Genomic DNA, 288,358 nt, shown 5'->3' with positions numbered 1-288,358 from the left:
CGGAAATATTGCCGGGTTATATGAGCTCGGAAATATTGCCGGGTTATATGAGCTCGGAAATATTGCCGGGTTATATGAGCCTTGCCGCTCATTTCTATGAAACAGCCAATTTTTTCCACGATTTCAGAATTGGTCCCATAATAAAAGTAATAATTTCATAAGGATAGTTGATGTATGTTGTTTTGTTTCTTTTTAATATTTTGTAAGTATTATACATAGTTGTAGTCGTAGTCACATTGACCAAACACTCAAATCTGTCAACCGGTTGAATCGTACTTTGGCACAACTTGTGTTTATTGGTTGCCGCGATACAGGCATGCCTAGTGCGGTTACCAATGTTAATCAACTTGTAATGTAGGAAATATTTTTTCACCACACCAACTGGTAAAGGCTTACTTTGCTATTCGAAAACAGATAGCAAAATTGCATTTTATTCACAAGAGTGCAAAGTAATTTCATACAAATTTTAACTTGCTGTCTTAAGCTGGCTGGTAGAAATTACCTACAAATGATGATTTTGAATCATAAATATTGAATAGATTGATGGATTTGATTTAGTTTGATGTTTTATAGTCAGTATTTTGTTCGTGTTGGAGTGGTGAAAAATTTTGTGTTTCACTCGGTGTCAAAGTTTGTTTAACCTTCGTGCCTTGAAACCCTCGCAACGCTCAAGATTCCACTTTTTGAACCACTCGCTACGCTCGCGGTTCAATATTGGAATCTTTCGCTTGCTCAGGTATCAATATTGGCACGTGCGGTTAAACAACTACTTTGCCCCCTTGTAAAACAAATAACTATTTCATTTTCATTTTCAAAAGTCACTATGCAAAGTTGGAACGGTCCTTGTTACTTCAATCTGTATACTTACAATATATTTTCTATATTACATCAAATTCTGAAAAAGGATTAAATAATCATAAAATTGCCTAAGTTAAGTTCTTACAATGATCAATAAAGAACGTATTAAATAAGCTTATACGGTTTTAGTTAACAAAAAATGGAAACATAATCAGTTACTGGAGGGTAATGTAACACATTGGGCAACTGATGAACACATTAAAGCTGAAGAAATTTGCTAAAGAAAATTACAGCAGACTTGTCTATGTAATCAACAATTGTAAATGTAATCATTTTAATCTTGTACAATTTCGTTTTCTTTCAACCCCTTCCGAAAGTTACGAGAATCGGTATCACGTGAGGCAGCCCTTGTAGCATACCATGGGCCCATGGCTACGTAATGTCTGTTCTCCGATATGGACTTACCATATGGGGTAACTCCCCTGATATTCAAAAAGCTTTTGTTAAACAAAAAAAATGTATCAGAGCCATGTTTTCACATAAGCCACTTGACTCTTGTAAACCCATATTTGAACATCATAAACTTTTGTCTTTGCCTTCGTTATATATATACGAAACTCGAGTAAAAGTGCCACTCTTCCAGTCCAGATTTCGTTGATCGTTGGACCAGTCGGCCATCGTAAAAAAACCGGATTACCCACGCGCTGGTTCAGCCCAATCATGAAGGGCATACGCGCTGGGCTCCAGGGATCTTTATTATTTATATTATTATTTATCTTTAGCCCGCGTGGAGAGCACTGCGACGTACAGCGAGTTATGGTAGTCACGACCCTCAGTCATGAGGTTTCGACGAAGAAGAAGAGGAAGACGTTTCATGTATTAATAACAATGTATTTAAAAATTAAATTTATGTTACTATTTTGACATTTACTACTAACATAACTATAATCGAATTGCTCTTATATTTAAATTTAGTTTAGATATAACGATGCATGGTAAATTTGATGTACCTCATATTAAAATGTATCATATATATTAATTAAGTTAGTGAATAAGTAATATATCCTATACTAGCTTTTACCCGCGGCTTCGCCCGCGTAATAAAAGTATTCTTATTCAAACGTTTACAAAAAATAAGATTTTCATTTGGATCCGTAGGTTTCTACTCGTATGTAGGTACATTTGTCCGCAATTATTTCGATTAAGGTGCAGCGGGGCATTATACTTCTACATGTATCCACTGAACACGCTTACCATATATATTCCCCGTCCCCGTCCCCATCCCCGTCCCTCCCCTATCCCTATCCCTATCCCTATCCCTATCCCTATCCCTATCCCTATCCCTATCCCTATCCCTATCCCTATCCCTATCCCTATCCCTATCCCTATCCCTATCCCTATCCCTATCCCTATCCCTATCCCTATCCCTATCCCTATCCCTATCCCTATCCCTATCCCTATCCCTATCCCTATCCCTATCCCTATCCCTATCCCTATCCCTATCCCTATCCCTATCCCTATCCCTATCCCTATCCCTATCCCTATCCCTATCCCTATCCCTATCCCTATCCCTATCCCTATCCCTATCCCTATCCCTATCCCTATCCCTATCCCTATCCCTATCCCTATCCCTATCCCTATCCCTATCCCTATCCCTATCCCTATCCCTATCCCTATCCCTATCCCTATCCCTATCCCTATCCCTATCCCTATCCCTATCCCTATCCCTATCCCTATCCCTATCCCTATCCCTATACCTATACCTATACCTATACCTATACCTATACCTATACCTATACCTATACCTATACCTATACCTATACCTATACCTATACCTATACCTATACCTATACCTATACCTATACCTATACCTATACCTATACCTATACCTATACCTATACCTATACCTATACCTATACCTATACCTATACCTATACCTATCCCTATCCCTATCCCTACCCTTATCCCTGTTCCGGCCCGTCCCGTCTCGTCCCGTCCCGCCCCGCCCCGCCCCGTTCCTGTCCCTGTCAAATTATCATGTTAGGCGGTGAATTTTGAAAAATCCTTTCTTAGTGCTCTTCTAAGGAACTTACATGTAATTTGAAATCTCTTGAACCAGAAGTAAACATAAAAAAGAAATCCATATGGCTATTTTCGATATTTAAACCCCATTGCACCACAACAGGGGAAAAGGTATTTCACTTCCGCCACGTCAGATTTTAAAAACGTTGTATTTATCGTGATCAGCGACCCGATAAACCATAAAAACGATACCCATATTGGTTTTTTGACATTATCACCCCTTTTCACCCTTTTCAAAAACTTGAAACACGTATTTAGTCATATGTCTTTAGCAGTATTTAGTTATATGTCTTTAGCATTTTGAAGTTTCGCATAACAGTGAAACTAACATTGTTTCCCCATACAAACTTTGAACCCCCATTTGACCCCCTTAGGAGGCGAATTTTGAAAAATCCTTTCTTAGTGCTCCTTTACACTATATAAGGAACCAACGTGCCAAATTTGACATCTCTAGGACCAGCGGTTTCAGCTGTGCGTTGATATGTCCGTCAGTCTATATATTTTTTTGATATTTAAACCCCATTGCACCACAACAGGGGAGAAGGTATTTCACTTCCGCCTCGTTAGATTTAAAAAACGTTGTATTTATCGTGATCAGCGACCCGATAAACCATAAAAACGATACCCATATTGATTTTTTTACTTTATCACCCCCTTTTCACCCTTTTAGGAGTTAAATTTTCAAAAAACCTGAAACACGTATTCAATCATATGTCTTAAGGAATCTTCCTGTGAAGTTTCGAATAAAATAGTCAAACTAATCTTGTTTCCCCATACAAACTTTGAACCCCCATTTGACCCCCTTAGGAGGTGAATTTTGGAAAATCCTTTCTTAGTGCTCCTCTACACTATATAAGGAACCTACGTGCCAAATTTGAAATCTCTAGGACCAGCGGTTTCGGCTGTGCGTTGATATGTCAGTCAGTCAGTCAGTCAGTCAGTCAGCTTCTTCTTTTATATATTTAGATTGTATGCCCTAGCAGGGTATCATATACCTACTAAGACCTATGTAGGACCTTTGTACTGATGAACATGATAACAATGGATTAAATGAATATGAATATGAATATGTGCTCTGCCTACCCCTTTGTGGGATACAGGCATAATTGTATATATGTATGTTCTTGCATCAGTATTATGAGCGGATAATATGAAAAATTCTGATGAGTTTGAGCGGGATGTAAAAATTACATTTTGATTATATAAACTAGGTGCAAAAAGGAGAAGATCAATTTTAGGAAGTATTTGGTATTTACTAATAAGGAATAAAAACATTTTTATAACTAAAAGATTTTTTTAAAGTATACCGATACATACAAAAACGAAAAAAAAATCGTGTCAATTTCCTTAGACACCATACCAAATATGACCTTAAAAAGGAATACAGTACTTTATACGGCACACTTATTGTCGTTCATTTATTACGTAAGACGGGTTAATACACGTTAACGTAATACATAATAGACAGTTGTCACACTTCGGCAGTTCCACATAAAAGGTTAAAAGCACCGTTTAAGGAGCCGTCACGTTTCGCAGACGTGACCAATAAATCGATTTTTGCAAATTTAGTTAGATATATTGACAGTGTGAAGTTTCAGCAAATAATATTTCGTTCTAAAGTCGATTATAAGGTATTAAGACTTTTATTAATCGACAAGTTCATCTGATAAAAAGTTTCAATTTATTTATTTAATTTTTCTACTCCCGAACTGTTATTCTTCATTTACAGGGTCGTTCATAGATCTTTAAAACCCTACATAAAAATCTATTCCCCGAAGCCAGCATCCGCCGGCTTTCCGCGCATGCTCGCAGTAACGAAAAAATTGAAAACGCATTGTTTGGCTCTGTTACCATGGCAACCCATTGTTATAACGATACTGCGCGCGTGCGCGGAATGGCTTTGGGCAGCTGCGCTGACAGTGCAAACCTTTGCGTCAAAATACAGGAAACAGTGTGAATTTCACGAAAGTTATTCTAGAATACAATTAAAAACTAAGTGCATGGCGCCTTTATTATCAATTTTCGGCTTCACCTCAACTAAAAAAAAACAGTTTTTTTTAACTAGAATATCATAAAATATTTATACCTACCACTGTCATAATCATAACATTTCCCATCGCTACTTCCTCAGGAACTAACAGTTTAACCACATAGTCATAAACATAATAAAAACCGTATACCACTTAGACTGTTTTCGAACTGGTACTCTTAAAACAATACCAGTTATGTCAGTTACCAAGGAAATACGCACGAGGCTGGTAAAACTAAATAATGAGCAATTAACAGAGATAATGCTGCAGAATGTTATAAGTATGCCTTTTTGGTTATGTAATAAAAATTGTCTCATCGGTAATAACATATTCTACGGAACGAGTGTTTAATGACCTACTACGTTTTTAACGTGAATATAGGTCATACTGAACATTTACCGTGAGACTGAGTCCGTAATGATAAATAAATGTCTTTTCTTACATTTTGGGCAGCATTTTTCACTATTGTCACAGAATATATAATAGTACAAGTACCTACAGAAGGCTCACTCCTTTTATGTTCACAAAACGCCGCCATTCTAAATTTTTCCCTACAGTAACAAACGGACCGCACGCGAGTAGCCGACATTGAATTTTATTGCGTCGCGCGAAGGTCGTTCGTCACCACTGAATGGGCCGTGAATTCGCGGCCGCCGGGACGTACGGCACGTACTTGTAGCACGGTGATTATGACAAGTGAGTGTGCTGTACGTTTCTGGCAATAACATTTTTGTTAGAAAGTTTATAAAGTCAAAAAAAATATTATTAATTAAATTAAGGGCATGGTTAAGTTAAATCAGCAGTTCTCAAAAAGTTTGTACATAGCCACGTCAGCAAATTTTAATTGATCCTATTTTGTTACCAACATTTAGTAATATAAGTCGACTTTCGTAAGATATATACAGGATAATTGTCATAGTTAAATGTCAACAGTAATTTCAGATGAAGACGTTTCTATTAGTTGAAACACAAGAGCAAGAGAAAGGCACGTGACACATGATGCTTATCAAAGAAATACCTTCTATACACCCTGTTTTTATTGAATTCCGTTAACTTTAAGGGAATATTCTTTGGAACAAATACAATTAATTTCTCTAAGAAACTAGCGTCTTTAAAAAAAATAAAAATAATTACTAAACACGTGTATGACAGCCTTTACCACTTCCTAATGTTATTTATTTTGACATGTGCCGTCAATTACTTGACACTTTGAACTTGAATGTTATCCTTAAGGGTCTCTCACACTGATTAATTCATTTATTATGTATGAAAACGATGAAACATTTTTTTTGCGAATTTAACTAAAAGTGATATGGGTGGTTCAGATAATGAACCTAACAACGTGTTGAATTTAACGGAAAACAAAAAAACACGGTGTATATATCCGTGCGAAAAATTCCGCTTTTTAACTTACCTCAAAAGGTAAGCTATCCCATACAACCATTTCAGTCGCAAAATCTTCAAATCAGTAACTAACTGTCAAATGTGACATAACGCGTGGTAACGGCGTGCAAACAATGCGACCGTATTGATACAATAACAAAATGTAGTCGTCGTGTGCACTCGTTACGGTAACAAAATGTGTACGAATTTGTGGCTGTCAATGTCACTGTCAGAATGACTTTTAACGACACTTTATTAGTCGACGTTTGCACACATAACGGTAACAACATGTGGACGAATTTGTGGCTGTCATTGTCACTGTCAGAACGGTTTCTGACAGTGACATTGACAGAATTTGTACACACATGTGTAGGTCTGATTACCGAACTGCTCCTAAACCACTGTATCCGCAAATGACAATCTGAAATACGAAGGTTTCTCAAACTGTCTTGTGAAGTTGTGGACTGGTTGCTTTGAATCATTTAAATATGAGCGAATTAAATAATAATAAACGACGACGACCATTTAAGCACTCTTCGACATTTTATAGAAATGTGGGAAATGTGGGGGAATTTCACCACCCCCTTTCTTCCCGTGGGTGTCGTAGAAGGCGACTGTGGGATATGGGTTAAAGTGTGGCGTAGGCGAGAGGCTGGCAACCTGTCACTGCAATGTCACACTTTCGTTTTCTATCGACCCCTTATTTGCCAAGAGTGGCACTGAAACTTGAGTAGTTTCATGTGCTCTGCCTACCCCTTCATGGGATACAGGCGTGATTGTATGTTGTTGTTGTTGTTGTTGTTGTGGGAAAGTTAAGAAAAGTGCAGAATGATAATACAAATAGATAAGCACTTTATAGTTACTTAATGTATTAAATATATAATTTTTAATTCTTATTGATAAAAATGAAGTGTAGTGTTGCTTTACACAATAAAAGTAGGAATCAAATGAAATAGAGTATTTACTGTGATATTAATAGAATTTCTGTTGCGCAATGATAGTTTTTTTCAGTACAGATGCTGCTTTTTTTAACGCAGTAGTGCGAGCAAATCAAGCAATGATTCATTTCTTGTCTGGTCGAAACTCTTAGCTTAGATTTAGGTACTGAAAATCGTCGTACGATACACGTGCGAAAAGGACATTCACAACTCGTGTCGATTTAAAACACTCCCTTCGTTCGTGTATTAATTTATTACTACTCGTATCGATTTTCCTCTTTTCCGCACTCGTATCTACAAGTATTTTGTTTGGGTTACAAAAAAAACACATTATTTACTCTACTACGTTTTATTTATGTCTCTTTAACATTACAAATTTGTAGACACTTATCTATACAAAAATCTTGACAAAAGAAGTACAGATCGCTGAAATGAATGTTGATAGTAATATTAATGAAGACTACTTCAACGAGTGTCAATTGTGATATGCCGCACAATACTAGTTGCTCTATAGAAGACCATAATAATATGATCCCCGATCCTTTACAACCCAGCAGCTCGGTACGCACGTTACAATTTTTTTTTAATCTTCTTTAGTGAGGGCAACTGAGTACGACGGCATATTTAATTGTTTATAAAGTTTGAGGATACCTGAAAAAAATGAATACAAGAAGCCATTCTGCTTTCGGTCACGCGTGTACGCTGCGACCATTCTGCGACCGTTTGTTGACCGTTTGGTGACCGTTTGGCGACTGTTTTTTACATGGAATATTACCGTCTTAATCCATATTTTAACAACTTTATTGGTTTTCTAGGCATTATTTTTATTATTTCAGTATAGTATATGCACCAGAGCATTAAAACTTCACCAATCAATATACATAACACGCAAACACCGAGTAGTCAATAATATTATTACTGGTTAAACTGAGGTAAATTGATGGCGCGTTGATAAATTTAGACTTATTTTATGAAATCACTCGAGCAATTTAATTGGCCATGGTAATTAGCCCACATTATATTACAAATGCAAACAATATTTATCTTTAACAAATTCTTACGCCATTACATTTTAATGTCAAATGATTTTATTTCTTTTTTACTTTGACGTCTCTGACAGTCGCCATTTGAAAAGAATGAAATGAACGAATGATTTTGGGAAAGTAGTCGCCAAACGGTAACAATGTGTGCACGCGTAGTGCACACTTCTGTGACCATTTGTGCCTGTTACCAATCGTCCCCATTTGGGTCGCCGCGACTAAACGTCGACCGTACTGCGACTAAGCATTGAGACCCGAAGACCGGTGTGTACACAAAATAGGAGGATTTGCGTAGGAACGGCGACCGATTATGGTTATATGGGATTGCTGGTATGTTTTGAGTAGTCTAAATTCTAATGGCCATAAGTATTGGCAGGGTGCAAAGCGGGTGGAGGGGGTAGCTAAAACGATCACAGCGCTCACTACGGCCAAAATTGACATCTTAGTCGCTGACTTGCGCTGTCAAATCCATATTGCAGTAAACATTTTCATGTCGTTTTTGAGATAAATTTAATACGGGCCCAGTAAAATTTGTTATGGCGAATTGTAATAACTCCAAGAAAAGTAGCGACTAAATTCTAGCTATTTCCAAGACCGTGGTGGAAACGAAACCACCGTTTAAGTGGATAGTTGCCGTAAGAAGAAAAGTGTCGTCCAATCTCTGAAGTTTTACTTAAAGTGCGTAATCATTTGATACAAGTATTGAATTGAATTTACGGTGAATTTATAGTGCAAATTTTATTGGAGGTAGAAAAGCCGACGTGGAAGCCAATCCCAGTTATGTTCGGAAATAATTTTATTTGTTTCCTCATCTGTGCTCCTGTTTACAAATCGAAACGGATTGACGAAAATGCGTAAATATCGAGGTTTCAATGGGAAGAAGGAGCACGAGAACAATAGAAGCAGAAGCAGTCCATCCACTGAAGGCTTATCACATTTTAAATAAAATTCCTGAGAACTTATTTCATCGCATTCATGATTGTATTTGATGTGATATCTGGTAAACCTCCAATATTTTCAAGTAAATGAAACAAGTTTATGTAATGATACTACACCGTGTCCAATAAGTCCGAATACTCACATTTTACCTCAGTTCTAAAGATATAGGGATCACAGGCCATCAAATTCTTATTTAAACTAAAGAGTATATTCCTCTTAATAAAATACAAGCACAAAGTACATGAAATTTCCGAAGTGTCTAAGAAAAACAAAGAGGTAAAGTGCCAACAAAATACTTGCTCGGCACGCAGGTGACGAGTTATTTTTTATAAGGAGAATCTGTATGCGATAAAACAGACGCCACGTGTCCAAAATAAACTATTATGGGTACCGAGGATAGATAACGTTCCGGGCAACTAGAAAAATGTGCCTAGGTTCCAGAGCTCACCATCGGCCCAGGTGTGGGATGCAGTATGTAAGCGAGGTAAACTACCTTCAGTACTTACAGATAAAAGCGTTAAAATCAACGTTTTTTTCTTTAAAACCAAGGTTTTGGAGGAAAAAAATGCCTTAAAGTTAAAAAGGATGCTTGGGAATGAGTATCATGTGTCCCAACAAGACGCACCTCCAGCACATTCGGCAAATGGTATTCTAGCGTAGTTTCAGACTAATTTGGCAGTTTTTTATCCGAAACATGAGTGGCCACCCAGGCCTCCAGGTTTAGGCGTATTAGACTATTTTGTATGGTCATACATGCTTTGAAGACTAAATTTTTATAAAATCATAAACCTAGATCATTTCAAAAAGGTTATCGAGAGTATTTGGGATGAAATGTGAAGAAAACGGTGCGTGCCGCGTGTGATCCGTTTGAGAAGCGTTTGAGGCTGGTAAACAAGTTAATGCTGGAGTTATTCCAAAACATTTGTTGTGAATGTAGTAAATAAGAGTGCCATTCATAAAATATAATAATAATGTAGTAACTAGTTTTTCATTTTGTTTTAATGGCTATTTGTGCTGTATTCAAACTTATTGGACACGGTGTAAGTGTAGATATCACTTTCTTGACTACCGCATACGTTACATGAGTTTATGTTAACGGTTCAAATATTTAGGTCACATTACTATTACAGCTTTTCTGTGAATTAGATCGATTATATGATGTAATATTATTTCTTACTTGAATATAATTAAACATGACTTATTAAAATAATGAGCTCGATTCAGATACTAAATAAGATACAGATTGGATCAGTCAATTAGATACTGGCAAATCCGATCCATATTCGTTTCTAGAGCTAATTCTGTTGTACATATCTTAAAATTCGAATAGAGTCAAATTATACAAAACTTGTCCATTTTAATAACATGTTGTTTGTTACGCCGATATATGTACAATAAGTTCAAGTATTTTTTATACTACGTCGGTGGCAAACAAGCATAACACAACACTATGAGTAGGGTCTAGTGCTATTTAGCTGCGGTCTTCTGTAAGGCGGAGGTACTACCCCATTTGGGTTCTGCTCTAGATTCGAGCGAGATGATATCCGCTGTGCTGTGCCCTACCACACAAAGCGGAATATCATTCGCTATGCCCGACCACCTACTAAATTTTCTTATAACAAAAATCTAAGATTAATAAATGTCAAAGTTACTCATTTCGCTATAAACTAGTACGCTCCATCTTGCCAAAACAGTGAATGAATTCATTTATCTCAATATAATCTCACAATGACATAATCGGCCAGTCACACGAAATGCGATTAAATGAATCATCGGCTTACCGTGGCCAGAGGAACTACCGCGAACTTCGAATGACGAAATTCCTTGTGCCTTTCTATCGCTCTTAATAAGAGCCTCTCACATGAGAACGATATAGACGAAGGCACAGAGCTACTGCGAAACCGCGCAAGTTTCAGTGCCACTCTTAGCAATTAAGACGATACGGTAGGGGCCAATTCTTCATACAAACGCTCTCGACTATTTCCTCCCTGGTTTTTGAAGATAGAGCAATGATTTTTTCAACACAGATTGTTATTATTTTTATCTGTGTCGGATCGTTTCAATTTTTTTGATATTCTGCTTTTTAAAGATTCTAGAGCTAATCAAAAATTTCCAAAAACGGCCTTTTCCATTGTGGCGCAAAAAAAGGTGTGATACTCAAGATTGGTAACAATTAACCAAAAAACCTAAACGGTCCGACATAGATTATTTCATTGTTATTCAGATTCTCAAATGTCGTTCCGATTGATTAAGTTTTGAAGGAGGAAAGAGTCGAGAGCGGAACTTCGATTTTAAAGACTTTTTTGAAATATCTTTTGACTGAGTTGTTCTTAATGGACAATTTTTTTTCGATAAATCTAGTTAATTACACTTGTATTTTTAACTAAAATCCCAAGTTGAAAGGGGGGCTCCTTTCCATTTTAGGAGTTTCGCTACCGTATCCTCTTAAGGGGTTGAAAGAAATCAAAATTGTGATATTGCAGTGTAAGGTACATATATAGTAGAAATTAAATCAAAACGAACTAAGGATTTCATGCTAAGGTAGTGCATTTTACGACAAAAATTTGACTGTTAGAAAGTAGCACCCTCATTTAATTTGGAGTGTTCCGATATTTATGAGAACTGTGGCCGCTTCGATACAGGGTTCGAGGATATATATCAAGGGATATATATCAAGATATATATCCGATATATATCGGATATATATCGGATATATATCCAGCTAGGTTTAATGATAGGTATATATCAATAATTTTTTTATGAATATTTCAATACAAGAATGGTTTTAAAAATGTAACATTGTTAAAAATATACTTTTTTTTGTGTTTGCTACTATTTTTCTAGTGACGTCACATTGCATTTTTGCAACAAATCAGTAGCTCGCAACAGTATTGCAACTAGCAACCCACGCTTTCCTCGGTCGCCTTTCGAGCACGCGATGTGTAATAATAGTGGAGTAAAAGTAAGGTACCCTGGACATAATTCAATAACTCGTCCTTTTTGATATTTTATTGGGTATTATTATTAAGCATCAAATAGTAATTATGTACATAGATAAAAAAAAATACGATCGTATTCATATCTTATAAAAATCATGAGATAAAGTACATTATCCCACTTTTCGCTAACAGCAAAATAGTTAACCGAAAACTTTGTTAGATTAACTTTGTGGTGCACTCAGATGCGATCAGTTATTAGCGATATTACACAGAAAATAAATCTGATTGTGTACTTTTTTTTACCGTTTTCATTTAATGTGAATATCTAGGTAGGTAAAAATGGTGACCATGATATATATATCAATTTGCATTGTATTGAGTATATATAGACATTTAGCACCGATCTTAAACATATATTTTTAACGCTTAAATAAACATGAATTTCTCAGTAGGTATAAATTGTAACTGAGATTTTTTTGCTTAAGACCAGGTTTTTGTGTACTATAATCATGATTTTATCAAAATTAATACTGTGAAGGTCGCGCTTAAGAAACTGTAAATGTCAGTAATTTAAAAGGGTGCAAAGTTGTCGTAGAGCGGCTGGCGCGGGGCGGGGGGAGCGCGCGGGGCGCGGGCCTGGGAGAGCGCGCCGCGCACCGGCCGCCTCACCGCGGCGGATCGGTTAATAGGTTAGGGACGTAAGTATATATTATAATTGATTTGTTTATAATTTGGATGTTTAGATTATTGCAATACGATAAGAAATCTGAATTCAAAGGTTTATTATTTTTTGCGTTTTAGTTTCTCCGTGTTTTGTAACGCGCTTATTTTTGAAGGCGGTTTTATATTAAAAAAAAAATTATTTATTTATTGATTTTAGTGGTTCCTATTGATATTATATACGTACAGTAGTGAAATAATTATCCTTTAACTCCTAACCATTGAGGAGTTGACCTTCCATCATCAGCTCAGCGACATTAAAATTTTTACCATCAATCGTAAATATTGGTGTACCTATTAAAAATACACTAAAAACATTACATGTGCCTATAACATTTGAAGAGTTCCCTCGATTTCTCCAAGATCCCATCATCAGACCCCGACTTGGTGCCAATAGGACCATCTCGGGGTTATACCCGTTCGATTAAAAAAAAAAATTGAAAATCGGTCCACGATTCTCGGAGATATCGAGTAACATACATACAAAAAAACCGGCCAAGAGCGTGTCGGTCCACGCTCAGTGTAGGGTTCCGTAGTTTTCCGTATTTTTCTCAAAACAATTTTCCTAGAAAGTCTTTATAAAGTTCTACTTTTTTGATCTTTTTTCATATTTTTTTTAAACATAAGGTTCAAAATATATAGGGGGGGGGGACGCACTTTTTTTCCTTTAGGAGCGATTATTTCCGAAAATATTAATATGATCAAAAACCGGCCAAGAGCGTGTCGGGCCACGCTCAGTGTAGGGTTCCGTAGTTTTCAGTATTTTTCTCAAAAACTACTGAACCTATCAAGTTCAAAACAATTTTCCTAGAAAGTCTTTATAAAGTTCTACTTTTGTGATTTTTTTCATATTTTTTAAACATATGGTTCAAAAGTTAGAGGGGGGACGCACTTTTTTTTTCTTTAGGAGCAATTATTTCCGAAACTATTAATATTATCAAAAAACGATCTTAGTAAACCCTTATTCATTTTTAAATACCTATCCAACAATATATCACATGTTGGGGTTAGAATGAAAAAAAATATCAGCCCCCACTTTACATGTAGGGGGGGTACCCTAATAAAACATTTTTTTCCATTTTTTATTTTTGCACTTTGTTGGCGTGATTGATATACATATTGGTACCAAATTTCAGCTTTCTAGTGCTAACGGTTACTGAGATTATCCGCGGACGGACGGACGGACGGACGGACGGACGGACGGACGGACGGACGGACGGACGGACGGACGGACGGACAGACAGACATGGCGAAACTATAAGGGTTCCTAGTTGACTACGGAACCCTAAAAACGATCTTAGTAAAAGTAAACCCTTATTCATTTTTAAATACCTATCCAACAATATATCATACGTTGGGGTTGGAATGAAAAAAAAAATCAGCCCCCACTTTACATGTAGGGGGGGTACCCTAATAAAACATTTTTTTCAATTTTTTATTTTTGCACTTTGTTGGCGTGATTGATACATTGGTACCAAATTTCAGCTTTCTAGTGCTTACGGTTACTGAGATTATCCGCGGACGGACGGACAGACAGACAGACAGGGGGAAACTATAAGGATTCCTAGTTGACTACGGAACCCTAAAAAACATTCAGTCGAATTGAGAACCTCCTAACTTTTTTTGAAGTCGGTTAAAAAAACAACCTTTATTGCCGGCCGGCAAACGGCTAACCGATTGAAACAGAAACATAAATGAAAAGAGAGGGCGAACGGCGACACCTGCGTGTCGGCGATTTCAAAGGTAAGCGCACGTGCACCCGATCTCGCTACCTACGCCCAGGTGCGGGCGCGGCTTTCGACCTTCGCGCCGTGCAATAGAATTTAACGTCGGCTGCTCGTGTGCGGTCTGTTTGTTTTATAGAGTGGCGGCATTTTCAACATCAAAGGGTGAGCCTATTTTGTGCAAAATTCTGTTATATCAATAACTTCTCACGTCACTAGATTATCGACTTTGAATGTCGAGTATATTTATAGTATCATCACTTTATTTCAGTGTACGAATTTCATATGTGTTAAAAATCATTGTTCTAGCTTCATAAACCAGGGAGGAAATAATGGAGAGCGTTTATATGTCTTGTTTTGCCTTAATTCAATATCATCACATATTTTTGTTGCTGATAAAATAATACATCCTATATATCAAGGCCTTGTAGCTCGGCGAAAGAATCGTGATCGCGGAGTGCGCCGGCACTGATTATAATTATTTTGTCCAGTTATTATAATAACCTATACAAAAAGTACCGATAGAATAGGTATTCTAATCTATATCTGCATAGAACTATTTAAAACAAACCACAAAAGTTCATAGTTGATCGTTATTGGTACAGTCAGCAACTCAGCTGTGAATACAGATAAAGTGCCAAATATATGTATACACACACCTTAATGTACCAAGTACCAACACTTGTACAGGAAATAAAATACTCTATACATATTTTTGGCACTTTGTCTTGCCAGCTGTGTTGTTGACTGTACACGATCTAAAAAGGAGCCGAACGGTTATTATAATTACGCGGCGACTTGCGTAGTCGGCGGCCGCGCGATACATAGTGCTGTCTCTGTTCAGGCCCCGTAGCCGAATGCCATTTCTCCGACGCGAAACGAAAACGAAACGCAGTCTGGCTCTGTCGCGCCAATACGCAAGAGCGATAGAGATAGATATCTACTAGCGTTTCGTTTCGTGAGCGTTTGTGCCATTCGGCTACGCACCCTGTTCTCATTACCACGAATTTGAAGAACAATATTGCTGTCTCTCTCAATCTTTAGGCGTCATTCATATATTACGTCATACTAAATGTGACAATCCATGTTAAAGGATTAAAAAAGCGTGACATTGGGGGGTCCAAATAGTAGTCCATAAACCACGTCTTTGACCAACGTGAGTGATATCTCTGTCACTCTTTACGTCTTTACTAACAGAAATTTAAATAACAATAGTGCTATCTCTGTCACTCTTTACTAACAGAAATTTAAATAACAAAAATGCTATCTCTGTCACTCTTTACTACCAGGAACTTAAATTGTTATAGTGCTATCTCTATTCTCTGTCACTCTTTACTATCAGGAACTTAAATTGTTATAGTGCTATCTCTGTCACTCTTTACTACCAGGACCTTAAATTATTATAGTGCTATCTCTGTCACTCTTTACTGTGTGCGGAAGTGCACATACCACGAGTTTGACTAACATGAGTGCTATCTCTATCACTCTTTACTACCAGGAACTTTAATTATGATAGTGCTATCTCTGTCACTCTTTACTACCAGGAACATAAATTTTATTATTACAGTGCTATCTCTGTCACTCTTTACTACCAGGAACTTAAATGATTATAGTGCTGATTATCTCTGTCACTCTTTACTGTGTGCGGGAAGTGCACATACCACGAGTTTGACTAACATGAGTGCTATCTCTGTCACTCTTTACTACCAGGAACTTAAATGATTATAGTGCTATCTCTGTCACTCTTTACTTCTAGAAACTTAAATATTTTTTTCGGTTTCGGTTTTGGTCTTGGTTTCGGTGTCGGTTTTGGTGTAGGTTTCGGTGTCTGTTTCGATTTCGGTTTTCGTTTCCATTCCCGTTTCGGTTTCCGTTTTCGTTTTCAGTTTTGTTTTTGTTTAAACTAACAGAACTAAAACTAAAACCAAAACCAAACCAGAAACGGGAAACCGAACACGGGAAACCGGATATCGGATACCGTATATCGGATACTGGTTACCGGTTACTGTCTACCGTTTACCGGATACCGGTTACCGTCTACCGGTTACCGGTCACCGTTTACCGGATACCAGTTAACGGTCATTGGTTACCGGTTACCGGTTACCGAATACCGGAGACCTGTCACCGGTTACCGGTTACCGGATACCGGTTACCGGATACCGGTTACCGGTTACCGGATACCGGATACAGGATACAGGATACCGGATACCGGTTACCGGTTACCGGGTACCAGATACCAGAAACCAGGTTTTGATTTCTGGTTTCTCATGTTACAACGTGTATAGATTAGTCGATACCCAGTCGGACACTTCCGATTAGGCGATTTCGGCTCGCATTGTTACGCAGCATTCGAGTGTTGAGTTTCTCACACATGAGGCCCCCTAATAAAATTTGTACCACTCATATTATTGATTTGACTCTCGCAACACAAACACCTCATGCCCACACAAATACACACAAAATAAAATCATTCACAAACTTCAAATCATTCAAAAACTCAACAGTCACACGCGCTCCTCGCGGTCCTCTAAGAACTCCCTCGCGAGAGTCGACATCGACACTTCAAAATGAAGCGACATCGCATCGGCTCATCGGTCATCGTCCACAAATCCGAAAAGATCCACCGATAAATTTGTACCGGAAAGACCTCACCGCGACAATGTCACATTACCCAAATTACTTCAAAAATCCTCTGAAAGTGAAACAGTTCATTAGGTTTACCGTAAGAGTGAGTGAGACAGACACGCACTGTGCTTCAAATTTGCCTCGCCAAAATACGTTACACACGACTCGAAAGAATACAGTCTTAAGCGCCGCAAGCTTTCATACATATTACGTTGTTGTGATCCAAGCATCTCGTCAAGCTCGATAGGTACTATTATTGAGCTAACGACTTGACCAGTTTAACGTGACCTATCGGACTAATTGATTTGTATGACTTTTGTCACTTGTAATAAGGGAGCTCTCTTATACTGGACGGTGAAATATTTGTTATCGAAGCGTTTTGAAAACGCGGCGCCCTTGATATCGCCGAGCGAAACACGTGTTGACGACTCGCCGCCGCCCGTTCCCGCTACTACTATACTAGCTATACCTACTCTGTGCACGACCTTATTCTGCAGGTAATAACGTTCATATTAAAGCGCAAGTAAGAAAAATATCAATTAAGTAATGAATCTTACATATTTGTTGTTTAATTGATTTCGTATAGTACTAAGAATATATTAACGGCAAAATTTACCATCTTTCAATTTAGTTAGGTATTTTTCCTTTCCTAAAATTATCAATATTTAAGATTTTGAACAAGCGCCAAAAGTATTGGTATAAGTTTTAATAATTTATCAACACACGTAATATTATATTCATAATAAATTGCAGGATTACGGTTAACAATATTTTCTAGTGAAATACGCCTGAAAATGTGTAACTTACTAAACCTTCTTTATAAATGATAGTTCTGTATGAATTATTTATAAAAATTAGATGTTTTTATATGAAATGCAGGTGTCACAACATAATACAAGCACTTTTTCCGGATTACATTTAATACTTTAGTTATAAAATCAAAAAATATTCAAAGTTCGTTTTTATTTTTTTTTAAATTGAATCAGAACCCTAATTTGATTAATAATTTGTATTTTAACTATCACTAATGATACTTTATACGACAGAAAAAGAAAATTACGGTTATCGAATTATGTCCAGGTCAAGCTATTTTTCCTGGTCTATAATTTGGCCATTTGTTCCGATTGTTACTGCGATATTAATATTGCAGATACACTATATTCTTATAAATTACCAAAAAAAAGTTATCAATTCGACGGGTATTAGGAATGCCTAATATCTGAGTAGATATTATGTCTTCAAATTTAATAGTCGTTAAAATTGAACCAGCGGTAACGCACAAAAAAGTATATGTATTTATGTAAGGGATATGTGTATTATTTAAGTATATTAAAACATTATATCTATTTTTGTATATACTACTATGAAGTCACCTCCAAGCTGTTTAACTGATATAATTATTTTCGTCATCAACAATCGGTTTTAAAAAAAAGTCGCGTAGGTTTTGCACTAAATCTCTTACAGTGTCAAAATATCGTCACTACTTTAAAAAAAAACTCGTATCTTCGTCTGTCAATGAAAAGAAAATTGTATAAGTATGTATGGAATGCCTTACTGCGTTTTAACTTCAGCGTGAGATACGAGATTTTTTAAAAGTAGTAACGATATAGCAATACCATTTAGATACTATTATCTCTATAACTTCTGTAATAAGCCACATTTCCATATTATTTATGCTAATAGGTATCATACCAAATAAATATCAAATTACGTAACAAAAACTGCTTCTTAATGTTCAATTCAGTCATATAAATCATTGTTCTATCTCCCAACGCACAATAGCCTAGGAAATGTCATAAAGATCATTTTATGCAAGTTCTCAGAAACATTGTGACATAACGAAAATCTTCAATAACTACTCAAGCTCAGTCTAGTTACAAATAAGATGCAATTTTATTTGATAGTGAGTGTTCGTGACTAAAAAAGTAGGGTAGAGACTCGGTTCAAGAGTGTGCGTAGCCAAATGCCCAAACGCTCACAAAACGCTCACGATAATATCTCTTTCGTAGCTGCCTATCTCTATGGTACCTAGTCTGTTAATTTAATATTTTTTTTTATTGATGAATACTTTTGCTGATTAAATTGTATCTCGTTTTTTAATGCATGTTAATTATAAGATGTAATGTTTTGAAAAGAAGTGGCCCGCCGAGTTTCTTGCCGGTCCCATAGTGGATACCCCCCTCCAACTGAGGGGGGACTGAAATCTTCTCGAGGCTGAGGCGTTGGGTTAGAGCCGGCGTAGCTTTATTTGACGTTCATGAGCGCATTGTAATATGCCTACTTGGAAAAATAAATATTTCATTTCATTTCATATCGCTCTTGCGTATTGGCACGACAGATCGACAGAGCCAGCATTTCTGCGGCGTTTGGCGTCGCAGAAATGCCTTTCGGCTACGGGCCTGGTAATAACTGTTGCCTAATAATATTTTGGTCAGCTTATGCCCAGTTAGATAATGTTTTATTTGTACAAGGTGGGCTTTGAGAAAATGGGTTAAATGTGGGAAAAAGACGTCGGTCTATTGTTAAGAAAGTCTCAGTGACCGAACGTTGCAGTGTGTCACGGACAAGTTTTAGATGGGAAAATGTATGTTTGCTTGATTTTTCAGCTGCAGCCTGCAGTCTGCGTCGGGATACCATTGCGCGAGCTGAATTAAAATGCTCCTCGTCACGGAGCGAAACATGTCGAGCGTTTATCGACTTTTTACACGTGAGTGACCCGATTTATATGTTCAATTAATATGTCAGTGTCTCACGGTAGTCTTGTTATTAAAATTGCTGAACATTGTATTCGAGACATGCATTATTTTTTATAATCATGATCACGTCAAATAATAAATCGATTTAAACCTCCGTTTTCTTTTTCTTCAATATTATTGGAATACTAATAGGCTACTTGCTTCCTAGTCAAAACAACTTCTTTTTAAGAACTGTCAAAACGAATTTGAACGACTTGCTAATATGGAATTTATGGTATAAAATATTTTATTCTATGGCAGTGCATTACGACAGTAAACTTGATACTAAATATATATTGTGGTAGGTAAGTACTTATAAATCCGCAAGAATTTAAGATTTCTCATTAATCTTAATATATCAGTCTCAAAGAAATAAATAAACACAAGTTACAGTCATCGCAATCAAAAACATATGTCGATAAATAAATCACATTATCGATTATTTTAAACAAATTTATACTCATTGCAATAAGATCTAAAGTCCTAAAGAGATGCGAAAAGACATATCGGTAAAATGTCCGTTATGAGAAAAAAACAGTGTGTATGTTTATTTCGCGTATGTCATTGCACTTGCTGTTCAATTGAATCCTTGTAACGGATTTCTATGCTAGACGCCTCGAGACAATCAATCGACTGTCAAGTGAACTAACGTTACAAACCGTGAATGTTTAGGATGTTGCCCCTTCAACACAGCTTTGCCCACCAACAGTTCAACAAAAGTGAAGAAAAATTAATTACAAATACATGTCATGTCTACAGGTAATAATAAAAGTATTTTCCCCTCACTAGCTCGGAAACACGTGTTTTGTCCTTTAATACCAGCGGGTAAAAACGCAATTTGCCCTTGAATAAAGTCAAATTAACTGCTTTAAAATTGATAAAAGTAGGTGAATCAAGTAATAAAGATGATTTACCACCTGTCGAACTACTGGAAGCAGTGATAAACGAATTTTTTGCGTTGTAGGTAGTTTCCTCGCTATAGTGAGGGGAAATGTTTTGTGTTACACTCGGGTGCAAATATATTTTCCCCTCACTAGCTCGGAAACACATGTTTTGTCCTTTAATACCAGCGGGTAAAAACGCATTTTATCCACTAGTGGGTAAAGTAATTTGACCTTGAATAAAGTCAAATTAACTGCTTTAAAATTCATAAAAGTAGGTGAATCTAGTAATAAAGATGATTTAACACCTGTGGAACTACTGGAAGCAGTGATAAACGCATTTTTTGCGTTGTAGTTTCCTCGCTATAGTGAGGGGAAAAGTTTTGTGTTACACTCGGGTGCAAATGTATTTTACTTCTCGTGTGTTAAAAAACTCGCAAGTTCAGGATTCTATTCTTGAACCACTCGCTTCGCTCGTGGTTCAACTATAGAATCCTTTCACTTGCTCGTTTTTCAATTCCACACTCGGCGTTAAAATACAACTTTGCCCCCTTGTATAACAAATAACTATTGTAACTATTTTTAAGTTCACTGTGACAATAGGCAGCTTTATTTAAAACTAGCTTTTGCCCGCGGCTTCACTCGCGTTAAATTCGAAAATTGAGGAATGATCCATACAATCTTCCACCTCCTATATTAGGGAAGTGGGGGTTAGAAAGAGACATAAAGTAGCATATGTCACTCTCCATCCATTCAACTATCTCCACATAAAAAATCACGTCAATTTGTAGCTCCGTTTCGCCGTGAAAGACGGACAAACAAACAGACACACACACTTTCCCATTTATAATATTAAGTATGGATAACGTTATGTCAATTTTATTGGGTTCTTTATGTCAGTGAAAGCAAAAATAAAACAATAAGTAGTGAATGCAATCATGAATTATTGTCGATGCTAAAAAAATGTCATTCACGTAACTTGACAATAGTGTCAAAATGGATTTTAAATAAATGGTCAATCCTACAATCTTGACAATCGAGATTGATCATCTTAGTTCCCCATTATGTTACGTGTGCAAAATAAGTAAGTAAATATTGTCATCTACATATACGTAAGTACAAATTTATTATACAACACCCACGTTGAATTATAGGTTAGGTGTTGAGAAATTTTTCAGTCAATATACTGAATATCGTGACATTCTTATAACGGCACTGTGGGAGGACGTTATACCAACTGTTGGACATGAGATATGAAGAATTTCTGCTTTTCAATGATAACTTCTTATGACGTTGACAAAAAATTTTAATGGATTGGACTTAAGGCTCTATCTATTTAGCCAATTTTTTCTGAATTAGAGTATATCCTAATTCAGTGTGCCGCTTGGCAAAGGCCTTGATAGTTCTCTCCCCCCCCCCCCACTTTTTTTTATTTGGATTTTTACATGCTATTCTACTCAGAATCGCGAGCTCTTTCAATCCTGATAGGAGAAAAAAAGTGACCCAAGGTTTTTCCTGTTCCGTTACCATTTTTTGATACATTTTGTATGACGGAATGGAAGGTTTGAAAATGTATGAAAATCTTGGGACATTTTTTTTCTCCTATCAGGATCGAAAGACCTCCCGATTCTGAGTATAAATCGCGTAAAAAATACCTATGTTAAGTACCCAAAAAGTTGGGTGGACATTTGGACAACTTTAAATAAAATGGCCCCGCTATGACTATCTCTCAATGAAATAACTCGTAATGGTAAGGTGTGTTAAAGCCAATGTTCAGCCTTTATAGGACCAAATTGAACGTACAATCGTGAAACCATTTAGTTTTATGATTAATTAAAATTCCGGAATACGAAATGGAGACACGATTGGTTTCAGTTCGATCGATTAGGAGTGGAATGAAATTATTTGTTATACACCTACTGTGATTATATTTATAGGCATAAACTCTTTTTGAAAGCAATAGCTAAATTTACAAACCACTCATTGCTTAATTTAGATTTATATACAGTTTACAGGAACATGAATTTATACACGGTGAAATAAAAGAACCGTTTAAACTTTGCACATTGATTTTTGAGGCCATAATGAACAACTTTTATTGCTGTATCAATGCTGAATTCGCAAAAAACATTGGACTGTTCCATAGAAATGAGCGGCATCAAGACAGTCCAAATCCATGAAACTGCCGGCGTATTATGATTCCAATTTTATCACTTATCCACGTGGATAAAGCATCCGGCACGCTTTGGCAAGTATGTCCGTGTGAGAGTGACAGTTGTCTTATCCACGTGGATAAGTGATAAAATTGTAAGCATGATACGCCGGCTGGCAAATTTTTTTCGCGATTTCTGCATTGGTCCCATAATAATAGTTGTTCATTGTGACCTCAAAAGTCACTATGCAAAGTTTGAATGGTCCTTTTTATTTCACCGTGTAGGTTACTAACTTTGATACACTCAGCTCTGTGCCGGGGCTATAACCAAGGATACAATCGATGGTGCTCCTTGGCGAACGATACGCAATTCTCTGTCGCACTAATTTGGAAAAGTAATAGGTACGATTCGCTACGGAACATGAACGAGTGTAGGGTAAACTCGCCTCATTCGGTGACACGCCTAATTTGTTGATACAAGCTTTGAAGCACTATTCCGAAAGACGATTTTTGGTTGTTTCTCCGAATTAGGCGTGTCACCGAATGAGGCGAGTATACCCTACTCTTGGCTACAAGCTCTGAGCAAGAAAAACTCTGAGTTTCCAGATACATAAAAGGTATGACATTTGTAGCAGTGTTTCTTCCACAATTTTTGTCTAAAATCTTAAAAATACGAACTTACACCTGTGTTAGTATATTTCCTGCAGCCTCTATGTTGATTTCTGACTGCAACTTACCTGCAACATAAAGCAAATCAATCAGTAAATGTAACACATTCATCAACTCGACAAACGATCATTAAAATGTCTATTCAATATGCCAGTAACCTATAAAACTAATAGGTAGTCTGAATATCTCAACAATGTTCTATATAGTTTTACATTCTTGACACTAAGGGTCTCCCCAAACATATCGACGCAAAATCGCCTTTCGCCGACTAAAAACCGCTCGTTAGTATGAACATGGCTACGGCTGCGTTCAGCGTCTTCAGGGTGAATCCACGTAAACGTAACGTGAGTCACAACTACATTGAGTGTTTATTTGAACTACAGCTGCAAATGAAAGGATCTATGCATACATCGGAAAAGTAACACTTATTTAGAGATAGATTATCACTTGAACTTGCATCGTGAATAAATGGAACATGCCATAAAATCGTGACTCATGTTACTCTTGCCGCGGAATTGACCCTTTATACTGATTGGAGATTTTTGGTCTGCTGGAGCCAATTCCGGGTCTTTAGGTTTGGGGAAACCCTAAAAGAACCCCTTATTGTAATAGGCTCTCTTCCTTTTAGTCAGATCAGCTTCTTTTAAAACCTGTCAAAACGAATTCGAACGGTTTGCTATGGAGTTAATATGAAATCGTGTTGAGTGACGTCACGGTCAACTCATTTACTTTATATATTTCTACCCGACTTACTAATTAAAAATTGAATTTGAAAAATATAACTACTTACATGTTTTACTAATCATTTTCTAATGATATATTTTGCGCATAGTATACATTTATTTGAAGTAAATACCTACTCGTACGGGCAAGTTCCCTATTAATACTTAAATAATGGCTTTATTAAATAAACATGGCATGAAAAAAATGTAAAACATGATATTTACACCAAAAACTATTTATAATTGTGCTGTCATTCATAACTTTATTATTTAATAATGTTGTTCTTGACAAATATTGATTTTAGCATTTATGAATATTTAAATTTTGCACATACTTATGAATAAATTAATTTATTGTAATTTATAATAAGCTACTTGGATCAGGAAGGAACAGTCACATCGATAATACAATGTGATTAATAAAATTGCCATCTCAAAGTCGTCTGAGCAAACGAAGATAAGTAAAACACTTCAACTCGACTTGGTATAATAAATTATGTAGATGAAAATTCCGTGTACAGTCAAGTGTAAAAATATAGGTGTACACATCTTACTCAAGAATATGTCCCATAGCATCTTAGTCCGGTGTAATAAGAGCGTAGTACCATATTTATGAGACGATTTTTTAGATATGTACATATTTTCGCACCTAACTGTACAGTTTCGCACCTACAGTTAGGTGCGAAAATATGTACATATCTAAAAAATCGTCTCATAAATATGGTACTACGCTCTTATTACACACTGTAGGTACAGTTAGGTGCGAAAATATGTACATATCTAAAAAATCGTCTCATAAATATGGTACTACGCTCTTATTACACTCCTATTTAATACAATTTCGATATTTTCAACATTTTTAACCACTTATCATGCAGTGATCTAAGTAGCCTTGATCTAATTTAAATGAAATTAGCTACCTAAACATTTCATAGTTGAGGGCCTTATATCGTTTAGTAATTAATGAAATTGTAGCAATTATAGCAGGCTCAAGCAAGGGGAAATGGGCTCAGAGGAATACAATTTACAAAACATAAATTAATAAACATCAATTACAAAATGATTTATATCAAGTAGGCAAGTATTTCTGATCTGATTGACTTGGAAATCAAAATCTGAGGGTGCGCGATAGAATGAAGGTTCTAAGCTCGGGACAAACTACTACTCATAGTTATTTGCGTATTTATAAACAAGTTTTATACGTTTACAAAAATCGTGTGCTTAATAGGTACGTTATTGTATGAGTAAGTCACTCTTGTTATTTACGAAATCCACAGGCCAATGCTCTTCCAAAACAGTTATAATGCGACGTAAATAGATAAGTAAGTATGTAATGTACTTAACATTTGAATAGGATACTTGTACCGCTAACAGTTTTCTTTGTAGGAAAAAGGTACAGCATTATTAGGGTTCCGTAGCTCAAAACAAAAAATTAACCCAAAATCACTATGTCTGTATGTTAAGGCACGTCCCACCGCGAGCTAGTAAGCTATGAGCTATCGGCTATAAAAACGAACAAAAGATAATACTCATAAATAAAAGAGACAAGGCGATGTTTATAGTTAGTTAGTTACTCGCCCAGCGGTGAGCTATCAAAATCACCGTGTCTTTTATTTGCACGGGAGTGCTTATCTTTTGTTCGATTTTATAGCCGATAGCTCATGGCTTACTAGCTCGCGGTGGGACCAGTGCCTAACGGCTCAGCCACGACAATGGTCTAAGCGCGGCAGCGGTGAGCGGCGGCCATACATTGGAGCGAGACACCGCGATGGGGCTGAAAAGCATGTATGCCTGCCGCTCACCGCTGTCGCGCTTAGACCAATGTCGTGGCTGGGCCGTTAGACCCTTTATCTCGAGAACGCCTCCTTTACCAATTAAGTTTAAGGCCTTAGTGCACTTGAAACTCATGCAAGTGTCCTGAGACTCCCAAGTCAACGCTCACACACTTCGAGCCTCTTTAGACGATACGAGAACTCGCATACGAGATTTATTACATTGCTTGCTTGTTTTGTTTGATGGCTGTGTGAAATTGTATGTAACCTCAACAGCCCGCAATGTAACTAGAATCGCATGCGAGTTTACACGCCGTCTAAATCAAGCCTTAGGCACTGGTCCCATCGCGAGCTAGTAAGCTATGAGCTATCGGCTATAAAAACGAACAAAAGATAAGCCCTCCCGTGCAAATAAAAGAGACACGGCGATATTGATAGCTCACCGCTGGGCGAGTAACTTTAAACATCACCGTGTCTCTTTTATTTACGCGGAAGTGATTATCTTCTGTTCGTTTTTATAGCCGATAGCTCATAGTTTACTAGCCCGCGGTGGGACCAGTACCTTAGAGAACTTCAGCGGTCAGGCCGTCGGGTCACGAAGAAGCTCCCTATTGCAAAACTTGAAAAGGTCACATTATGTAACCTCCATTTTATGTAAGCAGGTGATTTTGGCATTTAAACTCATGTTTATTTGCAGTGTAATTCATTTGCAACATAGCGAAATAAACGCTGTAATACATTATAAATTAACTGAAATTGTTTCCTGATTTCTGTTGGCTTCCCGTTTGTTTACCTATACTTTGTTTTAGACTTTAGTGTCAATTGAAAATTTTTCATTTTAATAGAGTAAAGATGTGACTGTGGACATAAGATGCATAAATGACGTCTGTTTATTCAGTCAGTATTGCGTAGCGTAGGTCTACGGTTTGACTTGGATAATTTTCTTTTTATATCCGGAGTTTCTTCTTACAAATCGCACTTGTCATCGATTTTCGTGAAATTTTGTAATTTTCTATGGTTAATTTTTGACATATCGATTTAGATTTTGGACTTTTTCAAAATACGGAAATTGTCACAAAGAATTTGAGCGTACATGGCACTTAAGACATTGTGACTTCAATGTCAAAGTAACTCAACGAACCGAACTGTGTATTTTTTACCATTACATTTTCTAAGCGCAAATTTGACAGCTCACAGAGCCTTAGAACCATTTTGTTCGAGTCGTTATGGAGTATGTTTAGTTTGTTATCCTAAAAGATGTCGCTGTCCCAGACGCAAACTGGGTAACGGTAGGTTTTTGTAGAACCATAAATTAAATATAAGAACAGTATACGTGCAAAACCTAGATGGCGCCACTAATAAAAATGCCTAATTGCCATCGATTATACTTGTAGATGGCGTTAAGTGTCTCGACATAGATTTTTGGCTCGAAGGTGACACTTAACGTCAATTTACAAGTAATCGATGGCAACAAGGCATTTTTAGTAGCGCTATCTACTTTTTGCACGTCTTTAGGCGGTCGCATTTTAATGTATGGGATGGTGTAATCTTTTTACATTTAATCTATGGTAGCACCTATGTAAGATGTCATACTCGTAATAAAAGATAATGTTTGATATCGTAGCAACGTGTCTTATTTCGCATTGTATGACCTTTTACGATCACAATCGAAGACAAAGAGCCAGAGAATGTATGATCCGTGACATATTCCAAGATTTATGCGTTTTCGCAACTGTAAATGTTAAGTCCGCTTTTACAGGTTGACATAAAGATGACCATTCACTGATGAGTAATTGAACTTTAAAGGGATAATCTTGGTCATTTTATGGTACTTTAAGTAGGTCATATTGGCTCATACTAAAGATTAATTTATTGTAAAAGATGTGTTAACTGTTAAGTACAAGACGCGATCTCTTGTCCATAAAATGTGTGTCTGCTGACCGAGTAAGAAAGGTCTTAATGAGATATTCTAGAAATTTTGTTAAGTTTAATATAATTATAAATAAATTAGCTATTTGATTTGTTTGTTTGAGTATTAAATTTAATTTGTATTCATAAACTCTATTTTTTTTTTTTTTACAAGCATTAACATAAGAATCCGACACAATTACGTACCAATATAAAATCCAATTAGCACTAAACTTGTACTTAAAATACAGCCTCGATTCGTATGAAAACGTATCAACTTTTACACATTAATTAACTATTATAACTAGACCTCAAAATCCTTAATAAATCTACATATGTATATTTCAACCTTACATTGGTTATCCCTGCCAACACTGATATAGTTGACCCATTTTAAACCTTAAAAAGTATACATAAAGTACTAATCAGCTTGTAAATGATTGAATTGTGAATGACAGAGATGAAAGGATAGCCTTCACCTCTCACCTCTTCGATTGCGCATTCTAAATTCAAATTCAATCGCTTAAAGAACTTTGGCGAAGTCAACACTTATTGTAACCAGTATAAGAGCTCCGTCTATAGTATGGATAGAGAGGTCAGGTTAGACTGGTTAATAAATAATTTAATATTGTATGAGTTGGAGAGTGGATGGGAATAGTGGTGAAGTGAATCTTCACATGCGCTGGATTGGTCGTAATGTTCGTTATATCAGGGGTCAGCAAGTGGTAGTCGATTTTTACATTTAGAGATTATGATTTTCTTTAAAAAGATTACTCGTAGGTATATTGAAAAAAACTTGTATGTACTCGTAAAAATGAAGGAAATTATAACGAGGCCTCGTAAAGTTTTGTGTTGCATTGCTGATGATAATAATTCAGGCCTTTTCTGTCAAGTAGGGAAAATCTTAAAATAGAGAAGACTGGTCACATGTTCATGAAGTCCACTCAAATATCCAGTGTTAGTCATATTATAATAATTTATTATTAACTAGCTTTTGCCCGCGGCTTCGCTCGCGTTAGAAAGAGACAAAAAGTAGCCTATGTCACTCTCCATCCCTTCAACTATCACCACTTAAAAAATCACGACAATCGTCGCTCCGTTTTGCCGTGAAGGACGGACAAACAAACAGACACACACACTTTCCCATTTATAATATTAGTATGGATTAGCAAACATAAATAAGTATTATTAAAAGGACAATATTTGACCAGAGATGATATAAGTATATTCTCTTGCATAGTTACACGTATTATAATTTTAATATCGCTGTAATTATGTACTTTGACATTTAACTGCAAGATGTATTGAATTATTCAGAATGGACATAATATAAACATAATCTTATATATTCGCAATTACTATTACAATAGTCACTAAAGCTTAATATCATTAGACAAAAAATACACGTTAAAGTCTTATTCGGATTTAATATTTTGATCTAGAATACATATAGATCTGATATGAGAATTATTTAACCAAAAACATACTTGATTCTCTGATTTGTTCTGTCAAAAGTAATGTTTCTTCAACCAAAAATATGACAGATCATATCCATATCCAATCTAAATCGAATAGTTAAAATTGGAATACGCTGATTAGTCCAGTAAGACTAATCTGTGGGCCTAGTGAAAAAGGGTATAACTCAAATTGACTCGGTGAAAAAGAGCACAAGTCCCACCTCGGACTTGTGACCCTTTTCACCGAGTCAATTTGAGTTATACCCTTTTTCACTAGGCGGGCCATTTTTTTCAAAGTTGTCTACCCCACTTTTTTTGTAACACGGGTATTTTTTACGCGATTCATACTCAAGAATCGAGAGCTCTTTCGATCGTGATAGGAGAAAAAAAATGTCCCAAGATTTCCATATATTTTTTCGAACCTTCCATTCCGTTACCGCCATACAATATGTATGAAAAAATGGTAACGTAATGGGAAAAAAACCTTCTGACACTTTTTTTCTCCTATTAGGATTGAAAGAGCTCACGATTCTGAGTGGAAAACACACAAAAATTTCCAAATCCACAAAAAAAGTGGGGTGGACAACTTTGAAAAAAATGGCCCAGGCCCACAGCTATGAAGCAACGTTTATATTTTTTATAAACTTTACTATCCTATAATATATACCTTATTCTCTTGCAATAAAGATTATAAATGGTTAATATTAATATGTGACCGGTTTTAAACTAAACACAGCTGTGATAATATTGGTTTAGCTCTAATTTGCACAAATCTTTTAAGTTCAAGCTGTTTTTTTTACTTTTGAGTATTTCATGATATCATATAAACGGGACGGCTGGATGCACACTAAATGAAATAGCTTTTCTGGCCTGGATAGGAGTACGCTTTTTTCTACTACGAATATACATAAATATGTACTATAGTTATCTCTCACTCTAAATTAGAGATGGATCAAGCTAAATTGGTAGCAATAGCAATCTTAATAGTAACTTTAAACGTCAAATTTCCATACAAATTTGACTTTAAGTGGAAAATTCACTACTCCCACAGGACTCAAATCTGCGACTATTTGGAATGCTGGTCCAGCTACTCCAGATATATTCCAGATTACGTTTCTATCAATATCGCTGCCAACTTAAGCTGGTCCAAATCTAGTTAATGTTTATGCTCTAATAAAACCATAATGAGCAATATGTATAACATTGCCAACTTGTTACACACGAACCCTCCGAAATGCGTACTTTACCTACCGCTTTCACTTTTGCTCACATTACGTAAACGTAAGTAGACCGCTCGAGTTACTGCGCTTAGATAACCTAACTGGCAGCTGGGATTACAATAAATCGATCTACATAATGATCTTATTTATTCTTTATTGAAATTGGGGGGCTCAATAAGGGCCGAGTTCAGGATAAGTGCGTTTTCACAATATCCGATAAATAGATAAATACATACTTATATGTATACATAGAAAATATCTATGACTCAGGAACATATCTGTATTGTTTGAACCCAGGATGACACGGGTCAATGAGCCAGACCGGTCGTCAATTAAGCCGCTATTTTGGTGCATTCTTCTTACATCCGTACGGATCGGGTAATATGAAACCGCTTGACGGCGAGTTATCACAATTTAATTAGGTATGATGCTTACCAAAATTGCAGGCATGGTTTTCAGCAAATGGTCTCTATACTCAATTTATATAGTAAAAACAAATATAATGTTATTTTCCGCAGTCGAACCACAGAATATATAATAGTACAAGTACAGAAGGTCCATCATGCAAATGCCGCTAATTTTCTTACGATGCCCGTGTGCGCAGAGTAAGTTTTAGGGTTACTGATCCAGACAACACTCTGAATTGTTATACTATTATACAAGTCTTGGGATCGATTTCTAGGTGGTGCGCTGTATTTATATATGCGTTGAGGAAGCTCACAAGCCTTATTGAACTTTTCCGTGGGAAGCTTAATCGGTAGTAGTTAGTAGATCTGTTAAGATGTCTTTTTTTTATTTTAACAACAAAAATGTCTATTAACTAATGAATTATTAGTTCCACACGATATCCTTTAAAATAACTCGCCGTCTCTTACAGCGGTTTCATATTATCCGATCCGATATCGGATGTAAGAAGAATGTCAGAGGCAAAAATCAAAGATAGCGGCTTAAATTGACGACCGGTCTGGCTCAGTCGGTAGTTACCCTGCCTGCTAAGCCGCGATCCTGGGTTCGAATCCCGGTAAGGGCATTTATTTGTGTGATGAGCACAGATATTTGTTCCTGAGTCATGGATGTTTTCTATGTATATAAGTATGTATTTATCTATTTAAGTATGTATATCGTCGCTTAGCACCCATAGTACAAGCGTTGCTTAGTTTGGGGCTAAGTTGATCTGTGTAAGGTGTCCCCAATATTTATTTATTTATTTATTTTATATAGATAGATACAGCACACCTCAGCAAGAGATACAGAAAAAAGATACAGCGGAGACAAAGCAAATGATTATAAATAGAGGCAGACAACAGGCGGTCTTATCGCTAAAGAGCGATCTCTACCAGACAACCTTTGGGTAGCGGAAATAAGAAAAACATAATCAGAAAGAGTAGGAGTATATACATTATATATCAAAATAAATAGTACGTAGGTATTTAAGATCTTGACTGACAAAATGTAAACTTAAAAAAAAAGGATTGAGGCTTGCACGTCATCTTGTCAATGTCAACATATTTTTAGTAAAATTGCGTACTTGTGGTCTCAATGACAAACTAATATCACACCTGGATTAAAATAACCTTGCCACAGACAAAAAACTGTTTGCCAATTTATCGATTTACCGTTAAATTGTGGAAACATCCATCATGTAGGGTGATCGAACTCAACATTAAATAAAAATAGATTTTTCTGTACTTTGTGCGGAAAGCATTAACTTAACTGGGTGATTACATTTTGAAAAAAACCCCGACATAGTACACCGATTTACAAGAAACATGGCTAAGAACACTCCCGACTAACTCCCGGAATGAGTCAGCTGTCAAACAAAAAAACTAAACCTAAATCGGTTCATCCGCTTGGGAGCTACGACAGACAGACAGACATGCAAAAAAAAACAATGAAAAAAAAACTAACATTTTTTTTTCATAAATCCATAGTACCTAGGTAATAAATCGTTATGACAGTTTGAAAAAAGGAGCTGATTTTTTGATTGGCAGTCAAGTATACTATTAATTGCCGGACTCCAAACTTTGTCATAAAATAACAATAATCATCCAAACTAATATTATAAATGGGAAAGTGTGTCGTGTCTGTTTGTTTGTCCGTCTTTCACGGCATAACGGAGCGATATTTACTGTAATTACTGTGTTTTTTGTTATTAATTGTACAATAAAGAGTTTACTACTACTACTACTATATTTTATACAAATTGTCACTACCAGTGAGTTTCTGTAATTGGCTTCCTGTGTCTACTGTGTTTTATATACTTATGTCATAGCTGTTGGATCTCCAAATAAATAAATATATAAAATATAAAAATATAAAAATATATATATTGTCGTGATTTTTTAAGTGGAGATAGTTGAAGCGATGGAGAGTGACATAGGCTACTTTTTGTCTAATAAGCTAGTATAATATAAAACAATGTTAAGAAAGCCCCCAAAACAAGTTAATTTACCTAATTTGATCCATTGAAATCGTGTAATGTATCGGATTTAATATCTACTGGCAACCCTCTGGTTGTCACAGTGCTAGCGCATTACCAAGAACTGTCATTGTATTGCCTGGAGTAAAAGCAATCATAAAATTAACTAAATTGTGTTTTATTTAAAGACTTAATATTGGCGACGAGATGGCTTTAGTTGGAAACATTGAGCATTATAATTCCCAAAAAGATTTCGCGGATTATAATGAAAGGATGGAGCAGTTTTTTATAGTAAATTCCATTGAAGAGAAAATGAAAGTTCCGATGCTTATAACCCTAATAGGACCAGAAACGTACAACGTCTTGAAAAACCTTGTTTCACCAGATAAACCGGCTGAGAAGAGTTATAAGGAGCTGGTAGAAGCCCTAACTAATCATTATGTGGCGAGTAAGTCTGCTGTAGCGGGCAGATACGAGTTTTATATGTGCAAACAAAAGGAGGGACAGAGTGTGAATGATTTTGTGGTGGAAATTAAAGGGAAAGCGGCTTTATGCAAGTTTGGTACATTTTTGAAGGAGGCACTGCGGGACAGGTTGGTGTGTGGACTCATGAGGGAGCATCTTGTCAAAAAGCTGTTAACGGTGGGTGACAGTTTGTCTTTCGAGGAGGCTGTAAAAATTGCTTTGGCTTATGAAAGTGCAGAAAAGGAGACTAAAAATATCCAACCTGTCGGGTCTGTCTGTCAGTCGGAAATAATGAAGCTATCCACAGGCCAGAGAAAACAAATGAAACAACACTCAAAAGAAGATAATGCTCAGCATACCAGAGAATGTAGCCGTTGTGGAGGCAGTCATACTGCGGACAGATGCTTTAAGAAGTCTTGGACCTGTTACAATTGCCAAAGACAAGGGCACATTGCCACAAAGTGTCACTTTCGGCCGGCAGGGGAAAGGAAGCTACTGCAACAGCTTGTGGAGCAGGACAAAGAAGATCAGGGCCAGGATGAACAGGATGGTGAAGAAGTAATTCTAGGAAGTATTCAAAATATCAACAGGGACGAGGAAGAAGCAGCATGGTTACCCTTGTGACTAGGAAATCGAATTTCTCTGAAGATGCAAGTGGACACGGGAGCATGTAAATCAGTGATACATAGTAAGGACTTTAAGAAGTATTTTAGTGAAAGTGATTTAAGGAAATGTAGTACTAAATTAAAATCTGTGTCAGGGGAGCCATTGAAAATTTTAGGAGCTGTTAAATTATGGGTAAAGAATATAAAAAAAGAATTATATTTAATAGTGATTGAATGTGACAAATATTTTGAGCCATTAGTTGGTAGAAACTGGTTAAGAATTATTTTTCCTAAATGGCAGAGGTATTTTCAGATTAAACTGCTGGAATCTGAAGGTATAGATAAGAAAAAATTAATTCAAGACATTAAAAAGAAATATGCAAAGGTTTTTGAGAAGGATAGGTCCTCCCATATTTTGAAATTAAAAGCAAGTCTAAAACTGAAGCATGGAGCAGAACCTATCTTTCACAAAGCTTATACTATACCCTATTCAAAGAAAATGGAAGTGGAAAAAGAATTACTAAGTTTAGAAAAGGCCGGAATCATAGAAAAAGTGAGGCATAGTAAATGGGCTAGTCCAATTGTGGTGGCGCAACGAGCTGATAAAAAAATACGTGTTTGTGTGGACTATAAAGTAACACTAAATCAAGTACTGGATAGTGAACATTATCCTCTCCCATTACCTGAGGACATTTTTACTGAATTGTCAGGGGGTAGTGTTTTCTGTGTTTTGGATTTATCGGGTGCATATCAACAGTTATTATTAGAAGAGACGTCTCGTGAGTATATGACAATTAACACCCATTTAGGCTTATTCCGACCAACCCGGTTGCAATTTGGGGTTTCAAGTGGACCGTCAGTATTCCAGTGTGTTATGGACCAAATTTTAGAAGGATTAGGAAATGTCAAGTGTTTTATTGATGATATAGTAATAAAGGGCAAGAGTATTTGGGATTGTTACCAGAATTTAGAAAAAGTCTTGAAACGTTTACTTTGCTACAATGTAAGAATAAATTTAGAAAAGTGTCAGTTTTTCTCAACGGAAATTAAATTTCTTGGCCATATTATTAGCAAAGATGGGGTGAAACCATTACCGGAGAAAGTGGAAGCTATTTTAAAAGCACCGGAACCCAAAACAGTTACTCAGGTGCAAGCTTATCTTGGTCTACTAAACTATTATGGGAAATTTTTACCTAGATTATCAGAATGCTTGACACCCATTTATAATTTACTGAAACAGGATACTCCTTTTAACTGGACAGAGAGTTGCAAAAGAGCTTTTGAAAATAGTAAGAAATTATTATTAGAAAATCAGTTAATAGTACATTATGATGGTAGTAAAGAGTTATTTTTGACATCAGATGCTAGTAAATATGGAGTAGGAGCGGTACTTAGTCATAAAATTGATGGTGAGCCAATTAGTTTTGCATCTGGTACCTTGAATAGTGCACAACAAAATTATTCACAAGTAGAGAAAGAGGCATTGGCCATCATTTTTGCTGTTAAAAAATTTCACAAGTTTTTGTATGGCCGTAAGTTTGTTTTGGTAACTGATCATCAACCTTTGAAATTCATTTTTGATCCTCTAAAGAGAATACCAGTAACTGCTAATGCCAGGCTTCAGAGATGGGCTCTTTTACTGTCTGGTTATAGTTATGAGATTAGGTATCGAAAAGGCACATTACTGGCGAATGCTGATGCCTTATCTCGCTTGCCTTTGCCTGAAGTAACAGTGGAGTCTGAAGAAATAAGCTACTTAAACTTTTCTGAAGATTCACCATTGAATTATAAAGAGATTGCATTGTGTACTAAGACTGATCCAGTACTCAGTAAAGTTTGTGAATTTGTGACTACAGGATGGCCTAAAAGTGTAACTGAGGATTCGCTAAAGCCCTATTTTGTAAAGAGAGCTGAGTTATGTGTAGAACAAAAATGTTTACTATGGGGTAGTAGAGTAGTAATTCCATTAAAATTAAGGTCTAAAGTACTTAGCAATTTTCATGAATCACACCAAGGGGTGGTACAATCTAAAATGTTTATGAGAGAATTTTGCTGGTGGCCAAACATGGGTCAGGATATTGAAAGTTTAATTTTGGGTTGCGACATCTGCCAATCTTCTAGAAGTTTTACTAATACATGTTCACTGTATTCCTGGAAGACCGCAGAGAGTAATTTTGAAAGAGTTCACATTGATTTTTTTATGTAAACTCTACTAACTACCTATTAATTGTGGATTCTAGATCTAAATGGTTAGATGTACATATTATGCAGAGCACTACAGCCCCACAAGTTATTGAAAAATTATGTAAGACTTTTGCCTTTATAGGGATACCAGCCCAGTTAGTTAGTGATAATGGCCCACCTTTTAACTCTAGTGAATTTGTAACTTTTTTGAAAGCTAATGGATGTGAAGCACTCAAGACTCCTCCGTACCATCCTCAATCCAATGGATTAGCGGAACGGACCGTATTTACTGTTAAAAAGTTCTTATCTAGATTAGAAAATCTTCACCCTAAATTATCTAGAGAAATAAGTTTACAGAATTTCCTTTTTACTTACCGGAACTCACCTAATGCAACGGGAATGTCACCAAATGAACTTCTGTTCAAACAAAAACCTAGAACCAGATTTGATTTAATGAAGCCATATAATGTAATTTCGAGAAAAAATCAGAAAGCAAATAGACAGACAGTATTAATAAATTTTAAGGAGAGGGATAGAGTTTGGTGCAAGGAGTTGAGCAAAGGAAAGGGCTGGGTCAAAGGAACTATTGTGAAAAAATTGAGTGTGGTTAGGTATGTAGTTAATGTGGAGGGTATTCATAAGTATTACCATGCATCCTCTCTAAGGCCTTGTTTTAGCTCTGACTTAGAACACCAAGCGGACATATCTGTAGAACAAGAAACTAGGCCTGAAACGTTGTGTGAGGAGCCACCAGTTCAGCCTTTTAGCGAAGTGGGTTTTGAAAATAATGGGGCACCTTTAGAAGTAGATCGAAATGTTTCCATGGGTGAAAACGTTAGCAGTGGAATGCCAGAGCATCCAGCTGCTGGAGAAGGGGAAAGGGAAAAGGACGTTAGTATCGAAACACCGGCCAGCCCAACATTAAGGAGGTCTGTTAGACCGCGAAGAGCGCCGGATAGGTTAAATTTGTAACTATTAGATTTTAAGTTAAACTTTTGAAAAGGGGGACGAATGTAATGTATCGGATTTAATATCTACTGGCAACCCTCTGGTTGTCACAGTGCTAGCGCATTACCAAGAACTGTCATTGTATTGCCTGGAGTAAAAGCAATCATAAAATTAACTAAATTGTGTTTTATTTAAAGACTTAATACATTTGTGATTTTTTTCAACAAAGTACCCATGGTACGGCAAAAGTCACTATACTCAATTTAAAGTAGACAAAATTTGTAATTAAATGAGACTAATTTGGTCTTGGTACGCCAAATAGTTTCGAAGATTCGGCTTCTCAAAGGTTCGCAATATGAAGTAGGGTTAGTTAGTGAAATAAGCGTAGTTAACGATAAATGAACTAGACTGGACCTTCGAATCCACGGCACTCCTTTAGGAGAAAGCTTACCGAGGTAGTATGTCTCTGTCAACTGATCAGGAAGGTCAAAATCATCATCTGATGGTGGATCATCAACGAGTGGTTTACCAACATTGCTACACACCAGACCTGGTACATTACCGCAAAATTGTCCACTGCAGTAGGTGCAAACAGCTGAGCTGTTGACACTTACTTTCTCGCAACCACAACTGCTGGTACAACCTTCTTTGTAAGTCCAGAGAATTGTTTATTTTAAGCAGAACCTGAGGAGTTGGTGGTTCCAGCTTCGGTTGAGAAATGAAGCCTTGTGGACTACGTAAGAATTCATCTTCAGTATGGATTAAAAAAGATTATACACCTCCGAACAGCTCCAACTACTTTTCCCTTTTGTCGAAATTGTGCAAAACTTTGAATGGCTGTATCTTTAAATATATGGCTTACCAAGACAAAATTATATTCATAATAACGATAATTTAGTAGACATCAAATTGTTCATAGCCACTTTTGCCGTTCAAAAAGTTTTTGGTGGTAAAATTTAACAAAAGTCAGAAAAAGTCATAAAATTTTACGGATTTTCATGAATTTAATTATGACCCCATGGGCTTTCGAGGTGGAAAACTTGGATTTGACATTACTATTTCATCTCTAATATATAATACAAATTAGAACTACCTCATTTGATGCAAGGCGACACCCCTTAATTGATACGATTTCAATGGATCAATTATAATATTTGCAACAAAAACCTGTTAAAGAAACATAATACGTTGCATAAATTAATAATATCAATAAATTTTGATGTAAAATCGAACAAACATACCTACTTAGTTTTACCTACTAGTACTGTTTTATTAGACTGTTGCAAAATGGGCCTTAATACAAATAGATAGAAATTGCTATGTATGATTTTGTGTAGGTAATAATTGGTTCTGCCTAGTCATTATCTCCATCAAGAAGAATTATTTATGTCAAAGTAAAATCAAAGAATTTTATATTAACATTGTATACTACGGTCTTATGTAAAATTATTTTATTTTGAACATTTTAAGCCGGAACTTGCTAATCTGTCATTTTCCATTTTTTATAGATAATAGTGATAATAGTATCTTATCTACCACAAAAATCAAATCATATTTTAAAGATCAAATAACAGAAAACTACATTTCCAAACGATATGTCTAGGATTTTATAAAATACCTATTGAAAAAAAGTTACAAATCTGAGAGTGAAAATCTGGGAAATTTCTTTATTTTTTTACAATTATATGAAATTAAATTTGAGACGCTACTTAAATTATAAGACGGTATTTGTATTTAATAAGCTGGTAACACTAAACGTTAAATGAAGGACATGTTTTTCGCAAAACAGTACAATAGATTTAAAATATTAATATAAATAACACAAAATAAGGAAGTAAGTTTTTAACAATGAAGATGACATCAACGTCACTCATTATTATTATTAAATACTTAAGCGGCATTATTCAAATAATGTTTTATAGATCTAACAGCGATTTACTGGCCGCACCGCCCGCAGCGACAGCAGCGTAGGTCTACGGTTTAACTCGATTTGCGTTTGTATGTCCGGTCCGGATGATCTCCTCTACAGGGGGGTTACCATGACGTACTAAAGACGTTCAGTTTAGTTGAGAGAAAGGGACACAGCTATAGCAGTTACATAGCTCCGTCCCTCTCTCTCAACCTAAACTGGACGGCTTTAGCACGTGAAATTTAGTAACCAGATTGTATGATTAACTAAGTTTTTTTTTGTCAAGCCAGTTTTTGGAAATTTTCCGAAATGCGGAAATTGTCATGCGCGGATCCAGGGAGGGGGGGGGGTGTCATGGGGGTCATGACCCCCCCTGGAGCCTAGGTTGGCCATACAAATAGACCACGTGACCCCCCCCTGGACACGAAGCTGGATCCGCGCTTGGAAATTGTCATAAAGGAATTAACCGCCAATAGCGTTATATGTCGCTTATGATTAACGTGACTTGACCGTGAAAATTACTTGAAGAACGAAGTCAGAGCTACTAGTTACTGATGTGTACTAGTGTCCAAATCTAGAATGCAATTTCTTCAACCAAAAAGTAACTCAAGGCACGTTATCGTATCGCTATATATTTAAAGCGTAGCTCAAATTCGAACGAAGCTGTCAGTCTATCGCCGTAGATCCTGAATAAACAATGATATTTAATGGAACAAATATTTCATAATTTTTTGACATATCTTTTTTTGAAACTGATATCATCACGCGGTAGAGCACATCAGAGTCGATGTCATTGGCTACGCAGCCAAATACACAATCGCTTACGATAATATCGTTACAGTAGCTATCTCTATCACTCTTCCGTATTAGCGCGACAGAGCCAAACTGCGCTTCGATCGGAGTCTAGCGTCAATGCATTGCAAAAGACAAGTCATAATTTTATGCGTGAACCAAATAGAAATAATTAATTTAATTAACCTAAATGTTATTTTTAGAATATTACCAGCGTTGCACAATTTAACTGCGCATATTTTAAAATTAAAACCTTCATCTCCAATTCTTTCAACTATAAGTTATTACTATGCTATTAATTTTGCTAATTACCAATATCATTGCCGTCTCTCGTGGACCAGTATAATTTGAACTCAACATAAACAGTCGCGTATAAAAGATGTATGACTGACCAGTTAGTGAAAATATTATAACTTTTAACACTGACATCAGAAACAGATCAAATTAATAAAATCGAATCGGACAGTAAAACCCACCATATAAAGTTTCACTATTTTTTATTCGAACCTTATTCTATAAGTAATTTGGTACGATTTTTTTATACTACGTATACTACGTGGCAAACAAGCATACGGCCCACCTGATGTAAAGCGGTCACCGTAACCAATGGACGCATGCAACTCAAACAGTGTCATATGCGCGTTGCCACCCCATTAGAAACTTGTACATTCCCTTTTGAATTTTGTTTGTTTTAAAAATAAAGGAGATTTGACATTCATTGTATGGAGAAAGTGATCAGCACCAAACGGTTATTTACTAGAACCAAAATGTACACTCGTTTACGTTATCAAGTAACGTGTTCTAAAACGCCAAAAAATCATAGTAAGGGATGCTGATAGTCTTACGTAATAATAAAATTGTACTATTGTATATTCTGTGGTGGTGTACTTACGATCAGGAGATCGCGGGTTCGAACCCCGGCTCGTACCAATGAGTTTTTCGAAACTTATGTGCGAAATGTTATTTGATATTTGCCAGTCGGTGAAGGAAAACATCGTGAGGAAACCAAACTAATTCCAATAAGGACTATTACCCTTCGGGTTGGAAGGTCAGATGGCAGTCGCTTTCGTAAAAACTAGTGCCTACGCCAAATTTTGGGATTAGTTGTCAAAAGTGGACCCCAGGCTCCCATGATCCGTGGCAAATGCCGGGAAAACGCTATTCTGTGGTAATGGTAAGTTAATTTTTGTTTCCAAAAACATGACGTTTTCACTCAAAGTTAATTTATGTATGCGAAAAATAAAAGAGGCAGATTAGAAAAAAATATTCAAAAACACGACTGAGGTAAAGGACTCTTTAGAGTTTAGAGACACCTCGGACACTGGCGATCAAAAATATTGAAAGAGGCGCATTCCTAGCACACAGTCTTAGCTCGTGTAGGTGAACGCGTACTATGCTTGTATGAGTGAAATATGACAGATCGACTGTTCGTGTTTTTGACAGGCGGTAACTGTGAAAAACCGAGAGGGAGTGGGCGGCACTTTCAGCGGGGAGCGGGAGTGGCCATACTGTACGATAGTACTCTTTATTATACTGTGGTTTAGACGTCAATAGCCACATATATCGACCTATTTACACTGGTTTGTTAACTACGCACATGCAACTAATAGCAGTAGCTGGACCCTTAAATCTACAAGATTAACAGCCGTGATTGAGGCTATCGTGTATGCTAATGTGAACCAATATCGACGAGTTACCGCATACTTGTACTAGTTAGTAGTTGGCCGCTGGCTTTTCTTTGATATCTACATGCGTATTTGTCAAACAGGACATGGTACCTGTGACTAAAGTAATATAGAGTAGTAATATAATATTCAACAGTATAAATAAGTTTGATAAGATAATCGGGGTATTTATGGTTATAAATATATACTTTTTTATGAAACAATGGCATCTACAACGAGTCGAAGAGTAGGTATGTTAAATTTCTTTACGCTATAAATTTTTGGCATTAAAATATTTACAATTAATAGAATTAGAGCATTACATTATCCTATCCGATGTCAGATGTAGGAAGGGTGTCAAAGGCAGACAAAGATGGCGCTTTTAATATACCGGACCGGATAATGTGAAAATGCTCGTAATGTCATACTTAATGTTATTAAAATATTGTAACACACATGAGGAAGACCTTTAACCTACGTTCACGTGATTCTTAATTTACGTTAAACTCGTTGTACTTCTAATGTCTATATAACATCAGTCAAACTAGTTTTTACCGACCTTTTTATAAATTCATTTGCCAACACACTTGCTCGACTAAAACGTCATGTTTTCATACAAGATCACTCGGCACATACGTACCTTTTGATAATGAAATAATGACAAGTCATTATTATAGTCGTCTCAAGTGCTAAAGTCACCGTAATGACTTTGGCGAAACCGCAATGCCACAGAAAACAGTAGTAAAAACAGTAGCTAGTCTCCATAGACAGGTCGCCTTATAGAGTCTATGCTAAGAGAGACGAGAAATATAAGGAAGACAAACTACTGTATTTTTAAATTATTCTCTTTTCGCACTGAGGAGTAGCTGGCAAAATTTAAATATTTCTGTAGAAGAAAGTGACTATCCTAATGTCAGGAAGTGTAGACGGTATGGATTATTTTTGTCATTCTGGGAGGGGAAGGGCGATATCAAATGTGTAACGTTACTACATGTTACGAAAAAAAATCTTACCTGGCAAATACTTAACTGGCAAAATAAATGGCCTAATTTGCCGAATCTAAATAATGTATTATTAGAAATAAATTGTTTTAATGTCAGGAAACGTAGTTAATGTAAATTATTTTTGACACTCTAGGAGGAGAAAGGGAAAAAAAACCATTTAACTGTTTAAATCTGGAGAAGCTCTATAGGTAATAATGAATTATTTACTTTATTCGTCAAATATATTGCGGATTTTTTCACATTGACACAGAACGGATTTACGAGTACGTATTCATTTATATTTTTTAAGAAAGTCGACGAAAAGGCGGGTGGCATGACAAATAAAAATGAGGTTGAACCTATCATAAATAAAAGCGAGCGGGATGGATGATATGAATGATTATGAATGAAAAGGGCGCGTTAAACTACTAACAACAACTTTTCTGTGACAATGCCCTTTGCTTTCGTAACGATCTGGATCTCGCAAGAAGCTTTATTACCTTTGTGGGCGAAAACTGTTGCAAAGTTCATGACTTTTACTGCAATTTATGATACGCTTCATTTTGAAATCGGTTCAGCTGACTCGTGCGTAGCCTCGGTAGCTTAGTTGAAATGTTCTGATCAACAATAATTTAACCGTGATTGTCTATATAAATGAGGTTGGTCTGGTTTTCATTATGTATACAGTAGCGATTAGATAATTATAAAAGTGGGAACGTGGACATTAATATCTGAACACATTCTAACGCCTTAAAAGGAAAAACATTAATTTACATATACCTACTAACTAAAATTCTGTCAATGTCACTGTCAAAACCGTTCTGACAGTGACAATGAAAAAATTCGTCCACATGTTGTTACCGTTATGTGTGCAAACGTCGACTAATAAAGAACACATAGAACCCGGATAAAACGATCTAACGCCTAAAAGGAAAAAATCAACTAATTGTACTGTACTAATTACGCGATACACCGCCACCCGTACCTACTAACTAACACAATAATTATCATAATAAAACTTAATAGTGATGTTAAAAATAAGAAGAAAAGCATTATCGCTTCAAGAAAAAGTAACCATATTAAAAGTTTACGATATATATAGCTTATGTATATCTAAAATAGGCCCTTGAGACATTTTACCACCATTGGTGACCGAAGAGCTGGCGACTTCCTCGCATAACGTATCAGGATTACGATACAGCGAGGAAATGTCGCCAGAATCGTTGAAAATGAGATTGTTCAGATATTTGTGAAGCCTTTGGCCGCTCTCATATCTAATGGATATTGCACATAATTTGTATTAAACTACATTTTAAACTTATAAGTATATTTTCAAACATCTGATTAACATGACAGTGACAACTTTACATGAGCGATTTAACATGACATAATATATGTCAGATCAGTAATTTTGATTATCGTGTAACCTAATTGTGTTATATTATCTGTTATTTATTTGACAGCAAAGTGATATAAAGTGGCATTTATTTTAAATTTGCTAATTTGTAGTTATAAATTTTACTGGCCGCCTACACCAATTATATAAACTAGTAATTAATTATAAACATAGTAATTTACTAGACAATTAGGTAATTCAATTGCAAGTGTGCTGTCCGTGTATTTATTACGTGTTATTTGTTGATCTACACATAAAAATAATTATAAAAATCTAATTTATATAACCGACTTCATAAAATATTCTGATGAAAATATAAAAATCACAATTTTACGTAAACAATCCATTCAATATAAAATTATTAGTTCCTGATCCTAATCCATGAGGAATCTCCATCTTTTTGAACCAAACCAAAACCAAATTGAACCAAACAAGTACATAAAAAAAACTGTTAAAAACATGTTTTTAATTTGACTCTTCTTTTTAAACTGATGAAGTCGGTTAATAAAAATTTCATATTTTTAAATTAAAGAAAAATGAAAAATTCGCACCTCCGGCACTTTTCGGGGCCATAATTAATTTAAAAATATGTAATATCGCTCGCAGACGTTTCTGCATGATAAAAAACAAATTTAATAAAAAAATATCAGAAAATCGATAATTCCAGCACAGTACGTACGTGACTCTGACTCATCAGTAAGTCAAACATTGCCCCACATAAATATTGGTTTGATAATTAAACGTCGCGTCAGCACGTGCTAATAGTTTATCATTATTAGACTTCCTTGATAGATCTAGTTTAGATGTAACTTAATTATGACTTAAAATGTGAGTCACTGTCTTATTTCTTCTTGCTTCATCATTTTGAAAAGTATAAGGAAAGAGGATCGAGTAGGTAATAGGTATAATAGAGAATTACTGTCGAAGTAAAATGTGTAGTCACAGTGCATAGACTCCCATCCTTCGACAAACGAGATTGAAATTCTTGAAGCTCAGTTTTGATCATTTGGCCCATATTCTTAACTTGACATGCACCATCTAGCCGAGAATCACATCTCACTGTACGTGTACGTTTCTCTTGATAGTTCCGAGGTATATTTTTTTAGACTTTATCTATCTTGACGGTATTGTATGTCTTTGCATATACTAAAGGAAAAGTGACCAAATCCACCATCCCGATATTTCCGATCACACCATAGAATATAAAGACATTTAAATTGCTATAATAGTATCTTCTTATTATCGTGTCGAGGTTCTTTTCTTGTTTATACAGTAGATGCCCAATAGGCAGCAGCATTAACAGCCCTGGGGCTCGTTTCTCGAAAGGTACAAGCCTTGTATTAAAAGTGCGCGAACTGTCAAATCGTACGGGTTGTCATGGAAACACACTTGTAATACAAGGCTTTAGGCTTGTGCCGTTTCGTTCGTTGATCGGAGCGCTCCGATCTCGTTCAATCGCTCCCACGAACTAGTTCGCTCTTTTAGGTCTTTTGCTCATTTAGTTCAGACAGATCAGTGACCACTGCGGTCGGAAAGATCAGAACGAATGGGACCAAATAGTGTCAAAATGATATGAATAGTCAACAGATAGTAACATTCCGGGCCGAAAGGTTGTAAGTAACCGAAGTTTAATATGAAAACTTAACTTTTTTTGGTGCTCTGCTAAGTAGCTCTCGCTCTCGGTCGGCGCAGTCACACATTCGTTCTCGATCCAAACCGCTCGCGCTCGCCGATCCTATACTGAACTAAATGAGCAAAGACCGATTCTCAGAGCACGGTAAGATTCAGTTCATTTCGGTCATTGATGGGATTTTATTCCTAACAGTTCATAATTCGTGAACGACACAAGCCTACAAGGCCTTTACCTGTACCTTTCGAGAAACGGGCCACTGGCTGTAGCGTCTCTCAGATCGTATAAAATAGTATAAAACATAATGAAACGAAATATGTGTTAGATATTAACTTTGAGGGCATTGATCGGCGAATTAAAGTCCTTTAACTCCTTAACTGACAGAAAAACATGATAAATTACCTTTTAATGATATATGATTATTGGAAAAATCCCAATTAAAATCTCATAACTACTCATAAAATTCGTATAAACTTTTAACATTTTTGTAGTATACAACATTGTTTTTTTTTTGTTGTTATTGTTAATTTTAAACTGCGAGCACCGCAACCTTTTTGCTGAAAAAAATGGAAAGTCGAAGGCTTGTTGTGTATAATATAAATGTAAAATTGGCTGATTAAACTAGCTGTTAAATTAATATTTGGCCAAGAACCAATCATCCTTGCGCGAAGGGTTCCGTTTAAAAGAAAAATTATACCCACTAAATAATAAATATGTATATTTCATGATAGATGTATTTTTAGCATTTTTAACTAATAAATATATTTTACATTCGCACGCCAGGAAAGTCACCTTGCGTCTAAGATGGTTCATGTGCATTAGTATACTTCCCTGGATCACATGTATCCATGATCCAGGATTTGAAAAAATATGAGTGAGCATTTTGTATGATACTCATAATTTTCGTAGAAGACACTTTTCTTAAACGTTCACATGTTCCTTTTGGTGTATTTCTACTCAGAATTACTAGCATAATTTAAAAAATAAACGCCCTGATTTTTTTCTTACTTTTAGTTCCATTTATTTTTTAAGGTTTTTTTTAATGGTAAGTAACGGTTTTGAAAATATGGGGCACTTAATTTTTCTAAAAAAGCTCATTCTAAACGTGTGAACGTAAAAAAAATACCAAATTAATCATCAAACCCAAAAAAAAATAACCCACGTACGGAACCCCAAAAATGTGTAAATCCAGGTTAGAGCGTTGGCAAAAACAGTTGCGCGCGCGCACCAGAGCGTTGGAAGTGCGCAACCGCGTTGGGAAACGGTGGAAGCCGAGCGTTTACCGAGTCTTGCTGCGACGGACATACGAATATGTTCAAGATTATCGAAAAAAATATATATATATACATATATGAACTTTAGTTAAACTAAAAACTACTAGAATCACATAGCTCAATTCAAACTTGAACATTTGAAATTAGCTATCAACGTTGACATCCCATTCATATCTAGAGTCATAAACTTCGAATTGGGCCGATAGCAATTTTTTTTGTAAATTAGGAGTTGTTTCTACCCCAATAGGAAAATAGAGAAATTTCAATAGGTACGTTTCGTTTTTTCCTTTCCGTCACCGATTTTTTTTTTTTTTTTTATGGGATAGGAGGCAAACGAGCAGACAGGTCGCCTGATGGTAAGCGATCACCGCCGCCCATGGACACCCGAAACACCAGAGGTGTTGGAGGTGCGTTGCCGGCCTTTAAGATGGGTGTACGCTCTTTTCTTGAAGATTTGAAGATTCATATTATGTAAAATGGTAACGGACTGGAAAGAAACAGTAGTAATAAAAAAAAATTCGTCTAAATTTCGAAAAAAAATTGTTCAAAGATCACATGTCAGAATTTGATCCCGCGACCTTCGAATGAAAGTCAAACGTCAGATCAAATAGATCTCACAACCTTGTTAGCTTAGAGAGACAGATTCTTTTAGCAGATTTACCAGAGCTGTCCAAGACTGGAGTAAATGGAGAAATATGATTCGAACCCTACACCCCAGAAGAGGGTAAAAAGATAAAAAAAATAGATCGTGTCTACATATTTTTCCCCTCACTAGCTCGGAAACACGTGTTTTGTCCTTTAATACCAGCGGGTGTAAAAACGCATTTTATCCACTAGTGGGTAAAGTAATTTGACCTTGAATAAAGTCAAATTAACTGCTTTAAAATTGATAAAAGTAGGTGAATCTAGTAATAAAGATGATTTACCACCTGCGGAACTACTGGAAGCAGTGATAAACGCATTTTTTGCGTTGTAGTTTCCTCGCTATAGTGAGGGGAAAAGTTTTGTGTTACACTCGGGTGCAAATGTATTTTACTTGTCATGTGTTAAAAAACTCGCAAGTTCAGGATTCTATTCTCGAACCACTCGCTTCTCTCGTGGTTCAACTATAGAATCCTTTCAATTCCGCACTCGGCGTTAAAATATAACTTTGCCCCCTTGTATAACAAATAACTATTTCCAGTTGTATTTGTAGCTTTGCTGACTGTACATTGAGACTATGACACATCCTTTCATATTACATAAAGTTGCGGTTTCAGTAAAGGCAAGCCGGATGCTATTACAGCATCTCACTTTCGATTTCGTATCAATATATTGAGAATATTATTACTGAAAGCAGATGTGCCTTAAGCTTAATGAAATTTATTCAAATATAAAAAAATATATAAATATAAATATTATAGGACATTCTCACACAGATTGACTGAGGCCCACGGTAAGCTCAAGAAGGCTTGTGTTGTACTCAGACAATGATATATATATATAATATATAAATACTTATATACATAGAAAACATCCATGACTCAGGAACAAATATCTGTGCTCATCACACAAATAAATGCCCTTACCGGGATTCGAACCCGGGACCGCGGCGTAGCAGGCAGGGTCACTACCGACTACGCCAGACCGGTAAAATTAAGTAATTGTTTTTTTTTTTATCCTTACCTTAGCTACAGCATTTGTTTATATTCTTTTATATTCAAATCACAACTAAAGCAAAACTAAAAGTAAAAAAGAAAAAATCGCTCTTGAAAGACGTGCCTAAATATTCCTAAAAAATGAGATGTTTTGAATTCCTTAGACGTGTAACATCTTAAATGCTTGTGCACCTATCTGTATTATATAATACACCATCTACTATTTTGCATGGAGCACATTTCAATATGTATATAGTATGACAAACCTGTTCTAGTTCTAGTAAGAATTCTTTAATTTTTTGTAATATGTTGTTACTACTTTACCAATTAAGACAAAAAGTCTAACTACCATTTAATTTTCAATCATGACACTTTAAGTGAATTAATTGTTTTTTTTATTTATTTTATAATTGTACGCAAGTTAATAAATTCAATTCTAATTAAAAAAAAATTATAATAAACCTATTCTAAGTTTTTTTATAATGTCACAATTCACTTTATGTCATGAGGTCATCAGTCGCTTTAAAACAATAAAATTCTAGCCCGGATCCTATTTCTTCGTCATATTTGTGAAGAAACGAGAAAACAACCTTTAAATAAGTTCAGAGGTTGAAATCGTCACTGGTCAGGTTTTGGGTGGATGAGGCGGCTATCACACTGGCGCCATAATTACGTGACGTATCCAATTAGTAGTTCGTTCGTAGTTATATGAGAGCATGTCTCCGCCAACAAACTGTTTTTACAGTTTGGTGGGCACTTTAATAAATGTAGCCAGGTTATTTTTTCTGAATAAATGATTTTTTTTTTTTATTCCAGTATGTGGTGTCTTATGTCTTATTACTAATTATATAAAAATCTGATTACACCTGGACGAAAATTATATGATAATTGTTTATTACTTTAGAAATTCCGCTGAGACTTTTTTTCTAATCAGGCTTTTTATCGGCGGGTAACATTGGCCAACAATTTTTTTTTTATTTTTTTTACGATTATGTTTTGAATTTTTAGTTACAGATGTACGGATATTGACATTTTAATATTCCATGTGCACGAAATAATGTAAATATTTTTATTGTAATATTTTATTTAATTATTTGTATTGTGGTGTGTGTGACATTACAAAGATAAATGAATGATGTCTCGATAAAAATATTGAAATATTTCTTTACGTGTTTTATAAAATTATATTTATTTCTAAATGTTTTTTTTTTCTGTTGTTGTCACTATGCCTCCAAAGCATATTTCAATAAAATATAAGCTAAAATCACATGATGCATAATTAATTAACCTAATTAATAATGTATCAGCTTACGAATTACTAGTAATCAGTGATTATTGAACTATATTCGTGTAAAATTTTAATATTCATATGCTTAACCAGTTGTTCCTTTATTTTTATCGCTATTTCGATCTGTTTTATTGCCCAACTTAAATATGAACACCTGCCGATATTTTTCTTCATTACTATTTGAATATTTTGAATCCTTTTAAGTAAAAAACAGGTACAGTTCATTTAATATTATGTAAGGATGGGTAAAGTTATAGTTAATATTAAACCATGTTAAAAATATAACATTGTTTTTTAGTTTCATTTAAATAAATAAAATAAATAAATAAATATTGGGGGACACCTTACACAGATAAACTTAGCCCCAAACTAAGCAAAGCTTGTACTATGGGTGCTAAGCGACGATATAAATACTTAAATAGATAAATACATACTTATATACATAGAAAACACCCATGACTCAGGAACAAATATCTGTGCTCATCACACAAATAAATGCCCTTACCGGGATTCGAACCCAGGACCGCGGCTCAGCAGGCAGGGTCACTACCGACTGAGCCAGACCGGTCGTCTCACTACCGAACCGACTGAGCCAGACCGGTCGATTTATAACGTAATATTCGGTATTGATAAAATAAAGTTTGTTTAGTTATTATTAGGTACTATTAATGAAAGTATAATATTTAGTTAAATAATATAAAAAAAAAAACTTAAACATGCTAAAAATACACCTCACGAAATTGCCACTTTATCCAAAGCCTGAAGAAAAATATATCAATATTGTCAAGAGGGCGCTATTATTCTGATATAGGTATGCTGTGATGGTTATGTTTAGTATGGAAAAATAGTTTTATTGAGATTTCGCAACATGGTGCGTAGTTATACATTTCTGGCCAGGCTTTAAGCAAAAGACCTAGAACAAGTTTTTTTTTTAATTCATGTCATGTGACACTACGCCGTCGGAAATCCAACGATTCTAAATTCAAACCCATTTTAAAATCATAGACCACCACTTACGTAATCCGTATCACAAACGAGATGCTTGCGAAAACATCTGACTGTCGCACATTTGTGCCATCTGAACACAAAGAGGCGTAAGTGATCGCTTGTTTGGATTCGTTTATTTTTTAAATCATTTTATTTATTGGAGAAAATAATTATGAGTGTTAGAAAGAATTTCATATTTTGTTTGTAAACTGTTCAAGTTTCAGCTCAACTCTTAGCAGTAAAATAAAAAAAAGGATGGAAAGAAAAAAAATATGTTTCTGTGACAGGTTGCTAGCCCGCTCATTCATACTACGATCGAACCCATAATGTAGTCAAATTTTATGACACCTAGGTGGTGAAGCTTTTAGATCATCATGATACTAATTTTAAAAGAACTGCAAAAAAATATCCGAAATAATTATTTTTACCCGCGATAAAGCTTGTTGCAAAAGCATATACGAATCGCCGCTTTTGTATTAATTCTATAAATACATAATACTTGCCTCTAATTAGTCTATTTGTTTAAATAGTTATTTCTTATTTAAACCTTCATCGTTTTCTTCAAACAATGCTTAAGCACGCAATACACATTCACTAGAAATTAAGTACCATTACACTAACTATTATGTGACCATACTTAAATCTTAATACATCGGCAAAAAGTCCAACATTGTTCAACAAAAAGTTGAGTTTAGTACAGTTGCCATCAGACATATCGGAGCAGTTGAGACGCTCAGAAACATCTGAACACGCAGTCTAAAGCCTTGAAAATAGCGGCGTGTAGATATTTGTGAGCATCTTGGCCGCTTTGATATAATTGATGGATGTACACGCCCTGACATTTCCTGCTCATTTGCTTACTGGAGCAGAGACTGACTTATTAATGATAATGAGTATACGTAATTACTGAATTCCTTTATCAACTTAGTAGTTTTTCATGCATGATTAGTTGGTTGAAAAAGTACTACTTGTAACTGAACATCTTTATAAATTAAATGTACTATTACATTAAAAAAAACATCTAATAGTTCTCCCTTAAAGCTTATATTTTCCAGAAAAAAAAATCCAAAAAAATAATTACCTAAACTGGTAGAAATTTTTTTCTAAATAAAATCCTAGTTATTTAATATCAAGGATTAGCTGTAAAATTATTTAAGAAGTAAGGGCCACTTGCACCAACGAAAATGGAGGGTTAACCCTCCATTTTATATGGAATTTGACAGTTGACAGCCTACTTAACCCTGAGTTAAGTGGTTGGTGCATGTACTCCTAAGTATCTTTAGTACTTTTTTGGCTATGTCATAGAACCTTATATGCCCATAAGGCCTTCTACTACTGAATAATCCACTTCTCACATGTATGACATCACGTAAAATAAAACCTCAAGTCTGCTGACGTTTTTCTATTAAATGCTAATACTCTAATGAATCTTATTAGAATAATATTTATACCGTTGAAAAAAATGTCGCTCTTTGGTCGTAAAAAGTTGTTTGAGCCGGTCCGACGATCACCTTGGCTTCAACTGTCGAATGTCTTGCAATTTTACTTATTTAATAGGTATGTTTTGTGAAATTTGATGATATTTTAACGGTCTTATGCTGCCCGATTCGAAATTTAATATGCGTGAAAAATTAGCTCCAGATACGATATGTACAAATACTGTTAAAGTTCGAATCGGGCGGTAATGACACTACTCACTAGTGACCATATCTATGATGCAAGAGTTCACAGGTTTGATTTCTGGTAAGGTTCATTTGTAATTTTGTATTTTTGGATTACCTTCCATTTATTTATAACGTTTTAAGTTAGTACATTACATGAGTATTTTTATTGAGTTTTGAGTAAGTGTTGTTAATTATTTATCTATTTTATGTTTATATTGATATCTAGGTAACAAAAAACAAGTCTTATTGGACTTACAGTATAATTATCTAGGTATTATATGATTATTTAAATATTTTATCATATGCTCAATAAATAAATATCCATTAAAGATGACATTTGTGATATTTTTCCTAGAAAATTTACCAGTAATAATATACCAGTTTCGCTCATAGTATAAACATACTGTTGTTGCAGCAAATGTCATATCCCAGATAACAAGTCAAGCATACAAATTTCAAACCTAACGTCTGACCAGCCGTCATGGTCTATATTACTCGCCAAAATATTGAGATTAAGTATACATTTTTTGTGAAATTCGCTATATTCGCGTTTGTTTAGTGTTTTTGTCTCTTATATATCTAAACTTTTTTTTTATAGAGCAGAAACTTCTGTGAAAATATTTTTTATTAAATAATATTTAAAAAACACACCATTGGCAAGACTCAACTATGATCCATGTCTTGCCAGAGGTGTGATTTTTTCAATATTTCCTTTAATTTAAAATATTCTAATCCAGATATATATTCATCTACCTAGCGCGTAGTGACCCTGCCTGCTAAGCCGCGGTCCCGGGTTCGAATCCCGGTAAGGGCATGTATTTGTGTGATGAGCACAGATATTTGTTCCTGAGTCATGGATGTTTTCTATGTATTAGGGTGGTCCAAAAAAAAAATTTTTTTATTGTTTGAGCTCCACATGGTTATTTCTACACGAAAACTTATTAAAATCATGTCAACCAATTTTGAGAACAATCAGACTTTATTTAGAAAATAAAGCAATAATGCCATACTTGTATGAAATGGACTTGACTAAAGAAAAATCTTACATGGAGGTATTTTAATGGTTTAATTATATTTTTCCCTATTTCATTAGAGCTAAATAAAACATGAACCGGGCAGTTTGCAATGTTTTAATTATTTCGGTTTTTATTTTATTATAGGAGATATCCAATTTTAAATGTATCTTGATAAATAATGAGCAAATATTTGTATTTGAACAAAGGGAACCATATTATTTTTCTTCCATACAAATGTGGACCACCCTACTATGTATATTCGTATTATTATGTATATCGTTGTCTGAGTACCCACAACACAAGTCTTCTTGGGCTTACCGTGGGACTCAATCAATTTGTGTAAGAATGTCCTATAATATTTATTTATTATTTATTTATTATCTAAATATAGGTATCTAATGATTTGTATTACAGATACATGTTCAGCAAAGGCGAAGTGAATAATTAAATAATAATATAAACACAGGACATTTAAAAACGAAAAAATCTCTAACCGTATAAATAGGTACATAATATAATTTCATAAGTACACAATTTTTACGTGAATCACACTGCCACTTTACAAAACATACATTCGTACTAGGAGCGGCACAGACACATTTATGTTTGTTTTTATGTATATTTCCTAACGTTAAAAGCATCCATATTTTAACACGTTACAGTACGTGTTACGAAATACGTGTTCACTAAAACGCTGAAACCAAGAGTTTCACTCCGTAACGATATATAACCAGGATGCCCAGCAGCAATGTACTGTAAACGTGGTTGCGATGACAATCAGACAACGTTACGCTTCGTAAGCGTATTATATAAAAAAATATTTCAATTTTAAGTAAAAGTTATCTAATTCCATTTTTTATGTCCTATACTCACCACCGTCTATCGCACTTCTGTAGCGCGACAGAGACAGACTGCGTTCCAATCGCCACATAACTTCAACGAATGTCACTTCGCCTAGTATCCAGTGTTACCACAAAAATCCTCAACTCCTAAATTTTACAAATTTTTCAACAAAAAACTACTTAAACACACTGTGTCAAAGTTGGAATTGTAATGTTTGAGAACACGGTGTATTGTCAAATGTATAAAAAGTGTTTGCCATTGTTTTTGACACCATTCAACTGTCGACGTGAAGGTTTCGTTAAAACGGACAGGTTATTCATATTTGTTCTTGGTATGTAATTTAAAGTTTGAGCTTATTTTTGTTCTTTAAATAATCTCATTGGAGTATAATAAGAGTGGATAATAAATTATTATTATGAATTTGAAAAACAAATGAACTAAACTACCTTTAACTTTTGTCTTTAGTACCCTTTTGCTTTTTTATAATAAGTGACTTTGAACCGAAAAACAGAGTAAAAAATGGCCAGTAACTTTGTTTTAAAATAAGTTCCATCAAATAACATGCATATCGAATTGCCCTATTAATATACAGGGTGTAAACCTAATACGGGCGAACCTCTGAACGGTGGTGAGTATAGGACATAAAAAATGGAATTAGATAACTTTTACTTAAAATTGAAATATTTTTTTATCCATACAAATTAATTCGGCCCGCAACGTAATGCAAACACACTCGCGTTAAACGCTCGTTGACAGTTGTCATTGATTGTCACTGCAACCACGTTTACAGTACATTGCTGCTGGGAAATTTTTCAAAAATTAATTATGGACTGAAAATTAAGAGTAACTCAAAAACGCCTCTTAATTAATGATAACAATATTGAATTATATGCCTGGTTTCATTTATCGCCCTTATTACGTTTACGCACTGTATATCATTATTTTTATTAAAATATCTGGGCTATTTATTTCATATGTATTAAGATGTAGTACGTTGTTACTAGGTATGTATTTGTCCATTGTTTTTTATAGCTGCAGTAAATTATTTTGTATTTGTATTATTTTTTTAGCCACCTAACTAACGAGTTTGCATTGCATATATAATTTATGGAAGTTTAACATTGTGGGTGAGTTTTATTATTTTAATGGACTAACTATATTACTAATTTAACTACATATTTGGCGTTCAACTTCTTGATATTTATTCAATTTTGCAACATGTTCCGTACAGATGTTGCAAAATTATGTATCAAGAAGTTCTAAAAATATAAAAGTGACATCGCGCTTTTCGAATGGAAGGTTTGTATTAATTTAAGAACTAAGAGCCTGCTAATTAAAAGTTGCAAAACATTTTTTGCAGTAAAAAAAGGTTCTTTTTTTGCAAAACGGAATTTTTGTTATGGTATAGCAAACTTTACAAAACATTCTAAATTAAGTTTTTTCTATTTCCATTTAATCTGTATTAACAGCCAGCTGTTTACCTAACACCGATTTCCTATACATAAATTGCACCAACCAAACTAGCTTCAACTTGGCACACGCAAAATTTCACATACTTCCTACGCTAAAAATAGTACTCACGTTTTCAAAAAAGGATTCAACAGGGCGGTCCCGGGGCACAGTACAAGTAAAGGATCACGCACATACAAGCCATACACACAAATCCATCACACGTTCGCGGCACAATTTTTCCGTTGAAACTAATGCCGCGTCCGTCGCGAACGAGCGCTGGCCGGCGACTGACTGAGAGAAGGGACGGAGGTTTTGAAAATGGAAGTGGTGATTCCAGGATATTGAGATTTGAAAAATCACGTGAACTGGCCAGTAAGAATGAGCAGTATGATGCTGCTGTCATTGTTTTTATTTTTAATTAACGTTAGTCTTATGTATTAGCTAATTGGAGTCATGTTGAGAAGGAGCGGAGGTTTTGAAAATGGAAGTGGAGATTCCAGGATATTGAGATTTGAAAAATCACGTGAACTGACCAGCAAGAATGAGCAGTATGATGCTGCTATCATTGTTTTTTTTTAATTAACTTAAGTCTTGTGGTTTAGCCAATTAGATTCATGTTGAGAAGGATCGGAGGTTTTAAAAACGGAAGTGGTGATTCCAGGATATTGAGATATGAAAAATAACGTGAACTGGCCAGTAAGAATAAACAGTATAATGTTGCTGTTATTGTTTTTTTTTAAGTATATGTATACTATTCTTTATTGGTATCTAGGTATATAATATTGTCGTAAAGAAAAATAGTAAGCGGCGGAAAAAGGGTCGGAGGTTTTGAAAATGGAAGTGCTGATTCCAGGATATAAATATTCATATTTTTTTTATATATTGAATAAATCAATAAAATATAAAAGTGGAAGCTGAGGAAAACGATGTCTTATTTCATTTTGTATTATTTTCATTTAAGTTTTCTTAATAGTATTTAAGTGGCAAAAAAATGGATGGCAGACTTGAAAATAGAAAGTAATATTCAGAATAAATATTAAAAATAAAAGAAGATACGGATACGAATTAGTACTTACATATCGTTGTACATATTATTGACAGGTTACCTAAATGTGCAATAAATATATTTTCCATACATATACTTTTTCTGCAATAAGTAAAACATTAATTTCTTGAAACGAATCAATTTTCAGTTTTTCGAAGAAAAGACATCAACGGGATTTTAGACTCGGCCCATTCAGCTCAATCTAGTGCGGCAAAAAAATCATATATCAATACAAAATCATGTATTCTGTCCGGCTGTCTGTCTGTCTATCTGTTTGTGGCATCGTAACTTTTGAGCGGATGACCCAATTTAGATTTTTTTTTGTCTAAAGGCTGAATTAGTCGGGATTGTTCTTAAATATGCTTGCTGAAAATAGGTCCGTCGGAGGTTTTTTCAAAAATTAAATTTTGTATTTCTAGTAATCGTTTGCGTAGTGTTCACTTTTTCCATACAATGAATGTAAGTAATCGAGTAATGTATTCTAAAATATCAAAAACATATGATCGAAACAAGATATGACACCATACCCCAGCTATATTCATAAATAATATAAAAAGTACAAGAGTTATATGCATAAATAAAAATAATAAACAATACAAAAAATCCATAATTACAAAGCAATCCCGATCGAAACCTACAACTCGTTAAGACTAAACCTGTCAAATGTAATCAAGAGCTCATTAGTAAACAAATTGAGTAATTTAGTACCGGTCTCTTTTAACATGTTTACCAACCTTACGAGTTACTGAACCCTGAACAAACAAATCATCACCTCCTTGCGTTATCCCGGCATTTTTGCCATGGCTCATGGGAGCCTGGGGTCCGCTTTGACAACTAGTCCCAAGATTTGGCGTCGGCACTAGTTACTAAGAAAGCGACTTCCATCTGACCTTCCAACCCGAAGGGTAACTAGGCCTTATTGGAATTAGTCCGGTTTCCTCACGATGTTTTCCTTCACCGAAAAGCGACTGGCAAATATCAAATGATATTTCGCACATAAGTTCAGAAAGACAAGCCGGGTTCGAACCCGCGAGTTCCGGATCGAAAGTCGCACGCTCTTACCGCTAGGTACTGAATTACTGATATGCCGACGTAAAGTTTCCAAAATTCTGAATTTTTCACATAAGAAAGCTTCGGAAACTTTCCATACGTTGTATGGACAATTGTATGGATGGAAACTTTCCATTTCATAAATTTAAATTCCCTTTATTTTTCGTGAAAGTTTCGTGAATTTTTCAAGAAATTTAAGATTTTTTGGAAAGTTTCCGCATCACTAATCTGTGGTAAACAACGTAAATACTATTTTTGAAAAAGGACTGCTAGTCGTTTTAAAATATATAGGGCTAGCACATGATCGCCGCGGTATTTTGTTACCGCGAGATAGATGACACGTCTTCTTCTAACTGTATTAATGACATAAGGACGGGTAGTCTATCTCGCGGCGACATACTCTCGCGACAATCATGTGCTAGGTCTACTAGTGGTAATGTAATGATCACTCGTTTTCGATTCTGTTAGTAAAATTTAAACCGTTATTCGTAGAAATCGAATGATCGACATTCAAAAATCGGCTTCCAGTGGATTTCACCACAGTGACATTGACACTTGACACTGACAATTCTGTGCCTATTTCTGGGTTGATAAGTAATTATATAAGTAACATTGCTACTCGGCATCAATATTTCGTCACTACTTTGAAAAAATCTCGTATCTCACGCTGCTTCTCAAAGTTAAAACGCAGTAAGTCTATGTGCATTCCATACATACTTACTACAATTTTCTTTTCATTGACAGACGAAGATAAAAGTTTTTTTAAAAGTAGTGACGATTTCCTTGTTGAACAGGTAATGAACGGCGATGTGTCTCTGTCGGGCGACTATTGTCACTGTGTTGGACTGAAAAATAATCTTGATATCAAAATAATTGTGTACAAGGGTAAACAATGACTTTTTTTACCAACAATTTATTTTCATGATGAGGTTCTAGTGTGACAATTTGTAATGGTTTTGTGATTTTGATTTTATTACGTATTTCAAAATCCGAATAGGAATCTGAAAAATCTGTAGGATACATTTAAACTATAACATATATTGGTTTTTCAAATCCAAGTCGTTATTTTTTATTAATTACTTTTTTTGTTTCAATTCCATTCTTTGTTCCAAATAAATCTTATCAATCGAAGGTGATAACAGATCACGCAACGAAGTATAATATAGTAATGCATAACTGATTATGATGTAGTTCAGGCGTCCACGTGTTTTCAGAAAAGTAGCCAAGCCAAGCTATTGGATACATATTGCAATAAATTATTTTTTTATGCAATAGGAAGCAAACACGCAGACATGTTGCTTGATGGTAAGCGATTACTGCAGCCCATGGACACCCGATACACCAGAAGGAAGATGCGCGTTGCCGGCCTTTAACGGGTGTAATACGCTCCTTTCTTTAAGCTCGCATTGTTTTTCTTTTGTCCCAATTCTTTGTTCCAAGAATGCGCTAAATCTTATCAATCGAAGGTGATAACAGATCACGCAACGAAGTATAATATAGTAATGCATCTGAGCTGATTATGTTGGTTCGTGCGTCCAGCGTAACCTCGCGTAAGAGACACGTAACTGAGTCTGGCTGTCTGATTCTGTATCTGTGATTGCTATCATCGTCATCACCATATCAGCCCTTTATCGCCTACTGATAGGCCGTTTTTCTAGGACGCCACTTCTCCCGGTCCTGACTATACATAATATCTTATCTTAAAAATTGGAAATGGCCCACTGACATTAAGTTTTTACTGGTTCAAATGAGTAAAGCTACACAAAATCGAAGTAGTAGTTTAGTATGTTTTTAATTTTCCAAACTTCGATATCTTATAAATATAATTTTGATGCCACACGTTTGTATTTAATTGAGATTTACAGTGGCTATTTAACGACATAAAAAAATAAAGTATTGAAAAATAATGACGAAACATAAAATATTGCGTGGAGTCCCTCCGCGCGGAAGAAGTGAAACTTCGTAACGTGTTGTTTTTCAAAATTCGAGTTAGCAACTCTGGCCGAATGGCATTTCTCCAACGCGAATCGAAAACGAAACGCCGCGAAAGGTAGTCTGGCTCTGTCGCGCATTCGGCTACGCACCTGAGCGTTAAACGTTTAAGGCTGTCAGTTGGAAGTCAGATTGAAGTTTCACTTCAATAAATTGATAAAACGGTTTGGGTCGCATGATGACACGCGTGCATGTTCTCACACCTAAACTTTAAATAATTCAATGAATGGAACGATCTACGAAATATAATATTAGTTATATCGAATAAATTGAAATAGATATCATACACGAAAGAAAAACGACAAGGCCCACTGGTGGCCGAGCCGGGAATCGAACCCGAGTCTTCAGCTTACACGGCTAACGTCATTACGCCGCTAACCCGCCCGCCGCGCCGCCGCCCGCCGTGGTACCCGACGAAATTTCCTTAGTGTATGTTATCTCTGATAAGCCTAGGCGCCTTTTCACCAACTCTAAGGGCGAGCAACTGGTGCTTGCACCTTCAACCTAAGCCTATACAGGATTATGGTATAGCGGGAGAGGTGGTGCTGCCATCTATACAACTAGGGAACAAATATTTTTTGTTCTTTTTTTTTTCAAGTAGTCACACTACTGTATGTAAATTATAAATGTATAATTAATAAATTTAACTAATTAAATTTAATTATTTTTTATTTAATTGATTTATAATTCATATACAGTAATGTGACTACTTGAAAAAAAGAACAAATAAAAAAATAATAATTAAATGTTTTGATTTGTTCCCTAGTTGTATCTCCTAGATTTCTCCTGCGTTACGTGGATAACCTTTTTGCATGCTTCAGCAAGTAATTTCCAAAGAGCTACGTTGAAATATGCTCAGATAAGTCGATAGTTAATTTAAGTAGAATCGTTAATGTTAAACTTTTAACGATCATAGTTTAATTAACTACCGACATAGGCATTATCGATAAAAGAATTTACGACATAAACGTCTAATAAGCTGACAACAACTATTTAATTCAATTGCCGTATATTATTTATGTTTCCCCGTGTGGTGAGGGGTTAAGAATTTCACCACCTCCTTTCTCCCATGAGTGTCGTAGGCGACGACTGTGGGATATCCTACTGGTTCAATTGTGGTGTGGGCACGATGTGGGTGATGGCCTAGCAAGCTTACTGCGATATCACAATTTCGTTTTTTTAACCCCTTAATTATTGAGAGGGGTACTGAAACTTGACCAGGCTTTTGCAAATGTTTCATGACTTTTTCTACGATTTCATTTTGATTTCGTCAAGTTTCACATCGCTATAACTTTCAATACACCGCTCATCTAATCCATAGCAATGAAGTCATAGCGATACCGATAGCGATCTCGCTTACCGAACCCCGCCCGGTTACTGGGTCACCGAGAGCCAATTACAAGTTTTAATTGTTCCAAACGTAATCACGCGATCCAAGATCTATACAAGACCTTAATATTACGTACTACAAACTACATACATAACCGGGGCCCTAGCCAACGTCCCAATCGCTTACTAAGCGTACAAATGGCGGCACGTAACTTTAGCGCTGAGTGAAATATGGAGGGGATAGCTGCACATGGGGACGCATACCTACCCTTCGGCCCTTTTAAATCCCTGAAAGGACGGTTTTTAACTTCTGCGCAATAAAGGCATGCGCGAGGGGTTCAGGGTCATGGGGGTCATGAAAGTCATAGAGTATACTGAATAGTATACACAAGTGTCCTGAGTCGGCCCTGCATAGGGTGGACGCTGGCTGAACGCACGCTCGCCCGCCAAACCCTCCGCTCTAAGCTCGTTTCGTAGCTCTTCCTATTGCGCTAGATCTCTCTCTTGGCGATCAACAATCTTTAAGAATATCAAAGTATTCGATTTGATTCGAAGATGCCAAGCGCCAGCAACGCAAAGACAGACCGAAGCCGAAACGTATATACATACAATACCTCTGGCCAACTGTATTGTAGCACTTGCCAAAGAGTCTTTAAGACGAAGTTCAGCCTGGCCAGCCATATTAGAGCCCATGAAAGGCGTAATCCATAGTTGCTGAGGTCACCGTCAATTGGTGAGGAGGACTATATTGCGATAGAGGCAGAACTCGTTTAGATCGCCACGTAGCGTCAGTGATTGTCACTTTGGCTAGGACTGTTAGGTATCACTGAGAATAAGTATTGTTTTGTTTGGCTGAAATAAGGTTATTTTTTGGCATGTTTATTAAAATTATCTTACTGTTTTTTGCCAAGTTTGCATGTAGGCAAAGACTAATGTAACTCAGTACCTATTATTATCTTCCTCCTTACGTTATCCCGGCATTTGCCACGGCTCATGGGAGCCTGGGGTCCGCTTTGACAACTAATCTCAAGATTTGGCGTAGGCACTAGTTTTACGAAAGCGACTGCCATCTGGCCTTCCATTCCGAAGGGTAACTAAGCCTTAAGTATTAGAATTAGTCTGGTTACCTCACGATGTTTTCCGTCACCGAAAAGCGACTGGACTGGCAAATATCAAATATATGTTAGTCAGTCAGCCAGTCGGTTTCTTCTTATGGTGCCGCTCTGACCGTCTGTCTGTTTGTCCGTCACATTACTAAATATCTCGAGAACTACTCATGCTCATGATTTGAAATTTGGAATAGTTGTGAACATCGTTAACATACAAATGGAAAGTATTTTTTTTAATTTATTGATATTAATTGTAGAAAATGGCCAAAATGAAAGGGGGGCAAACTGTAAATGTAAAGTTACTAGGTAAAGTGGGTATTGTTAGAAAGAGCTCAACACTTACATATCAAAATATTTTTTTATATTTTTTTGTAGTGGAAAAAAAGAATTATGAAGAAAAATGTAAAAAAAACAAGAGATGGCGCTATACAGAATAATGCTCATTAGTCTAGTCAAGTCTTTAGAGCATTATGAAAAACATGACATATTTTAACAACTGAAAGTTTGTACGGATACGGAACCCTCGGTGGGCTGTATAGGTATGTATTTAGATATACGCTGTTCTAGACAGCGCGGCTAGACCTTTGGTTGATTCTCGGCTAGATGGACCTAATATTATTTTTTTACAATTTTAACACATATCGGAAAACGGCCGTGCGTCTAAGAGTCCGATGGTAGAATGGGGGCGATGGAAAAAGGTCGCGTAGCTCTTGAGCACACTCCCCGAAGTGCAACCGGTAAAACACCGACAGACTGGCGACTTTCAGCCGACTTTTAAAAATCGGCTCCCGAAACCGAAAAAAAAAACTTCGGCAAAAGCATTGTCTCAAGACTTTCCAGATTCGTGGCAATTATAATAATACTTGAAGTGAAGACAATTAACGCCTATAAGGAAGAATTAACCGTAGGTCCTACTTCCGTCGCTTCCTGCCACTTTACGGGTTAAAGTACAAATGAATTTAATTAGGCAATTTAACGGTGATCAAGGTTTATATTTTAGCAGTAAAGTTCGAAGTTAAAACTGCGCAGAGTTTGACGTTATGTATTCATAAGGTATCATACTCTGTCCTGTCACTGCAATAGTTTTGTATCACCGTGTTTTATACTTAAGTATACATACTTTTTAGTATTTTAATAACACAATAAGTACGAAGTCTTGGTAATAATTAAATAATAACCACAAAAATAAAATTTTGAAAAAAACCCCGACATAGTGGACCGATTTTCATGAAACATGGCTAAGAGCACTCCCGACTAACTCAACTTTCAAACAAAAAAAAAACTAAATCTAAATCGGTCCATCCGTTCGGGAGCTACGATGCCACAGACAGACACACACACAGACAAACAGACAAACAGACAGATAGACAGACAAACAGATAGACAGACACGTTAAACTTATAACACCCCTTCGTTTTTGCGTCGGGGGTTAAAAATATGTACTGACAGTATTTTCTGAAAATCTTCTTAGTAACGGATATCAACTTCCTAAGTTACCATACGTACGTATAATTAAGCAACATATATGTAAAATTGTATACAGCGTGTGTATTCCATACGGGCGAATATCTTAATAAAGATTAGTATCGGACCAAAGGAGCCTAGCTACATGTTTTTTTTAATAGATGAGATATATTTTTCATACATAATAATTCAGCACGCAATATATTACGACCATATCAATTAGCGTACCTACCTAAACGTCATTACGACATGACGTTTATGTCATGTCAAATTAAGTTGGACGGCGTACATTGCTGCTTGGTCAGATAAAAAAAAATAATTACTCTTAATGACACTTTTCAACAAAATGATTATCCTATACGATTTTATGATCAGATACTATATGTAACTGGATACATTATTCGCGTATATGGAATCCACACGCTGTATATACCTACTCTACAGCGTTGATTTTACTGCTTACCACATACGTTGAAACATAATGACATGTCATAAAGTAAACGTTTATGGCGGAAGTCCTTAGGCAAACATGTCAAATGATGTCCGACAGAGATGCACGGACGTCAATATATTGAAAATGTAAGTAGGTAGTGTGTAAATATGTATATAATTACTATACAGTTGTTTTCTTAGACAAAAAAAAACCGGCCAAGAGCGTGTCGGGCCACGCTCAGTGTTTTTCCGTATTTTTCTCAAAAACTGTTCAACCTATTTAGTTCAAAATAATTTTCCTAGAAAGTCTTTATAAAGTTCTACTTTTGTGATTTTTTTTATATTTTTTAAAGTTATGGTTCAAAAGTATTATTTCCGATTATTTCCGAAAATATTAACAATATCAAAAAATCATTTTCGGAAACCCCTATTCATTTTAAATACCTATCCAACAATATATTACACGTTAGGATTGAAAGGAAAAAAAACACTGCCCACTTTACGTGTAAAGGGGGTACCCTAATAAAACACTTTTTGTATTACCACTTTGTCGGCGTGATTGATATACATATTGGTACCAAATTTCAGCTTTTTAGTGCTAACGGTCACTGAGATTATCCGCGGACGGACGGATGGACAGACATGGCGAAACTATAAGGGTTCCTAGTTGACTATGGAACCCCAAACAAGGACATTTGTAATTTTTTTATTTATCTATAGCTCTGAATGTTGGATGATTGTCATTATTGTTATTATATACCGAGAGCCAGAAACAGGTTTCCATCACCAATCGCCTCCTGGCCTCAAACTTGTAGTGTAACTAAGTGGCAATTTGTAAAATCCTCGTGGACGTCAGCTGCCGCTTTATTGGTAGGTTGAGTAATAAATAAATAAATAAATAAATATTATAGGACATTCTTACACAGATTGACTGAGGCCCACGGTAAGCTCAAGAAGGCTTGTGTTGTGGGTACTCAGACAACGATATATATAATATATAAATACTTATATACATAGAAAACATCCATGACTCAGGAACAAATATCTGTGCTCATCACACAAATAAATGCCCTTACCGGGATTCGAACCCGGGACCGCGGCGCAGCAGGCAGGGTCACTACTGACTGCGCCAGACCGGTCGTCAAAAGTAATGGCAGCCACCAATCACTATCGCCTCCTGTTTGATACCTTGTCTCATACGAACTATTTCATTAGTAAGTAAATTCATGTGACAATGTGGTTTGTGGAAAGGTAGGTACGATACATGGATTAAAAGTTTAAGCACGTACCTAATAGTTATTGATTCAGCCCGTATATCTTTCTACTTACTGTACCTGTGGCTGAATTTGAACTTAAGTAGGTAGTTTTACCGATTTAGGGAACAAATCAAATTATTTTATTAAATATTTTTTGATTTGCTTTTTTTTTTTAAGTAGTAACACTACTATATATAAATTATAAACTGAAATAGATACCATACACTACAGAAAAAGCGATCAAGCCCACTGGTGGCGAAGCCGGGAATCGAACCCGGGTCTCCAGCTAACGCGGCTGACGTGATAAACCGCTACACCACCTCGACCGCCGAGGTACCCGTCGAAATTTCTCTAGTGTATGTTATCTCTGAAGGCTAGGCGCCTTTGACCAACTAAGGGCAAGCAATTTGATAGAGGGCGAGTAATAGATAGTTTTATTCGAACAAAGGTGTCACTTTTTACACTGACATAACGAATGTATATTGATATTAGTCGTATCTTAAATTTTGAATTGGACTGTTATGTTAGTGATTTTCCTACTTTTCACATGACAAAGTTTATGAATCTATAAACGTCATGATTTTAGTTAGTAGTTGGCAGCGATTTTAACAAATTGTGACAGCGTCACGGGTGGAAATATTTTTTGAAACGTAAAATTTTGATGAAATATAACTTTTTTTAACACTTGCACAGGACGGACGTAAAGTCCTTGCTTGGACTCTCTCTCTCTAAAGATGAACAGCAAAAACTATAACGAGAAAGAAGTTTTTGAAATAAGAATATGTATACCTACTCGCATATTTTGCTATTTTACTTGAGAATTCTGCCCATATGTTCAACCTTGCCTATTAATAGAGATGCTATGATATTATTGTCATAATAATTTATGACTCGAGAATTGATTTCACGCATTATTTTATAAAGTAGTCAACTATTCATTATTTACATCAAGATAAACGTTTTAGCACATATGTATTATAATTGTTGAATCATAACTAGGAACCACAATAATAACTATTATTAATCATTATTATTTCTCTTCCGGCGTATCTTCGCCATTGACATGTTATTATAAAATTTTATGTAAATTGTAGGAAGGTTGTGTTTGTCATAACTAGCGATCCGCCCTTACTTCGCACGGGAAGTAAAGCTACAAAATGAAAATCCTTAATATACTCGTATTCATCCATACTAATATCATAACCGAAAGTGTGTGTATTTGTTTATTTGTCCGTGTTTCACGGCAAAACGGAGCGATGAATTGACGTGATTTTTTAAGTGGAGATAGTTGAAGGGAAGGAGAGTGACATAGGCTACTTTTTGTCTCTTTCTAACGCGAGTAAAGCCGCGGGCAAAAGCTAGTTCATTCATTTTTTTTAGATAGCCCGTTTATGTGTCCCACTGCTGAGCAAAGGCCTCTCCCCGTGACTTCCACAGCTCCCGTTGGTGTGCTATTTCTGGCCAAGTAGTCATGAAGGTGTCAAAGTCGTCCCGCCATCTCCGTCTGGGCCTTCCACGTCCGCGCTTAATATGAGGCATCCACTTGGTGGCTATGCTGGCCCACCTATCCGGGTGCATGCGACAAACGTGGCCTGCCCAGTCCCACTTTAGTCTGGCGGTCTTCTCCCCCACATCAGCTATTCATGTTTTGGAGCGCAGTGTAGTGTTTCGGATGCGATCCATCCTAGTAACACCTAAAATACTGCGCTCCATTGCTCGTTGGCAAACCTTCAATTTGGACTTCTGACCCTCGGTGAATGACCACGTTTGGGCACCGTAGGTGAGGACAGGCAGAATACACGTAGTTCATTCATACGTGAAAAAAAACCTCATGAAAATCCGATGAGCGGTTTTAGAGTTTATCGCGATCAGACAGACAGACGCGGCAGGGGACTTTGTTTTATAAGACCTAAGGATGTGAGGATAATAGGTACAGTACAATGTTTATTCTAGTTTAATGTTTATAATGATGGTGTTTTCCGTATTCTTGTGAGTATATTTATTTGCAACAACACACGAGAGAGGACAAGGACGAGTGAGGAGGTCGCGATGCACAAACATGCACTTAGTCATAATATAAATACTAGCTGTTCCTGCATTTTTTATGTAAATTTAAATACTTGTACCTACTCTCTAGGGCTCGAGAGATATAGGCACAGCCTAGTTTGATTTGATTTGATGTATGTTTTGCCCCAAATGCCCCAATAAGGGTCCCCTCACATCTAGCGTCTCGCGAGCGTAGCGTCGGGCCAACTGTATGGAAAAAGACGCCGCGTCGACGTCGCGCCGACGCGGCGTCAGGCTTTGCCATACACACAGAACTAGTTGGCCCGACGCTACGCTCGCGATATGCCAGATGTGGGGAGACCCTTATTGGGGCATTAGGGGCAAAACATACATCAAATCAAACTAGGCTGTGCCTATATCTCTCGAGCCCTAGAGAGTAGGTACAAGTATTTAAATTTACATAAAAAAATGCATCTTTCTAATTTCGTTTTCATTATCACCGCCGTACGTGATACTTAGGTTCATGAAAATAATACATTCACCGAACGTCAGCTAATGCTTGGCTTTCCTTATCCTTGCATATTAGCGCAACATTGGTAGATAAGCAGATGTTTTTCATTCAGGAGTATGTATTCAGGAGTATGTATCAGCTTCAAAAGTGCATGGCGAATTTATCAATGAATTCATTCATAATTTATCCATATACATTTCCCTAAAACTTGACCCATTTTCATTGTCCTCCAGTGTAAATGCCATTTGCACGTAACCCAATTCTCTCTCCTTGCGATTTGTAACAGTAATTCAGGGTGGGTAGCCGGTGACCCCACACATCGTAACTGCTCCTACGTTATTAACTAAAATTAATTATAAAGAATGGCGCAAAAAGCGCTAGAGACCGCGATTCGGGAGCTACAACAAACAGTGACCACAATGACGAACAAATTAAGTGCACTCGAACAAAAAATAACAGAGCAAAATGAAATTATAAACAACCAAAGTGAAGTACTAAAGCAACTAAAATCCAGCTCGGAGGGTACCTCAGCAACATCCCGTAAGTCGATTGCCAGCCATACTTCCCCAGCCTCATCAGCGCTCACATCGCTGCAGCAACGCCCAATGCGTCAAGCGCGCCTAAAAGCTACCGCGGCCGCTGCATCAAGCGCCGGTAAAAAATTAAGCGCTGCCAGCACTGGCGGATCACGAACACCCGATACAGCGATAACACCCGAGGTAAGCCGACAAGAGACGAATGCGAGTACTGAGACTACTGAGGACCCGCAATTGCTAACTTCTACAACATCGACTCCGAATCCAGACAACCTACTCGTACACGGAAAAATAAATACGAATAGCGATATGCCCACAAATCCAGATGACCCTGAAGACGAATATCATACCGTATCTTATAAAAAAGGTCGCATGCAGGCCAGACCAATACGAATTGCCGTCACAGGTACCGGCCCAGTGGACGGCGACATACAGGCGACAGAGCGTGTAAAAAAAATACACGCTTGCTTTTTCAAAACCGACACAACGCCCGATATGATTGAGTCATACATCACAAAAAAAACCGGGCACTCTAGTTGCACAGCTGTAAAACTTCACCTAAAGCATAATCACTATGCGTCATTTGCGATAACTGTGCCTGGCAGTCTATTTAACGAAATTATGTCCCCTGATATGTGGCCTGCCGGGACGGAGGTCAGCGAGTGGTTTCGAGCAAGCGGCGGGCGCGCTGGGCGCGCTCCCCCCCGCCGCCGCCGCCGCGACTCCCGCTCCGCAGCTGATAAGAAGACGTAAACAAACCGCTGTACGGACAAATATTAATAATACAGTGCCACTAGTCATTTGTCAGCAAAATATCCAATCACTCAATACCAAAACGAGGAAACTTGAAGTACTGTTAGAAAAAGAATTTAAATGCGATATTTTAGCTATAACCGAGCATTGGCTGACAAGTGACCAATTGGAAAGTATTCATATTAATAACTTTAGACTGGTCTCCAAGTTCTGTCGCAATTCGCGAGAACACGGTGGCGCGTGTATTTATGTAAAAAACTCACTCAAAGTTAAAGAGTTAGATTTGTTAACCGCCTTATCAGTTGAAAGATACTGTGAGATTGCTGCTGTAGAAATAATAGACTTTAATTTGATTGTGATATGTGTATATCGAACAAACCTAGTTAGAGCGTCAGACTTTTTAGATGTACTAGAGCGATTGCTCGACAAGATTAATGAATTAAAATATGAATGCGTCATAGTAGGTGATACCAATATAGACTGTTTGACCTTAACCACAGAACATAAAAACCTAAATGATTTACTGTCCTCATACGATTTCAAAAATATTGTAGATTTTCCAACACGTGAAACTAGGACAACATCTACGTCCTTGGATCACGCGTATATAAATGTAAGCGATAACTCCATTATAACCGCGATTCCAGTAGTAACAAATATTAGCGACCACTACGGTGTCCGTATCGCGATTGAGCGCAAGTGCATGTCTCCGTCCCCCGCGCGCACGCGCCGCGCCCGAACCTACACCGCCGCCTCTAGACTCGCCTTCGCCCAAGCCGTAGCCAGCGTAGATTGGAACGAATTGTATAACAACAAAACCACCATTGATGACTTCGCATTCGCAATAATCAACATTATAGTGAATAAAATAGAAATCTGCTTTCCATTTAAAACTAAACCAGTATTTTCTAAAAGCACAACATGGATTACGGATGAAATTTACAATATGAAACGTTTGCTGTTTGACTTAATTCAACTTAAGGACAAGTTTCCCGGCGAAACAGATATCGTGCAAAAAATTACCGACCTTAACAGTAAGTATGACAAACTCACGCGTAACATTAAATCAGACTACTACGCGAACAAAATAAATAATAACGAAAATAAAATTAAAGCCATGTGGAATATAGTCAACATAGAGACAAATAAAATCAAAACCTCTGCGGTTGACTACACTGATATCATCAAAAAATCAGATGGCACGCAATACTCAAGCAAATTAAATCTATTGAATGCCATGAACGAGCAATTCGTATCCGCCGCAACGCAGTGCGGCGCCCCGCCTGCTCAGCCTGCGCACGCCCTCGGCCATCTATTGCGCGCGTGCGCCGCTGCCGATCGCTCACTAAGCTTCAAACACTTCTCACCAGCAGAAGTATACAAAATTATAATAAAGCATATTGCTAATAAACCCACCCAAGATCTGTACGGAATTTCGGTCGAACTCTTGCGACACTCGGCTACTTCTCTTGCACAACCCCTGTCTATGCTGTTCAATGAATGCCTGAGAATTGGTAAGTATCCGAGATCCTTTAAGGAAGTAAAAGTTAGCCCACTGTACAAAGGGAAGGGGAAGCAAGACGATCCAAGTTCATATCGTCCCATATGCATCATTCCAGCGGTGGCAAAGGTTTTCGAGAATGGACTGACTAGCCGTCTAGCCCAGTTCCTTCTGGATAACAATTGCCTATCAGAGCGCCAGTACGCATACAGACCGGGACGATCAACCACAATGATGGCTCGCGAGGTGGTGCGTCGCGTGCTTGAAGCGCGGGAGGGCAAACTTGAGGTCGCAGTACTCTTCTGCGACCTCTCGAAAGCCTTCGACGTGGTTGACCATGGACTACTTACTTCGAAGCTCCATCACTATGGCATTCGAGGACCTGCGCTTTCCCTCATGTTAGACTTCATGGATAAAAGGATGCAGTACGTGTCGGGGCTAAGGGGCACATTAAATTCACAGGGGCTGTCGGCCGCCATCGGCGTCCCACAAGGATCGTCCCTGTCAAATGTGGCGTTCTCCGTCCTAATGAACGACCTGCCTACAGCAATTAGTGGGGCTGAGGTCTATATGTACGCGGACGACGTTGCGGCTATTGTAACCGGTCCGACCATCGATCAACTAGAACACAATCTGAATGTAGTGGCCGGACAGATGTTGAACTGGTTTGAAAAAAACGGCCTCATTTTAAACCTAACCAAAACGCATTTCATCCAATTTGATTTGTCTGGCCGCAAGCGCCGTCCGCTTCATGTACGACTCTCTGGCGGTACCATAGAGCAGGTTAAAAGCACCTCCTTTCTGGGTTTCCATATAGATCAGGGCCTAACATGGGAGAGCCATACTGAATCCTTGTGTGGCAAATTGGGAAGAGCTTGTTTCGCCCTAAGCAGACTGACGCCAGTCCTCCCTCTTCAGGCAGTCCGCAGCTGTTACTTCGCCAGCATACAGTCCATCATTCAGTACGGGCTTGAGTTGTGGGGACGTGCGGCCGATTGGCAACGTGTATTTCGCCTCCAAAAACGAGCTGTAAGAGCAATCTCTCGAGTTCCATGGCGCGAGTCTGCAAAGCCTCTTTTCACAAAGCTGGGGATGATTACGTTGCCGGGTCTCTTGATACTGCAAACTGCCGTATACACGCGAGAGAATCTAGATAAATACCCCAAGAGGGGAGATAAAAGCGACCGCATCACGCGATACGGACACAAACTAGCGGCGGTGCCCCGTAGCCTAGCAAAGACGGCTAAAACTATACACGTTATGGGTCCCGCTGTGTATAACAACTTACCATCGGTAATAACAGATGCACCTACTATGACAATTTTCAAAAACAAACTCAAAACTTGGCTTGTTGAGCAGTCGTTCTACAGCCTTGATGAATTCCTGACTAGTAAATATTAATTATATATGTATAAGCCAATTGTAATAACAATTACTTGTATAGTAGATACGTAAGATGACATGTAATTATATATTATCAATAAATTATGAGTATGAGTATGAGTATGAGGAGCTCTTCTGTGATGGAACGCCATATGAAGATATCCATTATTATTACCAGACTCTATTTTCAACTTGTCTATGCTAATAGCCTAAACAACGTATGATTCTTGCTAAAGATACAAATGGTCAAGCAGATTTGGACTAAGAATGAAAGGGGATTAGTTTTAAAATCGCTTGACAAGAGTATTCAAATGTGTAATTTCTGTGATAGTATGCATTATAGCAGTTAGCAGGAGACATCGGCGTAAGTTCTTTGATGTCGTTTAGTACAAGAAAAACTAGAATGATAAAAACATAATTATAACACTACAATAATACACATTGAAATACATATTGCATATAAGATTATATTAAGTAATATTGTACCCACATACCACCAATGTTATTATCTAGTCATTTATGTATATTTTACAACTTTCCTGTACAGTGTGCAGTGGTACCTTCGAAGCCTTATTACCTGCTGAGTTTGTTTTCTGTTGATGGCGAATTATATAAGATAATGTATTGTAAGATACCTATTACAAGCAACACAGGCGGACCGTATACCTGTTTGCCACCGACGTGGTATTAAAAAAAAAATTAGTACCTTTTTTCTCATAACATTAATAAATAAATATATGATAACCCTCGATATGCATCAATCCGAATTACTCTCAGCCTACAATGCTTTCGAGTCGTCAAATAAACTTGTAAAATTAAGTGTCCATTTTGTTTTGTCCTTTAACCTGACGTGTCCGCATTTTAAACAGTTGGCTTGTGCATCTCGAGTAGATAAGTTAATCGGTATAAATCCCTTAAAGGGATAAGTTCGCCTATTAACCTACTAAATCTACAGTCCGCGCACGAGTTCCGTGCACGCGGAAGGAATGTTAGGAATGTTGGGTGACATGACCGAGAGCTGTGAATTTGTCGATATAGTTGTCGATGATATGCAACGTATTTTCGTAGGACAGATTAGGTACTATGAACTAAGTTATTTTAATCAAATTAAAATTAATAATCCACTTTTAATTCTATATGTAAGTACAATTGATATAATGAAGTAAATAAAACTAGTGTAATTATAATATAGTTATATATTTAATCATAATAACCGGACAGTAACCGGATTAGTATGTGTTTAAAAAAATATTTTTTATTTAATTGTATACTGCAAGCAGATGGCATCGCTTTCTCACGCCGATAAAGACCCGACAAAAGGTATTAGACAAAACAAAAAGAGAGGTAATAAACACGTAACGATAATAATATGACGCTAACATCAATAACACAAACATGCAGAATTGCAGATGGTGCGTAACAATAAACTTTACGACTAGAGAATTAGGTACTTAAGTAAAAAATATGTGGTTTTTACCTCAAAAATAAACTAAGTTTGGAAGAGTGTGTAGCGACAAGATTCGATAAATTTGCATTCAATTCGTCCCCAACACTGTTTTCGGGCGAGCGTGGGGTGTGATGCGACGCACGGGCGCGGGGTACACCCTCCCTTTACCTCAGCCCCCGAATGCACGGAACTCGTGCGCGGACAGTACCTATACTGCGCCAATTTGTATTTTATGGAATAAATAGTAAAATAGTTATTTGTTATACAAGGGTTCAAAGTTGTATTTTAACGCCGAGTGTGGAATTGAAAAACGAACAAGTGAAAGGACTCTATAGTTGAATCACGAGCGAGGCGAGTGGTTCGAGAATAGAATCCTGAACTTGCGAGTTTTTTAAGACACGAGAAGTAAAATACATTAATTTACACCCGAGTGTAACACAAAACTTTTCCCCTCACTATAGCGAGGAAAAAAACCTTATATGATGACCTATCGATGATTCTAAATGGCTCTCAGCCTACAATGCTTTCGAGTCGTCAAAGGAACGTGTAAAGTTAAGTGTCCATTGTGTTCTGTCCTTAACCTGACGTGTGAGGGCATTTTAAACAGTCGGCCTGTGCTTTGTATGTCTTCCTTCAAGAGTACTTTGATTTGATGATGGCTTGTATTGTACCTGCTCTGAACTACACATAAGTAGCAAAAGAATTGATTTTTACCCCAACAGACAGATCACTCTTATTTTTGTCTTAGTATTAATGACATAATGTTAATCTATCTCCATATAATCAAGGTCCTAGTCTCTGGCAGGTACAGTCAGCAGCAGAAGTTCCGTAACGGGCAAGGTGTTCACAATGATCCTAACACGCTCTTATTGTCTTAAAAATAAGATCGTGTCAAGTTCATTTTGAACACCTTGCCCGCCACGGAACTTCTGCTGCTGACTGTACCCTGGCTACTTTAAAAAGAAACTTGTAAATACCTACATATTTTTGGTAAAAAAATTTTGGCTTATGACATTTTGTTTACAAATAAGAGCCCAAATTGTTATGTGGTGCACAGTAAAGATTTTACAAGATACTAGCTTTTGCCCGCGGCTTCGCTCGTATTAAATTCCAAAATTGCAGAATGCTTCATACAAACTTCCGTTCCGTTAGAAAGAGACAAAAAGTAGCCTATGTCACTCTCTATCCTTTCAACTATCTCCACTTAAAAAATCACGTACCTAAATTCGTCGCTCCGTTTTGCCGTGAAAGACGGACAAACAAACAGACACACACGCTTTCCCATTTATAAAATTAGTATGGATTATAAAAACAAAACCGGCAGCAGCGGGGCGGGGCCAAAACTACTGGTGGTCAGGGTCGCAGAGACAGGAACCGCCGGATTATCTCGGCTGTCCCAAATAAAAACCTTACTTATTGTTTTGGGACAGCCGATCTGCGCTATGACTATTGTTCCAACCATAGGTGGTTGGATCAGACCGTTCGCAGAGTAATTATCATAATTATAATAAATAAATATTGGGGACACCTTACACAGATCAACTTAGCCCCAAACTGAGCAAAGCTTGTACTATGGCTGCTAAGCGACGATATACATACTTAGACAGATAAATACATACTTATAGAAAACAACCGGTCGTCTAAATAGGTACCATAGTTTCTGTCACATAGTAGAACAATCATTTCCAATTTGAACGTTAACACTTGAACCCTTCACTAAAGTCAGGATCTCAGGATTCTATGTTAGGATCCCTCGCTATATACAGGATTCTGTGTACGCCCTCGTAGGTAATATGACATTTGCTCCCTTGTAACACAATCTACTATCTTCTAAGTACCTCACGTCACACCCAATAACCAACAGTAGACCCACATAATAGTTTGCGCAAGCGCAATTAAAGCATAACTGGTCGCGGTTACCGTCCGCTGCAGCGTACGGTCCATTTACGGCAATTCTACCGTGTGTGATTCGGTGTAATCGGTGCCAGTAATCGTGTAAGGGCCCGTTTTTAACTCAACCTTTATTGAGAGGAGAGGGGCACAGCACAAACCAGTAATAACTCTTCTAGCAAACATACGCCGCGCGGGGTGCACACAATCGCGTCGTGTACGTACGCAATACATGCAAGCGGATTTGGATAAACGTGGATAATAAATATTCATTACTAGCTTTTTCCCGCGGCATCGCTCGCGTTAGAAAGAGACAAAAAGTAGCCTATGTCACTCTCCATCCCTTCAACTATCTCCAATTAAAAATCTTAAATATCACATCAATTCGTCGCTCCGTTTTGCCGTGAAAGACTGACAAACAAACAGACACACACACTTTCCCATTTATAATATTAGTAAGTATGATTATATTTTTTTGTATTTTCTGACTGATATAATGCGGTATTGTTATACTAATACTTATAGTTAATAGTATTCAATACCAACATCTTACTTTGGACGATGTCGAGTAACATACATAGTAATTTTGTTCCACCACGTCCTTTAGCGTCGCCGCTGCCGGAGAGTAACTACTGAGTCGTCCTTATACTGTGAGAGGGGTTACCATGGAGTACTAAAAGGGGTATAGCTGTGTCCCTTTCTCTCGACCTAAACTTAATGGCTTTAATAATTCATGGTAATCCCACAGCTTTGAGAGAGAGAGAGAGAGAGAGAGAGAAGTGACATCAAGAGTGGGTATCAGATCCTGTGGACAAGTGGCCATTTGGACAATCGCTCACGCCCCGTGGGGCCGTCGCAAGAGCCGCGAAAGATACGAAACTGGTCTGGTTGACTCAAATATGGAAGAGCGAAGATGGGGAGATGTGGTTAGCGATTTACACACGAAACATGTCGCCAATAGCGATATTATAAACGTGAGAAGAACCATGTTTTTCAATATTTTAAGATGGGGAGGGTAGCGTATCGTTTGACACAAAGCGATTGATCGACCACCTAAGTATGTATCTATCTACTAGCCCAGGGTTCTCAAGGGTCTGTAACGTAAATGTGCATCCTGGCCCCGTAGCCGAATGGCATTTCTCCGACGCCAAACGAAAACGAAACGTAGTCCGGCTCTGTCGCGCCAATACGCAAGAGCGACAGGGATAGATATCTACTAGCGTTTCGTTTCGTGAGCGTTTCGTGAGCGTTAGTGCCATTCGGCTACGCACCCTGGAATGTTGCCAGGTATGTCCATGAGCGACAATGACCACCTAACGTCAGGCGGCTTTATTTAGGCGATTTTAGATTATTATAGGTACTTATTATAAATCGGCTAACCTATTGCCACAGACTACCTCAATAGATTTTTTTTCTGATGTTCGTTCGTTTGCGGGCGACAACATAAAAAAGCTCATCTAAAAACAAACACGTGATGTAAATCATGAAATCCTTCTTCAGCTCGGAGCAGTTTTAGCAACATGTTGACAAAACAATATCCTATTCATTCCAATACATTGTTCCGCAGATAACATCGCGGTATGCGTTGTACAACTATACTCTGTCAAACAAGTCTGTCAGTAAATAAGAACAAAGAAAACTATAGGTATCCTTTTCTCTAGCACCTTAAAGAAAAGGATGCATATAGTTTTCTTTGTTCTTATTTACTGACAGACTTGTTTGACAAAGTTTAGTACAATGGTATTCGCAACTAAGTCCGGCAACAGACAGTCTGAAAAATTCATAATCTGAATTTGGATTTGTATGCAACCTGTCAGTTCAAACTGACACTGACAGATCTGTCAGTGTCAGTTTGCATACAAATTCAAATTCAGATTATGAATTTTTCAGACTTTCTGTTGCCGGCCTAAGTCATGTCCTGACGTATTGTCTTTGGAACCAGTATAAGTTAGAACAACAACAACTACAACAAGGTACACTATATTATAGCTAGTAAACAAAACTAAAATATGCAAAAACTTAGGCAGCTATTCAGTTCGTAACCCAGGCTAACTATCTCTTAAAAAAAATAACTAATATAAATTGGTTGAAGTTAGATAACCTCAATGTAGACGTGATTTTCTAAAACAATAGATGTGTTGCATCAATTCACATGGCGGCAAACATGCCTAGATCCCGAGAACAAGCTGTTGTTATGGAAACACGGTATTGTCTCTAGAACTTGATGGTTTGGCGGCTAAAAGTGTGTATGGAATTCTACTAAATCTTAGCCTGGCTTTGTAAAACTAAAATTGCAGCCTAATTTTTATTGCAGGTTCCGCAAAAAACAGTTGCGGATTATAATGTTTTAAATTAAATTAATAAAAATGTGACTTGTAAATTTCTAATATTAATTGTAGGTAGTAGTAAGCATGAAATCTGTATTGTATCTTTTTTGAGAGTCTGACATTTCTGACTGTAGTGACTGTGATATTCTAGGCTATATTTATTTCATTTATAATAATTGTTGCGTTTGTTTTATTACATTCTGTTGATTTTCTTGTGTGACATTTTATAATTGTATTTGCATGCATTTAGTTAAGTTTTATTGCAAATAAATAATGATTGATTGATTGATGATTGATAAGCCAGGCGATAACCTTCACTTTTTGGATGCCAGCCAAGCCAGGTGAAGATGGTATCCTAGATGAAGAGACGAGGCTTAACAGTACGTATAGTTTTTTTTTTATGCTAGGCAAACAAGCAGATTGGTCTCCTGATGGTAAGCGATCACTGCTGCCGCGACAGAGCTATCTTAGACTGCATGTTGGCGTCTACGTCTGGAGTCGACGATTGGCAGTTTTGGAGGTCCTTCGCCAGCTTTTAAGATAGGGCTCTATGCTTGAAGGTCGACAGACACACACCATACAGAGACATACAGTGTGCAAAAATACTACGCTCTTATTACACCGGACTAAGATGCTATGGGACATATTTTTGAGTAAGATGTGTACACCCATAATTTTACAATTGATTGTATACCTACATAGTTACCAACTTAGGTTAAGGGCAACGGAAATTACACCTTTATTTATAATTGATTAAATCTCAGTGACTCAGTGAGTTAGCACTAGAAAGCTGAAATTTGGTACTAATAAGTATGTATATCAATTACGCCGACAAAGTGGTAAAATAAAAAGTTGTAAAAATGTTTTGTTAGTGTACCTATTCAGGACCTATAATAAAACGGCCCAGAAAAGATACCCAAAGAAGTACGTGCACTTTCGTACTTATAGGTAAATAGGTATGTAATTACCAACCGCAAATCTCTCTGAATAAGCTCTCACTAGAGAAACTTGATTCATCTCATTAAGCATGTGATACGTACAGCCATATAATTACTGGGAGGAATTTTTAATTATACTATACGATGTGGAGGTACTTGCTATTGGTTACGATAGGTACTCATACCTATCCAAGTGTAACGAGAATGCTTAAGGCGAGGTGTTAACATTTTGTTAGGGAAATGAACGACTTTACGAATTAAATGCTACAAATTGGTCTGCCCCAATTTTGCCAGGTCTTGAAACCTTAGTACCTAAATCGTTTCATGTACCTCTTCTTATGATTCTTTATGAAAACATTAAGAGCACTAGAATCTAGTGCACAGTAGGCAGTTTCTCCTTTGAATTGGAAGGTCAAATGGCAGTCGCCTTCGTAAAAATTGCTGACTCTTTCCACCGTAACTTTAGGTACAAGAGAAAATTCATATATACATACATATCACGCCTGTGTCCCATAAAGTGGTAGACAGAGCACATGAAACTACTCACGTTTCAGTGCCACTCTTGGCAATCACGGGTTGAGACAAAACGAAATTGTGACATTGCAGTGACAGGTTGGCAGCCTGTCGCCTACGCCACAATTAAACCCATATCTCACAGTCGACTTCTACGACACCCACGAGGGGTAGAAAGGTAGTGGGGAAATTCTTAACCCGTCACCACACGGGCAAAACATCCGGCTTCATCCCTTAGATAGTTACCAGTCCTTAATAGTGTGTTTTCACATTATCCGATCCGATATCGGATCGGATAATATGAACACGCACTTAGGCGATTCTCATTCGCATGATAAGCTTAAGATACGAAAGCAAATAAATGTAATAATATGTCCTTACTTAACATAAGGTAACTAAAGAATCTGTGCAGTTAGGAATTTGTATAATTGGGAAACTGTAGAGATAAGAAACCGTGGAATAAAGAATATGTAGAATTAGGAACCGGTGTAATTGGTTATCTGTTAAATTAGGAATCTGTGGAATTGGGAATCTGTATAATTGGTTCTCTCTTAAATTGGGAACCTGTGTAATTGGTTATCTGTTGAATTGGGAATCTGTATAATTGCTTATCTGTTAAATTGGGACTCTGTAGATTAGAGAATCACACCGAAACTTTAGTTTTAATTACTTTACTTATTAATTACTTCTAGAAACTTTGATTTTTTTGCATTTTACCCCCCAAAAGTGGCCCCTATAATTAAATTTTCTTAATTTAAATTACATGTCCGTCTTTGGGTCACAGGTTTACATATGCGTGCCAAATTTCAAGTTAATCGGTTCAGTAGTTTCGGAGAAAATTGGCTGTGACGACGGACAGACAGACGCACGAGTGATCCTATAAGGGTTCCGTTTTTCCTTTTTGAGGTACGGAACCCTAAAAAACGTACTTCTCCATCTTAAAGGCACAACGTTCTCTTGATAGCCTTCAGGTTATTATTCTGCTTGTTTGCTTTTTTGTTACAAAAAACTCAAAATTGGCACACAGTTTCCTTTCATCCCGTGCTATATACCCGACCACAACCTCCTCCATCTCTAATTTTGCACTTTCGACGTAGATAATTATAATTTCAACTTGCGTAACTGCCTCTTCTGCAGTCGCAGTCACGACCAAAACTCAAGACAAAATTACATTTACCGTCGGCAAACCACTAAAAATCAAGTCGCTAAAAGAGATACGGAAGACAAAAGTGTTTGAGACCATTCCGTGAGCGGCAAAATTATCTTTGTCGTTACACAAAACAAGAAGTGCAGTAAAAATTATATCAAAACGTCAAAGTGGTTGCATAACCTCGTGCCCGATACTATAATGGCCGATGTCGCGAAAAAAAACGAAAGTGAAAGAATCAGAGCGGGCAATAGGTACAATGGCAAAGTCCGCACGACTGTCTGGGCACAGAGAACGTGGTTGCAGAGGATTGACTTGGCTTAGGTACGCGTACCTATATTCTCCCATCCAAATATCTCTAAATAACCAGTATAGGTAGATACATTTGTAGCCAAAGAGATATGTAACTCCGTATAGACGGATAAAGTCTAAGAAAAAAACGTACACCTAGATGGCGTTACACCTTTGGGGTACGCTCGGCTAGATGGCGCTAATATTAATATTTTACATTTTAACTCATATCAAGCTGACAATATGGGCCAAATTGTCAAAACTGAGGTTCAACAGTTTTAAGCTTGTGTCGAGAGATGGCAGTCTATGCACTGTGATTACACATCTTACTTTGACAGTAACACTCTATAATACTCGATCCTCTTTGTTTGTAGCTTATGACCTATATTTCATTATATAAATAAAAAAAAAAAAAAAATAAATAAATATTATAGGACATTCTTACACAGATTGACTGAGGCTCACGGTAAGCTCAAGAAGGCTTGTGTTGTGGGTACTCAGCAACGATATATATAATATATAAATACTTATATACATAGAAAACATCCATGACTCAGGAACAAATATCTGTGCTCATCACACAAATAAATGCCCTTACCGGGATTCGAACCCGGGACCGCGGCGTAGCAGGCAGGGTCACTACCGACTGCGCCAGACTGGTCGCCAATAAATAATCGCCAAATAAATAAACATTATAGGATACTAGCTTTTGCTCGCGGCTTCGCTCGCGTGATAAAAAGTAGCCTATGTCACTTTCCATCCCTTCAACTACCTCCACTTAAAAAAGCACGTCAATTCGTCGCTCTGTTTTGCGGTGAAAGACGGACAAACAAACAGACACACACACTTTCCCATTTATAATATTAGTATGTATTTATTTTACACAGGATACCTTTCTTGATATCATATTTTCAATATTGATTTAATTTGATTCCTTCATAAATTATTATGAATATCATGATGATCAATTGATTCAAGCCCAAGCTAGAGACCAGCTAGCAAGAAGACCGCAGCCAAATGGCACTAGACCCTACATAGTGTTGTGTTCCTGCCGGTAAGTAAGGCTGCCAGAGCTCAACGATGACGTGGGTGGGTGTGCTGACTACGGGAGGACTAATGAAACTAATTGTGTCGCGTCTATGGTCCTTTGAGTCGTCGGCACTTCGAACCCTCCTTAGAAATAGGTACGAGCAAAAAACGTCGAGCCAAACAGAGATAATGTAAAAATGGTGCAACTATTTGAAGTTTAACTTCTGCTATATTAACTTTCTGTGGCCGGTGTGGCTTCAGCCACTAGCTTTGTGTGCCCCTAATGGATTTTATATTACTGATGCATTTCCGATATTAAATTGTAATAAGTAGATGGAAGATGGGAATATTTTCAACAAAGCTTTTTATAAAGTGCACGACACGACCCGAAGTTGACGCTTATGGTGATACGTAGGCACTACTAAGTACTTACCTAACTTTATTTATAACCTTAAAGGTAATCGGGGGGGTCACGAGGGCATGACCCTCTAGAGCTTGGACTGTGCCCTATAGAATTTTACCACGTAATTCTATTCTAGTTGTGTAGGTACTTTAATTTGGCAGTTAATTCAATTTTTTTTGTATTTTTATTTGGCAGTGATTAAAGTAAAAAATAGGTAGACCCTCTTTTGTATATTGTTTAATCAGCTAATTTTTTTTTTTTATAACTTATGTCTTATTTTTTATTTACTTGCGTACAATTATAAAATAAATAAAAAAAAACAATCAGCTAAATAGGTATACCTAATACATATTGCCAGATTGAGGGTTAACATGTTATAAAGTTAAAATAAATACAATCATAGGTCATGAAACATCCCTTTATACACCTACTAGCTTTTGCCCGCGGCTTCGTTCGCGTTAGAAAGAGACAAAAAGTAGCCTATGTCACTCTCCATCCCTTCAACTATCTCCACTTAAAAAAGCACGTCAATTCGTCGCTCTGTTTTGTGGTGAAAGACGGACTAACAAACAGACACACACACTTTCCCATTTATAATATTAGTACAGATGCAATTATATTTCAGTAAGAATACCTACTTCTTCTCTAAGTACCCGAAGACATTATTTTGACGACCGGTCTGGCTCAGTCAGCACAGATATTTGTTCTGTTCCTGAGTCATGGATGTTTTTTATGTATATAAGTATGTATTTATCTATTTAAGTATGTATATCGCCGCTTAGCACCCATAGTACAAGCTTTGCTTAGTTTGGGGCTAAGTTGATCTGTGTAAGGTGTCCCCAATATTTATTTATTTATTATTATAGGTATACTTATTGCGTGTTCTGTTATGAGTGTTATGACTTAATTTAGAGTAGATTTTTTAGGCTATCAGTGTGTTTTCTTTGTTCAGTAACTGGTGCAAGGCTTTTCAGAAAAAAATAATGTTTATACCTACATATTTGGGTATACGTAAAACGTTAATAAATACTATTATCAAATAATCAATATCACAACGTTCGCATTTGGTTATTGGTAAGCGCCATGTAACCAAACAAAGCTAGGACTTTCACCGACCGATCGGACAAAACTAACTTCCTGGTCCTAGGCCGAGTCACGTTTTGTTCGCAAGTGTAGCAAAATGTCTGTTGGCCAATTGAATTCCTATAGATAAAGTAAAGTTCTGTCCAACTAGCCTCCTACGTAGAAACACGGGTTGGTTTAAGGAAAGGAGATTTTGAAATGTCTACGCGCTTTTTGTTTACAATATTTACGGTACCCGTGTGATGACCGGTTAAGAATTTCACCACCCCGTTTCTTCCCGTGGGTGTCGTAGAAGTCGACTGTGGGATATGGGTTAAATCGTGGCGTAGGCGAGAGGCTGGCAACCTATCACTGCAATGTCACAATTTCGATTTCTTTTAACCCCTTTTTGCCAAGAGTGGTACTGAAACTAAATAGTAGTTCATGTGCTCTGCCTACCCCTTTTAGGGGATACAGGCGTGATTTATGTATGTATGTTTATGTGTATATTTACGATAAACATTAAATAAACAAATTAAATAAATTAACAAACATTAAATAAATTATAAAATTTATAATAGTAGTGAGACTACTTAAAAAATACAAATTAAAATATTTTCTATGAGAAAATAGTGTAATTTGATCTAAGATTTTAATATTTACGATTTCCAAAATGGTTATTTATGAGACTGGCTGCATAATGAGAGGCATTAAAGGTCGAGTATTGTTTTATGAAACGAGCCGAAAGGCGAGAACTTATGATATTGATGTAGATAAAAAAAATTTACTGCCTTGCGGCCTGTCTTGAAGGAATAAGTGCATCGATTCTAAAAAAGATTGTTGTCTTTCACTTGATAAAAAAACATCACGAACCTACTGTCGTTTCGTGATCCTTATTACAAAGTTTAAAAAAACGCCTATATAATTTGTCATAGCAAGAAATAGATCTATGCAATATTGCTAACAATAAAATGTCAGTTAACTATTTCTTGATTTTGAACCCCTAACACGTTCCTTTTCTTTACAACTGTGTTATGGAATAGAAAAGACAGGTATTTGAGTTTAAGTTAGGCACCCTCCTAATTTAATTGAACTATATTTTAACTGAAGGAATTATAAGTGGCAAAAAGATTCCTAACATATAGGGCATTGTTATTGTTATAGATGGGTTCCCTCGCGTTAGAAAGAGACAAAAAGTAGCCTATGTCACTCTCCATCCCTTCAACTATCTCCACTTAAAAAATCACGTCAATTCGTCGCTCAGTTTTGCGTGAAAGACGGACAAACAAACAGACACACACTTTCCCATTTATAATATTAGTATGGATTTAATATTTTGAATGCCTTGCTTAATGCCTATTGAGAAGTTGTCATAAACCTTGTGAGAAAAAGGAAAGGTTTATTGGACAGTAGCTGTGTGCTTCAATTACCTCTGCCAATCAAAGCTTTGGATCCTTTCATATGCACTTGTCAAAAATTTGTCATTCATATTCATGTTCATAATAAATACATGTTAAAGTTGAACCAATATGGATCTGCTACTAATCATACGAGAGGGTAATGAGACTACAAGTTGGATACAACTTCTAAATGAGCAATTCCCGTTAAGTTTGTACATTTGGATCATGTCTCCTATTTTGCAAGCGCGGATCCAGCTTCGTGCCCAGGGGGGGTATGGTAAAGGCCCAGGCCCCAAAGGCGTCATCCATATATTACGTCACAGTGTAAGGAGGGGGGGGAAGGGGTCATACTAAAAGTGACAATCCCTGTTAAAGGTATACAAAAAAGCGTGACATAGGGGGGGGAGGGGTCCAAAAACCTGAAATTTGGTGTGACGTAATATGTGGATGATCCCAAAGGGGGGGGGGGGGGTCACGTGGTCTATTTGTATGGCCAACCTAGGTTTCAGGGGGGGTCATGACCCCCATGACATGAATGGCTTATGTAGTTTGTATTACTTTGTATGAAACCTTCCTTTTTTGTTACCAGATTTCTATACATTTTCGGTAACAAAAAAGGAAAGTTTCGTAAAAGCAACCTAGGACATTTTGGGAAACCTAGTGGATCTTGCTCAGCATCATGGACTCTATCAGCTTACCAATTTTTATCCAAATCGTGATCCAAATATACAAACTTAACAGGAATTGCTAAAATATACACAAGTATTTAAAATACTGTTTAATGTCATGACTAAGTTTTATTACAGACAATAACAACTAAAATTTACAAACTATAAATTAATTATACTATTAACCAAGTTGATTTTTCTAACAACTTAGGCGTCATCCAAACAGTGTAAGGGGGGGGTCATACTAATGTGATCCCTGTTAATGTTAGGGGGGGGGGGTCTTTTGGTGTGACGTAATATGTGGATGATCCTACTTTGTATCTTTACCATACCTGACAATACAAACACAAGTCTTGCTCAAGTCCAACATACATTTTGGACAACATTTATACAATTGAGAGAACAAATTTTAGGCTGAATACTCAACACAGAGCTTCTAATCAAAACTTGTAGGTCATCTATGCATAGATGCCACCTGCTCATTAATCTCGGCTAAGACTTGTGCCGACTTGTGAATGTTCTCAAACTGGTACCCCATGTGCACTCCGATCAGGTTCATCTTCTTGAGGTTCTCTTCGGCGCCCTCCATAAGGTTCTCAGTCGCTACGAACTCACGGGCAGCTTTTGTCAAGAGCTGAAATTTAAATGTAGGTACACGTAGTAAGTTTTCGTGTAAATAAGTACCACCATCAATAAAATGCCCCATAAAGGTGAGGAAAGGTTTGAACTAGCCACCAACCTCGTTAGATCTCGATCCTCGCTGAATTTGGCGTGTTAGCGAAGAAATATTATTCATGTTTACTTGCACTCGCTCTGCTAGCCGTTGTTTAGATTCAGCGAATAAGGAGCGGGCGCTGCTAGATGAAGCTGAAGTCATCTTCAAGAATCTTAACGTCTGGTATACTGAAGTCTTATAATTTTTATCATAAATCGACTAAAAACGAAAGAAATCAAGAAATATAAAATTTGCACCAGCAGAAACAAATAAACCACGAAACGTCAAACGGTTTCGTTCAAATACAATCAGTTATTTTTCTATACATTTATTTTTATTTCCATTGTCTTTTTATGAGAATACATAAATTATGTAAACATTAATAAGTTACTCTGTGACGTGTTTTTTTATAAATATAATTATATAGTATAACAATTATTATTTATTTCAAAGGTTTTGTAAAAATACATATCTGGCTACTTTTTTAACGTACCATAACTGACGTTTGAGATACGTTCAAAAATTCGGTAATTTTCAAATTACACTATTAATGAGAATAATAAGAAACGAGAACAATTTATAATTTAGCTATTAATGGTGTCTGTCAAATGAACGATTGTTTCTTCAATAAAATCTAATTTATACATAAGATAATACCGATAACTTATCAGAACGGTATCAGCTGATTAAATTCTTACCCATTTTTCGACACAGGTAACACCGCCTGTCTTTTCGCTCGTCACGAAAGGAGTTCGTGTTATAGAAAATTTCTGTAATCTAATTCAATTATTGTGTTTAAACCCGAAATGTTTCATTCTAATTATCAACATTCTTTTGTTCCTACCCCGGACGGTAATAAAAATCCTTTTAACGCACCGTTGGCATAAAACATGTCCTTTATTTACAAGTCCTCAGTGTAGCAATAAACTTCATATTTACGTATTTGTGTTAAAGTTGTTATAATCATAATGGATAAGGGGGTGACGTGTGAACATCTGAATAAGCTCGCGGAGTATCTCGGGAAGGATTTGTGGCAGTCGAAAGAGGTAAGGAGAAGTTATTTGGTCGTATCTAACATAACCTATAAGGGGTTGTCACTGAGTTTACTTAATGGGTAATTATGGCATAGCTCCGTTTATCATTGTGTAACGTTACGGTAGTCGCGTGTGTGCACTCGACTCGGATTCGCTAACAGGCATCTATGTGTTTACTGCTTGCAACTCATGACTGCCTAGTACCTGCCCTGGATTCTTTGTTTACATCACCTCAGACATTAGCAACAAAGTATTTGTTTCCTCTTCAATGCTTTCAGAAGTATTTTTTCTAATAAGAAAACACTATAGACATAGTCTTTGTTTGTTTACTTTTGTAAACAAACTTAGTGTTGAATAATTAAGCGCAGAAAGTACTTCCTTGGTAGTAAGCATAATCAGTATATGCTTCATGTACAGAACTCTGTATTTCCTTCGCAAATATGCCTAAGTTTACATAAATTTAAACTTGCATATAAATTTGATGTATGGGGAAAGCTTACAAATACCAAATTCTTCATGATGCCAGATATTGATTCTTGTTTATTTATTTAAACTTTATTGCACAATACAAAAAAGTATAAATGGCTGACTTAATGCCAGATGGCATTCTCTACCAGTCAACCATGGGCTAAACCGAAAGATTAAGTAGGTGCAGGGTCCTAGTATAGTTAGCGTGTAATGGAAAAGAATTTAAGATACAAACAATATCCATATATGCTACATATAAATAATGTTGTTGTTGTTGTCTTAAGTGTTGATTAGCCAAAACATCTTATTAATAAAACAATTGAAGCAAGTTGTAATTACAACAATGTTCTTAAACAGTAACACTATTGACACTTAGTCCTTATGACTATTTCTGCATTTCGAAAATCTTACAAAAACTATATTGACAAAAAAATTAGTAGAAGGTACATCCATTCCCAATAAGTGCATATATTATTGCAAAGTATTATGAATATATGAATGTTATGTATGGTTACACTTTTAATGAATCTTGCATCATCATTTATCAATTTATTCAAGTGTTAAAAATAAAGTAATAGATAGGAATGCATGCATTATTATTTAATGATTTAATATTTCAGCTAAATTGAGACCTGTCGTTACAGAGCTTAAGTTAAAACTTAATTAAAAACTCAATCTGTGTCCTTAACTCCTGTGGTCCTGGGTTCGAATCCCTGTGAGGGCATTTATTTGTGTTATAAGCACAGCAGCAGCAGCTGGTCCAATTCCCACAGCATTGCCTAAAATTGATTACTACAGTAAAGTACATACCTAATGTTAAGAGGATACGGTAGCGAAAATGCTAAAATGGAAAGGAGCCCCCCTTTCAACTTGGGAATTTTAGTTAAATATACAAGTGTTATTAACTAGATTTATCGAAAAAAAATTGTCCATTAAGAACAACTCAGTAAAAAGATATTTCAAAAAAATCTTTAAAATCGAGGTTCCGCTCTCTACTCTTTCCTCCTTCAAAACTTACTCAATCGGAATGAAATTTGAGAATCTGAATAACAATGAAATAGTCTATGTCTCCGTTTAGCTTTTTTGGTTAATTGTTACCAATCTTGAGTATCACACCTTTTTTCATCCGCCATTGAAAAAGGCACGTTTTTGGAAATTTTTGATTGGCTCTAGAATCTTTAAAAAGCAGAATATCAAAAAATCAAAACGGTCTGACACAGATAAAAATAATAACAATCTGTGTTGAAAAAATCATTGCTCTACGTTCAAAAAAAGGGAGGAAATAGTCGATGTTTATGGAGAATTGACTCCCCAGCAGTAAGCTATTAAAATCGGTGGTTTCTTTTTGCTCAGTGTTGCTTAGCAGAAATTTTTACCATCCACCACTGAAGCACAGAGTTTCCTGAGTCATGAATATTTTCTATCTATATAAGTATTTGTATATATGATTTATATTGTCTGAGTAGCTCACATCACAAGCCTTCTTGAGCTTACCATGGGACTTATTTAATCTGTGTAAGAAGTCCTATGATATTTATTTATTTTACTGGTTTAGTTACTGTTCCATATACCCCTATTTGTTGTGCTCCAGAATTTAACATGCTTCGACTGCGGGTGTCCCGGACCGAACCTGTGGATCTGTCTGCAGCCAGACTGCCATCATGTGGGGTGCTCCGAGGTCCGCAACGACCATAGCACTTTGCACCAAAAGGTAACAATTGTTTATATTAGTTATTTTATAATAAGTGTTTGTGAAGAAGCTAATTAGTATAATAATATGTATAACCACAAAATTAAAAAAATTTAAAACCTCTGACTGCGACATAGTGGACTGATTTTCATGACACATGGCTAAGAAGTCTAAAAACACTTCCGACTAACTCAGCTTTCAAACAAAAAAAACTAAATCGAAATTGGTTCATTGGATAAAAGTTGGTAGGCTGATAGAGTCCATGATGCTGAGCAAGATCCACTAGGTTTCCCAAAATTTTCTAGGTTGATTGTATGAAACTTTCCTTTCTTGTTACCGAAAATGTATAGAAATCTGGTAACAAAAAAATAAGGTTTCATACAAACTACATAGGACATTTTGGGAAACCTACTGATCTTACTCAACATCATGGACTCTATCAGCCTACCAATTTTTATCAAAATCGGACACGTGATCCAAATGTACAAACTTAACGGGAATTGCTCTTCTAAATGGTGGGCCAAAATGGTTACCGAGTTGGACCCACGGAACACCATAGAGGGTCCAGGCCGGGGTTCAGGCAGAGCGAAGAAGAGATGGCGGGATGACTTGGACGCATTTTATCCACGCTGGCAGGGTTACGCACGAGACAGGGTTGAGTGGAAGAAGCGAGGGGAGGCATTTGCCCAGCAGTGGGACACTACACTAGGCTAGTAAAAAAAAAAAGAATTTCAAACTATGTATTCTGCAAAACTATCTCGTGTGTTAACACGAGACACGCATAACATAAATAACAATAATAGGAGGTAGGGCATAGCGAATGATATTCCGCTTTGTGTGGTAGGGCACAGCACAGCGGATATTGTCTCGCTCGAATCTAGAGCAGAGCCCAACTGGGGTAGTATTACAGAAGACCGCAGCCAAATAGCACTAGACCCTACTCATAGTGTTGTGTTCCTGTCGGTGAGTAAGGCTGCCAGAGCTCAACGAGGGTGCGGTGTGCTGATGACGGGAGGACTTACGGAACTAACTTGTTCCGTTTATTGTCCTTTGAGTCGTCGGCAACCCGAACCCTCCTTAGAACTTGTACACTCCTTTTTACTGTGTACTTAACACAGCAAAAGGGAATGTACAAGTTTCTAATGGGGTGGCAACGCGCATGTGACACTGTTTGAGTTGCAGGCGTCCATAGGTTACGGTGACCGCTTTACATCAGGCGGGCCGTATACTTGTTTGCCACCGACGTAGTATAAAAAAAAAAAAAAAAAAAAAAAAAAACAAGGAGTACAAGGACTTTGTATTGAACAAAGATCTTTGTATCAATTGCTTCTAATTTTAGATGATTCAGTTTGGCATTCGATCGAGAGCAGCATTCCTTAAATACGTACGGTATTTAACACTAATTATGCGTGCAACCCAAAAAGCGTAGGTATAATATGTATAGTACTTATCCATACTAATATTATAAATGGGAAAGTGTGTGATTTTCTAAGTGGAGATAGTTGAAGCAAAGTTTACTTTTGTCTCTTTCTACATAGTACTGGCCCGAGCAGTCAATTTAACCTGTTACATGACCTGCAATATTGTAATGACTTCAATATGAAAATGGAAGAACTCTAGCCCCTAAGGCACAGGTACTAACCTAGTTTAGGGGTCAAAGTTTGACCACTACAAGCCGACATCTTTGTACAAATCCCTAGTATAGTTATTATGTAACTCTGTTATTATGTAACTTGCTCTTTTATGTACAATAAAGATATTATATATTAAAAAAAATCAGAGCGAAATATAATTTTGGCGCCCTTGTTTAAAAAACTTTTTCACAGAAAAAAAGTACCATCTGTTTTTTTAACCCCCGCAAAAACGACGGGGTGTTATAAGTTTGACGTGTCTGTCTGTGTGTATGTCTGTCTGTCGGTTTGTCTGTCTGTCTGTATGTGTGTGTCTGTCTGAGGCATCGTATCGTAGCTCTCGAACGGATGAACCGATTTTGATTTAGTTTTTTTTTTTGTCTGGAAGCTGAGTTAGTCGGGAGTGTTCTTAGCCATGTTTCATGAAAATCGGCCTACTATGTCGCGGTCGGGGTTTTTTTCAAAATTGTGGTTAGGTTATTTACCATATATTACGATCTAAATAAGATCTTGTAATGCTGATCTCATTAACACACACAACTGACATAATCAGTCTGTTGAACTTTGAACCGAACCACAATTTATTCTAACCATGTTCAGTTTTCCGCTTACAACTATTTACATTATTTATGTACTTACCTATGCTCGTATGTAAAGTACACACCTTAAATGAGTTAGCATATGTAAAGTACATACACCGTGTTTTTTTTGTTTTCCGTTAAATTTCGAGACGTAACTATGTCCATTATCAGCAACCACCCTGTATGTCACTTTTAGTTAAATGCGCAAAAAAAATTCATCATTTTCATACATAGTAATAGTTATTACAAGGGGGAAAAGTTGTATTTTAACGCCGAGTGTAGAATTGAAAAACAAGCAAGTGAAAGGATTGTGTAGTTGAACCACGAGCGAAGCGAGTGGTTCGAGAATAAAATCCTGAACTTGCGAGTTTTGTAACATACGAGAAGTAAAATACATTTGCACCCGAGTGTAACACAAAACTTTTCCCCTCACTATAGCGAGGAAACTACAATGCAAAAAATGCTTTTATCACTGCTTCCAGTACTTCCACAGGTGGTAAATCATCTTTATTACTAGATTCACCTACTTTTATCAATTTTAAAGCAGTTAATTTGACTTTATTCAAGGTCGAATTACATTACCCACTAGTGGATAAAATGCGTTTTTACCCGCTGGTATTAAAGGACAAAACACGTGTTTCCGAGCTAGTGAGGGGAAAATGAATTTATTACTGTGAGAGACCCTTAAGAAAAACTTTCAAGTAACAGTCAAATGATTGATGGCACATGTCAAAACAAACACAGTCCATCCACCTCTTCTTTGGTTTTCCTCTCCGATTCGATCTTACTTTTTCTAATATCGGTGCTACTTTCAGGCTTCCTCTGATATCATTTATTTATGCCGGTGACTGTTCTGCGACCAATATGGGGTTAATTTCCATAGTATTTTTGATTTATTTGGATTTGATGTAGTTTTCATCAGTAAATACATACCACATATTATAAATTGAAGCAAAACTGCTCAAGGTGTGAATTTCTTTAATATTTTTTTTTAATACTACATCGGTGGTAAACAAGCATACGGCCCGCCTGATGTAAAGCGGTCACCGTAACCTATGGACGCCTGCAACTCAAACAGTGTCACATGCGCGTTGCCACCCCATTAGAAACTTGTGCACTCCCTTTTGCTTTATTAAGTACACAGCAAAAAGGAGTGTACAAGTTCTAAGGAGGGTTCGGGTTGCCGACGACTCAAAGGACAATAGACGGAACAAGTTAGTTCCGTAAGTCCTCCCGTCATCAGCACACCGCACCCTCGTTGAGCTCTGGCAGCCTTACTCACCGGCAGGAACACAACACTATGAGTAGGGTCTAGTGCTATTTGGCTGCGGTCTTCTGTAAGGCGGAGGTACTACCCCAATTGGGCTCTGCTCTAGATTCGAGCGAGACGATATCCGCTGTGCTGTGCCCTACCACAAAAAGCGGAATATCATTTGCTATGCCCTACCTCCTACAGTATATATATATATATATATGCCCTACCTCCTACAGTATAAATACGAAGAAATCCTTAATTTCCTAGGGTATAAACATTAATTAGGGTGTAAATTTCGACCCCTGCTTTCGTAATCCGATGGCCGAGTGGTTTAACAGGCATAAATAAAAAAAAAAAATTATTTAATGTTTATAGTATAATAGTAGTATTACTACTTAAAAAAAAAAAAAAACAAATTAAAATATTTTCAATGTAAAATAATTTGATTTGGTGTTCGACGGACGCAAAATCCACGACAATGCTTGGTTTGCGACACTGGCAAGTAAGCGCGCCAAGCGTCATACGTGTTCGCCGAGTGCACACTTCACCTGCCCGAGTTGTGGTCGTGTTTGTCGCTCCCGTATTGGCTTACATAGCCATGAAAAACGCTGTCACCCCACTTGACACTGCTTGTATAGTCTGTTATAGACTTTGAGGCCAATGAATGAATGAATAAAATAAATAAATAAATATTATAAGGACTTTCTTACACAGATTGACTGAGGCTCACGGTAAGCTCAAGAAGGCTTGTGTTGTGGGTACTCAGACAACGATATATATAATATATAAATACTTATATACATAGAAAACATCCATGACTCAGGAACAAATATCTCTGCTCATCACACAAATAAATGCCCTTACCGGGATTCGAACCCGGGACCGCAGCGTAGCAGTATGAATATCGCTGAATGAATCTACTGTATGAGTATTTTATTTTACAGAGCCAACCATCCCACTGCGTGCATATGAACGTATCCACGGAACGGGTATGGTGTTATATCTGCGAGAAAGAGGTCCACGTTCGAGCAGCGATCGCCTACAATAGGGTACGTTTGAGCCACTGTTACACAGCTGATTCGCTGTGTACCCAGGGGCTAGTTTATTGGACTACGTGCATATGAACGTATCCACGGAACGGGTATGGTGTTATATCTGCGAGAAAGAGGTCCACGTTAGAGCAGACATCGCCTACAATAGGGTACGTTTGAGCCACTGTTACACAGCTGATTCGCTGTGTACCCAGGGGCTAGTTTATTGGACTACGTGCATATGAACGTATCCACGGAACGGGTATGGTGTTATATCTGCGAGAAAGAGGTCCACGTTAGAGCAGCCATCGCCTACAATAGGGTACGTTTGAGCCACTGTTTCACAGCTGATTCACTGTGGACCCAGGGGCTAGTTTATTGGACTACGTGCATATGAACGTATCCACGGAACGGGTATGGTGTTATATCTGCGAGAAAGAGGTCCACGTTAGAGCAGCCATCGCCTACAATAGGGTACGTTTGAGCCACTGTTACACAGCTGATTCACTGTGTACCCAGGGGCTAGTTTATTGCAGGGGCTAGTTTATTGGACTACGTGCATATGAACGTATCCACGGAACGGGTACGGTGTTATATCTGCGAGAAAGAGGTCCACGTTAGAGCAGCTATCGCCTACAATAGGGTACGTTTGAGCCACTGTTACACAGCTGATTCACTGTGTACCTAAGTTTAGTAATACTACGTGCATATGAACAAGTCTACGGAGTAGGTATGGTGCTATATCTGCGAGAAAGAGGTCCACTTACGTGCGGCGATAGCCTTCGATAGGGCACGTATGAGCCACTGTTGCAGAGGCGATTCACTGTGTAATTAGAAAACGCAACTATCAGTCCATTCCATACGACATTTTTGAATTATATACAAAAAAGCTAGGCAAATTCGATGTTTATTTTTCATCTGGGACCCTTAATTACTAAAATGTATTTTAATGGTATCAAATCCTGTTACAGATAAGTCCAGATTCAACAATGGAAGGCGAACCAGCCAGCGCTCGCGTCGGCACTTCCGGTCTCGTCACTACTGACGATGATGATGATGATTTTCCTAGAGGTAAGCCATCTTTGTTGACTACCAGTTTAATAACGCCTTAAAATTATGCCACCGTCAATAGATGGCGCTGAAAACAATGTATTGTATACAGTCGGTTCATCTTTACTTGTCCTATCATGTAAACAGACGAAACGTCAAATATGATCGATGATTAATATCGATCGTTCCTAACGATAAGTTGTTATACCAACATTACGACTCATAGACAATCTAGACTTCGTGATGTCAGGAGTTTTTGATGTCATCCGTTCGTAATTACAACTATTGATGAAAATCGTTTTAGATATTATATTTTTCAGTGGTTTTTCGATTGATTTCAATACTTTGTGAGTTTATTTAAGTGTATAATAATATTTTTAGTGATGGTTAATGTGCAATTCCAGAGAAAAGTGAGATAGTGTTTTCCAGCAGTGTTTATATAAATATAAATATTATAGGACATTCTTACACAGATTGACTGAGGCCCACGGTAAGCTCAAGAAGGCTTGTGTTGTGGGTACTCAGACAACGATATATATAATATATAAATACTTATATACATAGAAAACATCCATGACTCAGGAACAAATATCTGTGCTCATCACACAAATAAATGCCCTTACCGGGATTCGAACCCGGGACCACGGCGTAGCAGGCAGGGTCACTACCGACTGCGCCAGACCGGTCGTCATAATGTTTGTTTACATGATTGGACAAGTAAGGTTGAACTGAGTGTACAACACGCCACACGGCCATCCTGACGTTTTGCACGACCTCGAATCGTAAGTTATGAGTGAAGACGTATACTTTAGGGGTCAAATATTGCCCTTTGCAATTAATGTGTCAAAAATTGTAAGAAATGGAGAGATTCGTTTGAGATATACCTCTAAATTAAATGGTAACAAATAGTATTTCACGTGTTATATTTCTTACACCGATGAATCAGTGTTGGATGGCATAATCAGATATCAGACAGATTGGTGATATTTGCATAATTTTTCTGCAATAAACCTAATATAATATAAATAAATATAAATAGGATGGTCTTACACGGATTGACTGAGTCCCACGGTAAGCTCAAGAAGGCTTGTGATGTGGGTACTCAGACAGCGATGTAATTAATATACAAATCCATACTAATATTATAAATGGGAAAGTGTGTGTGTCTGTTTGTTTGTCCGTCTTTCACGGCAAAACGGCACGACGAATTGACGTGATTTTTTAACTGGAGATAGTTGAAGGGATGGAGAGTGACATAGGCTACTTTTTGTCTCTTTCTGACACCCCACTTCCCTAAAATGGAAGGTGGAAATTTGTATGGAGGACTCCGCAATTTTCGAAACTTAGCATGAGCGAAGCCGCAGGCAAAAGCTAGTACTTATATACATAGAAAACATCCATGTCTCAGGAAATAAATGCCCTTACCGGGACTCGAACCCGAACTAATGTTGTTAAAACTTACGGCAAGAGTTTGGTGGGCGAATCAACTTTTTGACCGACTCAAATCTGTCCGCACATTCTTAACATAGTTGTGAAATTTCACCCTTAAATAATGAATTTTATTGGTATTTTTCACTTTACCCTGTATATTAAAACATAACCCTAACTGTTAAATCCAATAAACTGAAACTTTGTTCATTAGAAGTTCGATTTCTTGGTAATTCCAGAGACATTTTGAGTAACGCCAGAGACACCAAAAATGTCGGTCAAAAAGTTGATTCGCCCTGGTAATGATCTGTAATAAAACCATCTTTATATTTATATCCAATTTATCGACTTTTTTTTTAATCTTTACTATCGACATAATTTTATTTATATTTAAAATTGAACCTTACCTAATCCCACGGTTTACAGGTCTAGTGGGTCTCCAGAACATGGGCAACACCTGTTACATGAACGCAGCGCTGCAAGCTCTAAGCAACACGGCGCCCTTCACATCGTACTTTCTAGAATGTGCTGCCGCGGTCACAGTGCTCGCTGGCGACAAAAAACCTGGACTAGCGAGGTTAGTGACCTTTGCCCTTTAACCTTACGCCACACCTCAGACTCTGGCGATCAAATATACTCAAAGGGTAGCTGGAAGAAATCCCTTAAAGGGATAAGTTCGCCTTTGTACTGTCTATCCTGTGTCATATTTGTTTTTTGTACAATAAAGAGTTTATACATACATACATATATGAAAGTGGCGCGTTCCTAACCCACAGTCTAAGCTCGTGTAGGTGAACGCGTACTATGCTTGTATGAGTGAAATATGACAAGTCGACTGTTCGCGTTTTTGACAGGTGGTAACTGTGAGGTAACCGAGAGGGGGTGGGCGGCACTTTCAGCGGGGAGCGGGAGTGGCCATACTGTACGATAGTACTCTTTATTATACTGTGCTTACGCTAAGGCTTAATTGCACGCTCATATTCAAATCAAATCAAATCCTTTATTCGTGATAAACAAGATACAACACATATAAAACAATACAAGAACATTCAAAAGATACAAGAAAAATGAATAATTAAAAAACAAAGAAAAAAAACACATATTGATATACCTAGTTGTTTACCACGAAATGGTCCCGCCTCAGCGTAATGCTAACATAGAAAGGCTAGGCATCTTCTGGGCGAGCTCACTCCATCTTAGGCCACGTCTTTGCCTTTGGCTAGTCTGTGGTCAAGAGTAAGCCCATTTATAATATAAAAACAAAACCACAGGGTCAGCGCTGATCTTCCGGCGAGACCATTTGTGTGCCACGGACGCATAAACGCATAAAAATTGGGCGTGTAGCGGGCGTGCTTATTAAACAATTGAAGCTCATTCAAGTGTCCTCAGTCGACGCCGCATAGCGTTCACAAGGCCCCCCCCCCCCTGCACGCGTCGATGACGGTTCTGGTCCACTTGGCGTGCGTAGCCGAATGCACAAACGCTCACGAAACGAAACGCTCGAAGATATCTACCTCTATCGCTCTTGTTTATTGGCGCGACAGAGCCAGACTACCTTTTGCGCTTTTTCGTTTTGCGTCGTAGACATGCCGTTCGGCTACGGGGTCAGGCCTCATACCTAGGCGGGAACACTCCGATATGATTTGATTATCTATGTATGCATGTGCAAGTCATCAACCAACTTATTAAAAAAGAAATAAAATTTATAAATAACTACTGTCCATGTTTTTCTTATCGGAGGATCGAGTATTATAGAGAGTTACTGTCGAAGTAAAATGTGTAATCACAGTGCATAGACTGCCATCTCTTGACTCAGGCTTAGAATTTTTGAACCTCAGTTTTGACAATTTGGCCCATATTCTTAGCTTGATATGTTTTAAAATGTCAATTATTAATGTTAGCGCCATCTAGCTGAGCGTACCCCAAAGGTGTAATGCCATCTAGGCAACCGTACCTTTTTCTGTATGGTACTGAGGTACGTTTTTATCTGTCTATACGGAGTTATATACAGAGTGGGGCCTGTAACAAAGGCGAAGAATTGAACTCTAGGCTATTCTCCTTATACTGATCAACATTTGTTCGGCGACTTTTAAAAATAACTTGTATTTTGATTTTTATCACCCTTGAAAGTTTTTTCTAAGAGGTAATGTATTGCGAATTCTGTTAAGTCTAAAGTGTGACAGACAACGTCAATGACAACAATAATGGCGTACATTGAAGCTAATATTTATTTTGTATGAAAAATTAAAAATTTTAAGACTTCATAATTTTTAAAAGTCACTGAACAAATGTTGATCAGTATAAGGAGAATAGCCTACAGTTCAATTCTTCGCCTTTGTTACAGGCCCCACCCTGTATGTCTTTGATATGAGCAAACGGTTTTGACAGTTCTTAAAAAGAGGCTGATTTGACTAGTAGGAAACTAGCCTATTCCTTTAAAAAACCTCATTCAACTCTTTATGTATTAACTTTTCTTTATCTATATCCAATGATAAACATTTTATTTGTTACAGAGCATACCAAAAACTAGTAAAAGAAATGTGGATCATGAAAACCAGGGGATATATCGTGCCGAACGGAATCATATATGGCATTAGAAATGTGCACCCGATGTTCCGAGGATACCAGCAGCATGACACGCAGGAGTTCCTACGCTGTTTCATGGATCAGCTGCATGAGGAGTTGAAGGAACCGGTAAGTTCATCGGATGACCGGTCTGGCTCAGTTGGTTAGTGACCCTGCCTGCTAAGTCCGGGATTCGAATCCCGGTAAGGTCATTTGTTTGTGTGATGAGCACAGATATTTGTTCCCAAAGAGGATCGAGCATTATAGAGAGTTACTGTCGAATTAAAATGTGTAAGTACAGTGCATAGTGCCATCTCTTGACACAGGCTTAAAACTTTTGAACCTCCGTTTTTACAATTTGGCCCATATTCTTAGCTTGATATGTTTTAAAACGTCAAATATTAATATTAGCGCCACCTAGCTGAGCGTACCCCAAAGGTGTAATACGAGGGGTGATCCAAAAGTAATGATAATCAGTATGAAAGACACATAAAATGTTTAATAAAATAATTTATTTTTCTACGTAATCTCCTTCCAAGTCTACACACTTGGACCATCGTTTCTCCAGACTACGAATTCCTTTAAAAAAAAAAATCTTTTTCTTGACCCTCCAAAAATGCCTCCACAGCGGCCATTACCTCGCCATCATTCAAAAATTTGTTGCCTCTAAGATCTTCCTTCAGCCGTGGAAAGAGATAAAAGTCGCTGGGGGCTAGGTCTGGCGAATATGGGGGTGTTCCAGCAATTCGAACCCTGAATCACGGATGGCAGCCATCGCAACACCGGCCTTGTGGGGCGGTGCGTTGTCCTGGTGAAACAGGATGCCAGCTCGAAGTTTACCCCGCCGCTTTTCTTTGATTGCCTCTCTCAATCTGCGTATTTGGTCAGCGTAGTAGGAGCCCGTAATAGTGGTTCCCTTTTCCAGGTATTCGATCATTATGACTCCCTCAGCATCCCAAAACACTGAAGCCATGACCTTACCAGCGGAGCTTGCTACCTTGAATTTCTTCGGTGTAGGGGACGACGCTCGCTTCCAGGTCATGGATTGCTGTTTGGTCTCAGGATCGAAATGATGGATCCAAGACTCGTCCATGGTTACAAACCGACGCAAAAATGTTTCGGGATCAGTTTGAAATTTTTCAAGATTAGACTTCGAAATCTCACAACGTATTTTCTTTTGTTCAGCCGTTAACATTCTAGGCACCCAACGAGCGGAGACTTTTTTCATATGTAATTCATCAGTTAAGATTCTTTGAATGCTGCCATACGAGATGCCTGTGAGCTCAACTAGATGCCTGATAGTCATCCTTCTATCTGTTAAAACGAGATCATTAATTTTTTTACGTTTTCTCCAGTAAGGGCGACAGATGGACGGCCTTCGCGGTGTTCATCTTGAGTGGATGTTCTTCCCAAGTTAAACTCCTTTGACCAGCGTGCCACTGTAGAATACGGCGGAGCGGACTCCCCCAGTGTTCCCACTAATTCAGCGTATATATCTTTAGTACACATTTTTTTCAAACAGAAGTAGTTAATAACCGCTCTCACCTCAGTTTTCTCCATTTTTGCGATATTGTTCCGACTGCTCGTGAAAAAACAAATGCAACTCTCTGACAGATACATATTTTTTATTTTTATTTTTTTTTATTTACTAAGGAGTCTTTGTGGACAGTAACGGCATACCTATTTATTTTAATCCGATGCAAAAAGTATTCAGTTATCATTACTTTTGGATCACCCCTCGTACACCGTACCTTTTTCTGTATAGTACTGAGGTACGTTTTCTTCTTAGACTTAATCTGTCTATACGGAGTTATATATGTCTTTGTTTGTTCCTGAGTCATAGCTGTTTTCTATGTATATAAATATGTAGGTATTTATCTATTTATGTATATCGTCGCTTAGCACCCATAGTACAAGCTTTGCTTAGTTTGGGCACAGAATATATAATAGTACAAGTACAGAAGGCCCACTGCTTTGATGTTCACGAAATGCCGCCTTTTTAAATACCTACAAAATTCTTACAAAGAAACGAGCCGCACGTGCGCGGCGTCCTGTGATAGGGTTACCAATGGATCCAAACGAATTAATACTCACAATACTCACATAAAATGTTATACTATTATATTCAAGTCTTGGGTACTTTCTAGGTTTATATACTGTATTTATATATTTTTGTTCAAGTTCGAACATCACAAGCCTTATTGAACTTTTCCGTGGGACTTAATCAGTAGTAGATCTAAGTAAGAATGTCTTATGGTATTTATTTTATTCAATATGTCTATTTAACTAAGTATTATTAGCCATTCCACACGCGGACATCGCTTAAAAAAACCTCGCGACGTAAAGTAACAATAGAAAGTGCGAACGTGCATTCCGTGAGAACGCGCGCCACCCCTGAGTAGGCCGCGAACTCGCGGCCGCCAGGATGTACTTGTAGCGCGGCGATAGAATCGCGGAGTGAGCCGCCCCTAGTTTGGGGCTAAGTTGATCTGTGTAAGGTGTCCCCAATATTTATTTATTTATTATTATTAGTGTTATTCTGAACTGAAGCAAATATATGGATATAGATAATGTTATCCATAGTCCATAGTAATATTATAAAGGGGAAAGTGTGTGTGTCTGTTTGTTTGTCCGTCTTTCACGGCAAAACGGAGCGACGAATTGACGTGATTTTTAACTGGAGATAGTTGAAGGGATGGAGAGTGACATATGCTACTTTTTATCTCTTTCTAACCCCCTACTTCCATAAAATAGGGGTTGGAAGTTTGTACGGAGCATTCTGCAATTTTCAATTTGCAAAAGCTATTTTAACATAATAAAAACAACACTCATGTTTCAATTTGCCTGTGTGGTGACGGGTTAAGAATTTCACCACCCCCTTTCTTCCCGTGGGTGTCGTAGAAGGCGACTATGGGATATGGGTTAAATTGTGACGTAGGCGAGAGGCTGGCAACCTGTCACTGCAATACCACAGTTTCGTTTTCTTTCAACCCCTTATTCGCCAAGAGCACTGAAGCTTTAGTAGTTTCATGTGCTCTGCCTACCCCTTTATGGGATACAGGCGTGACTGTTTGTATGTATGTATGTTTCAATGCCTCTCACTATGAGCCAGTCACATAAATAACTATTCAGCTATAAATTAATTATTAATAAAATAAATAAAATAAAATAATAAATATTATAGGACATTTTTACACAGATTGACTGAGGCCCACGGTAAGCTCAAGAAGGCTTGTGTTGTGGGTACAACGATATATATAATATATAAATACATATATACATAGAAAACATCCATGACTCAGGAACAAAATATCTGTGCTCATAACACAAATAAATGCCCTTACCGGGATTCGAACCCGGGACCGCGGCGCAGCAGGCAGGTTCACTACCGACTGCGCCAGACCGGTCGTCGAAGATTAATAAAATTTGAATCTGGTTTTAAACCCTTGATTATCACAAAATTATGCTACGGTTTGTTGTTTTCACTTATCAATCTTATCATAGAGAAATAAGTAAGGGAAGAGTTGTAACACCATACCAGTAAATGCGAGTTATTTGTATAGGCATAGTTATACTGACATCTAGCGACAATCAAACGTCAATCACGCGTCAAATAGCGTGAATTATCTGTACCACTACTCGATACTAGGTGTTAACAGTGTCTCGTCTGCCAAAATTTCATATTAGAACAGTTTACAACTTATATTACAAGCAGAAGGAATTTAAAACAGATTTACTGATTAATACTATTGCAATATTAGCTTAAAATTGGTGAGCATTAGACTCTTCGTTCGTCGCGACATCTATTGACAAGTCCGACGACAACAACGTATAGGGTGCAAACTGCAATTTTTTTTTTTCAGAAAATTGCACCTTACCCACCAACGTACAAGGTGCTATCTGCCACAAAAAAATCGCAGATTTCGCCTTGTACGTTGTTTTATTAGCAGTACTGATAATTTACGCTAGTTTACGCGTGATTGTCGCTAGATGTCACTATAACTGTGCCTATACAAATAACCCGCAATTACTCATGTATGGAGCCTACAACTCTTCCCTTACGTATACCTCTATGCACTTACTAAGTTTTTAAATCAAGAATGAATTGTGTTTAGGTATGGGACAGTATGCCAGAAGATAAACTGGGCACAGATGCGGATGGCGACCACCAAGAGAGCAGGAATGTACATGTAAGACGTCGGGCTGCTTCGTCTGGAGGTGGGTTTTTCTTTTTCGAAATTATTATAAAAAATGCACTTAGTAGATATCAGGGGGGTTACCATGACGTGCTAAAGGGACGGAGCTATGTAACTGCTATAGCTGTGTCCCTTTCTCTCAACCTAAACTGGACGTCTTTAGTACGTCATGGTAACCCCCCAGTAAATCGTCGAAGCGTAACATTTGAAAACAACCAAACGTCGTGCAAAACGCCAGTATTGATCTCACAAGCGAATTCGTTTAAAATCCAGACCTATGGCTTGTTTCACCGCGGTGACACTATTTATTATTATTTTATTTATTTTAGGTAATTACAAACATAAATCTCTAATTAATTTACATGGTATCGTTAAGAGGGCTTTCTTGTGAAAAACATTAAAATCGCAACCGAGCGCTTGATTATACCGTGTGTGGTATCAAATTAAAGGGCTTTGCGAGTAGTTTACAAATATATATCACATTATAGGACTTTTTCTACTTGGTCTAACAAAATATGAGAAAATGTCCAAAAGTGGCAATAATTGTACCGGTGAAGGCTCGTTTTCAAAAAATTGCCAAAAATAAATAATAGCAATTTATAATCACTAAGGCATAACAGCAATTTAAGTAAACGTTTCAGATTAATTAAAAACAAAAACTTTTTCGATGTGATGTAGTTTTTCAGAGAAATTGCCACTTAATTTTAGGTAATTTCTGAAAAAAATTGATTTTTCTTAGCCTCGTTTACTCTTATTTGAAACATTAAAATAAAAATGTAGTCTGAGAAGTTTGTAGTACAAGGTATACGAATTATAAATTTACCTGTTTTAGTAATCAAAATTGTCCAAATTTTACAAATAAGATCGACTAATTCAGCTCTATACGTGAGTTTTTCTAAACGTGCATTGGAGAAAAATTCATAATTAATTTAGTGACTTAGTTTTCAAAAATCCAGTCTTATAAAAATCAAGATAATAAGATGCTCTAACTGAAATTTGAATTAAATAAATCTATTGGATAACGGAAAGTGTAGTATTTCACCGACTAAAACTATCAATTTTACATTATTTTGACGTTTTTTTTGAAAGCAGCCTTAAACCAATAAGGTTTGTCTCGATACCTATTCCATTCCGCGGTAGATGTTATACAATACACTGCGCCGTTCGTTGCCCGTTTAACAAGTAAATATTGACGCCGAATGTCTAAATTTTTTAGACAGATTTTATGCTTAATTGTCTCAAAACTGACAGCGAGTTAATTTTTGTTAACAACTGACGCTAATTGGGGGTCCCAAATTCTGAAAATGCCCATATGTCTCGCGGCCGTCGTCGCGGCCAGTCCCGCTTAATATGAAAAAAAAATAAACCATCGACACGAGAAGAAGAATATAACTATAAATATTTAAATTTTAGTTTAGAATACTGTTAATGTTAGTGTAGTGTTAAGTATTTTATAACCCATATGTTTTAGTGAGAACTTTTAAGGGGGTAGACGGGCCATTTTTTTTCAAAGTTCATACTCAAAATCGAGAGCTCTTTCGATCCTGATAGGAGAAAAAAAAATGTCCCAAGATTTCCATACATTTCTTCCATTCCGTTACCGCCATACAAAATGTATGAAAAAATAGTAACGGAATGGTAAAAAACCTTGGGACACTTTTTTTCTCCTATTAGGATTGAAAGAGCTTACGATTCTAAGTGGAAAACACATAAAAATTTCCAAATCCAAAAAAAAAAAGATGAATGTTTACCTACACCCACTTGAATATTATGTTTTATGTACATTTATTCCTGTTTATTTCTCCAATAAAGAAAATAAAACTATGATTGTTACAGCGAGCGACGCGCCCCTGTTCGCGCGCATGCGCCGGAATTCGCCCGCGCCCTCCACATACAGCGACAGGACTGACCCGCACCTCAGGTAAATCTGCTTCTATACCTAAAAACATCTGACGACCGGTCTGGCTCAGTCGGTAGTGACCTTGCCTGCTAAGCCGCGGTCCTGGGTTCGAATTTGGTAAGGGCATTTATTTGTGTGATGAGCACAGATATTTGTTCCTGTCATGGATGTTTTCTATGTATATAAGTATGTATTTATCTATTTAAGTATGTATATCGTCGCTTAGCACCCATAGTACAAGCTATGCTTAGTTTGGGGCTAACTTGATCTGTGTAAGGTGTCCCCAATATTTATTTATCAACTTTCAGCCCGTTGCCCTCCCAATAAAGTAGAAACAGAACATTAGTTTTCGGCCAGAAAGCAAGTTCATAGACCATAAACATATAAATGTCATATACAAAGAAAAAATTACCAATGCCTCCAAGTGTTCTAAGCTGGATTCGAACCAGCGTACTCCGTTAACCGGACGGATGCCTCAACCACTCGGCCATCGGTACACGAACGCAAGGGTCGAAATTTTCAAGTATATTACACAATAGGGAACTTGACTGTAGTTAAAATAAACTATTTTATACCATTCACAAAATAAAGCAAAAGGGAATGTACAAGTTTCTAATGGGGTGGCAACGCGCATGTGACACTGTTTGATTTGCAGACGTCCATAGGTTACGGTGGCCGCTTTACATCAGGCGGACCGTACGCTTGTTTGTCACCGACGTAGTATAAAAATAAAGCATCAGATAATTATACAAAAAACATGGACAGAAGTTATTTTTAAATCCAATTTCTATTTAATAAGTCAGGTAAAAATATATAAAAAAAATAACTGAGTTGACCGTGACGTCACTCAATTTTATTTAATATAAATTCCATATTAGCAAGTCGTTCAAATTCGTTTTGACAGTTCTTAAAAGCTGATTTTGATTTGACTAGGAGGCAAGTAGCCTGTTACCGAGAGCTTGGCTTGGGGCTTTATGAGAAAATAGTTTAATTTGATCTAAGATTTCATAGACCATTTCCGCAATGTCTTTATAATGACGTTATTATTTTATTTCCTACAGGGTAGGGCAGTCAGAAACTGTGAACAGGCATCGACGGTCAGCGAGCTTCGCGGGAACGCAGCAAACCGCTTACTCTGTACAAACACATCACCAGAACCGTGAGTTTACTGTTATTATTTCTTCTGCACTTATAATTTGTTTCTGTTATCTAATACTAGCTTTTGCCCGCGGCTTCGCTCGCGTTAGAAAGAGACAAAAAGTAGCCTATGCCACTCTCCATCCCTTCAACTATCTCCACTTAAAAAATCACGTCAATTCGTCGCTCCGTTTTGCCGTGAAAGACGGACAAACAAACAGACACACACACTTTCCCATTTATAATATTAGTATGGATTAAATTGACAACATTCCATATTTTTGAGTACTACTTTTGATTGTTTGGTTAGAAAGAACTCGATAATAAAAGATACACGTATTTTTTTTATTTACAAAAAAACTGCTATTTTAACGCGAAAATCCCATTTTATTACTACTTCGAGCAGAAAGAGCGTAAGTTACAAACGTCAAGACACAGCTTTATGACGTCACATGTGCTGTTTCATACACCTAAGAAAACGACAAAATAATTCCTAAAAAATAGTTTTAACAGTCAGCTTAAACAGTCCGAGATGTCTGACTGGCAAGTGTCACTGTCACCAAATATTGAATAACTACGAGCTATGGAATGTAAAGTATAAGGAAGGAAATCTGTCAAAGTAGAACAGTCGAAAAGTGACGTGTCAAACCTTTATGTACCTGCAATTGCAGCGCCGCCTATCTATGGTTTTATATGTGCACTTCTGATACTTATAAAGCTTTCGCTCCTTACCTCTAATCTCCATACTACGAGCGGTGATAAGTGTCACAGTCAAACTCAAGTGACATCCCAACCGGAAGATTTTTTTGGTTATAGTGGCAGCTCTTTATAGTCTGAATCAACTAGGTAACGTCACTTCCCCTTTAAACTATTTTTAAGAATATTTAACAGAAATTTGGAAATAAAATTAAAAAAACCGGCCAAGAGCGTGTCGGGCCACGCTCAGTGTAGGGTTCCGTAGTTTTATGTATTTTTCTCAAAAACTACTGAACCTATTAATTTCAAAACAATTTTCCTAGAAAGTCATTATAAAGTCCTACTTTTGTGAAAGTTCTACTTTTGTGATTTTTTTTTCATATTTTTTAAACATATGATTCTAAAGTTCGGCCGGGGACAGACTTTTTTTTCCTTTAGGAGCGATTATTTCCGAAAATATTAATATTATCAAAAAACGATTTTAGTAAACCCTTATTCATTTTTAAATACCTATCCAACAATATATCACACGTTGGGGTTGGAATGAAAAAAACTATCAGTCCCCACTTTACGTGTAGGGGGGGTATACCCTAATGAAACATTTTTACATTTTTTTATTTTTGCACTTTGTCGGCGTGATTAATATACATATTTGTACCAAATTTCAGCTTTCTAGTGCTAACGGTTACTGAGATTATCCGCGGACGGACGGACGGACGGACGGACGGGCGGACAGACAGACATGGCGAAACTATAAGGATTCCTAGTTGACTACGGAACCCTAAAAAGATATTTTTGTGATCTACAGGCGTATATCTCGAAAAGGTTTTCGATTTAGGGACATTGAAAATTTTGAAACGTTGTCAATTATAGACTATATCGGCTACGGGGCCTGGTTCTAATGAATATACCTGACTATTCGTTTAGGTACGTTTTTAGCAATTACAAAGTTTACTTCTAATGGCGAGCCACGAAAATCCTAAAAACGACTACCATGTCGAACTTCAAAATCCACCGACGACCGGTTTGGCGTAGTCGGTAGTGACCCTGCCTGCTACGCCGCGGTCCCGGGTTCGAATCCCGGTAAGGGCATTTATTTGTGTGATGAGCACAGATATTTGTTCCTGAGTCAACACAACACAAGCCGTCTTGAGCTTACCGTGGGGCTCAGTCAATCTGTGTAAGAATGTCCTATATATATATATATATATATATATATATATTTTTATATTTAAAATCCATGTCAACAAGATTATATATTAAAATTCTTATTTGACAGCTCTAGCGTCGTCATCACGAGACGTGGGTTCAGAATCGTCATTGTCGTGTTCGAGCGAAGCTGAAGACCGTTACGAGACCTGCTCGAGTGGGGCTAGCGACGCCCCTGACCCACCCGTACACCACCCACCGTAAGCTACCTCTCCTTGTCTGTTCTATGTAGCTAGAGTCAGACGGAGCTATAAGACTGTCGTGTTCGAGCGATGCTGAAGACCGTTACGAGACCTGCTCGAGTGGGGCTAGCGACGCCCCTGACCCACCCGTTCACCACCCACCGTAAGCTACCTCTCCTTGTCTGTTCTATGTAGCTAGAGTCAGACGGAGCTATATGACTGTCGTGTTCAAGCGAAGCTGAAGACCGTTACGAGACCTGCTCGAGTGGGGCTAGCGACGCCCCTGACCCACCCGTTCACCACCCACCGTAAGCTACCTCTCCTTGTCCGTTCTATGTAGCTAGAGTCAGACGGAGCTATATGACTGTCGTGTTCGAGCGATGCTGAAGACCGTTACGAGACCTGCTCGAGTGGGGCTAGCGACGCCCCTGACCCACCCGTTCACCACCCACCGTAAGCTACCTCTCCTTGTCTGTTCTATGTAGCTAGAGTCAGACGGAGCTATATGACTGTCGTGTTCGAGCGATGCTGAAGACCGTTACGAGACCTGCTCGAGTGGGGCTAGCGACGCCCCTGACCCACCCGTTCACCACCCACCGTAAGCTACCTCTCCTTGTCTGTTCTATGTAGCTAGAGTCAGACGGAGCTATATGACTGTCGTGTTCGAGCGAAGCTGAAGACCGTTACGAGACCTGCTCGAGTGGGGCTAGCGACGCCCCTGACCCACCCGTTCACCACCCACCGTAAGCTACCTCTCCTTGTCTGTTCTATGTAGCTAGAGTCAGACGGAGCTATATGACTGTCGTGTTCGAGCGAAGCTGAAGACCGTTACGAGACCTGCTCGAGTGGGGCTAGCGACGCCCCTGACCCACCCGTTCATCACCCACCGTAAGCTACCTATCCTTGTTTGTTCTATGTAGCTAGAGTCAGACGGAGCTATATGACTGTCGTGTTCGAGCGAAGCTGAAGACCGTTACGAGACCTGCTCGAGTGGGGCTAGCGACGCCCCTGACCCACCCGTTCACCACCCACCGTAAGCTACCTATCCTTGTTTGTTCTATGTAGCTAGAGTCAGACGGAGCTATATGACTGTCGTGTTCGAGCGAAGCTGAAGACCGTTACGAGACCTGCTCGAGTGGGGCTAGCGACGCCCCTGACCCACCTGTTCACCAACCACCGTAAGCTATCTCTCCTTGTCTGTTCAATGTAGCTAGAGTCAGACGGAGCTATAGAGCAGTCTAGCAGCAGAGCTAGAGCAGTCTCGTCCGCTCACTCGCTAAGTGCGGACGCGTTTTTTGGTGACTTTCGCCTCATTTGAATTTGTTTATTTTCTTTTTTGTGATTGGTTGACGTCTAAATTTCTGATTTCTTGTTGCTCTTGAGCTGTTCTTATGAGCCGACTCCGCCCAGTGGGCGGCACTAGAGTGAGATAGCTTGTAGGAACTGTGCTTCGGCGGGGGTGTTTGTCGTGGTGAGACTTTTTGCCTTTTTGTTTCTCATTTCCTGGGGATCGAACCCGGGACGCCCGCATAGCAGCTTGCTGTTGGATCCACCGAGCCACGAAGGAGAGTTCTCACCGCGGCGAAATAGCTTGCTACTAGCCGCGAGTAACGTCACAATACAACGCATCGGCTACGCCACATACGACTACGAACCAGTGCTACGTGCTACGAGCTACGCCGCATTGCTACGCCCTATTGTTTCAAGCATCTGGGAATACTCGTTACGAACATGGACTCGGTACTGAATAACAGCATGATTTGTAATGGGTGCCAATCGGAGATGTTAGTAGGAGAAGAATTCTTGCAATGTATGGCGGCAAACTGCAGGAAGTTGTACCATTATAACTGTACCTTTAAAAACCTTTCCGAGGCAGAAGCAAACCTGGATCTGTCCTGAATGTGCCGCGGCCGCAAAAAAGGGCGGTAATAACAGTGAAACTCCTGTGGGAACCCCGACAAGTAGCAAAAATGTGACGCTACGGAAACCCGCCCCAGTCTCCTGCGGTTTGACGGAGCCCTACCTACCTAGCTACCTAGACAAGGACGAATCCGTGTCGATATCTCCCGACCTTGAAATAAAACTGCTTCGGGAACAAATTACAAACTTGACGGAGCGCCTAGCAGATGCAGTCTCTACAATCGAGCGCTTCCATTCTGCTCTCACTATGTGTACAAGTAAAGTGGATGCGGTGAGTGAGAAACTGTGCGGACTTGAAAATACGATCAAGGCTCAAAGCATGTCTGAGAACGCGCCGCCTCCACCCACCACATACAGTGAGATTGTGAAGGCCAGCAATGAAACACGTTGCTTGTCGAGCATCAACATCAGCGCTGAACCTAATGCGGAAAAGGCAAGAAAGGAATCTCTTGCAGACAACCTCACTAAGACCGTAACAGCCAGTGACGTCGCTACGAGGAATGATTTATTGCAAAACAACGTCAATGATAAGCAGTTGTCTGCAGGCAGTAGCAAGCAGTATGTCCAATGTAAGCCCTGTAGCAGTGATAAGTCTAGGAATGTCAAAGACGACGCAGTAAATAAACAACCACGACTTACCTCAATACGCTGCACTGCAGGTCCCGATATAACGTCTCTCCGAGCAGTCGAACTCCGAAAGCACATACATTTATGGAATATGGTGTCGGAGGCTGGCGAGGTTCAAGAGTATCTGCAGACCTTGTGTCCAAACGCAACCTGTACGGTCGAAGAACTTAACTCGAAAGGGAATTACAAGTCTTATAAAATAGGAATACCCGCCGCGTTCTATGACAAGTGTCTTTCTGCAAATGTTTGGCCTGAAAACGCAAGAGTTAAAAGGTGGTCCTTTCGTCGACAAGGTGCAAAAGCCCAGCAAAAACAGGCATAATATATCTCGCAAACGTTCTTCAAGCACGTCCGTAAGCATTGTGTATCAAAATGTTCGAGGTCTCAACACAAAATTGAAGGCTTTTAGGCATAATACTGTTGCTCTCGACAACGACATTGTAGCGGTTACCGAATCCTGGCTGTCTGATTCGGTTGAGGACTCAGAACTGGTCGAAAATGAGTGGAGCGTACTCCGGAGGGATCGTGCTGGAGGGCGTCAAGGAGGAGGCGTGCTGTTGGCGGCACGGCCAGGTATTCAACTACAGCGCAGACAGGACCTTGAGACGACCGGTGGCGAAGATCTCTGGGCCTCGTTCTATCTGGAGCATACTTTGTGCTATGTGTGTGTTATATATATACCTCCTAAGTCTGTTGACGATGTGTATATGAGCTTTTTTCACAAAGTTGAATCTGTTATTGACTCCTTGAAGGGTGTTGTGGTAATTGTCGGCGATTTAAACCTAAACCCGACCTATTCTTCTGTGAATATTTTAAGCTATTTCTGTTATTTTACAACTGTTTGTAACTTGAATGAGACGAATGATGTATCGAATGCATTTGGAGGAGTGCTAGATGTTGTCCTGGTGCGTGGCGATTCGAGTTGTGTGAAGGTTTGTGAGATGGAAGATGGCGGGCTCGTCTCTCATCGTGACGCGTACCATCCACCGCTGGAAATTGACGTACCGTTTACGAGATCGGGACACAAGTCTGCTTTCATAAAAGCCAGCAATGTCGATTTAAGCCGTGATTGGAACTTTTCGAAAGGCAATTATGAACTTATCTACCTGTTATTGTCAAAGGTGTCCTGGCATGACCTACTTGAGACTCGTGATGCCAACGTGGCTGTAGATATGTTTTATGATATATTATACAACATTTTTGATGTATGTATACCCCGGAAATCTAGATTTAATAAACCTAGTAAACGTTTCCCGGTTTGGTTTACGTCTGATATCATTGCGGGACTTAAGATGAAGGCTAAACTGCATAGAGATTGGAAACGTTCAGGAGACGAGTCTATATATTCCAGCTTCTCTAGGCTTAGGGCCAGTCTTAAGCTTCGTTTAACAAGTGCATACGATGACTACATTGGTAACATGCAGTTTAAGCTTGCGTCCAACCCTCAAGCGCTTTGGCAACATGTTGGAAACCTAAAGGCCAAGGGAGGATTCGAGGCTCAAGTAACCTTCCAGGGGAATGAGTTTGAAGGGACGGAGGCAGCTCAGGCCTTCGCAGACTTCTTTTCTTCTGTCTTTTTGTCAAATGTTCCAAACCTTGACTTTGAGCAAACTGTTCGCAGTGACTTGACTTGTAATTCTAATTACGTTCATATAAGCCTTATATCTCCGCTTGACATTGAAGCCGCTATAAAGCGTTTAAAGCCGCGTAGCTCCCCAGGTCCTGATAACGTTCCGGCCTATATATTAAAAGGGTGTAAAGAGTGGCTTATAGAACCCTTATGTCACATTTTGAACACATCATTGTGTACTGGAGTTTACCCGCATCACTGGAAAGTCACAAGAGTGCGACCTATTCCTAAAACTAGTAACTCAACCTGCGTCGAAGATTATCGACCTATAGCCATTCTGTCGTCGATTGCTAAGGTATTTGAGATCATCGTGAATACGCTCGTAGCTCCTCAAGTTAAGCCCTTCCTTAGCGATTCCCAGCACGGTTTTAGGCCTCGGCGCTCAGTGGAGTCGAATCTTCTAACTTTGGCGGACTCGGTATCCGATCATATGGACAGGGGTATACAAGCGGACGTGTTGTACTTCGATTTTCAAAAAGCATTTGATCGCGTGGATAACGATGTGCTATTGAGCAAGTTGTGCGATATAGGCTTTTCCCCGCAACTGCTCCGTTTCTTCGCTAGTTATCTTCGCGATAGGAGCCAATATGTGCAACACGGCTGCTTTATATCGAACGCTTACCACACTAGATCTGGAGTCAGTCAGGGATCGGTGCTGGGTCCTTTGCTCTTCGGTATAATGATTAATGACCTGGCATCCGTTCCGAGATTCGCTAGATGCCTTCTTTATGCCGATGACTTAAAGTTGATTTATGGCGTGCAAGAAATCTCAGACTGTGAATCTCTTCAAAAGGATCTTGATCTGCTGCACGAGTGGAGCGTAAGAAATATACTTTCATTTAATGTCTCCAAATGCGCGGTTATAAGTTTTAGTAGAGCTCGGAATCCACTGATGTACGAATATACTTTAGGTTCAAACAATTTAGTTCGTGTTAGCTCTATTCGTGATCTCGGTGTCATCCTAGACTCTCGTCTCAATTTCCATGAGCACTTGAATGCATTGACCCGTAATTGTTACAGGAGGTTAGGATTTGTCATTCGAAGTGCCAAGGATTTTACTGACTCACATACAATAAAGCTGCTCTACAACGCCTTAGTGAGGAGTAAACTTGAGACGGCCTCTGTCGTTTGGAGTCCCTACGAGACAACATATGTCTTGCAACTTGAAAAAGTGCAGAAAGTTTTCTTGCGCTTCCTATACAGAAAATTGTACGGGTATTACCCATTTCTCTATCCCACCAAATTTTTGTTAGGAATGCTGGGATATAACTCACTCGAGGTAAGACGCAGTTCGGCACTTCTCACTGCAATTTGTACCATCCTACGCGGTGACTCTGACTGTGTCGAATTGACACCACAAGTAGTACGGCTGCTTGTCCCGATACCGTCTAAATTTGAGTTTCGGCCTCGAAACCGCTGTCTTCTGTCAGTGCCAAGTTCCCGAACAGTGTCGAGAAGGAACTCTCCTTTTGTTCGAGCATTACACAGCTTGAATTTACTCCTCGCATCAGCGCCTGAATGTGATGTGTTTGCTAGTAGATGGATGGTTGTACGTGATGAATGTCTGAGGTTCAGCGAGATGATGGATGTTCGTCCTTCTTCTGTGCCTTATTAGTGTTTATTGTATGTCAACTTTTTCCCGTTATGTATATATAGGGATCATATATGTATTTTCACAGTGCTTTGGTTTATCTGTAATGCTGTGTTAATTATTATGAATAAAAATAAATAAATAAATAATAAAAAAATATGACTGTCGTGTTCGAGCGAAGCTGAAGACCGTTACGAGACCTGCTCGAGTGGGGCTAGCGACGCCCCTGACCCACCCGTTCACCAACCACCGTAAGCTATCTCTCCTTGTCTGTTCAATGTAGCTAGAGTCAGACGGAGCTATATGACTGTCGTGTTCGAGCGAAGCTGAAGACCGTTACGAGACCTGCTCGAGTGGGGCTAGCGACGCCCCTGACCCACCCGTTCACCACCCGCCGTAAGCTACCTCTCCTTGTCTGTTCTATGTAGCTAGAGTCCGACGGAGCTATATGACTGTCGTGTTCGAGCGAAGCTGAAGACCGTTACGAGACCTGCTCGAGTGGGGCTAGCGACGCCCCTGACCCACCCGTTCACCACCCACCGTAAGCTACCTCTCCTTTCCTGTTCTATGTAGCTAGAATGAGACGGAGCTATATGACTGTCGTGTTCGATCGAAGCTGAAGATCGTTACGAGACCTGCTCGAGTGGGGCTAGCGACGCCCCTGACCCACCCGTTCACCACCCACCGTAAGCTACCTCTCCTTGCCTGTTCTATGTAGCTAGAATGAGACGGAGCTATATGACTGTCGTGTTCGAGCGAAGCTGAAGACCGTTACGAGACCTGCTCGAGTGGGGCTAGCGACGCCCCTGACCCACCCGTTCACCACCCACCGTAAGCTACCTCTCCTTGTCTGTTCTATGTAGCTAGAGTCAGACGGAGCTATACGACTGTCGTGTTCGAGCGAAGCTGAAGACCGTTACGAGACCTGCTCGAGAGGGGCTAGCGACGCCCCTGACCCACCCGTTCACCAACCACCGTAAGATTTTTTTCAGTACAGATGGTGCTTTTTTTACGCACTAGTGCGAGAAGTTGTTCATTATATGGCAGGTTGAAACTTCGGAGGTCCATCTGTACTGAAAAACGTCGTTTGATACACGTGCGAAAAGGAAATTCGTAACTCGTGTCGATTTAAAACACTCCCTTCGGTCGTGTTTTAATTTATCGCCACTCGTTTCGAACTTCCTCTTTTTCGCACTTGTATCGAAATGTACTATTAATTTCGGAATTTTAACACAGGAATTTTCAAGGGTTAACTAAATGTAAATATGATTTTATGTAGAAAAGTCCGTGTTTTTTCAATTTCCATATTTACAATAGTCCAGGCAGGCAAGCGTGATAAATGATAAAACATCGGGCCGTGCCTATCGCACTTACAAATAGTGTGATAGGGACGGCCTGATATTTTATCATCTATCGCGCGACCGTGCTTGCCTGCCAGCACCGATAGCATGGTCGCGCGATAAACGATTAAACATCAGGCCGTCCCTATCGCACTTACATTGCCTGCAAGATTTAGTGTCGCGGATTTCATGAGGCATTTTTTTTGTAGCGCCATTTATGTGTGGTGTAGTGTATGCGCGTTCTTAGGCGGTCGCATTTTAATGTATGGGATGGTACGATCTTCTTAATATTTAATCTATGATGATGTTGACAAATTATTTTTCCCCTCACTAGCTCGGAAACACGTGTTATGTCCTTTAATACCAGCGGGTAAAAACGCATTTTATCCTAGTGGATAAAGTAATTACCTAGTAGTAATTATTATTAGTAGTAGTAGTAGTAATTTCACTAGTGTGGGTAAAGTAATTTGACCTTGAATAAAGTCAAATTAACTGCTTCAAAATTGATAACAGTGGGTGAATGTAGTAATAAAGATGATTTACCACCTGTGGAACTACTGGAAGCAGTGATAAACGCATTTTTTGCGTTGTAGTTTCCTCGCTATAGTGAGGGGAAAAGTTTTGTGTTACACTCAAATGTATTTTATTTCTCGTGTGTTAAAAAACTCGCAAGTTCAGCTTCTCGTATTTAAAACTCGCTTCGCTCGTGGTTCAACTATAGAATCTTTTCATTTGCTCGTTTTTCAATTCCACACTCGGCGTTAAAATACAACTTTGCCCCCTTGTATAACAAATAACTATTGGTGTGTAAGTGCGCTAATGTATTGTGAATGGACAGAAACAAAGCGGTGGAGGCGACGGTGGCGCAGCGCGGTATCGGAGCATCATTTCTGACGTGTTCGACGGAAAACTGCTGTCTTCCGTGCAATGCCTCATCTGTGACCGGGTATGTTGTAATCTCATTTAATATTTCTAGTAGACTAGGAACTGGCAACACAGCGGGGACTTATGTAAGGCACTGGTCCCACCGTGAGCTGGTAAGCTATGTATGTCTCTTTTAACTACTTGCACGGAGGTGCTTATCGTTTTTATAGCCGATAGCTCATAGCTTACTAGCTCGCGGTGGGACCAGTGCCAGGGGTGGGTACAGGGGATTTAATCGTTCTTCTTAAAATCGCCGTCAATAGAAATTGTCAACAATGTAAACAAACCGTTCTATAAAATATCAATATTCTAGCACAACTTTATTATGTTAAAGGTTGAGGATCATGATGAGATATGAATTGATTGAATAACACATAGATTTGGCCAGTATCTGATGAGTTAGAATGGAAATTAAGGATTTTTTGACTACAGGCTTTGTTTACATTGTGTACAAATTCTATTGACGGCGACTTTAGGGAGTTATGAAATTTCTAGTACCGTATTTAGCTTTTTTCATATATTCCATCTTATTATTATAAATAGGAAAGTGTGTGTCTGTTTGTCCGTCTTTCACGGCAAAACGGAGCAACGAATTGACGTGATTTTTTAAGTGGAAATAATTGAGGGGATGGATAGTGACAGGCTATTTTTAGTCTTTTTCTAACCCCTCACTTCCCTAAAGTGGAGGTGGAATTTTGTAGTAGTGGTAGTAGTGAGTAACTCTTTATTGTACAAAAACACATTAAAAAATAGCATACAAAGGCGAACCTATCTCTTTAAGGGATCTCTTCCAGTTAACCTTTGAGTAAATGAGAGAAAAAAACATATCAACATATTTTTATGGAGCATTCCGCATATAAATATATTAAAAATAAATATATATTTAACTAGCTTTTACCCGCGGCTTCGCCCGCGTAATAAAAGTATTCTTATTGAAACGTTTACAAAAAATAAGATTTTCATTTGGATCCGTAGGTTTCTTTGTATGTAAGCGGGGCAATTCTCGACTGGGGGGCCATTGTAACTGATCTATTTGCTGTACGGTCAGCCAAGAAAGTGGTTTACCACTTTTCGACTCTATTGATCGAAAAGTGGTAAACCACTTTTTTGGCTGACAGTCAGCCAAAAAAGTGGTTTAACCTTACACATATTACTATTGTTTTAAAAGAAATTCTTGCAATTATTGTAGAATTGTTACACAGCGACCACAGCGTAGGTAGTAGGTACGAATATGTTTGTATTTTACCTATATAAATATTTATACTGGGGAAACTTCATACAACCCACATAACCAGTATCTCGACGCTATGGTCGGTAGGGTAAAAAGTACTTCATTGCATTATCGCTTACAATTTTTTCCATTTTGCTTATAGGTACTTATTGCAAACGTAAACATATAAAAAATAAAACCGCCTTCAAAAAAAGCGTGTTACAAAACACGGAGAAACTAAAAAGCCAAAAATAATAAACCTTCGAATTCATATTTCTTATCGGATTGCAATAATCTAAACATCCAAATTATAAAAAAATCAATTATTTTTGTAGTCGGTACCAGACCTGTTCGTCGCCTTGCTATTTCCTGTTTGCCCCACCCAACCATACGCAGGCTGGCCCCGACACAACAACAGGGGAGAAAATTTCTTTTCCACCTCATTAGATTTTAAAATCGTTGTACCTATTTATCGTGTTCAGCGACCCGATAAACCATAAAAACGATACCCATATTGTGTTTTTGACTTTACCCCCTTTTCACCCCTTTAGGGGTAAAATTTTCAAAAAACCTGAAAAATGTATTTAGTCATATGTCTTTAGGAATCCTCCTATGAAGTTTCGAATAAAATAGTCAAACTAATCTTGTTTCCCCATACAAACTTTGAACCCCCATTTCACCCTTTTAAGAGGAGAATTTTGAAAAATCCTTTCTTAGTGCTTCTCTACGCCATATAAGGAACCTATGTTTCGGCTGTGTGTTGATATATTATGTCAGTTAGTCAGGCAGTCAGTTTCTTCTTTTATATATTTTTTGATATTTAAACCCCATTGCACTACAACAGGGGAGAAGGTATTTCACTTCCGCTTCGTTAGATTTTAAAAACGTTGTATTTATCGTGATCAGCGACCCAATAAACCGTAAAAACGATACCCATATTAGTTTTTGGACTTTATCACCCCCTTTTCACCCTTTCAGGGGTTAGATTTCAAAAAACCTGAAACACGTCTTTAGTCATATGTTTTTAGGATCCCTCTTGTGAAGTTTCGAATAAAACAGTGAAACTAACATTGTTTCCCCATACAAACTTTGAACCCCCATTTAACCCCCTTAGGAGACGAATTTTGAAAAATCCTTTCTTAGTGCTCCTCTACACTATATAAGGAACCTACGTGCCAAATTCGACATCTCTAGGACCAGCGGTTTCGGCTGTGCGTTGATATGTCAGTCAGTCAGTCAATATCTTCTTTTATTCATATATTTTTTTGATATTTAAACCCCATTGCACCACAACAGGGGAGAAGGTATTTCACTTCCGCCTCGTTAGATTTTAAAAACGTTGTATTTATCGTGATCAGCGACCCGATAAACTATAAAAACGATACCCATATTGATTTTTTTACTTTATCACCCCCTTTTCACCCTTTTAGGGGTTAAATTTTCAAAAAACCTGAAACACGTATTCAGTCATATGTCGTAAGGAATCTTCCTGTGAAGTTTCGAATAAAATAGTCAAACTAATCTTGTTTCCCCATACAAACTTTGAACCCCCATTTGACCCCCTTAGGAGGTGAATTTTGGGAAATCCTTTCTTAGTGCTCCTCTACACTATATAAGAAACCTACGTGCCAAATTTGAAATCTCTAGGACCAGCGGTTTCGGCTGTGCGTTGATATGTCAGTCAGTCAGTCAGTCAGTCAGTCAGTCAGTCAGTCAGCTTCTTCTTTTATATATTTAGATATTGCAAGTGTGATGAAAAACATTGTATTTAAGGGTCTGTCGCGATTCAACTTACTCTCGTTAGCAATATTCAACGTCGCACACTGTTATTAACATGTTGCTTCCAATGCAGGTGTCAACGCGCGTAGAAACATTCCAAGACCTGTCCCTCCCGATACCGTCACGAGAGCACCTCGCGGTGTTGCGCTCGCAGCCCGCGCTCGACCACCTACCAGCAGACCACGAATCTTGGGTAACTGAACAAACCTATACAACCAGTTCTTATTGAATTCCGTTAACTTTAAGGGAAGGTACTTTAGATCAAATACAATTAATTTCTCTAAGTAACTAGCGTCTTCACTGTTACGGTTATCGAGTTATTAAAAAAATAAAGATAATTACTGAACACGTATGTGACAACCTTCACCAATTCCTCTAACTTGAATGTTATTCTTAAGGGTCTCACACACTAACAAATTCAAGTTGACAGTCAATATGACAATTATGAAAAAATTGTTTTTGTGAATTTAACTAAAAGTGATATACAGGGTGGTTCCTGATAATGAACCTAGCTACGTGTCGAATTTAACGGAAAACAAAAACAACATGGTGTATATAAATCATAGAGAAATAAGTAACGGAAGAGTTGTAACTCCATACATCAGTAAATGCAAGTTATTTGAAGTGACATCTAGCGACAATCACACGTCAATCACGCGTCAAATAGCGTAAATTATCAGTACTGCTACTTGTCAATAGATGTCGCGACGCCCCCCGCGACGTACCCCAAAGGTGTAATGCCGCCTAGGCCACCGTACCTTTTTAGGGTTCCGTAGTCAACTAGGAACCCTTATAGTTTCGCCATGTCTGTCTGGCCGTCCGTCCGTCCGTCCGTCCGCGGATAATCTCAGTAACCGTAAGCACTAGAAAGCTGAAATTTGGTACCAATATGTATATCAATCACGCCAACAAAGTGCAAAAATAAAAAATGGAAAAAAATGTTTTATTAGGGTACCCCCCTTACATGTAAAGTGGGGGCTGATATTTTTTTTAATTCCAAGCCCAACGTGTGATATATTGTTGGATAGGTATTTAAAAATGAATAAGGGTTTACTGAGATCGTTTTTTGATAATATTAATATTTTCGGAAATAATCGCTCCTAAAGGAAAAAAAAGTGCGTCCCCCCCCTCTAACTTTTGAACCATATGTTTCAAAAATATGAAAAAAATCACAAAAGTAGAACTTTATAAAGACTTTCTAGGAAAATTGTTTTGAACTTGATAGGTTCAGTAGTTTTTGAGAAAAATACGAAAAACTACGGAACCCAACACTGAGCGTGGCCCGACACGCTCTTGGCCGGTTTTTTTTTCTTAGACTTTATCTGTCTATACGGAGTTATATATGTATGTCTTTGCTTGTATGCAGATGTGGTGGATATTGAGCTGGCTTCGGTCCTGGTTCTACGGGCCAGTGGTTTCTCTGCAAGACTGCCTTGCTGCCTTCTTCAGCGCGGACGAGTTGAAAGGAGACAACATGTACAGGTATAGTAACACTTGAATATTCCACAATCTTCGTCGAAACTTAATGACTGAGGGTCATGACCACCATAACGGCTCAGCCACGACATTGGTCTAAGCGTGACAGCGGTGAGCGGCGGCCATACATTGGAGCGAGACACAGCGATGGGACTTTTCGTTCGCACGTATGGCTGCCGCTCACCGCTGTCGCGCTTAGACCAATGTCGTGGCTGGGCCGTTAGTCGCTGTACGTTGCAGTGCCCTCCAGGCCGATAAAAAAAACCTTTTTAAAGGATTTCTGGAGCCCAACGCGTGTGAGCTAATTTTTCTACAAAGGTCTACTTTTAGGTTTGTATTTATTGAACAGAATTTTAATTATTTTGCTTGGCCCTGAGGAAATGGAACTACAATTTTCACGGGGTTCAGGTGACGTAGCCGAATGGCATTTCTGCGACGCGAAACGAAAACGAAACGCCGCGAAAGGTAGTCTGGCTCGTCGCGCCAATACGCAAGAGCGATAGAGATAGATATCTACGAGCGTTTCGTTTCGTGAGCGTTTGTGCCATTCTGCTACGCACACTGAACATAATACATATTTTCGCTTCTTGTTTTCGTGATCCGATGGCCGAGTGGTTTAGGCATCCGTCCGGTAAACGGATTCGGTTCGATTCCAGCTCAGGACACTTGGAGGCCTTGGTCACTTTTTATTTATTTATTTAAACTTTATTGCACAAAAATGTACAAATGGCGGACTTAATGCCAAAAGGCATTCTCTACCAGACAACCATAGGGCCAAACAGAGATTCAATACAAATGGTGCAGAGAGAAAACAAAAGGTGATGTACTAAGAAGAAAAGCAAACTATATGTATAGACTACACATACTTTTTCCTTGTACCTATATGACATTTATTTCACGAAAAAAAAAAGTTTCTACTAACCCAATATCTCTTGTTATTAGCTGTTCCCGTTGCAACAAGCTGCGCAACGGCGTGAAGCTGTCGGGTGTGGTCCGGCTGCCGGAAGTGCTCTGCGTGCACCTGAAGCGGTTCCGGCACGAGCTCATGTTCAGCGCCAAGGTGGCCGCGCGCGTCTCCTTCCCGCTGCACGACCTCAACATGCAGCCTTACACGCATAAAGGTAGAATCAACTCTGTTAAAACATAACATGGAACTACGTAGGTGCGCTCATGGACAAAAAGTGTGTATATCAGCTACTTTTCTAGCTAACTCTCGTATGGCATCGTCTCCCATCACGGATCCAGCTTCGTGCCCAGGGGGGGGTCACGTAATAAAGACCCAGGCCCGGGGGGGACGTGGTCTATTTGTATGGCCAACCTAGGCTCCAGGGGGGGGTCATGACCCCCCCCTGGATCCGCGCATGATCGTCTCATGGGGAAAATACACATAAGTAAAACTACTATAATATTCTGAATTGCCAATTAAAATCAGACACATTGCAGCCTTATACACACAAAAGTGAAAAAAAAAGAAGTAATAAAAAATATTGCATAAAGGTAGAGAAAACTAACTATAATAACCAAAAGTCCGTATTATGGCTACTTCACTACCAGGATCCCGTATGGAATAGTATTTTGGGGAAAATACACATAAGTAAAACTACTAGAATATTCTGAATTGTCAATTGAAATCTAACAGACGCTGTAATTTTATACACATAAAAGCAAAATAGAATTCAAATTGTCAAAATAATTGTATTATGGCTACGTTTCTCGGTAACCCTCGTATGGCATCATTTTGTGGGGAAAATGCACATCGAGATCGTTCGAGAAATTTCAGTGGAAATGGAAAATAGTCACACTGATGTATGACTATGTTCGCACCTGGCTCTACTATGGCATAGCTTTATGGGGACTATATTACACTTTAAAAGTGGTTTCCTTAAACTCTATGGTAATTAAAAACAGTCGTCCTTGGTTGTTACAAAAGTCCTCTTTATCAAGTATAACTATTACCTAGTAAGCTTCCCAACCGGAAGTATTCCCGTTGCAACAAGCTGCGCAACGGCGTGAAGCTGTCGGGCGTGGTCCGGCTGCCGGAAGTGCTCTGCGTGCACCTGAAGCGGTTCCGGCACGAGCTCATGTTCAGCGCCAAGGTGGCCGCGCGCGTCTCCTTCCCGCTGCACGACCTCAACATGCAGCCTTACACGCATAAAGGTACAAAAAAAAAACAATTATAACCGAAAGTTCGTATTACGGCAACTTTACAGTGGCTAGCTACCGTATGGCATAGTATTATGGGTAAAATACACCTACGTAAAACTACTATACTATAATATTCTGAATTGCCAATTAAAATCAGACACATTGCAGCGTTATACTAATAAAGATAAAAAAGAACAAAAAGCATGTACTCTGGCTACGTTTTTAGCTAACTCTCGTATGGCATAGTTTTATGGGGAAAACAACTTATGAAACATTACTCAAGGATTCCTGATTTGACAATTAAAACACACACAGTTATCTATCACGCCTACTTTTACACCTGGCTCTAGTATGACATAGCTTTATGGGGACTATAACACACTTTAAAAGTGGTTTCCTTAGAAACAATGATCATTTAAAAAAGGTTGGTAGTTACAAAAGTCCTCTTTATCAAGTACAACTACCTAGTAAGCTTCCCAACCGGAAGTGGTCCCCGTTGAAACAAGCTCCGTAATGGCGTGAAGCTGTCGGGCGTGGTCCGGCTGCCGGAAGTGCTCTGCTTGCACCTGAAGCGGTTCCAGCACGAGCTTATGTTCACAAAATTAACGCAAACCTCATTGTTCCAGACTGCACGTCAAAGATAACCCGCTACTCGCTCTGCGCTGTGATCTGCCACACGGGCACCGCGGGCGGTGGCCACTACACCTGCGTGGCGCGAAATCCGCGAGGCTGGTTCACCTTCGACGACCAGTCTGTCTCCCCGCTAGCCGCTCCCATGTTGGACCATACGGAGGCCTATGTGCTGTTCTATAGGTATGCCATAAGTCATAAAGGTTGGCCACTAGATTAGCGATAAGCGGAATCAGTGGAAACTCTTCGTTTTACGATAGGTCTGTCTATGTTCTATAGGTTGGCTATTAGATTAGCAATAAGCGAAGCTGTTTACTACGTTAGACTGTCGGGCATTCGGGTTTGTTTTGAGAAGAAATTGAACTTAAAAAGACTTAGCTCTCTATTCATAAAAACGAATAGGCTACTTGCCTCCTAGTCAAATCAGCTTCTTTTTAAGAATCTGTCAAAACAAATTTGAATGACTTGCTAATATGGAATTTATATGAAATCGAATTGAGTGACGTCACGGTCAACTCAGTTACTTTATTACCAGTTACTTTACAACTCAGTTACTTTATTATCAGTTACTTTGTTACTTTATTTGTACCTGACTTATAAAATAGAAATTGGTTTTAAAAATAACTTCAGTCCCTGTTTTCCTTATAGGTAATGATCTGATGCTTTATTTCGTGCACGGTATAAAATATTTTTCCCCTCACTAGCTCGGAAACACGTGTTTTGTCCTTTAATACCAGTGGGTAAAAACGCATTTTATCCACTAGTGAGTAAAGTAATTTGACCTTGAATAAAGTCAAATTAACTGCTTTAAAATTGATAAAAGTAGTTGAATCTAGAAATAAAGATGATTTACCACCTGTGAAACTACTGGAAGCAGTGATAAACGCAGTTTTTGCGTTGTAGTTTCCTCGCTATAGTGAGGGGAAAAGTTTTGTGTTACACTCGGGTGCAAATGTATTTTACTTCTCGTGTGTTAAAAAACTCGCAAGTTCAGGATTCTATTCTCGAACCACTCGCTTCGCTCGTGGTTCAACTATAGAATGCTTTCACTTGCTCGTTTTTCAATTCCACACTCGGCGTTAAAATACAACTTTGCCCCCTTGTATAACAAATAACTATTATATTAACTACAGTCAAGTTCCCTATACAGATATAGTGCGAAAAGCTTTTCCTTCGTATTTTTCCGGAAACTTTCGTATTTATTATGCTAGTTCAGACAGTGTCAGTACGTGTTGTGAGACTGACTGAAATAGCATGACGCGTTCGTACGTATACGTTTACGTAAAAATACGAAGGCAAAGCTTTTCGCACTACATCTGTACCTGTCATCTTTTCTGGGGTTGTAATTTCAAAGGGACCTAAGTGAGCATTTCTTGCCGGTCCCATAGTGGATACCCCCCTCCCAACTGAGGGGGGACTGAAATCTTCTCGAGGCTGAGGCGTAGGGTTAGAGCCGGCGTAGCTTTATTTGACGTTCATATGCGCATTGTAATATGCCTACTTGAAAAATAAATATTTCATTTTCATTTCATTTTCATTTCATTTTCATTTCATTTTCATTTCATTTTCATTTCATTTTCATTTCATTTTCATTTTCATTTTTTTGCCATTTTTTTAATTTAGATTTTTTTAGGGAGTTTTAGGTCAATTGTACTCAGAATCGCGAGTACTTTCATTCTCACTGGGAGACAAATGTCCTAGAATTTCCATACAACATTTTTGTTACTTTCCTCTTTTCTTACCCCACACAACATGTATGGAAAATGGTAACAAAATAAGAAAAAATCGTATGGGACCATTTTTTTAACTACTAGTATTGAAGAAGCTAGTGAGTCTGAGTAGAAATACCGTATTTTTTTTTTTTTAATATCACATTTCATAAAAGTGGAGAAAGAAAAAGAAATGCTTAAGTACCTCCCTTTAGTCACCAAAAGCTGATGAGAAAATTTCACAACTTGTCACTAGGACCAATTTCAATAGTATTGAATATATATTTCAAATATGACATTTGTTACAGAAAAGTGAATCCTCAAATGACAGTGCTCCGGCAAAAAGCGGCCGAGATATTGGAGTCGGCGACAGTGGAGCCTAACGACATCAAGTTCTACATCTCCAAACAATGGATCAACAAGTAAGTTTGTAGTTTAATGGTTTGTTAGAATTTACTTAAAAATATGATAAGACCATTCTATTTTTTGGTGCCATTGTCATCCAGCACTCGAAATTTCCATTGGATGGGAAAGTCATGTATTAATAGCGTTAATATTTTAAGTAATTACAATCAGCAAGTAAAACACAAAAGCGAAGCCCCCCCCCCCCCACACCCCTCTTCACGCCGTAACCAAAAGTTAACTGGCAGAGATCCTTTTGAGAGATAAAAAGAAATAGTTAAAACGTGTAATAAATGCAGCAGTAAATTCGTAGTATTTCTTGATTTGTAATAACCCTGCATGATTGACCCTTGACGACCGGTCTGGCTCAGTTGGTAGCGACCCTGCCTGCTAAGCCGCGGTCCTGGGTTCGAATCCCGGTAAGGGCATTTATTTGTGTGGTGAGCACAGATATTTGTTCCTGAGTCATGGATGTATTTTATGTGTAAAAGTATGTATTTATCTATTTTAGTATGTATCAGCAGTTCTCGAAAAATTTATACAAAAATTAAGGAAAAAGTTAAATTTGTTTTCATTATTCCTATTTTGTTATCAAGATTTTTTTTGAAGAATTGAGATTTTAGTAAGTTTTATTTCGTCATAAAGGTTCTCTAGTATCTATATTTTATTAATTATAACAATTATCCTGTATATATCTTACGAAAGTCGACTTATATTACTAAATGTTGGTAACAAAATAGGATCAATTAAAATTTGGTGACGTGGCTATGTACAAAGTTGACGGGAACTGCTCGTATATCGTCGCTTAGCACCCATAGTACAAGCTTTGCTTAGTTTGGGACTAAGCTGATCTCTGTAAGGTGTCCCCAATTTTTATTTATTAACCCCCTTATTCATAAGCGTACTCTAAAGTTATCAAGCCGATAAAGTTCGTTTGTAGTGTGTCTGATAGTAACTTTAGTTAAATACGTAATTAAAATAAAATATTTTAGTAAATAGTATTAAGTAACCAACTATGTTTGTAACTTGTACTAACACTTTAGCACCTAAGGTTAAGAATCAACAGTAAATGTGATGAAAGGGAGCCTATTCCTGCCAACAAACTGTTCTACAGTTTGGCGGAAAGATTTATGTAAAAACTGTCTCGCTTTTATTGAATAAATAATTTAAAATTTAATTATTTTTTTTTGTCCTTTTCTGTCACAGTTGGAATACGTTGGAAAGGGACAAACGAACTTTATCGGCTTGATAAGTTAGAGTACGTTTATGAATAAGGGGGTTATTATTTATTTATGATTGAGGTTCAACACGTGGGCGGAGCCGGGGCCGATCGACAACGGCGACTTCGTGTGCGCGCACGGCGGCCTGCGCCCCGACCGCGCCGCGCACCTCGCGCGCCTCGCCGCGCAGATCCCGCAGGCGCTGTGGGAGTTCTTACATGACAAGTATGTACTAACTCGCACTAGCTTTAACTGGTTCTTTTAAATTGAAATAGATATCATCATAGATTAAATATAACAAGATCATACAGTCGGTTCATCTTTACTTGTCCTATCATGTAAACAAACGAAACGTCAAATATGATCGATGATTAATATCGATCGTTCCTAACGATAAGTTGTCATACCAACATTACGACTCATAGACAATCTAGACTTCGTGATGTCAGGAGTTTTTGATGTCATCCGTTCGTAATTACAACTATTGATGAAAATCGTTTTAGATATTATATTTTTCAGTGGTTTTTCGATTGATTTCAATACTTTGTGAGTTTATTTAAGTGTATAATATAAAAATTTTACCTTCCAATAAAATTTGTATTATTTTGCCTGGTATATCCGAGGTCTTTATAGAGAGTACGTCGCAGACGTCGCATCGGACCGATAGATGGCGCCATCGTTCGTTGTAAGTCGCTCCGGCGTCTCACCGCCGCGATGTTGGTAGTCCCGTTTTTCCCCACCTGCAACACAAGGCCCCCCGCGCCCCGACTCGCCACCAGCCACCCTCATTGTTGAGGAGAAGTGCCGACGGTATATTAAGCCTACCAGGAAGGCATCACTCAGACCTCGGATATACCAGGCAAAATAATACAAATTTTATTGGAAGGTAAAATTTTTATATTATTTGTGCCGTTTGTATATCCGAGGTCTTTATAGAGACCTGTTTATTATCTCCTGGTGGCGAGTCAGCTGGCGCGCAACCCTTTGGTAGCCCTATTGGCATAGCATAGAAGAATAAGTGAATCAGTTGAACCGATTTGACAGATGTATCAGTCGAAATAGCCTTCGATCCGCGAATATCTCGGTGCCAGAAACGCATAAAGAGATTTTCGTGATGACGTTTAGCTTTAGTCAGCGAATAGTTAGAGAAATGACATTATTATACATCGCAGATCAAAACCAAAAAAAAGATGTAGGCGAGGCTGACTTGAACAAGATACAAAAACCTTAGATACACTATTATTATTAACAGACACGTTATTTTATCAGGTTATAAACCCAATTTCAGACACAAAGTGTGGAAATTAACTGTAAAAGTAGTGTAACTATCTGTACTGTAGCAGGGTAACGTAATTGATACTGCTTTTGTCAACCCTTCGTAAAAATTATCTAAATCAATATTAGCTTTGATATGACTATTTAAAGTCCAACGTCTTACGTCCATATCAAACACAGAAAAAGGTCATCACTCACGCGCCCAAGGGCTATTTGTTACAATACTGGTATTTTCGATCAGACTATTTCGCGTCAAGCGAGCGCGGTTGCAAGCGAGACTCCTGAACTCTGAACTCTTTTTAGTGAGGGCATTTGAGGATACCGATCGCTCGGTAAAACTAGCCTAGAAGATGAAAAGTACGAGCGCTGTCGATTGCTACTACACTGAACGGAGGTATCAGTCGATTTCTTTAAGTCAGTCATTGACTCTTAGGGTAATCCATTACCTAATCCAAAACCCGATGCGACGGATTTCTACTTCGTGCAATGAAGGTCGACAGAGTAGACTGAGAGGTGGAGACGTCCGTGTCGCATCGCTGGTGGTTGCTGAACACGTCGTGGTAGCAGGTCAAGGGGTGAATTTAACACCGCCACACATGCGCGCTTTAAGAGCGTAGGCGGAGCGCAATAATGGCGGTGCACCGCACTAACGCTGGCGTTGCGCCCAGTGGGCGCTAGCGGGAACGAACGAGCGCTGATAGCGAGCGCAACGCGCGCGGGACGCGAGCGGAATGCACGCGCATTCAGCGCGCTGATAGCGTAGCGTTAGCGAAGCGGAATGCGCTTTATGTGTGGCGGAGGCTTAATACGTACCGTTGTACGGCGTAATGCAGGGCTCTCGCAGACGAAGAGGTACGATGACGGGCGAAGCAGAAGAAGGCGAGGTCACCGAAGGTCACTTACTTGGCTCCCAGGGGGTGCATACTGACCTCGTACGACAGTCTGTTGGAGTCAGCAGTTACTGTCGTAGTTACTCGTAACAGAAGAGATGTAGTCCTGCCATCGTACAGCATAACATAACATACAACTGAACTGTGCATAGCATATAGTGCTATGCGAACCTTAATCCGACTGCATGTCACTTCAGTCGCCAGCGCCACCGCCTGTTGAAGATTATTCTCCATCGGAAGGGCTTTAGTTCGTACAATGTTCCGATTATTGAAGGTCTTATCGGGCTGCAGATGCAAGCAAAACAGGGGCGATTGGCCTACAGCTATCGGCAGCTGTACGAGGTAATGCTGGAAACTACAGCGGTGCAACCTTCCTCTGTAGACCACGAAAGTTGTGAAATTTATGAAATCAGGTTCTACGATCGAATCAAGCACTATATCAATTGAGTATAGTCGAGCCAGATGATAACTACTGAAGTACTCCTGAGTTCCTGGCCCCTTTCGCTTTGAGCTGGAATCTGAAGTTCACTAAGGCGAAGCAGGTTTATTTTTCCCAATTTGTTTATTAGAGGCTCGGCGAATAAGTTAATCTCTCGAATGGACAGGGGGCGCCACAAGTCTCCGGGAAATCATCGTGTACTTGGAACCCCGCGGCCAGATTGCCGATCGGTTTTGGTGTCCGCCCGGTAAACAGACGCACGCTCAGGATGCAGGACGCTGGCTCGAATTCAGATCTGGACATTCTGAAAGGGATTTTTTTTTTTCCGCAAACCTTTACGATGTCTTTGACCTACACAATGAGCGATGTACAGGAATCACAGGGTCTTCTCGCGAGGCGCCTCTCCGATTAGATAGCTCGCGAACATCGTCAGGACACCCTCGCAGCAGTGCGGCTCCTCGTCCGGTTATTGACGTCTTACCTCGTTCAACTATGGGTGTCCAAACCACGTTAGGACGTAGCATCTTTAGAATTTATCTGTTCTCACTTCGGCGACGGAGGAGTCCTTGGTCAAAATAGAGTGTAAATACAGTCGTACTTCACGGGAACTGGAAAGAGAAGAGTGGATACCATAGTGTACGGGATGTCAGCTGATAGCGGCGCCCGGCGTCACATTGGAGGGTAGTATCAGCCTGGTCAGCAACAGAGTCTGCAACGATACCGTAGCCGGTCGTGGCACCATTGTAGGGGAAGACAGTGTTCGCGGTGAGCGTGACATCTTAGGCGCGACGGGCGTTATCAGCGTGGCGGCTAGCAGCACCAAGGGCCCACATCAGCAATCTTACCAGCTTGTCACTGCAGCAGACGCTGTTATGTTCGGCGGTGAGATTGAGACGGCCGTCGTCAGCTCGAAAGGCGTCTCGATGCCCTGTCGCGTCACGAAGTATCGTGCTCGGTGGCCTTCTCGAGGTGACCGCCGTCAGCGCGGGAGGCACCGGCGCAAGCGTGGCAGTCAGCTACATCGGTGAACAGCATCAACAGAGTTCGCGGCGTCGTCACGGCAAACGCGGCAGGAAAATTAGCGACGCCTTCGCGGTAGCCGCAGTATTGCGCTCGGTGGCGCGATGAAGGTCGCCGCGTCTACAATCTTACCTCGTGCGATCGAGGCGACATCAAGGCGCCAACATGAGCGTGTCGGCCGACGACACCGGTGGAAAACTTCAAGTAGCTTGCGGCGTTGTCACGGCAGACGCAGCAGAAGGATTGCGACGCCTGTGCAGCGGTTAACAGTATTACGCTCCGCATCACCACTGAGGCGCCAGCATAAGCGTGGCGGCCAGCAATACTGGTGGACAGCTTCGGCAGGGTCGCGTCTCGCGTCGTTGTCACGGCATATGAACGCTCTACATCACCATCGAGGCGCCAGCATAAGCGTGGCGGCCAGCGATACTGGTGGACAGCTTCAGCAGGATCGCGGCGTTGTCACGGCAGATGAGCTCGCTGCATCACCATCGAGGCGCCAGCATAAGCGTGGCGGCCAGCGATACTGGTGGACAGCTACAGCAGGTCAGCAGGATCGCGGCGTTGTCACGGCAGACGAACGCTCTGCATCACCATCGAGGCGCCAGCATAAGCGTGGCGGCCAGCGATATTGGTGGACAGCTTCAGCAGGCTCGCGGCGTTGTCAAGGCAGACGCACGCTCTGCATCACCATCGAGGCGCCAGCATAAGCGTGGCGGCCAGCGATACTGGTGGACAGCTTCAGCAGGATCGCGGTGTTGTCACGGCAGACGAACGCTTTGCATCGTCACCATCGAGGCGCCAGCATAAGCGTGGCGGCCAGCGATACTGGTGGACAGCTTCAGCAGGATCGCGGCGTTGTCACGGCAGACGAACGCTCTGCATCGTCACCATCGAGGCGCCAGCATAAGCGTGGCGGCCAGCGATACTGGTGGACAGCTTCAGCAGGATCGCGGCGTGGTCACGGCAGACGAACGCTCTGCATCACCATCGAGGCGCCAGCATAAGCGTGGCGGCCAGCGATACTGGTGGACAGCTTCAGCAGGATCGCGGCGTTGTCACGGCAGACGAACGCTCTGCATCACCATCGAGGCGCCAGCATAAGCGTGGCGGCCAGCGATATTGGTGGACAGCTTCAGCAGGCTCGCGGCGTTGTGGCGGGGGCAGAAGGTGGCCGCGCTGGTAGCCTGCGTATTGACGACTGATCACTAACGGCACGGCGCTCGCGTCGGGGCAGCAGCAGACATACTTACAGCGTCGCACGCGGCGCCTATGCGGCGGCCACAACGTTGTTCGGCGGCACCGCAGAGATGGCCATCGTTAACGAGGAGGCAACTTCTACGTAACCTCGGCGGCGCCGACGCGCGGACAACACTGCCGCGGTCAGCGGCGCTATCGCAGCGCTACAGTAAGTTTCGGCGTCGACACGTGGCTTGGGGCCTCCGCACCGAATCGGAATTCTTTCTAAAATAATATGAATCCGCTCACCCATTCGTCGGAGAAATTCAAACCTCCTTGGAGCGCGGTATTCCTCCACCGCGCCCGCCGCCGCCGCCGCCGCAGCCCGCAGGTCGCGCAGCCCGCGGTCGCGAAGCACGTGGTCCCCGGAGCACGTGGTCCCCGGAGCACGTGGTCCCCGGCGGAGCAACTTACCTACGTTACCGCTTATATTCTCGCGCGAAACTTTTAATACGCGGATAACATTTAAAAAGAAAACTGATTAACGGTAACGATTTTTGCAGCATGGAACTTTCTTACAAAAAAGTGGGTAGAATCATAAAGCACCGCTCGTTCATTTCTATAGTGAGAACCCCGAAAGACGAATAATGATCGCTAGCGAGGCATAATATATCTCATTATTCAAGACGAACGAGCGCAAATTAAAAGGGAAGAAAGAATTGACGGATGAAATTGAAAAATTTCATAATTCCGAAACGTTATAAGCCACTTTTTAAATAAAAACACGAATAACTCTGGTTTGACCAGAAATAACAAGGAAATAGAAACTAAAAGATTAATTTCGAGACACCATGCTGTAAAAATGTTCGAACGGAATACGCGACAACCGGTCACTTCGGCGTTCGACGAAACAATGAGGGTGGCTGGTGGCGAGTCGGGGCGCGGGGGGCCTTGTGTTGCAGGTGGGGAAAAACGGGACTACCAACATCGCGGCGGTGAGACGCCGGAGCGACTTACAACGAACGATGGCGCCATCTATCGGTCCGATGCGACGTCTGCGACGTACTCTCTATAAAGACCTCGGATATACAAACGGCACAAATAATAACATTTTTAGTGATGGTTAATGTGCAATTCCAGAGAAAAGTGAGATAATGTTTTCCAGCAGTGTGTGTTTACATGATTGGACAAGTAAGGTTGAACTGAGTGTACCATCCCATACATTAAAATACGACCGCCTAAGACCGCGCTCACACTCCACCACACATAGATGGCGCCACAAAAAAACGTCTTGTAGCTTTCGATTATACTTGTAGATGGCGTTAAGTGTCACTGATAATGCCAATCTACAAATAATCGGTCCCAACAAGGCATTTTTTTGTGGAGCCATCTATGTGGGGTGGAGTGTAAGCGCGTTCGTAGGCGGTCGCATTTTAATGTATGGGATGGTATGATCTTGTTATATTTAATTTATGATATCATACACGAAAGAAAAAACGGCAAGGCCCACGGGTGGCCGAGGCGGGAATCGAACCCGGGTCTTCAGCTTACGCGGCTAACGTCTTTACCACTAGACCACACGCCCGCCCGCCCGCCGCGCGTTCTCGGCCACCAGTGGGCCTTGCCGTTTTTTCTTTCGTGTATGATATCTATTTCAATTTATAATTGATATTATAGTAGTGTCACTAGTTGAAAAAAGAACAAATCAAGAAATAATCAATAAAATAATTTGATTTGTTCTTCTAAGTTGTAACGACTTACATTTTTCAGTCAACTATTTGTTAGCGATTTTTAAGTAGTTTAACACTTTCGCAACCGAAAACTCGCCTCGTGGGCACTCGTGAACTTTGCTCAGATGCTGGAGAACCCGCCAGGCGGGTTCTCACCATACAAGCGAGCGGTTATAAATTACGATCGGTTTCTGACGTAGTGTGCCATTTTTGGCTGGTAGTGGATGTGTTGACCAAAACCATTTTTTTAGAAAGAAACAAAGAAAAGACGTTTATTAGCACAAAATACACATTTTTAACCCCCGACGCAAAAACGACGGGGTGTTATAAGTTTGACGTGTCTCTCTATCTGTCTGTGGCATCGTAGGTCTCGCACGGATGAACCGATTTAGTTTTTTTGTTTGAAAGCTGAGTTAGTCGGGAGTGTTCTTAGCCATGTTTTATGAAAATTGGACCACTATGTCGGGGTTTTTTTCAAAATTTGAATTTTCTTAATCAGGTTCGGCGGCGGGCCAGCGTGTTCTCACGTCCACGAGTGCGCCGTGTGCGCGCGGGCGGCGCAAAGATTGCGCACGCGACGAGCGAGGGAACTGAAGGCTTTTTACGACTTGCACGCCATCTTCCAGGTACAACATCAACCTAATAGACCATGGATATAATGCGCACACTTTGCATAGTAGTATTATATTTTCATTGGCCACTGTTACAAAAACTTGCCAACTGATGCAAATAAACAGTATTTCAAATTATTTTGCAATTGTTATTCATCTTGTGCCTCCGGATCGACTTTGAAGTTTTCATATATTTGTTAGTACATTTTGCGTGGTGTACGGAGTATATTTATGTATTGTCTTCTAATTTAAAATGTTGCTATAAAGATATACCATTATTGGCATCGAAAATTCATGCCAAAGGCTCAAAGAAAATAAATGAACAAAAAAAACCTCAAAAATTGGAACCTTTCTTACACCCTTCTCCATACAAAAAAACAAAATCTTCAACTGATTTCAGAAAAAATTTAAACACAAAAATTTCAAAAAAAAATGGTGCACTAATTAATTACAAAATGGCACCTTTTTGTGACTGTGCCCCCGAAGAAAATAAAAAAAAATAAAAATGACCCACCCTATTGCATAGTGTATCGCTGTGCACCAATCACACTTAATACCCTTTATCGCGTTGCCTTTGCCCTACGGCTCTAGGCTTTCTTCACACATTGTAATTCGAGCTTCATGATGTATATTCCCTAATGTCGGAATAGAATTATTACTAGAAGACATAGATTTGAAACTGGTCGGCTATTCTAAAGCAGACTTTTGCATTGTTATGATCGGCGAGTCAGATTTCCGAATAACCCAAAATTATGATGTGTTAGTTAATACTATACATGATAAGTTGAAGAGAATAAATAATACTAACATAATTATTGTTTTACCAACATATATTTGTGGTGCACCTGTTTATAATGCACGAGTGGAATTATTCAATAATAAACTTGGACAAGACATGCATTGTCATGGTTATGGCTATCTTTATGACTCTAATCGAAACCTAACCCTAGATGAGTTTTCGTTGGAAACTGGAAAAATTATCAGCCACGGAGTTCAAACCATTCTGTGGGGCCTAGCTGAGTGGATTTTAAGCCTAAGCAACACCGGTGTTTCCAAATCAGCTTCGGAGACGCCTCCTAAAAAAAGTGAAATAAGTGAGAATATAACAAACAATGATACCTTGTTTTTTCGACCATAAGCTCTCCAATAGAGACGATTCTGTACTGGATATATATAATTCTAACATAACTCTTAATATAGACAAAAATCTTGAAGGAATAAATTCTTATCCCACTAGTCATTTATCAGCACAACAAACAACCTCTTTAAATGTATTTTTACAAAACGTATGTGGCATAAAATCAAAACAAGATTTGGTAGAGTTGTATTTAGATAGTATGGAAAATAAACCACATTTTGTATGTCTTTGTGAACATTTTTTAAATGATAATGCAGCGGATTGTGTTGTTTTTAATAATTACGAAAAGGTCTGTATGTTTTCCAGAACCAGTAAAAAAAGGGGTGGTACATTAATACTAGCTGAAAAGGGTAGGAAGACTAAAACCTTATTGGAATGTAAAAAGATGGCTAGAGTAGAGTGTTTTGAAATTTGTGCGGTTAGGGATTTGGACACTAATGTATGTATATGTTGCTGTTACCAAAATGACAAAAAATTTGATATTTTTATGGAAAAGTTAGAATTGCTACTACAATATTTTCTTGACAAAAAGTGTATAATCTGTGGTGATTTTAATGTTAACATGTTAAACGATGATAAGAAGAAAAGTATGTTTGTTAAACTTTTGAGATCTTATAACTTTAGATATCTTGTTCACAACAAAGCGACGTTTAAGCGCAATGAATCTGAATCGTGCATAGACAATATTTTGACGAATTTACCTGAAGAATGCGTGTTGTGGACTTTAGTAGATCATAATGGTCTGTCAGATGGGCATGCGGGTATAGAAACCGGCTTTATAGTGAATAATTATAATCAGCATGAAAAACGGAAGGAGAAAGCTATTTTTGTGAACCGCAGAGTTTTCAGTAAAAGGAATCACGAAGTATTCAAAGATTGTATAAATAGAGAAAATTTGTGTGTTTTAGGCATTAATAGTTTCCTTAAAACATTTAATACTATGTTTCAAAATAGCTTTAAAAAGGTAAAGAAAAAAATTCTTTTACAAAGAACTAACCGTGTTAAGTGGATAACCAAAGGAATCAAGGTAGCGAGCAAAATGAAACGCGTGCTGTTATCCATAGATACTGCTCACAACGATCAAAGTTTAATTAACTATCGCAAAGCGTATATAAAAATATTCAAAAAAGTTCTTAAGAAGGCTAGGATGTTAACGGTACAAAACCAAATTGCGCAGGCAAATAACTCTGCTAAAAGTATCTGGGAAGTGGTAAACAAGCGTACAAGTAAGAACAAGGTAGTCAGTAATAGCAAACTGGTACTCAAAACTGATCAATCATTAGTACATAATGGTGCAGAAATAGCTGAAATTTTTTCCAGCAATTTCGATTCCGCAAATTTTCAAATTAAGGGTGACCCTGCAATAGCTTATTCCTTACTGGAATCGAATTCCGAAAGAGTACAAAATAGTATGGTTTTTAGGCTAACTTCATCATTTGAGATAAAATCAATTGTCAAAGCTATGAAAAATAAAAAATCTAGTGGTTATGACGACATACCCATAACTATTATCAAAGATAATATTGAACAATTAGCTCAACCACTCTCATGTTTTTATAATAATTGTATAGATCAGGGTATCTTTCCCGACCAGCTGAAAATTGCAAAAATTGTTCCTTTACATAAAAAGGGTTCACGGACTGATCCAAAGAATTATAGACCCATTTCCTTATTACCCACCTTGTCAAAAATTTTTGAAAAGGTAATTAAGAAAAGACTCAACACTCACCTTTTCAATAATAATATTATTAATATAAGACAATTCGCCTACCAAAAAGGTATCGGTACCTCCGAGGCAATAGACACAATTATAGAAGACATTACTAATAATTTAAATAAAAAGTTAAGGGTGGCTGGTATCTTTCTTGATTTAAAATCCGCTTTTGACACTATTGATCATGACATCTTATTGCATAAACTAGAATTCTATGGTATCAGGGGAAAGGTATTAAACTTATGTAGGTCGTATTTGCGGAACCGAAAACAGTTTGTAGAAGTTACAGAGGTTAATGAAAGTGCTATTGAGGTCACCTATAGGTCAAAATGTGTTAACATAACACGAGGGGTTCCTCAAGGATCTGTGTTAGGACCCATATTTTTTGTTTTATATTTTAACGACTTTATTTCTTATATTTGTAGGGCAATTCCAGATATAAAGCTAGTGACATTTGCAGACGATACGAGCGCAGTCTTGTCAAGCCCAACTCTTACTGGTCTAAATAATAAGGTCAATTTAGCACTAGAAGTATGTCAGGCATGGCTTCGTGCAAATAGTTTGATTTTAAATAGCTCAAAGACTTACGCTATGTTATTTAAAACAACAGCAAGAAATAATGAATCCCTATGTGTACATATTAATGGCGACATCATTAGACCTGTAGATAGCGCAAAAATGTTGGGTATTCACCTAGATTCACTGTTAAACTGGAAGGATGAATTAAATAATTTAGAAAAGTCAATTAGTTCTGCTTGTTATGCCATTCGCAGCCTCAGGGATGAATTGACCGTTGAGCAACTCAAAATGGTTTATTTTGCCCTTGTAGAGTCAAAACTCCGCTATAGCATAAAACTGTGGGGCAACAGCTATAAATACAATATAAACCGAGCTTTCGTTGCCCAAAAAGATGCTATACGTGCTATAGCTAGAATTCCTCCATGGGAGAGTTGTAGAGAACACTTCATGAGTCTACAAATACTTACAGTACCCAGCCTCTACATTCTTGTCCTGTTGACTGATGTCATCAAGCATCGCAATCGTTTTGAAAGTGATTCAGAAATGGTGTTGCGGGAAGCCTCTAGGACTAAGAACTTAACACCAAAAGTAGCACCGCGGCTAGAGGTTGTAGAGCATAGTGCCAAAGTACAAGCGGTTAAATTATTTAACAGGATGCCTATAGAGTTTAAAGTTATAAGATGCTCTGTAACCTTTAGAGATAAGTTAAAATTGTATTTATTAGAAAAATGCTGCTATGACATTAATGATTTTTAGTTCTAAGTAGGTATTATTATTATTTATTTTTGCTGACATGTAGTGCGTATTATTATTATTAGTCATTATGTTCTTTCATTTTTTATTTTTTTTAATCATTATTTTTATCATTGTTTTATTTAATAAGTATAATAGCAGACATTTTTATTGGGGGTTTTTATTGTATAATATGTTTTTGTTTGTATTATTTTATTGTATATATTAGACTTACTAGGTTAATATTTATTGTACACACACATTCAAACACGATGTCAAATTGTTCATGAATAAATAAACTAAACTAAACTAAACTATATTTGTACAGGAGCAGGACCGCCCTCGCGCGATCTACGCGATCAGCATGCACTGGTTCCGACAGTGGCAGGCCTTCGTGAAGACCAGGAGTCAGCAGCCGCCGCCGCCTGTCGACAACTCGGGGATTGTCACCACTCAGGTATAAATAGTCTCTCATTGTAACACTTTCGCAACCAAGAACCCGCCTCGTGGGCACTCGTGAACTTTACTCAGATACTGGAGAACCCGCCAGGCGGGTTCTTACCATACAAGCAGGCGATTACAAATTACGACCGGTTTCTGACGTAGTGCGCCATTGTTTGCTTCCTAGTAAATTTATGTGTTAATTAAAATAGTGTAGTTTCTTCACGTAAGGTGCAACAGGGCAAATCTCGGGGGTCAAATGTAACTAATCCGTTTTTTCCATGTTTTACAATGTTTGCATTATTAAATAGTGTCCACCGGTTATACATGGTAGGCGTATTCAGTGGATATGTCGCAGGGAAATGGCCAAAACAGAGATTTCATCAAATCTCTAAGAGATATGTTCAAATCACGCAAGATGCCAAAATGGCGAATCCATTTCATCATTTATCTAGAAAATTTCAGTCATTTGACTAAATCCCTGACTCTGTTTAGTGAAATCACAAAATCGGCCAATAGACACGCCACGTTTCGTCATTTCACTAGATTTGTTTAGGGATTTGATAAAATCCCTGATCCACGGCAGTAAGTTGACGAAACGAACTCAAAAAGTCAATTTCTTTTAACATTTCGCTAAACGAATTTAGGGAAATGATAAAGTCTTATCTGAAATATGGTATACATATAATAAATATGGTGATTTGATCAAATCTCTGGACAGGTTTCGCCGCGAAATGATAAAACAAGTTGACTTTATAAGCCCGTTTCGTCAACTTACTGTTGTGGTTCAGGGATTTTATCAAATCGCTAAACAAATCTAGTGAAATGACAAAACGTGCCATGTCTATTGGGCGATTTTGTAGAGTCAGGGATTTAGTCAAATGACTGAAATTTTTTAGAGAAATGATGAAATGGATTCGCCATTTTGACATCCTGCGTGATTTGATCATATCCCTTAGAGATTTGATCAAATCTCTGTTTTGGCCATTTCCCTGCGACTGCGACAGATACATGTAGAACTCAACATAATAGTGTAATAATTGAGAAAATGGATTTGTTACAATTGTCCCCCAGTCGAAATTTGCCCCGCTGTACCTTATCTTTATTAAATGTTATTTAACTTTATTTTAACAGTATTTCTGTGACAGTAGTTTCACCTTCTTTTCATGTGCCTAGGAGATTTGAATCCTTAACTTTTCGTTTTTGTGTCGAATAATATTGCTTTTAGGAACCGTTATATAAAATCACCGGCTTAGGATATTTTATTTACCCAATATGCTTCTTATTCCAGGAGATCGACGGGGTGACAACCCACGTTCTAAAGCACGGATCCGACCACGCGCAACTCAGCGAGGAGCTCTGGCGCTTCTTCACAGACATCTACGGCGGCGGGCCCGAGGTCCCGCTCCGCTCCCCAGCCCCAGAACCCACACCCAACCACGCCCCGCGTCGCGCCAGCCGCAACTACTCCGAATCCGACAAGGAAGACTACTGCACGAAATCCACCTCCGAATCTAACATTAGGGACTATGTCACTAGTGAACTACAGAAAAACCAATCTCTACAGAACCTAAGACAATCTAAAGTACCCAAAATCGAGTCCGACGAAGACTTCAGAAGGTACAAAAGACTCGAACAGAACGGAAACTACGATTCCGACGAGGAAATGGAAGATTACTCGGTCAAAGAAAATGGCGTCGACAGTTCCGACCATGACACCAACGATAACCCGGTGTGCTTCGAGAAGTCCACGGAAGTCGAGCTACCGAATCTAGACAGCATATCGCTCAAGAGCAAACCCTCGGAACACCGGAAAGTGAGGAGAATGCGAAAGAGGACAGTCAAATGATTCTTTCTCGCTTTTCAGTTCGTTCATAGGCTGAGACGGCGCGTCGCTAAAGATTTCTCCTGATGGCCTCTTGTCTACGCCTTTGTCAGTGTCGTTGAACATTCCCGGTGTTCGGTGTTAAACTATGTGCATTTAAAACTTGGGTGTCACTTTGGTTACGTGATATTTTTCTAAAAACTATTACTCGTTGCGTGATCCGTCTGTTGTATACAGGGTGTACAAATATAACACTTTTTAAGTAGTTTAAGTTCTCGCGCTTTGTACACATATTTAAAGTCCCACAGAGGCCGAACGCTATTAATTAACGTTATTTTACCTTTTTCCCAACGTTTCAAATAATGTTAATTAATCGAGCAACCAGTGTGTGACTTTAAATAGGTGTACAAATTTAAATATTGATAAGATAGATGGTGAATATTATATTTATTTTATTATCTGTCTGAAAATCGTAAATAATGAGTATTTTTATTAATTTATTTTTTATTGTGATGGAATAAAGTATAAGAAGTTCCAGACTGAATCAGTAGAAGCTGATTATCCTGGTAATTTCGATTATATACATAAAAAACGTAAACATACATGAATTGTATGATGTTGATTGAAATTCATAACGAATATGAATATTCTTTTTTTGTCGATTTTATAAACATATTATATTGTTTTAATAACACTCTGTATTATGCAATAGTTACATTATTCTACAGGAAAACATATTGATCAAAAATTATTCTTGTCTCTTCTGTTTTGAACAGGTTTTTTATAATCCTCAGTTTAAATATAAATAAATATTATAGGACATTCTTACACAGATTGACTGAGGCCCACGGTAAGCTCAAGAAGGCTTGTGTTGAACCTCAATATTGGGCCTTATGCATTAAAATATACATTCCGATTTTACTACTTTGAACTGTAAGAAACTGCATTTTTGGTTTGATAAAATTGTACCAATTATCTGAAATCGCATGCGATTTGTAGCAAACACTTTTAACCACTATGAGACTTTTTCAAACTACAATGTTGGTTGTCCATAAGATAAATATTCTTATTGAAGCTAATATGGAAATTGCACCATATTCACGACAATAAGTACCATTTTGAAATATACACATTCACTGCCGGTCAAAAAAATAGCTCACTGCTACAGAAACCCGTCATTGTCTATAAATCGTTATCTTGTATAGCGACAACCCGCCTAGCGGGTTGTCCCACATCTGAGCAGAGTTCACGAGCGCCCGCAGGGCGGGTCCCTGGCAGTGAATGTGTTCGGTACAAAAGACGGATCACACGCGGCAAGCGGCCTCAGCGCCCCCTGGGGTTGGTAGTGTTTTAGTACAATTTTAATTTAGTTCAAATTCAAGTCTAGCGAATGTAGATACTTGAATGAAACTGTATATTACACCTGTATATCTGTACATGTTACCCTGTATATTCATGTTCATAGTAAAAATAAAATTACTGACTGCATTTCTTTCTTTTACCATGGATTAGGTATTTATTTTGTTTTCTGGTTCTAAGTCTGTGTTATTTGTTAAAGAATTGATCAGCAATAAAATATATTACAAAATTTATTGGCTGCAATTGTTTGTTTCATTATATTCGCCAAATTCTTTACAGTTACTCATCATCCTTGCGTTATCCCGGCATTCGCCGTCAATACCCGCTCTGTGGGTTCTCTGATTTTAGACGTTTTCCTCTACAATGCGGGAAAACCGACCGGTCTGGCGCAGTCGGTAGTGACCCTGCCTGCTACGCCGCAGTCCCGGGTTCGAATCCCGGTAAGGGCATTTGTGTGATGAGCACAGATATTTGTTCCTGAGTCATGGATGTTTTCTATGTATATAAGTATTTATATATTATATATATCGTTGTCTGAGTACCCACAACACAAGCCTCCTTGAGCTTACCGTGGGCCTCAGTCAATCTGTGTAAGGATGTCCTATAATATTTATTTATTTAAAACCAGTCTAGGTTTTCTCAGTCTGCATTTATTTCAATTTTGTATTATACCAAAGAGGATCGAGTATTAAAGAGCGTTACTGTCAAAGCAAAATGTGTAATCACAGTGCATAGACTGCCATCTCTCCACACAGGCTTAAAACTTTTGAACCTCAGTTTTGACAATTTGGCCCATATTCTGAGCTTGATATGTTTTAAAATGTCAAATTTTAATATTAGCGCCATCTAGCTGAGCCTACCCCAAAGGTGTAACGCCATCTAGGTCACCACTGCTTTATCTATATGGTACTGAGGTACGTTTTTTTCTTAGACTTTATCCGTCTAGATGGAGTTATATAGGTCTTTGATTATACGAAATATTGGTCATGAAATCTTAAGGTTGATGAACTACCTTTGGTTGGTTCTCGACTAGATGGCGCTAATATCATTTGACAATTTCAAAGCATATCAATCAAAGTGTTTCTAGAGGGGTACGATCTAAGCAAAATATCAAAGTAAGAATGTGGGCCATAAAAACTGAGGTTCAAAAGTTTTAAGGTGGGTCTCACAAATTCACAAGCGAACAAAATTATATGCAAATTCATCAAAGGCACATGTGAATGAAGATAAGAACCCTTCTCTCAAGTAAAGCCACAAATTCACAGGCATATATCGAACCCTGAACGAAGTGAAGGGTTCTATAACAGGATCCCAAGCGTAGAAGGGTACACTTTAATTTCTGAAAACGAATTGGGTTAAATAATTAAAACATACATGATGTTCAAAATATTTATTACAAGACCATATTACATGTTATTATAAACCAGGTACAACGTTTATAATTATTATTGTTCGCCGGGCACCTTGGGTTCGTGTTAGTAACTACCCACACTATACAACTGTTTGTTAGAAACTGATCGTACAGACGGGCCTTAAGAATGCCTTAAGATTAACTTTTAAAAAGTTTCATTGCTATAGTAGTCACCTTGGGTTGAAAAGTAACGTTGGAATTACTGATTGATACTTTACACTAATATTTAGATGATTTTTCTGTTGGTTATCACATTCAGCTCCGGTAACCCGATAGGCGGGTTCTCTTTACATAGGCGATTTGCTACATACGCATATTAACTAGACTGTTTTTTCAGACACTTATAATAATTATAGAAATTTAGTTCTTTCAATTTGTTTGATGCCCCTTCTGTCTATCTCTCAAGTCTAGGGGGGTAAGACTCGAGCCATTTTCAGAAACTTTTTTTTTTTACAAAAATAAACATATTTTATGTCTATTCATAGGTTTTGCTGTACGAAAAATTCTTCTATTCCTAAGGATTATATAACAAGATCCGAATGTACAAATCAATTTCCAACGTGTAACATGTTATTTGTATTCCATATTTGGATCTTTAATTCGATATAAAATGACGTAATTACTCATAAAAGCGTAACAAAAATAGATTCCTTCTATTAAAATATTATAGATTTCTAAAAATATTATTTCAATGTAATTTTTTTCCAAATACACTTTCGAATAAGGCCCCTATGTTACACCACAAAGAATGGTTTTCGTTGAAGTTAAGTTACAAATAGACGAAATATAAGTTACCAATATTCGAACTTTACAAAATGTAAACGTAGTAAATGTATAATTATTTGGTATTACACAACTTTTGTAATTACAAAAATAAAAATGCGACGAGTCAAACTCGTCGCCAGATTAAACATAAAAACTACAAAAAACTGGGAAACAGTTAACAATAATTATGCATATAAACAAATTTCTCCAATAAAAATGGCAGTGGCACTATGTGCCCCGCTCGGCTGTCAAATGTCTATAAATAATTACAACTGAACTGTCAATATTAAATATTCAAGACGTAACAAACTGTTAAAGTTGTATCTTTGATATGTTAACGATTATTGTATATATTAAATCTAAAACATTACAAAAATATATTGCATATATCGTTGTATATTTCTGTATCAATACTAATAAAATACAAGGAAAACATAATTTATTAATATGCGAGTTATATGCTATTTGTTACATTTGTACTCTGGCTTGCACCTTTTATTGATCGTTATCGTAAACTACACACCCAACTTAAACAGGCAGTTTTCTAATTGGTCTTTTTTGGAAATTACTTGTTTTTGACATTTTACAATTACAACATTCCACAAAAGGTCCACTTTGACATGACGCGTATGGCGGCTAACTCGAACTAAGTTTCAAACTTCATCATGCCAGATGTCGGCTATTTAGATGTATCAAAAGTGTTAAAAAATAGCGTCCCGTAATTACCCTCTTTTTGGGTATACCTAGGCAATAGTTTCTTGCAAATTAACTTCAATAATATCTACTAAGACCAATTTGAAAACCCCTTGCAAAATTGGTAAATATCACTCGGTGTAACTGCCTATTTGAGAATAATTATGTGCTGCTATTGAACATGACTAGGGCCAAGGCAGACCGCGGCACACGTGAACACATGACATAAAATAATAATGTGTGCGCGGTCCACCCTCGCAGGAATTACCAAAACATCTCACTGGGTAGCCACCGCTCGATCAGAGCAAATCGAAACATTAGCACCTTGATCGGCTACTTTTTTTTATAATAGCAACTTAAGTGCCGCGCGTCAGTATTTTTTAAGGGTGCAGCAACACTGGATTTGCCACGGCCACACCCCGTGAATTTCAAAGATCGTTCGGTAGCTTCCCAGCTTATCAAATACAATGCAACATATTCTCTAAACAACTATTATGAAACATTGTACTCGTAGGACATTTTGAGGGAAATCTTTTCTGATATTTATCTAGGGATGTATGCATTTTTACTTCCAAAATGTAACTAAATGCGCAATTTTAGGGCCTAACTTATATGTTTATTTTTTAGATATTTTTGTGTTTTTAGTCCGCGATATTTTAATGAAGATGATTCGAACCTGGACTTTTTTATTGCCAAGGATATTGATAAATTGAATATCGGAATTTAAACCATTGAAATGGAACTCTATGAGTATGGATGAAAACAGATATAAAATTGTGAAAAAAGATTGTTGCTTATTTTAGTAGGTAGTTATTCAATACCGACGTTTAATGCACCCGTAAAATGTATAACGACAAAATGATGAACTATTGTAAAAAACAGGCCATTTCAATAGTAAAAATTCCAAATTAACAATAACAATAAAGCGAAGTATATCATACATATTAAAGGATATATCAATAAAGATTTCTGATTGCAGCACACACTTACATTACAATTAATAGCGAAGACCTGTACGCTATAGCGCTTCTGAAATAGAAAACCTAACTCTCACTAACCTAACGTAGTCAATTTAAATCTAGACGTAATTATAAGTTTGCTTTGAGGTAGATTAACAGGGCGTCCGATTCATGTTAAAATCTCTGTTACTTTGCAAAAATGATTAAAATCTTGTCTTGTTAGACGTATCCGAAATGCTAGTAAAAATTGTTCAAATGCACATTTAACAGTCCAAAACTGCTTGTAATCGTCAAGTACGTACAATCATAAGGTTTACTTAACACATTAATCCTTATCTAGACAGACAGTTCAAAAAGAACAGTCAGAATTTCAACATTATGTCTATTGTCAGCTTATTGCAAAGTCGTTTGTCAATATTGTTACCTACATACGCGGAACATTCAAATATCAGAGGGACTACCGCATTTTTAAGAGTTTCTTAATCATCCAATTTTTAGGACGTTAGAATTGAAAAAACTGAAAGAAATATCAAAATCACGCGGTGACTTGTCAGCGCAAAACGGTACGGACGCCCTGACCAAATTTTTTACAGTCCTATTAACCTAGAAAGATTGAATTATTTACATATATCTATATTTACGAAGCGTGTACAACTTGGATCTCGCCATTTTTCGTTCCTAGACATACGTTATATACATGGATCATAATTAAATGGTTAATAAACAAGATAAGGCTTTACAAAACTATCTTTGCCTATTTATTACAAAGTACTTTTCGAGAATTTTACAAATCTAAAACAAAATGCATGGATATAAAAATCTGGCAGACAATAGACGTACGAGCGAAGTCTTACAATTGCCTGCACAGAATGGGCCTTATGCTTCTTCAATAAAGACCTTGATATTAAAATTTCAGATGGAGATATCTTCATTGCACAAACCAAAAGAACCCTTCCCTTATAGAAAGCCACATATCATATACTTAAAAGTTTAGAAAAATGTGTTCGGTCAGGTAATACGATCGCTGTAATGTTTGATGACGTCAATCGCATAGGATTTCTGGATTAATAGTTTGATAGCAATTTTATTTGAAAATTATCTTTTGCCACACGATATTCAGAAGGGCAATGAGAACAGGGACATTAGGCAATAGAAATTCTATACTGTATAATGCAATTACTTATTTTAAATAAGACTAATGGGGTCAAACATTGGCGTGTAAAAATTTTGACTGTTTTAAAACTATAAGTTAAAATCGCGTTACGAAATATTAGTGGAAAACATCCTTTTAACTTCTTGGACGTCACCAAAAATACACCGATCGAAATTGCTCGATTCGTTAGATAAAATAATAAAATACAATCTGTCCATCATCTGCAATCAAAAATGAAACTATATAAATGATCCAGTAGATAACTAAATACCATTTAGCGGCGTCCATACCGAGCAAACGAAGGACCAACTAGACGTTTTTGTGAACATTCAACTGATCATTTGTTACCTTAGCATGGACGTACCTTTCTCGAAATCTAAGTTGTAATTTCCCTACCATCATCCACGCTCGAGTCATCGTATATTATGTAATTTGGCTTATAATCCTAAAACATATGCCAAGACAATTTTCAACGGCAATTTTGAAATAGAATTATTGAAAGAATTTTAGCAAAATAATCCCCGATCGCATTTTTCGGGAGTTCATTCATACTTATTGTCATTGTAATTTAATATGACAGGGATATCACAGCATCACATCTAAAAAATAAAGAACACGATCAACCATCCCAGAACATTCTTGATTCTATATTTTTTGGCACATTTGTTGTATGAGAATGTTATGCTGTAATATTTGCTTGCCAAAGGTGGCATTCCTATCCAAAGTTTATATGCGGGGAACATCTATTCGGTTACCTACTAGCTTTACATCCTTACAGCGTCTCAAGACTTCACCGAAAAAAGCATGCGATTTGCCGTACATTGGATCATTTGTTCCTACCCGCCCTCATTTTTCGCAAAATTGATCTGTAGAACCTTTTTCGAACAAAGTGGCGCGAAATTTTTTTATGCGAATAAAGCTAGTATAATAACAAGCTTCGAGCGAAAGAAAGCAAAGTAACTAATTCACTAGGTACTTATACATTTAATGATCTTCGGCACTTGGTGGTTACAAAATGGTTTTGTTATAAAACTGTTATATTTAATGTTCATTATTTCAATGAATTTATATCGCTCGAAAACTCTTTGAATTTCAGAACCAATTAAAATAAGTCTTAATTCTAAGGAAGCGACCGCTTCTGAGGTATTTATGATTTTTTTTTTTATTGCATCCAGTGTCTCGTGCTTTCAAGTGGAACTGATTACAAATGCATTTTAACCGTTTTCTGAACACTATACTTAAGAAAGACTATTTTTTTTACCTTAACAGATCTGATGTAATGCCACTCCAGCAAATCAATTATAAATAGATACTAGCTTCGATATAATTTTCTCTAAAGACGGCACGCACCTCTAAAACATATTGTATAGCATGCCGCCTTTATTCGAGTTGTTGAACCCCTAGGTCTACATCTAAGTACAATCAGTAGTACCTAATACGTCCACTCCTATGGAGAGGAGTATGTTGGGTGTAAAACTAAAGGATAAATGCCCGTAACATCGACATAAGGGAAAGAACCAAAGTTAGAGCCATCCTCACACACAAGACATGCAAAAATGGAGGTGGGCCGGCCACACTGTAAGACGTAAGGCCGAAAAATTCCGGCACCCCAGAGATGGATCAAGAGCTCAACGCCCACCACTCAAACGATGGGAGGACGAAATCATAACCACTGTAGGGCCTTTCTGGACTAGACTGGCCAGGCAGAGGAAATACTGGAAAGAGCTGGAGGACGCCATTGCCAACAGGCACACTGAACTACGCGACTTCATCTAAACAAACAACCATAAACACCAGACCATGTTCAGAAGAAAAGGCTATATAGAGAATACGTCCACTTCAAGTTGAAATACTAATTAAGAAATTATTTATTTCGTACCTACAGAGATATTTAAAACAACGCTGACTCACAAGTTAAGACAGAAGGCATACCGCAAAGCTCGAGAATCGAAATTTCGTTATCACCCTCTTATCACATCAGCAGGGTTAGCACATGATTGGCGCGAGAGTAACCAAGACCACCCGTCCTTATGTCATTAATACAATAAAATTAGGAGGAAGACGTGCGATCATGTGCTAACCCCGCAGATTGCACATACGAGCAAAAAGGATAAGTGAAAAGTAGATTTTCGTTTTTTGCAGTGCGACCTTGAACATTGCATGTCACACAAAGTATTGCATTCGCGACACTTTAAAGAGAGGTGATAGGTGACAACAGGGGCGGCGCACTCCGCAATTCTATCGCCGCGCTACAAGTACATGCCAGCGGCCGCGAGTTCGCGGCCCATTCACTGGTGACGACCTTCGCGCGGCGCAATAGAATTCAATGTTGGCTGCTCGCGTGCGGTCCGTTTGTTAATGTAGGTAAGAATTTAGAATGGCGGCATTTTGTGAACCTCAAAGGAGTGAGCCTTCTGTATTTGTACTATTATATATTCTGTGGTGACAAACAAATCGATTAACAACCATAAGGTGCGTCTAAACCTGGCAAATTCGTATCACGCATCATTTTTGCGCGAATTGCATAGCTTTGTTGTTGTTTGCAAAACAGCGCTGCGAAATACACGCACTGCGGTTCGCGAGCATTTTGCATACATTCGTGATGCGTTCGCCTGATCAGCCCCTCTAGCATTGTCGCGCGCGAGTCCATACTTGAAGTCGCGCGCGACAAGGCAAGTTGTGCTAAAGGGTCTGGACGCAACATCAATAGGTAACTAACTAACTAATATAACTAACTAGTTATATTGAACAATGTAACTTAAACATTTTGCGTTAGTGGTGCTTGTATTGCAAGTTTTTGTTAATTGTGTATAGTATGACCCTGAATGCTCCTAGAGATTCAACAACTCGTTTCACCAAAATTAGCTCAGTATCAACTCGGCCAACTGATCAAAGGCCCTCGAGTACTACTCTACTGCACCCTAGCTCTGAGTTGGTCCCATAATACTCCATAACGCCACATGTACGCTATAAATAAACAATATACAATTCCGAAAGTACATACACGACTAGACACATATTCATGTAGAATTCGGAAACATTTTGGTATACCCGACACGTACAAATATACAATTTGGCAATAACCGGTCCCATACCTGTCTCACGCGGAGTCCGTTAACATTTCCATACTCTATAGCTAGACCACTTACCTAATGAGGTAGCATAAATGCTAGTGGGGCGGAGGGGGCGGCGGCGGCGGCTTCGGGCTCTGCGAGGTCTGGAACGCCTGCGTGAACGCCGGCAGCCGCTGCCGCTGCTGGCCCGGCTCTTCCCGAGGCTCCTCCTCCGGCAGAATACTCAGCATCCCCGACCCCAGCCCGGACGGCCCTTCCCCGGGATCGTCCAGCATCAAGCTGCTCGGCAGCAGCTCGGGCAGCGGCTCCGTCAGGTACGGCAAGTCCGGCGCCGCCTGGAACGTCGGCGGCACCATAAACACCACCGGGAAGTCCATCGGCAGAAGCTCGCAGCTCGGTGACGTGGGCCTCTCTATCTTTATTTCCACCGGCTCCATCTTTATATCGAAATCAGGTGGAATCTCCACAATTATATCAGATGAGGGCACCCTAGTAGGGCCCTCGGGGGTTGGGTCTTTCGGTGAGGGTGATTTCCAAGAGTAATCAGGACTCTCTATTGCATACTCAGTAAAAGATGCCGGTTCGGGTATTACAATGTCATCAAATGAGGAATCTTCTGGTGTAGGGTCCTTTGAGGTGCCGACGGCTGCGGATCTCCATGATTTTTCAGGATGAGCGTTTTTAACGTGTCTCACTAGATGGTCTTTTCGTCCAAATTTTTGGGGACAGTGCGGGCACAAGAAGTCTCTCCGGCCAGTGTGCACGACTTGGTGGCGTCGCACGTCTTTCGCCGTAAAGAACCGTCGATCGCAATAGGTGCAAGTAAATTTTTTATCAGTCTCATTTTTGACTGTCCGACTTCCCGTATGGACTTTTAGATGATAAACTATATCTTGAGTGGTAGTAAATACTACATCACAGATCTTACACTGCAAATTGCCCTCCTCGGCCGAATGCAGCGCCGCATGCTTTCTATAACTAAGCAGGGAAGTGTATGATTTCCTACAGTCCGGCCTCTCACAGGTGTATAGCTTTTTGACAGGATTGTGAACTCGGACATGGTTAGTGAGATGATCTTTTCTATTGAACGTCTTGCCGCAGACGTTGCACGCGAAAGCTCGGGCCTCGCTGTGGATGAGATTGTGTCGGACGAGTTTGAATTTGGAGTTGAATCGCTTGTCGCAGAGGTCGCAGGAGAAGGGGAGCTCGCCGGTGTGGGAGAGGAGGTGCTGGCTGAGCTTGCCGGGGCTGGAGAAGCGCTTGTCGCACGTGCCGCAGACGTGGCGCTTGGAGCGGTCGCGGCGCGCGCGGCGCTCGCCGGACGGCGGCTCGGGCTCGTCGCGCCGGCGCGGCAGCGTGGGCACGCGGCGCGCGGCCTTCACGGTGCGGAAGCACTGCTTGATGCCGCTGGGCCCGGGCGCGGCGAGCGCCACGTAGTGCAGCTTGGAGCCGTGCGCGGCGAGCGACGGCGGCGGCGGCGGCGGCGCTACGAGCGTCTTCGGCGAGGCGGGCGGGGACTCGTCGCCGACCTCGCCGCCCCGCCCGCCGCCGTCGTCCCCGCCAGCTCTAGGGTTCGGAGGCGGACTGGCCATCTCGCGCACATTTTTGACGCGCTTGCCCTATATCGCCGTCCGGGTAGCTCGAGTCGTGGCCGTCTCGGGTCCGCGGTGGCGTTCGTTCGTCGCGATGGCAGAAAACATCTCTGTCACATTGACGGTATGGAAGCAGTTTTTCGTATTCGTGTCACATGGCTGTGGACGTCTTTCCCGGTCCCGTGTGCGAATTTCTTTAGGCCGTTTGTCGAGCTTATCTCCCTACGCTCTTATTCGTAAGAAGAAAAGGGAGGAATTGTGAAAAACGATTGAAAAAAGGACTTTTCCAAAGAAATACGTAGCGCTTGACATCGAAATGTCAAAATAATGAAGCCATAGAGCCATGTCAAAAAAAGTCCGCGGGATTTATGGTTCATCTAGTGATGTGGTCATAATGATGAACAAAAGTTGTTGATGATGACTTTGGTACAATTGATTTTGTTAATGATAATTATATAAGCAAACCATCACATTTTGGCCAATATTTACACGTATCGAGAATATATATATTGCAAAGATTGTTTAAAGTAATATCGTTTCATGTTCAGATTTGTTATGTTGTTGCAATCGTTGCAATATTGTTTAAATTCATTTGTTTGATTAATTAAATGTGAAAATGTTAGAGGCAGCGCCGGCCCGCGCACTTGATCAGGGTAGAGCGAGATACAGTTTTGGCGCCCCCTTGTTTAAACCTTTTTGGGGTCCAAACCCAAAACGCCATTGTTATAGATTTGCTTTGTCCGTCTGACACCTCACAAACATTTAATTAATTAAAATAGCTATATTAACGCGAGCGAAGCGAGCGCGAAATTTTTTCCTATAATTGATGGGGGGTCTACATCAGCCCCTGTCTTTCATAGGTACACGTACCTATGCGAGGCTAAAGCTTTCCTGCGAAACTGATAACAGTCGGAATTGAGCTTCATTTCAGGGCCAATGCAAGACATGGGAGACAAAAGCAAATCGCGGCAAAGGCCAACTTGGACAGACATTGGAAATTCGAGATGTTCGACTTCAACTGCAAAACTGCAGAGCTTGGAATTAAATAGGTTAATTATGCTCTCACGTTGTTCGACCTTTGGCATATTTTGGGGAATTTAGACTTCAGTGTGCTTACGTTCCCGACTTCTAGGCCTTTTATCTCGTCATCAGTTTAATTTTATAACACTAACGCCGTGGCTTGCGTGGGCGACGGTCGCGCGACCGTCGCCGTCGCGTCTCATACTTCCATGTCGATAAGGTTTGATTTCGTATGCGTCGCATCGCCGTCGCACGATCATCGCGCGACCGTCGCCCACGCAAGCCACGGCGTTAGAGTTAATTAGGCCACAGTAACTCGGTCGTCAGCGTCGGGATGCCATAATGGGCATCGGTGGTTTGCCATGTGTCGGTTTCCTAGTGATTAAAAGTTCGTTCATCATCACGCTTACGCTCCTTTGATTCATACAAAATTGCGCGTCTCTGAGACTTTTTGCGCCTCTGGCTTTAAGAGGGACTCCGCTTTGGATTGTCGGTCATGTCATTTGGATAGCGACGTAACTTTGTCTTTGTCGCTCGGCCTCGCAACAATGTGGTTCGTCAAGAGCTATTAGATTCATCTTTCACGACGCCCTAGCAACAGCTCTCACCTTATGAATGTTGTACATTTTGGCATTGTGGTGCAACTTTTCAGATAATCAGAATCACAAATCTAGACTTTAAACAACTAAATAAAATTCGATCCCGGGTCCTCTCACCAATTTAGGCTATGTGTGCGCCCACGTAATGACGATTTTGGCGCCCCCCTTACCATTCGGCGCCTAGAGCGGCCGCTCCACTCGCTCTACCCTTAATCCGGCCCTGGTTAGAGGGACGCCATTTAGTGTTTCATATGCTTGAAGGCAATTATAAAAATGCGTAACAATCATTGCGCAAATAAAAAACATTAAAATGGCTTGACTTGGCAGATCTTGGCTGTTCATTTAATGTCATTAATAGTTAGTACTTACCCTTAAAAAAAACTAAATGATACTATGCTATTGTCTATGCCCTAAAACTGAAAACTGTCAAATAGTTGAAAGTAACCTGATCATTTCTATCTAGTATTTTAATTATATCAAAATAATCAAACAGTTAATCTACATTTACAGTATTGATTTATTTTAAGCGTGTAAGCTTACACCGAAAGGTAAGTCTCATTGAGTAGGTACATGATTTATTATATACTACTGAAGCACTACTAGCACTAGTCATGGCTGTAAATATTTCATTGGTGTTACGACTCCTGTTCTGAACTCTAAATTTGTACAGTCTCTAGTTCTACTATGCCTAGCTAGAAAGCCTGTGTACAGATAGTATGAAGGCCATGTCATACGGAATGTAGTTTAAAAGTTTATGTAAATCGGACAACCTTCGTTACTGCATGAAGATGTAGTGGATACGTACAATACATATTTTGCTTCCCTTACAGAGTCATGTCGGAACACAGTGTAGCCGCTGGATCTCCCGCCGCCTCCGCTACTGGCATCGAGGAGCGTTCAGCGAGCATTGCTCCAGGTATTTTTTATGTACACATCATAATATAGACAAGAAGGACGAAAGGTATAATATTACTGTACTCTTAAACCTTTATTCGTGTAATCGTGAAAATAACATGAAATGAAACATAGGTAATATATAATTAAATCATTATTTTATTTTAATCAGCGATTGAACAGTAGAGTGACTCGACTGCCCACTTACTAAATACTGAGTTGATGTGGTGATTGGGAGGGATAAGTAGGGCATGTTGCATACATGTTTAGTTGGTTTAGTTAATTTAATTTTAAAGTATAGTTGTAGACAGCGCCGGCCCGCGCACTTGATCAGGGTAGAGCGAGATACAGTTTTGGCGCCCCCTTGTTTAAACCTTTTTGGGGTCCAAACCCAAAACGCCATTGTTATAGATTTGCTTTGTCCGTCTGACACCTCACAAACATTTAATTAATTAAAATAGCTATATTAACGCGAGCGAAGCGAGCGCGAAATTTTTTCCTATAATTGATGGGGGGTCTACATCAGCCCCTGTCTTTCATAGGTACACGTACCTATGCGAGGCTAAAGCTTTCCTGCGAAACTGATAACAGTCGGAATTGAGCTTCATTTCAGGGCCAATGCAAGACATGGGAGACAAAAGCAAATCGCGGCAAAGGCCAACTTGGACAGACATTGGAAATTCGAGATGTTCGACTTCAACTGCAAAACTGCAGAGCTTGGAATTAAATAGGTTAATTATGCTCTCACGTTGTTCGACCTTTGGCATATTTTGGGGAATTTAGACTTCAGTGTGCTTACGTTCCCGACTTCTAGGCCTTTTATCTCGTCATCAGTTTAATTTTATAACACTAACGCCGTGGCTTGCGTGGGCGACGGTCGCGCGACCGTCGCCGTCGCGTCTCATACTTCCATGTCGATAAGGTTTGATTTCGTATGCGTCGCATCGCCGTCGCACGATCATCGCGCGACCGTCGCCCACGCAAGCCACGGCGTTAGAGTTAATTAGGCCACAGTAACTCGGTCGTCAGCGTCGGGATGCCATAATGGGCATCGGTGGTTTGCCATGTGTCGGTTTCCTAGTGATTAAAAGTTCGTTCATCATCACGCTTACGCTCCTTTGATTCATACAAAATTGCGCGTCTCTGAGACTTTTTGCGCCTCTGGCTTTAAGAGGGACTCCGCTTTGGATTGTCGGTCATGTCATTTGGATAGCGACGTAACTTTGTCTTTGTCGCTCGGCCTCGCAACAATGTGGTTCGTCAAGAGCTATTAGATTCATCTTTCACGACGCCCTAGCAACAGCTCTCACCTTATGAATGTTGTACATTTTGGCATTGTGGTGCAACTTTTCAGATAATCAGAATCACAAATCTAGACTTTAAACAACTAAATAAAATTCGATCCCGGGTCCTCTCACCAATTTAGGCTATGTGTGCGCCCACGTAATGACGATTTTGGCGCCCCCCTTACCATTCGGCGCCTAGAGCGGCCGCTCCACTCGCTCTACCCTTAATCCGGCCCTGGTTGTAGAACTACCCTTAAGTTATTAAGTAACTAACAACATAGATATTAAGTCTATACTAACAAGTTATATGGATTTTTAATTGGTCTGAAATAAACAATTTTTATTTTTTAATAGTTGATTGCTATCAGGAACTGTAAATACCTAATATTACTTTTAATAATGATTGTTTCATTGATAAGACGGATTAAACTTATCATAAAAAGATGCAATAAGGTTCTTGATAATTGTTTGCATGACATAATTGCTTTGTGAAGTAGCAAAGTACAAAATGTTAATCTCTACTTTTATATTATATCTACTTTTTTATATTAAGTACCAGCAGCGGCTGGTCCATACAAGCCAATACCCAATGGCTTGCTTAAAATTGATTACTAGTACAACTAGGGAACAAATCAAATTATTTTATTGAATATTTTTTGATTTGTTCTTTTTTCAAGTAGTCACACTACTATATAAGGTCCTAATTTATTAGATGCAGATATTTTTACAGCTGATAGTACTCGGTCTCTGGAGTATATTAAACCGTGAAACATTATAGCTTTTACGATGTTTTTTTGGAGAAAACGGAAAAACAAATTTGCTACGTAAAAACACCCTGTTTATGTGATTATTAAATGAAAACTCATTGAACAGATTCTAGTACCTCTTTTACGTACCACTTAACTGTAACTGACCACTTCAATGACATGTGCAGTTTTCCCGCCGAACCTTTACGACATTTACAACAAACAATTGTTGACATGACAGACAGTGTTATTGTGACATGTGATAATGCACATGATGATTTTTTTTAGACGAAATTATAATTAATTTTTTTGTTAGGAAAATGAAATCAAAAAAGTTACATGAAAAGATTTCTTAATTTATATTTAAAGTTAATTATTTTAATGTAAAGTATCATGTGTTAAAATATCTGCAACTAATAAATTAGGACCTTATATATAAATTATAAATTGAAATAGATATCATACACGAAAGAAAAAAAACGGCAAGGCCCACTGGTGGCCGAGCCGGGAATCAAACCCGGGTCTTCAGCTTACGCGGCTAACGTCTTTACCACTAGACCATACGCCCGCCGCCCGGCCTTGCCGTTTTTTCTTTCGTGTATGATATCTATTTCAATTTACTAGTAAAGTATTTTCACCAGCCGCCACTGATAAGTACAGTTAACACAAAACTAGATAATTTAAAATCATGTCCAGTCTGATTATTTGCCAGAATGTCACTTTTCAAAGCTTCTCCATTTAATTTTATATCTACTATTAAAAATGATCAGACTTATAATTACAAATTGGAATTTTCAATTATAAGAGAATAAGGATATGTAATATACAAAAATTAATAAATATCTTTAAAGTATAAATAAAAGTGTGCCCTAAAGTAGGTTGCAGTAGCAGTAGAATTGAATGAATCCTTAATCAAATTAATGAAGACTTTTTGTAAGCACAATAAATTTTCCATAGGCTCGGCAGCATCCGCTGCTGCTTCCGAGGGGGAGAAGGTTTACGGAGGATGTGAGGGTCCGGATGCCATGTACGTTAAGCTGGTCTCCTCAGACGGCCATGAGTTCATCGTGAAGAGGGAGCATGCACTGACATCCGGCACGATCAAGGCTATGCTCAGCGGCCCAGGACAGTTTGCGGAGAATGAGGCCAATGAAGTGAACTTCAGGGAGATTCCGTAAGTTTTATTTTAGTTTTTAGGGTTCCGTAGTGAACTAGGAACCCTTATAGTTTCGCCTTGTCTGTCCGTCCGTCCGTCCGTCCATCCGCGGATAATCTCAGTTACCGTTAGCACTAGAAAGCTGAAATTTGGTACCAATATGTATATCAATCACGCCAACAAAGTGCAAAAATAAAAAATGAAAAAAAAAATGTTTTATTAGGGTAGCCCTACATGTAAAGTGGGGGCTGATATTTTTTTTCATTAAAACCCCAACGTGTGATATATTGTTGGATAGGTATTTAAAAATGAATAAGGGTTTACTAAGATCATTTTTTGATAATATTAATATTTTCGGAAATAATCGCTCCTAAAGGAAAAAAAGTGCGTCCCCCCCTCTAACGTTTGAACCATATGTTTAAAAAATATGAAAAAATCACAAAAGTAGAACTTTATAAAGACTTTCTAGGAAAATTGTTTTGAACTTGATAGGTTGAGTAGTTTTTGAGAAAAATACGGAAAACTACGGAACCCTACACTGAGCGTGGCCCGACACGCTCTTGGCCGGTTTTTAACTCATAGGCTTAATCCCTTAATGTAGTAGATAAACAGTTAAACACTCTCGAGAGACTAATATCTAACAATAGGTATAACGACTACATAAAAAAAATAGCATTCTGTTTAGTCCGTCAGTTAGATTGTCCAAAATACTAAACATATATTTTTCGCTTTTTCTAATTAATGAAAAAATACAAAGATATAGAGCATCAAAGTTCCGGAGTAGGGACTTGTGACGTCACTTCTAAGTAAAAATTGTACCTAAGCGTGACGTCACGCGAAAATTCAACGCACTGTACCGTCGTCATTTTTCGTTTACGAGAAAAAAGAAAAAATACGTGTCTAAAATTCTTTGATAATCTAACTGACGGACTAATTAGTTTTTTTTTAGTCGTCTCGCCTATTGACACAGTTAAAACCACACATGTGTAAACCGATAACTAGACCATACACATTCACAGAGGACATTCCCTGAAGTTGACAGGACATGGACACAGAGGCGTCACTTCTTGTCTAACCGCGTAGTGAGAGTGTGGAACAGTTTGCCCGAAACCGTAATTAATTCACCCACAGTGAACTCTTTTTAAAACAGGCTCGATAAATATTTATTGAATGGACAAAACACAAGTGCAATAATAACATATTATTATTCAATTATAGACGAGCAACTATTCAGCTGATGAGCCTATGTCACACAGTATCTCATGATTATAGTTAGCAAAGTTATGTCACTATCTTATTATTTAAAAGCCACTTGTCTAGTCTGTTTTTAAAACACATTCACTGAGGAGCAGTAACAACACTATCCGGTAAACTGTTCCAAGCCGCTACAACACGATTGGATAGGGAATGATATGCAGCTTTAGTAGTAGTAGGAGAGCGAATCAGTTTTATGCTGTGACCTCGGGTCTCGCGGCTGGTACTTCTCATAGCGACTACTTTGTGAATGGGGAGGTTGTAACAGTGGGGACATGTTTTATGAATATTCTAAAATGTACCTTCTCCCCACAGATCCCACGTGCTCCAGAAAGTCTGCATGTACTTTACATACAAGGTGCGCTACACCAACTCCTCTACCGAGATCCCCGAGTTCCCTATCGCTCCTGAAATCGCTCTGGAACTGCTCATGGCGGCTAACTTCCTCGACTGCTGAACTGGTAACATCACAGTGGCGAAGCGGTGAAATACTAGGTGCCAAGATGCTAATAGTTTGCAACATACAATAAGTGGTAAACTCTCTATTATTCATCCATAAAACAAAGACATTAGTGTCTCGTTCGTAAACGTTTGGCATCTTAGCTAGGTGAGATGTGTAACTTGTGGAAAGTTTCTAAAAATGTAGAAAATTTTACTGAACTTTAAAAAATTGTTTAGGAAACAATTGGTAATTTAGTCTCGATTCGAGTCTATGAAAACACATACAAAACACAAAAGTCTATACAAAAGCGAAAATTCGCAATTTTAGAAACTTTCCGGCACAGCAGTAAAATGTCAAGCCGAAGTTGAACTAACTTAGGTTTCAATGGATTATTCTCATTAGGCATGCCGGTGGGAATTGACCACCATCGCCACTTGAACTTTCAAAATCAATGAACACAATTTTCTTGCAAAAGCTATACGGGCATTTTTATTGTAACTATTTTAGCCCGTAAGGTTTACGTTTTGAAGTAATGCCTCACATTGACAATGCCTCACCACTCATTTCTCGATTGGTTTTTAGACTCGTGTCGTGTACGGTCCACATACCGCACATTGCCATCTCAGCGAAATTACTTACAATTGCGTAAAGCATTAGAATACGAGTCAGTTCACGTGCATAATTACCGCCCATCACGCGTGTTCTCATTAGCATTTTCATTCATTATTTCGCGCTTTTATACTTAAGGTATTTTAGTGACAATAAAGTGTTTCGGCAATAGTGAGTGTTATCATTACATCAAGCAACCAACAGAATACAATTGGTGTACGGAGCACTAGCAGCCCATACATGTCGGTTACCATGGTAACACTGATTGTGATTATATTGGGCTACTACCATTTAAGAAATGATCGAACTTTACGTTATATTAGAAATTCATAATTAAAAATCTTTTCGCAAATCTCATTCAAACTAGTCTTCTAATATAACGTACTGTTGCTATGGTGGGTCATACACAGTTGTAGTTGAACAATTTTGTAATTTAACATTATTCATTCAAGCATTATTTATTAAGAACACAAAATATAGCCGAAATATTAATTCACCAATAGATTTTTGGATCTATTTTTTAGCTAGTATTAGAATTATACTTTCTTGACCTTTTGACCGCTTTTCTCTTGAAATAAAACTATGGAAACGGATTATATCGCGTATAATGAATTTACAGATGACTGAGTCACCCGTTGACCACGAATGCTGTAAAGTGTTCGAAACGTCGGAATGAATTGTAAATTCATTATACGCGATCCATAATTTTTCATGAGTAACTATCGCGGTAACCGAAGACAATATGACGCTTTTGTCATGTCAAAAAATGTTACCTACTGTCATCTAATAGAACAGTACAAATTGAACTTTAGTAAATTGTAATAATTTTCACTATTGTTTACGTGTAGTCGAGGCAGGTCAAAAGGTTCGTGTCACTCTTTTTGTAGATAATTGAAACATAACATTTGTAAAATCAAATATAATATTGTATAGTTTTTAAAAGCACTGGGATAAATAAACGAAACTTTTATTCAGCCATACTTATAACCCCACCATACACAAAATTTGCTAGAGAAGATCCCAGTTGCTTTTTAATTAAGTTTCATTCGTTCGAAAAAGTTTAAGAGACAAAAAAATGCTACTTTATTCATTCACATGAAAGTTAAAATTCCATTGAACCAAAATGTACATCTGATTGTACATTGGGCGGCAAGAGGTTTGTCCCATGTATGGATTGAACCTGTCATTCTATTCAATTTCTTAACTCCTATGCTTTAGAAATGAGTCTGTTTAATAAGTATTAGGAAATTTTTAAACACTACAGCCTAATATTTTTTACTGACTCTTAGAAATGTACGTCGGACTATCAAATCAAAAAACTTTTAGAGTTGAATGTAAAAGGCAACCAGAAAATACCTTATGTAATGTCAGAAAGTAACATTTGTATGGAATATAGTTGTAATTTCTGTTTTCAGTACAGATGTAGTTTCTTTTACGCACTAGTGCGAGAAGTGGTTCACTTCTTGTCAGGTGGAACTTCGGCGGGCCATCTGTATTGAAAAATGTCGTAGGTACGATACACGTGCAAAAAGTAAATTCGTGTCGATTTAAAACAATCCGATCGGTCGTGTTTTAATTTACCGCCACTCGTTTCGAACTTCCTTTTTTTCGCACTTGTATCGTAATGTATACTAGTCTACAACAATCTGGAGTTTCTTCAGCTGTAGAAAAATATAATAATAGAATTTGACGGCTACAAAGTGCGATATGCACGCTTATATCGTAAAAACGGGTTTCAACTGTTCTCACTAATATTTAACCATTAATTTTGGCCTCTTGTACATAGTGTATGGATAAAAAATTATAAGTACACATGGGGAAGCATGGTCGCGCGATAGACGATATGCACTTACAAATAGTGCGATAGGGACGGCCTTTATCACTTATCGCGCGACCATAATTGCTTGCCTGGTCAGGTATGGTCACTTTATGAAACTAATCCTTGAAGTCTTTGCTTTGTATTTTTGTTAATAAAATGTAAATTAATTTGTAAACATGTTTTATTTGTGTTTAAAAAAACAATTTCAACCTGATATCCCGAATAAACGACACAATAGGTAAGTACCTATTCCACATATTTTTTAAAATATTTGGGGGACACCTTACTCAGATCTACCTAGCTCTATACCACACATCCATGACTAAGAAACAAATATCTGTGCTCATCACACAAATAAATGCCCTTACCGGGATTCGAACCCGGGACCGCGGCTTAGCAGGCAGGGTCACTACGCGTTGGCCAGACCGGTCGTCCGAAATTAGATTTACACTTGTATGGCGAAAATTAAAAATATGCCTATATACACCTTGTTTTTTTTTGTTTTCCGTTAAATTCGACACGCTGTTAGGTTCATCATCTGGAACCATCCTATATATCGCTATAATTAGTGTGAGAGAAACTTAATAATAACATTAAAGTCATTGTCAAGTGTTTGACGGCACATGCCATAACAAATAACATTAGAAAGTGGTAAGGGATGCCACACACGTGTTCAGTAATTAAGTTTTTTTTTTTTAATAATTCGATAACCGTAAGAGTCAAGAGGCTAGTTTCTTAGAGAAATTGATTGTATTTGAACTATCTTCCCTCAAAGTTAACGGAATTCAATAAAAACAGGGTGTAGAAAAAACGTAGCTCGGAAACATCAAAATCGGCGCTGATGTTCAAAGATCACATTTATTTGTATGTTGGCGACAGTGATTCATTTCAACATACCAGTGAAATCAGGAATGAAATAATACGGTTGAAAATTACCAACTTAGGTGCTAAATTTTAACCAGGGATGTAACGGATGTGGTTTTAACGGAACCGGAAGCGGAAGTTTTGAATTTAGTTTAACGGAAGCAGAAGCGGAACCGGAACCAGAAGCGGAAGTTATAGATGTTAAAAAAACCGGCCAAGTGCGAGTCGGGCTCGCGCACAAAGGGTTCCGTAGCAGCAAATATAATAAACCAATAACTTAACCAAAATTACAGTTAAATCAACCTATCTCAAAAACTATAAGAGATACTTTGATCAAACCAAAAATCGTTGAAAGAGTTAATTAGCATGCATCACCTCTATTTTTTTTAGAATTTTATACCCCGTAGTTATAAAAATAGAGGGGGGGGGACATACTTTTTACGACTTTGAGAGCTGATATCTCAAAAACCGTTCACTTTAAGAAAAATGTTTTTTAGAAAACTTTATATCATTTTAAAAGACCTTTCCATTGATACCCCACACGGGTATGTACATCGAAAAAAAAATTTTCATCCCTCAGTTACATGTATGGGGGGCCCACCCCCAATTCTTTTTTTTTACTATTTAGTGTCATAATTTTGTAGCGGTTCATACAACACATATTCCCATCAAATTTCATCACTGTAGTACTTATAGTTTCCGAGTAAATCGGCTGTGACAGACGGACAGACGGACAGACGGACAGACGGACAGACGGACATGACGAAACTATAAGGGTTCCGTTTTTGCCATTTTGGCTACGGAACCCTAAAAACGAAATGAAAAAATACCACATAGGTATAACATAAACCAAAACTAATTAAATTACCTAGAACTTTTAGGTGTTTACTGTTCAGCCTGTAATCAGCAGTTTGTAATCAGCCTTTAGGCCCACTTAGGTTTTAAAAACGAAAAGAAAAGTTACCTGGGTGGCTAGCCGAATGGCACAAACGCTCACGAAACGCTCACGAAACGAAGCGCTAGTAGATATCTATCTCTATCGCGCTTGCGTATTGGCGCGACAGAGCCAGCGGCGTATCGCTTTCGTTTGGCGTCGGAGAAATGCCATTCGGCTACGGGGCCTGATATTTTATCTTAAGTATATCATTCATTACAATCCAAAAATTTAAATCACCTTGAAATTTAAGATTGTTTGTTGTTTAGGTAATCACTAAAAATCACATAAGAATCCTTTTAAACCTTTATTATGCCGTAAAAGGTTTTAGAAACGAAAAGAAAACTTACTCGTAGGTAGTATAATACAATCCAAAACTAACCAGTAAAAATTATATGTGTAATTGTTAGCACACAATTAAATTTTTAAATTAAATGGAGTGATTGTAAAAGAAGTAAACTGTATTTAATAAACAAATCTAAGGGGAGCTTCTAAGGGGATCGTAGATAAGCCCTGCACCACTGAATAGTTGTTCACTCGCTACTAACTAGGTGGACAGGACAAATATTGGCGCGCAATGGAATGAAGCGATTAATGTTTAGTATCGCAGCACGTGGCAAGCGGAGAGATGAGCGAATGATAGGTATAGACCTGTTGGTCTTTGATGTACGCCGATTTTAACCGTCTGCCGAAAGATGGCAGTAATTATGCTGTGATGACTACCAAAACTTTTATGGTAATTATTACTCCATTCTCTTTAAAGGTTAGGATAACGAGGGCCAAGTAAAACAAAAAGTATATTGACTTGTCCTTTATTCAGTTTAATGCATAAACGAAAACCAGTTCACGTCTATATTTATTTCATAATGTAAATAATCTCCGGCAGTCGACTAGGTATAAAGCGAGTCTTGACTTTTCGACCTAATATTAAATACTCGTTACACTGGGAAATGTTATGTTACGTTTTTAACACTTTCGCTACCAAGAACCCGACTGTCGGGTATGTTACCTTTTTTCCCCGTAAAAAATGTCGTAAGAGCCCGGTTTCGAAGATAGATAGCCTGATTTTTAGCTGATTTCGGTAAAACATAGTCTCGAAGCCAAAACTCAGATGTTACAAGTCTGAAGCTACGCCGTCGACACATACCTTTACTTTGGAATGAATCCTGCTTAAGTCTAAAACATTAAGAAAACTATACATTAACCGAAGTTGATCAATAAATAAATTCTGTTTTTAATTACAAAACTAACATACATACAGTCCCTGAGATCTAAACTTACAATAAAACTTTGGATTAAAAATTATAATAATTATGAATCAATTCGGTTTGTACATTTTTACAAAGTAATCTGAGTCCAGTTAAATGCTGCTATGTCGAAGAAAGTAAATGCAAAGTTTACAAGTTGTGACAGAAAGGCACCTTAACTAATGAAAATATACAACACAGAGGTTCTTTTTACAGAGCACATGGAGTACTTATATTTCAACTTATTGAACCATATAAAACAAAATTTTAAATGATAAGTACCTGAAAATATTATAGACATATTTTTTTCAATTGACGGAAATAGCTAACTTGTCAAACATTTGCGCTTGACATTCAGCGCCATCTATTGGCGATGCCGATTCTGTTAGATTTAAATGTAATGTGTATTTATATAATCATACTATTTGCATGTTACCTATTATGTTACTGGCTTACAGCAAGCATGTCTATGCTACATAGTATTTGAATTTTATATTTCGCCTGTTCTTATTTTTGTCTGCATGACAACATCATGTCACTTGATTTGTTTGTTTACTTTAGGATGCACGTTATTTAATATATTTTAATTATACCTAAACAGTCTCTTGTTATTTAACCATTGCGTACTCAGAAAGCTGCGCTATAGATTCTGATAGGGCTTTGCATATGTTAAGTAAACCTCATAATAATCTCTTTTAAGAAACTAATTCTGCGTCTGTGGTATCTAAGTATTTATTTTTGTCTATGGTAAGAATAAGACTCCATGTGCACTGCCCCTTATTCAAATAATACACGATACAATTCCTTTATTTACTGTTACTGGAAGATTCAAATCGCTCGCGCGGTATAAAAACTGCAACATTACACCAAAAATAGAAAATTTGTATGAATAATTACAAAACTTACGCGGTAGGTGCAATCATAAGGAATGTGCTGATGCTTATTAATATTATACGTATGGCAACACTGATAAAAAAATCCACAATATTTTTTCTATGACATTAGGCTGAGTTCACAATATTGTGTTTTTTATCTGTTGCCGATATTAACTCGAATTAGGTAAATTTTATTGGCAATAATATCACAAATTAATATTATCAATCGGTGTTTTTCGTAATGTTTGTGCTCGTTTTTGAGAAGCCAGTTGCACCTAACTCTGATGAAAAAATCTTTGAAATTCATTAAAAAATGTATTATTTTCGAATTCGAAACGTCAATAATTTGAAGCTCAACAATGCCGATGATATGTTGATAGATATAACAATTAACACATAAGCCAATATATGATATATTTCTATACAATTTTCTATTGGGCGAATAATATATTATAGCTTGTAACCTTGATTGTCACTATTTTAAGTTTCAAAACTGACAAATTATAGCGACATCGAAGAATAATAATTAAATGGAATTTCTATACAAAAGTGTTGCCATTTTTAAGCCTTTTAGCAGTACGAAGACAGTGGCGCCCTCTTTTATATTTTGAGTCGCACTACATTAATATTTCGACTATAAAAAAATTTGCTCGACAGAAAATCGTATTGAAAAAACCAGAACTTGGCCTGGGTATAATTTGCCTAAAAATGAAGCGAGAATACAGTCCAATACTAAAGAAAAACATGTCATATAATAAATTAATGACAATTATTTGGCTCAGGACTAAAATTAAATTGACATCTATTCCTACATAGAATATTGAGCAATCGTGTGATTGTCTTTCGAAGCTTAGGTCGCAGAATAAAATGAAAGCGGCATTGCTAACTTCAAAACAAAATTAAGTATCGCGGTTAAGTACTAGTCACTACTGTTTTGAGGATAACTGAGTAAAGAAGCGACATCATAATTTAAACAGTCGATGGAGATAACTGGACCCCCTACAGATTTGTATGCAGGAGGGATTAAAATTGTCTTCGGTTACCGCGATAGTTACTCATAAAATAAAACTATGGAAACGGATTAAATCGCGTATAATGAATTTACAATTCATCCCGACGTTTCGAACACTTTACAGCATTCGTGGTCAACGGGTCACCCGGTCAGTTTTATTTCAGGAGGAATTAGTTATCCCTGCAGCTTGCTGTATCTTTCAACTTCAATTCAAATAAAAACATTACATTTTAACTTTAAAGTTCATAAAATCTTGTTTCTAAAATTGACGTTGTAAAATTGTTGAGTATAGAATTTAGTTCTGCACAAACTAGAGACATAAAGTCGTACTACTCTTGTGTACTCGCGGTCGCTTCTATACGCCTCAGTAAAACCTTCAATTGTTTTACTATACTCACCGCAATACTAACTGACGACTGAAGTCATATTGCCTATCTTTCATGCTAATGGAGACCCAGTGAGATAGAGAGAGATAGTACTATAACATCAGTCGCCACTTGGTATTGCGGTAAGCAAGTATAGTTACCCTCAAAACTACCGCACATTCTACTATAAAGCCTTTTCAGCCTCACCGAGGCAAAGAAACTACGGGCATTTTCAAAATTTGAGTACCCCCAGTTAGCAAAAGTTGTTAACAAAAATTAACTCTACAATTAAGCATAATATCTGTCTAAAAATTTACTTTTTTCACATTCTGAATGTAGATTATCGCTTAAAGTTTATGTGATTAACACAAAAACAATATTTTTATTGAAATTTCATGCTTATCGTTACAAAACTGACAGTGATTTTTTTGTTAACAACTTTCGCTAATTGGGGGGTCCCAAATCTGAAAATGCCCCTACAAGCGAATAAAGTTTAACCTTGATCGTTCTGGTCTACTATAACTTTCTTACTCACAGAGTATATCGGTGGCGACTCGAGTTTGCCCGACATGGCTTGTATGCGACTCTTGACCGATTCCAACGGCGCTGCGTCGATTTTCTCATCGATGCTTGACGATGAATGTTGGAAAGAGCCGCCTACTTCGGAATTCCCGTAGATATGTTGTTCTCGAATGTTCCCATATAGGTTATAGTTGTGTATCAGAGCGGAAACGCGGTTAGAAGTAACAGGGAGGCTGCTATGTTCTTTAGGGAGTTCGGTTGTAGTTAGTTGACTAGTTGTGACCGGTTGGTTGATTTTGAAGTCTGGCTTCGGTTCCTCTTGGACGGTGTTTTGGGGGGAGAACTGAGGTTGGGGGGAGAACTGGGCGGGTTGGGGGGAGAAAGGGGGGGAGAGGACGGAAGGTTCTGGTTGTAGGGCGGCGCGCCAGTCGATGCCGGGGTGCCGTTCGCGGATGCAGTCGACTACGTCGAGGAGGTTTTTCGCGTCCATTGCTAGCACGTGTGCAGCAGCGAGCATGTTTCTGAAATAAATAATTTAATTATTAACATACGAATCTCAAATTATAGTAGTGAGTTGTGTGATATGACATCCAAGGGTCGGAAATATGACCGTCTTTTAATGAGTCCAAAAATAACCACAAAATTAAAATTTTGAGAAAACCCCCTACCGCGACATAGTAGACCGATTTTCATGAAACATGGCTAAGAACACTCCCGACTAACTCAGCTTTCAAACAAAATAAAACTAAATCTAAATCGGTTCATCCGTTCGGGAGCTACGATGCCACAGACAGACACACACACAGACAAACAGACAGACAGACAGACACGTCAAACTTATAACACCCCGTCGTTTTTGCGTCGGGGGTTAAAAAATAATTTGTCAAATCGGTCCAGGGGTCTTCGAGTAATTGGAGAACATATATAAAACAAGATCCCGACGAATTGATAACCTCCTCCTTTTTTGAAGTCGGTTAAATATGTTCGTTCACGATTGCGGACGCCATTGAGGCATATTAATTAATAATTAAAATTGGTAAAGAAAGATATTTTGATCAGGACTGTTGTTTTCAAAATGACGATAGCTTTTCTGACTCTCAGTGGAAACTTATCAAAACAATGTTCATTTTATCAGCAAGTGCTATCCGAAATAATTCTTATTTGAGCATTTCTTAGTGTGATATTTTTGAAAAAAAAAATGCTATTTCTACTCAGAATCAGCCTTTTCAATCCTAGGTGTAAAAAAAATTGTCCCATACATTTTTTTCTTATTTCGTTACCATTTTCCGCACATGTTGTATGGGGTAACAAAAGAGGAAAGTAAAAAAATGTATGGAAATTCTGGGACACTTTTTGTCTCCCAGTGAGATTCAAAGTACTCGTGATTCTGAGTACAGTTGACCTAAAATTCCCTAAAACAATAAAAAAAAATATTGGCAAAAAAAAAAGAAATGCTCATTTGTTACGCCTATGGCACAGATCAATACAACAAGATGGCCCTTACAGGGCGACTCGCGGTCACCAAGCATACGACAAATCAGGTTTATAAAAGTTTGAACGCGTGCGACACCGATCAGTAGCGCCCAAGTATACGACCCGCTAACAGTGTCCGTGTCCGCTCGGGAAAAAATCTTAAATAATCAATTTTGGTTGCAAACAATGGTCTCTTACAGCATAAAGTGGTGTGGCAAGTCTTCTAACACTTCTACATGTAAAAAAGATGGAACAACATTCCACAGTTAAGTCAAATTAATTATTTTGTTGAATATTGTTTATTGTCCGCGGAGTTCATTTATACTGGTCAATATGGTTGTGCTGAGCGGCGCCGAGGCGCGTCCATCCCTCTTTACCGAGTTAACAATGTGATATGCTATCCCTTTCACGTAAACGACTAGGCATGGGGCCATGTTAGTTTATGTCTGTTGCGGGAACTTCGTACTGCCGTTCGTACCATGTGCTACCATTTTATGAAATATAAAAGAAAGCAGATTTGTAATAGTGAATAATTATCTAGAATCTGTAGAGTCTGTAGATAGTGGTATTTAGTTCATTGATTAGTTTAGAATATTTAGTTGGTTATTTAACTTAGTAAACGTAAGTAAAAATGCACAGTTTAGTTATTAGTTACTAGAATGATTTTTATTGAGATGCTATCACAATTATCATCCTCCTTGCGTTATCCCGGCATCGGCATTCGCCACGGCTCATGGGAGCCTGGGGTCCGCTTTGGAAACTACTACCAAGATTTGGCGTAGGCACTAGTTTTATGAAAGCGACTGCCATCTGACCTTCCAACCCGAAGGGTAACTAGGCCTTATTATAATTTAATTATAATATTATAATTTGTTGCAAAACAAATTCACCACAGTACTGGTACCGGTACCATTGTCTATAATAGACATGTCCCATTCCCATCCCTACTGCTAATCATAAAGGCGCGCCATTATTTGAAACGACCAATGGCAGCACCGTGCGCGCCCGCCTCACCCCGCAAGGATTGGTGATTTGCGTCTCGAACAATATCGCTTGCATTTGGCTTCTAGTGGGGTGTTCTGTGGCCTATGGTAGTACTTACTTGGTGTATTCGTGGTGTAATGTAGTCGCGGCGTATTGAAGCGCCAATCTCATCGCTTCCACCAACGCCGCCATATCTTTACTCAGCACCTGATGGGCCATTTCCACCTCCCTGAAATATACATAAAGATGAGAATAAAGCATTCATTGTCAGCAAAATCTGCGCAGCACTTGTAGATGATAACTCCTTTTCCCGTTTTGCAAACCTTAGTGATATTCAATTCAATTATTTATTCATAAAATTTACATTTTATACGTCAATAGGTTAGGTACATACATCCAAATTATTACACTTAGTTAGGTGCATATATGTCATTCAATTATGTTTAAATTATTATAATTTATGAATACTATTCACAAAAAGAAATCCTCAATTGAGTACAGTGCGTCTCCACACAGTTTTGTTTTCATTTGTCGTACAAATGTAGCAAAACTGGGGGCCTGCTTAATTTCCGGAGGGATCTTATTATAAATCCGATATGCTGTTATGCAAAATTTCCCCTCTGAGGAAATATTCCCTTCATAGGAAATTTTCCGTACACATCACTAAGCGAAAGGCCCTTACGAACAGAAAACGCACTTAAAGCTCGGCCACACATGCGCGTTTTGAGAGCGTAGGCGGAGCGTTAGCGGAGCGCAATGATAGCGGTGCGCAGGACGAACGCTGGCGTTGCGCCCAGCGGACGCCGGCAGGAACTAACGAGCGTGGAATGTACGCGCAATCAGCACGCATAAGCTTTTTCTCTTAAACAGCATTGGTGGACCACTAGCGACCTCTATTGTTAGTATGAAGTAACATGTTGTTTGGTAGCCAGGTGACTTCTATTTCCTATAGTTATATACTCTTAGATAGTAAAACTGACCTTTGTTCTGCACTAGGGAATGGCACTACAACGTTGTCAACAGTGGCACATAATGCCCTCAACTCTGTGCCGATAGCCCTCACAGCTTGCAGTACCGCGGGGGCGGGTGGCGCGCCGTTGGTGGCGAGGTTTGCTAGCTTCATGACGCAGCGGACGACGCCTGTTGTCAGGCAGTACACTGGGTCGTCCGCGTGCGAGCGAGTCTGGAAATAGAAAAAATGTTATGTTGGCATAACATACATACATAGTAGAGATCTTCAGATGGGCCATTTTTTTCAAAGTTGTCCACCCCACTTTTTTTGTAACATGGGTATTTTTTACGCGATTCATACTCAGAATCGAGAGCTCTTCCGATCCTGATAGGACAAAAAAATGTCCCAAGATTTCCATACATTTTTTCGAACCTTCCATTCCGTTACCGCCATACAAAATGTATGAAAAAATGGTAACGGGATGGGAAAAAAACCTTGGGACGCTTTTTTTCTCCTATTAGGATAGAAAGAGCTCGCGATTTTGAGTGGAAAACACATAAAAATTTCCAAATCCAAAAAAAAGTGGGGTAGACAACTTTGAAAAAAATGGCCCAATAGGCCGAACAATGTGTAATACTGTCCGTTTCGTTTGGGAAGAGTTTTGTCAATACGGAGCTAATATTCATATTGATATCATTCATATTAACTTTTCATTTCGTCCGCCTCTCTGAAGCAGTGCATGAAGATCATTGTACATTAGCATAAAATATCCATAAATAATAAATAAATCATGACCAATAATAAATATTTCATTGATATGACGATCAAGTATTTCGTTAGTAAATTATGTGTAACTCACTCTATCCTCGCTTGGCGGCTTATCGTTTGGCTTCACGGTGTTCGCTGGACTGTTTTCCGACGAGTTAGGTGCTATAAAAAAGAAAATTACATTAATTTTCGTCACAATTTAACCCAGACGGCGGTTAGGCGAGAGGCAAGCGCGGATCCAGCTTCGTGCCCAGGGGGGGGGTCACGTGGTAAAGGCCCAGGCCTCAGGGGGGGGTCACGTGGTCTATTTGTATGGCCAACCTAGGCTCCAGGGGGGGGTCATGACCCCCATGACCCCCCCCCCTGGATCCGCGCATGGCGAGAGGCTGGCAACCTGTCACTGCAATGTCACAGTTTCGTTTTCTTTCAACCCCTTATTTGCCAGGAGTGGCACTGAAGCTTTGGTAGTTTCGTGTGCTCTGCCTACCCCTTTATGGGATACAGGCGTGATAGTATGTATGTATTAATTTTCGTTTCAAAGATTTGCATAGATGGCGCTATCATAGCGTACGCTTGTAGGTTCTTAGTGCGTTTTCACATTATCAGATCCGATATCGGATGTCGGAAGGATTTCAATAGTAAAAATCAAAGATGGCGGCTTAAATGTATGGGATATCGGTCCTACATCCGATATCGGACCGGATAATGTGAAAATGTACTTAGGGTCCCGTAAAAACTCATACGCAGGGACCGCAACTTTGGTGCCGGTGACGTCATTATGACGTTTAGTCCGATATAGGATGTTCTTTTAATAACATTGCAATACCTCAATTCTTAATAATGAGATATTGAGAACTGCTTGGTATTTGCATAAAAAAATAATGTTAACATTAAAAAACGATGCAAATATTATTTTTATTGGCTTTTTTTTACAGTAATGTAATTGTAACAAAAAATATTATTCTTCGTGTACTTAAATAAAACAACATATTAACAAAAGGTTGTTTTATTTTTCCTTCCTCTCGTTCTATATGCTTTTTTGTTTTCAAATGTTTATCTATATTACTTGCTTTTCCTCTTAAATATTGGTCACAGCAGGAGCAGTATATTTTTTCATTTTGTAAAATCAGAAAAGGAAATTTCTGCAAATACGGTTCCATAGCGAAACAATAATATTTCGGTTATATTTTACCAATGAAAAATAGTTAAACAGAAATTGGTTGTCATTTCCCACAATCTCGGTTTTAACATGACAAAGACAGTTATGTTTTTATACGTGGCCAGTACGTGGAAAAACTCTTAACTCAAGTTTGAATATCAGTAAACTAAAGAGGCTAATAAGTTGTTATTTGATTAAGTGTATATAATCTAGATAACAACACTCTGTATTTAGCTTGACGTCATACGTCTGTCATCGGCACCAAAGTTGCGGTCCCTGCTCATACGGCTCTCTATCACGGACAAGATTCTCCAACACGACTGGTTTTGTATAAGATTTGGTTTAAGAGACTGGAATCCAGATAATAAAATGAAAAAAAGAGAATTGGTCACAATTCGAGGAATTCACAAGCAATAGATATATGGCGCCATACAAAACTTATTATAATATATTTTATAGATTACTATAAAATATATTATAATAAGTTTTTTTTAATCATGATTGTATTTAAAATTATTTTTTACATAATTGTAACAATGTTTGACAGTGTATGATTGATTAGTACCAATAAATGTATCTCCACCTAAACTATTTAACCTAGACTATGAACTAACATGAAACACACAAATAATGGATTAAGTGTGTCAAGTTACCTGTCTGGTTCGGTGTCTTGTCCTGCACAGCGATGCTCTGCACGCCTTCTGCCAGTTTCTCAACAGCCTCTTCCGAAGACTGTACGGTTGACAAGCGATTCTGTAACAAAACAAGATTTATCACTATACACAACCAATGACCAGAATGGGTGAATACTGGGGACGCTATTGCACAACACCCTGCATTTTATGATTAAGCACTGAGACTTGGCACAGGTTGTTCCTTGGGTGACCCTGAGTAGATAAAGATCGGGAGGCATTGAGAGCCCCCCTTAATTTAGGAGGGAAGAGGGGGGGAAGGCTGGCGCCGCCGCGCTTCCTTTGAAACCATATTTCTCTAAAACTATACAAAATAGGGCATGCGATATATCATTTTCGGATAAATGAAGGACGAGGAATTCATTTTTGGAACAAAAAAATGTATTTTAGAACAAAAATACAAAATAAAATGGGAAAATCTGAAAACGAGATTTTTTTTTATACATATTATTGCACATTTTATGAAAACTGTAATGGTTTTTTCTAAATAAAAAATATTATTTAATAGCTACATTTATCTAGTTTTAGAAAATGTATAATTTGTTATAGAAATATATTATACGACGAGTGATAAAAAATAATTTACATCGCCCGATAGGGTGATTTGAATGCTCATTTCAATAAGTTTTGTCAATGATTTCAGGTATAATCACTATTTTTAACACACGAAAGCCGTAATCATTGTAGTTTATGGCTATTTTAGTGATTAATGTACTTAAAATAAAAAAAAATACAAATTTTTTTAAAAATATTAAAAATGTGATTATTTTTTTTAACATTATCCTATTTTGTTCTTTCTACACAATATATATCTAAAAGCAATAAATATCAATAAAAAGCCACATTTATGCAGTTTATAAAAATATATAGTTTGTTATACAAATATATTACGAAACGCGAGATAAAAAATAATGAAAATGAAAATTTTAATGTACGGGTCAGCTTGCATTATTCGATGAGGTGAGGTAAAGGTACTACCCGCTATGCAGTGGAGTTCGTCTAGTAATACAGAAATATACTTATTCTAATAACGTTTACACATGTAGGTATATCACGACCCAGTACAGAAAATTGTAAAAGTCCTATAATATAGTTAATTTTGATTGTAAAATAAAATTGCATGTGACTTATATTGCAAAAAAAATGTCTTAATCACGTTCTCCTCTCCTAAAGCAGTTCTGCATGCATAGGCTTGAAGATTTTTTAGTTTACTAGCAGAATTTAGTTACTTCCTTTGGGCCCCCTTAAATCGGTTTTACCCATCCATAAAAGATAAAATAAAAATCGTCATATTCTTCCTTTCAGTATCAATGATAGTTAGTTATTGCGCAATAGTGCCATAAAAAATAAACTAGATTCGTATTAGCATTAAACATTAATGATTTTTGAACTAAGACATTGCTTTTGTACAAAGGAGAACCTCAAAAAATGGTCTGACTAGACGAAAAATGTGTATCGGGGCTAGTACTCAAGGCTCTCAAAAAGTGTAGCTATTTTGAGTTATTCAAATAAAACAACATGAATAGTCTGAATTTAATTATGTACATATAACAACATCCACTGCATAAGCACATCAGCTCCGAACATTTAATTTAAAAAGTCTTTTTTTACGATTGCACCTTACGCGGCACTGTTTTTTACACCTGCATCCGACAATTTCGAGGCATGTTTCTGCAGCAACAGGCAACGTTGCGGGCAAGTAGGCTCCCAAATCCCAATTGTTACAGACTTTCGTCCAGCCACAAGTAGCAAATAATGGCAAATTTTGAATTGGGTTCAGTTGACCCCATAAATGGACACCTTGATATACCTATAACCCTTACAAAAATGGTGCAAGGCAGCTTTTGTCGGTGAAATGCTGTTAATTTGGCGATCTTTTTTGGTTAATAACTATTTTCGGCACTCGTTAACCAAAGTACAGGACGCAGATCTGGAATAATAAATATGTCAAGTAAGAATTATCCATAAATTATGCAAATCATATAGATAACTACTATTTCACAAGATTTATTAGGATCAGATGTATATATCTGACCTATCATATCAATCGATCATTTCATGTGATATAAATAGTTAAATTCACACTATATAGGAGTATGTTGTTTAATTTGAAGTACTCTAAATAACTACACTTTTTGAGAGCTTTGAGTACCTTTACCTCACCTCATCGAATCATACAAGCTGACCCGTACCGTACATCAAGATCGCCCTGCCACGTCACTTTCATTATTTTTTATCTCGCGTTTCGTAATATATTTATGTAACAAACTATATATTTTTATAAACTACATAAATGTGGCTTTTTATTCATATTTATTGCTTTTAGATATATATTGTATAGAAAGAACATAATAGGATAATGTTATAAAAAAGTTATCACATTTAATATTTTTTTTATTTTTTGTATTTGTATTTTTTTATTTATGTACATTAATCACTAAAATAGCCATAAAATACAATGATTACGGCTTTCGTGTGTTAAAAATAGTGATTATACCTGAAATCATTGACAAAACTTATTGAAATGAGCATTCAAATCACCCTATCGGGCGTTGTAAATTAATTTTTATCACTCGTCGTATAATATATTTCTGTAACAAATTATACATTTTCTAAAACTAGATAAATGTAGCTATTAAATAATATTTTTTATTTAGAAAAAACCATTACAGTTTTCATAAAATGTGCAATAATATGTATAAAAAAAAATCTCGTTTTCAGATTTTCCCATTTTATTTTGTATTTTTGTTCTAAAATACATTTTTTTGTTCCAAAAATGAATTCCTCGTCCTTCATTTATCCGAAAATGATATATCGCATGCCCTATTTTGTATAGTTTTAGAGAAATATGGTTTCAAAGGAAGCGCGGAGGCGCCAGCCTTCCCCCCTCCTCCCTCCTAAATTAAGGGGGGCTCTCGATGCCTCCCGATCTTTATCTACTCAGGGCCACCCAATGAACAACTGTGCCAAGTCTCAGTGCTTAATCATAAAATGCAGGGTTCCCATACAAGACATAGCAATAGCGTCCCCAGTAGAAGTGTTATACCATCTCCATTTGGCCACAATGCTTTCATAATTATGTCCTAGAATATCTAGATTCTCAATTTATTTACACTCACAGAGCCACTAAGTACTTGAAATGAAAAAAAAAACTGAAATGTGGCCAAGTAAAATGTCTTTTAGAAACTTTCTGGACATACAGTAGTAGCCTGTTAATACCAAATTAGCATTTTGAAATAATTAAGTACCATAGTAATACTGAAAAAACCCTCTTGATCTCGCAGAAAAATTTGGTTAGACTTCGTGAAACACTTGAAATGAACTTTATTACTATGCTTATAAGGTCCTTACCAGTTTATCCTCCTGCATCTGCAGCCATCTTCTGTCCTCCTCACTCTGCTGTTGCTGTTTCGCGAGCTCGGCCAGTAGGCGTCTCTCCACCGCCTGCTCCGTGTCCAATTCTGGACTCTGTAGCGGAAGACATAAGGGTTAGAATGGAATCAAATGGCTTTGTTGACAGAAGAGGGTATCCATTTGAGAGTGGTTATGGAGAGAAAGATGTAAACAAGGCTAAAAACGTATCGTAGAAAATAAATCAAGAGTAGCTAAAGATATTTTCACCACACCAACTGATAAAGGCTTACTTTGCTATTCGAAAACAGATAGCAAAATTGCATTTTATCCACAAGAGTGTAAAGTAATTTCATACAAATTTTAACTTGATATTTTGAGCTGGCTGGTAGAAATTACCTATAAATGATGATTTTGAATTATAAACATTGAACAAATTGATAGATTTGATTTAGTTTGATGTTTTATAGTCAATATTTTGTTCGTGTTGGTGTGGTGAAAAATTTTGTGTTTCACTCGGCGGCAAAGTTTGTTTAACCTTCGTGCCTTGAAACCCTCGCAACGCTCAAGATTCCACTTTTTGAAGCACTCGCTACGCTCGCGGTTCAATATTGGAATCTTTCGCTTGCTCGGGCTTCAATATTGGCACGTTCGGTTAAACAACTAACAAATAACTATTATACTGACACCCATCAGTAGAAAAAGAAGCGAAATTTAATTTTTATATTGCATTGTATTGTAGTCGTTTATTTCAGACAAACAGTCCATATTGTTACATTACGTTACATTATTTAAAATTTACGAATTACAGTAAAGAAAAAATTAAAGCTACAAAACTCAATAATTAATTTAAAATCAAACTACATTAAAACGTCAAATTAAATTCAAAATTTCAAATAAAAAATTAAAATAAAATTGTGAATATTAATCTATAGTATACTAATATTATAAATAAGAAAGTGTGTGTGTCTGTTTGTTTGTCCGTCTTTCACGGCAAAACGGAGCTACGAATTGACGTGATATTTTAGGTGGAGATAGTTGAAGGGATGGAGAGTGACATAGGCTACTTTTTGTCTCTTTCTAACGCGAGCGAAGCCGCGGGCAAAAGCCATTATGATATAATAAAAAAAAAAAAATTAAATTAAAACGAGGATATTATGACAAGTTAACTTCGGACCTTATTATTTAAATTTCCGCCATTTTTTACTGACAAGATTTTATAACTATCTGTCATATTTAGAAAGCGACTCCATCTTGAAAAAAATTGTCATTTATCCTATTTCCGTTTTGCTATTTGATATTACAGCCTGGCAAAAAAAAAGTAGAAACGGCACTATTTTTTTATAACAGTTACAGTTCTCGTGTTCTCATACAAAAGTGAGTAGTTGCCACATGCAAAATGGTAGACGGTGGCGCCACTATTGATATAAATACTCTTTTTTGCCAGGCTCTATGTCGCCTCTATAAGTTAAAAATCTCAGAGTTTATGTAATAGTAATTGGCAAAAATGCTGGCAAATACTTTTGAATACATTGAACATTCATTGTGATAAACAATTATAAAAAGATGTCTCAAATGGATTCATTTGGAACTAACATTGAGGTTAGTACTTTTTTACAATTTGTACAATTCACATAAACCCAAAATGTTAAATGGTTGATTTAGTAAAGAAATATTTATTTTACTAATTCGAATATTTCCGAGCCAAAAGTTCCCAAGGGATATGTTAACGACAATGTTAGTTCTTTCTTCCGAAGTTAAAAAAACATGTCCCACATGAAAAATCGACCTCAAAACATTTTTCACATGCGACACTCAACTAAAAGTAAAAAAAAAACAAATTCTACCCGAGGAAACCAACCGAAACAAACGTCTGCAAAAAAGAAATAAACATTTACAAAAGAAAACACGTGACAACTATGGTATGTACAAAGTGCCTGTCAAATCCAAAATCTACTCGCCAACATGCAACCTACAAAATAAAAATGAAAAAACCAACTTTCATGCGGAGATTCACCTGCGGTGCGGCCGCCGAACATTCTTGCCGCGACGCGTAAAGAGCTTGCGCGTCCACACAGGTGGCGGACGCAAAGTGTGGACGCGGCGCAAACGTGGCGCTCGCCGTGTACTGACTAGCTGTCTGCGCCGACACTTGCGGCCGATACAGCATCGGCTGAGGACCTTGCACCACATTATGCCCACTATATATAGGCTGCGACGCGTAAGACATTGGAGGGATCACCCCCATAGGCTGAGCGAACGTCTGAGACAACGGGCTGGCCGAGCGTTGCGGGAAAAACGCCTGACTAGACGCTATAGGAGGCGACGGCATCTGCTTTGGCATCATTTGCATCACGTGACTAGGTTTCACTGGACTTTGGGAGTAAGGAACACCTTGAACGACCCCTACCGGTACGCCATAAGTGACCGGGTGGGAAGCGACCATAGAAGGTCGGTACTGCTGTTTGGTGAGACCGGCCTTTTGAGCGGCGACAGCCACGCAGCTTTTAACATTATCGCCGCCGAAATCGTAGATATCTTCGACTAGAGGAGGGTCGGGTTGCGACCGCATTTTGTTGACGACACTAGCGGCTAGCTGAGCGTTTAAAGAGCCCTGCACTGAGAACTGGCCTATGTCCTGTTCCCTTCTGTTTCTAGGAGGGGGTGAAGCCGGGACTGAGTGCTGGCGAGTGAAGGGGGCTATAGGGACGGGGGAACCTCGATGTGATAAGCTTCCTCGCGCGTTGCGTTCTAAAGAGCCCATTCGGATCGGGGCTCGTTCGGCTGTGGATAAAGTTGATCTAGTATTTCTTTCTAAAGATCGGACTCTGGCTGCGTACGGTTCCGGAGGAGGTTCGTCAGGCGTGGCAGGATTCTGGCAGAGATTATCGCAGCTCTCCCTAGCGCCGACGACTACAGTCAGCGTCTCATCTTCAGGGACAACCGGGTCGAGTTTATGTAGGGATGCAACAGGGATGGGGACAGTCTGGAGTGGTATGTCTATGACTTCGTCGGGTTTAGTGATGAGTTTGGTTAGATCGGTGTCGGGGAGGGACTGGAAGTCGACGGCGACGGTGTTGAATACCGAGGCGGGGGTGGTGTAGGCCTGCGGGTCGAGGCTGCGCGCCTGGTTGTCGCGCAGCAGCTGCGCCAGCACGAGAGGGTTCTGCGCCACGATGTACGTCTGCGGAGCCGCCGCTATCCCGCCGGTGCTTGACTCCGCCGCTGTAAAGGAGTATGGTGTCAAAATATGCTTAACCCTTGAATGCATGGTGATGTATGCTTCATATATTTGATGGCCCGTGGCTCGATATGTAGCTATCCAAAATCACATTTATTGCTTAATTATTATTCATTATTTATATGTCTTTCCCATCACGGAACAATGGTGTTCCGGACTTTTGGGAGGCGTGCGCGGGGCCGAAGCCAACGCGTAGAGGCCCTTTCGACACTTTAATGAAATGTAATGTTCATTATTTATTATTATTTAATATACAATTAAATAAATTAAATAATATAATGATATATGAATTAATGATGAAATGAAAATGACGGAAAAGTGTGAAAAAACACGACGATAGCGATTTTTAGTATGTGATTTAGGCTGATGTTTTCGGAGTTAGTAATTAGTTTACGTTTGAACATTTTATCATAAAGGTTTCACAAATAATGTACCTTTTTAATAGTAGTATTTTTTTTTATAAAACTTACCAATTACGATATATTTATATAAATAAGATATGACCTATTTAACTTCTAACACTGATTTAGTATAAAAATCGATCTTAAATATTTTTTTTATTATTTTTCCCAGAGTCAGAAAACCATTGTCTATCACATATATTTATATCTCGTTAAAAGAAAAATTCATGCATTTAAGAGTTAAAGATTTAACGCACCCTTAAGGGAGCGACACGCCACACAGCTTTACCCAAAACATACGGGTACTGAGGTGTCGAAGGCGTCGAAGCAATCCACAGTTCAGTTAAGAGAAGTTTCTAAAAAGCTAGAGTTTTCATTGACGCTGTGATATTAAAATAAGTATGTATTGTAACATTTTATTAAGGAAAACATGCTCACCCTTCCCTGTCTCTACATTCTGGAAACTGCCGTTTTTGTTAGGAAACATATTACTTTGTACGACCATGTTAAAAGTGCCCGAAGACAAGACAAACTATTGTTACCAGCAAAACCAAACTTAGAAATGTTTCGAGATAGCCCCCACTATAGATCTGTGATAATTTACAATCAATTACCAAAAACCATAACAAGTGAACAAAAAATACAACCATTTATAAACAAACTTAGATCATTGTTAATACGAAAGGCATATTATACAATCGAGGAATTTTTATCAGATAGAACACTAGAATAAATAAATAAATAATCAATGTAATTTAACTCTTTTTATTTTTTATAAATATCTTTTTTTTTTTTTTTTTTTTTTTTTTTTTTTTTTTTTTTTTTTTTTTTTTTTTTATTATCACATATTTTGCTTCCTTTATTGTGTAATGATTAATGTAGTTCTGTTTATAACTTGTAAATAGCTACAATTAGTTTTTAAGGTAATTGCAACGCCCTAACAGGGTATCATGTACCGACTTATTGTATCTTTACCACCTGTATATGTAATGAACATGAATGCAATAAATTATATGAATTATGAATTATGAATTATTGTGATATGAATTGATTAAATAACACATGGATTTAGCCAGTATCTGATGAGTTAGAATGGAAATTAAATGCATTTAGACTACAAGGTTTGTTTACATTGTTCACAAATGCTATTGACGGCGACTTTAGATTCATGGCGTCTCAAGGTCGCTCCAGGTCTTCAGCCCTACGTGGAGCTCGGCCTCTGATCTTCGGCCTTGGGTTTTTAGTTGAGAGAGTTACCGGTGAGGTTGGTGGCGGGCCAGCTCGGTTAGTGCTTAAGTCGTCCGTTAACATGCCTCTCGAGTGACGCTCCAGGCCATAAATCCTACGCGGAGTTCATCCTTCAAACGCTACTACACTTAGCTTGGCAAAACGTGGAGATTTACGGTCTCGCATGCTCGAGAGACTCTCAGAGACGCTCCGAGCCTTCGGACCTTTGACCTTGAGTGTTTAGTGGAGAGAGTTACCGGTGAGGTTGGTGGCGGGACGGCTGGGCTTGGGCGGCGGCTCGTCGCCCCAGGAGGCGGCGGCCACGCGCCGGTTCTCGCGCCGCATCGTGTCCCACGCCGTGCTGCGCTCCTCTTGCAGGATCTCACTGTCACATAAATAAATAATAAATAAATACTGGTGTCCATACACAGTTACACTTAGCCCCAAACTAAGCACAGATTGTACTGGGTGCTAAGCAAAGAGGATCGAGTATTATAGAGACTTACTGTCAAAGTAAAATGTGTAATCACAGTTCATAGACTGCCATCTCTTGACACAGGCTTAGAACGTTTGAACCTCAGTTTTGACAATTTGGTCCATATTCTTAGCTTGATATGTGTCAAAATTTCCAATATAATATTAGCGCCATCTAATCTAGCTGAGCGTACCCCAAAGGTGTAATGCCATCTAGGCCACCGTACCTTTTTCTGTATGGTACTGAGGTACGGTTTTTTCTTAGACTTTATCTGTATATACGGAGTTATATGTCTTTGGTGCTAAGCGCCGATATACATACTTAAATAGACAAATACATACTTAGGTAAATTCTTCACTTACACTTTTGGCACAAAATATTGTATATATTATTATATATGTAAGTAGGTATGTGTAGGTATTATATGTATATGATTTAGCTACTATTCATTAGTTTAAATATAAGTTTTTTTTACCTCCTAATTAGTCAAAGTTATGAATACCATTTTTCCACTACCCAAAGGTTGCCTGGAAGAGATCGCTCTTTAGCGATAAGGCCGCCTGTTGTTTACCTCTGTAATAAAATTTATTGTTATGTGTGTCTTCCTGTGTACATTTCTGAGGTTGTGCAATAAAGTGGATTTGTATTGTAATCTCAAACAAAATCACAAAATTGTACATAAACAATACACATGTATTAAAAACAGCGTTCGTTACACGTGCGGAAAGTTTACTTCCCGTAGGTCCTACAAAGAGATGTACTAGATACTTTGAGTACTTTGTCATCTTAACGGTCATTAGACAGGTCCACTTGACCGTTCATAAAAATTACGTAAAGATAACAGTTTTTAATCTACGACTATATTGGGTCGAGCTTGTCATTCATAAAAAAACACACCGTTACTCAGTTTCCGCACAGAACAGCGACATCTAGCGACATACTTTGGTACTCTCTTTCTTTTTTTTTCACCGGAAGTACGCGTAAAAATAAAATTCCGAATAAGCTAATTTAAGTTAAGTCAGATAAATATGTCGCTTTTGGGTGAAGGAAAACATCGAGAGGAAACCGGACTAATTCCAATAAGGCCTGGTTACCCTTCGGGTTGGAAGGTCAGATGGCAGTTGCTTTCGTAAACTTAGGAAATACATACATACAATCACGCCTGTATCCCATAAAGGGGTAGGCAGAACACATGAAACTACTAAAGCTTCAGTGCCAGTCTTGGGTCTTGGCAAATAAGGGGTTGAAAGAAAACGAAACTGTGACATTGCAGTGACAGGTTGCCAGCCTCTCGCCTACGCCACAATTTAACCCATATCCCATAGTCGCCTTCTACGACACCCACGGGAAGAGAGGGGGGTGGTGAAATTCTTAACCCGTCACCACACAGATAAAAAGTAGTGCCTACGCCAAATCTTGGGATTAGTTGTCAAAGCGGACCCCAGGCTCCCATGAGCCGTGGCAAATGCCGGGATAACGCAAGGAGGATGATGAAGTCAGATAAATATGAAACTTAAATAGGTTTTTGTTAGTTTCAATTTTTAAACGAATTATGTAAAATTAAACTCTTCTCAAAGCTTTAGGTATAGGTATATGCCATTATATAGGTCCCCAAAACCTTTGGTTTTTGATTTATATTTTTATTCGCAACTGTATTTAAACATCGTTACACGTGCGGAAAAACTGTACTTCCCGTTACTAAAACGAGATGTATTATCTGTAATCTTAACGGTCAGTAGAAAGTCCACACCGTTCACAAAAATTGGAAAAAATTCAGTTTCTGTCAATGGTTAAGTTGGGTCTGTAACCTTGTGATTCATAAGATAAACACACCGTTAGTCAGTTTCTGTACAGAACAGCGACATCTCGTGACAAACTTTCGAATTAGTATTCTTTTTTCACTTCACGAACAAATAAAAGTCCGCATAATATATTCAAAATAAATAATTTTAAATTTGAATACGTTTTTGTTACATTAATTTTTCAAACTTAATCATAAACTCTACTTTGCACTATTAGTAAATAAATAATTTTTAAGAAAAGTTATTACTTATTAGTGTTAGAAATATCACTCTCGTTATTACTTATTAGTGTTAGAAATATCACTTGAATGTCTAGAATCAAAGACATATAGTCTAAGAAAGAACGTACCTCAGAACCATAAAGAAAAAGCTACGGTGGCCTAGACACGTTCGGCTAGATGGCGCTCCAGTCTCACCTCTCGACAACCTTTCAGCCTCTCTTCAAGTGTTGCTCTGTTGTAGCACTGTGCGTGCGGCCGTTTTGCAGGGCCCACTCAATGAGTTGACAAGTCACCGCCTGTCTTTTACAATCCCGAGACTAATTGTCACGACAGGTGTCCGATAGTCTCCCCCCATAGACCATTATGATGACCTTAGTTTCCATCGCAGTTCAAAAGTGCTGCACTGCAATAGTCTTTGCACCTGGCGGGGACCATCTCCGGATGTATCACATTGTGCATTCGAGGATGGTATCCGCCACGTGTATGCCTTTTAGATTAAATTGTTCGAAAGGGCCTCTGCGCTGTTGGCTTCGGCCCCACGTACGCCTCCCAAAGGTCACGGATCCCATGGTGCCGAGATTTGGAAAGCACAAATAGTTTTATAGTAATGATTATCAACGGTAGTAGACAGAAAGTTCGACACCGTTTATAAAAATTGTTTTTATTTGTTTTGTAATTATGTCAACACTAAATGTATGTATGTATGTACTAGTTTTTACGAAAGCAACTGCCATCTGACCTTGCAATATTAACTCAATTTTTTACTATGCTCGTATTAATACTATATCTTTGAGTAACATTAAGTATCATATTGTTAGTGTATCTTAGTTTAGTGCCTATTAAGATCTATCATTGTATACCATTGCCCTATGACAATGCCACTCAGATACTATTGGCTATAAATCTTAGTGGGAATTGTCTCAGGATGTAGGTTGTACCTATTATTGTGTATTTCAATATCTTCTTATCTGTATGACCTTCCTATGTCTGTTTTTTTCCCCAATAAAGAAAATGAAAATGAAAAAAATAAACGTCAGATACTGAAAGATGCGGCTGTTGAGCACACCGTTAGTCAGTTTGCGCACGGAACAACGACATCTAGTGAAAAATTTGCGAATTCGTATTATTTTTAGGGTTCCGTACCTAAATGGAAAAACGGAACCCTTATACTTTGACGACCGGTCTGGCGGAGTCGGTAGTGACCCTGCCTGCTGCGCCGCGGTCCCGGGTTCGAATCCTGTAAGGGCATTTATTTGTGTGATGAGCACAGATATTTGTTCCTGAGTCATGGATGTTTTCTATGTTTATAAGTATTTATATATTATACTAGCTTTTACCCGCGGCTTCGCCCGCGTAATAAAAGTATTCATTAAGATTTTCATTTGGATCCGTAGGGACCGTAGGTTTCTCTGTAGGTATATTTATCTGCGATTATTTCGATTGCACATAATACTTTTGCTTGCAATGATTGTAGAAATATTACACATCGACCACAGCGTAGGTAATTCTATATACGCTGGGGAAACCTTTATAAACATCCCACATAGCCCGTATTTCGACACTATGATCGGTGGGTAAAAAGTACTTTTTTCTATTATCCCTTACAATTTTTTACATTTTGCTTATACTTATCGCAAACGTAATCTTCAAGCAAGCAAACAACGATCGTCTTAGAGCACATTGATTGTAAGAGACCGCCGACCGATTATCCGTATCCCTCTAACGATACCCATATTATCCGTATCCGTATCCGTATCGCTATCGCTAACGCTATCGCTATCGCTATCGCTATCCCTATCACTATCCCTATCGCTATCCCTATCGCTATCGCTTTCCCTATCGCTATCCCTATCGCTATCCCTATCACTATCCCTTATCAAGATGTTTAATGATATAACACTTTAAGTTCTCGCGCTTTGTACACATATTTAAAGTCACATACAGGTCGAACGCGATTAATTAACATTATTTTTACCTTTTTAGGGTTCCGTAGCCAAAATGGCAAAAACGGAACCCTTATAGTTTCGTCATGTCCGTCTGTCCGTCTGTCCGTCTGTCCGTCTGTCCGTCTGTCACAGCCGATTTACTCGGAAACTATAAGTACTACAGTGATGAAATTTGATGGGAATATGTGTTGTATGAACCGCTACAAAATTATGACACTAAATAGTAAAAAAGAATTGGGGGTGGGGCCCCCATACATGTAACTGAGGGATGAAAATTTTTTTTCGATGTACATACCCGTGTGGGGTATCAATGGAAAGGTCTTTTAAAATGATATAAAGTTTTCTAAAAAACATTTTTCTTAAAGTGAACGGTTTTTGAGATATCAGCTCTCAAAGTCGTAAAAAGTATGTCCCCCCCCCTCTATTTTTATAACTACGGGGTATAAAATTCTAAAAAAATAGAGGTGATGCATGCTAATTAACTCTTTCAACGATTTTTGGTTTGATCAAAGTATCTCTTATAGTTTTTGAGATAGGTTGATTTAACTGTAATTTTGGCAGGTGTATAAATTGACATAATAAGTTTATTATATTTGCTGCTACGGAACCCTTTGTGCGCGAGCCCGACTCGCACTTGTTTCCCAACGTTTCGGCCAGGTTGCACTGGCCGTGGTCGCGGAAGACTGACGTCCCAGCAAAATGTCACCGGAGATGTAAACAACACAAAACTACCCGATATTAATTTATATAAGTTCGGGGTAGACAAATAAATATAATCTACCCGCTTTTAGTTAATGTTTATTTCCCACCATGTTTATTTTAAAGGTAAAAATAATGTTAATTAATCGCGTTCGACCTGTATGTGACTTTAAATATATGTTTAATGATTTCTTATCAAGTGCTAAAATATAAAGTTTCATGGTTTTATCATTTAAAATTAAGAAATCCCATACAAACTTTCAACCTCTTTTTCAACCCCTTCATCCCTTTTTTTCGAAATAAAAAGTAGCCTATGTTCTGTCTCAGGGTCTAAAGATTGTCTGTTCCAAATTTCATCAAAATCGGTTGCGTGGTTTAAGCGGGAAAGCGTAACAGACAGACAGACAGACAGACAGACAGACAGACAGACAGAGTTACTTTCGCATTTATAATATTAGTATGGATGGATATATCGTTGTCTGAGTACAACACAAGCCTTCTGGAGCTTACCGTGGGCCTCAGTCAATCTGTGTAAGAATGTCGTATACTATTTATTTATTTATTTATTATACTTAGGATCACTCGTGCCTCTGTCTGTCACAACTATTTTTCCCTGAAACTACTGCACCGATTAACTTGAAATTTGATACAAATTATATTTAAACCTGTGACCCAAAGACGGACATGTAACTTAATAAATTTTCTAACTAAACTGAAAATAAATGTTTTGAATTATGTTGTATTACATATCAAATGAAAGAACTTATTATAGCACCTCAAAAATATTTTTTTCATAATTTTGAATTGAAGTTAGTTTAGAAATAATTATATATCTCCGACGCTACTAAGCCTAAATGTATGTAGTTCAATTTCCGAAGAATTATCACCGAATCTTCTTTATACAATTATAACCATTAGTTAAAAATAAAAACCGAAAATATTAATATTATCAAAAAACGATCTTAGCAAACCCTTATTCATTTTTAAATACCTATCCAACAATATATCACACGTTGGGGTTGGAATGAAAAAAAATATCAGCCCCCACTTTACATGTAGGAGGGGGGGGTACCCTAATGAACAGAGGGCGGAATTGCTCATGGCAAAAATCAAACGTCAATAGAGTTGGAATGTTAAATTTTATCGACATTTTCAGCTATCGATAAATTCAGTCTCCTTTTACATTTCTGACTTTAACATTAACCTCTTTGATTAGCTATTCGACCATTTGATTTTGACCTCTTTGATTAAATTAAAAGTAAATTGTATGACATATAATTACCATTTCTGTCACTAGTCCTTTTGAAACTAATTCACGTTTGAAAAAAATGGTTAATCCAAAACGAAAAACAGTCAACAAATGGATAAAAAAGTATCCTTGTCGTACTTACGTCGAAAACAACTCAACAATATACTGATAATTTCAGTGTAATCGATAGTCGATAGAATTCAACGTTCCAACTCTATTGACGTTTGATTTTTGCCATGAGCAATTCCGCCCTCTGCTAATGAAACATTTTTTTCCATTTTTTATTTTTGCACTTTGTCGGCGTGATCGATATACATATTGTTACCAAATTTCAGCTTTCTAGTGCTAACGGTTACTGAGATTATCCGCGGACGGACGGACGGACGGACAGACAGACATGGCGAAACTATAAGGGTTCCTAGTGACTACGGAACCCTAAAACGACGATAACGGGGTCTAGTTATAAGTTACTAGCTTTTGCCCGCGGCTTAACTCACGTTAAATTCGAAAATTGCGGAATGCTCCATAGTCCATACAAACGTCCAACCCCATTTTAGTACAGTGGGGGGTTAGAAAGAGACAATAAGTAGCCTATGTCACTCTTCATCCACTATCTCCACTTAAAAGAGGACAGACAAACACACTTTCCCATTTATAGATATTAGTATGAAAAATCTCAACGGTCAGCAGAAAGAAAGTTCCACACCGTTTACAAAAATTGTTTTGTTGTAATTTGTAAGTTAAGTGATATAATAAAATCAAAGTTATTGAGTTTTAATTCATAAACTGAACACGCCACCATTTGCGCCGCAGTTTGCGCACGGAACAACGACCTCTAGTGACAAACTTCTGAAAATAAGTCGATGGAATTGACAACATTTCAAAATTTTCAATGTTCCTAAATCGAAAACCATTTTGAGATATGCGTCTAGATCACAAAAATACATTTTTTTTTTGGTATTTTTAGTGAAAAATTCTGTTTAAAGGGGAAGTGACGTTAACTAGTTGATTCAGACAATTTTTTTTTTCCATTTTAGTTTGATGTTTCACAGTTAGGCTAGCCACAGATAGTCATAAAATTCATAATCTTAGTATACAATCTCTCAGATCAATCTGAAAATACACATCCAAGCCATCTGTACTGAAAATGACCGGACCGAATACCTACTGCATAATAAAACCAAAACACTAATTAACGGTTATCGGAAAATTTCAAGATACCGTATAAAAAATTAATAATCTTTGGATTTTCTATTTTATTGACTTAGCTTGAGAACCTTGTATTTAATCAAGTAGTAATTTAGTAAACACAACGTTAGTCAGTTTGCGCATAGTACAGCGACATCTAACGACCGATTTAGATAACATGCACGTGAAATTCTTTGCCTGACGGCGTATTTTACTTCCAATTTTGTCACTTATCCACGTGGATGAGACATCTGTCACTCTCACACTGACATACTTGAGAAAGCATGACGGTACGAGGGTTTACTGATGAAACCCGATAAATCGATTCATAAAATTATGAACCATTTCATAAACAATTTCTATTGGAATAAAAGTCTGATAGAAATTACCTAATTTCAACTGATGCATAACGACCCCTTGCGTGGTAACTAACCCATACAATATAATAGTTATTTGTTATACAAGGGGGCAAAGTTGTTTTTTAACGCCGAGTGTGGAATTGAAAAACGAGCAAGTGAAAGGATTCTATAGTTGAACCACGAGCGAAGCGAGTGGTTCGAGAATAGAATCCTGAACTTGCGAGTTTTTTAACACACGAGAAGTAAAATACATTTACACCCGAGTGTAACACAAAACTTTTCCCCTCACTATAGCGAGGAAACTACAACGCAAAAACTGCGTTTATCACTGCTTCCAGTAGTTTCACAGGTGGTAAATCATCTTTATTACTAGATTCAACTACTTTCATCAATTTTAAAGCAGTTAATTTGACTTTCTTCAAGGTCAAATTACTTTACTCACTAGTGGATAAAATGTGTTTTTACTCACTGGTATTAAAGGACAAAACACGTGTTTCCGAGCTAGTGAGGGGAAAATTATATAAATATTGTTCAGGTGAACAGTATAATTGTTAGTCATACATGCTTACCTAATTTAGAAAACTTGCAACTTTGATAATGTCAGTTTTATTAGCTGGCACTCGATAATTCATCCGAATTATGATTATTAATTTACATTTTCACATCACGCTTCGGAGAGGGTATTTTTCTGCCCCGCGAGGAGGGAGTAAAGTGGCACGTTCCTCCCTGCTAGGAGATATTAAAGACATTTTTTATTTTTCTGCTGATTTATTTTGGTGTAAATAATATTTTAATACATATTTTCCATATGGGCGATAAGAAAAACAGTATGTCATGGCAAAGACGTATATATTACATAACTCTGTATAGACAGATAAAGTCTAAGAGAAAAAACGTACCTCAGTACCATACAGAAAAAGGTACGGTGGCCTAGATGGCATTACACCTTTGGGGTACCTACGCTCAGCTAGAGGGCGCTAATATTAATATTTGACATTTTAACACATATCCAGCTAAGAATATGGGCCAAATTGTCAAAACTGAGGTTCAAAAGTTTGAAGCCTGTGTCAAGAGGTGACAGTCTATGCTCTGTGATTACACATTTTACTTCGATTATTTTTAGTGAAAAATTCTGTTTAAAGGGGAAGTGACGTCACCTAGTTGATTCAGACAAAAAATAATTAATATATTTTTTTCCATTTAGTTTGATGTTTCACAGTTAGGCTGGCCACAGATAGTCATAAAATTCATAATCTTAGTATACAATCTCTCAGATCAATCTGAACATTCATAATAAGAGTGTGTGTGAACAGTTACAAAATTCTACGGAACTCCGTGCATTATGATTGTTCATACATACAACATACAATCACGCCTGTATCCCCTAAAGGGGTAGGCAGAGCACATGAAACTACTCAAGTTTCAATGCCACTCTTGGCAAATAAGGGGTTGAAAGAAAACGAAACTGTGACATTAAATTATGATTTTTCAGATTATGAATTTTAAGACTGTCTGTTGCTGGCTTTAGGTAGTGTTTTGTTCGTGTCGGTGTGGTGAAAAATGTTGTCTATCACAAGGTGGCAAGATTTACTTAACATATAATTATTTTTAAAATCGGGACTTAAGAGGCCTTATTCCTAAAGACGAGCGTTTTTTGCAAAATAGAACCTTTTTCATTCAAAATTATAAAGAAACTATAAATGATTATTAAAAAAATGATAATGTTCCTAAAAGTACATATCTTAAGCTAGAAAGTCAATTGGTACTACTTTAAAATATGTCTTTTTATACTTCCGAAAAATCAGTTTTTTCGGAAGACGTTTTCAAATTTCGTAGTGGAATAGCTCGTTTAGAATCGTGATTGTGCTGTTAAAAATGTTATTTGGGGTAATAAATGATCACAATCCTATTTGTTATATCCTGTACGAGTTAGCTAATACTTTGACATTTTAAGATTTACTTGAAATGGTGGATAAATAACCTTCCGTATCCTCCCCATTTTTTCGATAAAAAGAGGTTTACATTATGTATTTTTCCTGCGATTCCTGCATTTTTTGTAACTCTTAAATAATATTATCCTAAACTAGAACTTCTTATTGACCTATAAAAAAAAATCATACATATAAGACATACCTTTCTGTCGATAGATATGTTTTTAAAACACCTAAAATTCGAATAAAAGACACTGTGCTAACGCGAGCCCGCTCAGTCTGCGCCGAGCGCTCGAAGACAACGGACCTGCGTTTGATCGTCCGGCGCACCTAGCTTTCATAAGCAGCGCGATAGTTCCGAGAAGTGCCGTAAACTGCGACTAAACAAATCTTGATCCTTTTTACACCTTATGCAATTTTAGCATTCGACATGCTTTTCATATGATTTTGGATTTTAAGTTATACGTGAAGTTTGTTGAGAGTTTGAATTATTATTATATTTTGGGACCAGGATGAGGTTCTGGTTCTCATGATGATAGAGTCAGGCAGGAGATGTTCAACAGAACTGCTATTCTACTTATCATAACTCCACCATGTTTGGGCTCATTAGATTTGGGCTGATGAGCACCATCGATCTAGATGAGGTCCAAGGTCTCATGATGGAGTCAGGAGGTGGTCAACAGAACTGCTATTCTCCTCATCATAACCCCATCATGTTTGGGCTCATTGTATTTGGGTTGACGAGCACCATCGAACTAGATGAGGTCCAAGGTCTCATGACGGGGTCAGGAGGTGGCCAACAGAACTGCTATTCTCCTCATCATAACCCCATCATGTTCGGGCTCATTAGATTTGGGCTGACGAGCACCATCGAACTAGATGAGGTCCAAGGTCTCATGATGGAGTCAGGAGGTGGTCAACAGAACTGCTATTCTCCTCATCATAACCCCATCATGTTTGGGCTCATTAGATTTGGGCTGACGAGCACCATCGAACTAGATGAGGTCCAGGGTCTCATGATGGAGTCAGGAGGTGGTCAACAGAACTGCTATTCTCCTCATCATAACCCCATCATGTTTGGGCTCATTAGATTTGGGCTGACGAGCACCATCGAACTAGATGAGGTCCAAGGTCTCATGACGGGGTCAGGAGGTGGCCAACAGAACTGCTATTCTCCTCATCATAACCCCATCATGTTCGGGCTCATTAGATTTGGGCTGACGAGCACCATCGAACTAGATGAGGTCCAAGGTCTCATGATGGAGTCAGGAGGTGGTCAACAGAACTGCTATTCTCCTCATCATAACCCCATCATGTTTGGGCTCATTAGATTTGGGCTGACGAGCACCATCGAACTAGATGAGGTCCAGGGTCTCATGATGGAGTCAGGAGGTGGCCAACAGAACTGCTATTCTCCTCATCATAACCCCATCATGTTCGGGCTCATTAGATTTGGGCTGACGAGCACCATCGAACTAGACGAGGTCCAAGTTCTCATGATGGAGTCAGGAGGTGGTCAACAGAACTGCTATTCTCCTCATCATAACCCCATCATGTTTAGGCTCATTATAAATATGTGGAAGGTCGTTAATAATAATAAATGTTTTATTAGGGTACCCCTACATGTAAAGAGGGGACAGATATTTTTTTTATCTACTACTTTTTTTTATCTGTATTCATATACATTCAATAATTTTTTTTTAATCGGTCCAGTAACAACGGAGATATCGAGGAACAAAGATAAAAAAATTAAAAAAATAAATAAACATACAGACGAATTGAGAACCTCGCCTCAAATCTCTCAGATTTGAGGCGACGGTTAAAAAGTGACACATCATGAGCAGTTCCAATGCACCAAATGTCACTGTTCTGGACGTAAGTGCATGCTGTTCTTATAAAAATATGAAAGTCACTATAACTGTGATAATTTCCGAAAATATTAATATTATCAAAAAACGATCTTAGTAAACCCTTAGACTTATATTGACCGGGATATAGACCGTGATTACCTTTTTGATTTTTGTCGAGCTCCCGATATTTCGACGCAGTTGCATGCATCATGATCACGGAAAACTGACGAAGGCGGGTGGATGTTAAAGTTGTATAGACAGCGCGCGATCTACCCTCCTTCGCGCGCTTTTCACTTTCAGCGTTACCACTGGTCGCGTTCACACTCGATGGTCTGTCCAAACACACTACACTCACAGTGTCACTACGTTTGTTCAATTCTGACTTCACCGGCCAAAGAAGCCATTCAGAGAAGCCATTGAGATTCCCAAATATAAAAATTTCAATCGTGAGGATGGCTTCAAACTATCTAATGTATGGAATCCAGTGATTTGTTTGTGTAAAAAACCGGTGAAGTCAGAATTGAACAAACGTAGTGACACTGTGAGTGTAGTGTGTTTGGACAGACCATCGAGTGTGAACGCGACCAGTGGTAACGCTGAAAGTGAACGCAGCCGACGCGCGCGAAGGAGGGTAGATCGCGCGCTGTCTATACAACTTTAACATCCACCCGCCTTCGTCAGTTTTCCGTGATCATGATGCATGCAACTGCGTCGAAATATCGGGAGCTCGACAAAAATCAAAAAGGTTATCACGGTCTATATCCCGGTCAATATAAGTCTAATGAAAATAACCGTGAATCATTCAAAACTCTTAGTAAACCCTTATTCATTTTTAAATACCTATCCAAAAATATATCACACGTTGGGGTTGGAATGAAAAAAAAAATCAGCCCCCACTTTACATGTAGGGGGGGGGGTACCCTAATAAAACATTTTTTTCCATTTTTTATTTTTGCACTTTGTTGACGTGATTGATATACATATTGTTACTAAATTTCAGCTTTCTAGTGCTTACGGCTACTGAGATTATCCGCGGACGGACGGACGGACGGACGGACGGATGGACAGACAGACATGGCGAAACTATAAGAGTTCCTAGTTGACTACGAACCCTAAAAAACAGAAATCACTATTAAACTATTCTCTAATTTCAAGTTCCTAACTAAAATTTTCCTAATAAAAAAAAAACAAATTGATCCCGCTACAAACTTTTACCCCCTTTTTCCCTCTACTAGGGGTGTAAATTTTCATAATCGATTCTTATCTCTTCGAAATTTTGTTAATGCAATCTATACAAATTTCGACTTTCTAGCTTTCGTAGTTTCGGCTCAGCGGTGTTGGTTGTTGAATCAATCAATTAGGAAACCTGAATTTATATATGTACATGTAGACTAATACTATACTTTTACTACATTCATATACCTTATTTACTACTACCATACCATGAATATGAAATTAAATAAAGAGTCCCCATATACAATTGAAAATTATGTTATTAGCAATTTAATTCAAAACTATCAAGATTATTCGTGTCTGCGTTGAAACGCGCGTTGAGTTGCCGGTGCTCGCGTACCGAGCGCCAACGCCATCTATCGATGGCCGTTTCGTGAAATTGATGAGCGCTCTAAGGAATAAGGGGTCTTAATCGCGTATGACTACATACTAAACTGACCTCGGAACGTTTCAGGGACGGCGTTGTCCCCGTGGTCTCGGAGAAGACTGGCTTAAATTGACATCAACACTTTCTGACAGCCGCGCGAGTTTTTCGAACTACCCGCACTTGGTTTTGAATTTATTTTGATTATCAACTTGAACTGTTTGCGCACTAAGGATGTTACTCTGTCGACACAAAAAATATTGCAATTTCAATCGTGAAGAAGGTTTTAGGATCTCATCCACATGGAATCCTGACATTAATAAGACAAGTGTAAGCGGAAATAATATCGACAGTCGTTAAATCGAATATCGTCAGTGTTGTGTGTCGACAGAGTAACATCCCTAGTGCGCAAACAATTCAAGTTGATAATCAAAACCGAGTGAGGATAGTTAAAAAAAACCGGTCAAGAGCGTGTCGGGCCACGCTCAGCGTAGGGTTTCTTAGTTTTCCGTATTTTTCTCAAAAACTACTGAACCTATTAAGTTCAAAAAAATTTTCCTAGAAAGTCTTTATAGAGTTCTACTTTTGTGATTTTTTTCATATTTTTTAAACATATGTACACGAGTTACCAATGTACAGATGGCCCTCCGAAGTTTCGACCTGACAAGAAATGAAATGAAATATTTATTTAACATAAAGATTTACAGACAATTAGTTCTATGGTCCCACACTAGGCGAAGCCTGTCCCGTGGAAACCAAGCAATTACAGATTAACAGGCCATGCGGCTTAGGTTTAAAATGAACCATTTCTTGCCCTAGTACGTAAAAGAAGGCACCATCTGTACTGAAAATGACCGGACCGAATACCTACTGCATAATATCGCCTATTAACCAGGATTAACCAAGTATGTTGGGTCCTACTTAGTGTTTGGTTCCGTAACTACCCAAACCTACCCGCACTCCTTACCTATCTACCGTAGCAAAATAGACCACGTCAGTGACAAAAACAACTATACGGCTCGCCCGGTGGTAAGCAGTCGCCATAGCTTATAGAGGCATGCAATTTCAGAGGTTTTACACGCGCGTTTAATAGGTACCCTGATTTTTTTGTGACTTTTTGTAAGAAATCATAAAACAGGTTGTCGAATCGTTTTTTCTACGGGTAGTTTTCCAGGTTTTCCTTGAAAGTCTTTACTAAACTTTACTTTGATTTTGACGTATTTTTAGGCACATGATTCAAAGTTAAGGGACACGAACTATCGTAAATATTTTACACTCTTTTATGAATTATACCTAGGTATTTTGTTTGTTTTTGGCTTAAAATATCGATAAAGACCCTACTAAAATCACTAAAATCGGGATACCAAACGGGCGATGTAACAAACTGAAAGCTAAAAACCGCAGTCTCGGTTTTGCCGAGAATCTCGGCCCATTTTGGCCGAGAACCGAGACCGAGATCTCGGCCCGATTTTCGGCCGAGAATGCCGAGACCGAGATCTCGGTCGGACCTTAAATAAAACCAAAACACTAATTAACGGTTATCGGAAAATTTAAAGATACCGTATAAAAAATTAATAATCTTTGGATTTTCTGTTTTACTGACTTAGCTTGAGAACCTTGTATTTAATCAAGTAGTAATTTAGTAAACACAACGTTAGTCAGTTTGCGCATAGTACAGCGACATCTAGCGACCGATTTAGATAACATACACGTGAAATTCTTTGCCTGACGGCGTATTTTACTTCCAATTTTGTCACTTATCCACGTGGATGAGACATCTGTCACTCTCACACTGACATACTTGAGAAAGCATGACGGTTAACGAGGGTTTACTGGTAAAACCCGATAAATCGAGATAATTTGTCGTTGAAATAAGAACATTGTGGAAATTGCACATAGTTCGAATTTCAAAAATCAGTTTGCTCAACTTATCGGGTTTCACCAGTAAACCCTCGCGATACTTTATCCACGAGAGTTCCGGTACGAACGCTATCTTAGCTGTATCGTGTCGTGAATCATTTCTCATTCTTTTGCTCTTAGTGTTGTTTAAAGTGTAATATCGATAGCTTATTATGCAGTAAACTAATGTTATAGTGAGAAGATGATGAAGAATTAATATCGAAACGCGTTTGGCCACTCTTTCGTCGTCAACGGCCGATAGTCCCTTGTAAACTCCAGCTATCAATTTACAAGTGCCAACTACCGAGCACTGTAGTTGGCTAGTTGGTACTTACCGTACCAAAATCTAAAACAATTAGCTTAAGTATATCACCTTGACACTGGCAAAATAGTCCCACCAAAGGACAGAGGCTATCTAATTTTAAAAACTTAACTTAAAACTTTATCCATACAACTAGGGAACAAATTAAATTATTTTATTGAATATTTTTCGATTTGTTCTTTTTTCAAGTAGTCACACTACTATATATAAATTACAAATTTAAATAGATATCATACACGAAAGAAAAAACGTGCCGTGCGGCTCGGCCACCAGTGGGCCTTGTCGTTTTTTCTTTCGTGTATGATATCTATTTAAATTTACTTTATCCACATAGATAAGTGATAAAATTGGAAGCATGATACGCCGGCCGAAGTCCTTTAGGTTGACCACAGAGGACGACTAAAAATGAGGACCATTTCATAAACAATTTCTATTGGAATAAAAGTCTGATAGAAATGACCTAATTTCAACTGATGCATAACGACCCCTTGCGTGGTACCTAACCCATACAATATAATAGTTATTTGTTATACAAGGTGGCAAAGTTGTATTTTAACGCCGAGTGTGGAATTGAAAAACGAGCAAGCGAAAGGATTCTATAGTTGAACCACGAGCGAAGCGAGTGGTTCGAGAATAGAATCCTGAACTTGCGAGTTTTTTAACACACGAGAAGTAAAATACATTTGCACCCGAGTGTAACACAAAACTTTTCCCCTCACTATAGCGAGGAAACTACAACGCAAAAACTGCGTTTATCACTGCTTCCAGTAGTTTCACAGGTGGTAAATCATCTTTATTACTAGATTCAACTACTTTTATCAATTTTAAAGCAGTTAATTTGACTTTCTTCAAGGTCAAATTACTTTACTCACTAGTGGATAAAACACGTGTTTCCGAGCTAGTCAGGGGAAAATTATATAAATATTGTTCAGGTGAACAGTATAATTGTTAGTCATACGTGCTTACCTAATTTAGAAAACTTGCAACTTTGATAATGTCAGTTTTATTAGGTGGCACTCGATAATTCATCCGAATTATGATTATTAATTTACATTTTCACATCACGCTTCGGAGAGGGTATTTTTCTGCCCCGCGAGTAAAGTGGCACGTTCCTCCCTGCTAGGAGATATTAAAGACATTTTTTATTTTTCTGCTGATTTATTTTGGTGTAAATAATATTTTAATACATATTTTCCATATGGGCGATAAGAAAAACAGTATGTCATGGCAAAGACGTATATATTACATAACTCCGTATAGACAGATAAAGTCCCAAGAGAAAAAACGTACCTCAGTACCATACAGAAAAAGGTACGGTGGCCTAGATGGCATTACACCTTTGGGGTACCTACGCTCAGCTAGAGGGCGCTAATATTAATATTTGACATTTTAACACATATCGAGCTAAGAATATGGGCCAAATTGTCAAAACTGAGGTTCAAAAGTTTGAAGCCTGTGTCAAGAGGTGACAGTCTATGCTCTGTGATTACACATTTTACTTCGATTACTTTTAGTGAAAAATTCTGTTTAAAGGGGAAGTGACGTTACCTAGTTGATTCAGACAAAAAATAATTAATATATTTTTTTTCCATTTAGTTTGATGTTTCACAGTTAGGCTGGCCACAGATAGTCATAAAATTCATAATCTTAGTATACAATCTCTCAGATCAATCTGAACATTCATAATAAGAGTGTGTGTGAACAGTTACAAAATTCTACGGAACTCCGTGCATTATGATTTTTCATACATACAACATACAATCACGCCTGTATCCCATAAAGGGGTAGGCAGAGCACATGAAACTACTCAAGTTTCAGTGCCACTCTTGGCAAATAAGAGGTTGAAAGAAAACGAAACTGTGACATTAAATTATGATTTTACGGATTATGAATTTTAAGACTGTCTGTTGCTGGCTTTAGGTAGTGTTTTGTTCGTGTCGGTGTGGTGAAAAATGTTGTCTTTCACAAAGTGGCAAGACTTACTTAACATATATGACATGATGATATATAACATGATGCCATTTCTAGCCAGTCTTCTCCGAGACCACGGGGACAACGCCGTCCCTGAAACGTTGGAGGCCAGTTTAATATGTAGTCATACACGGTTAAGTGGAGATAGTTGAAGGAATGGAGAGTGACATAGGCTACTTTTTGTCTCTTTCTAACGCGAGCGAAGCCGCGGGTAAAAGCTAGTGTGTAATAATCGTGAAAGTTTAAATCAGTGTGTTGTTTAACATACGTGCCTTGAAACCCTCGCAACGCTGAAGATTCCAAATTCTGAACCACTCGCTACGATCATGGTTCAATATTGAAATCTTTCGCTTGCTCGTATGTCAATATCGGCACGGGCGGTTAAACGATTACTTTGCCCCAATAATTATATTGTAAAACGACACAAGTGTGAAAAAGATAAAGTTCGAAGCGAGTGGCGATAAATTAAAAATTTAAAACACGACGGGAGTTTTTTTTTTAAATAGACACGAGTTACCAATTTCCTTTTCCGCACGTGTATTAAGTACAGATGGCCCTCCGAAGTTTCGACCTGACAAGAAATTAACCATTTCTTGCCCTAGTGCGTAAAAAAAGCACCATCTGCACTGAAAATAACTGAATACCTACTGCATAATAATAGTCAGGGACCAAACGACCTCTTTTACAAAAAGTCGTCGACATCTCTTCTAAATACCTAAAACAGGTATGGATGTGTTCCTCGTTATCTCCAGATTACGAATTGACCTGTTTTAGTTTAAGGAGGGGGGGACGGGTTGAGAAAAAGGGGGAGAAAGATGGCGGCCGACCATCATAGATATTTATTCACATCTCGAGTCCTATGCCACCAATCTGTTCGTGCAAGGTGTCGTTTGAAAGCTTATTAAACCTACTTTAATTGTTTTTAAATAACTATACTCATAAAAGTAACCGTTTACGAAATATTTGAAAATATGTGTTTTTTTATCGCGCATTAATTGCACAAGTACTAGAAAAAATGCGTCTAACTCAATAAACAATAACTTTACCGCAATTGATGTTATTATAAAATTTTCGCGTCTATTCATGCTCTTTCTAAAAATATAAGTTTCATTGGTATATGATAATATATAACCATGTAATTACGAATTTGGTTTAGCAGGAGTCACTCTGCCCGATCGCAGAAATGGGCGCTGACCGTAGTAAAGTATTCAATATTTTTGAGGTCCTATTTTACGGATCCATATGCGAGAGGTATCGTTTCAAAATTAATTAACCTACTATATTTTTTTATAAATAACTATAATCATAAAGGTAGCTGTTTAGAAAATATTTGAAAATATGTGTTTTATAGACCATGAGTCGCACAAGTACCTACTGGTAAAAAATGCTTCTTAATCAATAAACAACAACTTTCCGGAATTGATGTTAATATAAAATTTACGCGGAATTTTGTGTGCTTTCTAATAACATAAGTTTTATTGGTGTATGATATTATATAACCAAGTAATTACAAATATGGTTAAGTAGGGGCCACAGCGCCCGGCCACGTATGGATGCTGACCGTCACCAAATTTTCTATATTTTTCAGATCCTATTTTATTTAACAGGAATCTTTTGAAAGCATATTATGCGTACTATCATTGGTTCTCAATAATTTTAGTTGTAACTGTAGTAGCTAACAAAATATTTGAAAATATGCATTGGAACCGATGTGAGTAAAACATGCTTCTAGCTCAATGAATTATATTTTTTCCGCAATTGATATAATAACAAAATAAACGGCGAAATGTATGACCTTTTCAAATAATAAGTTTTGTCAGTATGGTATAAAGAATTAATGTTAATTTATCCATCATACTCACTGCGCACCGTCATATACATGGATGACCATTTTCGTTGCCGTTTTCATAATTTTTAAGATTGTATTTTGGTGCATGACCAATAAACAATAACTTTACCGCAAATAATGTTATGATAAGATTTACAGCACATTTCATATGCTTTCTAAAAATATAAGTTTTATTGATGTATGATATTATACAACCAAGTAATTACGAATTTGGTTTAGCAGGTGTCACTGCACCCCCGTGACGTAAATAGGTGCTAACCGTCGCCTAATTTTATGTATTTCTCAGATCCTATTTTAGCGATCAATTTGTGAGAGGTATCATTTGAAAGCATATTATGCGTACTATCGTTACTTTTTAATAATGTTAGTCGTAATTGTAGAAGTTTACAAAATATTTGACAATATGTGTATTTTTACTGTATATGAATAGCATTCGCACTGATACGAGTGAAACATGCTTCTAGCTCAATAAATTATATTTTTCCGCAATTGATATAATAACGAAATGAACCGCAAAATGTATGGCCTTTACAAAAAATGAGTTTTGTTAGATTTGCTTAAACAATTAATGTTAATTTGTCCACCATACCCACTGCGCACGGTCAATCGTCATATAAACGGATGTCCACCGCCGTTGCCTTAATTTCTTCATCATTTTACAGATTTTATTTTACTGATCAATTAAGTATATAAGTAAATTCGATACGTGATAGATTATATTTATTATGAATATACGATTAGTGAAATAAAATCTGAAAAATCATGAAAAAAGGCAACGACGGTGGACATCCATTTATATGATGGTGCGCAGTAGGTGAGCTGAACAAATTCAAATTAATTGTTCATGCAATACAAACCAAACTTATTTTTTGTGTAAGTCATACATTTTCCGTTTATTTTGTTATTATTTCAATTGCGGAAAACTATAATTTATTGAGCTAGAAGCGTGTCTTATCAATGCCAATGCTATTCATGCACAGTAAAATACACATATTACTAATCAAATATTTTGTAAACTTCTACAGTTTCGACTTGAAATATTAGAAATAAAGATAGTACGCATAATATGCTTTCAAATGATACCTCTCACAAATTTATCAGTAAAATAGGATCTGAGTAAAGTAGAAAATTTGGCGACGTCAGTCAGCACCCAATATCGTGACAGGGCGCAGTGACACCTGCTAAACCAAATTCGTAATTACTTGGTCATATATAATCATACACCAATAAAACTTATATTTTTAGAAAGCGCAATAAATTTCGCGTAAATTTCATAATAACATTAATTGCGGTAAAGTTATGGTTTATTAAGTTAGAAGCATTTTTTATCTGTATATGTGCAACTCGTGCTCGAAAAAAAACCCATGTTTTCAAATATTTTGTGAACAGCTACCTTTATAACTATAGTTATTCAAAAATAATTATAGTAGGTTTAATTTTCTTTCAAATGATACCTCTTACATATGGATCCGTAAAATAAGAACTTAAAAATATTGAATACTTTACTACGGTCAGCGCTCATTTTTATGCGACCGGCGGAGTGACCACTACGAAACAAAATTCGTAATTTAATGGTTATATTATCACTTACCAATAAAACTTATATTTTTAGAAAGCTCATGAATAGTCGCGTAAATTGTATAATAACATCAATTGCGGTAACGTTATTGTTTATTGACTTAGAAGCATTTTTTACCAGTACTTGTGCGATTCATGCTCGATAAAAAACACATATTTTCAAATATTATGTAAACAGCTACCTTAAATACTATAGTTATGTGTAAACAATTATAGTAGGTTTAATTATCTTTCAAACGATACCTCTCACATATGGATCCGTAAAATAAGACCTCAAAAATATTGAATACTTTACTACGGTCAGCGCCCGTTTATGCGACCTGGAGGATAACCCCTGCCAAACAAAATTCTTAATTATATGGTTATATATTATCATATACCAATGAAACTTACATTTTTAGAAAGAACATGAATAGACGCGAAAATTTTATAATAACATCAATTGCGGTAAAGTTATTGTTTATTGAGTTAGACGCATTTTTTACTAGTACTTATGCAATTCATGCGCGATAAAAAAACACATATTTTCAAATATTTCCTAAACGGCTACTTTTATGAGCATAGTTATTTGAAAACAATTAAAGTAAGTTTAATAAGCTTTCAAATGACACCTCGCACGAACAGATTGGTGCCATAGGAATCGAGATGTGAATAAATATCTATGATGGTCGGTCGCCATCTTTCCCCCCCTTTTTCTCGACCCGTCCCCCCCTCCTTAAACTAAAACAGGTCAATTCGTAATCTGGAGAGAACGAGGAACATATCCATACCTGTTTTAGGTATTTAGAAGAGATGTCGACGAAAATCGTGAAGGAGACGACTTGTGGCCAAATTGGCTCTAGACTATAAACCCAAAACACTAATTAACGGTTATCGGAAAATTTCAAGATACCGTGTAAAAAAATTGAAAGTCAGGAAGTTTCCCATTCTTCAATTGACCTGACTAAAGAACCTTAGTCTTTAATCAAGTAGTAATTTAGTAAACACAACGTTACTCAGTTTGAGCATAGTACAGTGACATCTAGCGACCAATTTAGATAACATACACGTGAAATTATTTGCCTGACGGCGTATTTTACTTCCAATTTTGTCACTTATCCACGTGGATGAGACATCTGTCACTCTCACACTGACATACTTGCCAAAGCATGGCGGATACTTTATCCACGAGACTTCCGGTACGAACGAAAGCCATCTTAGCGGTATCGTGTCGTGAATAATTTCTCATTCTTTTGCTCATTAATGTTGTTTAAAGTGTAGTATCGATAGCTTATTATGCATATAAAATATCAGGCCGTCCCTATCGCACTTACAAATAGTGCGATAGGGACGGCCTGACTGATGTTTTATCATTTATCACGCGACCGTGCTTGCCGGCCTGGTAGTGCTTTTTTATCGCACTAGTACGAGAAGTGATTCATTTCATGTCAAATCAAAACTTCAAAGGGTCGTCATACTGATCGTATACTGAATAAATTTATAGTTTAAAAAACTCTAGAAAAACACGCTTTTATAAATGCACGTAAAAGCCAAAAATAAATTATGGATCGTTCAAGTTGTCTCTATTGCTGGGATGAAGAGTAAACTATGTGCTTTTAATTATAATATTTGATTGCAAAAGCGTGGGGCGCTGGCAGTCGTGCTGCAAGTCCAGTTAGCGCGCCAATCTGTGTAAACTGCTTCTCGTAATATAGCTTAACTTGATTTCTCAGCAAGTTATACAAAAAGTTTTTCCCGTTACAGCGCCCCACGCTTTTACAATCAAATATTATAATTAAAAGCACATAGTTTACTCTTCATCCCAGCAATAGAGACAACTTGAACGATCCATAATTTATTTTTGGCTTTTACGTGCATTTATAAAAGCGTGTTTTTCTAGAGTTTTTTAAACTATAAATTTATTTTATACTTTTTAGTCGTTAATAATAAAATATATTTATAATCTGAGACGATGTCGTTCAGATCTATCTCTGAATCAGAAACCTATAAGTACCTTGGTATGTCACAGTCGTTGGGTATTGAGGATGTTGGCATTAGACGGTCGGTGAAGGAGCGCTTTTTCAGTCGGCTGACAAAAGTCCTTAACAGTCTTTTGTCAGGAGGCAACAAAGTGCGCGCCTTTAACGCCTGGGTAATTCCTCTACTCACATACTCCTTTGGCATACTACGGTGGACCCAGACTGAGCTGGACGCCCTGGATCGGAGGGTCCGCTCACTGCTTACCACACACCGTCTGTTACACCCGCGCTCGTCTGTTATGAGATTGTACATCCCACGGAAGTGCGGAGGTCGAGGCTTCCTAAACGCCAAAGATCTCCACAACCGTGAGGTGTACAATCTCAGGAATTACTTCCTTAACAACGAGTGCGGGATGCATCGTGATGTGGTGGCAGTGGACGGAAACCTCACGCCGCTCTCCTTGGCGAAAGAGAACTGGCGCAAACCTGTGGTACTAAATACTGCGGACCGCAAGGCGGTATGGGAGAGCAAGCAGCTACACGGGTGGTTCTACAAGGCCCTCACGGGACCCGATGTAGATCTGCTCGCATCGGTGAACTGGTTACGATTCGGGGACCTCTTCGGAGAAACCGAGGGTTTTGCCTCTGCAATTGCGGACGAAGTTATGATGACGAACAACTACCGGAAATATATCCTGAAGGACGGTACGGTCGACATTTGTCGGGCATGCCGCCGTCCCGGAGAGTCACTCAGGCATATTATTTCCGGTTGTTCTCATCTTGCTAACGGCGAGTACTTGCACAGACATAATCTCGTAGCCAGGATTATTCACCAGCAACTTGCTCTTCAATACGGCCTTGTGGACCGCGAAGTACCGTACTACAAGTACTTACCTGCGCCAGTTCTCTAAAATGGTCGTGCCACGCTCTATTGGGATCGATCTATTATCACTGACAGGACTATTGTAGCCAATAAGCCTGACATTGTGATAATAGATCGCCCGCAACGCCGGGCAGTGCTCGTTGACATCACCATCCCCCATGATGAGAATCTCGTGAAAGCCGAGAAGGACAAGTCCAGTAAGTACCTAGACTTGGCCCACGAGATAACCGCCATGTGGGATGTTGAATCAACGATCATTGTTCCGATAGTCGTTTCAGCGAACGGTCTCATAGCGAAGAGTCTCGACCAACATCTTAAGAGACTCTCGCTAGGTGGCTGGATCAAGGGCCAGATGCAGAAGGCGGTGATCCTGGACACAGCGCGGATAGTCTGACGGTTCCTCTCTCTGCGGCCCTAACCACCGGCAGCTTGGGCCCTGCCCCGCTGCTGGCGGCACCCTAGGTTAGGTTTTTTATAATGTGTTTATATGTTTTTTATATTGTTTTGTATGTGTCTTTGTATTTTACTTTTATATTCATATTATAAAAATCTTAACCTAAGAAGCAAAATAAATAAAGGAAAATATATTTAAAATTCAAACAAAAATATTTTTTCAAGTAGGCGAATTTCGCAAGCCATTTGTGGCTTAACACGTATTGTTACTTAATAATAATTAAATACCACCTGATGTATAGGTACCAAGTTTATCGCAATAAAGTCATTCATTGATTCATTGAATTTAATTTTTATTTCAATTTATTTATTAAAACTTTACTGCACAGTAAAAATATACAGTTACAAAAGGCGGACTTAATGCTACATGGCATTCTTTACCAGTCAACCTTTAGGCCAAACAGAGAAGACCAAAAAGCCGCCTCCGCCAGTGTGTCTGTATTGCATAGTGTTTTACCTGTCAGCTTAGAACAATCTAGCTCTCCTATGTGGAGAACACTGAGTGATTTTACTCTACTCAGGGCCACATGCAATGCACCTGTCCAACCGCAAAAGTACGGGACCCTAAATATACCACTGCGTAGTGCCTTGCATCTAGTGCACGGTAGATGCCCAACTTGAAATCACTAGGAGCCAACTAGTGCCGGCCAGTGCCAGCCTGTGCAATCGATTAGAGTTGTGTGGGTTGATTGAGCGAATTTGAGTTTCTGCAGATTTGGGAAGAAAACTTAGCATGTAGGGAAAAAATCGCGAGCGCGAGCGTAGCGAGCGCAACATTTTTTTTCGTAGTGCTGCGCTAATTTGAAGATTAATGCAATACAGAACTTAAGGATTTCATCTTACAGAGTAGGAAAGAGACAAAAGGTTGAATTTTCTCAGTCGCTCTCTAGTATATTTACGTGGGGTTGAACCTGGATATGGAACGTGGACGCGACAGTTTGCTAAGCAACTAAAAGTCTAATAGTGGCTCTGGGATCGCTAGATCTTCGCGACGTGCTTAGCAGTGGCGTGGCGTGAAATTTTTCGTTGATAAAGCCACCCCTCCGCCCCCCACCTTATTTTCGCTCTTAAGGGTCGCAAGAAAACCCACACCCACCTTTTTTATATACTACGTTGATCTTTCTTATTTTGTGGGGCTTCGCCCCCAGCCCCCTTTACTTGCTCTTAAGGGTCACCAGAAAACCCAAAACCAACTTATTTTAAACACTACCTTGATATAATTTTTTTTTATGGCTTCGAGAGAGACAAGAGAACCATAACCCAACTTATCTTAAATACTACGTTGATCTTTCTTTCATGCGGGGGCTTCGCCCCCCGAGCCCCCCTTTGTTTGCTCTTAAAGGTCACAAGGAAACGCTAACCCAACTTATTATAAATACAACGTTGATCTTTCTTTTATGCGGGGGAGCTTCGCCCCCCGAGCCCCCCTTTTCGTTACTCTTAAGGGTCACAAGAAAACCCTAACCCAACTTATTTTAAATACTACGTTGATCTTTCTTTTATGCAGGGGGCTTCGCCCCCCGAGCCCCCCTTTTCGTAACTCTTAAAGGTCACAAGAAAACCCTAAACCAACTTATTTTAAATACAACGTTGATCTTTCTTTCATGCGGGGGGCTTCGCCCCCCGAGCCCCCCTTTGTTTGCTCTTAAAGGTCACAAGAAAACGCTAACCCAACTTATTTTAAATACTACGTTAATCTTTCTTTTATGCGGGGGCTTCGCCCCCAAGCCCCCCTTTGTTTGCTCTGAAAGGTCACAAGAAAACGCTAACCCAACTTATTTTAAATACTACGTTGATCTTTCTTTCATGCTTCCCCCTCGAGCCCCCCCCCCTTTTTTCTGTTCTTATCTTCCGGCACCATCATCAGGCCTTGAAACCTAATCGTAGTCATAGTTCATTACAAGACTTTTCTAAGAAGCCCAAAAACAGCTATGATACGATGTTCCATCATGTAGTTCCAGTTCATATCTTCCGGCTCCATCATCAGACCTTGAAACCTAATCGTAGTCAAAGTTCATTACAAGACTTTTCTAAGAAACCCTAAAACAGCTATGATACGATGTTCCATCATGTAGTTCCAGTTCATATCTTTCGGCTCCATCATCAGACCTTGAAACCTAATCGTAGTCAAAGTTCATTACAAGACTTTTCTAAGAAACCCAAAAACAGCTATGATACGATGTTCCACCATGTAGTTCCAGTTCATATCTTTCGGCTTCATCATCAGACCTTGAAACCTAATTGTAGTCAAAGTTCATTACAAGACTTTTCTAAGAAACCCAAAAACGGCTATGATACGATGTTCCATCATGTAGTTCCAGTTCATATCTTCCGACTCCATCATCAGATCAGCTCAACAGTACCATATTATTGTATTGTCATCGGAACTACATATAGCTGCCAATTTTCATTACGCTACGACTCCTGGAAGATGGTTAAATTAGCTTCCTTAGATTCCATTACATACATAGTTACATACACGACGACCTAATAAAAGCGTGTTAAAAACGTCGTACGATACACGTGCCAAAAGGAAATTCGTAACTCGTGTCAATTCGAAACAATTTACTATCATAAGCCCTTGTATCGTAGTGAACTATTCTCTTTCATGTGAAACAATCTACTACGTAAAACCAAAGAGGATCGAGTATTATAGAGAGTTACTGTCGAAGTAAAATGTGTAATCACAGTACATAGACTGCCATCTCTTGACACAGGCTTAAAACTTTTGAACGTCAGTTTTGACCATTTGGCCCATATTCTTAGCTTGATATGTGTTAAAATGTCAAATATTAATATTAGCGCCATCTAACCGAGCGTCCCCCAAAGATGTGTCGCCATCTAGGTCACCGTACCTTTTTCTGTATGGTTTTGAGGTACGTTTTTTTCTTAGGCTTTAGCTGTCTATATGGAGTTACTTACATATGTCTTTGATCGTAGTGAACTATTTTTCTCTTGAGAGACAATCTAATGTTTAAACCAGGAACGGTCATAACAATAAACACGCCGTTTACAAAAATTCTCTCTTGCTCAGAGAGAGTCCGATTTGTTTAAATACGCGAGTGCACTATCCAAATTCATCGCAGTAAAATTATGGTTTTCTATTCGAGATACCATTAGCGAGTTTGCGCGTGGCACAACGACATCTTTCGGGAGTTTGAGGAAACACAACTGGTGTCTGCGCATAAAAGCGATTTTGAACTGTTTTTTTTTTTTGAAATTCGCGTAGAAAAATGCTAGTCGGATTCCCTCACTTCTTGACAATATTCTTCGAACAGTTTTACTACAGTATAATAAAGAGTACTATCGCACAGTATGGCCACTCCCGCTCCCCGGTGAAAGTGCGGCCCACCCCCTCTCGGTTACCTCACAGTTACCGCCTGTCAAAAACGCGAACAGTCGACCTGTCATATTTCACTCATACAAGCATAGTAAGCGTTCACCTACACGAGCTTAGACTGTGTGCTAGGAACGCGCCTCTTTCATATATTTGATCGCCAGTGTCCGAGGTGTGGTTTTACATTAGCATTTTAAGGGTTCCTTTCTTCATAAAGCACGTTTAAAAAAGTTAGGAAAACCTTATAAGATCCCTTATAGTATTTATATATGTACGGTATATTTAGGTTTATTTTAATTCCTATTTATGTATGTTTATTAGTATTAAGATTATTTGACGTTTTCTATCACTCACTGCATCACCTACTCAAATCAGTTGTTTTTTGTGTCTTGTCTCCACTACCCAAAGATTGTCTGGAAGAGATCGCTCTTTAGCGATAAGACCGCCTGTAGACAACAGGTTAATTATAAATAACCATAGTTAATTAAAGTTATGTGATGTAATCTTGTTATATTGGTGAACAATAAAGAATATTTGTATTGTATTGTATTGTAAGATCAAACCTTAGAAGATTACTGGGCATTATGTCCTGTAACTGGATAATCTATGACCACAACTGGCTCATCTAAGACCATAACTGGGTAATCTATGGCCATAACTGGATGATTACTTACTAGAGTGTCTCCTTCAGCTGATGTTGCTGCGGCCTCTGCGATGGCTCATAAGCCCAGAACCGGGACATGACAGAGTCTGGGCGGACAACGGACTCCTCGGTGGTAGAACAAGACGCTCAAACAGGATCTTAGGGATCTTATCTCAGGATCTTAGGACCATTACTGGGCATTATGTCCATAACATAATCTATGACCATAACGGAGTAATTTATGACTATAACTGAGCGTTATGTCCGTAACTGGGTAAGCTCAGACCATACTAGGTAATTTATGACTATAACTGGATAATATGTCCATTATAGGGTACTTACAAGAGTGTCTCCTTCAGCTGATGTTGCTGCGGCCTCTGCGACGGCTCGTAAGCCCAGCACCGGGACATGACGGAGTAGAGTCTGGGCGGACACCGCGGCGGTAGAGCAACGCGCTCAAACAGCTGATCAGGATTCTAGGACCATTACTAGGCATTATGTCCATAACTGGGTAATCTATGACCATAACTGGGTAACCTTTGACCATAACTTGGTAATTTATGACCATAACGGGGTCAACTGTGACTATAAGTGGGTAAATTATGTCCATAACTGGGTCATCTGTGTCCATAACTGGGTAACCTATGACCATAACTGGATCACCTGTGTCTGTTACTTACAAGAGTGTCTCCTTCAGCTGATGTTGCTGCGGCCTTTGCGACGGCTCGTAAGCCCAGCACCGTGACATGACGGAGTAGAGTCTGGGCGGACACCGCGGCGGTAGAGCGAGCCGCTCTCCATTCTCTAGTTTGCCGATAACGTCGTTGTTTTTCACTCCGCTGAAGGGCTTCACGCCTAGCATTAGGATCTCCCACATGCAGACTCCTGTAAAAAATTAAAATTTTGAAAAAACCCCCGACCGCGACGTAGTGGACCGGTTTTTACGAAACATAGCTAAGAACACTCCCGACTAACTCAGCTTTCAAACAAAAAAAACTAAATCGAAATCGATTCATCCGTTCGGGAGCCACAGACAGACACACACACACAGACAGACAGACACGTCCAACTTTTTTTTTATACTACGTCGGTGGCAAACAAGCATACGGCCCGCCTGATGTAAAGCGGACACCGTAACCTATGGACGCCTGCAACTCAAACAGTGTCACATGCGCGTTGCCACCCCATTAGAAACTTGTACATTCCCTTTGGCTGTGTTAAGTACACAGCAAAAAGGAGTGTACAAGTTCTAAGGAGGGTTCGGGTTGCCGACGACTCAAAGGACAATAGACGGAACAAGTTAGTTCCGTAAGTCGTAAACTTATGTATAACATTTTTGCGTCGGGGGTTAAAAAGTAATATTAGAAGCTTACATGATTTATTATGGGACCAATGCTGAATAGAAATATACAATAGTACATTACGATACATTAAATAATTTGAAATTAGAAAAAAGTTCCGGAAAAAGTGTTAGCCAACGTGGGGGAGGGCAGCACCATCGTCGAAACCAAGCCATCTGGCAGCGGGCTTGAAGCGGTGGCGAGTGCCTCGAATGCACATACTTGTAGCGCGTATTACTGCGACATTAAGAGCCCATTTAGACGGTACGAGTACTCGCATACGAGTTGTATTACATTGCGGTATTTGATGGCGGTGCAAAATTGTATGTAACCTCACAGCCCGCAATATAACTAAAATCGCATGCGAGTTCGCACGCCGTCTAAATCAGGCCTAATTCTCGCTCGAAGCCAGCCTAGGATGGTACTCGAGGAGCGATTCCAGCGTTCAGATATGGTTTTTGCCATATGTTTAATGAATGAAGACATTTGCGGAGCAAAGACACCGTCGACCGATGTTACGAGTGGGGTGAAAGTTGCATGTCGTAATTCACAGGCATTATTATATTTTCTATGTTTTTCATCTTCGGCTGATTTAAGGATGGAAGAAGTAAGTAAAAGTAATATTTATTTAAGAAATATTTGTGGGATTATGTTAATAAACAACACGTTTTAGAACACCGACATAAATCGACCTGCTTACGATTTTCCACAGCGATATAACTGGCTGACAATTTTTTTTGTTCCTACTAGTCAAATCAGCTTCTTTTTAAGAACTGTCTAAACGATTTGCTAATATGGAATTACTATGATATACTGAGGAGTGACGTCACAGTCAATTCATTTACTTTATATCTTTCTCTTTGACTTATTAAATAGAAATTATGTTTAAACATAACTACTGTCCATATATTTCTTCTAATTATATGGTGCTTTATTTCGTGCACTGCATAAAATATTTTATTTTAAGTATAGAAAACTAGCATATTCTACTGTGAAGAGTAAAGAGTATCATTTCATTTTGTAACTTTTGGCGTTGAAACTCTAGGTCCATGGGGGGCGCACAAATTCTTTACAGAAATCGCGAAGCCTTAGCTATTTAAGTATTGGCCTAGTCTAAAATAAATAAAGACTTACAACTAGGGAACAAAATAAACAAATTATTTTTCTCAAACATGCAATGAAATATTGTCTTTACGTTCCTTAAAATGGGCTGGGAAGTATCGCTTTTTGGGCGCAACAACTCGAGAGGACTGTAAAGGGATTTCATATTATTTTTTAGGCCTAGGCCTGCAAAGTAACTTTTTTGTCCTTTAGAGCATTTTTTTTTTATTTCATTGTATGTTTGAGAAAAGCACTACACATGCCTCGGCGTGAAAACGGATTCCCGGCCTCGTATCCCTATCCGTATCCATATATACCCACTTGGCCGGAAATCCTCATTTTCCCGGCCTCTGATGTAATGTACTATTATTGAATATTTTTTGATTTGTTCTTTTTTCAAGTAAGTAAGTAAGTAAGTATAGTAAGTAAGTAGTAGTATTTGTGCTTTTTCTTTCGTGTATGATATCTATTTAAATGTATAAATAAAGACTTACCGAACATCCAGACATCAGAAGCCGAGGTGAACCGCCTAAAGTTGATAGATTCTGGCGCCATCCATTTTATGGGCAGTTTCCCGCGCGACGCCTTGTAATATGACTTGTCTTCCACCATCTTTGATAGCCCGAAATCCGCCAACTGAAATGTTCAAATATTCGGGTTAAAGAATAATTTTTCTCACTAAGGAATTTACATTTCACTTATATGAGAAATGTTTTCTATTTAATACAATAGGGATGACGACTACATAAGAAAATGGCATTCTGTTTAGTCCGTCAGTTCGATCGTTCAAAAATACTGAACACATATTTTTCACTTTTTCTAATTAATGAAAAAATACAAAGATATAGAGCATCAAAGTTCCGGAGTGGGGGTTTGTGACGCCACTTCTAAGTATAACAGCAATTCCCGAATAGTTTGTACATTTGGATCACGTCTCCGATTTGGATAAAAATTGGTAGGCTGATAGAGTCCATGATGCTGAGCAAGATCCACTAGGTTTCCCAAATGTCCTAGGTAGATTGTATGAAACTTTCCTTTTTTGTTACCGAAAATGTATAGAAATCTGGTAACAAAAAAGGAAGGTTTCATACAAACTACATAGGACATTTTGGGAAACCTAGTGGATCTTGCTCAGCATCATGGACTCTATCAGCCTACCAATTTTTATCAAAATCGGAGACGTACGATCCAAATGTACAAACTATTCGGGAATTGCTGATAAATTGTACCTAGGCGTGACGTCACGCGAAACTTCAACGCACTGTACCGTCGTCATTTTTCGTTTACGAGAAAAAAGAAAAAATACGTGTCTAAAATTGTTTGATAATGTAAGTGACGGACTAATTAGTTTTTTTAGTCGACTCGCCTATTTGATGAAGGCCTTTGTGAGGGCTCTGTCGACTCTGCTGGTGGACACCACATGGACCCCGAAGGCTGGCGCATGTTTCTCGCAATGTATTGCCCTAGCAATACAGCGAGGAAACGCTGCCAGCGTAATTGGCACTATGCCGCAGCTGGACGAGGTGTTTTTTTATGATTAGGTTGCTGTAGTTTATTTTTAGTGTTTTATTTTTCTTTTTAATTTATTTAATATATATTTAATATATTAGTCAAAAAAGGTTACACAGTATTTTTCTAATTATAGTATTTTCGCCAAACTGTATGATAGTTTGTTGGCGAACAAAGTGTGTAAGTACTTCTGAAATATTTATAAGTTAAGTTAGTTTTAGTTTATAATTTATTATATTTCACTTAAAGTTATCATTATCAATACTCAATCCTTTGTATAAATAAAAATATTCATTTGATAAATAAATTTTAAATTGTACAAACGTGAAATAAACCTACATAATCTGGTTTATTTTCGTGGGCTTGGCTAGGCAATCTGTCACTGCATCTCAATTTCATTTTCTTTTACCCCTTGGCTGGCTAAAAGTGGCATTAAAACTTGAGCAGTTTCATATACTCCGCCTACCTCTTTCGGGAATACAGGCGTGTTAAGTTATTACCTTGACACAGGTGGGCGTCGAAACTAGCACGTTTCTCGCCGCGATGTCGCGGTGTACAAATTTCTTGCTCTCCAGATAACTGAGTGCTGTTGATAGCTGGTAGATGTACAGCACCAGGGTACAGGTCTCCAATCTGAAAACAGACCCAGTAATTGTTAAGTGAATGATAATGGCCCCTTCCACACTTCACAACAAAGCACACCTAAACCTAATGTTGTTATGTACTGTGATGAGATTGGGAGCAATATGAGCTCATTTTTAAATTTTTACTTAAAGGGACTTAGTACAATCAATAACTGTCTGCCTCATAGCAGCTTTGAAAATATCATTAAACAAATTTTAAACGACAGTAATATCAATAGTAAGACAACACTGCTTATCTTTATGGGGAATAGGGGTAATGTAAACAAAAATAATTTAGTAAAATATTATGAACAATTAAACTCATTGGCAGTGCATGAAATTATTTTCTTTACATTCCCCTATTGTAACCAGATGTCAGAGGCAGAAAAAAAAGAAAATAACACTAGACATAAGTTGAATGTAGCTTTATATAATCTTTGTACATATAGTAGTAAGGTTAGCATAATTGACACTAACAAATTTGTTAGTAAATACCATATGCCTATGGTGTTTTTGACTAAAGGTAAATGTTACCTTTCAAATTATTATAAAAGACAAATAGCTTTATCGCTATCCTATTTATTTGACATTTCTGCCAAGAATTTGGCAGACAACTCTGCTCCTATTGAGCAGCAAAGTATGAACTTGGAATTGGTTCCAGTCATAACCAATGATTTAAACTAGCTTCTAAGACAAAAGATTCTGTCTCTGGCAATTTAATTTTAAGTAACTATAAGAATCAATACTGTGAGCAAGGAAAGTATATCCACCTGGTGCATCAAAATATTCAATGTATTAGAGGAAAAGATTTACAAATTGAACTATTCATGAACGAATTTTATGTAGACATTTTATGTATTACTGAACACTGGTTAAAAAACAATGAATTAATGCCTCAATTTAATAATCACCAGGTGGCAAGTTCGTTCACCAGACATAGTTCCATACATGGTGGGTCGTTAATTATAATAAATAGCCAGTTAAAATTTAAGGAACGTAAGGATATTGTTTCCATGTCTGTTGAACGGACTATAGAACTAAGTGCTGTAGAATTGGAGCAATTTATTGTTGTCTGTGTGTATAGGCCGCCATTAAGTAATTTTGAAACTTTTGAAAAAATTATGGAATCTGTGCTACTTAAAATATCATCTTCTAGTAAAAAAATACTTATATGCGGCGACTTTAATGTAAATATCTTGGAAAATTCAACAATAAGTATCAGATTGTTGAATCTTTTCAAATCATGTAATCTCAATCATATTTTTATGGAGCCTACTAGAGTGACTGCCACTAGTGCCACCTGTATAGATAATATTTTCACTGATATTTTTCCTACTACTAAAGATGTAATTAGCAACTTAGAATCAGACCATTTAGGCCAATTGATAGTATTTGAGACATTAAGGAAAAATACTTTGAGAAAACAAATAACTTTTGTACCAGTAACCTCCGACCGCGTGGAACGAATGAAGCAAAGTTTGGTTCAGGCGCTACCCTCCCTGTCTTCCGATATGAGTCCTAATAGTATGTATAATTCATTCTTTCACACTTTTCTGCAACATTATAATGCAATATTTACTTCAAAATCGGTCGTAGTTAGTGGTGCATCAGTTTTTAGTGAGTGGGCTACTGCAGAGTTACATCAACGAAGACGTGCATTGTATGCCTTGTATGAAGAACGGCGGTTTAATACGAGTGATGAATTTAAAGAACATGTTAAGCAATATTCGAAGAAGTTCAAGATAGATTGTCATATCGCTAAGCGAAATTATCTTAGTAATAAAATAAAAAATAGCTCTGACATTATTAAAGCAACGTGGAAAGTAATTAATGTGGAAACTGGTCGCTCGAAACACGCAGTAAAAGATATTAAACTGAATATTGATAACAAAATTATAGATTCCAATTTTGAAGTAGCAACAGAGTTCGAAAAATTTTTCACCGAGATACCAGCATTCACAACTAAGGATTTAAATTCATCACCCTTATCTGCCGTCACATTATTAGAGGAAAACGTTCCTGAGTGTTGTAGAGACCTTTATTTTGAACATGTTTGTACCTCAGATATAGTAAAGGCATTTAAATCAATTAATGTCAAAAAAACTAGTGACCTCTGGGGGGTCTCCGTCCATGCCGTAAAATCCTTAGTTGAGGTTGTAGCGCCTGACTTAGCAGTTATATTCAACAACAGTGTTGACTGCGGCGAGTTTCCTGATCTAATGAAACGTAGCAAAATAACTCCTTTATTTAAATCCGGCAGCCACTCTAACCCCACTAACTTTAGACCAATATCTGTGCTGCCAACTTTCAGTAAAATATTTGAAAAATTAGTTCTTTCTCAATTAGTACGACATTTTAACGTTAATAATTTAATGCATAATAAGCAATTTGGCTTCACACGGGGTCGCTCGACAACCGATGCTGGTGTTGAGCTAATTAAGCATATTTTCGATGCCTGGGAGGAGTCACAAGATGCTTTAGGTATCTTTTGTGATTTATCTAAGGCCTTCGACTGTGTTTGTCATGAAACATTGATCAGGAAACTACATTATTATGGAGTCAGAGGATCAGCACTAGATTTACTCAAGTCCTACTTAAATGGTAGAATACAAAGGGTAGATGTCAATGGACAGAGATCAACTGGGTCATTGGTCTCTATGGGTGTACCACAGGGATCAATATTGGGGCCTTTCCTGTTCCTTATCTACATAAATGACTTGCCATTCCTTGTAAAGACCCACCATGATATAGTATTGTTTGCAGACGACACCTCACTTATTTTCAAACTCAAACGACAGCAACAAGCTCACAGTGATGTAAACAATGCTATCTCTAAAGTAGTGAACTGGTTCAATGCTAATAATTTATTATTAAATGAAAAAAAGACTAAATGTATTAAGTTTGTCACTAATAGTAACGTAAGGAATGAGCAAACAAGTGTCGTTGTGAAGGATGAGGAATTAGAACTGGTAGATAGTACAGTTTTTCTTGGTATAACTTTAGATTCTAAACTTCAGTGGGGTCCCCATATTGTTAACCTCTCGAATAGACTTAGTTCTGCAGCTTTTGCAGTGAGCAAGATCCGTCAGTTAACAGACGTGAAAACAGCTCGATTAGTTTATTTTAGTTACTTTCACAGCATTATGTCATATGGTATTTTACTTTGGGGCAGTGCTTCAGAGATAAATACCATATTTATTCTGCAGAAGAGGGCTATTCGAGCAATATATAAAATGAACCATAGAGACTCACTTAGAGATAAATTTAAGGACATTAATATAATGACAGTGCATTGTCAATATATTTATGAGAATATTATGTATGTACATAAAAACATTTGTAATTTTAAGAAAAACTGTGATGTACATAATATAAATACTAGAAATAAACATAAACTCGCGGTGCCCTTCACACGGCTCTGTAAAATTAAAAAATCATTCATGGGTAATTGTGTTCGATTTTATAATAAACTTCCGAATCATATTACTGACTTGTCAATTAATAAATTTAAGAATCATGTAAAGCGTGTACTCATTTCCAAAGCTTATTATACAACACAAGACTACATGAATGATAAAACAACGTGGGATTAATTGTTATTCGAAATGGTTTCTTATATTTACGTTTATTATTATTATTATTGTTGATGAAATTAATATTGTATTTTTTTGGACATTGGATTTTTCCTAGAAATATTCTAGACATGTATTTTTATATATACATATACCTAATTATATATTTTTTGTTTAACGATTATTTTTATATGAAATTGTATATTATAGACTCAATATTATTATGAACAATAATTTACAACAATAAATTGCTCTGATAATTAGGTTAGATTAAGATCATAATATATATGTAATGAACTATTCATAAGAGCTTGTAACTAGGCCTACATGAATAAAGATATTTTGAATTGAATTGAATTGAAAAGTATTTTTTCATCACATTCGCTCGTAAAAGGTGTTATTACAAGCCTGCATACTGATATGTAATGAGTAATGCCGCCCTAATACCTGTGGCACAGTATAATAAAGAGTACTATCGTACAGTATGGCCATCCCCGCTCCCCGCTGAAAGTGCACACCCACCCCCTCTCGGTTACCTCACAGTTACCGCCTGTCAAAAATGCGAACTGTTGACGTCATATCTCACTCATACAAGCATGGTACGCGTTCACCTACACGAGCTTAGAATGTGTGCTAGGAACGCGCCTCTTTCATATATTTGATCGCCAGTGTCCGAGATGTGCCTGTCTGTGGGTGGGACCTTCCACGAACTGTCAAAAATTACAAGGTGGCGGACAAATGTTCGAAATGTCGGCGTAGGTATTTCAATAGGGAACTTGCCTGTAGATAAAATAAAATATTTTATACCATGCACGAAATAAAGCATCAGATAATTATAAGAAAAACATGGCCAGAACTTATTTTTAAATCCAATTTCTATTTAATAAGGCAGGTAGAAATATATAAAGTAACTGAGTTGACCGTGACGTCACTCAATTCGATTTCGTATAAATTCCATGTTAGCGAGACATTGAGGTATATGTACTACGTACTAGAGGCGACGTTGCCAAGCGAAAACACTGCACATGCTGACAAATGCGCGGGGCGGGGGGAGCGGCCATTTACGCATAGAGTAGGTCTACCATCAGATGTGACACATTATTATATTCTGCCTAATGGGAATTTTACATTTAGTTAAAATACGGCTATTCTAGTCAAAATGATTTATTTATTTACAACTTAAACAATAAAAAATAATATAATTGTACTGTACTTATTTTCTTCTTTAAAATACAATGAATGAACAATATGTGTGGTCAGTTGGTAACCAAGTTTCCTCAGCACAATTTTTGGATAAAGCGTATCCATTGTTCCCTTTTTTTATGACCAGGCCAAAGAAAGCTGCAAAAAGTGAACGTGCTACAAATACAATTTCACTCAAAAAATATTAACAATTTATAAGCAAATAAACTTTTTTAATATTATAGTAACATAATTCATGAAGTAGTAAGTAGTTACCTAATAATTTTCCAAATAGAAATATATATATTTCGCAAATATATTAGAGGTGAAACACATTAGTAGGAACAATGTAAATGGCACATCTGCGCGGTTAACTTTTTCTAGTCTATGATTGCGTCACCAAAATGGCGGCAGTCCGCTCCCGCTCGCGTATTTGTAGAATATTCAATCTTCAAATATTATAGACGAGTTTTTTGTTTAATTTACCGATGAAATGTCACACCTTGACTTTTATTTGATTTTTTCGAGTGATTAGAACAATTTTTAAGCACACAAGAACGCATTATTCACTTGGATTGTAAATGAATCACGGCACATCACTGCACTGCAAGGGCCTGTAGACGACTGACAACGTTGCGGTCCATGGACCGCAGTGGGGTGTGTTAAAAATTCTCTTAGTAACGTCGCCTCTAGTACGTAGTACATATACCTCAATGTAGCGAGACGTTCAAATTCGTTTTGACAGCACTTATAAAGAAGCTGATTTGACTAGGAGGCAAGTAGCCTATACATTTAGTTTGACATTTGGTTAAAACTTCGCGAGTGTGATGAAAAACTAGGGAAAACTAAAAATAAAGTGAGAATATTATGCTTGAGGAGACTCAGCGATTCCTTTTTACAAGCCTTTATTCAACTTGCCTTCTTAGTACTTATGTTAGTTTGGGCCAAAACGTAGAAGCTAAATTTGACCCACTTCCCGGTTTCAGATTGAGCTGATATTTTGCACACATATGTAAACCACGTGACAATGCAATATTATGGTATCATGGAGCTGATCTGATGATGGAGCAGAAAGGTAGTCATAGGAACTCTGTTATAAAACGTCGTATCCCCATCGAGTAAGGGGTTTTCAGAAATATCTCGGAGAGCAGTAGATGACTGTTGAAAGAAAGGTACAGTCGGCGATAAAAGCTTGTGCCAAAAATGAAATTTTTGCAAAAAATATTTTGTCTTTTATTATCAAAACATATAAAGCGCGCGTTGATTGTACTTCGAGCTTTTTACCGACTTCTTTACTGAAAATAAAGAAGAAGGAGGTTATATATTCGGGTTCATTTTATGTACGTTACCTGATTACTCCAAGACCCGTGGTCCCCCACTGAGCATGAAACTTACAATAACTTGCAGTAAGTTTACATACCTCACATTTGTAAGTTTAGAATGTAAGGTCGGAGAAATATGACAACAACATTCAACTTATTGGTAATTTGAAACTTTCAGAAAATTAGTAGTGCTATATTATTGTAACATGACAAATGAAAACTAATATTATAATATTGCAAGGATGTTTTGATTACAAGTTATTTAAATGTTCATTTATTACATTGCTGCAACAAGGTATTAGCTATATTACATATGCAACGTTACAGCAACATTAACTTTTAAACATCAAGTTTTCAATGTTACTTCAATGTCTAAATTTAAAGTTTCCCAAATGTTCAAAATCAATATTACTGCAACTGACCACTTGAAATATTGGTTTTATGCAGTTGCTGCAATATCACAAATTAAGATTTACTTCAATAAAACCTTTTGATATAACCGGTATATTTATTTTGTAACATTACAGGTAATTATAAATACAATGTCACAGCAATTGTTTTTTTTAAGAATTAATTTCTCAATGTTGCACCAATTTTAAATAATAACGTTTATTAAACATTTAACATCAATATTACAGTCATTGACCGTTTTAAATATATTTTTTATAATTTTGCTGCGTTATCACAAATTGATATTTCCTTTAATGAATCTATTTTAGAATCTATAAATATTACCCGTATCAAAATAGCATAACATCAGGGCAAATTATAAACACAATAGATGTTTTAAGCTAAGTATATTAGATTTTTCAGATTGTTTTTTTACTGCTCGGTGGGTAGGTATTAGGGTAAGTTACATCAAGGACGAATTTCATTTCGAAACCCCTATACGTTTAGAAAGACCTAATGTTGGATATCCAACGACTCCATCACGAACCACTCAATAGATTCATCCCCAGCATGCAGTTTACTAGTCTCACGCGGCCCGTCCGCGCGGATCGCGACCAATTTATATGATGATGTTGTCGTCCGCGCGGACCCATCCATGCCACTCTAAAGCTAGGAATACACTACGCGGACGTCCGTCTTGAATCGACCGCGGACGGGAATCTGGACAATGACATTACACATAACCGTGCAAACTATCGGTCGACGGACGTGGACGTGACCTTGAGCGCGTGGACGTCTGATCGAAATCTGGCTCGCCGGATGTTTTGTTCCGTGCACACTGATCGGTCGCGGTCGCGGTCGTTTTACGACGGACGTCCGCGTAGTATGTTCCTAGCTTAAATCTAAACCGCTCCCTGAAGTTAACACATAAATCCAGTGCGGATCGCTCCGCGCGGTCGGTCCGCGTGACGTAAAACCAGCCTAATCCGAGGGTGAAGCTAGGAACATACTACGTGGACGTCCGTCGTAAATCGACCGCGGACGGGAATCTGGACAATGAAATTACACATAACCGTGCAAACTATCGGTCGACGGACGTGGACGTGGCCTTGAGCGCATGGACGTCCGATCGAAATCTGGCTCGCTGGATGTTTTGTTCCGGGCACACTGATCGGTCGCGGTCGCGGTCGATTTACGACGGACGTCCGCGTAGTATGTTCCTAGCTTGACGCTGTAGGTACGAGTATAACGACGTTAGTGCGTTTTCACATTATCCGATCCGATATCGGATGTATTGAACCGCTATTCCATTCATTACTGGCGACATCTTGGATTTTTTCCATTAAAATCCTTCCGACATCCGATATTCGGATCGGATAATGTGAAAACGGCCTTACGTGTGCTCCCTGGCAGGCATTAAGTATAGTCGAGCGGTAAACGATGATGTTTTTTATCATTTATCGCGCGACCATACTTGCCTCCCCACCGTAGCGGCGTGTACATCAGTGGGGTTCGGGCCAAGCCACGTACAGACCACATAATATTATATATTATATTGTGGAACTGGTAAAGCTAGGAACATATTATGGGTCTCGACCGCGGACGCGATCTGGATAAAGCTAGGAACATACTACGCGGACGTCCGTCGTAAATCGACCGCGACCGCGACCGATCAGTGTGCACGGAACAAAACATCCAGCGATCCAGGTTTCGATCGGACGTCCATGCGCTCAAGGCCACGTCCACGTCCGTCGACCGATAGTTTGCACGGTGAGGTGTATATTCACTGTCCAGATCCCCGTCCGCGGTCGATTTACGACGGACGTCCGCGTAGTATGTTCCTAGCTTCAGTGTATATTCATGAAGCTAGGAACACACTACGCGGACGTCCGTCGTAAATCGACCGCGACCGCGACCGATCAGTGTGCACGGTCACCAAAACATCCAGCGAGCCAGATTTCGATCGGACGTCCATGCGCTCAAGGCCATGTCCACGTCCGTCGACCGATAGTTTGCACGGTTAAAGCTAGGAACACACTACGCGGACGTCCGTCGTAAATCGACCGCGACCGCGACCGATCAGTGTGCACGGAACAAAACATCCAGCGAGCCAGATTTCGATCGGACGTCCATGCGCTCAAGGCCACGTCCACGTCCGTCGACCGATAGTTTGCACGGCTATGTGTAATTTCATTGTCCAGATTCCCGTCCGCGGTCGATTTACGACGGACGTCCGCGTAGTATGTTCCTAGCTTTAGTGTATATTCATTGTCCAGTCCAGATCCCCGTCCGCGGTCGATTTACGACGGACGTCCGCATAGTATGTTCCTAGATTGAATTGTGCAAACTATCGGTTGTCGGTCGTGCACGTGCGATCGCGGACGTCAGCGCAATATATTCCTAGCTTCATTGTGTGATGGCGTTCCCTTAGGGCCACTTGTACCACCCGCTTGTCAAGGTTAGTGGACTGTCAAATTCCATATAAAATGGTGGGTTAAGGTTAACCTCGGATTTTCGGTGGTGCAAGTGACCCTTACTGTCATTTAGGTTCAGGTTCCCAATAGTCGGCACTCTTATAAGATGGTGAAGTGTAATGTTCAGGCCTGGCTAATCAGAATAACAACAGTGTTTCCAATAGGATTTATTAAGACAACACAGAGCTATACACAAGTTTAGAAAAATAGTCTTTATGTATTAATGTGGTCTAGTAACACTAATGCCATAGGTGAGTGGTATATCTTGTACACTGTCTTTGCTTACACTGAACTGCACTTTCACTATTTGACGCGATGGTAGCGGGTGTACCAAAGACAGTATTATAGTTGAGATTTTATTTGTTGAATTTATTTAGTCTTCACATTAACAACTCTTTCTCTAAGGCCCACATGCCCTCTCCTGTTCTTCGATGGCCCATTGTTGGTTTTTATTTGCATATTATTCTTCCCATAATCACAGGACACGGCAAGGAAGTGAAGAAGTGGCAGCATGGGCACACATTGGGCAGACACAATAACGTCTCTGACAAAGACCACTGCAGGCTAGCATGCACCGGGCCCAGGATTGAGTGGCGTGAAGAACACTGGTAAAGAATGGCCTCATTCGTCATGTCCCTCAGCCACAAGGATACAACAAAGAAGAAGAGAATTATTCTTCTAAAATTTACTTCTGCAGCTCATTAATTTCCATTTTCGACTCTGCTACTTTTTCAACCGGCCGCTTTCATTTTGGTTTACCTATAACAAAGTAATGTTTTAGAATAGTACTGCATAAAAACAATAAAAAAATTGTTCACAAATTTTTCTAAGTCCTTTTGCTATACTCTGACCGTGTATAATAATACATTTATTGAGAAACAAATGTCAGTGTTTATCATATAAAAAAATGCCCTCACCATGATTTGAACCTGAAGCCTTAATTAAGCACAGGGTCACTACACTGCCGAGACATGTCATATTAACAAATAACAACCGCTACATAAAGCAGGGTATTTTCTTGTTCTCAATGAGGCCGGCTGCCTTAAGACCATATTGTCACAGTCTTAACATGCTTCCCTCAAATCCTCAATCATCCTGTGAATCCACTGCAAAATAAAAGAGGTAGTTTGATTAACAATATTATATTAATTAAACCTGAAGTTTGGCAATATGCGTACAATTCATACTAGAAGAAAGAATATGTTTCATACGTACATAAGGTATTCTTTGGAGGACAAACAGGTGTTTTTTTTTTAGCTTAAGAATAGTGAAAACACCAATTATGTATAATAATATAAATTGTAAATAATGTCAAAGAAAAGATTCTGACATTATTTCAGTGTTGCCAGGTCCAATTTGAATAAAATCAGAAGACACGTCCTAAAAATCAGGAGACATAAATAATTCGTCACTACTTTAAAAAAAACTCATATCTTCGTCTATCAATGAAAAGAAAATTGTAGTAAGTATGTATGGAATGCATATAGACTTACTGCGTTTTAACTTTGAGGAACAGCGTGAGATACGAAATTTTTAAAAGTAGTGATGAATTGGCTCGAAAGTCATAGATTGATAAAGCCTGAGAGCTTGACCAGAAATATAATATGAGAACTATTCTTCATACTAAACTGCAATGTCACCCCATACATCAGAATAAACAGCGCCCTCTTGACAATAATAGTCATATATTTCTGGTCAGGCTTTAGTATTATTATTCGATAACTTTATTTTCACAATTATTTGCAACATTTACATTAATAAAATTATTTAAAGAAAATTATGGCCAAGCAAATACTGTCGTTTAAAAAAGGCGCCTAATTCAAATTTTCTATGGCACAATAAACCTTCGCCCATGTTTCAAATTTGGCGCTTATTTTAGTATTTCGTAGTCAACTAGGAATCCTTATAGTTTCGCCATATTTGTCTGTCTGTGTGTCCATCCGCCCGTCCGTCCTGGACTGGAAACCGCTGAAATTTGCTTTTGCTGAGATGCAAAAATAAAAAGTGGAAAAAATACATAATAATATAATATAATAAGTTTTATTAGGGTTCGGTTGCAATCTGTCATTTTTACCAGTAAAAGATGAGGGTCTAAATAGCCATGAAAAAATAATGCCATGACATGAGGTGGGGTCCGTAGCCGTACCCTTCCATTCGATCTTGAAAGTCATTTTTTTTAGTTTTTCGTAAATAACTCGTAAACGGTGGCCCACAACAAAAAAATATGTTGAACAAAAAATATCTACATAAAATTTCCTACAAGAAAGGTTGTGTACGTTTTTTGGATAGGATCAATATATAAATGGATAATTTAGTAAGAAAGTTTTTTTTAACACTTTCGCTACCAAGAACCCGACTGTCGGGCACACCGCTCGTAGAAGCGTAGCCGATTACATGGGTTTCCCCGTATGTAGCGAAAATGTCGTAGCGCCGCGTAGAGCCCGGTTTCGAAAGTGTTTCGATTACATGCTCCGTTTTTCGTCAATACCTCGTAAACGGTGGCCCACAGCAAAAAAATATGTTAAACAGATAATATCTACATAAAATTTCCTATAAGAAATGTTATATAGGTTTTTACGCTAGGATAATTTTTTTAGTTGGAAAGTATTTTTAAATAGATTACATGGGCCGTTTTTTGTTGATAACTCAAAAACGGTGGCTCACAGCCAAAAATAATGTTACACAGAATTAATCTACATAATATTAAAAAAGTTTATGTAGATTAATTCTGTATAACATTATTCTTGGCAGTGAGGACCCTGGGAAATTTTTGACGCCGCCATTTTTTTTTTTAAATGGCCGACTTTTCGTAGAGTGCTCAAATTTTGGTCGTTGAATCTCTAAGCGGCCTTGATTCGAATGAAATTAAAAAAAAATTAAAAATGCTACGAGTGTGAGAAAATTGGCCACTTTTATTTTGTATGGCAACTTTTAAACCGTAAGAGATAGCCGGGGGTGCTCGACCAAATGTCATACAGGTCTCGGAAGAAAAAAGTTGCATTAAAAAAAATCAAAATGGCCGACCTTTTTTTTTAATAATTTCAAAATGGTCCTAGTGCGCTGAGATTTGGCACACGGGTGGAAGGTTGCCTCAAAATTTATATTCAAAAAGAAAATCTTGAAAAATTCAAAATGGCGGCCTTTGAGGGCCAATTGAAATTTGTATGGAGGTTTTTCTTTTAATTACCACAGCTCCGTAACGGTACAAAGAAGTGAAAAGTGCTCAAACAAATGTTATACAGTCACCTCAGGTCCACTAAATAGCATTTTTAAAAAATCAAAATGGCTGACTTTTTTTTTTTGAAAAATTTCAAAATGGTCCGAGCGCACTGAAATTTGGCAGACGCGTGTACAGTCGCCCAAAGATTAGTATACAAAAACAAAATTTTGAAAAATTCAAAATGGCGGCCTTTGAAGACCGATTGAAATTTGTATGGAGGTTTTTTTAATCCCCATAGCTCCGTAACGGTAGGAAAAAGGTTAAAAGTACTTAAACTAATGTTGTATGTAGTTATCTGAGGTCCATCGAATAGCATTTAAAAAATTTCAAAATGGCCGACTTTGAATTGTTATTTTTTTATCTTCGGTCCGAGCGCGCTAAAATTTTTCACGTGGTAAGAACGGGGTCCAAAAATAGGAATGAGAAAAAATTTTTTTGGAAAAATCAAATGCCCTCGGGCCCCGCGCACCTTTAAAAAACTAGTCCATTTATATATTGATCGTATCGAAAAAACGTACATAACCTTTCTTGTAGGAAATTTTATATAGATATTTTCTGTTTAACATATTTTTTTGCTATGGGCCACCGTTTACGAGTTATTTACGAAAAACTAAAAAATTGACTTTCAAGATCGAATGGCAGGGTACGTCATGGCACCCACCCACCCACCTCATGTCATGGCATTATTTTTTCATGGCTATTTAGACCCTCATGTTTTACTGGTAAAAATGACAGATTGCCTCAAGAACCTTCTTTGGATTTTTTTTTACCACTTTGCACGGTTCTGGCACGGTGAAGAACCCGGCCAAATTATCTGGCATGAACACTATGCGACTTCTGAGGAACTCTACTTTCACTTTTTAATAATTCCAGGTTGCCTCAAACACCTTTTTTGGGCCCAAAAAATTAAATCTTTAAAAATTCATAGCTCGATAAAGCCCCACTCCCCAGCTGCCAGACTTGCAGACCTGATGTGGGTTATGATTAGAGAAGCATCTGAGCACCTTTCCAGGTTGCCTCAAGGACCTGCTCAAAAATCCTGCCAGCTCTTGGACCAAAACGCAAACTGTGGGATGTTTTATCTTTATTTATTGATTAGCTATACTTTAGTTAGACATTGTTAAACAGACCCTAAATATTTTTAACGTCGTCAAAAGATTTTAACAGTGTATTTCTGACCACTTTTAGAGACTATATTGTCATGTACCTACTTATACTTTTTTGGACATCGCCTAGCTTCAGAGTTACTATCAATTGAAAAAAAATCTAATTGTTACTCAGTAAAAAAGATCTTTTTAAGGGAGTTGATGCCACTATGGAGATTAGTTTCACTGAAGTTTCACTATCCTCATTGATAAATGTCAAAAAGTGAAAAGTAAAATCTTTCAAGAATTATGTTTTTAGAAAAAAAGTTAAAACTCGTTTCAAGAATCATGTTTTTAGAAAAAAAAAAGTTAAAACTCGTTTCATGAAAAACATTTACTTTTTACATGGAAATACATTCAGAAACTAAATTCATGTAATATTTTTTGTTTGATTTACACAAAAAAGGGATGGTTAAATATATTTCGGCCTATTCACTCCCACAGTGTATAAAAGAGATTTAGGATATACTCTGTCTCAGTTACCTTACCATCCTACTCAAAAAGCTAAAACATTGGGGGATTCGGTGTTCGGTGGGTTGTATTGGATTGGCTTGCTAGCTTACTGGGCGCACACAAATGGGATCACCGATCCTAAAAACCGACCAAGAGCGTGTCGGGTCGGGTCACGCTCAGTATTGGGTTCCGTAGTTTCCCGTATTTTTTTTTCAAAACCTGTTCTACCTATCAAGTTCAAAATAATTTTACTAGGAAGACTTTATAAAGTTCTACTTTTGTGATTTTTTTTTCATATTTTTTTAAGTTGTGGCTCAAAAGTTAGAGGGGGCGGGGGCACATTTATTTTTTATTTTTTGAGCCATTACTTCCGAAAATATTAACAATATCAAAAAAAATATATTTTTGTAAACCCCTATTAATTTTTAAATACCTATCGAACAATATACTTATCACACGTTAGGATTGAAATGAAAAAAATAATCACTCCCCAGTTTACATGTAGGGGGGGTATTCTAATATATATTATATTTTTTTCACTTTTAATTTTACCACATTGTCGGCGTGATTGATATACATATTGGTACCACATTTCAGATCTCTAGTGATAACGTCTCACTGAGATTATCCGCGGGTGGGCGGACGGACGGACAGACATGGCGAAATTATAAGGGTTCCTAGTTGACTACAGAACCCTAAAAATTTTGTGATTACAAATGTTAATCACACTCGCAGTTAGCCAAGATACAGGCTCAGCCGAGTTTGGTCACTGGCGGATATAAATAAATAAATATTATATAGGACATTCTCTCTGTTTTGTCTCATTTGTTTTTGTTAATAAACATTTTCAGTACAGATCGTCTTTTTTTACGCACTGCGAGAAGCGAATTATATTATGCTGGGTCGAAACTTCGAAGCACGATTTTGTACTGAAAAACGTCATAAGTATAGTATATTCAAACTTGCATTATCATTTAATACATTATAATTATTTTATTTGAGATGCTGTTATACTTTTATTCCGTGTTGAAAATAAATCACAATAAATATTAAAAGATAAACATTAAAACATACAAAATAATATTTGTCAGTTATTTCTAAATCCTTCATTGATCATTTCACGTAAATTAATATTTTCTTCTTTGAATACCTACACTTATAAATTATATGCCAGAGACTAATTACTAAGGGGGGTTTCTTATTAAATACAACTTATATGTATATACCCGTCCTAGCGAAATCACGATATGCATTTTCGCCACTGACGGTGACGGAACTAAATAATATTATTATGAAAGTTACGGGCTCTGAATATTATAAATATAATTTTCCCTCTGTTTCTGAGAACGGTTTTAGAGTTGGCAACCCCGGACCGCGACGCGCCGCGAGCGACTGAAGGACTTGTATCCATGGTCAGGAAATAAATTAAAAAAAAAAAGCCGCGACGCCTGGAGCGTGACGGCGGACGCCAATGCAATGCCGCCATCTTCTATCGTGTCGTGCGTGCCTGTGTGAACTTGAAAATAAATCCGCTAGCTGAAGCTAGCTGACCGGATCGGAAAAATGGTGAGATTTGCTATTTAATTACCCATTTACAGCCTATGTGGCAGTTAACTATTCGATAGCTTATTGAGTTTATTGTGGTAGCGTTCCCACTTAAGCGTTGCGTGTCTCGGGGCGCGCACTGAGGCGGCGTGAATCCCCAAGATATCATATTACAGAAAAAAGGCTCGCCACCGGACGACCGACATGGCGCATTACGCGATTTATTTTAAACATTCTAATTCAATATAATTTTTCACTGTCTTCAGGTTCAGGGTTCTTTTTGTTGCCCCATGCCCCATCATCTGCCGCCATCCTGGACAAGTCGGCGATCAACAACAGGACAGGACCCGGCCTGCGAGCAATGGCCAGTGAAGTCTATCCCAGTGCCACGTCATCAAGTCATCACGCATTCGTCGTCGGACTCGTCGGGTGCAAATGACGCGGCGGATCTTTCTCAAGCTTAGAAAGGTAGTTGCGCATTTATACGTCTATTTTGATTCCCTTTTCGACTGTCAAATTCCATATGAAATGGTGGGTTAGCCTCGGGTTAACCCTCCATTTTCGGTGGTGCAAGTGACCCTTAGGTATGTAGTCAGTTGTGATTGCTTGATATTACAACTTGACAATAAAAAGCCGTCGAGAGTACAATATTTGTATCTTGTCTACAACATTTATATTTGTATTTTATTGTGTACCAAGTATAAAAACGTCATGTAAATAGTCCAACATGACCCTTTGATAGTCCGAGCTCAGCTTAATTAACCTAAGAGATGTGTAGCGTTTGCGTAGCATTTGATATTTGGGTGCATTTAATTGCAAATTATTTGTGTGTGTTCATAAATATTCCTGGGTTTTCTCATTAACTGTTTCTGCACCTCCCTCCCTGTTATTTGCACTTGCTTTATATAGCCCACGTACCGGACATTTCAGATGGTTGTGGCCCAGCGCCCCGCTACTTCGTGCCAGGCCATTCTCCAACTGCAGATCCATGTGTCAACGCGACAGTGCACTCACCTTGTTTGGCCCGATGGAATTTGGTTAGCTTGCACATTTTACCTTTCTCTTCATTTATTTATTTCTGTATTTTTATTCAGTAATACAAAATGTCGGACAATGACAGTAGTGATAACGAGAGCAAGGAGATTGACGAAGCAAAACTTAAATAGAAATTGCCTTTAAAAATAATCTGCCATATTTTTAAACCCAATTTCTATTTAAGAAGTCTCATTGAAATTTATAATGACCATATGAGTTGACCTTGATGTCAGTCGACACGTTTTCATTTAATTTCCATATCAGCAAATCATTCAAATTCGTTTTGAGAGTTTTTAAAAAGAAGCTGATTTGACTAGAAGGAAAGTAGCCTATAATAAGAATGTATTGATAAATAATCATCTCAATCTCACATCATTTTTAAGGTGCTGTAGTCAACTAGGAACCCTTATAGTTTCGCCATGTCTGTCTGTCCGTCCGTCCGTCCGCGGATAATCTCAGTAACCGTTAGCACTAGAAAGCTGAAATTTGGTACCAATATGTATATCAATTACGCCGACAAAGTGGTAAAATAAAAAGTGGAAAAAAAGTGTTTTGTTAGGGTACATGTAAAAGTGGGGACAGATTTTTTTTTCATTCCAACCCCAACGTGTGATATATTGTTGGATAAGTATTTAAAAATCAATACGGGCTTACTAAAATCGTTTTTTGATAATATTAATATTTTCGGAAATAATCGCTCCTACAGGAAAAAAAAGACTCTCTAACTCTAACTTTTGAACCATATGTTTAAAAAAAAAAACCGGCCAAGAGCGTGTCGGGCCACGCTCAGTGTAGGGTTCCGTAGTTTTTCGTATTTTTCTCAAAAACTTCTGAACCTATCAACTTAAAAAAATATGAAAAAAAAATAACAAAAGTAGAACTTTATAAAGACTATATAGGGGGTGCCCTAATAAAGCATTTTTTTCCATTTTTTATTTTTGCACTTTGTTGGCGTGATTGATATACATATTGGTACCAAATTTCAGCTTTCTAGTGCTTACGGTTACTGAGATTATCCGCGGACGGACGGACGGACGGACAGACAGACATGGCGAAACTATAAGGGTTCCTAGTTGACTACGGAACCCTAAAAACCGGCCAAGAGCGTGTCGGGCCACGCTCAGTGTAGGGTTCCGTAGTTTTCCGTATTTTTCTCAAAAACTACTGAACCTATCAAGTTCAAAATTTCATGTTTTTTAACCATATGGTTCAAAAGTTAGAGGGGGGGGAAGCACTTTTTTTCCTTCAGGAGCGATTATTTCCGAAAATATCAATATTATCAAAAAACGATCTTAGTAAACCCTTACTAATTTTTAAATACCTATCCAACAATACACCGTGTTTCACTTAACACTAAAAACCTGAAAACAGTTTGTTCAGAATCGAGAGTAGAATCGATTGAGCTATATCTTGATGGGGGTAATATTTTTATTTAAATTAGTATTATTAATTATTTTTTACGTGCCCATTCTATTGTACTCGTAATACAACATTGTGTATATCGCATTGCTAAGAGGTTGTTTACCTTTTTTCAGTATTTAGGGGTATTAATACTGGCTGGTTACTTGGACGATTTTTTTTCCGCTACTAGTTTGACGTTGTTTGTCAGTTTAATCTTAATGTTTATCATAAGTCATAACAAATTGAACTCGTACCTAATTACAACCTTGTCATTTTGAATATTGAGTTTATTTGCTTACTGCGATTACCTGTCCAATTTGAAGTTTACTGTGACAAAGCTTTAAAGTGTTTTACAGTGACATCTTAGCTGTCTATTGGTAAACCTTATGTCGTTGCAGTAACGTACACAAATAAATAGTGTTATGGTTTATGATGGTAGTTAGCAATTACTTTATTGAGTGTAGAGCTAAAAGTCAAGTAGAGCTGTACAGAAAATTAAAAATTCAATAAAAAAAAAAGTAACGATCAGATTAAAAGATGAATACTCTAGATGAGTTTAAAAAAATAAAAATCAGTTGGGGTGTCTGAGGTTTTGAGTGATACCGGAAACACCGTGTATATCACACGTTGGGGTTGGTTTGAAAAAAAAATATCAGCCCCCACTTTACATGTAGGGGGGTTACCCTAAAAAAACATTTTTTTCCATTTTTTATTCTTGCACTTTGTCGGCGTGATTGATATACATATTGGTACCAAATTTCAGCTTTCTAGTGCTAACGGTTACTGAGATTATCCGCGGACGGACGGACAGACAGACATGGCGAAACTACGACTACGGAACCCTAATATAAAAAAAAAATACTAAAGTAGATCTTTATAAAGACTTTCTAGGAAAATTTGTTTTGAACTTGATAGGTTCAGTAGTTTTTGAGAAAAATACGGAAAACTACGGCCGGAAAGCGTGGCCCGACACGCTGTTGGCCGGTTTTTTTTAAACTTTACTCTTAATAACAAATCTCGTAAGTCAATTAAATTTATTGAAGACCATGTTTCAACAAATTTGAGAGTCTTGAAATACGCTTAGGGAGCGCACTGACATGTGGGTCACTCTTATAATATATATAGTTGTCCAAAAACTGGACAGTGTAACTAACTAGCATTAAGTGGGAAGTCTACTTTCCTTTTAGTCAATTCAGCGTGTGCTATTCTGCGGCGCGGCGGCGATGCCTTCATAATGAACTTCAACTAACTATGGTAAAATGATGTACGTAATTACGTATAACGTACAATATGTACGTATGATGTTTATGACTGCACCTATAGGGGGAAACGAAATAATGGGCTTTGATTGTATCGGTACTCATAGATAGAATCTACATTATCTACTTTTTTCTTATGGAAATTGACGTACAAATGCCTTTTATTATGTACGTATTGAAAAAATCATTACAACTTAGTAAATTTATGTACTTTCAGTAATTCCGCATTCCACCTGAACCTTATGAGCAGGGAGCGTACTTTTCGTGCCGATTACATCAATTTGACGTCACGCTCCATATAGGATGATCACAAATTGTATCATTGTTAATTATTAATCATTAGTCATCAATATCATTTTAAGTTATGAATTTATTTGCATGGTAATGAATGCAAGAAGGATGGTGTGCTTTACGTTAGAGAGAAATTCTCTTTTCTACGTATTTATTGTAATGTGTTGTTAACAATACTATTTAAATTTATTTATAAAAACAAATCAAATAATTTTATTCACGTTTCACATTTCAAGTAGGTATTATTTATGCCACATGTAAATGGACTACTGTATTTGAAGTAATTTGTATATGATTAAAATAATTGACGACTAATGATTAATAATTTACAATAAAACTATTTGGGATCACCCAATTTGGAGCGTGATGTCAGATTAATGTCATCGGCATGAAAAGTACGCTCCCTGCTTATGAGCTATTATGTCAGGAGGTGTACAGGTAAGTGAGACGGAGATATGTCCCTTCCACGCTCAAAGCCCATTATTTCGTTGCCCCCTATACTGGCCTCCTAAAGCCGAAAAGCGCTATCTCAAACGGAAATCCACAGCTAACTTATAAAGTACTAGCTTTTGCCCGCTGCTTCGCTCGCGTTAGAAAGAGACAGAAAGTAGCCTATGTCACTCTCCATCCCTTCAACTATATCCACTTAAAAAATCAATCACCACGTCAAATCGTCAACTCGTTCACGTCAATTCGTTCGAATTCGTTGCTCCGTTTTGCCGTGAAAGACGGACAAACAAACAGACACACACACTTTCCCATTTATAATATTAGTATGGATCTATAACTGACAGTTCCATTTCCAAAATCATTTGGTTTTGAGATAGCGCCACTCGGCTTAGCGGGGCAGTATAGGTACAGTCATAAACATAATATGTACATTTAGTTGCATTTCATTATTAGGCTTGGGACTTTTGGATGCTCGCTATGGTTCTGGCATCCGCAGAGTCGCCATTAGGCTTGTGCCGTTTCGTTCGTTGATCGGAGCGCTCCGATCTCGTTCAGTCGCCCCCACGAACTAGTTCGCTCTTTTAGGTCTTTTGCTCATTTAGTTCAGCCAGACCAGCGACCGTTGCGGTCGGAAAGATCAGAACGAATGGGACCGAGTAGTGTCAAAATGATACGAATAGTCTACAGATAGTAACATTCCGGGCCGAAAGGTTGTAAGTAACCGAAGTTTAATATGAAAACTTGACTTTTTTGTTGCTCTGCTCTCACTCTCGGTCGGCGCAGTCAGACATTCGTTCTCGATCCAAACCGCTCGTGTTCGCCGATCCTGTACTGAACTAAATGAGCAAAGACCGATTCTCAGAGCACGGAAAGATTCAGTTCATTTCGGTCATTCGCCTCCGCAGAGTAGCACACAAATCAGCTTCTTTTTAAGTTTGCTAATTATGGAAATAGTAGGAATTCGTGTTTAGTGACGTCACGGTCAACTCTTTTAGCATGGTGCATTGGGGTAATTTCGAAGCACAGAAATGCTCGGGTAATTTCGAAAGGGGAATATTGATATGATGATGGAAATAATGGTGATTTTTCTGTGACTTTCGAAATTACCCTAATGCACGCTATCAGACATATTCAATAGAAATTTGATTTAAAAATAACTTTTGCGAATGTGTTTCTTATAATTATCGAATGCTTCATTTGTAATTTTGTATGGTATAAAATATTTTAAGTACAGGAAAATTCCATGTACAAAACCACAATTGCAAAGTCTCCTCTTGAAGACTTATCAGTTTCTAAGAAATCGTGCAGACGTATTGGAGACTGTGCAGGATGCGAGCTCCAAAAGCGCTCAGGCAAATAATAATAATAATCAATAAAGTTAAATCATACAAAATATCATAAATCCTTCATCTCATCAGCGGCAAACTCATGTTTCACGTGTACAATCAGAATTATAGATTTAATGAATTTAATTTTTTGCAGGTATGTCACCTGAGGCGAGGAGTAGGTGCGTGTGCGAACGGCCTTAGTGACGCATCTTCAGCGCGACGGGTGTATTCTCAAATATGAGAAGGAGCTCGGGTCCTGCGGGCTCTTAACCGTCGTAGTATTCACGCAGTGTTTTAAAATAGTGTTTGTGTGTATTATGATAACATATGTTCAATTCAAATGTCTAACACTACATAAGTATACATATCATTTTTCATTAGTATGGTGCTGTTTTTGCGGTCTGAAGAAAAAACTTCAAATAAAATAATTATGTTGTCTGTATATCCATGTTTTTGTTTTACAATCAATAATTTTTGTGTGAGGTAGTTTTTAAGTTTGACTTTTTCGTTTCTAGTTATTTTGATCATACATAATCATTAAAATTATGCTGGGAAGTATCTGTAAAAGCTGCGCACGGATCCGAACCTGTCGAGCATACTCGCGCGCGAGCCTTTGGCTGTCGGCTTTTGGAGAGAATCTAGCTTGTTTCAATCGAATCGCGATCGAATCAAGCGAGATCTCTTTGAACCGGCAGCTGGCAGCCGCACGAGGCTCGCTCAGGCTCACGCAGATTGCAGAGCACCTTGCGTGCAGTTATATTTGCGACGTCCTACCAACCACAAAAATCACGTTCCCTGAAATATCCCTATGAAATATTGTGTGAACGGTTCACGAGTGACTTGCACAAAACGTGCATCTAGTAAATTGCAGCAATATTATTATTTCACTAAACGAATAAACTGCCAGTGATTCGTTGACACAACATACCAAATATAACCATAGCAGAAGTTTCAAATGAAACATTATGAGAGCTACTTTTAGGTACATTACAAGTGTAACTTGCAAGGAACTTCACAAGAGTTATTAAAGCAATGTTACATTAGTAAATTATTAAAAGGTATCTGTGAAAAGTTAATACAATATAAAACTTTAAACTTATTGGTGTATTGTAAATGTAACATTGCCGTAATGAATAGCGTGTAAGTTACGTACAAGTTGCATAATGTGCTATTGTTGCAATGTACAAAAATGAAACTTGCAAGGAACTTCACAATAGTTATTTAAAGCAATGTTACATTTGTAACTTATTAAAAGGTATCTGTGAAAAGTTAATACAATATAAAACTTCAAACTTATTGGTGTATTGTAAATGTAACATTGCCGTAATGAATAGCGTGTAAGTTACGTACAAGTTTCATATTGTGCTATTGTTGCAATGTAGAAAAATGAACTTATTAAAAGTTTTCGTCATAACTTTCCAGTAAGTTTATATTTCAATGTATCAGCAACATTGCTATTCAAAGTTATAGAAAGTTGTAAAAATCCGATCTGGGAAACTTACAGGGTTTATCTACAGCGCGGCCGAATTCGTTTAACATCAATATACCTCAAACGTTGCTCAAACGTTGCAAGCTTGCAATTGTAAGTTTCAAGCTCCCAGATGTAGCATTGAGCAATGTTACCGCAAGTTCTGCTTGCTTAACGGGCCAGTTTCAGTAATTCTTTTTTTGTTTCAAAAGAGCTACGTCCAAGTCCCATATTAATTTGCGGGCCGATTTTTGAGTCTCGCGCGTTCGAATTCAGAAAATTGTCACTGAAAATAATAGGCAAGTCACCGTTTTCAACCGGTATTTTAGTGACAAAATCCCGTATGCGAGATTAAAAAATCGCCCTCCTGGAGCTGTTCTGATGATGGGATCCATGAATAGTTCAGGGAACTCCTCAATTTTTAAAGGCACATGTGTGGTCATTTCGGTGTTTTCTTAAGTAACTCGAGTAGTTTCTCTCGAAAACTAGCACAGTTTTTATAAAGTGAACCCCATGATGATGATTGTTCTTTTTGAGGTCGGTTGTATTTTTTTGTAAAAAGTTTTTTTTTTATAATAAAATTTGCTATTCTATTATTTATTCTTTAAACTGATTTGGTTTAATTCTTTATATATAACTTAAACTAAACAATTTAATATAATTATGTACAGCTTAAAACTACACAAATTAATATATATTTACAAATAAAAAATGCTCCCCAGATCATCCTCGGAGGTGATGGGGCCCAGTAGGCTGGTAGCGTTGCCTTTTTGTATGGCCAAACTTATTCGCTGGCCAAAGTAGCTGCCAGCCCTCTGGTCACCGGATACGTCAACCAGGCGTTGCGATATTTCTTTGAATATATAGTAACGTAAAGTTTTTATTATATAGTAACATATAGGTACCCACCTCCTAGCGTTTTGTTGCAGGTAAGCCCGGAGTTCGCCGAGTGTGGCCAGCTCCATGACTATCCATATAGGCGGCGCGCTGCATACGCCGACCAGCCCGATTATATGCGGGTGCGAGAACTGCTGCATTATATCTGTAATACAAAGTTAATCTCATGTTTTCTTGTGCGTAAAGGAAACTTAAAACCAAACATTTAATGCTATTCCTGTATCATCATCCTCCTTGCGTTATCCCGGCATTTGCCACGGCTCATAGAAGCCTGGGGTCCGCTTTGACAAATAATCCCAAGATTTGGCGTAGACACTAGTTTTTACGAAAGCGACTGCCATCTGACCTTCCAACCCGAAGGGTAACTAAGCCTTATTGGAATTAGTCCGGTTTCCTTACGATGTTTTCCTTCGCCGAAAAGCGACTGGCAAATATCAAATGATATTTCGCACATAAGTTCAGAAAAACTCATTGGTACGAGTCGGGTTCGAACCCGCGACCTCCGGATTGAAAGTCGCACGCTCTTACCGCTAGGCCACAAACCTAAAGTTTATTTCTAAAACTAAAGTTTATTCTGCTAACTTGACGACCGGTCTGGCCTAGCGCGTAGTGACCCTGCCTGCTACGCGTGGTCCCGGGTTCGAATACCGGTAAGGGCATTTATTTGTGTGATGAACGCATAATTATATTTGTTCCTGAGTCATGGATGTTTTCTATGTATATGAGTATTTGTATATTATATATATCCTTGTCTGAGTACCTGCAACACAAGCCTTCTTGAGCTTACCGTGGGACTCAGTCAATCTGTCTATAATATTTATTTATTTATTATTTATTTTATTGCACAGCTGAATATTGTGCATAATGCATTAACCTTGAGTAGTTTTAGAACCATATAGACACTGATACTTTAGCTGCCCTATTTCTAATAATAGGGATACATAAAAAATGGCATTCTGTTTAGTCCGTCAGTTAGATCGTCTAAAAATACTAAACACATATGTTTCGCTTTTTCTAATTAATGAAAAAATACAAAGATACAGAGCATCAAAGTTCCGGAGTCCCCACTCCGCTTGTGACGTCACTTCTAAGTAAAAATTATACCTAGGCGTGACGTCACGCGAAACTTCAACGCACTGTACCGTCGTCATTTTTCTTTTACGAGATAAAGGAAAAAATACGTGTCTAAAATTCTTTGATAATCTAACTGACGGACTAATTAGTTTTTTTAGTCGTCTCGCCTATTGTTTTTAGAGCTAAATACCTACATATGCATGATACGCGTCCATCTATACGAGTTGAGACTACGACTACCTGTGCGTAGGAACGCGCCTCTTTCGTATATTTGATCGCCATTGTTCGGACAATGGCGATCAAATATATGAAAGCGCTGTGGTTGTATACTGGACATTCAGACGCAACAGAAACGGCTGAATCAATATGGGCCGCGCGAACTTTGAGTCGAGTCCAAAATTGGCTATCAGTAGTCGCGAATTGAGAAGTGGCGATGTCTAGTATCGGAGACCAAGTTTCTTTTTGGGTTACTAAGCCAACAGAGTAAGTACTTACAAGCTTATTTTTTAACAAGCAGAAACGTCTGCTAACGATTCTAAACATTTTTTACCCCAAGACGTGTGATACATAAGGAAAGGCATGGAAAGATTTGCGATGTCCGGCGTGGCTTCCGTAGCTCAATTGGTTAAGAGCCTTGCACGGATTGCAAATGATGCGGGTTCAAGTCCCGCCGGAAGCGTAAATTTTTCCATTTTTTCCTTTAATATAAAAAATACTTACAAGCTTCTTCTAGAAACTTCTCAGCGGTGTCCAGGTCAGCATCTAACTTGCATGTTTTGACAGCAACAGGTAAAATGTACTCTCCGCCAGAGCCCTTTCCCTGTTGTTTTTGTATGGTGAGTTGTCGCCGAAGGGAAGGATGGTTCGCGGACGCAACTCGGCACGTGCCTGGAAAATATGCAAGGTCAGGTAAGGCATTGCAAATGTGGGGCAAACTCAATAAAGTTTTATTAAAAAAAAGTCGCTTAAAAACAGAGATTTACCGGAAAATCCTAGATTTTATCGATCATCATCATTCTCGTTGCGTTATACCGGTATTTGCCGCGGAGTCTGGGGTCCGTTGTGCTAACTAATCCCAAGATATGGCGTAGGCACTAGTTTTACGAAAGCGACTGCCATCTGACCTTCCAACCCAAAGGGTAACTATGCCTTATTGGAATTAGTCCGGTTTTCTCACGATGTTTTCCTTCATCAAAAAGCGACTGGCAAATATCAAATCACATTTCGCACATAAATACGAAATGTTAAATAAATATTATTTATAGTCACAAATATAAAGGCTTTGACAGACATTACTTCAGTAAATCTACAATATCAACTGGTAAATGTTGAATCATGCACAAGTTCTCGAGAAATTCCAAAAAAATCTTAAAGGGCAGTGGGGCACTTTCAGAATTTGGGTCCCCCCAAATAGCAAAAGTTGTTAACAAAAATTAACTCGCTGTCAGTTTTGTGGCGATAATTAAGCGTAAAATCTGTCTAAAAATTTACTTTTTACCCATTCTGAATGTAGATTATCGCTTAAAGTTTATGTAATTAACACAGAAACAATATTTTTATTGAAATTTCATGCTTATTATAATTTTATTATCGTCACAAAACTGACAGTTGAGTTAATTTTTGTTAACAACTTTCGCTAATTGGGGGGTTCCAAATTCTGAAAATGCTCAGTGACGCAAATAGATTTACCTTTGTGTACGTCACCAAACTGCCCTTCTCCGATGATGCCGGTTAGCTCGATCTGGTTGCGAACCAACTCGTAGTCTCGAACTGCGAATAAGATACATTTTTTTTTATATTTTAAAAGAAATCACACTCATACCAATCCTACTCATAGTGTTGTGTTCCTGTTGGTGAGTAAGGCTGCCAGAGCTCAACGAGGGTGCGGTGTGCTGATGACAGGAGGACTTACGGAACTAACTTGTTCCGTCTGTTGTCCTTTAAATCGTCGGCAACCCGAACCCTCCTTAGACCTTGTACACTCCTTTTTGCTGTGTACTTAACACAGCAAAAGGGAATGTACACGTTTCTAATGTTTGAGTTGCAAGCGGCCATAGGTTACGGTGACCGCTTTACATCAGGCGGGCCGTATGCTTGTTTGCCACCGACGTAGTATAAAAAAAATGAAAAAATGAAACTTTGCTCAAGTATCACTCCACTTTATTGATAGGTGAAAATGGTATGGCAATCAATTCAGTTTTTTTTTGTTTAGAATAAGTAGTTTTATAATATGAAATGAATCGACGTTTTCCGCTATATTTGCGGTTGCTAGGGCGCATGACAATAAGGACCTTGCCTGTAGGTACTCAATAAAAAAAAATGGTATAACATGCACGAAATAAAGCATCAGACAATTAGAAAAAACATGGACAGTGATTATTTATAACCCCTATTTGTATTTAATAGTCAGAGAGAAAGATATAAAGTAAATGTGTTGACCGTGACGTCACTCGACACGATTTCATACTTATCAATTCCTTATTAGTAAAACGTTCAAATTCATTTTGACAATTTTTAAAAAGGAATTGATTGGGCTTGAAGGAAAGTATAAGCCAATAGCCAATAGGCAATATATAATAACCTAACCAGAAAATTAAAATTTTGAAAAACCCCCGACCGCGACATAGTGGACCGATTTTCATGAAACATGACTAAGAACACGCGACTAACTCAGCTTTCAGACAAAATAAAACTAAATCAAAATCGGTTCATCCGTTCGGGAGCTAAAATGCGACAGACAGACATACACACACACAGACAGACAGACAAACAGACAGACAGACACGTCAAACTTATACCACCCCTTCGTTTTTGCGTCGGGGGTTAAAAAACTAACCTGCCGGCGTGGAGTAATCAGCATCATCATCTACGATTTCCGCGTAATCTTCTGAAAGCAGCGTCGCCGTGTTGCCTTCCCAAGTACTGGTCTTGCCTTCTGACGAACTTGAGCTCATCTCCGCTGGAAATTCAATGTTAAAATAAAAAAAACAGCTTTTTATTTCTCACAAACCTTATAAAATAACAATCTGTAATAATAATCACAAAAAATGCTTCCTAACAAAAAAAAAGTGATAGGTCACTTTCGAGAAAGGTACAAACAAATCCCTGTTGATTTGTGTCGATTTCGTTCTAAAGGCGCGAATTATATGATTTAAAAAACCTGTGACTTCATAAGTGTATACATATTATGTAATTTTCGGGTCGGGGAACATTAATAGGATATTATTGTATTTTCTTGCCACCAGAGAGCAGCACTGTTACTTATAAATATGCAGTATCAAAACTCTTGAAACCAAAAAAAAACTGTTAGTTATCCTTTGTGTATTTATTGAATAACAAAAAATATTCCAGTAAGTTAATTTACTTATCTGCTAAAACTTTGTTGGCAGAAAAATGCAATACAGTTTCATGTCGAAAGAAAAAAAATGTTTGAAAATGGTTCTACGGATGTCCCCTTTGTGTAGTAACTAACTATTACCTTGACCAATTGGCTCCTGCTTTTTATCAGCGATTGCCAATTTCAATGCATTTATTATTAAAATCCTTAGTATTTTTTACAAAAAGTAAGAAAAAAAGACAAACGATGTGTGTTGTCCTGCTCACGTTTCCTTACGGTGCTTCCACACTGGCTGTTACAAATCGTCACTACTTTGAAAAAATCTCGTATCTCACACTGCTCCTCAAAGACAAAACGTAGTTAGTCTATATGCATTCCATACACACTTCATACATTTTTCTCTTCATTTACAGAAGAAGATACAATTTTTTTTCAAAGTACTGCCGAAATATAAAAGATAAGATAAGATAAGATATCATTTATTGTATAATTATAGGTTTACATAATGGGTGATATTTTAGTAGGTATTTAGGTGGTATCACTATAATTTGCCTGTCAGGCGTACAATATTATAATAATAATAATAATAAATTCTTTATTCGCTTAAAATATGGTACAATGAGATGGTAGGTACATATACATTTATCGAGCTATACATATTTTGCTGATTCAGCATGCAAATACACTTAACCTAAACTTAACTAAATACTTAAAGTAATACTATTACATGCAAAACAGGTCGTCAACAGAGTAAAACATTTTAATTTTTAGCCAACGATAGAGTTGTGTCTTAAATGAATTAAGGGTAAGATCTTTTATTGTATCTGGGAGAGCATTAAATATTTGTATGCACATGTTATAACTGCTTTTCATAAAAAGGGCACTATTAGGAACAAAATCAATTACAAGCCTATTAGGATTTCTTGTGTTTCTATGGAATACTTGATTAGCCTTGACAAACAAATGTGGATATTTTTTTACAAACACAGCAGCTTCAAAAATATACATACAAGGCAGTGTCAAAATTTCGTGCTTTGCGAATAGTGGCCTACAAGATTCTCGTTGGGGTACTCCACACATTGCCCTTACACACTTTTTTTGCGCTATAAAAGCCCTAATTGTGTCAGTAGAGTTACCCCATACAAGGAGTCCATATCTTAGCTGAGACGCTACGTATCCATGATAAGCCATCACTACTGTATTCCAACTAGATATATTGCGAAGTCGTTTTAGTACATATGCAAATCTTACGAGCTTATCACACACTATGTCTATATGATTTTTCCAACTACAGTGCATATCTAAGGTGACGCCTAAGAATTTTACAACATCGACTTCCTTAATTTGTGAGTTATTGTATCGGACATCTAATGACTTTCCTTTGTTTCTTATACTACGGAATTGGACATATTGAGTTTTGTCAATATTAACAGATAAATTATTGTATTCTAGCCATTCAATTATAGATTTTACTGTATTATTAATGTCATTATTATATTGCATTTCATTATTACATGTCACTAGAATCGATATATCGTCAGCAAATAGTGTGCATTGATGTGTTGTTATATCCGGTAGGTCATTAATATACATCAGAAAAAGAAGTGGCCCTAGTACACTGCCTTGTGGCACTCCTTGGCTAATTTTCATGTATGAAGATCTATGACTAACTGTTGTTGAGTGTTCAGGTCTTCTTATCTCAACACACTGCTGTCGGTTTTTTAGATATGAAATGAGCCATTGCAGTGTTGGCCCTCTTATCCCAAGATTCTCAAGTTTAGCAATAAGCAGATCATGTGACACAAAATCAAATGCCATTGACATGTCAAAGAACACTACAACAGCTGGTTTCTTATTGTCAATATTTCTAATAATTCCATTAACGAGATTAAATGTGGCAAGTGTAGTACTTTTATTTTTTTGGAATCCGTTTTGTTCACTTTTTAGGATTTTATATTTTTCTAAAAATGACATGATTCTTTTATGCATAGCCTTTTCAAATATCTTAGATATGACAGGTATAAGCGTTATCGGCCTGTAACTACACATTGATGACCTGTTTCCTTTTTTAAATATCGGTGTGACTACTGACAATTTTAAAGCCTTCGGAAAGCTTCCCGACTCGAAAGATAGATTAATAAGGTGAGTTATTACTGGTACTAATTCGTCAATGCATAGTTTTAGAATCTTAGTTGATAATCCATCATATCCTGTAGAATTAGTGTTTTTTAGTGACCGTATTATGTTACTTATTTCGTTGGGGCTTACAGGAGTGAGAAAGATAGTGTTATTGACATATTTCGAATTTGTATTTCTTATAATTGTGTTTGTATTATTCGTACGTTGGATTAGATAGCTATTAAATGCCTGTGCTATTAGACTGGGGTTTTCTATCATAGTACCATCATTGTTAATTTCATTAATATAGTGATCATTCTCTCTTATTTGTTTACTTAAATCTAGATTAACTATTTACAATTCTATTTACAATGTATGCATAAACTAAACCTTACGCCAGTGAGAGGGAAAAAATATGTAGTGTACCTATACAAAGTGAGCTCTTGTATTAAAGCGTTGTATAGAAATCTATATTGAAAAAATCATCTATAGTGTAAGGCATCCTTTTTTTTAACACTTGTGTTATAGATTTTTTAAATAATTTGTCATCCTGATCTTTAATTGCATCTGGTAATTTATTAAATAGTTTCGCAGCCATTACATACAAACTTTTATTGTAATATGCTGTTTTTACAGGGATTCTTGGGAGAATCTCATATCTATTTTGATGATTACGGGGAAAGTTCTTATGTATTATCCTAAAAAGGTTTAAATTTTGTTTGACGAACATACAAGCTTCCAATATAAACATAGATGGCAGAGTTAAAATATTAAGTTTCTTGAATAAAGGCTTGCAACTGTCAGTCGTTTTTGCTCTAGCAATAGATCGAACACATTTCTTTTGTAATATAAACACTTCATTTTTATTACAAGAGTTACCCCAGTGCAGTAGGCCGTATCTTAAAATAGATGATACTTGTCCATGATAAGCACTGAGCGCAGTATTTTGAGAATGATAAATGATATATATATAACATTGTATGACCGGGACAGCTTAATGTCAATAAATAATTCTGTATACTTAGGGCCGATTGCATCAAACCGTCTGTCACCGTTAAAGCATTCGTTAAATTTTATTGTATGGGAAGTTCCATAGACCTCTGCTGCGTGAGCCAACTGCAACTGGCCCTTGTGTAAAAGCAATATGGACCCTATCGTACTTACTTTTGCATTGACAGTTCAGGGACTTCCACACAGTAGCTTGTAAAAAATATTTCATGTAAGTATTATCAGTATTATTAAGTAAATAAAACTCTGAAAGAAGTATAGTACACATTCTTAGGACAAATTAATTTATCCTCATAGAAAATAATTGAATTTGTATTTTTTTCACTTGGAGGCCTTGGTCACTTTTTCTTTGTATATGACATTTCAGTTTATATTTAAATTGTGTCATATACTTGAAAATTTTTGTTCTAAGATCCTTGCCACCGTGTCCGAATGGCCGAGTGGTTTAGGCATCCGTCGCGATAACGAAGGACGCTGGTTCGAATCCAGCTTTGAAAACTTGGAGGCCTTGGTCACTTTTTCTTTGTATATGACATTTATTTCAGTTTAAGTATAGTACTTACAGTTTTTATGGTTAGTGTAAATATTAAAAATAAAAATAAGAACTTACTTGTTCTATTCCATAGCGAGGTCTGTGATTCTGTGACTAGTCTGCAATACCCGTCTACTAAGTCTGCTAAACTCTCGGCAGCCTGTAACATAATAAAAATTAGATCATTACTGTAATACTATACTTTTTCTAACTATTATACCAAAATAATTAGGAAATTACAATTAGTTAAGTTATAGTATATGAGACATCTTGATCTGTTTGAAACAGATCAAGATTGGCCCAATACTGCGCAAGACAGGAATAGATGGCAAGAGCTGGAGGAGGCCTTTACCCGAAAGGGGTCCTAACCAAATATTTAGGCTATAGAAAAAAAAATGGGCTTTTTATTTTATTTGTTTATTTATTATTTACATGAGACATCAACGCGTTCATATACCTATATTCAATATTAGCCCGTTGATATCTCTTCCAGAGACCGGCTGGTTTCAGAAACAAAGCGTAGTAACAGTGTACACTCCGGATCGGGCGATTTCGATTATAATTTTTAGGGTTGATACATGCCTTTGCGTACGCTACTACAGATAAGATTGCGTGTTGACATCCCTGAGTCGAAAGGGATAGTGCCATGTACCTAGTTAGAAAAGGACAGCACTATTTGACCTTTAACTTCTGTTAAACTTATGCTAACGCTACATATAGTTGCCTTTTAACTACACTGTGACTTTAGCGAGTACTCTGAAGACGGGAGCTAGCCGCTGTGAATAATAGAAATAATAAGTTTTTTGCACAAAAATAAACATTTGTGGCACAAGCTTTTATAGCTTTGTACATACCTTTCTTTCAACAGTCATCTACTGCTCTCCGAGACGTTTCTAAAAACCCCTTACTGAAAGGGGATACCACGTTTCATAACAGAGTTCCTATGGCCACCTTTCATCAGCTCCATGATACCATAATAATGTTGCATTGTCACGTGATTTATTACATATGTGTGCAAAATTCCAGCTCAATCGGAAACCGGGAAGTGGGCAAATTTAGCTTCTACGTTTTGACGCAAACTAACATACTAACAAGGAAAGTTGAATAAAAGCTTGTAACAAAAGCTTTTAACAGATTAATAACAGACTACTATTAATATTATTCACTCTGTATTAGCACACCTCGGACACTGGCGATCAAATATATGAAAGAGGCGCGTTCCTAGCACACAGTCTTAGCTCGTGTAGGTGAACGCGTACTATGCTTGTATGAGTGAAATATGACAGGTCGACTGTTCGCGTTTTTGACAGGCGGTAACTGTGAGGTAACCGAGAGGGGGTGGGCGGCACTTTCAGCGGGGAGCGGGAGTGGCCATACTGTACGATAGTACTCTTTATTATACTGTGGTAGTAGTGAGTGTTACCTCAACACTGCTGCACGTAATAGTTAGCGTCTCCGTGGCGCCTTTCACTCGCAACTGCAACGCTGCTTTGCCGCACGAGGAACCGCTCTGAAACACCAAATACACATCTTACCACTGGCAAAGACATATGTAACTCCGTATAGACATATAAAGTCTAAGAAAAAAACGTACCTCAGTATGTGCCATACAGAAAAAGGTATGGTGGCCAAGATGGCATTACACCTTTGGGGTACGCGCAGCTAGATGGCGCTAATATTAATATTTGACATTTTAAAACATATCAAGCTAATTAATATGGGCCAAATTGTCAAAACTGAGGTTCAAAAATTTCGTTATCAAGAGATGGCAGTATATGCACTGTGATTGCACATTTTGCTTCGACAGTAGCTCTCTATAATACTCGATCCTCTTTGCCACTGGTATTTCATTTTATACGCCATGCAATAGACTAGACACCAAGGAGGATCGAGTATTATAAAGAGTTACTGTCAAAGTAGAATGTGTAATCACACTGCATAGACTGCCATCTCTCGACACAAGCTTAACACTTTTGAACCTCAGTTTTGACAATTTGACCCATATTCTTAGCTTGATTTGTAAAATGTCAACTATTAATATTAGCGCCATCTAGCCGGGCGTGCCCCATCTTTGCTAATACTAATGACAAATACAAAGCCTGTTTAAAATTGGCTTAATGTTAGCAACCTGCGATTGCGATTGTGTGGTTTGCGACTGCGACTGGCAGTTGGACTTGAGCGTCTGCACGGCGACGATGTCGGCGAACGAGGCGATCTTCAGTGTACGATCGTTGAAAGAGTTAATTAGCGGCCCCGTCGCCGGCCTTGTGTTTTTTAGAAAACTTTACGTACGATATATCTGCAATTGGCAAATGTAAGTTTAAAAAAACAGACGGACAGACGGACAGACGGACAGACGGACATGGTGTATTTAATTATTGGTTGTTTACTGTAGGTATGTGCTAGTGACGCCCTCTAGTCGCTGCTGGTCTAAAACACAAAATGTAGTATAGGTAGTAATGTAGGTATAGGTAGGTTAGGTGTCTTCAAATGGCCGAAAGCCAAACTGACAGAATAGGAGCCCCGCGTAAGCGGGGCTCCGTCGATATCGCTTTGAAGTTAAGATAAGACGAAAAAAATATCAATGGGTATTTTGCGTTTTAGACCAGTTGCTTTGTATGTTAACTGTGAATAAAAATCGTGAAAATGTAAGCTAATGTTACCGGGTCCAATGAAGAGCTTTATAGGGACAAGTGTGACAATGACAATTCAACACGTCGAACAAAATTCGCGGTAGGCCCTCTTAAAGTTTGTTAGACACGATGGAGCTCCGCGCAATCGGGGCGAACTTCGTTGATATCGCTTAAAAGTTAAGATAAAACGTGAAAAATATTATGGATATTTTGCGTTTGAGACCAGTTGCTTTGTATGTACCTGCTTAATTCCCAAAATCGTGAAAGTGTAAACCAATGTTACCTATATCGGGTCCAATGGCGAGCTCTATAGGGATGGCCCAGCCAGAGCCCAGGGCCCCGGTGAAGGTTTCGCGATCGTAGCCGTAGTGAGTGTGCATGGTTTCCAGATATTTTAGCATTCTGAGAGATTTGTGCGACAATGCAACACGTCACACAAGACTCGCGGTAGGCCCTCTTAAAGTTTGTTAGACACGACGGAGCTCCGCGCAATCGGGGCTTCGTTGATATCGTTTTAAAGTTAAGATAAAACGGAAAAAATATTGTGGATATTTTGCGTTTTAGACCAGTTGCTTTGTATATACCTGCTTATTTCCCAAAATCGTGAAAGTGTAAACCGGTGTTACCTATATCGGGTCCAATGGAGAGCTCTATAGGGACAAGCGTGACAATGACAATGTATCACGTCGAACAAGATTCGCGGTGAGCCCTCGCAAAGCTTCATATGACACGACAGAGCCCCGCGTAAGCGGGGCATCATCCATATCGCTTAAAAGTTAAGATAAAACGTGAAAAATATTATGGATATTTTGCGTTTTAGACCAGTTGCTTTGTATATACCTGCTTAATTCCCAAAATCGTGAAAGTGTAAACCAGTGTTACCTATATCGGGACCAATGGCGAGCTCTATAGGGATGGCCCAGCCGGAGCCCAGGGCCCCGGTGAAGGTTTCGCGGTCGTAGCCGTAGTGAGTGTGCATGGTTTCCAGATATTTCACCATGCACATGTCTGAGAGGGGTATGCGAATTTACACACAAGACTCGCGGTTGGCCCTCTTAAAGTTTGTTATGACACGACGGAGCCCCGCTGACGCGGGGCTTCGTCCATATCGCTTAAAAGTTAAGATAAAACGTGAAAAATATTATGGATATTTTGCGTTTTAGATCAGTGAATCTAGATCAAAATCGTGAAAGGGCAAATCAGTGTTACCTATATCGGGTCCAATGGCGAGCTCTATAGGGATGGCCCAGCCGCTGCCCAGGGCCCCGGTGAAGGATTCGCGGTCGTAGCCGTAGTGAGTGTGCATGGTTTCCAGATATTTCAGCATGCACTCCGTGTCTGAGAGGTTTGCCACCTGGAATTAAAATAACATCATTAAGATTGAGAGAATAGTATTCTCATTTTATAAATAATAAGTCGGTAAAGGAATACCATATTATACAATGTTGAATGTGAACCGATTTTAATTTTGTTGACGATGTTTTATGTTGAAATTTTTCTACTCAGAATTATGAGCTCTTTCGATTCTATTAGGAGAAAAAATAATCTGAGTAGGTAACGATTTTTTATAATACAGTAAGCTACGAAATTGCATGGCGAAATTATGAATGTATTCACTGATAAAGTCGCCATGAACTTTTGCAGCTCACTATACAGGAAAAAATGAAAAAAAAAATCGTCTATTAATAATTATGGAAAGTCTTGGTCAATAACATTATCAGATTGTCTTTGCAAATTCAACTCTAAAACTTATTAAATAAGGTACCTTTTTGAACTGCTGCTGTATGGCCTTTTTCAGCACTTTGGGCTTGATCGCTTCGAGCACAGATTTTGGCAGGAACTTGTGCAGCCCGAACTCTTTCTCCAGGTACTCGATGTTGGACTTCTTGTCCAGTGATATTTGCATGTCTTTGCAGAAGTATCTGCAACACGAGAGATTTATGGATTACTAGTTAGGCTAAGATAAGTTGGATTTGGATAGCCCCGCCTCTGCAAGGGTTGGAAAACGTCATAATTTTATCGACATTTGATGTTTAAAATAGAATTTGTCAGAATCGTTGCCAACTTAACTTGGACTGACTATACTTAGGCCATCTTGAACCAATCACTTAACTCAGGGTTAGTAGGCATTTGTCAAATTCCATATAAAATGAAGGGTTAACCCTTTCGTTCGTGCAAGTCGCCCTTGGTCTACTTCTTAACGCTAACGCTTTTAATGTTTTCTAAACTGACTAAAGCAGATTTAAAGAACAAGACATATTTATGGGTTAATGATTATGGTCCATATAGAGTCCTCACAATTTAATCATGAGACTGTATAGCTAAAAAGACTTTGCTTCAGGATTGATAGTAACCGGTGATCGTCGAAAATTCGTTACATAATAGACGCAACAGCAAATATTGCCCATTGGTACTTTCAAGCATTTCATACACTGAGATTAAATATATATTTTTTTTATACTACGTGGGTGGCAAACAAGCACACGGTCCGCCTGATGGAGTGTTCACCGTCACCTATGGACGCCTGCAACTCAAAGAGTGCCACATGCGCGTTGCCAACCCATTAGAAACAGTGCAGTAAAATCTACTAAACTTTTGAAATACTTAAATACCTAAAATATGTCATATTGGACATATGTAACTTTTGATGCCATTCGCTACTGTTTCAGAGAGATAAGAGTAAGGTACAGCGGGTAAATGATTTGCCCCGCTGTACCTTAACTAGTATAAAATACTCACTTTATTTCTAAACAACATATTTGTATCGCCAGATCCTGGTCCACCATGGGATGGTTGGCGTTGAGGTAGTCATGTCGCACCTGAAATTTAATACAATACACATTATAATTACTACTTCTAGAGAAATAACTACTAAAATGCTAGTTTAGGTACTATGTATACGTAAATTTTGTAGTCCATAAAGTCTACCTAAAGGTGACATTGCTGTAGGTCCCGTACCTTACATCGTTACATAATACAATATGTTATGTGTGTTTGAGGTACAGAACAGATGTAGTGTAGTGTTTTGTAATAGTGATCCGGTCAGAGTCACACAGCCCGCATAGGTTGGCGGCAGGTATCGTAAGCGCAGTTCTAGCCGCTATTCTGGCCATGGTCGCATTACCTGATGTTGTAATTTATCTTAATTGTCTTGTTTAAAATAGAAAATATAATGTACATCTACCGTGATCGTAATTATGTAAATGATTTTTAATAAATTTTTTAATTTTAATGGAACGTGATCCGGTCAGAGTCACACAGCCCGCGTAGGTTGGCGGCAGGTATCGTAAGCGCAGTTTTAGCCACCATTCTCACGTCGGCCATGTTGTAATAGTGTCAGGTACATTACCTGATCGTAGTAGTAATGGAACGTGACCCGGTCAGAGTCACACAGCCCGCGTAGATTGGCGGGCAGGTACCGCACGCGCAGTTCTAGCCGCCATTCTGAGGCCGGCCATTTTGCTAGCAGCTCTGATACTGGCGTGTCTTGGTGGATCCATCGGATCTGGAAATAAGGTGTAAATCTTAGTTAGTCGAATGTTAGTCTACTCCAAATGGAGTTTGTGAACCTAAAACCAAATTATTATCACCACTGAATACGGTTACAATCCATTAGTAGCCGTACCACTGATCTCTCATCTCAGCACATAATTATTCGTAGCAATCGTAGCGTACCTTCCCCATAGTCAGCAGCCGCACTCGTAGCACATAACAAGACGCGTAGATTCGCTACCCGGTCGCTAGCCTGCTCGCTAGCAGCCGTAGCACTGAGCGCACGTCCTCGTAGACCACTCATATTTGTTGCTATAGCAACCTACCTTGCCCGTAGTCACCTCCCGCGCTCCTAGCGCATAACAAGACGCGTAGACTCGCTTGCTGGTCGCTAGCCTGATCGCTAGCAGCTGTAGCACTGAGCGCACAGCTTTGTAGCCCACTGATATTCGTAGCCATGGCAACCTACCTTGCCTGTTATTAGCCGCCGCGCTCGTAGCGCATAACAAGACGCGTAGACTCGCTCCCCGGTCGCTAGCCTGCTCGCTAGTAACCGTAGCACTGAGCGCACGTCTTCGTAGCCCACTGATATTCGTAGCCATAGCAACCTACCTTGCCAGTAGTCAGCCGCCGCGCTCGTAGCGCATAACAAGACGCGTAGACTCGCTCGCCGGTCGCTAGCCTGCTCGCTAGTAACCATAGCACTGAGCGCACGTCTTCGCAGCCCACTGATATTCGTAGCCATAGCAACCTACCTTGCCAGTAGTCAGCCGCCGCGCTCGTAGCGCATAACAAGACGCGTAGCCATAGCTCGCTCGCCGGTCGCGCATAACAGCCTGCTTGCGCTAGTAACCGTAGCACTAAGCGCACGTCTTCGCATAGACACGCTCCTCAGCCCACTGATATTCGTAGCCATAGCAACCTACCTTGCCCGTAGTCAGCCGCCGCGCTCGTAGCGCATAACAAGACGCGTAGACTCGCTCGCCGGTCGCTAGCCTGCTCGCTAGTAACCGTAGCACTGAGCGCACGTCCTCGTCGGCCGATGCTCGGACGACGTTGAAGCCCCCGTTCGGCAGGTGGACCTTTAGTGTTGACTGGTCCGCCGGCGCCGTTCCTAAAAAGAAAAAAAAATGCTTTTAATTAAATCGAATTTTTGTACTGTCACTGGTTGAACGATCGATTCATTTTTTGTGATATACCAGGCAGACGAACAGACGCATCGCCTGTTGTTAGGCAATTCCGACCGTTCATTCCATGGGGCATGGATAGGCAACGCTAGATGAAACATTCTTAACGAGGTTTGCAATGCAATAACACAGTTTTCTCATTTGACGTGGTATAAAAAAAAATGAAATGAAAATTATTAACATCGTCAGTCAGAAAGGTACTTCAGTTCATTCAAATGAATTAATTAATAATTTCTCCATGCACTTTTGCAGCTGGTCATATTAGTACATAATTTTTCCTACTCGTCACTCAAGAGTTCTGAAGGGAAGAACATTTCTGCCCCAATGTCCATTGGTTAGATTACTTACTTACTTTGTTAGCGCGACGGCCTCCATTGGTTAGATTAGATATACGAAATTTGGGCTTCATCCACAGTCAAATACTTAAGTTCAGCAAACTTATAATAGGCGTCATAGGCGAGACGACTAAAAAAAAACTAATTAGTCCGTCAGATAGATTATCAAAGAATTTTAGACACTTATTTTTTCTCGTAAACGAAAAATGACGAAGGTACAGTGCGTTGAAGTTTCGCGTGACGTCACGCCTAGGTACAATTTTTACTTAGAAGTGACGTCACAAGCCCCCACTCCGGAACTTTGATGCTCTATATCATTGTATCATTAATTAGAAAAATTAATTTCATTAATTAGAAAAAGTGAAAAATATGTGTTCAGTATTTTTGGACCATCTAACTGACGGACTAAACAGAATACCATTTTTTTATGTAGTCGTCATCCCTATTCCATTTCCAACTCTTAAGCATTTCACCGAGAAATCCACAAATGTTCTCTAATTAAGTACCACAGAGCGTATATTGTTGGCTAAATAACTTACTCTGAATAACGCAAACCTCGCAAGGAGTTTGGTAATTAAGTCAACAATGAGGAGATCCGCTAATTTCGCCTCGACGCGTAATGAATAGAATGCGTGGCTCATTGATATTTTAATCTTGTTTGTAAGTGTTTGTTTTGTTTCTTTAAGTAATCATTAAGGGTGTTAACATAATAGGCGAGACGACTAACAAAAAAACTAATTAGTCCGTCAGTTAGATTATCAAAAAAATTTTAGACACGTATTTTTTTCTTTTTTTCTCGTAAACGAAAAATGACGACGGTACAGTGCGTTGAAGTTTCGCGTGACGTCACGCCTAGGTCAAGCCTTCTTGAGCTTACCGTAGGGCTAAGTAAATCTGTGTAAGAATGTCCTATAATATTTATTTATTCTACATCCCACAGTCGACTTCTACGACACCTACTGTTTCTCTCTTTTCTTATTTTAACTATTGATGAACCTTAGTTTTTCTAAAACCGGTTCCTATCCTATATATTTTCATAGGTGGTGGTAATGTTAATCCCGGAAACCCGGAACATTCACTGAGAATTCAATATCGCCGAATCAGTATTATTGTAGATTGCTCGCCCGGGCTTAGGGCTCATTAGATCGAGCTTCTGCAAGTTAGGAACCACAGAACAACACAAACAGTTCGTTGCAAAACTTGCAAACTTTAGACTGGTTTAAATGTTATCGCAGTTCATGTGTCATTCCAGGGTGGCTAGCCGAATGGCACAATCGCTCACGAAACGCTCACGAAACGAAGCGCTAGTAGATATCTATCTCTATCGCGCTTGCGTATTGGCGCGACAGAGCCAGCGGCGTATCGCTTTCGTTTGGCGTCGGAGAAATGCCATTCGGCTACGGGGCCTGCGCCCATCATAAAATTAGCTCGATGATACCGTAAAAGTAAGAGCGTTTTCACATTATCCGATCCGATATCGGTTGTAGGAAGGATGTCAAAGATGGCGCCTTTACTATACACCGTGTTTCACTTAACACTAAAAACCTGAAAACTGTTTGTTCAGAATCGAGAGTAGAATCGATTGAGCTATATCTTGATGGGGGTAATATTTTTTGTTTTAATTTGTATTATTAGTTATTGTTTACGTGCCCATTCTACAAATTCGTAATACAACATTGTGCATATCATATTGTTAGAGGTTGTATACCTTTTTCAGTATTTAAGGGTATTAATACTGGCTGGTTACTTGGACGATTATTTTTTCCGCTACGAGATAGACGTTGTACGTCAGTTTAATTTTAAAGTTTATCATAAGTCATAACAGATTGAACTCGTACCTAATTACAACCTTGTCATTTTGAATGTTAGGTTTAAAGGAGGGACCCAGGAGGGTCGTGACATTTTGCCACGAGCGGCACGCGAGTGGCAAAACTCGAGACTAGTGAAGAATGATATTCTCGCACGAGTGACGAACGACGTTTTTAATACAGTTGCGACAAAACACTACTACAACGAAATAAACAATCCGAACTCCCAATTTTCGCATTGACATTGACGCATTTTTTGACAATCTATCTTTGAAGCTTTTAAACTTGCGTTCATATTTTCTCACGCTAAACAGCCAAAAACCGGGCACTTTTTGAGCGAGTGTATTAAAATAATAATTTTGTTATAACTCTTGATTATGGCTTAATTTTAAAGGACCTTTCAGTCTTTATTGATCGGGATAAATATGAAGAATTTGATGATGGCGTCCAGTTTCACAATTTTTGATTCATCTTGATGAGAGAAATCGGCGGCTACTGATGGGTAGAGATGACATGGATTCGTGGGCAGAGTGATACTGCACTTGATTCCTTTATATCCATTGAATCTATTTCATAGTTTATGCACGCAAAAACTACGGGGTGTTATTAAGTTTGACGTATTTGTCTGTCTGTCTGTCTGTGGCATCGTAGCTTTTGAACGGATGAACCGATTTAGATTTCGTTTTTATTGTTTGAAAGCTGAATTAGTCGGCAGTGTTCTTAACCATGTTGAAAATCAGTCGGGAGTTTTACAGAATTTAAACTTTGAAAAAACTTTTTATCTTGGTTATTATACTACCTATGTCCGAAGCGCTGGTAGCCTAGCCGTAAGTACGTGCAACTTTCGTTCCGGAGGTCGCGGGTTCGAACCCTGGCTCGCACAAATGAGTTTGTCGGAATTCATGTACGAAATGTCATTTGATATTTGGCAGTCGCTTTTCGGTGAAGGAAAACATCGTGAGGAAACCGGACTAATTCCAATAAGGTCTAGTTTGCCCTTCGGGTTGGACGGTCAGATGGCAGTCGCTTTCGTAAAAACTAGTGCCTTAGCCAAATCTTGGGATTAGTTGTCAAAGCGGACCCCAAGCAAAGGAGGATGATGATTATACCTATGTTCGTTGTAGCTTTGTGTTACCAACTAGTCTACGAATTGATACGTACCTAACTACTAAGAGTATCTATAGATATCCTATGTAGTATTGATTGGTACAGATCACGTCCCCTGGGTAATTGGCAGGACTCGCAACAGCGGGGTCAACGACCGGCCTTTATTTGAAAACAACGACGTATGAGCAGTTTGTGTGATCACAATGATTGTTGTTTAACTAGACAAATTGCACATTTTTAACCGCCGACGCAAAAACGACGGGGTGTTATAAGTTTGACGAGTCTGTCTGTCTGTCTGTCTGTCTGTCTGTCTGTTTGTCTGTCTGTCTATCTGTCTGTCTGTTTGTCTGTCTGTCTGTTTGTCTGTCTGTCTGTGTGTGTCTGTCTGTGGCATCGTAGCTCCCGAAAGGATGAACCGATTAATATTTAGTTTTGTCTTTCAGAGCTGAGTTAGTCGGGAGTGTTCTTAGCCTCTTCTTCGTAGCCATGTTTCTAGAAAATCGGCCTACTATGTAGCGGTCGGGGGTTTTTTCAAAATTTTAATTTTGTGGTTACCTACTTGAAGTTGGTTGAAGGAATCCTTAACTTCTTATTAAAACTCCCGTTTTTGGAGCATTCAGTGAGCCATCCTGTACAAGCGCATTATATTTCGTGTCTTGCTATTTATTGTTCGAAGTTTAAAACAAGCGATCATTAAACATAAAAACACAAGGAAAAAAGAAAAAAAAGAAAAAAATAATTAACAAATAACCTGCAGGTTAAAATTCGGACCAAAAAATATCGGAATCAGAAGCTAAGCGACTGTAAAAACAAGCTGCCGAAGAAAATACGGACTAGGATAATCGCTTTCGGGAAAAAATGCGAAAAGAAAATTAGCTGCAAAGCGTTTGGGAAGCCCATCTAACAAATCGGAGCGAGAAGATGTTTTTTTTCGTTCTCTCACATATGAAATATGAATGACAGTGACATGCCTGGGCACTTGCACAGGCGCCGCCTGACGGGACAAAAAGGTCAGTGTGCCTCCTCATTCTACACATTGCCATTAAAAAGATCTACATATACCACCCAATTCGCAGAAAAATTACATTTTCTCAAACATGCAATGAACATCAAACAATCAAACATGCATGAATTAATGAATGTCTTTACGTTCCTTAAAATGGGCTGGGAAGTATCGCTTTTTGGGCGCAACAACTCGAGAGGACTGTAAAGGGATTTCATATTATTTTTTAGGCCTAGGCCTGCAAAGTAACTTTTTTTTATAAAATATTGTCCTTTAGAGCATTTTTTTTTATTTCATTGTATGTTTGAGAAAAGCACTATACATGCCTCGGCGTGAAAACGGATTCCCGGCCTCGTATCCCTATCCGGCCTCGCTCGCACGCTCGCTCGGCCGTATATACCCACTTGGCCGGAAATCCTCATTTTCCCGGCCTCTGATGTAATGTATGTCTGATGTGATTTTCATGGAATGGTCCTTTTCCAAAATTCGTGTAGTTTTCCTGTACACTTACAGGAAAGTCATACGACGCAGAGAATTTTAATATTTGGAACTATTTCGGTAAACCGCCATGGCAGGCTTTTTCAGTAAAATAATTATGCATAAGGTACAGCGGGGCAAATCTCAACTGGGGGGCCAATGTAACTGGTCCATTTCTTCCATGTTTTACAATGTTCGCATTATTAAATAGAGTGTCCACTTGAGGCGTGTTCAGTGGGCACATGTAGAACTCGACATCATAGTGTAATAAATGGATCAGTTACAATTGGCCCCTAGTAGAGTCTTGCCTCGTTGTACGCTAATACCTAAAAACCGTTTGAATGCAAAAATATTGTGCGATATACATTATCGTCTTAGTGATTTTCGAGATTTCGAGAAGCCGGTGCTGTATATATAGACATCTCATTTAAAATTCAAACACATGATTATCTAACAAGCCAACTCAATATGGGCATTCCCACCTCTACAAATTCATTGAGCAAATTTGTGAATGAAAGCACGAGCCCATAAATGGATACCGTGGGCCGCAAATTGCATATACGACTGACTTTAAAGATACTCCCACTCTTTCATTCAAGATGCTTGTGTAAGGCCTGAGTGGACGCTTGGAGCGGAGCGTTTAGCGGGGCGGGCGAGTGTGCTTAAGCGTCGACTCAGGACACTTGCACTGAGAGAAAAAACAACCATACTTGCCTGCCAAGTATGGTCGCGCGATAAGCGATAAGTGATAAAACATCAGGCCGTCCCTATCGCACTATTTGTAAGTGCGATAGGGACAGCCAGATGTTTTGTCATTTGTCGCGCGACCATGCTTGCCTGCCAGTTTTTATGTTCGTTCAACAAGTTTTTTGGTTAAAGTACTAGCTGTGTAACCATTCTAGATATTGCACTATGTTGATGTTTCTAGATGATTATTATACTCGTTGATGCCTTATTAAGTCGGTTGATTTGTTGCGGATCTATTAGACTGGTCGAAGGTTTCGCTCACAAGAAATGTAAACCGTAAATGATAAAAGTCGCAGATTTTAAACACAAAAAGATGTTTTTCCGAGTCGAAATGCGCAGCTACTTCTGTGTTTTCGGTTAGTTCAATCAAATAGTTAGGTAGCTGTTTTCAACAAGTGGGAGGATTAACAAAAAAGCAAAAAAGTTTATTGATAAAAAACATTAATAGCACAGAATAAGTAAATAAATATGTAATAGCAACTAATAATGTGCTTATTATAAGTATGTACCTCTCAGTGGCGGCTGGTGAAAATTTCTGCTAGGCAACACTGAGCAAAAAGAAGGTACTTTACTAGTAAGCCGCTGCTGGTACCTCTATAAGATACCAATTTGCATTACATAAATAATATGTTGTCAGTTGTCACGCCTTTTTCAACCGGGTACGTAATATATGCGAAACATTTTTTTAGCAGTTGTGGGTGTACCTACACTTATGGTCATATTTAATGGCATTATTAGTAACAACAAATTGATACAGATAATGTTTTAATTTAAAAAAAATTTTATGGATAAGAAGGTCAAGACAGCTTGCTTTGACAAATTTCTAAGCTATTTGCATGAATTTTTGGAAGGCGCTGAGAACTCTAACATGCTTAGGTCTATTAGGATATTAGTAGGTGCTTAAACTCAATATCGTCACTACTTTCAAAAAATCTCACATCTCACGCTGCTCCTCAAAGTTAAAACGCAGTAAGTCTATATGTATTCCATACATACTTACAGCAATTTTCTTTTCATTGACAGACGAAGGTACAAGTTTTTTTTTAAAGTAGTGTCGATAAGAAAGCCGTTAAAAGGATTGCTTGAAAGGCTTCACCAGTCTTTTCATGTCTAGGCATTCTGCCGAGCAACCTAGCTATTAAGACTACTTTAAGTTTTCTAATGTGATCTATGTAAAAGGAACTAGTACTGAAACTAGTAATCCTGTGAGCGCAACACATACAAAAATTCTGAAAATCGTTAGGTTACCTGGTTCACATAATTTCACTAGAATCCATTGGTGATGAGACGCGACGTTTAATTGTCGCCTGTCCCTTCCTGCCGGCGTATTATGCTTCCAATTTTATCACTTATCGATAAGACATCTGTCACTCTCACACTGACATACTTGCCAGAACGTGACGGATACTATCCACGTAGAAAATTGCAAGCATCATAGGGCCGCTGGACGTTTAGTAGCGTTTAGTAGTAATAGTAGAGTATCCACTCTTCTAAAGTATCGATATAGGTCTTAATAGGGCTACGGGAGCGAAAATGCTAAAATGGAAAGCTAGATTTATCGAAAAAAACATGTCCATTAAGAACAACTAACTCAATTAAAAGATATTGCGAAAAATCTTTAAAATCGAGGTTCCACTCTCGACTTAACCTCCTTCAAAACTTATTTAAACGGAACGAAATTTGAGAATCTGCATAGCAATGAAATAATCTGTGTCGGAACGTTTAGATTTTTTGGCTAATTGTTACCGATCTTGAGTATCACACCTTATTTGAGCCATATTGGGCTCTAGCGTCTTAAAAAATAAGAATATCAAAAAAATCAAAACGGTCCGACACAGATAAAATTAATAATAATCTGTGTTGAAAAAATTAGCGCTCTATCCTCAAAAACCAGGGAGGAAATAGTCGAGAGCGTTTGTATGGAGAATTGACCTGTATCGTATCGTCTTAAGAGGATGTCAACACCCAATTGGGCTAAAATTGATGTTACTTGCGCAGTTTTTTAAGACAAACTATTAGTTGTAGTAAGGTAAGTAAATTATATGTTATTATTCATTATATTTCAACGAACATGGCCGTACTCGATACACGATTTAACGAAATCGGCTTGATAGAAAAATATTGCAAAGATTAGTCTCGAATTCGTCATTAAACGGTTCTATGTCATTCAATTATTCACTTAGCTGTCTTTAATTAAAATATGTATATCTAAAACACTGACGAAACATATTGAACAATAGTACATTACATCAGAGGCCGGGAAAATGAGGATTTCCGGCCATGTGGGTATATACCTACGGCCGAGCGAGCATGGGAGCGAGGCCGGATAGGGATACGAGGCCGGGAATCCGTTTTCACGCCGAGGCATGTATAGTGCTTTTCTCAAACATACAATGAAATAAAAAAAAATGCTCTAAAGGACAATATTTTATATAAAAAAGTTACTTTGCAGGCCTAGGCCTAAAAAATAATATGAAATCCCTTTACAGTCCTCTCGAGTTGTTGCGCCCAAAAAGCGATACTTCCCAGCCCATTTTAAGGAACGTAAAGACAATATTTCATTGCATGTTTGAGAAAATAATACTTTTGTTACTAGTGTGTAAACTTACCGTGCTGTGTCTGAGGCGGCTGCCGCTTGGGCGAGCCCGGAGCGGGCTGCATCGCGCGCGCTAGCGGTCCCTCGCCGCGCCCGCCTCCTTCGGGCTCATGGCTGTAACAAACAGACACACACTGTTAATAAAGAACTTCTATGAAGACACTAGCTTTCTTTGCTTAGCTTCGCTCGCGTTAGAAAGAGACAAACAGTAGCCTATGTCACGCTCCATCCCTTCAACCATCCACTTTAAAAAATCACGTCAATTCGTAACGGCGTGTCTTGCGTGGGCGACGGTCGCGCGACCGTCGCCGTCGCGTCTCATCGCTTCGTCTACTTCCATATCGATAAGGTTTGATTTCGTATGCGTCGCATTGCCGTCGCGCGACCATCGCGCGACTGTCGCCCACGCAAGCCACGGCGTAACAAACAAACACACACTCTTTCCCATTTATAATATTAGTATGGATATACAGGAGAAGGCTGAGCAGGAAAGCGGACCCTGGCGCTAGGCCGGGAAAACGCTAGGTTGAAGAAGAAGTATGGATATACAGGGTGAAATAAAAAGGACCGTTCAAACTTTGCATAGTGACTTTTGAGGTCATAAAGTCATAAATGAACAACTTTTATTGTAAGACTAATGAAGAAATCGCGAAAAAAAATTTGGCTGTTCCACAGAAATGACAGTTCTGTCGCATCGCCGTCGCCCGACCATCGCGCGACCGTCGCCCACGCAAGCCACGGCGTTAGTCTAATATCGTTCGAGAAATGGGCCCCAGGTTGCACTGGCCGTGGTCGCGGACGACTGACGTCCCAGCAAAGCGTACCCAGAGATGTAAACAACACAAAACTAGTAAAACTACCTACCCGATATTCGCCGTATGTTCGGGGTAGACAAATAAATCTTATCTCGTATGTACCCGCTTTTAATTAATGTTTATATCTCATCGCACCACACACAGCACTCACTCACTCCTTGTAACATGACCTTATTTTAAAGCATGCTCAAACTACTTCAAACATTTTCCCGACACGAACAGAACCTACTAACAAACTACGACAATACACCGTGTAGTGCTACAGCCAAGTTCTAAGAGCAAACATTTGCAAGCCTCTTACGTTCAGCACTGGATACGTAGCCAAATGCACAAACGCTCATGATAATATCTGTTTCATAGCTATCGCTCTTGCATATTGGCGCGACAGAGCCAGACTGCATTTCTGTCGACTTCTAGCGTCGACCATTGCCATTTGGCATAAGAAGATCACCATCCCATACATTCAAATGCTACCACCTAAGAACGCGCATACACTACACCACACATAGATGGCGCCACAAAAAAATGTCTTGTAGTTTTCGATTATACTTGTAGATGGCGTTTAGTGCCACTTTTGACATAAATTTATGGCTCGAAAGTGACACTTAACGCCAATCTACAAGTAATCGATGGCAACAAGGCATTTTCTGTGGCGCCATCTATGTGTGGTGTAGTGTATGCGCGTTCTTAGGTTAGCTTAATATTTAATCTATGCATTCGGCTACGCCGGCAGCACTGAGCGCATCACGTTGTCTTAGCACGGTATGATAAGTAAAGTTTCCGAGTTGAGTAAAGCTTGGTTTACGTGAGCTTAATTGTTACTAAAATAGTACAATTACATGCGCTGAAAGTTTAATAAACAAAACTTACTCTCTGAGCCAAAGCAAGAAGACACCTAAGTGCAATATTGTAGGTACAGTTGGCCCATTTTTTTTCAAAGTTGTCCACCCCTTTTTTTTGGATTTGTAAATTTTTATGTGGTTTCCATTCAAAATCGCGAGCTCGAGGAAAAAAAAAATCACAAGGATTTTTCCAATTCCGATACCATTTTTTCATTCATCAAATATTTGGATAGAATAGGCCTCTCATCTAGTACTTATGCGTACACAGTACAGGCTTACCGAATGTCCGGGCTGCGGGCTACGCATCGATTGCTTGCATATACGCATGCAGCTATGCACTTGTACGTACCTACATGTACATGTGTGTAACTGCGGGTAGGGTTGGTGCTAACGTTAATTATGCATTGTCATAGTCAGAGTTTTGGTTGGCAAAAAGAGTAGTGCGAATTAAAATATATATAACTCCGTAAAGACAGATAAAGTCTAAGAAAAAAACGTACCTCAGTACCATACAGAAAAAGGTACAGTGGCCTAGATGGCATTACACCTTTGGGGTACGCTCAGCTAGATGGCGCTAATATTAATATTTGAGATTTTAACACACATCGAGCAAAGAATCTGGACCAAATTGTCAAAACTGAGGTTCAAAAGTTTTAAGCCTGTGTCAAGAGATGGCAATCTATGCACTATGATTTGATTACACATTTTAATTCGACAGTAACTCTCTATAATACTCGATCCTCTTTGATAAGATGTTTTTAAGAACTTTAATAACACTACATACTCTATTGTTTAGTATTATTTAAATTTAATCGAACTTAATATGTCCTTAATATAGGATCTCTTACGACGTAGACGAGCGGCAACAACAACAGCAACAAAAATATATCTAAAGAAGTAGCACATTTTTTTTTGCAGAGTGCCTATCGTCAACTATAGCTCTGGACTCCATTGTATTTATTTAGCACGGCTTGTGCGTAGGACAGCGCCATCTCGTGTGCAGCCATGCAATACTAACGTTGGCCACAGTATGTAGACTCCTTGACAGCTTATGGTCAAAGCGATTTAGACAATCCTTGAGGAAGTGAGATATTCTATCCTAAGTGCTATGTAGTTGTTTATCCAAATGTTTGTTTTGTCGACCCTAGCGGACTGCATTGTATTTATTTTGCTCGCACGTCGTGTGCGTAGGACACAGCGACATCTCGTGTGCAACCATGCAATACTAACGTTGGCCACAGATGGGCTTCTTGATAGCGTATGGTCAAAGCGATTTAGTCAATCCTATGCTAGTAAGGTATTGATCCAACAAAGTACTATGTAGCTATTTATCCAAATGTTTTGTTTGTCAACCCTAGCGAACTGTATTGTATTTATTTAGCATGTACATCGTGTGCGTAGGACATAGCGCCATCTCGTGTGCAGCCATGCAATACTAACGTTAGGCACAGTGGACACTGGGTAGCTCCCTAACTTACGGTCAAAGCTATTTATTTAGAAATTTGGTGCAAACTTTTCACGATCTGCGCTAGCGCTTTGTTGGCTTATTGTAAAATGTTGTACGGTACACGTGCTAAAAGTTAAATAGCAATACTCGAAAGTTCTTCGGTGAGTATTGTTGTAGGTATCAGTGGCGGCTGGTGAATTCTGCTAGGCAACACCAAAGCAAAAAGAAACCTACCTTAACATTAGGTACTTTACTAGTAATCAATTTTAGGCAAGCCGGTGGGAAACGGCTTGTATGGACCAGCCGCTGCTGGTAGGTATTCACACACAGGTCACTTCATATTCTCATTTAATTCTGACCATGCTAACTTTGCACAAACTTAGCCTGCATGCACTATAAAACCTTAAAAGCTCCTTAAGTATTTGACTAAGAACTCGGTACGAAAACTTCGAGATGCCAAAAGTTAACATTAGATACGATGAATCGGCTATGTCAATGTCAAAAAATGATATTCGAACAAAAACTTACAGATAGTGAGATATCCCATCCATATCGAATATACATACAGTTTAGTAATTGATAATATGATTACGATCAACCAAATCTTGGCACTACAAAAAGGCGCGAAATTCAAATTTTCGATTCAAACCTTCGCCCACAGATGTCATATATACCATAGATCAAGCAAACGTATCTACTTAGCGTGTCAAATGAACTCAGTGAAATCCACTGAGTTGTCCGTCTTTACTCGCAGCTTGCAGCTTTCGGGCGTCAATTTTTGTAAGTTGAAGTCAACCAAAACATAAAAAATGCCTCGTTACGTGATATTCAATTGCAACAACACAAAAATTATGAACAATCAAGAGCCTGAGACATATTTAAAATTACAGGCAAGAATCAACTTCAGTACAAAATTTGACACGCTCGGCCCCTATACAAATATATGAATTTGTTTCTTCTATCTAAATTAAGTTCTGTGCCTTCGCCCCTACATATTCAATCAATTTTTAAGTGTTATGGCTCGTTGATGATTCCACCAGCGTCAAAGCACAGTATAATAAAGAGTACTGTCGTACAGTATGACCACTCCCGCTCCCCGTTGATAGTGCCGCCCACCCCCTCTCGGTTACCTCACAGTTACCGCCTGTCAAAAACGCGAACATTCGACCTGTCATATCTCACTAATACAAGCATGGTACGCGTTCACCTACACGACCTTAGAATGTGTGCTAGGAACGTGCCTCTTTCATCTAATTGATCGCCAGTGTCCGAGATGTGGTCAAAGTTTAGAAAGGCACGCGCTTTATAAAAACAATGGCCGATGAGCCCTGGGTTTTTCATATTTGCCGCCTTTTTTAGTGCCAAGATTTGGTTGACCGTCATAATCATATACCTAGAGAGAACATTACCATAAAGTAGACCGTATCACGTCATTTTTGAAAGCCTTCGAATTTGGAACAGCCAAGTGGGTGTGCATAGGCGTTACCAACGTGTCAGGACTAGTCTTATTCTTATATGAATCACGGGTTACACAAGGTTGCAAACTTGCAACTTATATCAAAGATCCCCATTATGAAATAATAAATCAAATAGAAAATATTTTACATCAGTTCCGTTACTACCAGAACCTTTTTAAAATTTACGTTAAGTACTCGATCGCGATGGACTAACGAGCCATGTAGACTAATGTAGAGCGTAGCAGCAATGCACCTGCAACTCTTGTTGTTTCGGGTGTGTATGAGTAGAAGTGATCGTTTACCATCAGGCGACCTATCTACTAGTTTTTCTCGTGTGCCTCGCTAAAAAAACTTTCGGTTTGGACGGAAGCAACTCTTATCAATTAGGTATCAGAGATTAATACCCAGTGTTGCAACTTACGACAAAGATATAGCATATATGAAATAATAGATAAAAAGGCGTTAAACTGTTGGGAAACTGGAGGCAATGGACTGGGCTTGTTCGATGAACTGAAAGCTCGGAGGAAATATAGACTGGAGTAGCCTTTCAGTTACTTACCCCTCTGCCAAAAAACTTAAACAAATGTTCATAAAGTCACGTAAATACAATTTCACAATCGATTCATGCTCATTCACAGAATCGCCACGACACATATCATTGGTAATTAAAAATGCCCGCTTGTGCTGTGAACACTTGTAATAAGCGCTCAAATACCTCAAGTTTGCAAAAAGATGGCATAATATTCCATTTGTAAGTAATTTTAATATTGTTATATTACTGTTTTTATTATCTAAATGATAATATTTTTGTCATACGTCATCGAATATCGATTTATGTGATCGAATGCAATCGATTTGAAGTCTGTTGGTGGATAGAAATTACGTCACGAACACTCCCCACGAGACTTCGATTTTTTGCTGTTTAAGAAGTTACCTAATGTGGTTTACAATAGGGTCGATATTTATATATCAATTTATTCATAAAAAGACGCACTCCCCACGAGACTTCATTTATATATTTTGTAAGAATTAACCTAATTTCAATTAGAATAGAGCATATATTATAATAATATTGACAAGGATAATAAAATTTAAAATTAGAAAAATCATTTGACCGAGACTTCGTCGTAGAGATGTGGGCATGGTTGATGAAATACCAACTATCGATAAAAAGTATGATTTGCAAACCTTGATCACACAATTCATTTGAAATATATTTGCAATTTTCCGAAAGAGAATGATTTGAGTTTTATTACATGTACTTAATAAACTTTACACTTTGAACCAGTATTGAAAACAGTTAATGAAGACTAAACCATTTCTAGTTTATTTATTTAAACAAGTTTGTCTATGATTTAGTACCACCAACCGCAGTAAACGTTGTTGATTAGTTAGTCTGGAAAAATAAATTAATGTTTTGTCAAAATGTCTAATATTTCTTTACCTACTAATCCTATTATCCATCGCTAGTCCACCCGCGTGATACCTACTACCCAGGATTGTCATTAGTGAATCTTAATATAATTATAATAGTGCCAAACATTAAACAGATCTAGAAAAAACAACGACATCATTAAAATTATAATTTGCTTGATTAATTATTATCGACTTCAGTTATCGATGCCTGCTTCATCCCTATAGTTTGAGACACACACGTGCGCATTTAGTGTCCGTATACACTGTGTTTCTACGAAGTATTTCCATGTGTGATATGTCTGTGTGCATCATAATGAGCATGTGTTATTTTTTTATCATAATGTGCGTGTGTATTGACAATAATATTTTTTGCATTTGTGAGTACTCCTTTACATGTGTTATTTCCTCACCTCCCGCGAATCTTGGCAGAATTATTTGTACGTAGACGCAACATGAAGGCTACTCCAGTCTATATTTCCTCCGAGACTGAAAGCGACGAGAGCATTCAACCCTTTTCAGATATATTACGATGCGCGGAACATGTATAATGGTTAAAGATCCGTTTCAAAAAATCTAGTAAGTAAATGATGATGAGTGGTAAATAAAAGTTCACATAAAATAAAAGCAAACTGTTGCTACTTATTTGGTTTACACGTGAACAACTCTGTTTAGCAACTTACCCATTTTCCATTCGACTGAGTACTCATCCCTAGCCCAAAACTTAAAAGGACGTATATTTGACAAGCAATCACGTGAGTTAAGTCCTTTTGAAAGGACAATATGTTCCAGTTCGACGGATTTAGGGTTAAACCAGAGTGTTATGTGAAGTAGTCCATCTTTAGACCTATCGCGCATCCGCATAAAAAGCTGAGCGCTCAAAGATTTATGGTGCTCCCACACTGGGCTGTTATAACATAGTGTGACAGAGACAGCGCGTCATCGCGATGGCAGTGTGGGAGTACCATTAGCCGCCTTTGGAAAATCCAGCTTCATGGTTTGAAGCTTAAGATCAAGACGCTCAAGTTTGGAAAGTTGGGTCTATGCATGTGAAAAACATAAGTACAGGTCCAGCCAGCAACACTCGGTTTTATAATAAGACATAGGGCCAAAAGGGAATAGGTATTTATGATAATTGCAGTGACTAACCAAGCCAATGGCCAGGTATTAGTGTATAGCAAATATTTTAAAGATTGACTCTAGTCACAGCTGATGGAAAGTGAAGACAGAGTCTAAGATGGAGCTCACCGATTCAGTAATAGCCTATTTTATTTGTATTTTTCTGGGAACACCGATGGTGGGAGCGCATTCCATTCCTTTGCAGTCCGCATCACAAAAGATGAGGCAAATCGTTTTGTGCGAATAAATGGAACACTAACCGCATACGGGTGCATTTGCATTCGTTCCCCCCGCCTGAACGTCCGAAGATGGAAAGGAGGAGGGATTAGGTCGTGCAGTTCTTGAGCGCACTCCCCAGAATGTATCCGGTAGAATATCGACAGAGAGGCGACTCGACGGCGATGTTCTAGGGTCTGCAATTTAGCCTTAATATGGAACAGTTGCTGCGACCTAAATTTAAACGTGCATCCTGACGTTTTTAGACAGAATAGTTAGAACTGTTAATGTTTGTGTACTGTGATCAAAAACTCGTAAAATAGGTTTACTGCCCTTTATTTTACGTCGCCTGCGATAAACTTTATGGAACATCTGTTCCATTGCGTGGAACTAAAGAGACTTTTCTTATTCATTGCATCGATGTTCATAAGATGTTTAGGAGAGGTTAATGTAATCTCTGTTTAATGAACGTTGCTTGCGGGGGCAGTGATATCATAATATGTGAGGTAATCAGATAGATTCCTTTCGATTGTAATTACCTGTAAAAACTGAAGAGCGGTTACTTGCAGCCAGAAATTTACATGTCCATTATTCTTCGTTAAGTATCTAAATTTTACCTGTGATGTCAATGTCATTAATCATTATAAATGACACGATGATCTTGCCTTTAACAGCATGACAATAGAAACTATTAAAGCACGACTATTAAACGAGCTATAAAAATATTAAACCGAATGACTAACTTAAGTTATAGGTGCCTATGGCTCCTAGCAGTTGAAATTCGATTATTGTATTTACATTTATCTCCAATTTATTTTAAGTTATTCGACAACAGATCCATCGATTCGCGGGTTGAATATTCATCCTCACGCTATATGCATTGGGGGGACCGTCCGTTTTCATTAAGGCTGTCTGATTGTTAGATGACCGGTCAATATTGATCCAGGTTTTGGTACTCTTGGACACTGATCCTCGTCTGGGGTTACATGCAATCCAGGAGAAACATAGATTATTAGATTTCTTAATTGTAAACATTGTATGTATTGGACGTTTGATTATGTAAATATGTATTTCAATTAAGGTTAACCGCATCATAAACTTCAAAAGCTTAAATTTGCGTTCAAAATCAAGTTCCTATTTTTCTAAAAATTATCAGAGCGGTCGGCCCATTTTATTTCGCATAAATTCCTAAAAATGCTCGTTTGAGCTCGGTATAATATCCAATTAAAGTTTTCCATTGGTTTTCATATACTTAACGAACATCAATTTCAATTGATTAATTGGGATTGAAAAACAGGCCTCTGATTCCCCAACTTCCAACAAATGATGACTTGATGATGTTACTGGTAGGTTCAATGTTCGTTGTGAATTGGATATAGCTTACAAAAGCTCTGCACATTATATTTCCCTCTTAATGAATCACAAAATGTATCAAACAACATTGTCACCTGCCGGTTGCTGTCATTAGACCAAAGAGGGAAAAGTAGGCCTTGTTGAGATACTAAGTAAATAGCTAACATAGCCGTCTAGTCTATCTGACGTAATCTGGCCGTAACAGTTAGCCGAGCTGGCTTGGGTGCGAATGCAGCCTTGATCTTATAAACGCTTCGAACGGCATTCAGCAAATACCAGAACCATGAGTACCTATCTATAGTAAACCAGGCAGGCAAGCATGGTCGCGTGATAAACGATAAAAAGTCAGGCTATCCTTTTCGCACTAAGTATTTGCAAGTGCGATAGGGACACACTGATGCAATAAAGTTGATCGAACTAGAACTAGCTACGTCCGCAAGAGTGTTTACTATAAATAAATATGGGGGGACAGCTTAGTGCGTTTTCACATTATCCGATCCGATATCGGATGTCGACCGATATCCCATACATTACAGGCGCCATCTTGGAACTTTTCCATTGAAATCCTTCCGACATCCGATATCGGATCGGATAATGTGAAAACGGCCTTACACAGATCAATCTAGCACCAAACTGAGCAAAGCTTGTACTAGGGGTGCTATATAGGCGACGATATACTTACTTATATTACCGGGATTCCAACCCGGGACCGCGGTGTAGCAGGCAGGACCACTACGCGCTAGGCCGCCGGACCGGGGTTTGGGCTACCCATGGATTTAGTACTTAATGATATAATTAGTATAATTACCATAATTTGTACATAAACAAAAGCCACAGAGTTGCGTAAGTAAAAAAAAATTAACATTTAGGGCCGGTTGCATCAAACCGTCTGTCATCGTTAAAGCGTTCGTTAAATTTTATTATATGGGAAGTTCCATAGACGTCTGCTGCGTGACGATGATGTGTCTGTCAAATGTGGTTGATGCAACTGGCCCTTAATTATGAGAACTTTAACTCACGGGCAAATAATTGGAGCTAAAATGTTTTTGTCATGTTTACCCACTACGTCGAAACATAAAAGACGAATATAACTTTTAACTTAGGTGAAATACCAAAAACTATCCTAATAAAATAAAAAAAGATATATTAAGAATCCTGCAAGATTTTCAAATGCATATATTGGCAGTTACAGTCGAGTTCATAAATACGTGTACATTTCTTCACCTTAACTCTATGCAATAAGATGAAAAAAATGTATTTACACATACCTATGAACTCGACTGTACAGCTTAGCAAAAAAGTCGAGTATCTAGAAATGGAACTATTAATTTTTATCATAACAACACTTAACTGTTCTCATTGAAAAGTGTCAGTGTGACCTGTCTGCTCGTTTGCCTCCTATCCCATAAAAAAAAATCTGTCAAAATAGATGCCACATGCAAAACTGTAAACAGTTTACATAGACGGTGGCGCCCCTATCCTCCTAAGGCCCAGCCATACAAATGAAAAATCCAGAATTTGCCACTGAAATATGATAACCTTTAGTCCAGGGAATAGAGTTGATTTTGCTTTTGTTTGAAAATTTAACGAAACAAAACAAATGCGACTCTGTTCCAATTGAATATGATTTAAATTTCATCAAACTGAATAAGTACTATAGGTAGGACCTTGGCCCTTAGGAGTCTATTATTTTCTACTATTTTTGCCAGGCTTTGATACAGTCAACCTATTGGAACCCTAGGTCACTCTACAACCATGTCAAAATGACAAGCAGTAAGAGATTTCTTACAATCTGATTTAAACGTCATTATGACATAGTTCTATAGTGGCCTAGGGTTCCAATTGGTTGACTGTACGTAAATATTACATTAGGTACTTAATGCTGTTTAGCTCAGTCTAGGTCTGTCAGCCACTCGGATCGGCATTTGCAAATACCAAATCTCTTATGTAACCCGCAATACGCAAGGAAAGCTTGCGGAAAAGTTCAAGGATAAAAATCGGAGTAAATGCCACATGGTTTTGGGGATGTTTACTTGAAGGAATATAAATTGACGGTGACGGTATGTCTTGCATGTAAAGTTAGTACAATTATAGCTACAGTCACTATCAGTAGGGTTAGCACATGATAGGCGAGAAACGAGAGTGTGTCGCCGCGAGATAGACTATCCGTCCTTATGCCATTAGAACAATTGGAAGAAGTCGTATGATCTATCTCGCGGTGACATACTCTCGCGGCAATCATGTAGTGCTCTAAAGTATGTGAACCTATGATACATAATGGGACTCAGTGACTATCAATTCGCCGGACGGTACCAGCTTTTCACGTAAAGATTTAAAGACTATTGAAATAAATGTACAGGTCTGACCGATTTTTAATCCACTAAACAAATTAACATTAATAAATTTCTCTAATCTCAATTCTCACGCCATTACCGACACTCACGCCCACCGTACGTCGTGTTAATAACATAATTATTATTGAATTGTTTCACAACTAATTACCAAGCACCAACAAGCCCTTATGTCTTATAACTTACTTAAATCTTTTTTTAAATTGCAACCTTAAAACAACATATACTATGTTGTTTTTCAAGGGACAGTTATATAAGAAAAAGTAGATTGGATATTTTTGTCAACCTTATCAATGGACCTTCCATCTCCGCCCACCATTTTACACAATTTTTATTTAATTTTAATTCAGTGAGGTGGCATAATGTGATTTGATTGGTCAATGTTTGTTTGTTTTGTTTAAGTTAGTAGGTATGTTTTGAAATTATTTTTATCTTGAATTTCTAGATCAAGAAAAACTTTAATGTCAAAAGCTCCTGAGTAGATGAAGGATCTTAGGATCGTAGTATGCACAAAAGATCCAAATAGATCGAAGTGTGTCCGTAAGGGCCCCCACAGTTTTCAGATAAGATAAGATACACTAAAAACACAAAACTTTTTGGTTTTCAGACGTCATACAAAAGATACTGGTATTTAAGTACAAAATATTACGGAACAATCGAATTACATAGCGATAGATGCACCCAGACATAGTTTTCTATGTTTTTATTTGGTCTGAGGTATAGTAAGGTTTAATGATTTATCGGATGCCGTTATTCGATTTAGCAGGGGCTGTTACTATTACTGATTTCTAAACTGTCACTTTATTAAGTGACAGCTATATCAATCCCAAACTAATCGCAGTTCAGTAATAAACAACTAGGCACTTAGTAAAATGTTTATCTCAAACTGGGACGTTACGTAAGCTCTTCCTAAGGATTAAATTCAGATTTTGATAAGATAGATAGTCCTGGAGGAAAGTTAGACATGATTTCCCAAATGTTTGTGAAATTATTAACTAAGGAGTAACAAAAAAGTGAACGTTTAAGAACCATATTTCTTATTACAACTTTCATAACAAATTAAAGTGTCCATTCAACTCCCAATTTACCTAAATGCGCAAAAAATATCAATTTATTGCCAACTTTACGTAAATCAACCTTTAAGTTTCGCCACACGATATATTCTCTTTAATCGAGAGCTAATTTATTGTGGGCTTTCGAAATCGATTATAAGCTCATTGCGATTATTCGATTCCATTCGATTAATCGATATAGCTTTTGGCATTTATGGCAGGTTTTAATGTGGAAGGTACATATACGGTTATTTTCTGTCTGTCTGTCTGTGTGTGTGTCTGTCAACGGCACCCTAGCTTTCGAAAGGATGAACCGATTTTGATTTAGTTTTTTTGTTTGAAAGCTGAATTAGTCTGGAGTGTTCATTTTTTTAATTAAAATGTTGTAGTGTGGTTATTTGACTAAGGCAGGTCGAATTTACGCCTACTAGGTCATTTGTGCTTCATCTGCTGTAAGGACCATTTTCTTTTAGAATGTAAGCTTAAAAGACCCTTTCGGCATAAAATGTCTCGAATACTGTCATTTTTAACCCCAGACGCAAAAACGATGGGGTGCTATTATAAGTTTCACGTGTCTGTCTGTCTGTACCATCGTATTTCGAACGGATGAACCGATTTAGAATTCGTTTTTTTTGTTTGAAAACTGAATAAGTCGGGAGTGTTTTTAGCCATGTTTGATGAAAATCGGTCCACAGTCGGTCACGAGGTGTCACGTCACGTCTGATTGGGGAGCGTGAATTCTCGAATTATTGATTTGAATACCCACTTAAGAGGGATATACACTCTCAAAAACCATGTCAAGGGCCTATGCTCATTAGCCATGGTGATACGGAGCTGTCAACCGTCATGTGACACCCACGCGCTGCCCACACGACTTACACAACGAGAAAGCATCGGTTAATAAAAATTATATCGAGAATATAAATATAAGATGTTTATATTGCATTGTGTTTTGGACAAGGTTAAAATCGGAGGAGATGGCTTGAGAAATAACACAGTGCGTCCTTGTTCATTGATATATGATACCTAATTTAACTATATAATTTAATATTTATTTTGTATTTACTTATTTAGTAAGATGTTGATGTGCCGCACCTCTTATGGCACTCACCTCTTCATTCTAATAAACTGCAATAATCATCTGTCAAGATGTGGCAAATTATGATGATGAGTATTTAATAATAATTTGATAATATTGCGCTTTATTAGAGCACCTAACAAAATTGGTTACCTATCAAAAAGTCGAAAATTGTAATGTCGATTATTAGTAGCCCGAAAACGCTTCCCATTTTATTAATTATCCTAAGTTTTGTTTGCCCGAAAGTACTTTTCCCCTATTATTATTTTCCCGATTCTTATTTCGCTGTAATTTTGTTTCGCTTATGATTCGAATCAACACTTATTAAAATTCCTAAGAATCATTTGACAACTACGTTTTGTCGCGTAAAATTTTTATTCCGAAATATTATTTAACCGCTATATCAAAAGTTCGAAATTCGAATTAACACTTATTAAAATTCCTAAGTATCATTTGCCAGCAATTTTGTATGGCGTATAGTTTTATAATTCGAAATATTATTAAGCCGCTATATCAAAAGGGTCGCAGTTCTAACCTAACCTAACCTAACCCACTTTTCTAGCTCAAGTTTGATTCTGTAAGGTCGCAGTTCAAACCTAACCTAACCCACTTTTTTAGCAAATGTTTGCTTCTGTATGGTCGCAGTTCTAACCTAACCTAACCCACTTTTCTTGCACAAGTTTGTTTCTGTATGGTCGCAGTTCTAACCTAACCTAACCCACTCTTATGGTAAGGGTTTGTTTCTGTATGGTCGCAGTTCTAATCTAACCTAACCCATTTTTCTTAGCAAGTTTGTTTCGGTGGGGGTCGCATTTCTAACCTAACCAATTTTTTTTAATGTTTCTATAAAATTAATTTATTGAAAATGACATTTTGATGTCGCGTAACATCGGATTTATGAAAAGGTGGTTAATGAAACGGTTGTCAAATGATAAGATTGGCAACCGTTCTTCTGGTTATTGAGTTTCTATAAAATGATATTAGGAAAATGACATTTCGATGTCACGTAGCATCGGATTTATGAAAAGGTGGTTAACATATTGGTTGTCAAATGATAAAGTTGGCAACCGTTCTTCTGGTTATAGAGTTTCGGGAAAACGATAATGTGGCATAGCAAACTAGCGACATTTTAAAAATATGGTAAACAATGTATTTGGATTATAAAAATTCTGTCAACCGTTTTCGGACAAGTGACAATCGGACAAAGGATTTTCGAAACATCGATAGGTTACCAACAAAATTATTGGTCTTGGACACAAGGCAGAAATAGCGGAACGAATTTATCAGATACAATACAGGAGAGTAGGATAAAATTGTAACACAGTGGTCTAAAGGATAACGAAAGGAAAGTTGGCAATATTGAAACTAGGAAAAGATGACAACAGGTATTTGATGACCGAATGGCCCAAAAAGGCTATCAATAAGAAAAAGGAAGCCGCTAAAAGAGAATAATATGTCACAGGACACGTTGATCGCTAAACCGGAAATTCCAATGAATGATAGAGATAGTTTAATAACTAAGTATTCAATATGATTGGTTTTATGTTCAGTATCTGCAATAAAGGCTGTTATAGTATTACTATTGGGGCATTCAAAAAAGTGTACGTAACGTGACGCAATATTTGAAGACTTTTGTTAAAATTTTGAAGCCTACATGCCAACTGCGTTAAAACGTCATGTCCCGTATAGACTAGATTTTTTGTGGAATGCCCCTTTTGCCGTTTCCAGATTAATTTTACTAAAACAAATATAAACGTACCTCCTCGACCTAACCCTGGTGTACCTCCAAGTGTTGCTGCTGTAATGCCCCGAGCCGGACTGACACAGCAGCAACTGCAGACTGTTCGGCCGCGGTTGCCTCTGTCTCTTCACCCTCATCTTCACCTCCTCCTTCTTCACCAACGGCGGCTTCGACACACTCCATCTCTTCTCCTCATCTATATGCTCTTCCAAATTCAAATGCCCCAATCTCTCTTTAATATTCTTCGAACGCAGCAGATCGGGAGTCAGATCTATCCTTTTGTCCACGGGTGGTCTTCTAGGCTCGAAGACGACTTTGCATTCCGTGCTTCGCCTCCAGAGACGCGGGGATAGAGGCCAGAAACGGCTTTGCAGTGGGGATTCCATGACCATTTTTAGTTAAGCACTGATTTCACATTACACACTTGACTTTATCGATGTTTCAATCTGCTTTAAAGGAAGGAATTGTGCAAATTGTTTTATGTCTTCACCTACGTCACAAAACTTTTCGGATTAAAAATGATAGATAATTGTACACCCGAACGCAACCTACTCAATTTAACACGTTCACTTATGATTAATAATGCCTACAGGTTAACAAATGACCTTATGTCCGATTAAGTTAAATTAGTTCTAATTTTCCGTACCAACGCCCATAAACTCCAAAAGCAAATTAGGACACCAGTTGTCCAACCAAACACAATTAACTAAAGATTAAAATAGGTCCAAAGAAACAATGATCTCATGTACGGTTCAATTAAATTCTAATCTGTCACGTCAACGTCCATAATGATCAAAAGCACGCGAAAGACTGAATGAATTAAAGAGTATAGATAAAGACAGTAGTACATAGCAAAACCCCCCGCCGACGCTCGATAGTGAGTCAAGTATGCTAATCGCTACACCTGCTTCGGATGGAGTACGTTGTTTATTTATTTGTTGGAAAGCCATTTCTTCTTACTGCTTAGTTTTCTGATGTCTTGGTTAAGTAATGGAAATCAGTTTCTCTGCGTCACCCTGATCTCACTGGGGATAGTTAACCATTTTAGAATACTGATTGCGGAGACACAAAATATTACTTTTAGGTCGAATGGGATGAAGAAGTTAGATTTTGCTTATTTATAATGGTTGATCCGTGACAAGATTTCAGAATGAACAACAACAAATGCAACATATCACTAGTCACTACATTAGGCACATTGCTTCATTCCTAAAGATAAGAAATGACTACTGGTGCATTCTGACTTCTGACTCAGCACCGTTCTTTGTAGAATTTTGATTGTGTATTGTTGTAGCTTTATAACTTTTATAACTTCAGTTTTAAATATTCGCCATAGATGAGCGCTGCGCTGTAAAGCATTTCGATGTTATAGCAAGCGACTATCACCTTGGCCAGGCTCTATAGAACTGCGATATATGCACCTATAATAATTATATTGTATACAATGGCAGAAGTCATCAATACGCATGCCAGCAGACACGTCACCATATCGGAAACCACCAAATGCCGGCGCATATTAAGTGAAAGGAAGTGGAATCCACGGCTATACGAGTAGGTAAGTAAAGTATAATACATCGCTTAATCGCCTAGCCAAAACCAATATTAGAAGACCTCTATAAGTAGATCTATACACAATGGTTAAACGTACAGGAACAGGACGTTATTAAAATTACATAATTCATTCGATATGTTACTTTTAAACAGAGCAATTTCCATCCTCCATGAGATAACCCATTAATTAATAAAATAATGTAGGTTTTCTTATAGAAAATATAAACACCAAAAAATCCAATTCAAAATATCAAGGTCAGACATCCAAAGTATACGAAAAAGCCATTTATTGCGGTTTCGGGGTTGGCCCCGTAGTAAAAGTATCATTAGTTATATGATATGCACTACGAAAAATATTTCTTAGATCACTTGCAATAATTTACGGAGTGAAAATTAGTAAGTAGTAAAACTACTAAGCAACTTTTACTACGGGACCAATTTATAATATCTTTTCGTTCTGAAGGTGTTAATAGTGGAACTAGAAGTGGAACAACTACTGAATGATCAATAGATGAACTAAGAGAGCAGCTTTTAGGGAAGGATGTCCCGTACGTGATGTTATTGTCTAGTCTATTATTAACATAATATAGACATACTATCTACACCAATTTCTAACCATTCCTGAACTTTATTCCGACCTTATAAAGTCTATATTGTGTCAGTGTCTCTGTTAAAACTGATCAAGATTCATATTCCATTTTATGGACGATCGATAACATCCCGCCTGCTTTAGGTGACTTCGTTTTGCAATTTTAATATAGTTTTAGCATATTCTCGTTAACCAGAAGGCATATTTCATGCTGCAGGATTTTGATTGACATTTTTTTGGGTTTTACATTTTATATTCTTGAAATATCGTTAGATTAATCGCTCCAATGTAGCTTTGCATGGCATTTGCAATGAAAAAGAAAGGATATGTTACAAATAATGTAAGCTTTTTAGAGTAATATGTCGGTTATAATGATAGTCCCATAACAAAAAAGGCCTAAATCTAAACCTTTAAAAAGGTGGCTTGACTGTGTGGAAGAGGACCTTAGGAGAATGAGGAAATATACCAACTGGAGAATGGTTCCCAGAGATCGCGACAAATGGAGGAAAATAGTAGGGGAGGCCAAGACCCACAAAGGGTTGTAGCGCCAAAGTAAGTAATGTAATGACAGTCCCTGACATTGGTAAATTCAAGCCTGGGCAAATCGATGATAAGAACTCTAGAATTATTGTTATCAGATGAAAAAAATGCAAATAAGCTAATTGACTTCATCATAAAATATAACAAGAAGTTAATTAGGTAATTTTAATTAATGACCGGATGTAAACCTTTGTTTTACTGAACAAAGGTATCTCGATGTGGGAAAAAAGGGCAATGAAGCAAATAAGGGATAATTTTATTATAAAAGCTACAGAAAAAACTTTACTCTAACATTTGCCTTAATATTCAACCTCTTAAGTGCGGTGGAAATACATATAGTACCTATAAAAGTACCTATTTATTTAGAAACCAAATGATTGAAACGAGACAAATATTTAACAGGGTTGAGTGGCCTTTGCCCAGCAGTACCGGAATAGTAAAAAAAAATCAGAGACCATAATTTTATACCCGCAACGCAGGTTCATCAAAGTAAGATAAAGCATTTATTGCAAAATACATACTAGGAATTAATTTGCGGAGGTTCAATGTTTTGGCATGGTGTCTTTTGGTAGAAGGACTAAATCAGGTGAGCACTGAACACACAAAATACGCCTTTTATATACGAACGAGAACGGTATAAACAGAAACGAGTAAAACCCAGATAAAGAATCTAAATATTTCACTGCATATAGCAAAAAACACTAATGAGAACCGTTTTAAAATCTAGATTCACTGACTCATCCACACGATTCTTGATAAAGAAACACGTTTTTTTCCGCAGACTTCCGATTTCAATAAAACCCACAGTAATCATATGTGGTGACAGGAAAACGGTGATACGCGTAAGTGACATAGTTTCTACGTAATGATTTTAATTGTATAGGAGTTGAAGCTCATGCATGCTAATAATACGTAAGAAATTAAAATATTCCGATAGGTAGCAAATTATGGGAAAATCATAGTCATGCAAAGTTTATTGTGTTATATTATACAACTATGAATAACCGATTAATTAAGGGGTATTTAGATAGATCATAAAAGAATAGTTATGTGCATTAATATTTATAAGAAATATTTATCATAATTTTATGCAGAAACCGTTGTAATTCTCAGGAGTAAGCATATCACGGAAACACAAGTCAAGTCATATATTATACTTATCCATACAAATATTATAAATGGGAAAGTGTGTGTGTGTCTGTTTGTTTGTCCGTCTTTCACGGCAAAACGGAGCGACGATTTGACCCGATTTTTTAAGTGGAGATAGTTGAAGGGATGGAGAGTGACACTTTTTGTCTCTTTCTAACGCGAGCGAAGCCGCGGGCAAAAGCTAGTCAGTAATAAAATAACTTGTAAAATATACAATTGCATACATTTTAAAACACCTATGCAACAAGACCAATGGCATCATCGAAATCAAAATAGCGTTCCGAGAAATAATATGTAATTGTTATTTTTTTAAATGCTTACCTATAACTCTGAAAGTAGGCAAAATCCAGAAAAGTTTTTATAACATCTTAGTCTTCTAATATGATGATACGCAGTTAAAATTATTCAGTCTCCTCATGCTACACCGTGTATAAAAGAACCTCAACCTATTTAAAATCGGGGCACTGTCCACGGATACGGATCGGATGCCCGGTTGGCCATTTAAGACTTCGTTCACGCCTCTGTGCCTTCCGGCTATTGTGTGGCATGGGCTCATAGATATAATGGACTTAACTAATGTATATTGCTTTAATATGTGTCGGAAATCTATTGTAATAGTAAAGAATATAATATGTAGTGTTCAATCAGGAAAGGGATTCTGTGATTCATGTGCAATTGTGCAATAACGATTTTTCTTTGTGTGTTATAATCTCAAGTGGAAAGAAACTCCTTGGTCTGAAAACAGAAGGGTTTCTGTGACCGAAAACCATATATTTTATACTTATTTTCAAACTAGCTTTTGCCCGCGGCTTCGCTCGCGTTAGGAAGAGACAAAAGGTAGCCTATGTCACTCCATCCCTTCAACTATCTCTACCTAAAAATTCACGTCAATTCGTCGCTCCGTTTTGCCGTGAAAGACGGACAAACAAACAGACACACACACTTTCCCATTAATAATGTTAAATAGTATGGATTAATATTGTAGCTGTTCTTTAGAATTTTTTTTTTTGAACTTGTGATTTGATTTTTAAAGAAACCTCATAAGTAATTTTTTGCAAGTTTTGACGTCATCGAGAACTTTTTGTACGGGTTTTTATATAAAAAGTTACGAGATTATTTTATTTAGTCCATTGCAAAATTTGCCAACTCAAAGATTTATTACGATGATCGTACGCATAACGATATTTCGTCACTACTTTGAAAAAAATCTCGTATCTCACACTCCTCCTCAAAGTTAAAACGCAGTAAGTCTATATGCATTGCATACATACTTATTACACTTTTCTTTTCATTGACAGAAGAAGATACAAGTTTTTTTCAAAGTACTGACGATTTGTTTTCATAAATAAATCTAGACCTAAGATTTAGACATGACGTGTGTTACAAAAATCTGTTAGCGCGTTCCGAGTTACAAACATACAACAATAAAGTCAATGACCTGCGAACTTCAATCGAACTCACAATAAAACACAAATAGTCTGAACGTAAGAGTTCTCAAATACTCCCAATTCGATTCGAATCGAAAATTGTATTTTCCTTTCTTACACAAAGGGTGTAAACGAGATGAAGTTTCGACATAGACTAGGATTCTAGCAACACGTGTTCATGTAAACAAAAGACGATCGATACAGTTCAAACACCTCTCCTAGGATTATGTACCTACAGTCGCCATATATATCGGAGCGGGCAAAGTGTTCATAAATATCGGAACACGGACTAAGCCTGGCCAGAAATATATGACTATTGTCAGGAGGGCGCTGTTATTCTGATGTATGGGTTGACAGTTCAGTATAGTACGAAGAAAATAGTTCTAATACTTCTAATGAAATTCCGCAAGTTCCGCGACATGGCGCGTAGTCATACACCGTGTTTTTATTGTTTTCCTTTACATTCGAAATTAATTGTATTTGACCTAAAAAAACCTTCCCTTAAAGTTAACGCAATTCAATAAAAACAGGGTGTATATTTCTGGTCTTTAAACTCTTCGTGTGTTCCGAATGTTCCAATATTTGTGAGCACTTTGACCGTTCCTATATTATTAGATGGTGACTGTACTAGCTTTGAGAAGCTCTTATCTGAGAACTACTGGAGAATAGGGAAATCGAACTTAGCACACGGAAAATAAGGGTAAATATTTACATAGCAGAGAATACAAACACTAAATCGTGTGTTAGATTTAGGTATTGTATTGCAGAACGGAAATTGTGCAAAGCGGAACGTAAGTTCAGGAATATAGGCGATTTCGTAGGATTAGGCGAACGTACGTAGACTTTTGTGATAAACGAAACGCTTTGTTACAAAATGGGATTTTCAGTACAGATGGTGTTTTTTTTTACGCACTAGTGCGAGAAGTGGTTCATTATATGCCAGGTCGAAACTTCGGAGGGTCATCTGTACTGAAAAACGTCGTACGATACAAGTGCGTAAAAAAGGAAGTTCGAAACGAGTGACGATAAATTAAAACACGACCGAAGGGAGTGTTTTAAATCGACACGAGTTATAATAATGTACTATTTCGCACAAAGATTTGCTTTTATACTTTTAAATGAAAATTCAATAATATTTGTACTATTTGTAGGTACCCAGATATATGCATACGCGTGCGTATAAAGATTCATCTGCAATAATTTTCAGGGTGAATATATATAATGTATATGACATTGTGAGCAAGTTTTACTAATACCAATATTACCAACCATGAAATTGACAAAACATTGGCTTAATCTTGCATTTTGGCTGTCTGACCTTGACGTTAAAATTTTGTTTGGCGATTTTGGGGTTAGCCTCACAGGTAAAAGTTGCTCAACCTATATATTCAATTATTCAACTCGTAAAACATTGTGGGCGACTAAAAAAACACCGCCAGTTTCGATGATTAAGAAAACAGACACGATAGCTATTATTGTTCATTTGAATTTAAAAACAGAATTAAGCCTTTTAAGAGTAGACACGAAATTTCTGAGTAACATCGCAAAATGGTCTATACTTAAAACTTTCTTCACCAATTATGTCTACTAGACCGTACGGCATCTTAATTGTATTTCACACCAGATACTGCTCAATTCGAATCAAACAGTACTTATTTATAAGATATCACACCGATATCGTAATGATCTAAAGTGGTCAATCAGTATCCAGAGTCTATCAGTAGGTATCCATATTTCTGCAACCAAAAACGTCACTTTTAACACTCATCTTACTCGTTTTAAGCATTCTTCCAGAATGTCAGTTTTTCGACCAAAACCGTCACTTGACAGTGACACTGACAGATCAGCATAAGCGTTGTTCGAATCGGACATTAACGTTTTTAAACGAACTAATACGACACAGAGCATTGGCATCGCATCGGTCACGATCTACTGATGCGTAACATACATACCACAAAAATAAATTGTTTAACAAAAACGTAATCTATTGGAATTTTGATCGTGAATCTTGTTGGTTAAGGTTGAGAATAGAAAGGGGATTGTTTGACCAATATCTTTTGTTTTATCTGTGTGATCAAACGAGACATAAAAATGGAATCTTACGCATTGTACAGTCAGCACCAAAAAAACGATGACAGATGATAAGAAGACGTGACAGGCTCATACAACACAATACGATAAAGTAATCCATATCACACCTGAATATAAAAAAATCAACAGTACCACAAGTAAAAGTAAACAACAGGCGGACTTATCATTAAAAAACATTCTTACCACACAACTTCCACAGAGTCCTAAATGCAGATATACCTATATCTATTTAGAAAAAATTCTGGTGTAGCAAACACTTTTAGTGTACTGTTTATCAATGCTTACTGTACCATTCAAACTTTTGAACGATTAATTATAAACCTTTTTGTAACTACTATACAGTTCAACGTTGTTCAGTCGGGTGTTGATGTTAATACATCAAAAGATAGCAAATGTGGCAATAAATGCCAACTTTCTGTACAAGAAATAAAGTGGATAATTAATTAGTTATGCCAAAACAACTGATCTCTTCTGATATATGAAGAAGTTTTTCTTACTAGAATAGTTTTTGTAACTAAAATGCTTTATAATGATTTTTAATGAAGTCAATAACCTGAGTAAGCTTTAAATTAATGACTGATGTATTATATAATCATCGATCATTAATTACATTAGGTACTGTGTAAAAAAAAGTTGATCTTATTTGAGGCCACTGAGGCCCCTCAATGTAAATAAAGGTATTCGACCTTTAGAGTATAATGGGTTTGTCAAAATAATAAATATACATATACTCAGGACCAGCTAGAAGAGATTATATTAAGGGATAAGATCGCTTTTATTCATTTACTTGTTTTTGCTTTGTTTTGTGTATGTATTTATGCAAACTGTTTTTTTGTGCAATAAAGTATATTATAACGTACGATTGTACGTTATTTATTAGAATAACGTAATAACGTTATTTTCATTATCTCATTTGCACTCATTTGGAGACAATTAACAGTACTGCATTCATTAGGTGTTACTTTTTTAACACTTTTTGTACGTATAGTATAGTCTACATCAGGTGTTTAAGATATGAAAGAATATTAAAATTGTTGAGTTTTTACAGCAACTACTTAGTTACTTAAATTGATTCTATATTTGCAGGAAAATGTAAATTTAACATCATTTACAAACATAAACATACAAAACAGAGTGATTTCATTATTAATGAACATAATGGCGATGACGTTTCATCTGTATATGAATCAAATGCAGGTGCAGTTTCCTTCTACGATTATATACTACACAATTTTATACCTTTCAACTTTGCAATAAGGTAAAAAGTTTGTCTTACAGTACCTTGTGTGTTAAGGTCAGTGAGTACCTACGATATGTTAGCATCAATGTAAGATCGCTAATGCAGCCCTAGATTTCATTGACTTTGATCAAATTAACACTTTATTTCTTAACACTATGTGGGATGCTCACACTCAGTGTGTACTCTTTTACTCTTGAAAGAATAAACAAACTATCTTTTGGTTTCTGTGCTACGATAATGTGTGTTGTCTCCAATTGTAGTCTCAAAATGCCATTTCGTGGTTAATATGTGTCTAATTACTTTTTGTGATAATTTTATGTGTAAGTAATTAATTTTTGGTTGTTCTTTTGTACGTTTAGTTATTTTCACTTCTGTATTGTATGTCATGAATAAATTATTTAGAATAGAATAGAATATAATAAATTTTATTCGTAAACACACAAAAGAGAAAAATATTACAAATAGGAACACATAAAAACGAGAAGGTGCCACGAAATGGTTTAACCTCAGCATATTGCTGGCGACTTCCAGCGCTGATCTTCCGGTTAAACCATTCGGTGAAAAACAATCACGACAGGTAACATGAACAAAATGATAGAAAACAACATATTACACACAAAAAAGAAAGATATTACATGCTTTTTTAGGGTTCCGTAGTCAACTAGGAACCCTTATAGTTTCGCCATGTCTGTCTGTCCGTCCGTCCGTCCGTCCGCGGATAATCTCAGTAACCGTAAGCACTAGAAAGCTGAAATTTGGTACCAATACGTATATCAATCACGCCAACAAAGTGCAAAAATAAAAAATGGAAAAAAATGTTTTATTAGGGTACCCCCCCTACATGTAAAGTGGGGGCTGATTTTTTTTTTCATTCCAACCCCAACGTGTGATATATTGTTGGATAGGTATTTAAAAATTAATAAGGGTTTACTAAGACCGTTTTTTGATAATATTAATATTTTCGGAAATAATCGCTCCTAAAGGAAAAAAAAGTGCGTCCCCCCCCCTCTAACTTTTGAACCATATGTTTAAAAAATATGAAAAAATCACAAAAGTAGAACTTTATAAATACTTTCTAGGAAAATTGTTTTGAACTTGATAGGTTCAGTAGTTTTTGAGAAAAATACGAAAAACTACGGAACCCTACACTGAGCGTGGCCCGACACGCTCTTGGCCGGTTTTTTAAAAACTATAACTACTACTGAACGAATTATTTACAATTTTTGGTTATCTGGGTAAGTCACATTTCTGTTTTCTATTAACACTATCATCATCATTTATTTTCCCTTATCCTAATTACTTCACTTTTTCATATTTTTCTATCGCCCGTTGCGTCTCATCATTCACTTGCTTTAGTTTCATATCATCTCTCTATCGATCAACCTTTTCTTCGATTTTCCTTTTCCGTTTATTTCTTCCACATTCATTCGCAATACCTTTCTCGTCACATGACTTTCATCCCTCCACATGACAAATAATTTTGTTTTAATCAAATTTAATAAAAATACCAACAAGAATATGATGCAAATATTAGGTACCCACAGGCATAGGTATATACTACATATAAACTTACTGGAACTCATAAGGAAGGAAACAATATGCAGAATCCAACATAAAGGCTGAAATAGACAATCAAAAACTGCAATGAAATACAACTCGCATGCGAGTTCTCACACCGTGTAAATGGGCCTTAACATTGTTAAACGTTGTCCAAACCGACAAGTAAAGTTTACCTGACACAGATTGCCCTAATGGGCTTATTAAGTAACCTGAAATTCGACTACCCTTTAGTTTAGCAAACTTGTCGCACCTTTGTAGCCAGAGCTTGCTGAGTTTGAAAACAAGCGAACATTAGACGCAATAGGGACCAGTCAAAGTGGTCCCAAAACTGAGAAGTTACAAACGCTTTGCATCCAAGCTGAAGGTTATTACTTTATTTGTAGAAAAGTCACTTATTTATTGGTACAAAGTACAATTTGAAGTAAAATTCTGTCAAAGAAGTGGGCTTCTATTTAAAAACAAATTGTTGTGTAGTGTTTTTATGTAACAATAATTAATCGTTACAGGAAACCACAAAGGTCACACAATTCGCAGTTTTATGTTCATCATAATTATTATGAATTTATTTTAAATGGTTGGTTTGCTAGTGGATCTAACTGTTAAAATCATTTTACTAAAAACTCTTACATGTTTGCAAAATTGTTATGCCTAATGACTAAATTTCCAGTTACTTCATAGCTAAACGATGTAGATTGAATCCACGAAATAAACAAAAACAAGAGAAAACAGTTGGGAACTTTTGAACAAATTCAATCAGACGTAAAAACCTGTAATCCTATTTGCAAATAAAATTGAACAGCAAAAAAAAATCCGTTAAACATATATTCAATATTCCCAATTCGAGTTGGCAACGTCCCGTTCAAAAAAATAAAATTAAACTAGGGATCTGTGTTCTTATTATTTATTTATTAACTGTGGCTGTTTGCCAAAGGATTATGAGTCAAGGGATTCCTGCGACAAACTATTGCAAATGCTTGATTAGTCCAACATTACTGATACCAGTAAGAAGGAATTTTGGGATTGATTAGCCATATGAGAGGAGTAACATATAATAAATAGCACATTACGATACAAGTGCGTAAAAAAGGAAGTTCGAAAAGAGTGGCAATAAATTAAAACACGACCGAAGGGAGTGTTTTATTTTAAATCGCCACGATTTACGAATTTCCTATTCGCACGTGTATCGTACGACGTTTTCAGTACAGATGAGCCTCCGAAGTTTTGACCTGGCATATAATGAACCACTTCTCGCACTAGTGCATAAAAAAATATCGTCTGTACTGAAAAACCTCCCCGCTAGTGTTAAAAATTTATTCACTTTTATTGAACAGTAGATTATTGGGTCGGTGTTACCGGACCATGGGTTCAAATCTCCACTGCGATTTTACCTAGGTATATCCAAAACGAAAAACTTTTTATAAGTTCCACGATCATCTCATTATCTTGATTATCTTGGAAGTTTATTTTGAAATGGTTGTGCTGAGTGTTCAACTATCTCTGTATTGGTTAGTCACAGGAACAGAGTCTTGTTTATGTCACTCCGTTATTTTCGGTCTTCCGCCATTACGAGAGTTGCGTGTGGATGTATTTAATTGGTTTCAATTCGACTCCATTGTCCTGTTGCTGGCGATAAAGTGTCGTTTATTAGGTTTATAACCCCTGTAGAAGTCATCGGCTTCTGCAGGCGTTTTATGAATGGCCAATTGGCCATCCAGGTGATAAAATCAATGGCCGTGGCGCTTTATCAAACGGTCGTAGGCAAATATGAGCATCACAACCGTACAGCAGATGTTTTTGGTCATCATGCCACAATACTTTTACACAACACAGTTAACAACTTAAAATAAGAGTCGTGCGGCATGATACTCCTACTGTTATGTTTGTCATACGGGATATGTTTGTCATAGATTCATTGGAAGTATCATATGTGCTTTGCAACTGCATCATATTATACCAAGTTTTTGGTCTGTTTAGACTAGTACAATTTTCGCATACTTCATTTCTGCACAAAAGTCTGTATAATTCTCTATGCAATAAGTGTGTTATTGAACAATTTCTTTCCGCTATTTACTCATAACCCGCGGTCCCGGGTTCGAATCCCGGTAAGGGCATTTATTTGTGTGATGAGCACAGATATTTGTTCCTGAGTCATGGATGTTTTCTATGTATATAAGTTTTTATATATTATATATATCGTTGCTGAGTACCCACAACACAAGCTTTCTTGAGCTTACCGTGGGCCTCAGTCAATCTGTGTAAGAATGTCCTATAATATTTATTTTATTTATTTATTTTATTTTATAAGCTGTATAATATTTAAGCAGGTATTTGAGAATACCAGACACTCTTGGCATTAACTGGTTTCTTCAGGTAATTTTTCGCTTGCCAAAGAGCAAAAAGAACTGATAAACAAATATTTCGTACATAATTTCCAAGAAACATCCAGCCGGGCTGCAGTGACTTTAAAAATGTAATTTTTGAATCATTTTTATTTCGCAAAATT

General features: G+C 38.1%; 5 protein-coding genes and 3 long non-coding RNA genes across 11 annotated transcripts; 4 read left to right on the top strand and 4 right to left on the bottom strand.

Moving 5' to 3' along the window:
* Nucleotides 1-85,712: 85,712 nt before the first annotated feature.
* On the bottom strand, nt 85,713-86,349 carry LOC125237988 (BLOC-1-related complex subunit 7). Its single transcript, XM_048145249.1, has 2 exons — nt 86,113-86,349; nt 85,713-86,007 (listed from the first exon to the last, which is right to left on the bottom strand). The coding sequence occupies exons 1-2, from the start codon at nt 86,248-86,250 to the stop codon at nt 85,828-85,830; spliced, it is 318 nt and encodes a 105-aa protein (XP_048001206.1). The 5' UTR covers nt 86,251-86,349; the 3' UTR covers nt 85,713-85,827.
* A 469-nt stretch (nt 86,350-86,818) lies between these two features.
* On the top strand, nt 86,819-141,859 carry LOC125237700 (ubiquitin carboxyl-terminal hydrolase 20). Of its 4 annotated transcripts, XM_048144852.1 has the most exons (20): nt 86,819-87,134; nt 89,182-89,301; nt 93,692-93,796; nt 94,750-94,849; nt 96,683-96,833; nt 98,770-98,950; nt 102,937-103,039; nt 104,854-104,938; nt 105,979-106,076; nt 108,030-108,159; nt 116,087-116,195; nt 119,236-119,355; nt 120,529-120,644; nt 121,581-121,759; nt 123,410-123,596; nt 125,431-125,544; nt 126,826-126,969; nt 133,777-133,903; nt 138,320-138,448; nt 139,724-141,859. In XM_048144852.1, exons 1-20 carry the CDS (start codon nt 87,057-87,059, stop codon nt 140,279-140,281), a joined length of 2,934 nt encoding a protein of 977 aa, XP_048000809.1. In that variant the 5' UTR covers nt 86,819-87,056; the 3' UTR covers nt 140,282-141,859. The 4 variants fall into 4 exon arrangements, with proteins under 4 accessions (XP_048000809.1, XP_048000813.1, XP_048000810.1 ...); XM_048144856.1 differs by lacking the exons at nt 86,819-87,134; nt 89,182-89,301; nt 93,692-93,796 and adding an exon at nt 94,063-94,100; XM_048144853.1 differs by lacking the exons at nt 86,819-87,134; nt 89,182-89,301; nt 93,692-93,796 and adding an exon at nt 94,167-94,252.
* Nucleotides 141,860-142,991: 1,132 nt separating this feature from the next.
* LOC125237795 (zinc finger protein 628-like) lies at nt 142,992-151,573 on the bottom strand. Its single transcript, XM_048144981.1, has one exon. The coding sequence runs from the start codon at nt 151,261-151,263 to the stop codon at nt 149,767-149,769; it is 1,497 nt and encodes a 498-aa protein (XP_048000938.1). The 5' UTR covers nt 151,264-151,573; the 3' UTR covers nt 142,992-149,766.
* Nucleotides 151,574-153,275: 1,702 nt separating this feature from the next.
* LOC125237882 (elongin-C) lies at nt 153,276-158,761 on the top strand. The gene is made up of 4 exons (XM_048145115.1): nt 153,276-153,430; nt 153,713-153,798; nt 156,766-156,982; nt 158,534-158,761. The coding sequence occupies exons 2-4, from the start codon at nt 153,717-153,719 to the stop codon at nt 158,673-158,675; spliced, it is 441 nt and encodes a 146-aa protein (XP_048001072.1). The 5' UTR covers nt 153,276-153,430; nt 153,713-153,716; the 3' UTR covers nt 158,676-158,761.
* Nucleotides 158,762-166,739: 7,978 nt separating this feature from the next.
* LOC125237913 (focal adhesion kinase 1) lies at nt 166,740-276,211 on the bottom strand. Its single transcript, XM_048145148.1, is given in 26 exon segments — nt 166,740-167,428; nt 169,483-169,593; nt 170,345-170,547; nt 171,176-171,246; nt 172,897-172,996; nt 176,287-176,403; nt 179,372-179,511; nt 181,413-181,540; nt 210,046-210,250; nt 212,301-212,442; nt 213,816-213,948; nt 237,383-237,515; nt 239,165-239,332; nt 240,134-240,214; nt 241,281-241,403; nt 245,518-245,599; nt 246,863-246,949; nt 247,568-247,657; nt 247,659-247,738; nt 249,282-249,426; nt 249,838-249,994; nt 250,812-250,891; nt 251,422-251,577; nt 252,491-252,678; nt 260,838-260,938; nt 275,727-276,211. Coding segments are annotated over 26 exon segments (3,945 nt in total). The 5' UTR covers nt 276,101-276,211; the 3' UTR covers nt 166,740-166,878.
* Nucleotides 222,659-223,699, top strand: LOC125237917. The gene is made up of 2 exons (XR_007178389.1): nt 222,659-222,862; nt 222,952-223,699. It is a non-coding gene; the product is annotated as an uncharacterized LOC125237917 (long non-coding RNA).
* On the bottom strand, nt 223,030-224,357 carry LOC125237916. The gene is made up of 3 exons (XR_007178388.1): nt 224,094-224,357; nt 223,796-223,984; nt 223,030-223,637 (listed from the first exon to the last, which is right to left on the bottom strand). It is a non-coding gene; the product is annotated as an uncharacterized LOC125237916 (long non-coding RNA).
* LOC125237915 lies at nt 229,110-235,447 on the top strand. The gene is made up of 4 exons (XR_007178387.1): nt 229,110-229,262; nt 229,508-229,709; nt 230,172-230,278; nt 235,160-235,447. It is a non-coding gene; the product is annotated as an uncharacterized LOC125237915 (long non-coding RNA).
* Nucleotides 276,212-288,358: the final 12,147 nt, after the last annotated feature.

The sequence above is a fragment of the Leguminivora glycinivorella genome, chromosome 22 (genome assembly GCF_023078275.1).
Source record: "Leguminivora glycinivorella isolate SPB_JAAS2020 chromosome 22, LegGlyc_1.1, whole genome shotgun sequence".
In the NCBI taxonomy this organism is placed as follows: Eukaryota; Metazoa; Arthropoda; class Insecta; order Lepidoptera; family Tortricidae; genus Leguminivora; species Leguminivora glycinivorella.
The sequence above is the reverse complement of the archived record's forward strand: the minus strand, read 5'-3'. Positions and strand labels throughout refer to the sequence as shown.

Excerpts from the sequence above, each read along its gene's own strand:
- LOC125237988 (XM_048145249.1), bottom strand. The coding sequence starts at position 86,250 with ATGACTTCAGCTTCATCTAGCAGCGCCCGCTCCTTATTCGCTGAATCT. Across the intron at positions 86,008-86,112 it reads GAGGATCGAGATCTAACGAG|CTCTTGACAAAAGCTGCCCG; the intron begins GTTGGTGGCTAG and ends TTTAAATTTCAG.
- LOC125237700 (XM_048144852.1), top strand. The coding sequence starts at position 87,057 with ATGGATAAGGGGGTGACGTGTGAACATCTGAATAAGCTCGCGGAGTAT. Across the intron at positions 96,834-98,769 it reads AAAAAACCTGGACTAGCGAG|AGCATACCAAAAACTAGTAA; the intron begins GTTAGTGACCTT and ends TATTTGTTACAG. Across the intron at positions 125,545-126,825 it reads TCCAAACAATGGATCAACAA|GTTCAACACGTGGGCGGAGC; the intron begins GTAAGTTTGTAG and ends TTTATGATTGAG.
- LOC125237795 (XM_048144981.1), bottom strand. The coding sequence starts at position 151,263 with ATGGCCAGTCCGCCTCCGAACCCTAGAGCTGGCGGGGACGACGGCGGC.
- LOC125237882 (XM_048145115.1), top strand. The coding sequence starts at position 153,717 with ATGTCGGAACACAGTGTAGCCGCTGGATCTCCCGCCGCCTCCGCTACT. Across the intron at positions 153,799-156,765 it reads TTCAGCGAGCATTGCTCCAG|GCTCGGCAGCATCCGCTGCT; the intron begins GTATTTTTTATG and ends AATTTTCCATAG. Across the intron at positions 156,983-158,533 it reads GTGAACTTCAGGGAGATTCC|ATCCCACGTGCTCCAGAAAG; the intron begins GTAAGTTTTATT and ends TTCTCCCCACAG.